Source organism: Oryzias latipes, chromosome 4 (genome assembly GCF_053564925.1).
Source record: "Oryzias latipes strain Hd-rR chromosome 4, Olatipes_Hd-rR_3.1".
Classification (NCBI taxonomy): Eukaryota; Metazoa; Chordata; class Actinopteri; order Beloniformes; family Adrianichthyidae; genus Oryzias; species Oryzias latipes.
Window position 1 is genome coordinate 20691463 of NC_136240.1, and position 279908 is coordinate 20971370.

General features: G+C 38.6%; 11 protein-coding genes and 1 long non-coding RNA gene across 24 annotated transcripts; 5 read left to right on the forward strand and 7 right to left on the reverse strand.

Annotated features, from left to right (window-relative positions):
* The first annotated feature begins 3931 nt into the window (after nucleotides 1–3931).
* On the forward strand, nucleotides 3932–141511 carry LOC105357257 (contactin-associated protein-like 4). 8 transcript variants are annotated; one of them, XM_078946056.1, is made up of 25 exons: nucleotides 3961–4262; nucleotides 14594–14707; nucleotides 30424–30617; nucleotides 60605–60752; nucleotides 60841–60924; nucleotides 61749–61952; nucleotides 66278–66453; nucleotides 67431–67577; nucleotides 77643–77910; nucleotides 78129–78278; nucleotides 80542–80710; nucleotides 94911–95017; nucleotides 101101–101220; nucleotides 101338–101538; nucleotides 101939–102107; nucleotides 103416–103543; nucleotides 104011–104181; nucleotides 108814–109032; nucleotides 124088–124327; nucleotides 128576–128803; nucleotides 132258–132391; nucleotides 133645–133732; nucleotides 138110–138316; nucleotides 138663–138734; nucleotides 140756–141511. In XM_078946056.1, exons 1-25 carry the CDS (start codon nucleotides 4178–4180, stop codon nucleotides 140947–140949), a joined length of 4017 nt encoding a protein of 1338 aa, XP_078802182.1. In that variant the 5' UTR covers nucleotides 3961–4177; the 3' UTR covers nucleotides 140950–141511. The 8 variants fall into 8 exon arrangements, with proteins under 8 accessions (XP_078802184.1, XP_078802182.1, XP_078802186.1 ...); XM_078946057.1 differs by having other exon boundaries at nucleotides 4046–4262; nucleotides 14597–14707; XM_078946058.1 differs by lacking the exon at nucleotides 60841–60924 and having other exon boundaries at nucleotides 3932–4262.
* Nucleotides 141512–157432: 15921 nt separating this feature from the next.
* LOC105353959 (ceruloplasmin-like) lies at nucleotides 157433–169134 on the reverse strand. The gene is made up of 22 exons (XM_023954350.2): nucleotides 168849–169134; nucleotides 167128–167372; nucleotides 166829–167041; nucleotides 166148–166321; nucleotides 165974–166065; nucleotides 165630–165792; nucleotides 165389–165527; nucleotides 165143–165282; nucleotides 164197–164337; nucleotides 163215–163429; nucleotides 162648–162798; nucleotides 162318–162530; nucleotides 160886–161090; nucleotides 160038–160177; nucleotides 159776–159904; nucleotides 159588–159694; nucleotides 159460–159512; nucleotides 159249–159320; nucleotides 158989–159080; nucleotides 158011–158147; nucleotides 157862–157918; nucleotides 157433–157714 (listed from the first exon to the last, which is right to left on the reverse strand). Exons 1-22 carry the CDS (start codon nucleotides 169007–169009, stop codon nucleotides 157586–157588), a joined length of 3168 nt encoding a protein of 1055 aa, XP_023810118.1. The 5' UTR covers nucleotides 169010–169134; the 3' UTR covers nucleotides 157433–157585.
* A 1721-nt stretch (nucleotides 169135–170855) lies between these two features.
* On the reverse strand, nucleotides 170856–181554 carry LOC101171566 (ceruloplasmin). The gene is made up of 24 exons (XM_011474179.3): nucleotides 181244–181554; nucleotides 179734–179978; nucleotides 179443–179655; nucleotides 178867–179040; nucleotides 178689–178780; nucleotides 178434–178596; nucleotides 178165–178303; nucleotides 177942–178081; nucleotides 177227–177367; nucleotides 177093–177137; nucleotides 176792–177006; nucleotides 176073–176223; nucleotides 175399–175611; nucleotides 174522–174729; nucleotides 173779–173918; nucleotides 173532–173660; nucleotides 172541–172647; nucleotides 172408–172463; nucleotides 172212–172283; nucleotides 171920–172011; nucleotides 171596–171732; nucleotides 171426–171482; nucleotides 171186–171291; nucleotides 170856–171110 (listed from the first exon to the last, which is right to left on the reverse strand). The coding sequence occupies exons 1-24, from the start codon at nucleotides 181402–181404 to the stop codon at nucleotides 171085–171087; spliced, it is 3222 nt and encodes a 1073-aa protein (XP_011472481.1). The 5' UTR covers nucleotides 181405–181554; the 3' UTR covers nucleotides 170856–171084.
* A 742-nt stretch (nucleotides 181555–182296) lies between these two features.
* On the reverse strand, nucleotides 182297–189719 carry tm4sf1 (transmembrane 4 L six family member 1). Its single transcript, XM_004068042.5, has 4 exons — nucleotides 189348–189719; nucleotides 186316–186384; nucleotides 185638–185780; nucleotides 182297–183277 (listed from the first exon to the last, which is right to left on the reverse strand). The coding sequence occupies exons 1-4, from the start codon at nucleotides 189525–189527 to the stop codon at nucleotides 183079–183081; spliced, it is 591 nt and encodes a 196-aa protein (XP_004068090.1). The 5' UTR covers nucleotides 189528–189719; the 3' UTR covers nucleotides 182297–183078.
* A 3923-nt stretch (nucleotides 189720–193642) lies between these two features.
* Nucleotides 193643–204360, reverse strand: LOC101171819 (glutathione hydrolase-like YwrD proenzyme). 3 transcript variants are annotated; one of them, XM_023954351.2, is made up of 12 exons: nucleotides 204143–204360; nucleotides 203640–203793; nucleotides 203411–203564; nucleotides 202501–202707; nucleotides 200418–200570; nucleotides 200252–200342; nucleotides 198192–198363; nucleotides 197267–197423; nucleotides 195943–196128; nucleotides 195762–195846; nucleotides 195335–195430; nucleotides 193643–194636 (listed from the first exon to the last, which is right to left on the reverse strand). In XM_023954351.2, the coding sequence occupies exons 1-12, from the start codon at nucleotides 204240–204242 to the stop codon at nucleotides 194491–194493; spliced, it is 1701 nt and encodes a 566-aa protein (XP_023810119.1). In that variant the 5' UTR covers nucleotides 204243–204360; the 3' UTR covers nucleotides 193643–194490. The 3 variants fall into 3 exon arrangements, with proteins under 3 accessions (XP_023810119.1, XP_023810121.1, XP_023810120.1); XM_023954353.2 differs by having other exon boundaries at nucleotides 193994–194636; nucleotides 203644–203793; nucleotides 204143–204340; XM_023954352.2 differs by lacking the exon at nucleotides 193643–194636 and having other exon boundaries at nucleotides 195335–195452.
* A 2368-nt stretch (nucleotides 204361–206728) lies between these two features.
* Nucleotides 206729–210844, forward strand: tm4sf4 (transmembrane 4 L six family member 4). The gene is made up of 5 exons (XM_004068043.5): nucleotides 206729–207116; nucleotides 208216–208305; nucleotides 209295–209443; nucleotides 209790–209976; nucleotides 210355–210844. The coding sequence occupies exons 1-5, from the start codon at nucleotides 206946–206948 to the stop codon at nucleotides 210370–210372; spliced, it is 615 nt and encodes a 204-aa protein (XP_004068091.1). The 5' UTR covers nucleotides 206729–206945; the 3' UTR covers nucleotides 210373–210844.
* A 2007-nt stretch (nucleotides 210845–212851) lies between these two features.
* Nucleotides 212852–214420, forward strand: LOC101160229 (transmembrane protein 69). Its single transcript, XM_004068044.5, has 3 exons — nucleotides 212852–212988; nucleotides 213315–213359; nucleotides 213453–214420. The coding sequence occupies exons 2-3, from the start codon at nucleotides 213315–213317 to the stop codon at nucleotides 214227–214229; spliced, it is 822 nt and encodes a 273-aa protein (XP_004068092.1). The 5' UTR covers nucleotides 212852–212988; the 3' UTR covers nucleotides 214230–214420.
* A 479-nt stretch (nucleotides 214421–214899) lies between these two features.
* Nucleotides 214900–224952, reverse strand: slc25a24 (solute carrier family 25 member 24). Of its 3 annotated transcripts, none has more exons than XM_078946066.1 (11): nucleotides 224934–224952; nucleotides 222968–223191; nucleotides 221278–221404; nucleotides 221120–221207; nucleotides 219708–219819; nucleotides 217868–218026; nucleotides 217628–217780; nucleotides 217389–217496; nucleotides 216850–217017; nucleotides 216469–216619; nucleotides 214900–215919 (listed from the first exon to the last, which is right to left on the reverse strand). In XM_078946066.1, the coding sequence occupies exons 2-11, from the start codon at nucleotides 223145–223147 to the stop codon at nucleotides 215738–215740; spliced, it is 1428 nt and encodes a 475-aa protein (XP_078802192.1). In that variant the 5' UTR covers nucleotides 223148–223191; nucleotides 224934–224952; the 3' UTR covers nucleotides 214900–215737. The 3 variants fall into 3 exon arrangements, with proteins under 3 accessions (XP_078802192.1, XP_004068093.2, XP_078802193.1); XM_004068045.5 differs by lacking the exon at nucleotides 224934–224952 and adding an exon at nucleotides 223475–223620; XM_078946067.1 differs by lacking the exons at nucleotides 222968–223191; nucleotides 224934–224952 and adding an exon at nucleotides 221485–221592.
* On the forward strand, nucleotides 224328–239421 carry fam102bb (family with sequence similarity 102 member Bb). Its single transcript, XM_011474181.4, has 11 exons — nucleotides 224328–224638; nucleotides 228410–228530; nucleotides 228800–228829; nucleotides 229207–229323; nucleotides 229629–229675; nucleotides 229864–229958; nucleotides 231333–231434; nucleotides 231820–232048; nucleotides 235358–235494; nucleotides 235911–235980; nucleotides 237247–239421. Exons 1-11 carry the CDS (start codon nucleotides 224493–224495, stop codon nucleotides 237287–237289), a joined length of 1137 nt encoding a protein of 378 aa, XP_011472483.1. The 5' UTR covers nucleotides 224328–224492; the 3' UTR covers nucleotides 237290–239421.
* A 57-nt stretch (nucleotides 239422–239478) lies between these two features.
* henmt1 (HEN methyltransferase 1) lies at nucleotides 239479–242888 on the reverse strand. Of its 2 annotated transcripts, none has more exons than XM_020702518.3 (9): nucleotides 242732–242888; nucleotides 242092–242204; nucleotides 241790–241924; nucleotides 241491–241673; nucleotides 241241–241421; nucleotides 240250–240451; nucleotides 240116–240176; nucleotides 239826–239983; nucleotides 239479–239694 (listed from the first exon to the last, which is right to left on the reverse strand). In XM_020702518.3, exons 1-9 carry the CDS (start codon nucleotides 242813–242815, stop codon nucleotides 239588–239590), a joined length of 1224 nt encoding a protein of 407 aa, XP_020558177.2. In that variant the 5' UTR covers nucleotides 242816–242888; the 3' UTR covers nucleotides 239479–239587. The 2 variants fall into 2 exon arrangements, with proteins under 2 accessions (XP_020558177.2, XP_004068095.2); XM_004068047.5 differs by having other exon boundaries at nucleotides 240116–240182.
* A 405-nt stretch (nucleotides 242889–243293) lies between these two features.
* LOC144991897 (uncharacterized) lies at nucleotides 243294–263608 on the forward strand. The gene is made up of 4 exons (XR_013655561.1): nucleotides 243294–243432; nucleotides 245649–245761; nucleotides 262551–262661; nucleotides 263475–263608. It is a non-coding gene; the product is annotated as an uncharacterized LOC144991897 (long non-coding RNA).
* fndc7b (fibronectin type III domain containing 7b) lies at nucleotides 245678–279653 on the reverse strand. Its single transcript, XM_078946065.1, has 59 exons — nucleotides 279498–279653; nucleotides 279391–279412; nucleotides 279040–279300; nucleotides 278601–278861; nucleotides 277878–278147; nucleotides 277269–277532; nucleotides 275143–275261; nucleotides 274680–274821; nucleotides 273670–273933; nucleotides 272846–273106; nucleotides 272423–272683; nucleotides 271005–271262; nucleotides 270579–270839; nucleotides 270248–270508; nucleotides 269446–269706; nucleotides 269114–269374; nucleotides 267963–268220; nucleotides 267130–267393; nucleotides 266779–267039; nucleotides 266409–266669; nucleotides 265920–266186; nucleotides 264962–265225; nucleotides 263817–264071; nucleotides 263467–263730; nucleotides 262465–262725; nucleotides 261033–261299; nucleotides 260402–260665; nucleotides 260052–260312; nucleotides 259114–259374; nucleotides 258768–259028; nucleotides 258125–258394; nucleotides 257753–258016; nucleotides 257381–257641; nucleotides 256818–257081; nucleotides 256416–256676; nucleotides 255466–255726; nucleotides 255004–255264; nucleotides 254399–254659; nucleotides 253777–254037; nucleotides 253262–253522; nucleotides 252934–253194; nucleotides 252762–252811; nucleotides 252465–252675; nucleotides 251882–252142; nucleotides 251427–251687; nucleotides 251058–251318; nucleotides 250467–250727; nucleotides 250083–250343; nucleotides 249731–249988; nucleotides 249334–249597; nucleotides 248964–249224; nucleotides 248352–248612; nucleotides 248011–248271; nucleotides 247661–247918; nucleotides 247280–247540; nucleotides 246887–247174; nucleotides 246468–246704; nucleotides 246040–246105; nucleotides 245678–245964 (listed from the first exon to the last, which is right to left on the reverse strand). Exons 1-59 carry the CDS (start codon nucleotides 279549–279551, stop codon nucleotides 245678–245680), a joined length of 14304 nt encoding a protein of 4767 aa, XP_078802191.1. The 5' UTR covers nucleotides 279552–279653.
* Between the last annotated feature and the right edge of the window lie 255 nt (nucleotides 279654–279908).

Genomic DNA, 279908 nt, shown 5'->3' on the forward strand with positions numbered 1-279908 from the left:
AGTATTCTGATCCTATCCCTAATAAATTCCTATTCCACATGAAACTTTTCCATATAGAAAGATTTTTGCTGGAAGGGGGTCATATTCCGGATAACCCTTACTTAGAATAAAATATTGAGGATACACATTTTACTCAGATTATTCCATGTAAACACTTCCTTCAGATGAGGACAGCTCCTGAAAAAAAAAAATTCAGTCTGTATTTTATTAGAACTTTTAGAAATTTTAGTCAACCTCTCTTGAGATGTCTGCTCCTTGTTGGCTCGTGGATGAGAACAACCAGGCTTCATGGTTCAACTACCAAAATAAAAAGGTGTTGTTACTTTTTTACTAAAATACTACGTAATGCCAAAAACAAACTAGACACAACATAAAAACGTTTTTTTTTCACAGTTTTTTTTAAACTATCTTGTACAAGCTGGAACCAGAATATCAGTTGTTGCCAGAACAGCATTTGCTGGGTTGTACATAATCTGCTCTTAAGGGAATTCCATCTAAAAAGTTGTTGATTTTGCTCATCTCCTGAAGAGATGGTCAGCTCTGGGAACTCATAAGGATGGATACATTTTCTGTTAATGTGATGAAAGAATACATTAATTGAAAGAGTGTGGCTTGGATTAAATGTAATCATCTTTTCCAGCAAATTCTCCATGTTCAGGCCTTTCTTGTGTCATGAGTAATGCAAATTGTCATACATTTGGGAGACAATTAGCCCTCAAATTCAGTTTTTAAGCCACATCACTCATCTTTAGATCTCTGTTAGGAGAAAATCTTCCCCCTTTTATTCTCTTCCTAGAAGGCCATCAATGAAGCAACAGCAGCGAACAACCTTGATAAGAAATGGCATGCAGTGAGCAAAAGGTTGAGTGGATGAACAAAGCTAAAATGCCTCCACGCCCACTCATGACCTTCACAAGAACCCACCTTTAAACTGAGGTTCTCCTGACCCTCGGGTGGTGCTGATCTTCATTTCTGAGCTCTTGTAGCTGAATTACTACTTTTTTCTGCTGGACATCTGGTTTGTGGGTTTGATAATTAGGGCATGTCTATTTTTGAAATCCGACCTTTGTCTCCTTAAATACATAATGAAGGATACATACAGTAAAAATGTTGAGGTTGTGCCAAACAATGTGACTGGCATTTCACATTCCTCATGCGGATCAAAATGACTGATGAGATGGATCAGTCTTGAATATTCATTAATCTGAGGTCTGACTAAATATTCAGAGTCTGACAGTGACTTAGAGGTGACAGTTTCTGCAGATCCCAAGAGGAGTCTTTATTTAGCTTGACAGATTTTAAATTGTGCAAACTCTTAATTGAATCTAGCCTTTTTTTCCTTCAATGTTTCATTATTTTTTATTTTTGGCAAAGAAAAATTTAGGAAATATTTGATATACATATAAATTTAACCTCACGGTTAAGATAAAAGTAACTAGAAGGAGCTGCATTTCCAGAAGAAAATGCAGGGTTGAATGCTGTACTGCTGAATGAAAGCTTAATTTGTAAAAGGAATGGCTGAACTGAGCTGAAAGAGCTTAACATTTTAAAAGTAAAATGGTTAAAATAGGTGAAAACCTGTAAAAGAGGTTAAGCACAAGAATTCCCTATGTAATTTAATGGAGCAAAAATCCTGGAAAATCCTGGAATATCTTGAAAAGTTCAAAGATTTGAAAGACCAAAAGTAATAACTGTAATAAGTTGAAAGAGCTCAACATTTTAAAAGTAAAATGGTAAAAAAAATTTTAAGGGTCCGAACCGGGTGTCGAACCCAGAACCTCATGTACCATAACTTCCCAATGCATTTTAATAGGGCAAAAATTCCCGGAAAAACTGGAATATCTTAAAAAGTACAAGGATTAGAAAAACCAAAAGTCATAGCTGGAATAAGTTAAAGGAGCTGAAGAGTTTAAAAGTTGAATGGTTAAAATAGGTTAAAAATTGTAGAAGTAGTTAAGTGTCAAAAAACGGCGGAAGATAGTATAAATAATAATAAAGAAATAAAGAGAAACAGGAAAACAAAGGGTTGAATGCTTTACAGCATTCAACCAAATATTGATTGTGATTGATTTCAATGATTGTTCTTGTTTACAGTACAGGTAATAGGTTAAGGATGATATATTTTCCAAAGTATGCCATGAAATACGTAGCTGTGGAGAATTCTAACACAGGAGAACAAAGACTGTAATGAAATAAACTTTTTTGAATATATGGAACATATTGAAACTTGGCAGAATAACTAAAAACTGAATCTTGAATGATGTGGTACCTGCTATCTGTTGCTGTTAGAACAGGCAGAGGACTACAGAACTTTATGTACTTTTAAAAAACTTACTGTTTTGATACTGTTTTGACGGAAGTGAAAGATATGTATTTGCTTTATCAGTAGGGACCATGTCAAAAAATAGTCTGAAGAAGTATCTGAATTTGCCAATGTGAGAAGAAACTTCTGAGCAGCTAATCTGCAGACATCTGGGTTTTAATATTTTCTTAAATTTCGATTCAAAATCAATTTCCATGCAAAAATCATTTTTTTATCAACATGTTAAGTTGACTACATTTCACCAGGTTTTAATGCTTATCTTTAGTCAGACAAAGTGGTTTGTTGTATGTTTTAAATGCCAGCAAAGACTATAAAAAAAGTTTTTTCTGCATATTGGCCATATGGGCTTGTACCAAGAAGACTGGGGGGAACACACTGGGATGAAATGAGAGACGAAGACCAAACTATCTACAGCATCTAGTCTAGAGTCTCTTTTCACGGTTGACCATTTAGTGCACATTGTTGGTGCCCCTGTGTGAAAGTATAACCACAATGTCTACAAAACAAACCTAAACTGGGGAAAACTAATCATATTTGTAATTTGATTGAAAATCTGCCAAATGACTTCTGAGAATGCTTTAAAAACTGACTCAGAAGAAAATCATGTTTTTAACATGTTATCTTTAACAATTCAAGCTAAAATATTGCATTTCTGAGTATTTCTTTATTCAAATTGTGGTGAATCAGGAGCAGATGAAAAAATGCGGTTGGAAAAAGCTTGTAGCAGTGACGTACGGAAAGCCACAAGCTCCCTGCTCTGCTCCATTCTGATGCAGACACACAGAGCAATGTACGACTGTGTTTTCCTCGTCTGAGCTGATGTCTCGCTCAAAACTGTACTTCTGGATAGCTCCAATATTGCTCACCATTTTTGATTTGAGGGGCTGTAAGCAAGTGATTATATGTCTTCTTTTGTCATGTCTCAGTTTCCTAAATTAAAGCAAAGAAATGAAATGAAATTAATTTCCATGACATTAAATTTACAAATGTAATACAAAAAATTGCAGTTAAAACAAGTAACTCTGTCCCAACAAAAAAACAATAAATAATTACATGATTAGTCATCGTGTCTCATTATAATTTGTAAATTTACTATTAAACAAACATGATTGATATGAGTTTGTAAGTACACATGAGAGGAAAAGTTTTTTAATCTATCTGAAATAATTCCTTCATTAGTATGAAGAATTATTGTTCTAATGACAGAATTTGGTAATTAAAACTAGCAAAAAAGTTGTTAGGAATTATGAGGAATTGTGAAATTACTTCTCAATGATTGATGGTGACCATGAACACATTTTTTTGTCCTTTGATTTAAGTGTTGAAACTGTGTCTCTGCTGTCTAGTTAAAGACGTATTTCTCATTTACATCATAAAAACATCTGGATTAGAATCTTATTATCAACATAATAGAACAAAGTTAAGAAGGGGACATGGTCCTTGACCTAAACATCAATAATATTCCCAAGAAGCTAAATAAAACAGCGCCATCCTGTCACTCTACTGTAAATAAAAAGTCTCTGAACTCCATTTAACACAGAACTACTTAAGGATCTCTGCAAGCAGATCAGTGCTGTTTATGAACCTCCCGGAGCCTCATGAAACCCATCCTCCCTTTTTTCTTCCCCCTCTCCATCACTTGACGGAGGACAGTCAGTGTGAATGCATCCTTCCTCCTGACTGCTTTCACTCGTTGCTGCAGGCTGTGCTGCAGCACAGCGCACCACAGCGGAGCTGGAGAGGAGCAGAGGAGAGAAGCCAACAGCAGCGGAGAAGAGGAGGAGGAAGAGGGAGGACGCAGCAGATACCCTCCGACAGGCGGGACTACACTCTGCAGCATCCCTTGGCTTCAAAATGTCTCTGGGGAGTGGGAGACTCATTAGGATTATTGCACTCATTGCCTCGCTTCTGTGTTGCTGCTGTGGGACAGAAGGAGAAGGTGAGCAGCTCGGGGATGCCTCCTGAGAAAGATGTACTGTTGTTTGTTGAAGGGAACTTTAAAAAGTCAGGGCTTTGCCAATTAAAAAGGAATTCATGAAGACAGAAAAACATACCTGGATGGTCAGGAACATGTAGCACTTTCAGAAGCTTTTGTCTTTTAGATTCTCATGTAACTCATCAGAGTTCCTTTATCTGGAGCTTAAATGAGCCCCCAGAAAAGTTTATTAACACTTAAGTCATAATCATTCCCTTGATTTAATCATTTTGTATTGATTATAGTGAAACATTCTTTTTGCATTGAAATACTACAAACAGAAACACTTTATTCTGTTTTCTACTTAAAAATTTCACAGCTCTTCTTCCTGATGTTGGACCTGAACAAATATAACAAAAACTAAGAGACTGTTTCAATCTTTTTTTTAATTTTATTTCTTTTGTAGAATCACTCGTTTTCATCAAAGAAAACATATGAAGCACAGAAGAACAGAGACGGGGCTGCGGCTGTGCATCTCCTTTTTTCCTGCTTTGAGACATTTTCTTTCTCTTAGACTTGGAAAAGAAATGAGCAATGTGTCCCAGAAATTTGTCAATTTCGGGGGGGATTTTTCTGTTCATTCTGGTCCGCAGCAGCGGCTTGAAAATGCAGCCTTAACCCTGCAGACCTCCAGCTGCTGATTTTTTAAAAGAAAGCAAATCCCACAAGTTGTCTTTTTTTTGTGTTTTATTTTTGTAATTGATGTTTATGAAAGTTAAAAGGATTCACGAGGTACATGCTGCTGCTATATTACTCAAATATCATTTGAATGTCCCTGAAGTGTAGGTTTTTTAGTATCATTGATTTTATAACTCACCAGTAGAGCCAACTTCATTTCATGCTCTCTGCAAAAACTGCAATAGATCTCTAGGTTTATTCTGTTCTCAAACCCTCGAGTGCATGTTAAGCTGCTTTCTCTTTGGAGGCTTTAATAAATAGCTTGAAGAGCTGCATAGCTGAACTGGTTCAGTGAAAACTCAGACTCAGTCATTTCATTATTGACTGTATTGGAGCCTTTTCATTTACTCGTGTTAATTAGATATTTAGAAATTGATTGAGGAAATGCATTAGTGATCAGGATATAGAGGAAAATAATTGGGGAAGACTGTGATTTCAGAGGTGTTGATTGTTTGGAAAATACTTTAGATCAAGAAAAACCGGGTACTTTTTGGCTCAGTTTGACGGAAATTTAAATTAATTAGGTTCATTGTATTTGTTTACACACAATTTCCATTGTTTTTCTGTAAGAAAATATACATTGTTTGAAACGTTAGAGGCACTTTTGGGTATGGGGGTGGCTTTAAGGCACCTGTTATGAGTAAAATAGGACTGATCACAAAAGGAATAATACTAAAATAGAAAGTCAGACCCTAAAAATATTGCAAACAGAAGCGGGGCACACTTATTTCACGTAGTGCTGGAAATTAAACTTCCACTGTTCTGTTTTATTATTAATTATTTGACTGACTATGTTTCCAAGCTTTAAAAGTCATTATTAGTTCGTTTAAATTTTTTTTTCAATACTGTGGACCCTTTATGGAGATCTCCCAGCAGATGGCACTCATCAACACAAATTGCTTCTGCACCTATTTACAGGTCTGGACTCCCTGACTGAAGCATTCTTGAACCTCACCACCATTTTTTGAAGTGCAAATCTAATAGTCAGGCTAACGGTATTTAAAACTCAAGCTTTTAGGGTTCATTCTTTTTATTGCAATAACCTCATTTCCCTTCTATTTTGTAACACATCTGGTAAAGGCTCACATGCAGCAGCTTGGGTGTTAAAGCCAAGGTAAAGTCACAGTGCATTCAAATGTAAAACATGTAATCAGGTAAGAACAAAAATAAATGAGTTCCAGACAAACAAAAACATGGGTTTTGTAATGTACACACAATCTATTTGACATTGATACCCTGGTACACCAGGGGCCTGTTTCAGAAAGGAGGTTAAGTGTAAACTCTGAGTGCGTTAACCCTGGAATCAGGGAAACCCTGGGTTTTCCGTTTCAGAATGGGAGGTTTGTTAAACCAGAGAAAGCAGAGTAAGTCAAACCCGTTCCTGAAAGAGAGGTAACTTATACTCGGAGTCAGTGTCCATGTTTACTTATGCTGTGAACCTAACCTGGTCGGGAGCAGGTTTTATTCTCCAAACTCAAGGTTTCTGCCAGTCCCCTCCCCTTTTTAAAGACGAAGCGGTATTTTTTGCTTTAACCTTCATTGCCCACATTTCCGTCACACAGAGACGGTCTAAGTGACAAGAATGGCTTGTTCTTTTTTGGAGGACCCAATAGACGAGGAGGCTGCATTAATTCGTAGAGAATTATATTTACCTCGTACGAGGATTTTGAGACCTAGACTCGATTTTTTGTCATTTCCCCATACGTTTTTGTTTGAGCGTTACCGTTTTTCGTTGCAGTCAATTACATATACAAAATGAAAACAACATTAGGTCTTGCTATGTAGATGTTTCATATGTCAAATATTGTCAACAAAGCCTACATCCATGACATGCTCAAATTTGACCTGATTGAATTATGTTTTTATACTTCATTTTTAGCTGCTGCCATGTTCTTTTAATTCCTGCAGGATTGCATCTACATGAAAATGAAATCAGGGACATTGAATTAGATTAATGTAACAATTAATTTTTGGAAACACAATTTGCTAGCACTGCTTACTTTCTTAATCCCATATAAACCTTTTCCACTCGATCAATACAAGGGTAGTGTTGCAGCGTGTGTGTGCTGAGCGGGGTGCGAGTGCAGGTGCAGATGGGGGGGGTGTGAGCACGGAGCGGAGGTGTGTGCGTGGAATATATTGTGTTCGGAGGACGGAGCACTTAGTTAAATAAAGAGAAGGTGTCATTCCCAGAATAACTGTTTTGGAGTCATTCTTAATCCGCTCTGGAGGTTGAGGGTTTCGAACGGGAAGTGAACCCCGAAGGAGAATTCCCTTCGGCCCTGAAGGAAATCTCCCCTGCGCTTCTGACCACGGTCGGTCGGAAAGACGAGAGAAAAGAAAGGAGAAGTCTTCGCGCAGCGAAAGGTTCAACAGTAGACAAAAGTTCGCTTTTAAAAACACAATTGCATGTATTAATATTAAACTGACCAACGTTTGCAAGAGGGGGAGGTTAACAAAAAAGTCCTCTAAACATTATCAACATTAAATGCATTTTCCCCCAGATTGGTTCTGTACACTATGCAGCATTTCATGCATTTACACCAGGAATAACACTTCAAAAGTACACCTAAATATCTCCATTTTTATTTCACTCCTTACGCTATTTAAAAAGTTATTACAGCCAATATTTTATAACAATGATTTAAATGCAAACTTAGGCATTAACTTGAGCAGCTATGTTTTCCACGCTAACTGTCTCTGTTTTGCAGATGCAGCGGTGTTGCTTTTCTTCTGGAATATGTGCTCATATTCACTGTAACTCTGCAGCAGCACGTCAAGTTCAGCTGGCAAAAAATACGCAGACCTCTTTTTTTCACGGTTGCCATGGTGACTCGTGATATCTGCGCTCCATTGATAATGGCTTCTTATAGTCGCTGTGCGCACGCTTAACTCCGAATCAGTCCACTCAGAGTTGATTGACCTAACTCCGATCAGCTTCTCTGAAACAGAAAACTCAGAGTTGTTAATCCCCCGATTGACCAACTCAGAGTTCAAGTTCAACCTCAGAGTTGGTTGAACCTCCTTTCTGAAACAGGCCCCTGGACAGTTCACAGGGTAACAGAGGCAAACAACCACACACCCACATTCACACCGGAGGAACAATTTTGAGCCACTAACCTAAGAAGCATGTTTTGAACTGTGATTTTAAGCTGATGTGCTTAAATAGAGTCTCCACATGCACAGGGAGAGCATGCAGGATCCACAAAGAGAGGAGGTAAGAAGGGTTTAAACCAGGGCATTATTGTTGTGAGGCTAAATTTGTAAAAGTTTATTGCCATTAAAAAAAGGTGGTGGTGGTGGTGGTGGGGGGGGTCACGTAATTATACTCCTCATTTACCCAAAGAGTACATAACATATTTGAAAAATACGAGTCGGTTCAATAGATAAGCAGGAATGTGACTGGCAGTTGACAGCACTGAGCATCATTGTACGGTTTTGGAGTACATGATGCTCTGGAACAGGCCATAAAGGAATATTTTGAGTGAAGTTTAGGAGGGAAGCAATCAACCCCCCATTGCATTGTCAGCACAGTTCAGCACAGATGGGTTGCAGCAAGTAATCCCTCAAAAAATGCTTTCACCAATCATCAAAAAGGGGGGACATTACTCATCAGACAAATGTCAAATTCGAGCTCATCCCAGATAAAGTTTAAAGCAGGCTCTATCAAGCTTATCTGTTGACCTGATATCAGAAAAACACTTAGAACCTTCCTCAACTTTAGGATCTCAATTTCCCAGCTAAGGAAATTTTCTGCTCTACCAACAATGTGAGGCTGTTTCTACCATCACCTGTTTGTTTAAATGTCCATCATTCCCGCTGCCCGAAGGCACACCACATCATTTAGTCAAACATGAGGCGAATGCTGACATGGGACTTACATAAAACCACACCTGACAATCAGATCTTCAGCTGCGTCAACTGAAACTTATCCTGCAGATGGTCTGGAATTAAAAAAGATGGTTCAAGTTTTTTCCTTTTTTTGAGTTCAACATGATGACATATTTAGTGTTTGAAAAGAGATTCATTCAAAAAATCTGTCAATATGTTAATCTAATCCAAGGATTGGGAAAAACAAACGTTTATTTTGCAATTATCAGAACCTATTTACCAGGTAATGTTTCTTTGGTGCAATCTTGAAAAAAACAAATTTGTCTTAATTATAATTACATCAGCAGGATAAGTCAAGTAAGCCTCTCTTCTCCTGTGGATGAGACTGTGGGCTTTGTGGGTGATTGATTTTTTTCATTTTTTTTTTATTTACTGAAGGCTGAGAGAAGAAGTTTTTTTTTTCTCAGAGAGCTCAGAATTCACCTCTGCCCATTCACATCCAGGCAGAGAAAGTTCAAAGAAATTTTGCAGGCAGTTATTTTAAATTTGGATCAGTCAGTGTGCTTCATAACAGTCAAGTCTCATATCCTTTTATGACTTTTATGAGAACTTAAGCTTCAAATGATATTGCATTAAGACGCATGTTGTCTGCAAACAACCAATCTCTTCATTCTTTATTGTCAAATGATGGCACTTTAGAAAAAATTGAGAACAATAAAGACGATAGACTGCTTTTTTTTATCATGTGTTTGGAAAAATCCTAACAGGGTTTCAATTAAGTCAAGGTTACATAAAAGGTGGCAGCAGCTTTGCAGTTCAGCCATGAATCTGGATATATTAGATTAGGGACAAATACTTTAGCAATAAATGTGACAGCAATAAATGTGTAGTTTATTCATCTGGCTTTGTGACCTGTGGGATTCGGTGTTTGCTCAAGGCCAGCTCCCATGTGGAAGTCTTCCTTCCTAAAAACATTTATCAAAGAGCCCTACAGTTATGTCAGATGATTTGTTGTCGAGCCAAGAGTCGCCCACATCCAAAAGGGGAGGGTCATCATTCCCTGTCAATCACAAGTGCCTCCGCAAAGTCGAGATTTATTAGCAATCGACAAAAACTCTTGATGTTAATGTGAGGTCATACAGATCACTGCCAGTAGGAAAATCTGTACACTGTTCAAGCTTAAAAAAATTCTGAACGGTAGATCAATAGTCAAGTAAGAAATGTCAAAATCAGCTGCTGTTGGTTATTTTTGATGAAGATTTAATGTTAAGTAAGAATCCTTACCCAAAAAAATGAGTTCTATTAGCAAATATGAGCTTGATTTGAATAAATGAATAAACGTGTGCATTAAAAAACTTAGTCTGCAATTCCTCTAAGGGGTTTTAAAAACAGGTAGTATACCGCTACATTGAGACTACTGAGGTTGAAATTGAATTTGTTTTTGGAAGACTGAATTCATTCGTGTAGTAAGGAGCCTTTAAAAAGATTGGGATTGCCTGATAAAAACCAGAGAAATATGCATTTGTTCTTTCTTCTAACTCAATCTCTTTATTTGGATAAAAAGGACAAATGCTCCACTTGTTCCTGCTTGTTAAAAAAAAGTCAGAGTGACTTTCTGAAAGATTTTGCAGAAGTCACTAAAAGCATTAGATTACTTGGCAGTGTGACAGTACAGACTCTCTTTTTTATAAAGTTACTCAAAATTGAGAGCAAAAATTACAAAATATTCAACGCCAGTGTTTGTGGGATTTGTTGCTTATCTATTTCAAAAAGCAGTCTGAATGGAAATCCTAAACTAAAATAAAACAAATTCATGCTTACTGTTCTCACAAAGCTGGATGGTTACTAGTCTGAGTTAGTTGCTGTGCTAATTTACGGAGTGTCTAAATCTATAATTAAAAAATTCAGTGAACAGGAAATTTCCCAGAAGTCTCTGTTAAAAATGAGTGTGCATCAATGCTCACTAGATTGGCGAATATTTGGGGACTGGAAAAAAAATTGTTAGTTTTCATCATCAGAACACAGTGGATTCATTAAAACTCTTTGTATTTATTTCTTATTTATTTCATATTTATTAAATTTTTACTCCTTACATATTTTAAACTTAATTTTTTATAGCACTTTTCCTGTAAACACAAAGTGCTTTGCACTAAAAACAAAACAAAGCAAATGATATAAAAAAAAAAACGAAACCCTTTCACACCTCCCACCCCCTTGCTGATGGGGATAGACAAGGAAATAGGCTAAGCACGATAACAAAATTTTGGTTGTTTAATAGTTTGGAATTTATATACAGTACAGACCAAAAGTTTGGACACACTTTCTCATTCAAATAAATGGGAAGGTGTGTCCAAACCTTCGGTCTGTACTGTATATGTAAAAAAGGTAGTGTGGATGTGTCCAAATTGCATTAAAATTCAGGACATTGCATGGACATGGGAGTGGGAGAATTTAGACATAGTGAGGCTGTGGACCTATCCGGATTAACAGGTTTATCTGAAAAACTGCTGAGCATGTTTCTAAGTTATTTCACCTGGTAGTCTACAGAATATGTCAGATTCACAATTTCTTTTCCACATTTATGGATTTCATCTGGTTGTGAATAGACATGTTTTTTCTATGCCAGTTCCATGTTAGTTTTGTCATTATCTGCCTGACTGCTGCACCAAATTAGTCTTCAGAAATCTAACCTTTTGACAGTGTTTGTTAACGTGTAAAAATAACTTGACAAATGTATGACTGAGGAAGCCTGTTTCCTCAAAGACTAACGAGAAATACTGCTTCCTCTCAAAACAAGCTAAAAGAGAAAATTCCAAATGTATTCAAAAACAGGGCTAAATTCAAGATTCTTTTTTACATGTTGAAAAGTTTTATTTTACAACTTCAGGGACAACTATAGTTTTGATTTAATGGTCTTTTTCTTATTGACTTTACATCAAGTTTTATTTTTCTTAATCAATGTGTGAACTGAGCTCCAGCTTCAATTGGCAGCTATTTAAATCCGAGTTGGAATTCAGCCAGCACTATTCTTAGGTATATGTGGGGGTGTTTATTGGTGAGCCTGAAACACTATTGGATGATGATCATGTTCTTTTTGGAGGAAGGTGCCTCAAAGTTATATATAGGGCAGCAAATGGTTCAGTAATACAGAGCTACTTTTCTCAGACCTGGAAAAGCTGTCTCAGGGATTAGTGGAGTCCGAAAGTGATCCGTCCTTTCAAAAATCTCTTTTTGGGCCACATCTGCTTTGAAATCAACCAACTGCATCTGGAAAGTCCACTTAAAGTGCAATGTGACTCTCTTTGAAAACAACCCAATCTGCGATGACAAACAAGCTCTGCTTGAAGGCAGTGAGCTGGTGTTGAAATGGTTGCTGACACTGAAAATCAGTTCATCAATAAAATCGACAAAAGACATCATGCTGTCCGTCAACTTGTTCCTGCACCAGTGGGAAGTGTGCAGATCTACCTTTGACACTTCAAGTTGTTGCTGAAAAGAGCAGACAGCTGTCACAGCAGTTCACAAACTGAATTATCCTTTCCCTGTGGCCTCACTTTCATAATTTTGAGTGATATCAACCAAAAACATGAAATAGTGTTTATTAGAAAAAAATGATTGGCCTTTTTAGAGAAAGATACTACCTTCTAATGGACCAAAACTAAGCTCTGCAAAGGCAGGCTGTTCAGCTTACATCTTAGAATTGTTTGATGCTGGTAAGAAGAAGATGCCATGCCGAAGCTAGTTTTCTGCAACAATCTAGTCTCCAAGTGAAAGATCAACCCATATCATTTGGCATGACTAGATGTGACACTAAAGGCTCTCTGAAATGCTGAGATATTGGCATAAAGGGCCTGCTGTCATTATAGTCAATCTACTTTCTCATGCCAGGCAAAAAACAAAATGTCTTTTGTCCTGCTTTAGCTTTTTTTATTCGTGCTCATGTAAAGTAAGTTGGAGTATCAAGCTCAGGCTAAGTTGAGTTTCCATGTTGAAATACAGGCAAACTTTATAGTAGCTTTAGTTTTGTATCTGATTTGCTTAATTCTCTCAGAAATTTGTAGAGGGAACAAATGAAGTGAATGGCTCGGTGGATCAATAAACAGACATGATAACTGTGCCAAAGAAAGACCCTGTAAATGCCATAAAGAACCAGAAAGCAACAAGAGAGGATCTGGCAAAAAGTCCCCCCACCAAAAAAAAAACCAAAAAAAACAATCCAGGATCGTAAATATTCAGACAGGCAATAACTGGAAACATAAACAGCTGTGGAAGATTAAACACTAAAACCTGGTGTGCAGTGAAAGAGGGAGAGGTTACAAAAGCAGAACAGAAATGTCACAGTTAAGGAGGACACATACAGCACTGTCTGCTTTATTTGAGCTGGAAACATCCCACAGGTTTGTTTGATTGTGTTGAAACACTAGAACATGCACCTTGTCATTGTATGTAGAAAGTAGGGAGACACTGAAAGGATCCTTTAAGATAGGAGACTGCGGCTTGTTGAGTTTCAGGGATTTGATGGGAGCTAATAAAGGAAACTACTGATTGGGTTTTTGGATGTAGTGGATTGCTGAAAAGGATATGTTTGCTTAATTATTTTACTTATTTTTTTATTTCAGTAGTCAGTACCTCACTCTGACTCGCTCTCCTGCACAGCAGTTGACAAACATGCACTTTAAATGTTGGTTAGAAACCTGCAAGTTGAACCCAAAAGAACAGAACAGAACTGAACACAAAGCTTTTCTTATAACCATAAAATAAATAACATTTTTTAAAACTGCTTTTTTTTTTTTTGTCCATTAACAGGTTAAGTTCAGTGTCATATTATTTTGTTTGTTTTATTTTGTTGTGGGATTTCTTTTTGTCAAATACTGTAAATTTGAAAGAACAATTTCAGTTTGAAAATGCAATTTAACTAGCTCAGTGTAAATTAAACGGGATTTAATGTTGACCCCAAAAGGCATTAAGCAGGCTTAGAAAATGGATGGATAAATGAATTGATGAAAGAATTAGTCTTTAAATATATTCAGATATTTTTTATTAACATATGTCAATGTAACTGTCTTGTTTTTTTTAAACTTTGTTTTAAACTTTGCCAGCTGTAATTGTAACAAACTTTGAGCAAATGTATTGACTCAACCTTTTACAGCCTGAAACCTCAATGTACTAAACAATATTTCAAACAATATAAACTGTGTATTCCATTGCTTTCTGCAACGTATGTATTTCCCAAAAGAATTCTGACATTCTCAGACATTATACTTGTATTATTTTATTAAGAAATCCAAGATTTTAACCCAGCTGTCACTAGGCAAGATGTACTCTGTACTCTTACAGTTTAATATGTTTACAGTAGAGTCCCATTGGACGCAGCCTGGCCACAGGACATATTTATATTGACAATGATATTTCACATCTTCAGAAAAGCCATTTCCCTTCCATTTCACACATTGCAGGGATGCATTAACAAAAACAGATTAATAGTCACTTTTTGATCTTAAAGTTCTACAAAACTTGATTATTTATCCTTGACATTAATAGGGGCTTGAACAGGTTTCATGTTGCTATGTTACAGAAACCTTTAATAATAGTGTCCTTTAATGATGAATAAACCAAAATTTAAGCTAGTTTTCGCTGTAAACTTAACCCTTAAAAATTAACTTTCCAATGAGGGTTGGAGTCAAACTTAATTCAGGTTAAGACAGTAGAAATGTGATTGCATAATGGCCTCAGTGAGCTTGTGGTTTGAAGTTTAAAAACTTCTTTTGTGTTTTGTGATCCGTCAGCAGAGGTTTGTGACAAGCCGCTGGTGTCCAGGCTGCCACCATCGTCTTTCAGAAGCTCTTCTCAGCTGTCCAGCAGCCATGGAGCAGCTTTTGCAAAAGTCAACAGAAGAGAAGGTGAGAAGTTCTTCATTTATTTACCAACTCTGCTGTATCTTGTTTATACTGGCTTAAGTCGTGATTAAGATGATCAGAATGATCAGTTGTTAACGCTTTTTTTTTGTTATTCCTTTTTTTGTTGGCTACTGAAATTTCCATTTCATTGTAGTTGGATGTAAAAACAGAATCAGGCGTGTGCTGAGTGAGATCAGCATGACGTTGCAGCTTGCAAAAAGAACAGGGCCACCAAATGCCAAAGTAATTTATAGTATTCAACAACTTTCTTCTACTTAAGTTTACGACACAACATTTAAAGTTCACTTGGCATAATGTTTTTCATCAAAGATGTTTTTATGTGGCAAAATTCATAGATTTCATTTGTAAAACTACGCTGTCTTTTTCTATTTCTCGAAAAAAAAAAAAAAAACAACTTTGAACTAAAGTAACTTTTATTTGGATTATCAGAAGAATGTTTTATCTTGCAGGGCTTGATTTTTGCAAGGCTGGTAATTGGTATGTACGGTAAAGCCTGCATTATCTACTATTCTTATACCTTAAATTTTACAATATCTATTTGTAGACTAAAAAATTAAAACATTTTTCATTTAGTAGAAAAATATATTATTTTTAGAAGCCATAGCCTATATCAAGGAAGAAATGTTTTTTTTTCTGGAAAAAAAACAAAGATCCAAAAATGGTAAAAAGTACAGCTTATGAATTTAGCATCCACTACACGACTGTGTGAATGACTGAAAGTGCCATTTTGGTCTCAAACAGGCATAAAAGACAAAAATCCTTTGTACTTTGACTTTCACAAAGACATTCAAAGTTGTTTCTCTCAATATTTATTTCTCTTTTCTCTGTCCTTTCCTGTCACCAATAAAATATACATTCATACTGTTAGATTTGTTATGTGTAGTTAACTTCACATTTTGCCAACACCATAAATCTCGGGTCACAGCTGGCCGTGTTCTCCGTGACATACGTTTCTTTGAAGCTGAATGACCTCATCTGAATTCTTAACTTTCAACTGATATCCGTACATTAAAGCGGTGTGGATCAACATGATGTACATTTGCACTGCAGGCAGGCTGACATAAGTAATCTTATTAAGTCTCCACTTTAGTATTTGGGTCAAGAAGGGAATAGAAGAGTACCCTTGGAAAAGATGTAATGTTAACTATTGTCGTCACTTTTGTATTTGTTCATAACCTGAAAAATGGGTTAATGCCATTGTAAATTGTTTTTGGTTTTTGTCTACTGGCATGAACAGTAAACAACCTCTGAACAACAACAACAAAAAGTTGCAATGTTCAGATCACTCACAAAACGAGCAGCCACCTTCATAATTACTGTTCCAGTCAGGGGGGCCCAAATCCAAGCCTCGAGGGCTGGCCTCCTGCTGGTTTTCCAAAAACCTGTCTCATCTGCTGCTAATTACCTGGATCAGGTGTGTTTAGCCAATAAGGACCTTCGATGGCTGGTTGGTTGGAAACCATGTCGGAAACCGGCCCTCAAGGCCTGGGTTTGGGCACTTCTGGTTTATACCCATCAACACTCCAATGTTCTTCTTTGAGGTTCATCATATGGTAAACAGCGATGCTTTCATATTTTCTTTAACATGTTCTGAAGTTCTGTTTTCTCAGACTGCAGTTATCATTCTTTTTTTTTCTCTTACAGCAATAACTTTTTACATTTTCCAGAATGTGTTTAAAGCTCTGAACAGTGGAGAGGGTCAGTATGTATACAATCAATTAAAAAAAGTTTTGTACTACTTAAAACTGTATGGACTTGGGTGGTTGTGGGTTAAACTTTCAAGAAGCACCTGCAGTGTTTAGAACAGGCTGAGGAGAATGCAATGTACCTTGACCACATCTCTGCCTTTTTTGTCTGAGATTTGCTCCAAGGCAGTGATGCATTTCCCTTGGTATTGGAGAGAATCTATGCCTCTGCAGGATTTTGAGTACAAAAATATCAGTGGAAAAAGTCCACAAAGTGTATTTTACAAAGACATGCAGCTATGTACCAACATCCACTCATAACATAATCCAAGACACAAAAAAAAAACACCCCCAAAAAAGATGTACTTTGTAAATTAAAAAGAGTCTCTTCCACTTTTCTAGACACCAAAAATGTCATTTACAAACTTAAACTTAAAAAACAAGTTCTGTCATATTGTCAGCAGCTATTAGGAGCAAAGCGAAGCAAACACATCCTCCCTTCATTCACAATTTATCCTACTAGATGACAATTGATATTCACGTTTCCAGCTTTTACTGGCTTACAGGGTTTTTAGCAAAAGTCACTGTTCCCTGGTTGTCTTCTGTTGTGTGTGTGTATTTACATTCATCTGTACCTTCCAATAATTGCTTTAAATGGGTCATGAAGGCTTAAGCCACATATTGTGATTTACAAGAGGACGGTGCTACTGTTAATTGTTTTCTTGGTTTTTGAATAAATAAATAAACTGATGAAAATGGTATTTTAACACATTTTTGTAGCATTGTTCTCATGATGGAAGACACATGTAAAGAAAATTAAGCTTAAAACTGGATTTCTCAGTATTTCTTTACTCGGACCGTTGTGAATCAGGAGTAGATGAAAAAAATGGTGTTTGAAAAAGCTTGTAGCTGGGATGTAGAAGCTACAATCGGTTGACCATAAACTCCCTGTTCCGCTCCATTCTGATACATTCACTTTTAGACAGCTAGATCCATGTACATCTTTGTTTTCCTCATTTGAGCTGGTATCCGGCTCAAAACTGTACGACTGGATAGCTCTACTGTTACTCGCCAGGTTTGTTGCATCGGTAAGGTTAGATTGGGGGTGTGAGGGGGCTGTAAGGTAGAGGAAGAGTGTAAACAGATGACGATGATGACGATGATGGGCTTACTCTGTGCCAACAGACCCGCCCACAACTCAGTGGCAACTTTTTAATGAACTACTGCAGCTCTGAGAAACTATTGAAGAACTCTAGAAGACAACACAGGTGTTTTTTTGATTTTGGCTAAAAATGGCCTAATCATGAAGAAAGCTGGGAACCCTTTTATAATAGATAAAAAGATTAGAGTGAGACTTTAAAAAACTTTTTTTTTATTGAGGCTTAGTCAATAGCTGGAGTGCTCAGTCTGCCAGTAGTGTCACCTGTGCATCACAATGGGCTACTAGCCTACTAGAGCTTCTCACTGTTTTTTCTCATTGCTTGTTTGCCGCTCCCTGTCTTAATTTGTGGTTAATTGCTACCTATTGTTCCTCTGTTAGCTTTCTTAAGTAAGGTGATAAGTTGCACACCACAACACCATAGATGACACCATCTGATGACCATAAGGACAAAGCAAGGTAGTTTGCAACTCTTGTGAAATAACTTTTTGATCTTTTTCTTTAAAAGCTTCTGTAGTCATCTCTTTTATGATTAAAACACATGAGAAGTGAAAATAGCCAAGCAAAATAGATTTCTGAAGAAATCTTTTCCAAGGGTTTGTGGTTTTGTGGTGGTTTGCACCAACCCCTGGAGCAAAAAGGTTCTCTGTTTGAATCCCTGCTCAGAATTTTCTGTGTGGAGTTTGCATGGTATTCTTGGGAACATGTTGCTTTTTCAGGGTGCTCCAGCTACCTCCAACAGTCAAAAACATGAAAAAAAAAATGTTCCATGTTGACTCTAAAATTGATCCTCAAGAATGAGTTAGCCTTGTGGGAGCTGGAATGGACTTTAGATGCCCTAAACCACACTTAGAATGAAGCAGGTTCAAATTTGTTGTATGTTTTATTTTTACACCACAAAAACAGGAATTGGTTGAGTAGCAACTTAAATATTTCTGTAAACTCTATTCACACAGATTTGTAATCTGTTATAGTCTAACACTAAAGATTTAAATTGATATTATTGTTGAAACAACTTTTTTGTGTTTTTGTTTATATGATTTTTAAAACATTTATTTAAAATCCTTTATACACAAAAGAATCAGCTTCTCCACAGTAAAGAGAAGGCAAGTTTGAATTACTTTTCATTAAAGAATCTTGTGAAATCCTCCAACTCCTTCCTGATACCTTTTTATTATTTTTTTGTCCATCCACTCAGGGACTGGCACTGGTTGGAATGTTCTCACATGGTGGCCCGTTAATCCCATTAAAGCATCACAGAACTGCCTCCATCCAGAGCTCCACATCTTACTGTACATGGCCTGTTTGGCAGTCTGCTGCACAGCGCAGCGCTGAAAAAAAGAGGCAGGCTGCCCCACACTTGAATAATTCATTAAGCTAGGAAGTGGTCTGGCACTGAGAAGTGTTGGTCCCTCACACTACGCCGAGGTCCAAAAAAGACTGGATCGAAGCCAGTCAGATGAGCATTGGCAAACACCAGCCGGAGCTCTGAAGCAGAAGGCTCTGACTTAAGTAATGATAGATAACTAGAACACAGACTCCTTTTATAAGAGTTAGTTTATACCAAATATTTAAACCGCATTCTAGATGAATCCTAACTTGGTTAGTTCCATGTGATTTTAGATGACTGAGCTCTCTGAATATATTAGGAAAGGCAAATTACAGTAACTACATGTTCTCAATACGTAAATAAAGCTGCTGTCTGGAAAAAAAGTGAAAGTTAAAATATTCAAGATTAAGAATCACTGTGGAAACTAAATCTGTGGTGTGAAATATACACTTTAGGACAGAGGATTTCCTGAAACTTTTAATCTAAATGTATATGTGAAGCAATCCTCTGGGCTGTGGCAGCCAGTGGAAAAAAAATGCAAATGGCATTCGTCTCCAAGGATGTCCAAGAAAAATTCAAATCTTAAAATAATTGTTAATTTCTTCACATGAGTAGGAGCACCCCATCTTTGTGTCACTGGAATTTTAAACATTTCCTCCATATTTAGGTGGTTCCACCCTCCCTGAATCTATTTTTAGTTCGGTTTTTGTGAATCAGAGTGAGCAAAAACTGTGTTTTCAGAGGTTGGGGATGTATGAATCTGTGCTGTGCATGGTTAGAAAGACATTAGAATAAGATTTTTTTTTCTTTTCTTTTTTCCCCTAAATTTCCTGCATCTCACCTCCACTTCTATAAAGTTATTTTATTTCAGTTATTTGGGGTCAACCTTCTAAAAATCCTTGTTTGAGTTGTCTTATTTTTCCATGTTGCATTTTTTATTTTTTTTTATCTGCCCTACAAGGGACTGGCATCTCATCCAGGGTATACCCTGCCTTTGCCCAACAGTTGCTGGGATAGGCACCAGCAACCCCATGTCCACTAAATGATTTGAGTAGGTTTAATGAATTAAAATGAATAAATTATATTTTTATCATGTGACCCGGACGAATGCTGTTAATTCTAATTCTTTTTTTTAATCTGTAGTTTTACAGTAAAGTACACAGTTATTTCAAAGTCCTTTATTGAATTTACAGAGCATTGGGGGTAACTTGCATTTAAAAATTTACAGTTTGAGTTTTGCTGTAATCACTATATTTCAATAAAGTGAATTCTGCATTTTATTACAAAATACACAAATGATTAAGTAATAAAGTAACAAAAAATAAAAAGGCAACTGTTTCATTAAAAGTCTTGCAGAGATTGGAAATGACCTCCAAACCTATTGGTCAACCTCAAAGAAAGACATCAGGCTGTGGTGTCCTCGCAATAAGCAGTACCCTTTTACATCCTAAAATTCATGCTCCACATTTTAAAAGAACCCAACTGTTGGGTGTGAGAAACAATTGGAGTTTTGTTGAGTTAGGTCTACGGCAGAGAAAAGGCTAAGCGTAGAGATGGCTGTCGCTGTAGCTTTAAGTTTCACTCTTTCAGTTGCCATTTCTACAAAGTTCTCCAATGGAACTGTGAGCTCCATGAAATATAAAATATGTTTTGACTCAGACCATAACATCAACTTTGGCTTGAAGTTTGTTCAGGCAAATTCCAGAGGAACTGTAGGCTGGCCTCTCAAGTCTCACTTGTCAACAGACCAGTAACGTCTCCACAGGCTGTCTGTGTGCTGCATTTCTGTCTATCGCAGACAAACGCCATTTCCTGCTTCCTTTTTCACTCTGCTACATTTGTCCCTATGCTTTTGCCTTCACTAACCATTGCTTAGCATTTCAGGAATTAATTATGCCTCCATGTAAATCTCACCTGTCATGAGCTTATTTTACATCCAGACAGTGCCAAACTGAAGCTTCCACAAATCATGATGGATCCTCACCTGTCCATTGATTCAATATTAGGAAGATTAACAATAAACACTAACAAAAATGGAATTCTGCCTGCCGGCAACGGCTTTTCAAAATTGTTTCTTTCTATCGTATCACAGCCACTTATCTTGTGTCACCTGAGAAACTGATTTTGCACAGCACTTTGCCGTCTTTTCTTGCTTTTTAATTGAATCTACAGCCAAATATCAGCTGCAGATATTCCTCACCAAGACTGCAAAGATGGGTTTAAACTAATCACATCTATATTCAGTAATTTTTATAATAAAAATTGATCTTGGCATTTTTTACATTATATTTTAATGTCAAATCATTCATAAATCAAATTGCAACTGTCTATGAGCTAACTATGCCAACCCGTATTTATAACTGAGTCACATTTGGACTGACAAAAAAACAGAGGTAACCTCGTTCTATGTTGTAACCAAATGTTAAGGGCACCATTTAACATTTATAGGCAAAAGTTAATGGGTGTGTTTAACATGTGAACCATTTCTGCATTTCAATAGGACATATTAATAATTGCACATTGAAACCCCTTAAATAACACTGGAATAAGCTTGGAGAGCTCATCAATCTCAGCCATCATGGCCTGGAAGTGAAGGCATGACATTAACAGCGAACTGTGGGTTTAATCTACCAATGTGGAAGATGCTGTAAAATCCTGTATTGATCTTTGTGGGATGTTTATGTGCCACCTCTGCCCCCCCAGAGTCCAATTTAATGCTACTCTTCATCTGCTGAAATTGCACAGCTCCTCCACTCAGATCCTTTTAATCTTAGGCGGGTGTCTTTTCATAAATCTAATTACACGAGTAAATATTACCTGATGTCTTGACGAAAAGCAGCTTAAAGCCTCTCATCCTTGCGTCACTTTATGCTGCTTATCGAGCCATCACCTAATGTACTGGAAATATTTGGAGTTCCTAATTTATGTCAGTTCATTGAAAAAGGTGACATCTTTATGCCATGGCTGTTCTCCAATTTACTACTGATACGAAGCAATCTTTTTTCCATGCTTTAACTGCTCAGTTAGTCTAAAGTAATATACGATAACAAGAGTATATTTTCAAGGGTGGATTTGTAAAATGATTTAGTTTGACAGCAAACATGCATAGATGAAGATCCCCAATTTCATTTAGAAAGAGATCAGCGGATCCCAATTTCATCTGAAGACTGAAACTGTGCCCGGTTCACGTTGCCACATGGGTGATACTCATGGGAGACACCGTTGGTGGCAAATCAAAGGAAAGTAACATCTCAAATTTCATGCAGTGCTCCACCAAAGCAACTTCAGAAAACTATTAACCCTTGTGCTATCTTGGATGACCCCACCCTTACTTTGACGTGTTATTCCTACCATGATAAAGGTGGAAAGATTTCATGTAATCCATGGACACCAGTGAAGATCACAAATCCTTGAAGAAAAAAGGTTCAGAGCACTGTCTAGTGGGTCTAGATGACGCGTTTAAAGCGTTTAAAAATACGGTTATAAAAACTTTCATAGCTACACGTGAACACAAACGTTTTGAACAGATAGGCTCGAAATGGTCATTTACACAGGTGTATATAGACTTCTTTGGATGGGGTCGCTTGAACGCGCATTTGCAGAGGGCGGTGTGAACGTAGCTTTAGAGAAATTTCCTGGAATCATTCTTTAACATCTTCAGTGGCCTCACATGCCCTCTGACAGGAGGCATTGCCACAGGAGGAAGAAAGACTTCTCATTGTAATATTAATGGTTCCTTACCAATAAATGGAAAAACTCTGAACTTTCAAGGTGGCAGAAACTGTGTCTTCCACTTCTCTATCAGGTAATTATAACAGGTTAAAGATTTGTAGTTGCCACCATGTTTTTATGATATGAATAAATATTATGAAATGCATTTGTATTTTCTTTTTATTTTTACAATATTGTATTGTGAAAGTTGCCATGAGGAATGTAAATAAGAGGATGGCCTTTAGATTCAATTAATTTAAAATTCTATTTCTGTCAGAAGTCAGAGCTAAGTCTCCCCCTCTGGTCACCAGCGGGAACCATCTCCAGAGGTCTAACCACACTACATCCAGGTGTGTGGTTAGAACCATCCACACCCAGCAACTCCAGCGCACATTTCCTGGATGCCGCACACCTAACTCTCATTTACTCAAACACCGCATACCTAAACACTGTACTGAACTGAGCTCAGTGCGAAGTATTGTTTGTACCACTCTGTCTTCATTATCAAGTGTTGTATTTGAACCTGATCTTCTGTCTCCTGACCCTGTTTCTGACTCTGTTTGCCTGCGACTTGCCATGACTCTCACCTGGATCCTGACTACCTCTGTCTCTTCTCTGATGCTTTCATGTCTGCCATTGACCCCTGCCTGACCCTGATTTAGCTTTGTGGACTTTTGGCTGAGCTAATAAACCTGCTGCATTTGACTGTTCTTGTGACAATTTCAATATTTAAAAAATATTACAATTTGCTCCCCCTAAATAAATTTTTTTTTTTTTTTTTTTTTTAAACATTTAAACATGAGGATAAGCCCCTTGAGATGCAACATTTCAAGAGGGGTCCTCTGTATCAGATGTTTACAAAAAAGACGAGGAACAAAAAAGTGGCTACTTTCTTCTGAATATGTCATTTTTAATAAAAAAAACTTCCTTTACATATATAATTTTGTTTTTAAAGTGCCACATAAAATGCCACAAATATTTAGTTGTGTCTGGTTATTCAACAATAATATTAAGGCTGTCCATTTTTTACAATACGAAAAAGTAAAAAAAAAAATATTACTCTAATCTGGTACAGCAATGGTGAACTTGGAAAAAAAGAAACTACATTCTGCCAGTTCAACCATTTTGTTTGAACTTACAATCAACAGAAACTTACAGAAAAAAATGCTGACATATGAAATGTTCTAAACCCACTGAAACAAACGAATTGCTGAACAAGAAGTCTATTTTGTCATCAGTTTCACAATGTACATGATGTGTTTTTTTTCCATCATCTTTAACTTCAATTGGTGTTACTTTATTTTTGTGTCCACTTGAAAGATTTTGAATATCTATTGAAATGACTGCTATGTCTTTCATCTTTTAAAGAATGCCAAATTTGACTAACTTTTCACAGCGTTTACCATTTAGAACTAATTTTAATGTTAGCTGAAAGGCAGATGCCGAGTTAAAATCTGCTCCAAATTTAGATGCTCCAAATTTAGATGACCCTGGTGACGTGTGGCTGCTTGCTGTGAAACCTTTCAAAAGTCTTATTGTGATTGCTGATTATGTTGGAGTTTTATCAGGGGCAATACATGAACTCTTTTCAAACCCTCAATGATTTACTTTAAAGTTTTTGTTCTATGCTCATTCCCTTTTTCATGAAAAGTCACATCACCTCAAGACACCAGACATTTTTGGCTTGTGCTCTGAGCCAGGAAGGAGCATCCAAAATAACTTCCTGATAGTTTTCTTGATGTTGGCCCACATAAATCAAGTTTGATTGGCAGCAATGACATATTTACTAGTGCTGAAATGCACTAGTTTTGAGAAAGTTGGAAAACGATAACTAAAAGTTTTGGATGAATGTGGTCTAATTTCTGCTGTTACTACCCAGGTCTTTTTATATTACGTATCCATTGAGTTTACTTTTTAAACTTAACAAGTTTCAAAATTTTGAGCGTGACTAAATTAAGCTACAACCTCCATAAATAAATTATCTTTCTATGTTTCTTGATATTAACACCCATTGGAGTAGTGCTCTATTTAAATTCTGTATCCTTTAAAAACTCAGTCCAGATGACAGCCCCTAAACCTACTACTATGATGTATCCTTACTAGTTTACATTAAACTTCTTAAATCGTGTCACATGCACAAATTTTCGTGTAGACTGTATTTTCTTTTATTTTATGTTTTGGCAATATTTTTTGCTACGGTAATATGTTTAAATATTGCGAAGATAAATAATGCCCATTTCAAGTTTTATGACATTTTTCAGATTCAAAGATTAAAAAAAAAACAAGTCTCCTATTATGCATCTAGTTTCTACATTTTCTCCTTCCAGTTCTGGGTTGTAGTGAGGCTAGAGTCTATCACAGCCGTTATTTATTAAGAACTATACCTTGCCAATATTGTGACTTTTTTTAAAGGGCCAGACCTGCAATATGGAGTACTGGAAAAGCAGATCTATTTGAAAACCCACACAATTCAATTTTTATAGGGGATCAAAACAATATCTGTGCAGTCTGTTACAAGCATGCTCCTATATGAAGGAGAGGGAGGCACATTTTACATATGATTCCACCCATCGGAATTGTTTGATATATTCATTTTGTCATCTTAAAAGAAAACTTTCAATCTGTCGAAGTCCTCATGTTGGCTTGGCTGCATTATCTTGAATAGATAGGCTTCTAAAGCAATGCTCAAACCAATATTCTGGTAGATGTGGGACACAAGGATGGCATTCTGAAGGCTACATGTTTTGAAATGTCATTTTCTCTCCATCGTGCACCATCCTGCCATCATGTCTTAGGCTTTTATATTAATGTATGAAATCTGCCACAAAGGCATAAAAATGATAAACATTCAGGAACAATCACTAAAATAGAATTGAGTGTGAGGATTGGCACAAATGTGAGCATTGTCTTGCATTTTGTTGTGTCTCCAAGTAATTGTGAACTTATGGCACTGAAATTACTCGTGTCCTCCCCATTGCCTAGCAGAAAAGTGGTGGGTTCTTAGAAATCCTCTCAAAATCAAGTCTCAAGAACTCATTTGGAATCGCTTGTGTTCATATTGTCATCGATTATATTTTCATGATTGATGGTTTAGCTGCTCATCTTTTATCACAAAAATGGAGAATTTCAAATCTTTTCCTGTAAACTATTATTAGCGTTTTTTTAGAAGATGCTGTGTTTCGTATATATCTGGCAGCAATAGTCATGCATTTTCTCTAGTGAGAAACCATGAACTAAATACAATTCAAATACAAGTACAACCTCTGCAAATACATTTCAAGCTAAAACTTTTTAAATGTTGGAAACATATATAGCTGGTAAAAGTCTTGTTCATGATTGCATGTGTCACTTACCCCAGCTACATTTAGGTGACGCTGAAATAAATCCGCAATGTTTGCACTTCCATATGAACGTAGTTTATACCAATTCAGGCTGGGTATAAGTTGCACCCTTGAAAATAGACAAGACTTTGTCTTTTTTTTGGCAACTTTATTAACCCTGGACAGCGTATATTTTTATCTTTTGTACTTTCTTCTGAGGCAGCTAGAGCAAGAAAAGAAACGTGATGGCATACACATCGAAAGCGCATCTATATCCTGCACATGCGCACACTGCAAACATGGTGACATTGTGCTGCGTCTAACAAGTATTTTCAAAATAATTAAGTAAATAAACGTTGAAATTTTTTGCTGCAATATATACATACATATAATGCATTATAGAACAAGCTGCATTTTCATCACAAACTCCACTGGAAGTGTGGAATAAATCAGGTTAGAGCTTTTTATACTGTCAGTCGTTTGTGTGATTAGCTTAAATGAGAATTGAACCTTCATTTAGATCAGTTGGCAGAACATCACTTGGAATATTAACATCAGCTCCAAGTGGCGTATTTTTGTCAGACTTTTGTTCCCTCCTTGATTGGGGTCTTCTTCAAGTGGACAGGGAACAAAATGTTTCATTAAAATGTGTCATTCAAACTTTTATGCTGGAAAGAATTATCTTTAAATCCACTTTTACAACTTTAGAGCACCCGTCTGTGAGAACATCCATGTAATTACTCCCAAAATTCCCATTATCCTTATGAAATAATTGGTTGTAGTAATGTATGGTAATTTAAATGCCAATCAGAGCAAAGCTACTTTACTCATGACTTAAACTGTTACATGATGGTTAAAGTATGTGTTGTCAGGATGATTTAAAAAAATAAAAATAAATAGTAATAATAATAGTAATGATAAAAAAATTATAACAACAAAAATTGATGAACAATTTGTCAAACATGACTCGAGTCCTTTTTTAGACGGTTTTCAACATATTCACTTTATAAGACAGACTGAGTATTATTGCTACAGACTGAGTATTATTGCTTTCCGCTCCAACTAAATGAAGTCAGTTCAGTTTGCGTTTTTCCCGAAATAGATGCCGACATGTTGGAACCAGACATCATTTGTTAGTGGTTATTGGTCTAAATCGGTATGAGTCAACATGTCTATGGATACCACTTGCGCCAATTAGGTGTGAGCTTTTTGAAAGTCCACACCCATTCCACTAAAAGTGGGCAACACAAAATTTGTTGAACATTTCCAATGTTTGATTGGAGAACAGCCACTTATATTGAGGCATTTGATTGTTTAGTTTGTAACTTGAAAAACTTGTGCTTAGGAGTGATAGATTTTTTACACTTCATGTAGACAAAATTAGGATTAGCAATGACATAAAAAAAAAGGTAGTAGAGCAAGAATTATTATTCTGACAAAAATAATTGGAACGGGGGGGATCAATCAGTCCAGCTCTCCTATAAAGTCAATAATTTAACCTGGGTGTTACTGGGGGTGCCACTTTTATTTTTCAGATGATCTACATGTGCACTGCCTTTTAAAAGATTTTCATCATCTCAACTCATTTAGTCTACAGTTTTTTCTTATCGTCTCATTTTATACGATGTCTTGTCATTTTATATTTTCTCTGTCAAATGTCACGTCATTTTGTGTCATGTCATCGCAAGACAGATGAATCCTAGCCCTGCCAACATTATCTTTATTCACGTCATGTAATGGGATACCATGTCCTCATCCATACATGTTACATGTTCTTTTATATCATCAACCTTGCAACCCTCTATTCTCAGCTTCTCTGCAGTCCTGTAGATGTCAATTGATCTGCTTAGCTCTGTTATGCTCTCTCTGCCATTCCTGTGTCAGTGTAATTCTCTTCTTGTCCCTTCAATCTTGCTATAATGAGTAAAGGTCACCATGACTGCTCTCTTCAGTTGTGCTGTCAGTGTTCATGTCTCTTACTGAGGTACTTATTAGTTCTGGCCTTTAGCTGCCGCTGTGGCAAGTATGAGGAGCAGCCAAAGGAGAGAGAATGACCCCAGCCAAAACTAACTTAGCCCCAAGTCATTTTGTCCAAATACAGTCATTTAAATGTACACTGCATTTCTTTACCTCAAAACAAATTATAAACCTGAAAATGATTTAAAAAAATTATCATGGTTGTTGCAAACATATGCATCGGGGAAAAGCTGTGCATTTTTACCTTGGTGGAGACCACTGATGTGTGTTAAGTCAGCTGCAAATATTTACAACTGTCTGCATCAACCTGCACAAGCGGTGTCTTATCAACCAGACAACAGCGCATTTGGGTTTCAGAACTGTTCATTTCACATTCACGCCATGTTTGAAGTGAAATAGAGCAAATTTAGTGTGATCCTGCTTTATACATAGAAATGTCATTGTAATACTTGGTCTGAAATGTCCTTGTTTTTTACAGATACAGCTTTACAGGTTTGTGCTTGTGTGCTTGATAGGGAGAAATGCCTCCATATGGTACCAGAGGTTGCATTTGTCCTGACTCAGCACCTTCTTTTCATTAAACACACACCTGCATTCATGAACACAGACTCACATACATATAGATATACCCTGCTCAGTATTCAGTATGGTATCTCGTAGAAGTGTATTCATCTTTTTTACGTTGCTTCATAATTGTGTTTTTCCACCCTCTTTCACACAGCTTTGTGTCAGGAATGTAAACAGCCTAGAAATGAATGAGTGAGTTTTTTTAAGTGTATGAGAAAAGGTTAACTACTGTAAGACAGCAGAAATCTGTGTGACTTTGGCTCTATCCTGTTTCTACGTCCATTCCCCAACTCAACAATCATCTGTAAAAGCTTGTTTTCACAGATAAAAACCACCGGGAACAAATTGTATAATGTGACCCATAACACAGCTGAGACTGTTCAGCCTGGGGCTTGTGGAGTGTCTTCTATTTCCAGCTGGTCTGCTTGTTGAGGTTAATTTAAAACGGAGACCTTCCATTGTTCAAAGCCGGCTGCTTTTTTGCCTGCATGGTTTTTTGCTGAAGCATCTGTTTTGAAACACACACACACACTTTTTCTTTTATTAAAAAGCCAAGAAAACGAATTTAATACTTAAATTAGGGACACTGTGAAAGTGTAAGTGCACACTTTAGAAAATCAATGTCGTCTTTGCTGTACAAAAAAAAAGGTGGAGCTAAACAGGCTTTTTAACTTTCCTTGAAGAAAAGTTTTTTTTTTTAATCATTTTTTTCATTTTGCTTTCTCCTTATTTTCCTTATGCAGGAGAATAGTTTATAGTCACACTACCTGGACATGTGAGCATTGTGTTTTCAGCAAACCTTAATGAACATTTGCCTCCATTAAGGGAAAAAGCGGGATAAAATGTCAGTGAAATAATTTAAATCCCCTTGATTTTCTTTTTTTTAATGAAATGAAATAAATGTCGAATAAAGTTATATCATATATATATGAGAATGGTGCTGGTTTGGTGTTTTCATTTTCTCTTCAAGAGTGCTTTTGAATAAAACTGGCAGAAAGCCTCTGCAAATACTTTAGTAAATATGTTTGTTTTTTGAAAAAATCACTGCCTTTGTAAGTAATATTCATAAAGAATGGAACAAAGGAAACTTAAAGAAATTACAATTTTTTTATGGTTTGGTAGGAATGTTTAAGTTCTCATTAAAAATATATCAAGTGTAAAGAGCATGGATTTCTATCATGAATTTCCTTTGCATAGTAATTAGGTTTTATTATGGTGTATAATTTCCCTTTACTTGGATTTAAAATGTCTTATCATTTTTATTGATTCTTTTCACAATCTGTTTGTTTATTTTATTTTTTTGTTTGGAGACTGCAATGTAAGAAGGTTCTGATTTTGTGACAACATGAACATACTGCAAACAAATCAAAAACTGCATGTCCCTGTCGTCCTCTCCAGCTGCTGCAGCAGCTGCTGTCATGACTAAAACAGAACCCGTTATTCCTAAGAGGCCTGGTCATGGTCTGCAAATCATTATGTGAAAGACAAATGTTCCAGCTCAGTGATCTCCATCACGTTTGTGTAGAAATATGAATAACACGATTTTAAATGATTTTGGTGCACATTTTCAAAATGCTGGTTGCTTTATGAAGCCGGGAATCATGTAGAGCTGCTCAAGCTGTGGCCTTCAAAATGTTCAACACAAACTGTTGGCTGCAAACCATAATTAGCAATTTAAACATTTTATTTTGAGTGAATAAAGAAGTAATTTATTCCATTTTATGCCAGTGGATTAGCTATATGCTTCCTCCTGAGTCCTCATTGAACACACGCTTGCGCAAATGTAGATTGGATCCATCCTGTCGGAAGAGATTACATTACTTCAATGCACTTTAATGTGTGGATTAACTTTACCCCCAACATGTGTGGTGCTCCAATTAGGTTCTTAGATTCTTGAATGTAAATCAAACTGTAAAACAAAATTGTTTTTGTCTCTGTCTTTCATTCAGGAGCGGGAGGATGGTCTCCACAGTTCTTAGACAGACACCAGTGGTTGGAGGTGGATCTGGGGAGGAGAACGCAAATCACTGCTGTTGCCACGCAAGGTCGCTATGGCAGCTCTGATTGGGTGACGGCTTACCTGTTGTTGTTCAGTGATACTGGACACAACTGGATCCAGCACAGACAGGAAGACAGCCTAGGGGTAAAGCTACTTTCTATCTTTTTACGATTGCTCAGTGTTAGTTAAGCAACCTTGGGCAAGTTGAAACAAATAAGTCTGAACTATCCTAATGCAATTTTGATTAGCAAGCTATAACACCCCCCCTTCAAACGATTAAACTGTACTGGAAGTGATTTTGCACAATCTGGCATATTCCACATCACTTTTAATTTGTTGTTAGGGAGAAATGTGTTGTTTTAAACTAGAACAGCCAGAAATTTGCCAACATGGGCTTTCCAACATCAAATGACATTGAGAGATGGGTTACTGGTCATATCAAGTACACTGGAGCGCATTTCTAAAAACAAATGAGATGAAAATACTGTGGAAACTACAAGTTCTGACAGACTTAAGATCCTGTAAGAGCAACAGTTGAGCTTCATGGCATGACAGTTTGGTATAAAGACATCTGGAGTGGCAGAGAACTGTGACAGGTCATGAGAGCTGTAAAACGGTGGGTAAATGTGTTTAAGTGTGTGAGAGAAGTTCAAGGCTGAAGTACATCAAGGATTAGCTCTAAAGAAAAAAAAAAAAAAAAAAAAAAAAAAAAAAAAAAAAAATTAGCTCTAAGACCCTTCAATTTTGCTTTGATGGACAGGATTTGGGGCAGATGACATTTTTATCTAGTGAGGGGTAAGGTGGACATTTTATTTGTAGAGGAAAATGTTCTCTGAAAAATAATAAAATAGAAAGAATGATAAATTAAAGTTTATAAAATGTCTGCTGCTGGGTTATGTGAATACAGTATTAAAATATTCTGTCATAAATCAATCAAAGTTTCAGTAAATAAATTCCCTCCAACCCAATCGACAAGGTTTTACTTTTGTTTTAATAAAACAATAGAGAGAAAAAAAAACAAGTAAGGAAACTATATTAAGATGATTTTGTTTAGCAGATTAGAATGATTTGTTTCACTGTATATGACTAGCCTGAAGCAGAAAGTCTGCACACTTGGTAGTTTGAACTTTTTTAAACGATTGATGGAGCAATGAAAGAAGCCTGAGCATAGCTCTGTGAATGGGGCAAAGCTCTGGTCAGACAGTTTAACCTCTCCTGACATGAGGTTGTAGGAAAGAGTGGCTGATGTGGAAATGTCACTGCTTTAATTCCCGTTGAAACACAGGTGTCCGGTGACATGCTCAAAGCCAGAGGGTGAATAAACACCGGCCAGTTCGGTCACTGTGAGCCAGTCTTGATATGTGCTTTAACTTGCTACCTAAATGTTCAAATAAAATTAAAGCTACAAGTAGCATTTAGCGGGCCCGAGCACGTGCCACCGCCTGGCACGAGCGACCGCCCCGTGAGCAACGCCCTGCTCGAGCCATTCTCGTTGTTTTTTCTTGTCCATTCTGGAGCTCCAAGATAATGTTAATATGACAGCAGCCTGTGAGGGGGGGGGAAGGGGGGACTGTAATCTGTTTCCTTAAAGGACAAAGACTTTTGCAAATAGCATGAAAAAAATTCTTAAATCTAAGCCTCGTTTAGACCTGCTCAATTTCTCATCAAGTAGAAGAAGGTTTTTTTCAGATTAAGAAACAAGCAATGATGATAATTGCTATCACTGTTCCTAAGAATGAGAACAATAGAACTCATTCAATTTCCACTACAATGTCTAGATGAGTGTCAGCTATGTCTGATAACTTGGCCAATTAGCTGGACCGGGATCTTGCAAAGTGCAGAGGGTTTACGTCCAGTGTGAGTCTGTGGACGGCAACAGTACAGCATAGCCTTTGGTTTCCACAAGAGAAGAACTCCTGACACATCTGCCCTAACAGACAACTACAAGAGGAGTTGAAATGTATAACACGGTGAAGGAGTTTTTGTGCAGAAAAAGGTACCATTAGAAAAGCCAGTAGCAGTGACTGCAGACAGGTTTCATCACTCACTGTAAGCTGTAAAGCTGACCCAGACTTTCCAAAATGTCTGCATTACTGCTGCGTCATTCACCAGTAGGCCTTATGTGCAGAAGTGATTGGCTCTGGACACATAATGACTCCTATTGTGAAAATCATGAAAAGAACCTCAGCTGCAAAGCAAAACAGAACAGGATTTTTAAGGTGCTATTGGTGGAGATATCTGCTGAATATGGTGAATATGAATATGGTGAATCTGAACTTGTATTCTTGACTGACATTACTGGAAAACTAAACCACTTGATCTGCGAGCTGCAAGACATTGGCAAAACTATATTTTTTTATTGACCAGCCTGCCTGAGCCAGTGTTTTTCTTGTGGGGATCTTTTCTGCCAGGGCTTGCCGGCTTGGTCAGTGGATGTTGCTGCAGTTGTCTCCCTTGCTGGGACAGCTGGAGTTAAACATAGCAGCCTCACGGCTGTGAAGTGGACCCCGTTGCTGTCCCAGTCTGGATGGGCACTGTGGTGATGTTCCAATGTTCAGGCTGGCTCCTGGTATGAAGAGATTCCCAATTACCATTTCCTAACCGCAGAGCCAAGGATGTGTTTACATGTTTAGGTCAAAAATGTGATGAACAGCTTGATGTTGTCTATTGATGTAAGTTTAAACCTAAACATGCCACCCTGTTACTAATCCAGTTGTTGTGGTTCTCCACCTGTGTCTAGGTGATAGAAAAGCATTTTTTTATATTTAGAGCTCTAAGCAAACAAACAGTTGTCTATATAAAAGAGCTTTTACAATTGTGCACTTTTAGCAGGTCTCTGAATACATGTGACCAATGTATGGTGGATTTTCACAGACTTTGTTTAAAACTGAAGGTTACAGAGACTTTGGAGAAGTGGCTACATTATTCTGGACTTCTTTGTTTCATCCACAGAATAGTAAAATATGTGATTGATTTTGAAAAGCTGCTGAAAAATGTATCTTTTTAAAATTGCAATTTCTAATTTGGGTTTTACATTTTGTGTTCCATTTTTTGTGATTTTATTAGAAAGATTTGTTATTTATTTGGTGTTTAAAGGTGGTACATATTGTATATACACAATCTTCTTAGAGACATTTGCTATATGTTGTGTTTGTTGTCATTGTAGTTTAATTTTATTGGATGTATTGAAAGGAAATGAAAAGAAGTTGCAGCATTGATTAAAAAAAGCATACGAGACATTTACTGTCTGATGTTACATCTGTAGGAGTGTACTGAGGCTGGGTTTTGTTTTGGAGCACATTCATATGTTTTGTTTGTAAAAAAATAAAAAAAAAGATAAAATATAAAGTTAATTGTATTTTGGATGAATAAAAAAGCAATGATTAGTGCTAAGGATGTATAAAAGACAAACAAAACAAAGGAAATTGCTGTATTTTAGTGTTGAACTAGGCTTTCTAACTGTTCTACTTTCTGTCTGCCACTCCTGGCTAATTTACATGTGAGCACACAGCCGGGGGTTGGGGGGGGGGGGGGGGGGGGGCTAACTCCACTCCTGCAGCAGGGGAGACTGATGAAAAGCTTGAGGATGTAAGATTGAATAAATAAAATCCTAGAGTTGACCAGTTCATTTTATAAATGTAAATATTTTTTATTTTGGTGCTGATAAACTAAACAGAAGTTATGATAAAAATATTTGCTTGAGTCAAAATGTCCAAAAATTTGCTTTTAGCACAATAGGGTGATTAAGGTGGTTAAATGTTTCTCCTACGTATAGTGCTGCTTTTCAAACGTGAAGCTTTGTAGGACGCATCTAATTCTGAAATCTCAGCTTCCTGAGACAAACGGCTGATTTCCTATAAAGCTTGATTATATGACTGCAACGGAATCGACCACTTCCTGTTTGGCAGTGCCTTACGCAGGCACCTTCAGATGTACAGCCATGAAACTTGAGATGATGAGAGAAGAGCCTTCTGAGTATCTCCAGTTTCTATTTCATGCACATCGGAAAAAGCACATAGAAAATACAGGGCAGAATGTGCCCCATGCAATAACTAGGTGGCGCTATAGAGCTCGTCCAAAGTTGTCATATCCATGGGTTCAGAATGGAAGCTTCATCATATCCATTGAAATTCAGTGAGATTGGACAAGGAATGTGCACATGAGAGCAACATTTGTGCATGGCGAGACGCCCAACTTTGCCGCTCTGTCAAGACCACACACCTGCGTTGAAAGATATGTTTTATATCAGAGTAAACTTCAATGGTTTTTCAACAGGTGGACGTAATTTTGAGGTGTGTCGGCTCATCCTACTTGGAGCAGTGATGCTCCAAGTAAAACATTTCATTTCCTGTTGCCAACAGGTGGCGCTACACCTGTTTCGGATTTTTCGACTGCAGATGTGTTCAAAGTCAGACTACAATCATGCACAACAAATTTGGATCAGATTAGATTATTTATGGCTGAGTAATGGCCATTTTTCTTTTCATGGCGTGATTTCGAAACGACCTCAAATTTTGACGCGCCGCCACGGTCACAAACAACCGTAAAAACTTAAAAGCTTCGCAATTTAATATTGGACATGTGTCTAGTTTACAAAACCAAAGTTTGGAGTCATTGTTCAAAAATCTCTAGGAGGAGTTCGTTCTAGAACGAGGCCTGCAAATGACCAAAATAGAGCAAAAATGACATATTGACATCAATATAGCAGACTTGCTGTGCAACTGACAGCTTGGTACCAAGAGACTTTTTTGTAGGTCTCCATCTGATGAACATGTCCTGTAAAAATCAAGCTTGTATGTTAAAGAACATGGCGGGGCTCTCAAAAACAAACATGGTAGGTGGCGCTATTGAGCCGTTTTTGTTCACCCATGCAAGTGCTGTATATCTAAGTTGGAGATATTTATGAGGCATCTCATTCTGAAATCTAAGCCTCGTGATACAAACGGCTGATTTTTTATGAATTTTTAATTATCTGACTGCAACGCAATCAACCACTTCCTGTTTGGTGGTGGCTTGCGCAGGCACCGTCAGGTGTACACCCATGAAACTTTACACAATGAGAGAAGACCCTTATGAGTATCTCCTGCTGTAATTTTTAGAATGTCGGACAAAGCACAGAGAAAAGATAGGTCAGAATGTGACATAAATGTATTTGTCAATATCTAGGTGGCGCTATGGAGTTCGTCCAAGATTGTCATATCCATTGGTTCAGAATGGAAGCCTCATCACCTCTATTGAATTTCAGTGAGATTGGACAAGGAATGTGCACGTGAGAGCAACTTTTCTGTGCATGGCGAGACGCCCAACTTCACCGCTCTGTCACGACCACACCCCCGCATTGAAAGTTATGGCTTTTTATCAGAGTAAACTTCAATGGCTTTTCAACAGGTGGACATCATTTTGAGGTGTGTCGGCTCATCCTACTCGGAGCAGTGATGCTCCAAGTAAAACATGTCATTTCCTTTTGCCAGCAGGTGGCGCTACACCTGTTCTGGATTTTTCCACCTCTGATGTGTTCAGAGTCAGACTACAATCATGCATATCAATTTTGGATCAGATTGGATTTTGCATGGCTGAGTAATGGCCATTTTTCTTTTCATGGCGTGTTTTCAAAATGACCTCCATTTTCGACGCGCCGCCACGGTCACAAACATCCGTAAAAACTTAAAAGCTTCGCAATTTAACATCGGACATGTGTCTAGTTTACAAAACCAAAGTTTGGAGTCATTACTCCAAAATCTCTAGGAGGAGTTCGTTCTAGAGCGAGGCCTGCAAATGTCCAAAATGAAGCAAAAATGACATATTGACCTCAATATATCAGACTTCCTGTGCGAGTGACAGGTGGGTCCTTTCAGACTTTTTTGTAGGTCTCCATCTGAAGAACATGCTGTTGCCTTAAGGGACAAAGACTTTTGCATATAGCATGAAAAAAATTCAAGCAATGATGATAATTGCTATCACTGTCCCTAAGGATGAGAACAATAGAACTCATTCAATTTCCACTACAATGTCTAGATGAGTGTCAGCTATGTCTGATAACTTGGCCAATTAGCTGGACCGGGATCTTGCAAAGTGCAGGTGGTTAACGTCCAGTGTGATGAGTCTGTGGACGGCAACAGTACAGCATAGCTTTTGGTTTCCACAAGAGAAGAACTCCTGACACATTTGCCCTAACAGACAACTACAAGAGGAGTTGAAATGTATAACACGGTGAAGGAGTTTTTGTGCAGAAAAAGATACCATTAGAAAAGCTGGTAGCAGTGACTGCAGATGGGACTCCTGCTATGATCAATAGACAAACAGGTTTCATCACTCACTGTAAAGCTGACCCAGACTTTCCAAAATGTCTGCATTACTGCTGCGTCATTCACCAGCAGGCCTTATGTGCAGAAGTGATTGGCTCTGGACATATAATGACTCTTATTCTGAAAATCGTAAACAACCTCAGCTGCAAAGCAAAACAGCACAGGATTTTTAAGGTGCTATTGGAGGAGATGTCTGTTGAATATGGTGAATATGAACATTGTGAATCTGAACTTGCATTCTTGACTGACATTACTGGAAAACTAAACCACTTGATCTGCGAGCTGAAAGACAATGGCAAAACTATTTTTTTTTGACCAGCCTGCCTGAGCCAGTGTTTTTCTTGTGGGGATCTTTTCTGCCAGGGCTTGTCAGCTTGGTCAGTGGATGTTGCTGCAGTTGTCTACCTTGCTGGGACAGCTGGAGTTAAACACAGCAGCTCACGGCTCTGAAGTGGACCCCATTGCTGTCCCAGTCTGGATGGGCACTGTGGCGATGTTCCAGTGGCCAGGCTGGCTCCTGGTATAAAGAGATTCCCAAATACCATTTCCTAACCGCAGAGCCAAGGATGTGTTTACATGTTTAGGTCAAAAATGTGATGGACAGCTTCATGTTGTCTAAACATGCCACCCTGTTATTAATCCAGTTGATAGTGTTCTCCATCTGTGTCTAGGTGATAGAAAAGCATTTTTTTTATATTTAGAGCTCTAAGCAAACAAACAGTTGTCTATATAAAAGAGCTTTTACAATTGTGCACTTTTAGCAGGTCTCTGAGTTCATGTGACCAATGTATGGTGGATTTTCACAGACCTTGTTTAAAACTGAAGGTGAGAGAGACTTAGAGAAATGGCTTCATTGTTCTGGAGTTCTTTGTTTCATCCACAGAAGAGTAGATTTGGTGATTGATTTTGAAAAGCTGCTGAAAAAAGTATCTTTTTCAAATTGCAATTTCTAACTTGGGTTTTACATTTTGTGTTCCATTTTTTGTGCTTTAATTGGGAAGCATTTGTTATTTGTTTGGTGTTTTTAAGGTTCTGCAAATATACACATCATTTTTTAGAGACATTTGTTATCAGTTGTGTTTGTTGATTTGTAGTTTAATTTCATTGGATGTATAGATGTCGTGTGGGGGGGAGGCTCGAGAGCAGGTAGGACCCAGGCGCAGAGACGGGAGGCAAACGGGTTCAGGGCAAGTGGGTTTATTTAACTAACAAAAAGCGCTGCAGAGCAGGATGACAAAACTAAAAACAAAAACTTACTGTGGCATGGCAAGGGACATGGACGCCAGACAAGAAGACGTGATCAACATGAGCAGAAGTTAATGGACCAGCACAGGAGGAAGGCAGAGACAAGACTTATATACAGACAGGGCAGACAAGACACAGGTGAACACGATTAGGGCAGATGGGGACCAAAGGAAGTAAAACTCAAGAAACATGACAAGACAGGAAACCTTTCAAAATAAAACAGGAAACAGAACCAAACAAGACAGAACAAGAACTAAAACGAAAAAAAAGACAACAAACTGAAACCATGACAATAGAAAGGAAAAGAAGTTCAAACATTGATTATAAAAAAGGATGTAAGAGATAAAAAAAAAGAAAAAGGAAAAGAAAAAAGATAAAATATTGATTTAATTGCATTTTGAATGAATAAAAAACAATGATTAATAGAATCAGAATCAGAATCAGGAATCAGAAAAAGTTTTATTGCCAGGTTCAGTAGAGCGCACTTTACAAAACGAGGAATTTGACTTGGTGTATAGTGCAATTAAGAATAAGTTAAAAATTAAGTTAACAACAACAACACACTATATACAGTAGAGTAAGGTGAATTAAAGTGGGAGCACAGATGGGCTGGGATGGTGGGGCCTGTAAGTGGCACCGACAGTCCTTTGGTGGGCGGGGGGGGGGGAGGGGGGTCACCTGGGGGAGTTGGGGTTCTGTTCAGCAGGCTGGCTGCAGTGGGGAAGAAGCTGTTCTTGTGGCGCGAGGTCCTGGTCCTGATGGACCGGAGCCTCTTGCCAGAAGGGAGGGGCCGAAAGAGATTATGTCCTGGATGAGAGGGGTTGGCTACAATCCTGGCTGCCCGCCTCCAGGTCCTGGAGATGTGCAGCTCCTGGAGAGACGGGAGGTGGCAGCCGATCACCTTCTCTGCTGAGTGGATGACGCGTTGCAGCTTGGCCTTGTCTCTGGCCGTGGCCGCAGCGAACCAGACTGTGATGGAGGACGTGAGGGTGGATTCGATGATGGCGGTGTAAAAGTCTACCAGCATCTTTTCAGGGAGGTGAAACTTCTTCAGCTGCCTCAGGAAGTACATCCTCTGCTGGACCTTCTTAGTGATGGAGCTGATGTTCTGCTCCCACTTGAGGTCCTGGCTGATGATGGTTCCCAGGAAGCAGAAGGACTCCACAGAGGTCACCGGGGAGTCACAGAGGATGACAGGGGGGAGGGGGGCTGGGGCCTTCCTGAAGTCCACTGTCATCTCCACTGTCTTCAGAGCATTAAGCTCCAGGTTGTTAGCGCTGCACTATGACACCAGCCTGGCTATTTCACTCCTGTAGGCCGACTCATCTCCGTCAGAGATGAGGCCGATGAGTGTGGTGTCGTCAGCAAACTTCAGGAGTTTGACAGACAGGTGACCAGCTGTGCAGCTGTTTGTGTACAGGGAAAGTAACAGGGGTGAAAGGACACAGCCCTGGGGGGATCCGGTGCTTGTGGTCCGAGTATCTGAGACGAGCTTCCCCAGCCTCACATACTGCTGTCTGTCCGTCAGGAAGTCTGTGATCCACCTGCAGGTGGAGTCAGGCACATTCATCTTGGAGAGTTTTTAATACTAAAGATGTATGAAAGACATACCGAAAAAATATGTCTTTCAGTGTTTAACTGGCTGTCTTTGGATTATGCATGCCTGAATAATGGTCATTCTTACTCCTCATCTCTCTGTTCACTGCTTGCTAATTTACATAGCAGGGGTCCCAGCAGGAGTGGGCGGGGTTGTAACACGACTCCTTCAGCAGAGCCAGGCTGAGAGAGGCTTTGACATGTAAGATGTTAGATGTTAGAATGCCAGATGTTAGAATGACCAGTTCATTTTATATCTATGAAAATATTCAGGTAGCTATGGGACATGTTTAGCTATAGGTCTGTGAAAATTGGTGTCGATTGTTGAAACATAAGTTACCATAAAAAAATGTTTGTTTGGAGTCTAGACAGATTTAACACAGGTTTTTGGATGAAAAAGGATTTTTTATAAATCATCTGTTACACTTTTAAGTCTGAAAAAAATATGGAAGGCAGCAAACACAGATCCCTACCGTTTTTAATTTTTTTGTGCTGATATTTGAAAGATAAGTTATGCAAAAAAATAGGTGTTTGCAGTTTTGCCTAAAAAGACGTTTTCGGACCTTTTTGGATGAAATGATGTCTAAAAGTTCACCTGTAACTTCAATAATTCTGAATTTTTTTAGGAAGCAGTAGCACATAAATGCCTATGAAAGTTGAATTCTTGGTGCTGATAACCTAAACAGAATTTATGCTAAAAATCTTTGTTCAGTCCAAAATTGCATAGGAAAAAAAGAGGTATGAAGTTTCTCATAGACCCTATTGTGTTACATATCAAAGCTGGAGGTTATTAAAGGCATCTAATTCTGAAATCTCAGCTTCCTGAGACAAACGGCTGATTTATAATAAATTTCTATTATTTGGGTGCACATAATCGACCACTTCCTGTTACGCAGGCACCGTCAGGTGTACACCCATGAAACTTTACATGATGAGAGAGGACCCTTCTGAGTATCTCCAGTTTTAATTTCATGCACATCGGACAAAGCAAAGAGAAAATACAGGGCAGAATGTGCCCAATGCAATAACTAGGTGGCGCTATAGAGCTCGTCCAAGATTGTCATATCCATGGGTTCAGAATAGAAGCTTCATCATATCCATTGAATTTCAGTGAGATTGGACAAGGAATGTGCACGTGAGAGCAACTTTTGTGTGCATAGCGAGATGCCCAACTTTGCCGCTCTGTCACGACCACACCCCCGCATTGAAAGTTATGGTTTTTTGTCAGAGTAAACTTCAATGGCTTTTCAACAGGTGGACGTCATTTTCAGGTGTGTCGGCTCATCCTACTCGGAGTAGTGATGCTCCAAGTAAAACATGTCATTTCCTCTTGCCAGCAGGTGGCGCTACACTTTTTCCAGATTTTTTCACTGCAGATGTGTTCAGAGTCAGACTACAATCATGCACATCAATTTTGGATCAGATTGGATTATGCATGGCTGAGTAATGGCCATTTTTCTTTTCATGGCGTGTTTTCGAAACGACCTCCAATTTTGACGCGCCGCCATGGTCACAAACATACATAAAAACTTAAAAGCTTTGCAATTTAACATCGGACATGTGTTTAGTTTACAAAACCAAAGTTTGGAGTCATTACTCTCAAATCTCTAGGAGGAGTTCGTTCTAGAGCGAGGCCTGCAAATGACCAAAATACAGCAAAAATGACATATTGTCATCAAAATGAGACTTCCTGTGCGTCTGACAGCTTGGTCCCAAGAGACTTTTTTGTAGGTTTCTATCCGATGAACATGCCCTGTTAAAATCAGGTTTGTACTATAAAGCATATGGAGGTGCTCGCGAAAACAAATTTTGCAGGTGGCGCTATCGAGCCATTTTTGTTTACCTATGCCGTTCTCCTATAAAATATGAAATTTTTCGCGACTCCTGATGTGTATACAAAATTTGGTGAGTTTTGGGGTATGTTAAAGGCCTCAAAAAGGCGACGGAAAAGTCGGAAGAATAATAATAATAATAATAATTAAAGCTACAAGTAGCATTTAGCGGGCCCGAGCACGTGCGACCGCCTGGCACGAGCGACCGCCCCGTGAGCAACGCCCTGCTCGAGCCATTCTCGTCGTTTTTCTTGTCCATTCTGGAGCTCCAAGCTAATGTTAATATGAAAGCAGCCTGTGGGGGGGGGGGGGGGGGGGGGACTTTAATCTGTTGCCTTAAGGGACCTGCTCATTTACTCATCCAGAGGGCTTTTTCAAATTAAAAAGTTGTCAATCAAGCAATGATGATGATCATTAACACTGTACCTAAAGATGTGAAAAATAGAAGTGATCTAATTTCCACTACAATGTCTAGACAAGTGTCAGCTATGTTTGATAACTTGGCCGATCAGGTGGACCGGGATCTTGCAAAGCGCATGTGGTTTTGCATCCAGTTTGAAGATTCTCTAGACAGCAGCAGTGCAGCGCAGCTGTGTGTTTGTTTGTTTTTTTGTTTGTCTTTACATCAAGAGAAGAACTCTTGACAGAACTGCCCTTACAAACAAATATAGGAGGAGTTGAAATGTATAACACGTAAAGGAGTTTTTGTGCAGAAAAAGGTACAATTAGAAAAGCTGGTAGCAGTGACTGCAGACGGGGCTCCTGCTATGATCGATAGACAAACAGGTTTCATCACTCACTGTAAAGCTGACCCAGACTTTCCAAAATGTCTGCATTACTGCTGCGTCATTCACCAGTAGGCCTTATGTGCAGAAGTGATTGGCTCTGGACACATAATGACTCCTTTTGTGAAAATCATAAAATACCTCAGCTGCAAAGCAAAACAGCACAGGATTTTCAAGGTGCTATTGGAGGAGATGTCTGTTGAATATGAATATGGTGATTATGACTTTGCATTTTTGACTGACATTACTGGAAAACTAAACCAATTGAACTGCGAGCTGCAAGACAATGGCAAAACTATGTTTTTTTTTGACCAGCCTGCCTGAGCCAGTGTTTCTCGTGGGGATCTTTTCTGCCAGGGCTTGCCGGCTTGGTCGGTGGATGTTGCTGCTGTTGTCTCCCTTACTGGGGCAGCTGGAGTTAAACAAAGCAGCCTCACGGCTGTAAAGTGGACCCCGTTGCAGTCTCAGTCTGGATGGGCACTGTGGCGATGTTCCTATGGCCAGGCTGGCTCCTGGTATGAAGAGATTCCCAAATACCGTTTCCTAACCTCAGAGCCAAGCATATGTTTACATGTTTAGGTCAATAATGTGATGAACAGCTTCATGTTGTCTAGTGATGTAAGTTTTTAACCTAATTAAACCTAAACATGCCACTCTGTTACTAATCCAGTTGATATGGTTCTCCATCTGTGTCTAAGTGATATAAAAGCATTGTTTTTATATTTAAAGCTCTAAGCAACCAAACAGTTGTCTATACAAAAGACCTTTTTACAATTGTGCACTTTTAGCAGGTCTCTGAATACATGTGACCAATGTATAATGGATTTTCACAGACTTTGTTTAAAACAGAAGGTGACAGAGAATTTGGAGAAGTGGCTACATTGTTCTGGACTTCTTTGTTTTAACCAAAGAAAAGTTAAATTGCTGTTTTTTTTTAAAAAAGCTGCTGAAAAAAATATCTTTTTAAAATTGCAATTTCTAATTTGGGTTTTACATTTTGTGTTCCATTTTTTGTGATTTTATTAGAAAGATTTGTTATTTCTTTGGTGTTTAAAGGTGGTACATATTGTATATACACAATCTGTTTAGAGACATTTGCTATATGTTGTGTTTGTTGTCATTGTAGTTTAATTTTATTGGATGTATAGAAAGGAAAAGAAGTTGCAGCATTGATTAAAAAAGCATAAAAGAGACATTTACTGTCTGATGTTACATTTGTAGGAGTGTACTGAGGCTGAGTTTTGTTTTGGAGCACATTCATAAGTAGTGTTTGTAAAAAAAAAAGAAAAGATAAAATATAAAGTTAATTGTATTTTGGATGAATAAAAATGCAATGATTAGTGCAATAGATGTATAAAAGATAAACAAAACAAAGGAAAAGGCTGTCTTTCACTGTTGAACTAGGCTTTCTAACTGTTCTCATTCTTGTCTGCCACTCCTGGCTAATTTACATGTGAGCACACAGCCGGAAAGGGGGGGGAACTCCACTCCTGCAGCAGTGGAGACTGAGGAAAGGCTGGAGGATGTAAAATTAAATAAACAAAATCCTAGAGTTGACCAGTTCATTTTATATATGTATATATTTTTTATTTTGGTGCTGATAAACTAAACAGAAGTTATGATAAAAATATTTGTTTGAGTCAAAATGTCCAAAAAGTTGGTCTCAGCACAATAGGGTGATTAAGGTGGTTAAATGTTTCTCTTATGTATAGTGCTGCTTTTCAAACGTGGATCTTTGTAAGACGCATCTAACTCTGAAATCTCAGCTTCCTGAGACAAACGGGTGATTTCCTATGAAGCTTGATTATATGATCATGCTTCATAATTATTTATGAACATATATAGCTCATCCAAAATTGTCATATCCATGGGTTCAGAATGGAAGTTTCATCAAATCTATTTAATTTCAGTGAGATCAGACAAGGAATGTGCACGTGAGAGCAACATGTGTGCATGGCGAGATACCCAACTTCGCCGCTCTGTCACGACCACACCCCCCCATTGAAAGTTATGGCTTTTTATCAGAGTAAACTTCAATTCCTTTTCAACAGGTGGACGTCATTTTGAGGTGTGTCTACTTAACCTACTTGGAGCAGTGTTGCTCCAAGTAAAACATGTCATTTCGTGTTGCCAGCAGGTGGCGCTACACCTGTTCCGGATTCTTCCACTGCAGATGTGTTCAAAGTCAGACTACAATCATGCACATCAATTTTGGATCAGATTAGATTTTGCATGGCTGAGTAATGGCCATTTTTCTTTTCATGGCGTGTTTTCGAAACGACCTCCAATTTTGACTTGCCGCCACGGTCATAAACAACCGTAAAAACTTAAAAGCTTCACAGTTTAACATCGGACATGTGTCTATTTTACAAAACCAAAGTTTGGAGTCATTATTCACAAATTTCTAGGAGGAGTTCGTTCTAGAACGAGGCCTGCAAATGACCAAAATACAGCAAAAATGACATATTGACACCAATATAGCAGACTTCCTGTGCAACTGACAGCTTGGCACCAAGAGACTTTTTTTTAGGTTTTCATCTGATGAACATGTCCTGTAAATATCAAGCTTGTATGTTAAAGAACATGGCGGGGCTCGCGAAAACAAACATTGTAGGTGGTGCTATTGAGCCGTTTTTGTGCACCCATGCGAGTGCTGTATATCTAAGTTGGAAATATGTTAGAGTCATCTCATTCTGAAATCTCAGCCTCATGAGACAAACGGCTGATTTTTTATGAATTTTTAATTATCTGACTGCAATGCAATCAACCACTTCCTGTTTGGCGGTGGCTTGCGCAGGCACCGTCAGGTGTACACCCATGAAACTTTAAACGATGAGAGAAGACCCTTGTGAGTATCTCCTGTTGTAATTTTATGAACGTCGGACAAAGCACAGAGAAAAGATAGGTCAGAATGTGACATAAAATGTATTTGTCAATATCTAGGTGGCGCTATGGAGCTCGTCCAAGATTGTCATATCCATTGGTTCAGAATGGAAGCTTCATCACCTCCATTGAATTTCAGTGAGATTGGACAAGGAATGTGCACGTGAGAGCAACTTTTGTGTGCATGGCGAGACGCCCAACTTCGCCGCTCTGTCACGACCACACCCCCACGTTGAAAGTTATGGCTTTTTATCAGAGTAAAGTTCAATGGCTTTTCAACAGGTGGACATCATTTTGAGGTGTGTCGGCTCATCCTACTTGGAGCAGTGATGCTCCAAGTAAAACATGTCATTTCCTTTTGCCAGCAGGTGGCGCTACACCTGTTCTGGAATTTTCCACTTCTGATGTGTTCAGAGTTGGACTACAATCATGCATATCAATTTTGGATCAGATTGGATTTTGCATGGCTGAGTAATGGCCATTTTTCTTTTCATGGCGTGTTTTCAAAATGACCTCCATTTTCCACGCGCCGCCACGGTCACAAACATCCGTAAAAACTTAAAAGCTTCACAATTTAACATCGGACATGTGTTTAGTTTACAAAACCAAAGTTTGGAGTCATTACTCCAAAATCTCTAGGAGGAGTTCGTTCTAGAGCGAGGCCTGCAAATGTCCAAAATGAAGCAAAAATGACATATTGACCTCAATATATCAGACTTCCTGTGCGAGTGACAGGTGGGTCCTCACAGACTTTTTTGTAGGTCTCCATCTGAAGAACATGCCCTGTAAAAATCAAGCTTTTACGTTAAAGCGTATGCGGGGCGTCGGGACAAAAGTCACTGTAGGTGGCGCTATCGAGCCGTTTTTGTGCGCCCATGCCAATCTCCTATAAAATACAAAATTTTTCGCGACTCCTGATGTGTGTGCCAAATTTAGTGACTTTTGGGGTATGTTAAAGGCCTCAAAAAGGCGACTCTTCCGGTAGAATAATAATAATAATAATAATTAAAGCTACAAGTAGCATTTAGCGGGCCCGAGCACGTGCGACCGCATGGCACGAGCGACCGCCCCGTGAGCAACGCCCTGCTCGAGCCATTCTCGTCGTTTTTACTTGTCCATTCTGGAGCTCCAAGCTATTGTTAATACGACAGCAGCCTGGGGGGGGGGGGGGGGGGGGGGGGGGCTGTAATCTGTTGCCTTAAGGGACAAAGACTTTTGCATATAGCATGAAAAAAATTCAAGCAATGATGATAATTGCTATCACTGTCCCTAAGGATGAGAACAATAGAACTCATTCAATTTCCACTACAATGTCTAGATGAGTGTCAGCTATGTCTGATAACTTGGCCAATTAGCTGGACCGGGATCTTGCAAAGTGCAGGTGGTTAACGTCCAGTGTGATGAGTCTGTGGACGGCAACAGTACAGCATAGCTTTTGGTTTCCACAAGAGAAGAACTCCTGACACATCTGCCCTAACAGACAACTACAAGAGGAGTTGAAATGTATAACACGGTGAAGGAGTTTTTGTGCAGAAAAAGGTACAATTAGAAAAGCTGGTAGCAGTGACTGCAGATGGGACTCCTGCTATGATCAATAGACAAACAGGTTTCATCACTCACTGTAAAGCTGACCCAGACTTTCCAAAATGTCTGCATTACTGCTGCGTCATTCACCAGCAGGCCTTATGTGCAGAAGTGATTGGCTCTGGACATATAATGACTCTTATTCTGAAAATCGTAAACAACCTCAGCTGCAAAGCAAAACAGCACAGGATTTTTAAGGTGCTATTGGAGGAGATGTCTGTTGAATATGGTGAATATGAACATTGTGAATCTGAACTTGCATTCTTGACTGACATTACTGGAAAACTAAACCACTTGATCTGCGAGCTGCAAGACAATGGCAAAACTACTTTTTTTTGACCAGCCTGCCTGAGCCAGTGTTTTTCTTGTGGGGATCTTTTCTGCCAGGGCTTGTCAGCTTGGTCAGTGGATGTTGCTGCAGTTGTCTCCCTTGCTGGGACAGCTGGAGTTAAACACAGCAGCTCACGGCTCTGAAGTGGACCCCGTTGCTGTCCCAGTCTGGATGGGCACTGTGGCGATGTTCCAATGGCCAGGCTGGCTCCTGGTATAAAGAGATTCCCAAATACCATTTCCTAACCGCAGAGCCAAGGATGTGTTTACATGTTTAGGTCAAAAATGTGATGAACAGCTTCATGTTGTCTAAACATGCCACCCTGTTATTAATCCAGTTGATATGGTTCTCCATCTGTGTCTAGGTGATAGAAAAGCATTTTTTTTTATATTTAGAGCTCTAAGCAAACAAACAGTTGTCTATATAAAAGAGCTTTTACAATTGTGCACTTTTAGCAGGTCTCTGAGTTCATGTGAACAATGTATGGTGGATTTTCACAGACCTTGTTTAAAACTGAAGGTGAGAGAGACTTAGAGAAATGGCTTCATTGTTCTGGAGTTCTTTGTTTCATCCACAGAAGAGTAGAATTGGTGATTGATTTTGAAAAGCTGCTGAAAAAAGTATCTTTTTCAAATTGCAATTTCTAACTTGGGTTTTACATTTTGTGTTCCATTTTTTGTGCTTTATTTGGGAAGCATTTGTTATTTGTTTGGTGTTTTTAAGGTTCTGCAAATATACACATCATTTTTTAGAGACATTTGTTATCAGTTGTGTTTGTTGATTTGTAGTTTAATTTCATTGGATGTATAGATGTCGTGTGGGGGGGAGGCTCGAGAGCAGGTAGGACCCAGGCGCAGAGACGGGAGGCAAACGGGTTCAGGGCAAGTGGGTTTATTTAACTAACAAAAAGCGCTGCAGAGCAGGATGACAAAACTAAAAACAAAAACTTACTGTGGCATGGCAAGGGACATGGACGCCAGACAAGAAGACGTGATCAACATGAGCAGAAGTTAATGGACCAGCACAGGAGGAAGGCAGAGACAAGACTTATATACAGACAGGGCAGACAAAACACAGGTGAACACGATTAGGGCAGATGGGGACCAAAGGAAGTAAAACTCAAGAAACATGACAAGACAGGAAACCTTTCAAAATAAAACAGGAAACAGAACCAAACAAGGCAGAACAAGAACTAAAGCGAAAAAAAAGACAACAAACTGAAACCATGACAATAGAAAGGAAAAGAAGTTCAAACATTGATTATAAAAAAGGATATAAGAAATAAAAAAAAAGAAAAAGGAAAAGAAAAAAGATAAAATATTGATTTAATTGCATTTTGAATGAATAAAAAACAATGATTAATAGAATCAGAATAAGAAACAGAAATCAGAAAAAGTTTTATTGCCAGGTTCAGTAGAGCGCACTTTACAAAACGAGGAATTTGACTTGGTGTATAGTGCAATTAAGAATAAGTTAAAAATTAAGTTAACAACAACAACACACTATATACAGTAGAGTAAGGTGAATTAAAGTGGGAGCACAGATGGGCTGGGATGGTGGGGCCTGTAAGTGGCACCGACAGTCCTTTGGTGGGCGGGGGGGGGGGGGGGGGGGAGGAGGGGGGGTCACCTGGGGGAGTTGGGGTTCTGTTCAGCAGGCTGGCTGCAGTGGGGAAGAAGCTGTTCTTGTGGCGCGAGGTCCTGGTCCTGATGGACCGGAGCCTCTTGCCAGAAGGGAGGGGCCGAAAGAGATTATGTCCTGGATGAGAGGGGTTGGCTACAATCCTGGCTGCCCGCCTCCAGGTCCTGGAGATGTGCAGCTCCTGGAGAGACGGGAGGTGGCAGCCGATCACCTTCTCTGCTGAGTGGATGACGCGTTGCAGCTTGGCCTTGTCTCTGGCCGTGGCCGCAGCGAACCAGACTGTGATGGAGGACGTGAGGGTGGATTCGATGATGGCGGTGTAAAAGTCTACCAGCATCTTTTCAGGGAGGTGAAACTTCTTCAGCTGCCTCAGGAAGTACATCCTCTGCTGGACCTTCTTAGTGATGGAGCTGATGTTCTGCTCCCACTTGAGGTCCTGGCTGATGATGGTTCCCAGGAAGCAGAAGGACTCCACAGAGGTCACCGGGGAGTCACAGAGGATGACAGGGGGGAGGGGGGCTGGGGCCTTCCTGAAGTCCACTGTGATCTCCACTGTCTTCAGAGCATTAAGCTCCAGGTTGTTAGCGCTGCACTATGACACCAGCCTGGCTATTTCACTCCTGTAGGCCGACTCATCTCCGTCAGAGATGAGGCCGATGAGTGTGGTGTCGTCAGCAAACTTCAGGAGTTTGACAGACAGGTGACCAGCTGTGCAGCTGTTTGTGTACAGGGAGAGTAACAGGGGTGAAAGGACACAGCCCTGGGGGGATCCGGTGCTTGTGGTCCGAGTATCTGAGACGAGCTTCCCCAGCCTCACATACTGCTGTCTGTCCGTCAGGAAGTCTGTGATCCACCTGCAGGTGGAGTCAGGCACATTCATCTTGGAGAGTTTTTAATACTAAAGATGTATGAAAGACATACCGAAAAAATATGTCTTTCAGTGTTTAACTGGCTGTCTTTGGATTATGCATGCCTGAGTAATGGCCATTCTTACTTCTCATCTCTCTGTTCACTGCTTGCTAATTTACATAGCAGGGGTCCCAGCAGGAGGGGGCGGGGTTGTAACACGACTCCTTCAGCAGAGCCAGGCTGAGAGAGGCTTTGACATGTAAGATGTTAGATGTTAGAATGCCAGATGTTAGAATGACCAGTTCATTTTATATCTATGAAAATATTCAGGTAGCTATGGGACATGTTTAGCTATAGGTCTGTGAAAATTGGTGTCGATTGTTGAAACATAAGTTACCATAAAAAAATGTTTGTTTGGAGTCTAGACAGATTTAACACAGGTTTTTGGATGAAAAAGGATTTTTTATAAATCATCTGTTACACTTTTAAGTCTGAAAAAAATATGGAAGGCAGCAAACACAGATCCTACCGTTTTTAATTTTTTTGTGCTGATATTTGAAAGATAAGTTATGCAAAAAAATAGGTGTTTGCAGTTTTGACTAAAAAGACGTTTTCGGACCTTTTTGGATCAAATGTTGTCTAAAAGTTCACCTGTAACTTCAATCATTCTGAATTTTTTTTAGGAAAACTAAACCACTTCAACTGTGATCTGCAAGGCAATGGTAAAACTATATTTTTTATGGAACAGCCTGCAGTGTTTCTTGTGGGGATCTTTTCTGCCAGGGCTTGCCGGCTTGGTCGGTGGTTGTTGCTGTTACCAATCCAGTTGATATGGTTCTCCATCTGTGTCTAAGTGATATAATCAGAATCAGAATCGTTTATTGTCATTGTACATGGGGATACAATGAAATTGCAGCAGCCTTGGAGTGAAGGAGTTACATAAAATAAAAATAAAAATAGAATAGAAAAAGAAATACTGTATTTACAACTCTTAACAAAAAATGAACAATATGGACAGAAAATGTTAAATATTAAATATTTGTGAATAAAATAGAAAGGAATTACATGAGTTGCTGTGAGCACAGCTTAATAAATATCAAGTTATTGCACAGTGACCCGGTTAGACAGTCAGGATATTGCACGCATTGTAGTAAAATTAGAGTGAGGTGTGGTTGGTGGACGTATGTGCATTCCGTATGATAATTGCCTATGGAAAAAAGCTGTTTCTTAGTCTGTTTGTCCTGGTTCTGATGGACCTGTACCTCTTTCCAGAGGGCAGCAGTTCAAACAGAGGGAAAGCAGAATGGGTGGAGTTAGTGGTGATGCTAGTCACTCTGCTGATGCAGCGAGACTGGTAAATGTCCTTCAGTGAGGGGAGGGGGCAGCCGATGATCCTCTGCGCTGTCTTTACCACTCTCTGGAGACTCTGCCGTTCTGCTTCAGTGCAGTGGGAAAACCACACAGGACCCTTCTGAGTATCTCCAGTTTTAATTTCATTCACATCGGACAAAGCAAAGAGAAAATACAGGGCAGAATGTGCCCAATGCAATAACTAGGTGGCGCTATAGAGCTCGTCCAAGATTGTCATATCCATGGGTTCAGAATAGAAGCTTCATCATATCCATTGAATTTCAGTGAGATTGGACAAGGAATGTGCACGTGAGAGCAACTTTTGTGTGCATAGCGAGATGCCCAACTTTGCCGCTCTGTCACGACCACACCCCCGCATTGAAAGTTATGGTTTTTTGTCAGAGTAAACTTCAATGGCTTTTCAACAGGTGGACGTCATTTTCAGGTGTGTCGGCTCATCCTACTCGGAGTAGTGATGCTCCAAGTAAAACATGTCATTTCCTCTTGCCAGCAGGTGGCGCTACACTTTTTCCAGATTTTTTCACTGCAGATGTGTTCAGTCAGACTACAATCATGCACATCAATTTTGGATCAGATTGGATTATGCATGGCTGAGTAATGGCCATTTTTCTTTTCATGGCGTGTTTTCGAAACGACCTCCAATTTTGACGCGCCGCCATGGTCACAAACATCCATAAAAACTTAAAAGCTTTGCAATTTAACATCGGACATGTGTCTAGTTTACAAAACCAAAGTTTGGAGTCATTACTCTCAAATCTCTAGGAGGAGTTCGTTCTAGAGCGAGTCCTGCAAATGACCAAAATACAGCAAAAATGACATATTGTCATCAAAATATCAGACTTCCTGTGCGACTGACAGCTTGGTCCCAAGAGACTTTTTTGTAGGTTTCTATCCGATGAACATGCCCTGTTAAAATCAGGTTTGTACTATAAAGCATATGGAGGTGCTCGCGAAAACAAATTTTGCAGGTGGCGCTATCGAGCCATTTTTGTTTACCTATGCCGTTCTCCTATAAAATATGAAATTTTTCGCGACTCCTGATGTGTATACAAAATTTGGTGAGTTTTGGGGTATGTTAAAGGCCTCAAAAAGGCGACGGAAAAGTCGGAAGAATAATAATAATAATTAAAGCTACAAGTAGCATTTAGCGGTTCCGAGCACGTGCGACCGCCTGGCACGAGCGACCGCCCCGTGAGCAACGCCCTGCTCGAGCCATTCTCGTCGTTCTTTCTTGTCCATTCTGGAGCTCCAAGCTAATGTCAATATGAAAGCAGCCTGTGGGGGGGTGGGGGGGACTGTAATCTGTTGCCTTAAGGGACAAAGACTTTTGCATATAGCATGAACGAGTGAGTGAATGAGCAACATCCTGCTCGAGCCGTTTTGTGTCGTTCTTCCTTCTGCATTCTGGAGCTGCAAGCTACATTTAACATGACAGCAGCATGTCGGCGGGGGGTGGGGGGGGCTGTTATCTGTTTCCTTTAAGGACTGAAATTTTTGCATATATTGTGAAAAAAAAATTCAAACGAAGCCTTGATTAGACCTGCTCATTTTCTCATCCAGAAGAAAAACAAAAAACAAACACACAGCTGTGCTGCACTGCTGCTGTCCAGAGAATCTTCAAACTGGATGCAAAACAACATGCGCTTTGCAAGATCCTGGTCCACCTGATCGGCCAAGTTATCAAACATAGCTGACACTTGTCTAGACATTGTAGTGGAAATTAATCACTTCTATTTTTCACATCTTTTGGTACAGTGTTAGTGATTATCATCATTGCTTGATTGACAACTTTTTAACATCATCAAGAAATCAACATCAAGAGAAGAACTATTGACAGAACTGCACTTACAAACAAATATAGGAGGAGTTGAAATGTATAACACGGTGAAGGACTTTTTGTGCAGAAAAAGGTACCATTAGAAAAGCTAGTAGCAGTGACTGCAGACGGGGCTCCTGCTATGATCAATAGACAAACAGGTTTCATCACTCACTGTAAAGCTGACCCAGACTTCCCAAAATGTCTGCATTACTGCTGCTTCATTCACCAGCAGGCCTTATGTGGAGAAGTGATTGGCTCTGGACACATAAAGACTCCTATTGTGAAAATCATAAAAAAAACCTCAGCTGCAAAGCAAAACAGCACAGGATTTTCAAGGTGCTATTGGAGGAAATGTCTGCTGAATATGGTGAATATGAATATGGTAAATATGAAATTGCATTTTTGACTAATTTTACTGGAAAACTAAACCACTTCAACTGTGATCTGCAAGGCAATGGTAAAACTATATTTTTTATGGAACAGCCTGCAGTGTTTCTTGTGGGGATCTTTTCTGCCAGGGCTTGCCGGCTTGGTCGGTGGATGTTGCTGCAGTTGTCTTCCTTACTGGGGCAGCTGGAGTCAAACACAGCAGCCTCACAGCTGTGAAGTGGACCCCGTTGATGTTCCAGTCTGGGTGGGTGTTGTGGCGATGTTCCTATGGCCAGGCTGGCTCCTGGTATGAAGAGATTCCCAAATACCGTTTCTTAACCGCAGAGCCAAGCATGTGTTTACATGTTTAGGTCAAAAATGTGATGAATAGCTTCATGTTGTCTAGTGATGTAAGTTTTTAACCTAGTTAAACCTACACATGCCACCCTGTTACTAATCCAGTTGATATGGTTCTCCATCTGTGTCTAAGTGATATAATCAGAATCAGAATCGTTTATTGTCATTGTACATGGGGATACAATGAAATTGCAGCAGCCTTGGAGTGAAGGAGTTACATAAAAATAAAAATAGAATAGAAAAAGAAATACTGTATTTACAACTCTTAACAAAAAATGAACAATATGGACAGAAACTGTTAAATATTAAATATTTGTGAATAAAATAGAATGGAATTACATGAGTTGCTGTGAGCACAGCTTAATAAATATCAAGTTATTGCACAGTGACCCGGTTAGACAGTCAGGATATTGCACGCATTGTAGTAAAATTAGAGTGAGGTGTGGTTGGTGGACGTATGTGCATTCCGTATGATAATTGCCTATGGAAAAAAGCTGTTTCTTAGTCTGTTTGTCCTGGTTCTGATGGACCTGTACCTCCTTCCAGAGGGCAGCAGTTCAAACAGAGGGAAAGCAGAATGGGTGGAGTTAGTGGTGATGCTAGTCACTCTGCTGAGGCAGCGAGACTGGTAAATGTCCTTCAGTGAGGGGAGGGGGCAGCCGATGATCCTCTGCGCTGTCTTTACCACTCTCTGGAGACTCTGCCGTTCTGCTTCAGTGCAGTGGGAAAACCACACTGTGATGCCATAGGACAGAATGCTCTCAATGGTTGAGCGGTAGAACGTTACCAGCAGCTCCTGGCTGACGTCGTTCCTCCTAAGTTTTCTCAGGAAGTGCAGGCGTTGCTGGGCCTTCCTGATGACAGTCATGGTGTTGTTAGACCATGTGAGGTCAGCAGAGATGGTGGTGCCCAGGAGGGTGAAGCTATGGACCCTCTCCACACAGTTTCCATCGATGTAGAGTGGGGGTGGATCTGTTCTGTTTTTTCTGAAGTCCAGGATGATCTCCTTGGTCTTGGTGGTGTTCAGGATGAGGTTATTAGCCTGACACCACCTTGAGAGTTTCAGGACTTCGTCTCTGTAGGCCGTCTCGTCGTCCCCAGAGATCAGCCCCACCACAGTAGTGTCGTCTGCAAACTTCACCACGGTGTTGCTGGTGTGGGCTGGTCTGCAGTCTGCTGTGTACAGTGTGTACAGCAGAGGACTCAGCACACATCCCTGTGTGGAGCCTGTGCTCAGCGTCCGGGTGGAGGAGAGGTGGGGGTCAAGTTTGACTGTCTGTGGTCTGTTTGTCAGGAAGTCCTTGATCCACGAGCAGGTGAGTGGGTGGAGTCCTAGTTCAGACAGTTTGTTGACCAGAATGTCAGGAATGATTGTGTTAAAGGCTGAGCTATAGTCCACAAAGAGCATCCTGGCGTAGGTGTCTCTGTGTTCCAGGTGGCTCAGCGCAGTGTGGAGGGTGATGGAAATGGCATCATCCGTTGATCTGTTTGCTTTGTAAGCAAACTGGTGGGGGACGAAGATTGGAGGGAAGGAGTCTTTGATGTGTCCCAGGAGCAGCCGCTCCAGACACTTTGTAAGGACAGGAGTGAGTGCAACTGGGCGGAAGTCCGTGAGGAAGGCTGTGGATGAGGACTTTTTGGGTATCGGGATGATAGTGGATGACTTCAGGCAAGCAGGGATGAAAGCCTGAGCTAGCGACAGGTTGAAGATTTTTGTGAAGACCTGGGAGAGTTGATCGGCGCAGGCCCGCAGAACCTTTCCGGGAACTCCATCAGGTCCCGCCGCTTTCCTGGGGTTTACCCTGCTGAACATCCGTGCCATCCGTGCCACGTCCATAAAGGCATTGTTTTTATATTTAGAGCTCTAAGCAACCAAACAGTTGTCTATATAAAAGAGCTTTTACAATTGTGCACTTTTAGCAGGCTGAAAAAATTATCTTTTTAAAATTGCCATTTCAAATTTGGGTTTTAAATTTTGTGTTCCATTTTTCTGTGCTTGTATTGGAAGGATTTGTTATTATTTTGTTTAAAAGTGCTACATATTGTATATACACATAATTTATTTAGAGAAATTTGCTATAGGTTGTGTTTTTTGGTTTTGTAGTTTAATTTCATTGGATTTATATTAAGGAAAAGAAGTTGCAGCATTGATTAAAAAAGGATAAAAGAGACATTTACTGTCTAAGTCTTATGTTACATCTGTAGAACTGTACTGAGAGTTGGGTTTTGTTTTGGAGCACATTCATATGTTTTGTTTGTAAAAAAAAAAAGATAAAATATTAAGTTAATTGCATTTTACATGACTAGAAAAGCAATGATTATTCATAAAAATCTATGAAAGACATACAAAACAAATGAAAAAGCAGTCTGCCCTCCCTCTTGTGTCTAAACTATTGTCACCTCACTTCTGGGTTAGTTAGCATATGAACAGGCAGCTGGTGTGTGTGTGTGTGGGGGGGGGGGGGGGGGGGGTGAAATTGGACTCCAGCAACAGGGCATATTGAGGTGCAGGCTGCAGCATGAGGAAAAGACTGAAGCATGTAAGAGGAAATGACATCCTACAGTTGACCAGTTCATTTTATATCTGTAAAGAATATTCAAGAAGCATTTAGACATGTTTAGCTATATGCGTGTGAAACTTGGTGTGGATATTTGAAGCATAAGTAATTTTAAAACACACTTGTTTGGAGTCCAGACGGAAAAAGCACAGGTTTTGGGATGAATCAGGATTTTTTTTAAATCATCTGTTTCACCTGGACTTCTGAAAAAAATATGGAAGGCAGCAAACACAGATCCCTACATTTAAAAAAATAAATGGTGTTGATATATGATGATTAAGTTATGAAAAAAAATAGGTGTTTGTAGTTTTCCTAAAAAGACGTTTTCGGACCTTTTTGGATGAAATGTTGTCTAAAAGTTCACCTGTAACTTCAATCATTCTGAATTTTTTTAGGAAGCAGTAGCACATAAATGCCTATGAAAGTTGAATTCTTGGTGCTGATAACCTAAACAGAATTTATGCTAAAAATCTTTGTTCAGTCCAAAATTTCATTAAAAAAATCAAGTGATGAAGTTTCTCGTAGACCCTATAGTGTTACATATCAAAGCTGGAGGTTATTAAAGGCATCTAATTCTGATATCTCAGCTTCCTGAGACAAACGGCTGATTTATAATAAATTTCTATTATTTGGGTGCACATAATCGACCACTTCCTGTTACGCAGGCACCGTCAGGTGTACACCCATGAAACTTTACATGATGAGAGAGGACCCTTCTGAGTATCACCAGTTTTAATTTCATGCACATCGGACAAAGCAAAGAGAAAATACAGGGCAGAATGTGCCCAATGCAATAACTAGGTGGCGCTATAGAGCTCGTCCAAGATTGTCATATCCATGGGTTCAGAATAGAAGCTTCATCATATCCATTGAATTTCAGTGAGATTGGACAAGGAATGTGCACGTGAGAGCAACTTTTGTGTGCATAGCGAGATGCCCAACTTTGCCGCTCTGTCACGACCACACCCCCGCATTGAAAGTTATGGTTTTTTGTCAGAGTAAACTTCAATGGCTTTTCAACAGGTGGACGTCATTTTCAGGTGTGTCGGCTCATCCTACTCGGAGTAGTGATGCTCCAAGTAAAACATGTCATTTCCTCTTGCCAACAGGTGGCGCTACACTTTTTCCAGATTTTTTCACTGCAGATGTGTTCAGAGTCAGACTACAATCATGCACATCAATTTTGGATCAGATTGGATTATGCATGGCTGAGTAATGGCCATTTTTCTTTTCATGGCGTGTTTTCGAAACGACCTCCAATTTTGACGCGCCGCCACGGTCACAAACTTCTGTAAAAACTTAAAAGCTTTGCAATTTAACATCGGACATGTGTGTAGTTTACAAAACCAAAGTTTGGAGTCATTACTCTCAAATCTCTAGGAGGAGTTCGTTCTAGAGCGAGGCCTGCAAATGACCAAAATACAGCAAAAATGACATATTGTCATCAAAATATCAGACTTCCTGTGCGACTGACAGCTTGGTCCCAAGAGACTTTTTTGTAGGTTTCTATCCGATGAACATGCCCTGTTAAAATCAGGTTTGTACTATAAAGCATATGGAGGTGCTCGCGAAAACAAATTTTGCAGGTGGCGCTATCGAGCCATTTTTGTTTACCTATGCCGTTCTCCTATAAAATATGAAATTTTTCGCGACTCCTGATGTGTATACAAAATTTGGTGAGTTTTGGGGTATGTTAAAGGCCTCAAAAAGGCGACGGAAAAGTCGGAAGAATAATAATAATAATAAACCTAACAGATACAATAGGGTCCTTGCACTCCGTGCTCGGGCCCTAATAACTCTTACAGATACAATAGGGTCCTTGCACTCCGTGCTCGGGCCCTAATAATAAACCTAACAGATACAATAGGGTCCTTGCACTCCGTGCTCGGGCCCTAATAAACATTCGAATTACAATAGGGTCCTTGCACTCCGTGCTCGGGCCCTAATAAACCTAACAGATACAATAGGGTCCTTGCACTCCGTGCTCGGGCCCTAATAATAAACCTAACAGATACAATAGGGTCCTTGCACTCCGTGCTCGGGCCCTAATAATAATAAACCTAACAGATACAATAGGGTCCTTGCACTCCGTGCTCGGGCCCTAATAATAATAATAAACATTCGAATTACAATAGGGTCCTTGCACTCCGTGCTCGGGCCCTAATAAACATTCGAATTACAATAGGGTCCTTGCACTCCGTGCTCGGGCCCTAATAAAAAAAATGTTTAGGATTTTAATAAATTGATGTATGATCACCCTGTTTTTTCCCTGTGTTATTATTGTAATAAACCATTCATTAACAAAATACATTTTATTTTTTCTGATAGGAACATTTACTAAAAGTAGTAAAACTTTGGATGAAAAAACTACTAAAGCTTCATAAATTGAATTGCCTTCTGCTACTTTTTAGAGGGTGAAAGATAAATTAAGAAACTTGAGCTATCCCATTTAAAAGGAACAAAATTAATTTTTGGAATCCTCAACCTTGTTGGTTTGAAAGTCAACTTGAAACTTGATGCCTGCATATCAGTTGTGGGTGTATCTAAAGCTCCAGGAATTGGTCAGGGCAGCTCAGTATCTTTGTGAAGATGGAGATTTTAGTGGAAAAATGCTGCTGCACCCTTCACGGATGTCTACAGTTTCTTCTTCTTTTGAGGTGTCCTAGCTTAAAGTTATACTAACAACCACATTTTCAGGATAAAATGTTTAATGGCAATAAAAGAATTAAATAGTTCAAACACATTAACTTTTAAAATGAAATAAAAGCAACTTGAGATATTAGGATGTATCATATCTAGAAATGCAATAAATTCTTAGTAATTGTTTATCTCTTTCAAATGAAAACACTTTCATGTTTGAATGATTCACAGACAAGTTGTAAGAGGCTTCAAAAATAAAAAAAGAATTTCAAAATTAATAACACATAGCCACCTCTTTGCAGACAAAAAGTCAGAAGGTGAACTAAAATGTGACAAACCAAGACCCTTAACACAATAAAAAAGGTGGACACGCAACCTCAAAGAAGGGTAAACAAGAGGATCTGGTTTAACTTAAAATAAATACTCTTTAGATATCTGAGGAAGGAGAAAAATAAAGTAAAATGAAGACTGTTTCCATTATTACAAACGCTTTTGTATGGGCATCAACAGTTTCCACTTCTGTCCTCAAATGTAAAGACTTTCTGCAGCAAACTGACAACAACCTAAACCAGAGATAGCACATAAAAAGTCTGGTGCAGCGCCAAAATGTATAAGATGGAAATATTTTTTTGTGAATCTTTTGCCAATTAGTGGTACATTTTAGAATTATATAGACTTTTTTTCTCAGTTACAATAGCAGCAGAGTACCCTTTTCTGTTCTTCCACATGTTCCTCAAGCAGGACTTGTAAGGAGTTGCTCATATATCCAAATGTGCTCAGGTGAGGAAATGAGATGCTGTTCTTCTTGGCCTCCTCGGTGACAAACAAGGCTGTTTTGTTGATCGGAACGCTATGCTGCCCAGCCTTTCAGAACTGGGCTCATAATTATGCAGTGCTAGGGAAATCCAATCGTCCTCGGTGGAGGAGCGAATAATCTAGATCAGGCTCTGTAGTTTATTTTCCCCGAAGAACAGAATCCTGTGAAAAGATGACCTGGAAGGCAGAGAATCCTCCCAGACCTGCTCACAAAAGTCTAATCCAAATTCGTCCCCTACCCCTACGGCTTCTCTCTATCCCTACATTTAGTCCTCCAAACGGAGAGTTATGGGAAAATGGTGTCTTTAAATTTGGATGTTACTCTCATTTGATAATAATAATAATGGATTGGATTTATCTGCGCTTTTCAAGACATTCAAAGCGCTTACATTGTGTCCACTGACAGAGGCGTGGCTGCCAGTTCGCGCCTACGGCCCCTCTGACCATCACCGGGATCATTCATGCACATTCACACACCAGTGGAGCCACACTGGAGGCAAGGAGGGTGAAGTGTCTTGGCTGGTGGGAGCGAGGATCGAACCGCCAACCCTTCGATCAGCCACTGTCGCCTCTATTGATGATGACATCAATAGTCGCGGGACAGCTACGTTAACTCGTAGCTCCTAGCATGAAAACATTGGTTTTATAACTTTAAAAAGGTCATGCTAAAACTGTGCGTCCGAGCACATCCACGTAACTAAAAGTGCTTCTTCCATGTGTTACAGCGCAACGCAGAACACCTCGCGGTAGAGGGCTCGGCCGCAAGGGTTAACCCTTAAAAAGACTATTTCAGACAACCCTAGTCCTCCTAATGCGCCTACAATTGGAGGGATTTGGCTAAAGACTCATCAGTTCACATTCAACTGATTTACTCACACACAAAAGCAACATCTTTAAAAGAAGGCTACCAGCAAAGGACATATGTCAACATGCGTGTAAATGTTTGTTTTCCATAGTGCTGCTGGTGCTTTGGACTCATTGCATTCAAATGTCTATTTGAATGCAATGAGTGAATTTGTATAACTTTTATTTCTGTTTAAACCAATCAGACTGCTGTGTTTTTATCTTCTTTCTGTCGGGATTGCACCTTTCTTATTTCTAAAGGACTGTGAAAGTAAACAGTTTTTTTCTTTGTTTTGTTTCCTTTCAGGCTTTCCAAGGTAACATTAACGCTGACTTTGTTGTCCAGTATAAGCTGGAGCAACCCGTCATTGCTCGTTATCTACGTTTGACACCACTGGATTGGAATCCAACCGGAAGAATTGGACTCAGAATAGAAATATATGGCTGTGAATACAGTGAGTCAACTGTTTATTATCCGTCCGTCCGTCCGTCCATCCATCCATTAATCCATCCATTATTTTTTTTCTGCTGATCCATGACTAGGTAGGAGAAGCAGCAGTCTAAGCGAAGACATTCAGATTTTCTTCTCCACTGCCATTTCCTCCAGCTCCTCTTGGGGAATCAGAGGTGTTTCCAGGCCCGTTTAGAGATGTCTTGCAGCGTGTCCCACTTACCACCTAGATGAAAACAATGCCCCCCCCTCAGTGAAGCTTTTGGCTTGATGTGAATGATGCATTAAATCTTCCCTTACAAGATCATATGAAAGCACCTGTCTGTTAGGGATGTACACCAATTGCTATTTTCATCCATACCACATTTCTGTGTTTATGTATAAAATACAGAGTGATTTATTTATATTTTCTCCTATTTTGCCTCTTTATGAAGAATAATTATTAAATAGCACACTTTCTTTCTAGACTTTGTTCACTCATGTAAGTATGCTTACGGTGCTTACAACAAATCCAGATAGTTATTTTCAGCAGACTCCTGGCAAGATAAAAAACATCCCTCCAGCAAGAAGCAGCTTTAAATAAATTTCACCTATACAAAGATGTCCTCTGTACAGTAAGACGCACATCTTGATAAATCTAAGAAGTAGTATTTTTACTCATTACAGCAGCACAGCGAGAAACTATTGAGAAACCACTAAGGGAATAAACCTACCTCTGGGAGGGAGGAGAGAATCTCTTTTAAGTTTTACCTTAAAGCCTTTTTTGTAAATGTATAATAGTCCAGTGACCTACTTTCCCAAATAAAAATGTGGCAATCACAATAGGCCTTCTTAGTAAAAACCAAACAATTAAATAATTACTAATAAGGAGGAAAAGATCCTTGATTTCATTTCAGTCGGTTTGTTTTACTTTTGCTGTGTTTTGGGTGTGAAGAGAAATAAGTGAAATGTCAACAGAATTTCATAGAAGCACTTCCTCTTCTTTGATTCTGTTTTGTAGCTTCTGAAGTGGTAAGCTTTGACGGGAGCAGCAGCCTCATCTATAGACTGAGTCTCAGACCAAGCTGGATGTCCACGGAGGTCATCTCCCTGAACTTCAAAACCCTGAAGAATTCGGGGACTTTGCTCCATGCAAAGGGACCTGGAGATCACAGCCTGAATCTGGTGCTGGAGAAAGGAAAGCTGCTTCTTTACCACCAACAAGGTATGTCTGACGTGTAAATTGTGTCATTTATTAATTAAATTATTTATTTATTTTAGTATGTAAAGAAGTTCATCCATGATTTTCCACTTGGATTTTTTTTATACCTTGAGACTGGTTGGAGTAAATGTGTAAAAGAAATTGTGTATAATTGTTGGAAGCCAGGTCAACTCAACAAGTAATTACTTGGTGGCTTGTTACCCAGACAAATCTGCCACCAAATGGGTTGTGTGGTGTTACACACCTACTGTGTTTTCCATATGTTGAATCCCTGATACGCCCCAGAAGCAATCGTCCTGTTCTGAATGTCTGTACAGAATGCTGTTTATTCATTTCTGCAGATTAAAAAAAAATAAACATAAAAATTAACTTCAACACTTTCTTTCGATACTTTAACAAAAAAACAGTGAGTCAAATCCACATATAAAAAGCTTGTGAAAAGCTGTCTGTCTGGTGGAATCATAGGCAATAACTTTGTTTAGAGGCACGATAGTATTTACGTTTTGATCCTGAAAAGAGGTGTTTGCCTGATCAGCTCAGCAGCCTCACAAAGTCATATTTGAAATGTCATATTCTAGACAAGACATCAGAAATCTGCTGATTTTATTCAGACTGTTCTTGCATTCAAATGACCTTCTTACAATATAAAGTCAAAGAAAACTGTAAAAAAAACGATCTGGGCAAAATGGACTCAATGATGGACTGCCACACGTTGTTAGCTCTGTTTGCAGAATAACTAAAAGTTATCCAGAAAAAAAAAAATCTTGAAAATTCTTAAAATGGAAGATGGCGAACAGTTAGCAGAGGAAAATATGACACTACATTTTGTTCAGCAACATTGGTCAGGTCGGTTTCTCTAATGTGACAAACCTGGACAGAAAAAGAACACTCATCGGGAAAAAAACATCTCAAAATATGAAATGAATTTGATTTGATGGATACGAGTTTTTTGCTGGTATTGGAAGCAATAAAGTGTGCACTTATGGCATACAATATGTTTGTTTTTTTTCTAGAATATCTACTTTCTTTAATTTAATATCACTTTAACACAAATGAAAGAGCTTTCAATTGACATGAAAATAGCATTTAAAACAATCAGGTATTTTTTAATTCGGACAAGGTTTTCGTCAGGAGATGCATAAAGCATTTCTCAGTTGGACCACGTTTGTGCACACATTGCATATCGGAAATGTCACGGTTCTTTATTAAAATGAAGGTCAAGTTTTGAATGGGCTGTATTTCATTTATTCCTCTGAAGACTTATTTCCCTTCACGAAAAAAGTGAGTATTTATCTCATGGCTTTGTCCTTTGAGTATGTTGTTTCACATGTTGAGCAATTTTCATCTGTAAACAACAGTCTAATACCTGTCACCTTTTACTTTGATATTCAGGAAAGACATTTTTTTTTTTTCCCCATAAAAATGTTGATTTACTCATTAAAAATGTAGCAAAACAAAACTGAAGGCAATATAATATTAATAGCAATAACAAATCACCTGTGGCCCAATAATTACAGTTATCGCTCATTACACCTCCCTTGTGTTTGCAGCGCCTTTTCATTTACAGAGACAATTTTTTTGTGTCTGAATGGGGCAGTCCTTTGTCTTTTCTTGCTGCTCATAACCCGTTCTGTGCTCCTCCTGACCCTTCCTTGAGTTCATGCTCTGCAGACAATGTAATTTAGATCAGTGGTTTGGATCATCCAGTCTGAGCCAGTCGGCCATCAGGAGAAAAAGATGGAAAAGGAGTGCAAAAGCTGAGAAGAGATCAAACCAACAGAGCAAAGAAAATAGCAGGGCGCTTTAAAGGTATTATCTTCATAAAAGAGTATGAGATATTATCTGAGGTGCCCCTTTTTTTTTATTTCTTCCATTGGAGGGTGATTTTGTCTGCAACTTTTTAATGTGAGGCATTATGAGGACTAAAAACTGGCTGTGGCAGAGAGAACCTAAAGATGGCACAGCATCAGGAACTCGGCCAGAGAAGTCATTGAAAAACACCCAGACAGACCAACACACACACACAGAGCGAGCAGTCAGACAGGCATGCAAACAAATAAATAGTAAGACAGTTAGACCCCCTCTGTCAGGCCATGGCTGTCAAAGCAGGAATAAATTGACTAGCTCGTTAAGATTTATGCCTGCTTTCCAAAACCAGCTCATTTCCTTTATGCTTTACATTTATCAAAATGTCAGCCCACTGTAATGTTGGCGGCTGGTTCATAATTTTGTCTGAATGTGACCTGTCACACGCTGTACGGCACAGCAGTGGAAGCACTGAAGATCGCTTTGTCCTGTTCCAGTGCCCGCATGCATGCATGCCAATAAAATGTGTTGAGTAAATTAAGATGACATCAGAAAAGCATGTTCAGAGAACTGCCCGTGAAGTGCCTACTTGCTATTTGATGATACCTTTATTTTGAAGACTATGAAAACAGCATTTCTTGAAAGTTACCACAGTCTGTTGTTTTTTGCTGTTATTTAGTCAGATAAAAAACACATCTGAGCAATAGCAGTTAAAATCTGTGGAACTTCAGATTTTTTTTTTTTGCCTCTTAAACATGAACTTACAATAAACTGTGGTCATTACTGTTACTCCTACTGTACATTTTGTCTTTCTTACTTTGTCTGTTGTGCTTTACGGGAAAAACGGTGCACTAATTAGTCCGACAGGAGCTCCAGACCAGCCTAAAGCTTCAAGAGCAGTACATTTTTCCACACACATTAGGTGCAGAACAGTGCTGACACCGTCTGTGCTGTAAATAGTAAATGGTGTATACTTGTACAGCCCTTTTCTACCTTCTTTGAAGGCCAAAGGTGCTTCACAGTCAGTCCCATTCACAGACACATTCACACACTGCCCAACAGTGCCAACCTTCCATCAGAGGCAAGGTGGGGTTCATTGTCTTGCCCAAGGACACTTGTATGAATGTAACAATGTGTCTAAATGGATAAGCTTGTAGATTTGATGTGAGAACTTGTAAAACAGAATGTGAAAACTTGTGCAACAAAAATCTGCATCTGTGTGTAAAAATTTTCTGTAAAGTTTGACAAACAAAACCAGAAAAGATTGTCAGAAAATTACTTTGGTAGCTTCAGCGTCTTTATGGAACATTTTTGAGCAAATTTGATTCATATTTAAATAAATAAAAATCTTAAATGTAAATAAAGGGAATTTATGACATAGTCTTTGTTGTAGTAGGACAATAGGGTCATGATTAGTCAGTACAGAAAGTTTGGTGACAATAGCTTTAGTATCTTTAGAACTATTGAGCACATTTATTATGAATCATCTCTTAAAATGTGAAAAACTATATAAAATATATTTAAGATGGTATTTGTGACTAATTCTTCTTCAACATTTGGGAAAAATACAATATTTACCTAGCTTAAAAAATGTAAACATTTTTTGTATTCTGAATAAAGAACAATATTTGGGCATTTTACTAAAAATAGATCTCCTTTTTTAAGGTAGTTTTACATTCTCAATATTGTATGTTTTTTTTTATTTTATTTCTGTTATTCCTGTGAGAGATTGTACTCTGATAGTTAACTTTGTAACGACTTCGATGCTTGTTTTATTTCTGTTGGCAATAAAACATATTTGCACATTTTGTTGCAAAATTATTATTTTTTTCTGCACTTCAACACTGTTTAATTTTCAAGATTACATTGTCTTTTATGAAACTCAGATGAACTTCCAAGATGGATCCGACCTGGAATGAACTGATCCCTGCAGAGCCAGACTCCAAACTTCACTAATTGGTGGAGGCTTCACTCGTCCCATCACTGCTCCTCTTGATGTGATTCATGCTAGTCTGTCTGAATAAAACAGCACTAATAAATGACTCTGTGAATCTCTGTTTGTTGTCCCTGGTTCTGTCAGCAGTTCGCCAGCATGCAAGGGGACACAGAAATGCACCCACATTTTTACTAGCTCGTGTTGAGTCTGCGTTAATTTTGTCACGCTGGCACTTTTTGCAGCTTCCTCAACTGTTACCATCTTGTCCCGTTCTTTTGGCACTCCGATATGTGTTCTCTAATAAGGCTGGATGGCATCAGTGATGCGGATGTCTAAAAACCAAACTGAGATTTTATTCAATTCTAATTTGTTGCATCAAACACACAAACCATTGTTAAAACTCACTGTCTAAAAAGAAAGATTTGTTTTGCTTTGGGATTCTTATTCTATCTTTGAAACAGGCAAAAGAACCAGCTGTTCATCCTAAAAAATAAAACATTTTTAGCATTAAAAAATCTTTTTTGTTTGTTTTTTTCACTATCAGGCCAACATGACATCCGTATCAAGTTTCCTGTTTGTGTTCCAGGTGTAAGCTCTTTCTCTGGTGGACAGCTTCTTGTTTCTCTGGGAAGTCTCCTCGATGACCAGCACTGGCACCATGTAGAGCTGGAGAAGCTCAATGCTCACCTCAACATCACAGTGGATAAAAACACACAGCAGGTTCACTTGCCAGCTGAGCTTAGCCACTGGTACATTCACACGGTAAGGAAGAAAAGTTCTTCTTCTAAAAACTTTCTTTGTTCAAACCTCAATGAAGTGATGCATGCATTTTTTGAGGGGAGGGTTTAAGCATAAATGGGTGCAGAGTTCTAAATGGAGTTAGTTTTTCACTCCTTGTAGCTGCTTTCCCCTCATTTTGTTCAGTTTGGGAATGAAACAATGTTCAAATGGCCAAATGTTGTGATTGAATTTTAAAAAGATAAGATAATGTATCAGTGTAGTGACATTGTTTTAATTTGACATGGAAAAATATGTGGAGTTGAACAAGAGAAAAAACAGAGCTCACAAGTTATCCTATAACTTAAAGCAGAAATTCAGCATCTGAGCATATTTTGTTGTTTAATGCATATTTTGTTAGTCTTAGTTTGTATGATGTGTACCTCCAAATAATATATGTAATGTTCATTGTGACTGATGCGGGTGCTGCTGGATTTCAGTCCCTAACAGGGGCGTGTTACCATTAGACCCTTCTTGCCTTTGGTTCCAGCTGAGATTAGAACAATGAGACATTCCTCCTGTGTAGTTCTGGGTTGATCCCTACTTGTATTTCTTTATTTCATGATGCAAGGACTTACTTGAACCTTCAGCTGGAGAAAGAATGTATTTTTTTCATCTACAAATATAATTGTCACCTTTTTACTGGTGATGGTCTTTTAGCCTTTTCTAGTCTCATACAAGCCCCTGTAGTGTCGTTTGGCAACGCGATGGTTCTGGCCATATTAAATGGTTTGAAATCGTATGCATTGATTCCATCTTTGGACAAGTGTCTACTAGAAGGACCTGAAATTAGGAACACTCCCTTTTTCAACTTCTTACTAATCTAAAACACACTTGAAAGCTAACAGTCTTTTGGACTTTGTTTAGACTTCCAGAGTATGAAACCTGTTTATCTAAATCTGCCTTTGCTGGTTTACTTCAAATGTAGATATTTTTATGAGAACGTGTGTGTGTTTATGCAGCTGAGTCTGGCAGGCGTCCTGAGCCATGGACTGCAGAAACCAATCCTTCCCATTAGGAGCTTCCACGGCTGCATGGAAAACCTGATGTACAGTGGTGTCAGCCTGGTAGAGCTGGCCAGACAGAGCAGCCCTCAAGTCACCGTAGTGGTAAGACCTTCTGTTATTTGAACACTGAAAAACAAACATAAACATGCGATTTTAGAGACGAGGAGCTCAGTTTAATTAAAACACTGCTGAAATGCAATTTAGTGTGTTGTGGCACTCTCTCTGCTTGTCTTTCTCTTTGTCCCACCGTTTGAAGCCTGTCCAGCAACTGTTATTTGAAACGCGAGTGAGACGTGTTCTTCATCGTTTTATTCCAAAAAACAAAAATTACACGAACACACGGTCAAAAAACTATATCGCTTCCAACTTTCTCAGGCTTCAATCAACAATGAGTCTCGCTAACATCATCTCTGTGACGTAGCGTTATTTAATTGGAAGTTCAAACAATGATTATTTAAATTAACTATTAAATGAAAAAAGTGCATTTGGCTTCAAATAATAACTATTAAATATAAACTGTGAATTTGGCTCCAACATAATCCGGCCCCTAATTGGTTAGCAGGATGAATAAGCAATTACAAACTCAAACATAGAGAGCCAAATACTTCAAATATCCATAATACACATCTTCTTTCCTTTGTCTTCATTCTTCAGATACTGCTTCTTCCAGCAGACAGTTTATTTACAGGCCTTTCTAGCAGACTGGTCTTGGTCTTTATCCGTACTCTTCTCACCATCCCACTGGAGTCTGGTATTGTTTCCACCACTTTTCCCATAAGCCAAGAGTTGCGTGGGGAAGAACTGTCCACAAGGAGGACAACATCTCCAGCCATGAAATTTCGTCTTGGTCTCAGCCATTTCTGACGTTCCTGTTGTTGTGAAAGATATTCACGGGTCCATCTGGTCCAGAATAAATCCACCAGATACTGGACTTGTCTCCATCTTCTTCTTGAGTAAAAGTCATTTCTGGAAAAGATTCCAGGGGGCATGCTGGGCTGGGATTTTAACAACAGCAAGTGGTTTGGTGTCAAAGGCTCGACATCATTCACATCAGCTGACACAGTGGTGAGAGGTCTACCGTTGATGATGCTTTCAGCTTCACACATAATTGTGTGTAGGCAGTCATCATTAACTGTCTGCTCCTTCAGTAGACAGTTAAGAATTCTGCGTACAGACCTAATTTGTCTTTCCCACACTCCACCTTGGTGGGAAGCAGCTGGGCTGTTGAATTTCCACTTTATTCCTTTTGGTTGCAACGCTCGTTCAATTTTGTCATTGTCCATCTGCTGGATAGCTTCTCTGAGCTCCTTTTCAGCAGACACTAGGTTTGTGCCATTATCTGACCTCATAATGGAAACTTGGCCTCTTCTGCACACAAAACGACGAATCGCATTAATGCAAGAGTCCGTGTCAAGGCTGTCTGCAACTTCAATGTGCACCGCTCTAAGAGTGAGACAAGTAAAGAGTACACCATATCTTTTGACTGCAGCCCGGCCCCTCTTAACATTAAACGGACCAAAGAAATCAACACCAGTGTTCGTAAAAGGAGGTTTGTCTGGCAGAATACGATCTTGTGGTAGGTCTGCCATCTTCTGCTCCCCCACCTTTCCACTGATTCTGCGGCATGTTGTACATTTGTTTATTATTTTGCGGATTGCAGAATTAGCCTGTGGAATCCAGTACTTGTGTCGCAGCTGTGCTGAGACATAATTGCGTCCGCAATGCCCTGTTCTTTCATGAATGTCTCTTAAAATCAGTGTAGAGACTCTGCTGTGTTTTGACAAGATTGCTGGATGTTTTTCCTCTTCTGGGATCGCTGATTTAGTGAGTCTTCCCCCAACTCTTAATATGCCATCTTGAAGAAATGGATCCAGCTTGAACAGTTGACTGCTGCAACTGAGTTGTTTGTCCTTCTGCAAATCTTTGATTACTTCTCCAAAATGCTGTCTCTGGCTGAACTGAACTATCTCTGACTCCGCAGCAGCCAAATCTTCCAAGCTAAGTGTCTTCCTTCCAGTTGTTTTTTGGTATTTTCCTATGTGTTGCTCCACTTTGTTTTTTTGCATCTCAGAGTCTTTTTCTGTTTGACTGTAACCTTCTTCTTTCCTCTTTCAGGTGTAAAAGTGTTTCTTTTATCTTTAGGATCCATGCCAATGACCTTTTCAGTTTATGCCAATCTGAATGGTAGTTTATCAGTTCATTCAATGGTTCCTCAGCTTGTTTGACTCTGATGGTGTTGACTGCTATTTTGTTTTTGACCTCTGGATCATTTAGGAGTTTTTCATCCTTTCTTTCTTTCTTTCTGTTCTGGCCAATCTCTTTCACTCTTGACCAAAAAAGTTGGCCCACTGATCCACGTCCCCCCTTGCACCAGACTGTTAGCTTTCAGGCCTCTCGGGGCGTGATCTGTAGGGTTTTCTGCTGTTCTAACATACTTCCACTGTGATGGTTTGGTTGCTTCTTGGATCATTCCAACTCGATTAGCGACAAAGGTCTTAAAACTTGCAGTTTTGCTGTCAATGTATCTAAGAACAGTAGTGCTGTCTGTCTGTTACGGGCACAGCCCTCTGCTTTGCTTTCATCCTGTTGTGTTTCACTTCAGTTAATTTCCTGATGATGTTCACCTGGGACTGCAGCTTCATCAGCTGTGACTGGCCGCCTGCTGGTCATGTGGTGCTCCTCTACCAGGAAGCCGGAGCCTATTAAAGCACACCTGGGAGCTGAGCCTGGCAGAGTCTGGTGAACTGTCTCTGGCTGACACTCACTGCGATCCTGACTCTCTTTTGGCTGCATGCTTCTGACTAAGCTGTTTTCCTCAGGTATGTGGTGGGAGGTTGTGATCAGGCAAGTTTGGGGCCCCATACATTTTCACACGCAGGTTGAACTGTGTTAGACACACCAGGTAAGGGGTTGGTGCCATTTCCTGTAATGTTTTGTATTTAGACTAGTTAGGTAGTCTTTTGTTGTTCTTTTGATTTATGGGTTTAGTTGCAGAGTTAGGCCTGGTTTTGTTATATTGAGTTTATTTATTTGGCACAACCCAAACGTCACTTCCTCCCCCACAGGTAATTGTTTGCAGCAGCCTGAGTCTTTGAATATTATAAACCATATTTATATACATCATCCTTGACTACTTGTCTTATTTCATGGTTGTACTGTTGCGCCCTCCCCAGGGACGTAACACTGTCCAAAAGATAGATTGCAGCAACGGGATTTTGACTTCTTGTTTTAGCATCTTGTCTATTTTAACTGCCAGAGCTGCTGCAGTTAGTTCAAGTCGAGGGATTGTGATTACTTTCAGTGGAGCTACTCTTGATTTTCCCATAAGGAACACACAGTGCTTTTTTCCTTCATTGCTTTCTAATAGCAAGTAGGACACAGTGCCATATGCATTCTCTGACGCATCTGAAAAGTGGTGCAACTGTGCTGCAGCAATGGATCCAAAATCCAAAGGCTTCAAACATCTTGTTACCCTGAAGTTGGAAAGGTGAGTAACCTCTTCCAACCATCTTTTCCAGTCTGCAGCACGTTTTTCACCAATGTTCATGTCCCACCCGTGATGTTCTTTACAGAGCTCTTTCAGAAGTAGCTTAGCTGGAAGAATGACAGGAGCTAAGAAGCCCAGGGGATCATAAATGGAGTTGACAACAGATAAAATCCCTCTCCTAGTCATTGGCTTGTCTTGCAGTTGTATTTGGTAGGTGAAATTGTCAGTTTCTGTGTCCCACTGAATGCCAAGAGTTCTTTCAACTGGCAGAGTGTCGTGTCTCAAATCCAAGTCTTTTACTTCACTTGCTCGATGAGGTTCGGGGATTGAGAGCGATACTTTCCTGCTGTTGCTCATCCACTTTGTTAACTTGAACCCCCCACTAGCACACAATGTCTGAAGATCCTGAGCCAAGGCCACTGCATCATCTTCAGTAGCTACGCTTTTCAGACAATCATCCACATAGAAATTGCACAGAACTGTCTGCACAGCTGCTTTAGGTGCAACATCTTTGTGGTCTTCAGCAGTTCTTCTTAGTGCATATGAGGCAACACTTGGTGAAGAGGTGGCACCAAAGAGGTGCACCATCATTCTGAACTCCTTCATGGGCTCGTTTATTTTGCCATCAGGCCACCGAAGGAAACGTAGGAAGTCAGCATCATGTTCTGACACTCTAACTTGGTAAAACATTGACTCGATGTCGGCCATTAATGCTACAGGCTCTTCACGAAATCTCAAAAGGACACCAACCAATGTGTTGGTCATGTCCGGTCCTTGTAGCAACTCTGCATTCAAAGATTTCCCCTGATAGGTAGCTGTACAGTCAAAAACCACCCGCAGCTTCTTTTTCTTTGGGTGATAAACACCGTGGTGTGGTATGTAAAACACCTTGCTGTCGTCACGGTTCAGTTGGTGATTTGGCACTTCAACAGCATAGTCCTTCTCAATGATGGTGTTCATAAAGTTCTTGTAGTGCTCAAAGAACTCAGGATTTCTCTAGAACTTTTTTCGTAAGCAGGTTATCTGCTGCTCTGCTACACATCGGTTGTTTGGCATTTTGACATTTTTGTTCTTGAATGGCAGTCCAATAGTGTAATGTCCACTTTCAAACACTGTTGTTTTTTCCATAGATTCCATAAACTGCTTGTCATTTTGAGACATCTTTTCTTTTTCATTATACCTCTGTTCAGGAAAATCTGAGTTGTACTGTTCAACCAGTAGCTTCTCAATTTCAATCATTGAGATCCTGTTTACTGCATGATGAGGTATTTCATTTTTGATGTCCTGTGGTTCTTGTCTTATGGGTCCATTTACCACCCAACCAATTGCCGTTTTTACAGCATAAGGTCCTTCTTTTTGGCTGTTAATTATGCGCCATGGCTCCAATGCCTTTGCACAGTTAGCTCCAATAAGTAAGCCAACATCTGCATTTATTTCTGGCAAGCTGACTTCTCTGAGATAAGACCACTTCTCAATGTCTGATTGCTTAGGTATGTTTTCAGCGTGGACAGGTATATTTCTGTGTGTAAACACCTTTGGCAAATCTATGAATTCTGTGTCTTCACACCCACACACTTCCAGGTCTGTAAGCACCAGACTGTTCATGAGCTTTGGTTCTTCCGGTTCATCCTGTCCCATGGTGCTGAGAAGTATTCTTGTTGGTTTTCCTCGTACACCAAGTTTTTGTTGCAGGTCTTCTGTGCAAAATGTTGCTGTGCTTCCCGGGTCTAAAAAGGCATAAGTTTCAACATATTTGTCACTCTTCTTTGATTTAACTTTCACCGGTACTACAGACAGCACATATTCTTCTTTTCCGGCCCCAGTGTGGCTCCTTGACTGCTGATGAATGGAAACTTGTGCACAAGATATCTCAGTTCCATGTCCATCTTCTTTCTTTTCAGGTGCAACTGAGCCTTCCTTTCTTTTTACATGCAAAATTTCGGGATGTTTCAGAGCACATTCTTTACATTCAACTCGCTTTTTGCAAAATTTGCTGAGATGACCTGAAACTAAACATCCAAAACATAAGCCTTTTGACTTGAGGAAATCAATTCGATCCTTGTACACTTGATCTTTGATTTTACTGCACACAGCAAGAGTATGTGACTGCTGGCAGTACAAACATGGCTTCTCGAAAGCACTGACACTTTTGCTTATTGATGTTGATTTAGCATGTGTCTCTGGAGCATTTTTACTTTCTGAAGAAACGTTAGTTGCAAAAATTTGTTTCTTGGCAAACTGCTTTTCTTTATGTTCACCCTTTCCGCTTGTGTTTGGACGGCTGTCTGGTATATGTCCAAAGAGAGGATCTGAAGCTATTTTGGCTTGACGGTCGATGTAGTTCACCAGATCAGCAAACCTTGCTCTTCTTCCATCTCGCTCTTTGATATTAAAAGCTTCAGCCTGCCAACGCTCTCTCATTTTGTATGGCAGTTTAGACAACACTGTCCGCAGGTTGGTAGGATTGTCCATCTCATCCAAATATTCAATGTCTTTCATGGTGTTAAGACATCCAATCAGAAAGACTGCATAAGCAGTTAAAGCCTTTGCATCATCAGATCTCACTTGAGGCCATTTTAGTGCTTTATCAATAAATGCACTGGCTATCTTTAGTTCATCCCCATATTGGTTTTGAAGCAGTTGTTTTGCCTTCTGATAGCCTCTGCTAGGTGTCATGTGAGCACAGCTGCGAACAAGCTCTTGGGGTTCCCCAGCCGTAAACTGTTCCAGAAAGTACAATTTATCTTGCTCATTGTCCATTCTCTGCTCAATTGCATGTTCAAAAGCTCTTATAAAACATTTGTACTGCAGAGCATCACCTCTGAACACTGGAATGTCTTTGGTTGGTAGCTGAGAGAGTTGCTGTTGTTTTACTAGCAGCTCGGTGATTACATTCTGTTTTTGCATGACTGCTAGTATGTCATCACCTTTTCTGTCATTCTGGGTGTTTGGCTGATAGCTCGGCATTGGATCAAACACCGGTATCGTTTGATGGTGCTGCACTGGTGACTGTACGTGCATGTTTGCAGTAACTTGCGGTGGCGTCTTGTTCATTTTCTCTTTCTTAACAGTTTCAGTTGGAAATTTTTGCCTTGATGTGTGGCTACTGCAACCATCTTCTGAGCTTTCATATTCCTTTAACACCTTTAACTTTGCTTGACTTTCAGCCAACGCCGTATCCAGCTCCAACTTTTCTTTTTCTGCTTGAATTCTCGCAGCTTCAAACTCAAACTCTTGCTTTCTCTTTAGTGCGGCCGCACGTTCTAGCAGCGCTGCATGTTCTGCTTCCTACTTCGCTCGTGTAGAAGAAACGCGCGATGAAGCTGTTATCCGACTTGCACGTGAACTGTGAGAACTAGTTTCTGCTTGTGAAATACTGTCACTTGGCTTAACAGTTTCTTGCAAGTTATCCATAACACCAGAATCCCCTTGCGCACCTTCTTCGTTTAGTGGTGGCAACCTGAGCTCCTGCTCAGCTGCTATCCATGCTTTTGTGGTTCGCATAAATGCTCTGATTTTTGCCATTTTGGTCTCAAACCAGGTCTCTTGGTCAAAAGTGATCTCATCTTCCTCCAAAAGATTTGTGACTTCAGTATTACAACTGCAAAAATCACTGACCAAAAATGGAAAATCTTTTTCCATTGCATCCTGTACATTTTTGACATTTTTTGTATCGTTCATTAAAATTTCAAGCTCTTTAATTTTGCTTGTCAGTGCACTCAATTTTCTTCTTCTTAATGCAATACATCTCTGTAACTTTTCCTCGAAAGCCTTTTCAGTTAGTTTCCGTGATCTTCCCTGCTCCGCTGCATCCTCCCCCCTCGTCTGCTCCTCCTCATCAGCCATCACTCACGTTGCAAAGTTTAAGCACAAACTGAATGCGTTATTATGAAGCTTCTCTTTGAATTGACTTCTTTCTATAAACACATGCAAACAGTTTCTCCAAAAGTGCTGAACTCCACGTTGACTGAATAAAGTTGCAGTCCGTTCACTTATGCGGGAAATTCACGGTGATATGTATAGCGCAGCTCGGTGACGTCATCACTTTCATCTCGTCACTTTTCTTTGAGCATCAGAAATCTTCGTGTCTTCTTATTACTCACAGAAAAAATAGTAGCATACCTTCTGTGGATAACGGAGAGCTTGACAGTCTTATGAGGTGCGTGTGTCCGTCTCACGTCCCGCAGCAGGCAAATTACTTCCACCAGACGTCCGAGCGATCCGAACTTCAAAGCAAGTTTTTTGACTAAATGTTGTGGCACTCTCTCTGCTTGTCTTTCTCTTTGTCCCACCGTTTGAAGCCTGTCCAGCAACTGTTATTTGAAACGCGAGTGAGACGTGTTCTTCATCAACGTTCTATTCCAAAAAATAAAAATTACACGAACACACGGTCAAAAAACTATATTGCTTCCAACTTTCTCAGGCTTCAATCAACAATGAGTCTCGCTAACATCATCTCTGTGACGTAGCGTTATTTAATTGGAGGTTCAAACAATGATTATTTAAATTAACTATTAAATGAAAAAAGTGCATTTGGCTTCAAATAATAACTATTAAATATAAACTGTGAATTTGGCTCCAACATAGTGGAAGGCTAATAACTACTTGGTTCAACTGCAGTGGCCCAGTGGCAGAGTGTCTGCCTTGACATTAAGACTGCCAGTTTAAATCCACAATTAAGCTATACCAATAAGTTCTGAAAAAGGACCTAATGCCTCTGTGCTTGACACTCAGCTTTAAGGCTTGAATGGTTCCAGACTTCAGCTGTAATTTCAGCTCAGCAATAGGTCAAACACAAAAAGCAAATTACATACACGAAAGGGCAACAACTAATGCGACTTCTATTTAAAATCGTTTTCTTTATTTTTTCAAGCTTAGTAAAAAAACAAAACAAATTAATTTATAGCAAATCAAAACAGGATAACCTTTGTGCCTCCATATTCTGAAGGTATTTAGAATATGTTCCAAGTCATTCAAAATCATAACTGTGTTTAGTATCTTATTTCTGGTTGCTAACATGTTTTCTTATTTCACATAAAAAAGACTGAATGAAATTCCTTTATCCTTAGCTCTTTTTCCTTTAAAGCTACATATCCTGAATGTCTCCTTCTCTGTTGGACACTTTCTCAGACAGCAGATGGACCTGGATGAGTTATAAAATCACCAAAAATATCACAAAAATTATCTTCACACTTTACCATGTTTCTCCAGGTCCCAGTAAACTTCGCAACAAGTAAATTTCATTTGATCTGAGAGGCTTTAGCCTGGTCAAACAAATTAGCATGTTTTGCATGATGCAATAAATAAGGTCAGGGCTGTTAATAATCTATGGCAAAGGATTTTTTTTTTCTGTTGCCGTGAAGTCTACTGTTTTAATAACACTTAAAGCTCTCCTGTTTTTTTTTTTTTTTTTTTTTTTTTTTTTTACATTTCTTGGGCTTCCACCATGCAGACCTGCACCTTTGTCCTGTGATCAGGCTTTCAATCCAAGATTAAACAAGCTGCAGCTGCACTGATGCATCACTGGAACTGTGGGTTGAGAGAGAGCTGGAGGTTATTAGCTTTTGCTCACTGGGCTTTACAATCTACAATTCCCCCCCCCACCCCTTCTTTCTATTGCTCTTCTGCCACAGTTGACTATCCCTGATGCCCTCTGCCTATAATGTGGTGAGATGCAGTGAAGACTTGTGCAACGTTGAAAGATGCTGTCACATTACCTTCACTCATGATTGATAACTTTATAACAAAGAAAGTGATAAATCAGTGTTGGATATAGATCTATTTATTTCTTGGCACATGTTTTTATTATAGTTTTTTTAGAACAGCATGTACTTGTACAGAAAAATATATATAAATATGCACAACAGTGTAGTATTTATTTCTAGATTTTGTGCCAAACATCTTCATTTTTTCACTGTTGCACCCATACAGTCATAATTATTCATCATTATTATTGCTTATAATGACAAATGTGCTAATTCCCTGGCAAACTAATCTTTTCTCTATATTATATGTTATGATTCATTTTTCTTATCCCTTCTTTAGTACTTATGGTCTCTGTCAACACTGCTGTCATCTGCATCCTTGCACACTTTATGTTGTCAGCCACTGGCATCATGAGCTTCATTAGCAGCTTCATGATCTCCTTCATTATCATCAGTAGCATCTTAGCATCATCGAGTTAAAAAGCTCAAAGCCAGAAAGCTGACAAGCTTTAAAGAATACAAGGGATTTTTCCGATCTGTAAAAGTGGCTTTGCGTGACATGATTTATTTTAAATGGTTACACGAGAAGCGAAAATGAGTACAGGCAATGACCTTACATTAAAAACATATAACATCCTTTTACTGAATCCATTTTCATCAGCAAGCAGGGTTGAAGTTTTTACGATCATGAATATGGAAATATATACTTCTTCAGAAGCATTATTTCTCTATCCCAAAGAAGTTCACGTGTCAGAATAAGGGAAGTGTTTTTTGAAGATGCTTAAGTCTAAGTATTGTTTTTTTATTTTATTTAAATTTTCATTAAAAAACTGTTCTTTTTTTGTTTGTGGTCCTGGATAAACCTCTTTAGACATCCAGTCAGATTGTGTCAGTTTCCTCAGTTGTTGAATAGTCATCCTTTACTGCTTCTTTTGTAACTATTTCTCCTTCTTCTTTCCATTTCCTCTACCTCAGGGGAATGTCACCTTCTCTTGTGCTGAGCCAGTTTCTGTTTCTGTGACATTCACTGACCTGCACAGCTTCCTCCAGCTGCCTGGACTACCATTCTGGCCTTCAGAGGTGCTTTCTATAATGCTGCAGTTCAGGACCTGGAACAAGGCTGGACTGCTGCTGAGCTTTGTTCTACCTCAGCAAGGAGGCATGGTCTTCCTTTACCTAAGTGATGCCAGACTTCGCCTTCAAATCTCTAAAGCCAACAAGACGCTGCTGGAGCTCAGTGCAGGTGGGGATCAGACGAGTTCTTGGCAACCTTTGTCTCTCTGCTAAAAATGAAATTGTTAGTCATTGTGCAATTTCACTTGCAACCTTTTAAGAATATGATTTCAATATTTTTGAATTATTTCCAGTTTTTGCTGTGCTGCAGGCTCTCCAGGCCAAGTGCCTGTGAGAGTCGAGCTGGCAGTGACAACGTGTTGCATGTGTGTGTGTACATGCTCCCAGGCTCAGGAATGAATGACGGTCAGTGGCACTCTGTGGAGCTGACCTCCAAACGAGACCATTTGAGCATCATGGTTGACAAAGATGAAGGAGCCACAGCTCAAACCACCATCACACTTCCTCTGACCTCCAACAGTCAGCTTTTCTTTGGAGGTAGGAAGACATTTAAATAGGCTGATCCAAAAACAAAGCACTACACAAAACTATTTGCAATGGGAGCTGAACATTTCTGTGGTTTACTGTAAAAGATGGAAAAAGAGCTGGTCAGAAGTAATTAAAAAAACACATATTTTTAGTATTTTTACTCTGTAATATTTTTTTCAACATCAACCGAGATGGAAAAAAAACTCAGCCTTGACTATGTGTTCACTTTTCTGACATTCTTTATAAAAATTGACTTTTTCCCTTACTTCCAATTATCTTTCATCAATTTCATTTTTGTCAAGGACTTTTCTTTTGTTTCTCAAAAAAAGTTGCATTTTTCAGTTTGTCTGCACACTTTCTTTTCCCCCCTGAATGAAATTGTGTTAAAAAATTGTACACTTAAAGACCCACTTTAAAGTAGTGTTTTTGGTGTTTTTAACATGTACTTGTAGAATTCTTCTCATGGTGGACATACAGTATATAACGAAAATTAACATTAAAACTACATTTCTTAATATTTCTTTATTCATATGGTTGTGAAGCAGAGGAAAAAATGCAGTCTGAAAAAGTTTGTAGCTGTAACGTTACTGTACTGTACTAAAAATTCCATCCTGGAAATATGAGACTGCAGTTAAATTTAGATGTAAAAAGAGGTGGAAAATGTAACTTGAGAGAAGGCCATAAATTAAAAGAATAGGGGTCAGATGAAAGTAAACCTAAGCAAAACTGAGATTTGGCAAATGTCAGAACTGTCTGTAAGACAAATTCTCGGAAAAGGTAAGACAAATGCACTTTTTAATACCTGTCTGTGTTGTACTCGACAGATTCTAATTATAAAATGAACACTTGACTTTCTAAAGTTTATCCAGAGTTCATTAACATGTTTTACAATTATCACCCCAAGGACAACTGCTGCATAATCTCTATTTGTGCTTTAAAAAACCAAAGTGACAACGAACAATGACTCATCTGTCCTTCTCTGTGCTGCTCGGAGGTGCTAAAATGTTTGCCTCATGGGCCGACTGTACGATGCCTTATTTGGTCTCAAATGTCAGCACCCAGGATTACCTTTAAGCATTCATTACTAACAGGAGAAGTTGTGGAGCTCATTTACAAGATTGGATTTGCCTGTTCTGACAACAGCAGTTAAGCTAAACCAACACATTTGGATTACTTGTCGCTTTGCAGGCGAAGACAACCTCAGCAAAATGAGGACTATGCTCGGAGTAAAAACTCGGCTTTAAAAACATGGAAGAAAATCCCTTCAGTGAAACAGCTTTACACAGTAGAGTTAGCAGGAATTTCATATACGATTTTGATTTTCACTTGATCTTTGATCTTGTCTGAGGAGCTGAGTGACTTTTGTTCCTTACAGCAAAGCAAGTCAAGATTATAAATGGATTCATGTTTATGGAAAAACTGGCAACAATCTTCAAGATTGATCTTAATGCTGCCAAAACAAAAATTTAAGATAAGCCTTGAGCTATGGGGTCACTTACACAGGACAGCTTGAGCTTAATGTTTTTCTTCTCAACACCAACCCTGATCGATACGCATCACAGTGAAGGCAAAAGTTCACATTTTGTGATTGCTTAAGGTGCAAAGACATCTATTAATTATTCATGGATATTGATAAATCCTGACATAGAGACAGACTGTAAATTTTCAATGTTTTACTGAAACATTGGCTAAATCTAAAGATGTAAAACACGGAATGAGAGCAGTCTGCACTGCACCATTTATTTCTGAAAGACCCTGCAATTACATGCATTGAACCCAGATCACATAGAGGTTCGAGACAAATTTGCAGCGCATCCCTCCCAATTATTTGCAGCAGAAAGGCTCAGACAAATTCTGCTAGGATGTGAGGGAAAAACATTATGAATGGAAGAAAACAATTGTTACTCTCAGGATGATAACCACATAACCTCACAGAAAGCTACAGAAATTCAGATTTTTGCAAACTGCTGAAAAGAAGGTTTCAATGGAAGAACCTAAACAGAAGAACAGAAGGATACAGAAATTTTAGAAATCTAATACCAATAAAAACCAAAAAACTCAATTTACAGTGCAAATGTTCCATCTACCATTGGGGTATGAATTTAAATTAATGTCTGATTAGGGTCTTTGAAAAGTTGAATGCCATCATAAGCACATTTCTGTCTACCAAAACAGTTTCTTTCAACTTGCACATTTGGCTATTAATGAAGCAGTCTTGTTACCAAAAGGAACATTAATGTTCAATGTTATGTCACTTTCTACCAACACACAGGGTGTGCACAAGAGAACCACTTGGTGTGCACAAACCCCTTCAGAGTTTTTCAGGGGTGCATGCGGCTCCTGACTCTGGACGGCAATCCTGTTGACCTAATTAAGGTGCAGCAAAGAGTTCTGGGAAACTACAGCCACCTGAAGACTGACACATGTGGAATCATTGACAGGTCAGTTTACAAAAGGTTAATCAAGTGTACAGGTCTTCTGAGGTATTCTGCTTTTTACTAAATGTTCTGTTATTTTTATATCTTAGCTTAAATTCCTGCCAGTGTAGTAATTTTAGTAGTTAGACCACTTTCATAGTCATTGTATAAATCCCTTACTGATACAACACTGTCAACTTAATGTTTTATTAGATGCAACAAAAAATGAGAATTCAGTCATACTGAATAGTGTGTATAGGAGTAAATATTAGTGAGGTAAAGAAAATGTTATTTTTTTTCTACAAAACCTCTCAATTAACAGATCAACCAAACTGAAGGAAAATGTGTGAGATGTTGTTTCATTTCAAGGTAATTGCTTTATGTCTTAGAAGGCACAGCCTTCTTCACAATTCCCAAAAATGTCTTAATTAAAATCTTTTTTTTTTTTTTTTTTTTTTTTTTACTTGTCCTGTCCAACAGCTAGGCAAACAGATGAGAGCTGAGGGCCTCTTGTGTTGGACATATTTTATTTTAACAAGAGGGGTTATTCATCTTCAGACAAACCAAAGGTATGTCTGAATAAACCCCTTTTGTAATTGAGGCCAAACTTTATTAATTTCAATCATGTTTGAAAATCTTTGGTGTTGGACCGGACGGAAAAGGAAAGAGGGGAAGAAGAGAGAGGGACGTTAGAGAGAGGGGGGGGTAGGAGGGTGATAATCGGAGGGGAAAGGGGGTAAGACCATGAAGCAGCATAGAGCAGACAGGCTTACTGGTTGTTTATCGTTACGGTACGGTTCAAATGTAGTACAAAAAGGGCGGGGCCTGTTCACACACACTCAAATATTATCAACACACCTGCTAGCCGCAAAAATGTCCACATGTCAACATGCACACAAAACAGATAGTGTTCACGAACGCATACCTATGCCTTTAAACCAACTAGTGTGAAATCTTTCATTCATTCAATCATGCAAACTATTAGTGCAAAGGTGAGCCAACACCTGTGCTCAGGTGAGTGTTTATGTTCTTCTAAAATGGATGGTGGAATGTGAAAAGAAGGAGGAGGAGCGCCCAGCCACCCCCACACCCATACCCCCGCCGCAGCAGCAGCGGCAGCCGGAATTCCCCCAACGCCACACGGGAACAGGCAGGGAACAACCGCCCCCCGGGCGACCAAGACCGCCACCCAGGCCAGGGCCAGCAGGACCGCCGCGAGGCCCCCAGAGCCAGAGAGCAGGGAGGCGCAGAGGGAAAGAGAGCGCCGCCCCAGCCCAGCCAGGAAAGCAGCCCCCCGCCGCGCCGGAAGAGCCCAACGCAGGGCCCCACCGGAGAGGGACGCCCACAGCCCCAGACGAGCACCCCACCACCACCCAGGAGTTCCGGGCATCCCCCCGCCCCGACCCCAGGTACGAGCCAGGACCCCCCAAGGGAGACCCGCTCCGCACTCCAGGCAGCCACCCACCCGGCCCACGGTTGGTCCAGGTAGGAGCAAGGCAGGGGCCCGCCGCCCCCGCCCAGGAGGGGGGAACCCCGGGGAAAAAAGGGCGGCCCACAAGGGGTGTTATAAATATGGCCCGACCAGGCTCGGCCATGTTGGAAGTTTGGCGGGGCCCAGCGCCCAGGGGCAAGGACCAGGACCCACCCCCCAGGGACACGAACACCCCCGGCTCTGGTGAAATATGAACCCCCCCACCGCGCGGAGAGAGCACCGCCGGGCCCAGGGAGCCGGCACCCAAGGGACACGGCCGCCATCGCCAAGAGGCCCACACCCCCCACCAGGGAAGGGGTAGGGGACAGATGGACCCAGGTCCCACCTTCCTTGTAAAATGTGTGTGCGTGTATGGGTGCTTGAGAGGGTGTTTGTGTGCATGTGTGTGTGTTTATGTTTGAATGTATATATTGAAGGGGGAGGGTGTGTGTACTAAGGGGGGTGCAGTTAAAATTGGCGAGTAGGGCACTAAGGGGACATCTCCTGATTACTCACAGTGATGTCCCCTCACCCTCCACACCAAGGGGCCCTAAATGTCTAAGGTGCGGTTAAAATTGGCGGGTAGGGTGCCAGGAGGACATCTGCTGCTTGCTTGCAGTGATGTCCAAGCACCCCCCCTACCAAGGACCCTACATGTCTAAGGTGCAAATAAAACCGAAAGAGGGGGGGCCCACTCCATACGGCAACCATAGGAGGGTGGCCACTCCCAAGTAGCCCCCCCCCCAAGTTGCATCGCAGGCTAGACCCCCCACCCCCTCACCCTAATATGAGGTTATATAAGGAAGGGGGTAAGTTGGGGACAGCTGGTAGACTGTCCCCCGGTGGTCAAACAGCCGTCCCCCAGCCCACCCCCAGCAAAGGGGCCAGGGCCACCCAGCCCAGGGGCCCACCCCCGGAGGCGCCGACACCCCAGGCCCGGCACCACCCGCCCCACACAGAGAGAGAGGAGCCAGAAAGCGTCGCCCCCCCCCCGGAGCAAGCCCAGGCCCCCACCCCCAGACGCCGGCCCTAGAAGAGCTCTGGTCAGGCCTCGACGGGACCGAGGAGGCCAACCGGCCGAGGCAACCACTGATTGCCTCAGCGGAGACCCCGACCCGTTAGCCCCCCCGACCCGTACTAATAATGGGCCCCCCCTCCCCCCCAGAACGCCCCCCCACAGGACAGGGCCGACAAGCCCCCCACCCCACCCCACCCCAGACCCCGCAGCCGAAGCGGGTGACACCCAGAGCGACCGGGGGCCCCGAGAGGGTTGTCCCGTCCCGTCCCAGAGCCAGGGAAGGGCCGATCCCAGCCCCAGGTGCAGATGGGCAGCCCATCCGGCGCCGCTGGCCCCCCCCCACCCGAGCAGGGCCCCCCGCCAACCCCCCCCAGCACAGGCAAAGGGACCACCCCCCCAAGCCAAGCCAGACCACCCCACCCCCCCACCACGCACCCCCACACCCAAGCCCAGAGGACCACGCAGCGCCCCAGCCCGCCCCACCCAGGCACCGGACCCGACCCCCCGACCAACGAAGCCCCCCACCGCCCCCGCCAGGCACCGGAAGCCCCGACCCCCACCCCAAACCACGGCAGAAGGGCAAGGAGCAGCGACGACCAAGCCCCCCACCCCCTAAGTCAAGGAGTCAACCACAGGAGACCAGAGAGACTGAATTCTTTCAAAGTTACTTGAGCTTTGGGCTGACATTTTTTCCAAGCTGATATGATCAAACAGCAGATTTCTGTGTTGACTTATGTTTATATTTTTCTTGTTTTTCCAATTTATTAAAATAGTTTTTTTGGCAATACAAAGAGTTATGAAAATGATAGATGCTAATCCTTCTTCTATATCGATGGCACTCATGTCACCAAGCACACAAAGTGACGGCGAGGCAGTGATTGAAACCTTAAGCCAGACTGATAGATCAGCACATACCTGCTGCCAGAGAGCCTGGACAGGAGCGCAGAACCACAGTGCGTGCATGTAACTGTCGGGTAGATTATTATCACAGTGCTCGCAAATGTCTGAGTTACTGAGACCCATCTTGAACATCCTCTGTCCAGTGTAGTAAATTCTGTGAAGAGTTTTGAGATGGATTAGCTGCAGATTTGGACTTTTTGTCAGTTTAAAGGTGTTTAGACAGAGTTCTGACCAGAAGCTTTCATCTGTGCTGATGCTCAAATCTGCATCCCATTTTTTTGTTGGAAGGGCAATATTGTTATCTAAATTACATAAAAGTTTGTATATTTTGGAGAGAGTTCTATTCATTGAAAAATTAATCAGAGTGGTAACTACATCTGGTAGCTTTAAATCGTCGTCTTTAATTTTATACTTTTTAGTAATACTTGATTTAAGTTGCTGATATTCCAAGAAGTTATTTATTCCATGTTTGTCTTGAAGTTCCTGGGGAGTTATGAATCTTCTATCAATAATTACGTGCTCTAGTTGTTTTATGCCCCCTGCTTGCCAAGCTGGGAAGTGAATCATTTTTTTGTTAATAAGGATGTCCGGGTTGTTCCAGATGGGTGTCATTTTGCACGGTTGAATTGATGATTTTGATATTTTGAGAAATTCCCACCAGGCTGTTAAGGTGGCATTTATATTAATGCCTTTGAAACAATCCTGTTTTTTAACTGTTTGGCTAATAAATGGTAGCTGTGAAAGGTTGATCTTTCCACATAACGCCTGTTCCAAGTCTAACCATGAGTTGGTTTCTGGATTATTTTTTAACCATTTTAAGATATATTGTAATCTATTTGCAAGAAAGTATTTGTGGAAATTAGGTAGTTCTAATCCTCCACAGCTTTTTGTAGATTTTAAAGTTTTTAGACTAATTCTTGCAGGTTTGTTGTTCCATAGAAAGCTTGATATGGATGAGTCTAATGTTTTGAACCATTTTAATGGCGGTTGTGTGGGAATCATTGAGAAGAGATAATTAACTTTGGGTAAGATTTTCATTTTAACCGTGGCTACCTTGCCCATAAGGGACAGAGGCAGGTTGGTCCAGCGTGTTAGATCGTCCTGTATGCTTTTCAGTAATGGGGTGTGGTTTAGCTGCACCAGTTCTGATAGTTTGGGGGAAAAGTAGATACCCAGATATTTGATATTTCCTGTTTTAACTGGAATTGTGAGTCTTTGTTCCATATTCCTGTTGAGTGGTAATAAAACAGACTTATTCCAGTTAATGGAATAGTCTGATATGGAGGAGAATTCATTTATGATCATTGCTGTTTCATTTACAGATTGTAAATTCCTTAAAAACAGTAATATGTCATCCGCATAAAGACTAATTTTATGATGGCTGTGTTTGGTTTTTATTCCTATAATGCTCTCATTCTGTCTTATTGCTGCAGCTAAAGGCTCAATGAATATAGCAAAAAGAGAAGGAGAGAGTGGGCAGCCCTGTCTGGTTCCTCTTCCAAGAAAAAACCTGTTTGAAGTCTGTTTATTAGTTCTAACTGATGCATTGGGGTTGTGATATAATATTTTGATCCAATTGATGAATGCTTCTCCAAAACCAAACTTATGGAGGGCAGCAATAAGGAACTTCCAATTTACTCTGTCAAAGGCTTTTTCAGCATCCAGCGATAGTACCGTCATTTCCTGGTTTTCAATGGTGGCAAAGTCTATTATATTAACTAGTCTACGGACATTATCATCCGAGTGTCTGCCTTTGATGAATCCAGTCTGGTCGAAGTGAATTATGTGAGGAGTGATTTTTTTCTATTCTCTGTGCTAGTGCTTTGCAGATAATTTTTACATCTGCATTAATTAAAGAAATAGGGCGATAGCTTGAAGGACTAGTGGGGTCTTTGTCTGGTTTTAGAAGAAGAATTATGTTGGCTGAGTTCATGTTAGGTGGCATTGATTGGCTCTCATTAATAGATGTGACAGTTTTATAAAATGTTGGTGCCAGTTGTTCCCAGAATTCTTTATAAAACTCAGCAGGAAAGCCGTCAGGCCCTGGTGCTTTACCATTAGGCATAAGTAACAGAGCTTCATGAAGTTCAGACAGCGAGAGCGGAGAATCTAAGTTTGTGATTTGATCCTCATTTAGCCTGGGTAGGTTTACATTATTAAGAAATGAGTCAATACTTTGCTCTGACGGATTGATCTGCGGTGTGTACAGGTTTTTATAAAAGTTTTCAAATGCGTTATTAATTTTGACCGGGTCATGAGTGACATTTCCTGTTTGGTCCGTAATAGAGGTGATTGATGATTTTTCTCTATTAATTTTAAGCTGATTAGCCAGAAATTTGCCAGATTTATTAGAGTTTTCAAATCTTTCAAGTCGTAGCCTTTGTATTTGAAATTGTGTTTGTTTATTGATGATGTCATTTAACTGCAGCTTTAAATTTTTCAGATCTCCCAGAATGCGTTCCTGTGCAGAAGCAGCATAAGCAGTCTCCAGGGTTTTGATTTTATTTTCTAATTCTAATAAATCTGCTTTCTCTTTGCGTTTTTTGTGCGTTGAATAAGAAATGATTTTCCCTCTCATGACTGCCTTTGCTGCTTCCCAAAGAACGCACGGTGGGATGTCTGGAGTATTGTTGAAGTCTAAGAAGGTTTCCCACTCTTTTTTAAAGAATTCAATAAATTCCTGGTCCTTTAACAGAGACGTATTAAACCTCCAGGTTGTACCAGAGGGTGTGGATATTTCCCTAGAAATGTTTACAGAAACTGGTGCATGATCACTGATAATAATTGGATGGATGTTGGAACTTTGAATGTTTTTTAAAAGAGAGTTACTGATTAATAAATAGTCTAAACGGGAGTGTGAATGGTGAACTGGAGAAAAAAAGGTGAACCCCTTAGCGTTTGGATGACATGAGCGCCACGCGTCGCAGAGACCCAGATCATTCATGTACTGCTTTAGAATACTTGCAGACCGCCATGTACGCTGATTTGCTGCTGTGCTGAGTCTGTCAAGTTCAGGGTCCAGAACAAGGTTGAAGTCTCCTCCTATAATGATTGTGGAGTCAGAGTGAACTGAGAGTGAGGTGAAGAATCTGTGAAAGAAGTAAGAGTCGTCAACATTAGGCCCATAAACGCTCGCTATACAAAAGTCCTTATTCTGAATGGATATATTAATGATTACAAATCTGCCTTCTGGGTCAGTAACTGTATCCTTATGAGTAAAATTAAGATTTTTATTAATTAAAACAGCAACTCCTCGTTGTTTGGAGTTGTAACTGGCAGAGTATATAACTGGAAATTGTAAGCAGCACATAAGGTGATTCAAAGAATTTGATAAATGGGTCTCCTGCAGTAGAGCTATATCTGCTTTTAGACCATCCAGGTGATTTAACACTTTCAATCTCTTTGGCTCAGAGCCAAGTCCACGCACATTCCAGCTAACGATGTTAAGACTGTTCATAACTGCTCTGACTGAAAAGGTGTAAAGCTAAGTAGTGCTTGTGTACCAGTCCGTGTGCGCGTGCCCGCATTGAGAAGCGCTGTGCGCGTGAACGTTTTCTGGCTATGTGAGCTGCGTGTCGCGTGCGTCCTATGAGAGCCTGTGTGAGGTGATTGCAGTATGTCGGCGTGTGTGTGCGGGATCGCATGTGCACGCCCCTGTGTGCGCTTGTGTGTGCGCGCGCCCGCTCCGTGCATAAATAAATACTTACCGAGGATGAGTTGCTTCCAGGTGATTTACATATAATGAGGGGGGAGAGGGGGGGGGGGGAGTAAAGGAAAGAAAAAAAGAGATAGAAGGGAAAACGAAAACAACAACAAAACAACAATAGAAACATGAGTGGGACTGAGGTGAAGAGAGAAAAAAAAGACTGTTTTCCTGAGATCGAGGTGTGGATTATTGATGATCCGGTTTTCCATTCATTGAAGTAAGTTTAGCGGGTTTCTTCTGGGCAGCGCAGATGTTCTCAGCGCGGGTCTGAAAGCCTTCAGCACAGCCAGGGGGTGATCTCCGGGTCCCGGAACAGCTGGCCGTCCACGTAAAGTTTATCAACGGCCACAACCGCTCTCGAACCAGCAGCAAGATGCTTCCTCCTCAGCGGGAACAGGATCTTCCTTCTACGGAGGATTTTCTGCCGGGAACTGATCATTAACGCTGTAATGCGTGCCTTCCAGTTCCCGTCCGCGGCCCTTCACCAACTCCTTCTGTTTGAAATGTTCGAATTTAGCCACAATAGGACGCGGGCGCTGGTGGTCGGACCTTCTTCCTCCGAGGCGGTGAACTCTGTGGAAAGAGATCTTCTGCACCTCCTCCTTGGGGAGCTTCAGGTGGACCTGTAAAAAGGATCTCACGGTGGCCTCGGGGTCTTCTCCTACCTCCTCTGGAACCCCCGCGATCACTAGATTGTCCCTCATGCTCCTCGACTGAAGATCCAGGAGGGTTTCCTTGATGGATCGGTTCTCCTCGGAGAGACGGGCGGTATCATTGCCCAGGGTCTTGACGGTCTCTCTGAGGGCCTGGTTCTCCGCTGCGAGCTCCCGCACCTGCTGCTGGCTGAATTCCAGAGACTCCCGCAGACCTTGAAATTCTCTATGGAGGATCTCCAGCAGATTGAGGCGGCCATCAAAGCTGGAGAGCTTTTTATCAATCGAATCCAGGATATCGCTCATTCCGCTGCCTGGAGAGGACACAGCCCCGGGAGAGTCCTCAGGCCTCTCACGCTTGGCGGAGGGGGTGGTGGTGGCGGTTCTGGGCTTCACCATGTTGCAGGTATTATAACACTCGTCAATGAATTTCTCCAGGTCCTCCAGGCTGACAGAAGCTTAATACTCTTAACAGGTTATGTTAGTTAGCAGGAAATATTTTAATATGGCGGAAAAATGAAACAAGATCGAAAATGTTTGTTCAAATGCTTACGCGCCGCCAAGTCGACTCACCACACTCGTCTCGCTGGGTCTCGCGATACTACAGCATCACCGCGATCGTCTTAATTAAAATCTTAATGGAAAAGCTGATTTTTTTTTTTCATTTATAAAGTGCAAACTTTGTATTATTGTGATGCAGTACAAAGTGTTTATTGCTTTAAAAAGAAAATCACAAAGACAATTCAAACGCACATTTTTATTTCAGAAAATATAAGTATCTTAAAGGACCATAAAAATATTCTAGATCAGAAATAGATTGTATACTGTATACTTAATTTTGGAGGCAATCAGAATGTGGCAACCTTGGGGTTTTATTCAGAAAAAAGCCTCCTTGTTTAGGTCAGTTTGCTGGTCAAAGAATAAAACTATGGTCCCTAAACCAGAAATTGGTACTTTTGAGAGTCTTTGTATATACCATGCTTAACTGGAATTTCTTTTAGCATTTCTATGAAGATGGTCAATGAGCTTGCATGAATTGCTCTTAATCTTCCTAGTGGTGGAGGAATACCAGCAGATAACACGGCTTCACAAACTACCACTGATTAAAATTCTGGAGCCCCATGCTAACTGGATTTGGTACCTTCCTCGTGTTCTTCTAGAGCAGGGGTCTACAAACTCTAACGCTATGAAGCCATTTGGTCCAGTTTCTACAGACCAAAACCTAACAAGGGCTGCAAAGTGACTGTTTAGAAAAATATGCTATATTGATCTTTTTGTGATCATTGAGCTATTAATTTATAAATGTACCATTGAAATATGTAGAATAATTTAAGTATTAGAAATTTCTTTGTATTACCATTTGAACTGTTGCTTTTAACAGCAACACATAGAAGTTCACTTAAAGAAAATACCCCCGTATCAAATACACTTGTCCTGTTGCAGCAAATGTATTTGAATTAAAAAGAGAGAGTCTAGTCAAACATGGCATTTTCCATCAATTTGACTTTGGTGCACCATCATTGTTTTTCTCTTTTCATGAATCGAATATGGGCAAGACAACATTGTAGAATCCAATGTTTAAATAAATGAATATGTGCTTTAAGCTTATTCTAATATTAAACCGCTCTGACCCTTTTAAAATACAAAAAGAAATGTCAAAACTTTTTTTTTCATTTTCTTTTCCATTTTATCCCTTTCGGGGCCACAGGGCTGCCGGAGCCTATCCCGGCCACTTATGGGCGAAGGCAGGGGGACACCCTGGTCAGGTCGCCAGTCTGTCGCAGGGTAGAATGTCCACAATCACACATCCATCCACTCTCACACCTAAGGACAATTTAGAGCGAGCAATTAAACTGCAAAGCATGTTTTTGGACGGAGGGAGGAAGCCGGAGATCCCGGAGAGAACCCACGCATACACAGGGAGAACATGCAAACTCCACACAGAAAGGTCCCCCATTGATGTTCTGTTTCAGGTCCCCCAGACGGGACTTGAACCGGGGGCCTTCTTGCTGAGGCAAGAGCGCTAACCACTGTTCCACCGTGCAGCCCGTGTCAAAACTTAATTAACTAAAAGAAATTAACTACAAACCCATTTTATATTGCAATCGCTAGCATGAAGGAGCTGCATGTGACTCCAGAGCCTCAGCTTAAAGACTTGACTCTGGGACCTTGACTTCCAAAATATGATAGAAATTTTTTTTTTCCAAAGGGAGGACTTTGATCCAGTGAAAACACCCAAGCGCTGTTTTGCCACAAGGAATGCAACAGATGAAGTCTATATCCAAAATATGTGGGCGTGTGGACACTCTTCAAGCCCACTTTCCAGCAGCAGTCCACTTTTTTTGAAATTCCCCCTCTATTCTTGGAGAGGCTCAGTTTTATAATCCTCTCAGGACTATAGTTGTCTCTAGTGTTTTGACACCTCTTTCCTTATATACAACCTTTAAGTAATGTGCTTAGATTGTGCGAACAGTCAGCTTCTTTAGCAATAACCTTTTTTGCCTTTTCTTTTTTGTGCAGTAGGATGTCATCCATCATCTGCAGTTTTCTTGTGCGACTGAAATGCCATTTAAAAAAAGAAAGCAAGTCCCAAACATGTAACTTTTTACATTATGAATATTGTGGAGATGCTGATCTCACGATTTCTGTAGCTATATTTGTCCGAATAAAGGTCTGTCTGTTACGTGTCACTTGTGAATGACATTTAATACATTGTTTTTTTGCAACTTTGGTTAGAAAAACCCTATTTGTTAACTCCTTTGGAGCTTTTCTATGTATTTTATAAATACTGTATGTGAATGGACAGTAACTTATAATCAAAGTTTGAAGACCAAGGACAAAGTCAGGTTCAGTGTCTTCTCCAAGGACACTTTGTAATATGCAGGGAGCTACACAGAGACTGAAGGATACAGCAACAGCAAAATGTGTCATTTTTCTGACAGCTCACTGGCTCCTCTTTTTCTAAAACGTTCTCAATGAGGTCAGTGAACGTTCCGCGTTCTGCGCACACTTCATTAGAAAACCCGCTTTGATGTGAAATTACAAATATAAAGAGATAAAATGAAATCTAGTTTCTATTGCCAACAGTTTGATGAGCCAGGAGGCTATCGAACTCAAAAATGTACACTAACGTATTGACAAATTTTGGTAGAAAGAGAATGTACAGGTGGGTGGTGCAATACAAATTAGGACTGTTATTACAAAATTCCCTGTGTGGTGACAAGGAGTTGTTTGAGTTAGAAAGGGCTTCATAGTAAAGTTTAGATTTTTTTAGACTGGCAGTGGTTCTGATTTTCAAACTAAGCTTTGTGCAGAATGGCAGTCACAAACCAACTTTGTATTCCTAATTGACTTTTTTGGCAAGATCTACCATGTAAGGTTTCTGTGCAGTGTAAGGTTGCACAAAGTCATGGCTGATAATCAATGTATTCAACTGAAGCTATGCTTCTTTGGACTCAAACCAATAGTAAAAGATGACTTTAAGAGTTAAAATGGGAAGCACAGTTTAACCAGCTGGTCTTAAATCAATTTTTACACTTATCGACTAAACTTCCCTTGTCTTCTGTCCTGAGTGTGTCCATAGCCTTTAGCCCCCCCCCCCCTAAAATGTTCTAGCTTTGTCACTGTTGTCCAGTAATGGTACACAGGTGAGGGGGAGCAGTAAAAACACCTAAGGTTTTTTTTATTTTTTATGGTAGGAATTCTCATGATTAAGGCTGCTTTACATAGTACAGTCACACTGCTTAAGAAACTGTCGCTGAGTTTGTCTCAGTCATGTGACCTTGCTTTGTACTGTGATTGTGCACCGAATTGATGATTTATAGAAAAACAGACTGATCCTTAAATCATTACCACATCTTAATGTCACACCTGTAGAAAATGATAATGACATCTTGCTTTAATCCCACAAAGGTGGCTCTCATGGGAAAGTATCACCAGCTGACATTGTAACTAATGCAACACTTGTTGGAGAAAATAATGAACTTACAGTGCAACTGTCTGAACAAAAGCCTTGATGGTTTGACGTGCCACGTAGCATTTATACTTGTATTTTTTTCATTTCAAGCAAATGTGAGTTAAACCCTATGTTTACTTCACTCGTAGATTTTCTGAGTTAAACGATCCTTAAATGGAAGTGTTGGAGTTCAAAAACAAGTCAGAAAGTCAGTACAAAAGTAAACTACTACATTCTTTGGTAATACACAAAAGAGTTGGATTTTGTTGTAAAGGTTTGGAAAATGTGTGCATTACCTGATAATATGGAAGGAGTATGTTTATAATTATCTGACAAGGAAAAAGAAAAAGAATGGAAGATTGTAGAAATCTGCCTTTCATTTATTGCATGATTTTCTTTAAAGAAAGATCTTAAACACTTTTTAAAAACCATTTAGCAAAAGACAAGCCAGACACGTGCCAGTAACACAGCTCTGGATGTTTCAGAGACGTGTCATGGTTAGAATTCACTGATAGCACAGCAAGATTGATGCATTGGGATTTACCCTCTATTATTTTAAAATCTCCCTTTTTGCATTCCTTTGGCTATTTTCATTTCTTTTATAAGATTAGACAGATGCAGTGTATACATATGATAAAGACGTGTTCTTTCCCCCAGGGTTACTTGGTCTGTCTCTTCATATTTATTTTAAAACAGAAAAGTATTCTGTCTTTTTAATATATTATTGTGGAAATTTGAAGTCCCTAGGGGGACATTTTATGGTATTATAGGGTTGTTGTGGGGAGTTGGGGTAAATAACATTTTTTCCTGGCTGTTTACTGAGGTCCCTGTGAGGATGTGAAACATATATAATGGTTAAGTTTAAAATGTGCCTGCAGGGATGCTGCTGACGATAAAGTAGCATTAATGAGAACGTCTCTGTGCACATGTCCCATAACCTCATTTCCATGTTTTCAGTGTCAAAATGCAGCTAATATGGAATTGCTGTTTGCACCACTGTGATCTCCATCTTCAGCCCTCCTCCTTTACTGTCTGTTTTACCTCCTCTATCTCACATTTTCTGCTTTCATCCTCCACTTTCTTTTTATTTCAAAATTATTTTGCTTGCTTTCCTTTAACCGTTTTTGGTAGCTCTGCATTTGGTAGCTTTTTTGCGAGTTGTGCTACAATGTTTTTGAAGAACAAAGATTTGAAACATTTGAAAACACAGTAGAGTTGGATTTTGACAGCTGGTTTTGAACATATTGTCTTTCAAGTTCTCTCTGAGGTTTGAGATTTAATGTCCCACTGTGGTTTTCCCTATCTTTTAACTTTTATACCAAATAATATTTCTTTGGCTGCACTTGCACATGTGATGACAATAAAGTGTAATCTAAATCAATATCTCTAACAGTACATCTGTTACGGACAGCTTGCAGTTATTTTTTTTTATTTAATGTGTTAACCCTGACGAGATGGAGAATAAATGATTTATTCAATTTTGTGTTGTTCAGTGCCATGTGGAATTTTTTTGGATGACTTAACAGCTATTTATAAATTCATTATTTTTTTTTAGCTCTCAGTTGAAGGCAAAAAAATACACCAACCAGTACCTTTGAAAAAAAAAAAAAGAACTGCAATTCAATTAAATCTCATCTAATATTGCAGAGAAATTGAGTGCATAGTTGTTGAAAATAAATTTTCATTACTGGCATTATGGGATGTAAACAGTGTAGGGACAGTAAGCTGTGAACAAATGTAGAGCAACGATGAGCCACAGCAACACCTTCAAGTTTGGTCGAATGAATGCAGGCTCATTAAAACGAGTTTTAATGTGATACACTTTGCTTCTTATGCTGTTTTCCTGACAATTTATAGGTTATAAACACTTACCAGCGTGCCTTGTTGGCCGTTGTCCCCTCAGTAACCATCTTGCAGCATGCCTCCGCTGTACCAAAGTAGAAAGTAAAAAGTGTTGTTCCTGACGTTGAGACAGATGTTCAGAATTGGTCAGCGAGATGTAAAGTATTAATAAGTAAATAATAAGTGAACCATCCCAACAATGACTGAATACAGACCAAGCATAAGGTTCAGGAAGCGATCCAGAACAAATTAAGTGGACTTGGTCCGGACCAACAGACATTTCCAGTCTGAATACACCCTAAGGTTACTGCCATCTTGGTTAGCATCCACCATACTCAACACAACATGCTGTGTGGGCAAAGAATTGAGGTGTAGAAATGAGATTGAGGATTGTTATTGTTCACACAGTTCATCAGTCACTGCACGCTACTACTTTTACAATGAATCATTTTATTAGCTAATTTATTCACCTCTTCACAATGTAAACTGTTAGACTGTACTTTTCAATAATTTTACTCTGTTAAATCTGGCAGACTGAAACTGCTGGAATAACAATAAAACGGAATCGTGTTTGAAACTTGACAATGAGGCTGAAGCAGGGATGGGTTTGTAAAAGCAGGAGGTTGACACATATACATCACATTTTGAGATATTCATATTTCATCTGCATGTTCTCCAGGTGCACCCCCAGCCACTGTGAACATGGAAGCAAATGCATTCAGACTTGGAGCACCTTCCACTGCAACTGCTCCAACAGCGGCTACAGAGGAGCCACCTGCCACAGCTGTAAGCATGGGTAGGATGGTTACAAGTCCCAAACAAATGGAACATTCTTCAAGGTTTTATTACTTAGAGTGGAAATGACTGAAGTGAAAAAAAACAAAACATTTCCTTAATCAATTGATGAATTGGCTGATTTTACACGAGGGCTATTCAAACTTGAATAGTCAATATAGTAAATAGTGGCTTAACTTTTCATCTTAACAACAATGTGATTCATTTCATAATTCATGGTTACTGATATAATTATAGTCAATATTTTGATCAATCCAATCTAGCCACAGGGGTTGCAAGCCAGTAACTTCTGTGCCGGTCCCAAGCCCGGATAAATAGAGAGGGTTGCGTCAGGAAGGGCATCCGGCGTAAAAAATTACCAAAATAACCATGCGAATCATCCACAACACTTTAGACATACCGGATCGGTCGAGGCCCGGGTTAACAACGACCGCCACCGATGCTGTTAACCTACAGGGTGTCGGTGGAAATTTGACTACTGTTGGTCGAAGAAAGAGGGGAGGCAGAAGGGTCCGTTGCCAGAGAGAGAAGGGAAAAGGCAGGAACATAGGTTTGAGAATAGGGACTCTTAACGTTGGCACAATGACAGGGAAAGGCAGAGAGCTGGCAGACATGATGGAGAGAAGGAAGGTAGATGTACTGTGTGTGCAGGAGACAAGGTGGAAGGGCAGCAAGGCACGTAGTATTGGAGGAGGATACAAACTGTTCTATCATGGTGTTGATAGGAAGAGAAACGGGGTAGGAGTGATTCTGAAGGGGGAGTTTGTAAACAGTGTTCTAGAGGTGAAAAGAGTCTCAGACAGGATGATGAGCCTAAAGTTAGAAATTGAAGGGGTGATGGTGAATGTAGTCAGTGGGTATGCGCCACAGGTTGGCTGTGAGTTAGAAGTGAAGGAGAGATTCTGGAGTGAGTTGGATGAGGTCATAGAGAGTTTTCCCAGAGGAGAGAGAGTTGTTATTGGAGCAGACTTTAATGGGCATGTTGGTGAGGGCAACAGAGGTGATGAGGAGGTGATGGGCAGGTTTGGTGTGAAGGAAAGGAATCTGGAGGGACAGATGGTGGTGGACTTTGCGAAGAGGATGGAAATGGCTGTAGTCAACACTTACTTCCAGAAGAGAGAGGAACATAGAGTGACATACAGAAGTGGAGGTAGGAGTACTCAGGTGGACTACATCCTATGTAGACGAGGTCATTTGAGAGAGGTTAATGACTGCAAAGTGGTGGTAGGAGAGAGTGTAGCCAGACAGCACCGCATGGTGGTGTGTAAGATGACTCTGGAGGTCAGGAAGAAGAAGAGAGGGAAAACAGAAAAGAAGACCAAGTGGTGGAAGCTACAGAATGAAGAAACTTGTGAGGAATTTAGGCAGAAGTTGAGGCAGGTCCTGGGTGGTCAGGATGAGCTTCCAGAGGACTGGGAAACTACAGCAGAGATTATCAGGGAAACAGGTAGGAAGGTGCTAGGTGTGTCATCTGGAAAGAGGAAAGACGGTAAAGAGACTTGGTGGTGGAATGAGGAAGTACAGGAATGCGTCCAGAGGAAGAGGTTGGCTAAAAGGAAGTGGGATGTAGAAAGGACTGAGGAAGGTAGACAGGAGTACAAGGAAGCGCAGCGTAAAGTGAAGAGAGAGGTGGCAAAGGCCAAACGGAAAGCTTACGATGAGCTATATGACAGGTTAGACACAAAGGAAGGAGAGAAGGACTTGTACAGGCTAGCCAGACAGAGAGACAGAGATGGGAAGGACGTGCAACAGATAAGGGTGATTAAGGACAGAGATGGAAAGGTGCTAACAACCCAAGAGAGTGTACAGAAAAGATGGAAGGAGTATTTTGAGGAGCTGATGAACGAGGAAAATGACAGGGAAAGAAGGGAGGAAGATGTGGTTGTTGTGGAGCAGGAAGTAGCAGAGATTGGAAAGGATGAGGTTAGGAAGGCTCTGAAAAGGATGAAGAGCGGAAAGGCCGTTGGTCCTGATGACGTACCTGTGGAGGTATGGAAGTGCCTAGGAGAGACAGCAGTGGAATTTCTAACAAGGTTGTTCAATAGGATTTTAGAGAGTGAGAAGATGCCTGAGGAATGGAAGAGAAGCGTTCTGGTCCCAATCTTTAAGAACAAGGGTGACACGCAGAACTGCAGCAACTATAGAGGAATAAAGTTGATGAGCCACACAATGAAGCTGTGGGAAAGAGTAGTGGAAGCCAGGCTTAGGAAGAAGGTGGAGATTTGTGAGCAGCAGTATGGTTTCATGCCCCGTAAGAGCACCACTGATGCCATTTTTGCTTTGAGAATGTTGATGGAAAAGTACAGAGAAGGTCAGAAGGAGCTGCATTGTGTGTTCGTAGATTTAGAGAAGGCGTATGACAGGGTGCCGAGGGAGGAGCTGTGGTACTGTATGAGGTCGTCTGGAGTGGCAGAAAAGTATGTCAGAGTAGTTCAGGACATGTATGAGAGAAGTATGACGGTGGTGAGATGTGCTGTAGGTCAGACAGAGGAGTTCAAGGTGGAGGTGGGACTACACCAAGGATCAGCTTTGAGTCCTTTTTTGTTTGCTATGCTGATGGACAGGCTGACAGACGAGGTAAGACAGGAATCTCCCTGGACAATGATGTTTGCGGATGACATTGTAATTTGCAGTGAGAGTAGAGAGCAGGTGGAGGAACAGCTAGAGAGGTGGAGGTTTGCTCTGGAAAGAAGAGGTATGAAGGTCAGTCGTAGTAAGACAGAATACATGTGTCTGAACGAGAGGGATCAAGGTAGAAGCGTTAGGTTACAGGGGACTGAGGTGAAGAAGGTGCAGGAGTTTAAGTACTTGGGGTCAACAGTTCAGTGTGATGGGGATTGTGGAAAAGAGGTGAAGAGGCGAGTGCAGGCAGGTTGGAGCGGTTGGAGGAAAGTGTCAGGAGTGTTGTGTGACAGAAGAGTGCCAGCAAGACTCAAAGGAAAGGTGTACAAGACAGTGGTGAGACCAGCTCTGCTCTATGGGTTAGAGACGGTAGCAGTGAGACAGAGACAAGAGGCTGAGATGGAGGTAGCGGAGATGAAGATGTTGAGGTTCTCCTTAGGAGTGACCAGGTTAGACAGGATAAGGAACGAGTACATCAGAGGGACGGCTCATGTTGCCTGTGTCAGCGACAAAGTCAGAGAAGCCAGACTGAGATGGTTTGGACATGTTCAGAGGAGGGATAGTGGATATATTGGTAGAAGGATGTTGGAGATGGAGCTGCCTGGCAGGAGGGCAAGAGGACGGCCAAAGAGGAGATACATGGATGTCTTAACAGAGGACATGAAGTTGGCTAATGTTAGGGTAGAAGATGTCCATGATAGAGTGAGGTGGAAAAGGATGATTCGCTGTGGCGACCCCTGATGGGAAAAGCCGAAAGAGAAAGAAGAAGATTTTGATCAATCCAATTTGATTCTATTCACTGACCTAAAATTGATCCAGGACATCTTCAGTAAAAAAGGTAATAAACAGTGTAGGTGAAGTTTTCCCAATTCCTTGTATTTCTTGCAAGATAATCAAGTGTAAATTAAATATGTGTAAAAACAAGTAAACAAGAATTAATGGTACATCCATTAACATTTTAGTTTCATGAAGTTCAGTCCACTGTTGTGTTACCACATCAAAATAATACAAACGTAGCATTAATAGAACCACACTGTTCACGTCTTTAAGAGTCAAAGTGTTTCCATACATGGACTGTAATGATGGCTTGATAAGTTTTCCCTGCCCTTATATTTGTGTTGTCTGCTTTGATGGACTTGGCCATTTTTAATATTGTAGTCATATATTACTTATACAATCGATTTATTTCAATTTTAAATAATTTTATTATGGTATAGGTTGATTCGATTAACAACATGCCTCAGACAGATTGATCTGGTTGGATCGTACGAATATAAACCGATTTATCAATTAAGTCAATTAATCGTTCAACCCCTAAAAGTGAAATTCTGATTAATCATTTTAGATAACTCAATTTTTACAGCATTTCAATTAATCTTGATACTAACATCTAACATTACATATACTTTTTGAAGTGCCTAAAATATAAATTAGGGTTCAAATGGGGGACAAAAAACATTAACATCTTTATGTCTTCAAATTTTCCGCTTGAAAGGCGTGTTTTTATTTCTCTTCTTTTTAAAAGACTTAAAGACTTCAGTGCTTCTTACATCAATGCTTAGCGAATTCATTTGGAACTGGGGTTGCATTTACTTTGAAAAAAAATAAATAAAAGTATGGAATGTCTGACTAGGTCTGCTTTCTATTGCATTTTACTGTCTAATGTGTGTCTCATACAATCAGTCTGTGTACATTAACGTTGTTCTACATCACAGCAGGAGCTGTTCTGTGACAGTGTGGTGAAGTCTCTGTTTTATTGTATTTTAAAATACAATAAAAGAGACTTCATGACAGGATTGCTTTTATTAAGGCCCCCGTGGATGAAATGAGGCTGTAAGCAATAGCTGAACATAAAGTGCTTCTTTACCCACTTTGAGAAAGCTAAAGAGAACAAAGGGGTGTTGTGACTAGAAGGCACAGTTTTCCTTTTTTCCTCTTCAAAGAGCATACATCAGGCACTTAAAGGTCAAAATTTTCCTTATAGCTTTGTATTTTAACCTTAGGCATTTTGTGGCTTCAGACACTCCTTTTTCTACCTTTGAGGAAAAACAATTATACAATAAAATATTTGCTGAACTCAGCTATTTAAAATAGGTCATACAGAAAGGGAAGCATTTTAAGATGTCCATCTCAGCAATTGTTTTAATGTTTAAGATTGTTAAAAAACGTATGTGTATCACATTCAGTATGATGTAAAGTTCAGTTTAACTTTAAGAAATCTATCAGTATTGTAAAAGTGACTTACCGGTAATTTATTTGGTTGATTTCAGAGAGAAGGACTGCTGGTCTGAGTTAGGAAAAGAGCAGGAATTGGGGTTTGGATGTCATGTATTTACTTTTAAAGGAAGATTGCTCAAAGTTCTTTCTTTTTTACAGTGCCTCTTTAACTATATTTGATATTTTTTTCTAGATGTTTAAGTTCTGCTCGTCTTTTCTGACTTTATCAGCTTTATGTTTCTGTCTTAGGTTATCAGCTATCAGAAGACGTTCCTGTTCTTCTCTGGATTTGGCTGAACTGGCCTGGTCTTTAAAGACAGTCACAACATTTTTGTGTATTTTGTGCTTCATCATCTTTTCTATATGTACATGCCTCACATCTATCCATCCATTTTCTTAACCTGCTATATCCCTTTAGGGGTCATGGGGTTGCCGGACCTGTCCCAGCTACTGTTGGCCTGAGGGAGCTTTCACAGAATCTGATGACAAGAGATATCTGAAATGTGATTTGACTAAAACTGTAATGTACACCACTATCAGCAGCTGCAGCAAGTGAATTCAATTAAAAGTTTACAATAAGAATTATGAACAATAAATACTTAATAGATGAAAAAAAAGTACTGTAGTCCTACATGGGGGTTGCAGTGGTCAGCAATCTAACTTCACAGTGAAAAATTCCAGCTGGGACCTTTCTGTGTGGAGTTTGCATGTTCTCCCCGAGCATTGGTAGGTTTTCTCTGAGCATTCCGGCTTTGTCCCACGGTCCAAAAATGTGCTTCATATGGCTAATTGCTTACTTTCATTCCTAGCTGTGAGAATGTGTGTGTGGTTGTGTGACCCTGCAACAGACCTGTCCAGGGTGTACCCAGAATTTGACCAACAGCTGGGATAGGCTCCAGCAACCCAGTGACACTTAAAGGGATGAGTTGGTTTATAAAGATTAAAAAAGTAATGTAACTTGATTACCTACTTCATTAAAAACCAACAACCAAACTACTTAGTCTGCCACAGGTGTGGGAATATTTTCATAGCTACCGCTTAACCCGATGTTTTTATTATAAATTGTGCAATGAAAGGTCCTGAAGTCGTCATTTACTGACTTGTGGTCTGCCCAGGTACTTCCTGACCGCTGTGATGATGTCAGGCTCCAGTTTGCATCAATAAAGATAAAGCTAAACCAAAAGCTGCTTTGATGGACTCCATTATACTGACACTCTGATGTTTCCCCTACTCAGCATCGTATGAACGATCTTGTGAAATGTACAAATATAAAGGGAACACGTCAGGACACTACTACATTGATGTGGACGGCAGTGGGCCAATCAAACCTCAGACGGTTTACTGTAATATGACAGGTATGACACGCATATCTCAACATATTTCACACTGTCATTCTGAATCAAGGTTTGGGACCCAGAACATCTCAAAAAGCTGTTCTTCATCTCAGTCTTCCCATTCTGTTTCTCCTACAGAAGAAAAGACGTGGGTGGAGATCCAGCATAATAACACAGAGATAACCAGACTTCTGTCCTCCTCTGAGAAAAACCAACACTTTGCTCACTTCAACTACTCCTCTGCAGATGACCAGCTGGCAGCCATCATCAGTCAGTCCGACCACTGTGAGCAGGAATTATCCTACCACTGCAGAAGGTCTCGTCTGCTCACCTCCATTGGTAAAGTCCAATTACTTAAGTTTATCCCATTTTTTTCTTAGTTGATAAGATAAAGATACATCAATTTGGAAACAAAAGTAGTGCAGGATATGTATTTAGTTCAGTGAAAATAAATTTAGTTCTATTGTCAAAACATAGAAGCCAGAGCCTAGCCATGCAGAGTTGTTTTAGTCAGTTGAGCTTCAAAAATTGCACATCTGTTGTGAATAATCTACATTTTCTTCAGCTTTATCTTTTTCTTTCTTGTTTCAAGATCCAATTTTTCTAAACTTTTCTTTTTTCTAATTCTAAATTCTACTCTAACTCAGAGTTGATCGATTGAAATGCACCTTTTTCAGAGAATCAGAATACCCGGATGTAAAAAGAGCCCAATGTTGTGTTTATCTGTGCATGTTTTAAGATGGTGCTCCTTTGAGCTGGTGGATGGGAGGTGCAGGTCCAGGTCCGGGTCGGGTCCAGACATACTGGGGTGGAGCTCTGCCTGACAGCCATCAGTGTGCATGTGCTCTGCTGGGCAAGTGTCTGGATTCAAGATTCGCCTGCAACTGTGATGCCGACCATGACCAATGGTACTGTGTTTTACAACACCTAAGTGCCCATAAGGTTATCACAAACTCTTTTGTTTCAAGGCACAAGGTATATGAAAATTAAAATGAACATGTGTTTTAGGCATTATGTAGCGTGTCGCAGAATTTCCATTTTTTACTACCAAAATGACTAAGAAAACTGTTCACCTTTACCGAGCTGCAAAAATAAATCTCAAAATATGGCTCTTTTAAGGAGACAGGAGCTCAATTCTCATTTATTACCACAAAGTTTCATATATTGTTATTATTGTGTTCAAGTAAAATATCCATCATTTTCTTGTTTTTTCAATTCTTGGTTCTGTGAAGTCAGAAAATATCAAATTATCATAGAAAGCAGAGAAAAGTCATTATTTACAACAAAATCTTGCAAATCATGTCACAAAATGTATTGTTACTTTGGTGTTAATTACAATTTAAAAGGATGCAGTGTCTGAGGATTATTATCTTCTTTTGCCCTGGATTATTTTGTTTTTGGCCAGAAGAATTCGACTTTTATTTCAATATTGTATAAAAGGCATTTATGACTCAACATTTACACCAAAACAAAATCAGATACTTTTGTTCCCTTGGGGCGAGGTTGCTTGTAGCCCTGCAAAAGATTGATTTGTTGAAGGTATTCCTGCTTCTTGCTGAAATACGTAAAAGTTTTCAGCCCAGTAAAGAGTGAAGTAAAAGTAAAAGGACAAAGGTGCAGTCAAAAATAAATAAATAAATGTTAAATAAATGAATCAAAATCAGCTAAATACACTGCAATAAACGTCCAAACACAATCCAGGAAGATGTTTAAATATCATGGAATTATGAAAAATGTTATTCTGAGCTGTGATTCTGAAACCGGCAAAACGTTTTTCCACTACCAGTTTATTATAAATGGGAGTGGAACAAAAAACATTTTAAATGGCTAAAAATTTGAATATAATGCATCAAAACATCAACATAAATAATTTCCATTTTAGTTTAAGGTTAAGACGTCTATAACAGCAAACGGGTTTATGTAACTACAAATGGAATTCTTTGTTAAGCATAAATCACTGAATAAAATATATCTGAGTTAAATGCATATGACAAGCCCAAGTGCAGTTACATATCCAATCCTCTATGATTTTATTCATCTGCGGTATTTAGGTCAGCATTCTTAATTTTGAAACCTCTTCTGCAATCAGCATTTGCACTAAAAAAAAAGAATCCTGATGCTGCTGCCTGAAAATCTAAGGCCCTCTTTGCAGTAAAACCTCAAGAAAAAAACTGCAAATGCTTTTTTTTTTCTTTTTTAATCACTTTGCACTCCAGGACTGATGACTCAGGCCTCATCACCCAGAAAGAGAACCTCCCAGTCAGATCACTGGTGCTAGGTGACATTCAGCGGTCGGGGTCAGAGGGTGCCTATAGGGTGGGAATCCTTCGTTGTCATGGAGACAGTAAGCCAACTTCACTAAGCTTTAGTCATGTCCGACAGTTCTCTACACCTTTTTTGTAAAAAACAAACAAACAAGAAAAAACCTTGACGTGTTTGGAAATATTTGCATTTAGGAATTTAGGAGGCTGTTTGCCACTTTAAAATAGTCAATTGCAGCAAATTAGCACACTACAGCTACAATACGACTTTCACGTGTTTTGAAAAATAAATCAATACTGTAAGTGAATTTGATACATTAATAATATAATTTCATTTTGTTCACTTGTTTGTAATTTAAGCTTTAGTTTTAATTAATATCCAACTGAATGGGACAAAACTAATGGACATAAATGAGTTAACAAGGATGCAGTTGTGCTTTTGTTCTCTACTAATTAGATGAACAATTGCTTCATTTGTTTACTACTGTGCTTTCATTACATGTCCTTCATAACAGGTATTACAAGCTCTTTTTTTTTCTTTCTCTTGCAGAGAACTTCTGGAATGCTGCATTTTTTGACAAGGAGACTTCATATCTTCATTTTCCAACTTTTCACGGAGAGCTAAATGTCGATATTTCCTTTCTGTTTAAAACCACATCCTCCTCTGGGGTCTTTCTTGAAAATTTGGGCATCAAGGACTTCATCCGAATTGAACTTGCTTGTAAGTTCCAATATAAATTTGTACTGGCATGTGTTTGGCAAAATGAAGTCTTGAACTTTTGATTTAAATCTTTACTTTAAATGAATGAAATAATTCTTTTTCATTTTGTTGCTTGATTTTTCTAAATGCAGTTTATCAAAAAAGCTGCCAAGTTGTGACTGTTGGAAGATTCATGTTTGTTTCCAAACAAATCCAAAAGTTGGTCTCCTACACTTACCATACTTTAAAGATTTTTGTTGGTATATTTAATATACTTAACTTTTTATTTTAATATTTTTATTTAAACTTGCTGGCTTTTGCAATCAGTAAAGATCAACACCTTAAACATCCAGCTGCATCAGGGATGCTTGAGTCATGAAATTTCCAATACAATGAAGTGGAACAAATTTAAAATAAAATAACAGCATGTCGACTTGAATGTTTTTATTAGTTTTATTTTTAGTATTGTGCATCAGCATAGGAACTGGGGACAAATCCAAACTGATTTAATGGGGGATTAACACCTGCTCAGAGAGAAGCTGTTTGTGAGAGTGTATGCAACGCTTTTTCTTTTCTTTTTTTTGTATTGAGGTGTGGGAGGGGTTCATGACAGCATCCATTATATCCCTGCAGCACCAGATAAGCTAGTTACTTGTGTTGCTTCTAAAAAAACTTTGTGTTATTCTATTAAATATTCACAAATTTGCTTAGCTAGCAGTCTGAAAAGCAGAATATGATGGGAGCCCAAAACATTCACCCCCCACCCACTCAAAAGAGCACAAAAAACTGCGTGTTGGAATATTGGGAAAAAATTGTTTGTCCAAAAAGTAATATTTTATGTTTTTGTATGCTTCTATAAAATCAGGTCGATATGGAAATATGCTTTGACATGCATTACGCTTATTTTTTTGCAAAAGTTGACTTCCTGTGTTTTCACCTAGGAAGTATAATTTTTATTTTATTCATTTATTTTTGTAGTTTTACCATGATTTTGATTGCCTTACTGTCTATTTGTTTAGAATATATACAGTACAGGCCTAAAGTTTGGACACACCTTGTCATTCAAATGAATAAGAAGGTGTGTCCAAACTTTTGGTCTGTACTGTATATTTCAATGGAATTACTAACCTATTTATTGCAACCCAAAATCCAATGGGCAACCGTGGAAGACCATTTGGGACACAAAAATGATGCTTCCTTTACCAGCTCTGGTTTAGTAAAGGAAAAAAAATTCTCAGAAAATGTGACATGTCAAGAGGCTCTTAAACGTATTTCAGTCGCATCACTAATTGAAGTAGCAGATGTTCACACCACCTTTTAGAGTGAAGCCTTGTGTGTGAGTAAGTGCTCTTTAGCAAGAGAAAGAAATAGAAATCCACTGTAAAAGGATTTGTTCCATGAGGGCATGATGTGTTGTTTCACAAGTTTGTGCTTGTAGTTCTGATTTAAATGCATTGATTCCTCTGTTAGTTTTCTTCTGTAAACATTTTGCCTTTTTTTTAATTTCCCTATGAACACATTCATAGTTTGCAAATATTGGAAGGTGGTCACTGATGTTAGTCATCAGTAATCCACTTTTTCTTCTGTTTTCTAGGCAGTTTGTGAATATATCATCTATTCAGGTCGCACTATTTGTTGTTATCCTGCCTGGTTTTTGATTAGTGGATATGATCCCATATAAATCCACAGACACACACAGATGTTATGGTTTTCAGGAACTATGTAACTTTAAGAGTAGTTAGTGTACTATCAAAAAGTAAATAACCAGCTGATAGAAATAGCATGTCAGCTAGAAGAGAATCGGATAAAAAAAACATTTTGTCATTATATTCCATAGCCAATTCTCTTCTAACATTGCTGGATTATTATCCTATGTTGGTTTGCTGAGTATAACGTCAATTTCAAAGCTCTTTCTTTTCAATTTTGCTCATGCAGAACACGTTTCTGTCGCAAAGGCTCTCTCATACAATCAATCAGACACTGCTTGGCAAGCCTTTTTAATGTCTATCATCACTGAACGCTGTTGTAGTTGTTATAACAACTGGAGTTCATATGTCTGCAGGGTGTTATTATTCTAAATATAGCCAAAGCAAGACGTTTCTAAATGAAACAATGCATATTTTCAATCAGTCCAAATTCAGGTAAGCTCTTCTTCTGACTAGACTTAAATACAAATCTGTGCAAATATATGCAAGTACAGTACTGCAGAAGAATATGGCCATTTACTGTTTGTAGGACTTTTACCTTAAAGATCTGTTTGATGTTTAGATCCGATTTAAAATAAAAATGTAATGCTGTTCATAAAATCTGGCCGAAATAGACATTTTCCACATTGATCAAAGTCACTAAATATTCAGACTGTACAAAAATGATGTGCACTTAAGACTGTTATGTCTTCTTTTTTTTAAATAAGTTATCATTCATATTTTGATCTATTGCAAAAAGTGTTCCAGGTGGTCTTTTAATAAGCCCACCTCACTAACCGTCTTTTTTAATGTCTATTACATTTTTTACCATAATGACACAAAACAGAACAAATGATGACAATCCCTCCTTTCCCTCTTGGTGTCAACAGTTAGACAAAATATAATTGCAGCATATTATTAAAATGGTTATAAATATATTGAAAAGATATTTAAGGATACATATTCAGTATAGTACTTCAATAACAAAAAAATTGAAAAAACCTGAAAAGCCTGAAAAAACAAGGAAAATAAACAAAGAACAGTCATTCTGTCATTTTTTACACTGTCTTCTGCTAGCTTACAGACTCTCACAACCTTAACCTAACTTTAGTGGTGCAAAAAAATAGTGAGAAATATTGGAGCTATCTAGCTGAGGCTGAGCCAAATGAAGACGTACTTGGATATATTTGCAAGTAGATGCATCAGAATGGAGCGGAGCAGGGAGCTTGTCACCTGCCGACTGTAGCAGCTCCAACCTCCCTGCTTAGTCACAGCTACAAACTTTTTCAAATGGGATTTTTTCATCTGATACCTGATTCACCAAAATTTAAATAAAGAAATACTCAGAAATGGAATTTTAAGCTTAATTCTCTTTATAAATGTCCTCTATTATGAGAAAAAAATGCAACAAGAACATGTTAAAATACCAAAAACACATCTTTCATTGCAGTGGATTTTTAAAACAGGAATTTCCTGGGAAAAAATGCTTAACTGTGACTTATGGCTGGATGTTAAATATTAGGTGTGATTTCAAATAGTCCAGCAGTTGTTTCCACATTGCTAAACTGTCAAGGAGATTATGTTTGAGTATAAACATCTTTATACCCTACATCACTGCTGGAACATTTACCCGCCTAAACCCACACACACACGCTACACTTAAAGAAATGAGTCAGAACCTGGGCTCCTTTCTAAATGATCACACTTCTGTGTCCAGCTGCCAGTCTGTGCCTCCAACAGATGGCATAGTGACAGGAAGTGAATTTTTCACCTCTGCCAACATACGATGATGGAGGAACCAAACTGACTCATGACTTTATTGAAGAATGGAACAATCTGTAATTGTTTAAACAAGATCCCCGAAAAGCAGGTGCTTATTATAAATGTTACAGAAATTTCGGATAAAATCTTTTAAAGCGCATTCATCATTTTTTATTAAAAAAACAAAAAAACACAAGTGTTGCATCCAAGTAGACCGACATAATAAACAAAGAGTAAACCAGTAATCTAACCATTATTCAATGAGATTGGAAGAAGTTGTATGTGTAAATAATTATTTTTCTCTTTAATTTTTTCACTATTGGCAGCTTTTTTTCCTCCTGTTACACTAATTCCCTTAACTTGATCTATCTTATATCATATTGTAACACAAATTTATGGTTGACCTCTGAGAAAACAGTAATGTGACGGATTCTATGAGTGGATTGTTTGGTGTTGTTTATCCAAACTTTATCTATGACTACAAAGGCAGCAGGTTTTATCAGCTTAATTTTGGGTTATTTTTCCTGTCCTGCAGAAGGGTCTCTGGGTCTGCACCATCTTTAAAAATGTAATCATTAACAGCCTGAATCGCACGTTTGTTCCTCACATAAACACCTCACCACCTGACCGCATATTCTCAGCTGCTGATCTGCAGCTATTAGAGCATGGCATCTCTCCCTGAAACCATTTGTGATTGCAATTTATCATTGTCTCATTTTTCATTTTCTAGTGCTATTGCAATGTCTTCCGCTGCCTTCCGGAGCTTCCAGTTTCCCTCTTTGCAAGTCACTTTAGATAAGTGTCTTCTAAATGACGGAATTAAAAAGGTCGTGCTCATACTGTCTTGAATAGCAACACTTTCTCTGGGGGCAGTTGAAGAAAGATGCTACATGATCTCACAGTCTATCTATAAAGAAAAGTTACTTGTGGGCTTTTGTAGTGGATCTAATACCACCCTTATGAACATGTGGTGCTTAAATGGTGAAAATATGGAGACGTTGAACATCTTAAAGCAAAATAATAAAAAAAAGACATTTTTAGTTATAATGTATTAGTTATAGTAAAAAGTAATTTGTTTATTTCAAATGTCTTTTTCTTTTAACTAGGCTTTAAACTATGACAGCTTGTTTAATCTTTAAGCAATGCTCTGATGGTGTTGATTCTTGTGATCAGTCATTCTTGTCTAAAATAAAATACTCCTTCTCAGCTTCTTCTGAGGTCGTCTTCTTTTTCGATGTGGGGAATGGACCTGTGGAGGTGCGAGTGAAGACGAGCCTCCGGCTGAACGATGACCGGTGGCACACCGTTCGGGCTGAGCGAAATGTGAAGGAGGCATCGCTGCGTGTCGACAATTTCCCCGCAGAGACACAGGACGCCCCTGCTGATGGACTCATTCATCTGCAGCTAAACAGCCCCCTGTTTGTAGGTGAGAGGAAGATCTAAGAATGGCTCCTTCATGTGTCTGAAGCTTAGACCTTATGAAAACTTAAAAACACCCAAAAACCGTATAATCAACATGTAACCAGAATAAATACAATTAAAAAAACCATATTCAAATTAAATGCGTTAGCAGTTGCAATAAGCTATTAAAGTTTTGCAGTTTAAAAAAAATGTCATTTGCGCTTCACTTTGCTTTATTCAACAGTGCACATGTTTAGATTCTGGGCTCCACAGATTAGATTTAATACGATGTCAAAGTTAAAAAATAATAAAACAGGATGTTAAAGTTATGCAAGTACAGGACCGACAGGCAGAATCTCAATGGCACTTGATGACTGTAGCTAAACATTGTGCTTCAGAGACAGTGGCAGATTTACAATTCACTTTTACCCAGAAATTATAAAGCACTTATTGCTGTTGGTTTGTTTTACCTGATGGCACAATGACCCCCACTCCTGGTAGAACTAGGCCCATCTTTCAAGTTTTTATCTTGAGCAAACTACAGAAAAAACAAACAAACAACAAAGCGTTCATCCATTCCTCACTGCATTTCTATGATGGTTTATTCTAATTTGATTTTACATTGTAAAACTCTTTAAGATGGATCATGGACCAATGGACCAATAATATGTCAAGTAAGTAGTATTGTGTTAAAGTTCTTTTTTTTAATTAGAAAAGGAAAAAAATATATATATATATATATATATATATATATATATATATATATATATATAATGGAAGTGACTCAAATTACCGCCTTCCTGTTTGAGTTAATGATGGAGCATCACCCTGTATAAAAGTCTGGGTCGCTGCTTTGTTTTGGATAATAGCATGGCTACATACAAATGTTCTCTAAATGCTGGTCAGTCTAAAAGTCTTGGCTTTTTCTGGCCTTATAAGTGTCTATTAGTGATGATTATAGACTTCAGCTGGTGGATTTTTTTTCTCCATCCTATTAAAGACAGTTGTTGGTTTACACTAAAGCAAGAGTTTGCATGGTCAGTCAAGCTGTAGATCTTTGTGTGATAACCTCTTGTTTAAAATAATATAGTTCATTTTTTTTAATAAGTCTTTCCTGTTTGTAGTTATCTGAAACCACAAGAACTAGGGTTATGTTATATTCAGGGATTTGTGATGCCATTAAAACAAATAGAAGTCAAAGAATGGACTGAAAACGGGATGACAGGGAATGTTATTTTAAATACCCAGACTGATGAAAATCATGTTGTTGTTTTTTTTTAAATATGTTCTCATGGAATTTTTCTCATGAGGGAGGACATAAAGAAAATTGAGATCAACACTGCATTTCTGAGTATTTCTTTATTCTAATAAGGAACAGATGAAAAAATGCTGTTGGAAAATGCAATAACACAGCTACCACAGTCAACCGGCCACATTTGGCCGCTCCATTCTGATGGATCCACTTCCAGACAAATGGATCCATGTACGTCTTTGAGCTCACATCTGGCTCAAAACTGTACTGCTGGATAGCACCAATATTGCTCGCCACTTTTGTTGTAGCGCTAATGTTGGTTTAGGGGTGTGAGGGGCATAAGATAGCTGGGCGGAGTGTAAACAAAGCAATGCCCACAATGCAGGGCGAAGTTCTAATGAGCTCCTGCCGCTCTGCAGAAACTTTGTCCAAGAAACAACACAGGTGTTTTAAATTGTCTCAAAAAAAGCATGGTCATGGTTAAAAGACCACTGGGAATGCTTTTAGAATAGATCAAAAGATGATTAGAATGGAACTTAAAGTATTTTGGTTATTTTAAAATGGGTAGTGGTTGGACTAAATATTTTAAGAAGACAAATCAATCTATTATTTTGAGGTTATTTTGAACACAGTGTTAAATGGACATTTGCAGGAAAAAAATAGGAAATGAATATGGATGGATGATGTTTGTTGTAGTTACAGTTCTCTATTAACAGAAATAGCTGAGTTGCTCTCATACTATCTGATGAGTATTTTCATGCGTCTCTGGGGGGGGGTGAATAAATAGAAGTAGCTGTAGTTATAAAAGAGACTGCTTAGTAGAAGAGTGTTTGTGTATTCAAGACACAATCATTTCCTATAGACCTATTGTTAATCCATACCTTGCATTGTGTGAAATCAAAACTTGCACAGGCACTTAAATTAGTGATTTACTTATGCTACACATCACACAAGAGAACACACACACAGATAGAACTTCAAGTGGAACTTCACATTGATCAACAACTTTAGAGGTTAAAATAACAGAAATCTGTTATCAGATTTGACAATTTACTTCTGTATGTGCCTCTGAGTGCAATACAATACTATGTAATTCTGTTTGTGTGAGGATTTTTTACTATAATTTGGTTTTTCAGTTGTCTTCTTGGTTTTGGACATGTTCTATTTTCTCTCCATCAGCCGCACCAGGTTTGGTTGCTAATCATTCACAGCTGTCTAATGACACTCTGGGTGTTTTAAGTCTCTGGTTTTCAGTTTTTCATTGGCAGGTCATCTGCTTGGCTTTGTCACCCTTTGTTGTTTCTGCATGTTTTTTTTTTTTTTTATTTGTCATGTTTCAGTTTATTTATTAAATGTTTCAGTTTTTGCCACAAAGCCTGGTCTCCTGCATTGTAGGTCCTACACCACCAGTTCCTGACAGTTTGTGTACAAGCCAATTAAAGTTTTTAAATAATATGCTAGTAGGGAAAAGAGGCAGGACTCTAAAATGGTATCAAATATCTATAAAATCATGTCTGAAAGACAGTGGTTGGATGAGGTAAGGTAATTTAGGTTTACCACAGAAATGGTAATGGATATAGATTTCTGTGTATGACATCTATACACACCATATGTACAATATAAATAATATCTTACAATCTAAGTAATTTAGAAAAATAACACAGGTACTCTGAAATTTTTGGAAATTTGTCTTCTACTGTTAAAATTAAGTGCTTTTCCAAATTGTGCCAACTTTTGTATTATCCATTTGTGAGATGAGCAGTGGAGGGTCTTTACTGTGCCAAATTGTTGTTGCTGCTTGTTTTGGTGTGGATTTTTGTTCATAGTTCTAAAACATCCTTAAAAAAGAATAGAAAACTAAAAGCCGCTGCATTTCCAGTAGAAAATGCAGGATTGAATGCTATATTGCTAAAAGAAAAATGAAACTTAAAGGGTAATAATTGGCAGGGGGGAAAATTACATAAAGAAATGATCAAAGTTGACCATAAATTTGATTTGATTTGATTTGATTTATTGATTTATTTCAAGCATTGTAGTCAAAGCAATAAAAAAAAAAATTACACATATTTATCAAACTCATTACAGAAATGATGAAATGCATAGATTAAAAAGACAGAAAACAAAACAAAAACGTCACTTAAGTCACATTTGCTTAATTAAATACAGTGATCATTAACTGAATTATAAGTAGAGTTTGATTTATTGCTTGAAAAGGAGTGGGAAGAAGCAAGCTTATATAATCCCACCCCTACTGAGTTCATTCATTTGATAGTTTTACAGTGTTTTAAATCCGGTTCTGATCAGATAGATTCTCTTCAAGTAACAAAATCCAGTGCCTAGAAATGATTGATGATCTTCAGAAAACATTCATTCATGATTTCAGTAAACAGTAACGATACCGATATGTAATAATAATTGATTATCATTAGAACACATGATAACATCACACCAGTAATTATTGCTACACATTGCAGATCAAGTAAATAAAATCAATAGCTTATTGATTGTAATTTAAACATTTCAGTAATCATTATTGCACATTACAATGTAACACTCATTAATCTAGCCACAGGGGTTGCAAGCCAGTAACTTCTGTGCCGGTCCCAAGCCCGGATAAATAGAGAGGGTTGCGTCAGGAAGGGCATCCGGCGTAAAAAATTGCCAAAATAACCATGCGAATCATCCACAACAATTTGGATGATTCGCTGTGGCGACCCCTGATGGGAAAAGCCGAAAGAGAAAGAAGAAGACAATGTAACACTCATTGGTTGTAATTAAAAGAGCTTTGATTATTTCACCACAATCAAGTTCACACATGTATTTGGAATTATTCAATCACCTGTTGATCCTTAAATCCTCTTATCTTCATATCCTGAAATAAGAGATTCTTTATACATTTTCTTGAATATTTGAATATTTGAACATTGTTTGAGCTCATTACTTAAACTGTTCCAAAGTTTAATGCCGCACACCGACACACAGAAACTTTTCTTTGTGGTTCTTATCAATTTGATCTTGAAGTTCCTACATCCCCTCAGTCTGTAGCCTCCTTCATTTTCTAAGAACTGTTTTTGGATGTTGGATGGTAACAATTTCCAGCTGGCTCTGTATAAAAGTTGCGCAGTGTAAAAATCAACAAGGTCGTGCAGTTTTAAAAGTCTTGATTGATAAAATAGATTGTTTGTATGATCAAGATATCCGGCTTTATGTACAACTCTGACGGCTCGTTTTTGAAGTAGAAAGAGAGGATATAGTGAGCTCTTGTAATTATTCCCCCAAATTTCTATACAGTAGGTGAAATATGGTAATATTAAAGAGCAGTACAATAAATATCTACTGTTGTATCCTAATATATGTTTAGATTTATTTACGATTGAAATACTTTTTGAGACTTTAGTTTGTATGTGTCTGATGTGTGGCTTCCAACTTAGTTTGTCATCGATAAAAACCCCTAAGAATTTGATTTCTGTAACACGTTCAATAAAGACATTATTTATTTCAATTGAGAGCTCTTTATTTGCATTGTAGTTTCCAAAAAACATCACTTTGGTTTTATTTAGGTTCAAAGACAATTTGTTGTAATCCATCCATAATTTTATTTTGTTTAACTCTGTGTTCACCAACTTGATAAGTTCCCTTTGATTGTCTGTAGAATAGAATATATTTGTGTCATCAGCAAATAATATGAGTTTCATAAGCTTTGAAACATTAAATATATCATTTATGTAAATATTGAATAGCAGCGGGCCTAGAATTGATCCTTGTGGGACACCACAACTTATCTCTTTGGTTTCTGATGTATATTCATCAATCTTGACAAATTGTTTTCTTCCCGTTAAATAGCTTTTGACCCAAGTTAGCGCTAGTCCTCGTATCCCATACACTTCCAGTTTGTCAAGTAGGATGTCATGATTGAGAGTGTCAAATAAAGTCAATGAAAATTCCAGCTGCATATTTCTTTTTGTCCAGAGCATTTGTGATTTCCTCCACTGCATCAATGATAGCCAATGACGTTGATCTATTAAAATAAAGTGAAAACAGTACAATAACAAAAGTAATATGTTTCTGAAAAATGCGAACGCCGTGTATCGAACCAGCGAGCTTCTGCGTCACAGAAAGAAGTAAATTATTTCAAAGATTTCCCATGTCTTTCAATGGAGGCAGAATTCCTGGAAATCCTGGAATATCTTGAAAAGTTCAGGGATTTGAAAGACCAAAAGTCATAACTGGAAAAAGCTAAAAGAGCTGAATATTTTAATAGTTGAATGGTTAAAATAGCTGAATAATTGTAGGAGTTGAGCGCCAAAAAATGGTGGAAGATACTATAATAAACAAAGAGAACCAGGAAAACAATGCTTAATAGCATTCAACCAAGTAAAAACAAGATAATTTGGGTGGTTTGTAAGAATTTGCGTGTGTGTTTGGGAAGGTGGGGGGTGGGGGTGGGGGTGGGGTTTGCAAAGCCATAAACAAAAGCCTGCTATATTTAGATTTTAACCTCGCACTGTTTATTATGAATATATAATCCCATTATCTCAAAACCTGGTGGGGTGTAAATCCCATTGTGGTTGATAATAAAAAGCTATGCTGTGTTGCATAGTACCACAGTCAGAGTGGGAGGGTAAATCCTGAGTAGAATTTAAATAGTTTTTTAGAAAAATAAAAGCTAAATGAAATGTAACAGTGACTGATTTCACACTATTCAAAGTTTATTTTGCCTGTGTAAAAAGGAACACCACAACCAGTTTTGTTTTTAGAATAAAATGTCTTTCTTTCCACTATTACACGTGTACCAGACAAAAAACAATAAACACATTTGTTTTCTCAGAGAACCTCCGTCACACAACTCGGCACAATTTGCACTGAAGAAACTTTTTTTAGAAGGCCTTTTTTTATTAACACTAAAATTGCAACAATAACAATCTTATCCTGTTTTATTTTACTTATCTGTGTTGTACTATAAAAATGAGAAAAATGCACTGGAACAAAATGTAATTGTGAATAAACCTATAAAAAGGCAGCCTGTGTGCTACTCTAAAGGGGCATAGCTACGGTGGCCCAGAAGGGTCACAACACAACACATTAACTTTATACACAACACACTAACTTCACACACAACACATTAACTTTACACACAACACATTAACTTTATACACAACACACTAACTTTACACACAACACACTAACTTTACACACAACACATTAACTTTACACACAACACATTAACTTAACACACAACACATTAACTTAACACACAACACATTAACTCACAACACAACACAATAGCTCACAACACAACACATTAACTCACAACACAACACAATAACTCACAGCACAACACATTAACTCACAACACAACACATTAACTCACAACACAACACAATAACTCACAACACAACACATTAACTCATGGCCCAGAAGGGTCACAACACAACACATTAACTTACCTCACAACACATTAACTCACAACGGAAGTAAAGCAGCAATTGAAGTGCTTTTATTCTGAAATTTCTACTGGGCTGAGCAGCTAACTACCTAACAGAAAGTAATGTCACAGTGAGCTGTGGAGGGAGCATGTTTTTGCTACAAGAGAAGCTAGCAGCAGTGTTGCCAGAAACTTTGTCTTTACTACGGTTCTCCTTCCTCTAAACACACACAATATGAACACACACTCCTCCCTCCGCTCTGACACCCCCCTCTGTCGCTGCACGCGCGCTCCTCTCCTCTCCTTTTTCCCGCTCCGTCCTGTGTGTGCGTGTGTGTTGGGGACTGCACGTGCCTGTGTGAGAGGACAGAGCGGAAAAAAGGAGAGGAGAGGAGCGCGTGTGCAGCTCCCTCCACAGCTCACTGTGACATTACTTTCTGTTAGGTAGTTAGCTGCTCAGCCCAGTAGAAATTTCAGAATAAAAGCACTTCAATTGCTGCTTTACTTCCGTTGTGAGTTAATGTGTTGTGAGGTAAGTTAATGTGTTGTGTTGTGACCCTTCTGGGCCATGAGTTAGGCTACGTTCACACTGCAGGCTGAAACGACCCAATTCCGAATTTTTTGCCCCTAAGTGGCCCAATTCCGATCTTTTCATGACAGTCTGAATGACACAGATCCGATCTTTTCAATTGCGACCCAGGCCCCGTGGGTTTGCCGTCCTGAATCCGAATTGTAGCCGTTCTTTTCAATTGCGACCGCCGTCTGACCGGCCAGGCGACTTGATTCCGAATAGTACGTCATCGACACGCAACAAACGTCATCATTTTGCGTTAAAGTAGGCGGGAACGAGAACGTAAACATCAACCATGGTGGACGATGCTGCTGAGATCAGTCAGTGGAAGGGAAGCGAGATCCCCGATTGGATTAATATTTGGGCTGATCGCTCTTTTCAGGCCAAACTCCAGGGCTCTTAGTGCAACTGGGCGGTTTTTGAAAAATTTTCCAGCTAAATGGCAGAGCGTGGTGTTGAACCTTTACAGCTATAACTTTTTTTTCTTTCTCTCCTTCCGACCGTCACCGTGCTCAGAAGCGCAGGGGACCCGAGGCGATCCTCCTCCTCCTCCCTGTTCTGATCCTTAGATTCTCCAGAACGGGTTGATAAAGAGTCCATAGCATTTATTTTGGGGGAAACCTTCTTTTATTACCGTCCTCCGTAACACACAACATGAATGCGCGCCCACACTGCCCCCCCCCCCCCCCTATTCTCTATCGCGGCACGCGCTTGCACACACACACGGGGCGCGCGGGCCCAACACATACACATTTCCATTCCACAACAGTGGGTACAGACGATCCCGACTCCATTGCCTTCTTAAAATGAGAAGATTGTAATTGTGCTGCTCCTTCGTGAAAATAAATTTAATATTACAAAAAGAGCTCCGCTTTTGACAACACTGTTGTTGACATCTGCTCCGCAAACAAGTGACGTCGTTCACCGTTGAGTATTCTTCTGGCTTCTGCGCATGCGGGTCTCGTTTGGGTCGTGTCACGGTCACACTGGAGATCACAAAAGTTCGGATTTACTTGGAAATGTGAACGGTCTAGCAAACAATTCGGATTTTTTCAAAAAATCCGAATTGAGCATTAAGCCCTGCAGTGTGAACGTAGCCTTAATGTGTTGTGTTGTGAGTTAATGTGTTGTGTTGTGAGTTATTGTGTTGTGTTGTGAGTTAATGTGTTGTGTTGTGAGTTATTGTGTTGTGTTGTGAGTTATTGTGTTGTGTTGTGAGTTAATGTGTTGTGTGTTAAGTTAATGTGTTGTGTGTAAAGTTAATGTGTTGTGTGTAAAGTTAGTGTGTTGTGTGTAAAGTTAGTGTGTTGTGTGTAAAGTTAGTGTGTTGTGTGTAAAGTTAGTGTGTTGTGTTGTGACCCTTCTGGGCCACCGTACATAGCCATTGAAATTTCTCAGTGACTTCAGTTAAGGAGGGCAATGTAAATTGAATCAAATCATAACCAGAAAAGGAACAAAACCTTCAGAAAAAATGTTACTGCGAAAATGGAGCAGCTTATCTGCACAGGAGGTCAACAGTGGGGGAAGTGTGGAAAGAAGTATGCTTCTACAAATATCTTGATGCAAGTAACATCACTTTAAGACAAAAATTATATGAATAACTCCAGAACTTTCCACCGCAGGCAAATGTGTTTATTAACTGATTCTTTTATAGTGAACTGGAGCTTTTTTGAATTTCTTGGTAATGCATTTCAGCTGAACATCAGTTTCTATAAAGTATCTTTTTTTTTGGGTGACATGAAAAATCACACAGTGGACAACATGCCTTATTAAGATTTATTTTCTTTTGGTAGAAGTAAAATCTAAAATTTCCTAATTAATCATGAAAGAGATGTACCTGGTGTAAATTATACACGTGTACAACAACCAGTTAAATACAAAAATGCCTAAGGACAGTGGTATTGATTGATTTTAATTTAAAAAAAAAATGTACCCAGAATTCCATCTATTCCTTTAATTTCTCCTCACTGCTTCTATTTCTAATGAAGAAAAGTTGTTAGCTGAGAGAAAAACTATATTTCTTCTCTCTACATTCCAGAAAGCTGTTTAAAATGCTGTTTCATAGAGGTTTGAAAACCACATCTGAACCAAATCTGAACAGAAAAAGGCCAATAATAGATGAGACATTACAGTTTTTCATTCTCTGCAACCTAAGACTAATCTAACCAAACACCAAACACATTTTCAAAATATAAGCTAAAAGTACCAAATACTTGACTCCTCAGTCAAAAGCTAACTTTGAGGTCACAATGAATAAGCTGTCGTCAAAACTAACAAACACACAGCATACTAAACACACTACAAAACAAAACACTTGAAACTGTTAACACAATGGTTAATAAAGAATTGTAACACACCTCACCTTATACCCCCAAAGAGTCTTCAGGATTTACTTTTTTCAATTTTTTTCTGTACGCCCAGGTTCATGTTTATTGCACTTTACCATCTTATCCTTGTGTGGCCCAGAACAGAGGACTACATCCACATCAAAGGCAATGTTCACCCTAGCCACACAATAGGAAAAAGATGATCTTGTGTGCCTGATCTAGCCTTGACAAGACACAATGGAAATGTCATCACGAGCCATGGCCTGCAAAAGGTTTTGTCGAGAATATGGTTATCTCTTGTAAACCATCCAATGCCAAGCAGAGAAAAATGGGTTAAGGAATGAATGAAAACTTTAGTAAAAACTGACATTGTGCCAGACAAAAAAACAAATTTTCTGTCATTTCTTCTTGAATCAGAATCTTTTTTTGTTAGTTTTTCCTCATCGAGAAAGAGGGTCTAAGGGCAGGGGTTCCCAGTTTAGTTTAGTCTGTTTAGTTTAATTTAGTTTAGCAATCAGCTATTGTATTTTAATCTAGCCACAGGGGTTGCAAGCCAGTAACTTCTGTGCCGGTCCCAAGCCCGGATAAATAGAGAGGGTTGCGTCAGGAAGGGCATCCGGCGTAAAAAAATTGCCAAAATAACCATGCGAATCATCCACAACACTTTAGACATACCGGATCGGTCGAGGCCCGGGTTAACAACGACCGCCACCGATGCTGTTAACCTACAGGGTGTCGGTGGAAATTTGACTACTGTTGGTGGAAGAAAGAGGGGAGGCAGAAGGGTCCGTGGCCAGAGAGAGAAGGGAAAAGGCAGGAACATAGGTTTGAGAATAGGGACTCTTAACGTTGGCACAATGACAGGGAAAGGCAGAGAGCTGGCAGACATGATGGAGAGAAGGAAGGTAGATGTACTGTGTGTGCAGGAGACAAGGTGGAAGGGCAGCAAGGCACGTAGTATTGGAGGAGGATACAAACTGTTCTATCATGGTGTTGATAGGAAGAGAAACGGGGTAGGAGTGATTCTGAAGGGGGAGTTTGTAAACAGTGTTCTAGAGGTGAAAAGAGTCTCAGACAGGATGATGAGCCTAAAGTTAGAAATTGAAGGGGTGATGGTGAATGTAGTCAGTGGGTATGCGCCACAGGTTGGCTGTGAGTTAGAAGTGAAGGAGAGATTCTGGAGTGAGTTGGATGAGGTCATAGAGAGTTTTCCCAGAGGAGAGAGAGTTGTTATTGGAGCAGACTTTAATGGGCATGTTGGTGAGGGCAACAGAGGTGATGAGGAGGTGATGGGCAGGTTTGGTGTGAAGGAAAGGAATCTGGAGGGACAGATGGTGGTGGACTTTGCGAAGAGGATGGAAATGGCTGTAGTCAACACTTACTTCCAGAAGAGAGAGGAACATAGAGTGACATACAGAAGTGGAGGTAGGAGTACTCAGGTGGACTACATCCTATGTAGACGAGGTCATTTGAGAGAGGTTAATGACTGCAAAGTGGTGGTAGGAGAGAGTGTAGCCAGACAGCACCGCATGGTGGTGTGTAAGATGACTCTGGAGGTCAGGAAGAAGAAGAGAGGGAAAACAGAAAAGAAGACCAAGTGGTGGAAGCTACAGAATGAAGAAACTTGTGAGGAATTTAGGCAGAAGTTGAGGCAGGTCCTGGGTGGTCAGGATGAGCTTCCAGAGGACTGGGAAACTACAGCAGAGATTATCAGGGAAACAGGTAGGAAGGTGCTAGGTGTGTCATCTGGAAAGAGGAAAGACGGTAAAGAGACTTGGTGGTGGAATGAGGAAGTACAGGAATGCGTCCAGAGGAAGAGGTTGGCTAAAAGGAAGTGGGATGTAGAAAGGACTGAGGAAGGTAGACAGGAGTACAAGGAAGCGCAGCGTAAAGTGAAGAGAGAGGTGGCAAAGGCCAAACAGAAAGCTTACGATGAGCTATATGACAGGTTAGACACAAAGGAAGGAGAGAAGGACTTGTACAGGCTAGCCAGACAGAGAGACAGAGATGGGAAGGACGTGCAACAGATAAGGGTGATTAAGGACAGAGATGGAAAGGTTCTAACAACCCAAGAGAGTGTACAGAAAAGATGGAAGGAGTATTTTGAGGAGCTGATGAACGAGGAAAATGACAGGGAAAGAAGGGAGGAAGATGTGGTTGTTGTGGAGCAGGAAGTAGCAGAGATTGGAAAGGATGAGGTTAGGAAGGCTCTGAAAAGGATGAAGAGCGGAAAGGCCGTTGGTCCTGATGACGTACCTGTGGAGGTATGGAAGTGCCTAGGAGAGACAGCAGTGGAATTTCTAACAAGGTTGTTCAATAGGATTTTAGAGAGTGAGAAGATGCCTGAGGAATGGAGGAGAAGCGTTCTGGTCCCAATCTTTAAGAACAAGGGTGACACGCAGAACTGCAGCAACTATAGAGGAATAAAGTTGATGAGCCACACAATGAAGCTGTGGGAAAGAGTAGTGGAAGCCAGGCTTAGGAAGAAGGTGGAGATTTGTGAGCAGCAGTATGGTTTCATGCCCCGTAAGAGCACCACTGATGCCATTTTTGCTTTGAGAATGTTGATGGAAAAGTACAGAGAAGGTCAGAAGGAGCTGCATTGTGTGTTCGTAGATTTAGAGAAGGCGTATGACAGGGTGCCGAGGGAGGAGCTGTGGTACTGTATGAGGTCGTCTGGAGTGGCAGAAAAGTATGTCAGAGTAGTTCAGGACATGTATGAGAGAAGTATGACGGTGGTGAGATGTGCTGTAGGTCAGACAGAGGAGTTCAAGGTGGAGGTGGGACTACACCAAGGATCAGCTTTGAGTCCTTTTTTGTTTGCTATGCTGATGGACAGGCTGACAGACGAGGTAAGACAGGAATCTCCCTGGACAATGATGTTTGCGGATGACATTGTAATTTGCAGTGAGAGTAGAGAGCAGGTGGAGGAACAGCTAGAGAGGTGGAGGTTTGCTCTGGAAAGAAGAGGTATGAAGGTCAGTCGTAGTAAGACAGAATACATGTGTCTGAACGAGAGGGATCAAGGTAGAAGCGTTAGGTTACAGGGGACTGAGGTGAAGAAGGTGCAGGAGTTTAAGTACTTGGGGTCAACAGTTCAGTGTGATGGGGATTGTGGAAAAGAGGTGAAGAGGCGAGTGCAGGCAGGTTGGAGCGGTTGGAGGAAAGTGTCAGGAGTGTTGTGTGACAGAAGAGTGCCAGCAAGACTCAAAGGAAAGGTGTACAAGACAGTGGTGAGACCAGCTCTGCTCTATGGGTTAGAGACGGTAGCAGTGAGACAGAGACAAGAGGCTGAGATGGAGGTAGCGGAGATGAAGATGTTGAGGTTCTCCTTAGGAGTGACCAGGTTAGACAGGGTAAGGAACGAGTACATCAGAGGGACGGCTCATGTTGCCTGTGTCAGCGACAAAGTCAGAGAAGCCAGACTGAGATGGTTTGGACATGTTCAGAGGAGGGATAGTGGATATATTGGTAGAAGGATGTTGGAGATGGAGCTGCCTGGCAGGAGGGCAAGAGGACGGCCAAAGAGGAGATACATGGATGTCTTAACAGAGGACATGAAGTTGGCTAATGTTAGGGTAGAAGATGTCCATGATAGAGTGAGGTGGAAAAGGATGATTCGCTGTGGCGACCCCTGATGGGAAAAGCCGAAAGAGAAAGAAGAATCAGCTATTGTATTTTATTATTGGTTTTGTGTTTTTGTACAATTATCGATGTGAAACTCATTAAGACAACTGGGTTGTGATATTGGGCTATATAATTAAAATTGAATTGAATGTCCATATGAATTATGGCAAAAAACTACTTGAACCTGCTGAGTTAAGGGTTGATCTTTTGATCTGCTTTCCTCATGGTCATTTTATAAACCAACATTTGGTCAATAACTACGACCTGGATCTCTTCAGAAGTTCTTGTCCTCTGTCTGGGTTCAGTTTTTGGTGCAGGTGCGGGTCTTGGTACAGGGTCTTTGCTCTGTTATCCATCTTTGAAAAGCTGCTCAGTTGATCTGGAATTGTTCTTATATTCACTGCAGTTGTTTTGCAACAAGTGTCTTCAGTTTTGATCAATTGTGTGTTAATGGTGACTGTTGTGTTGGAACCAAGTTTAAGTTTTGCCTCTGTGTGTCAACTTTATGCATCTGGAAAATTTGGGATTTTAGTTTGAAAAGCACAGTATTTTTAAGTAAAAATAGTTAAATACTGCACTAATTTTTATTGTTTTTGAAAATTACTTTTCAAACAAGGACTTGTGTGTCCAAATGTCCCTTTGTGCTGTTTCTTTAACTTGATCAGACATTTCATTCTTTAGAAGTGTTCTGCTGGTCTTTTAGCTTTGTGTAAAAGTCTAATATAGATGCAAAGTCAGTGACAAAATGTCAAATACATTTAACAACTTCATTCTTATATATTTTCCTTGTTTTTGAAGAGAACTGGAGTCAATGAGATGGTATTGTTTTTAACATGGAAAGCTGATTCGGTTAAACATTTTATGAAGCCAAACTGTGGAGGCAATAGCCTCCCGACTGTAATCTGTGATGAAAAGCACTTGGATTTATGAATATAAAATGAAACATACTCAGCTTGAAGGTTAGGAAGAAATATGGTTTGCCGGTTTTGTGCTGCATCCTAAAATGGTTAAAATTAGAATTTTATTTTTAAAGTCTAAAAACCATCTTTGTTTCACTACATAGTTAAAATATCCAGCAGCATATGGCTAATCAAACAGGCAGATACACCTGTTCAAAGCCTCGACAGCAGCATGTAGACATTCATGCAAACACTTACCGTATTTTCCGGACTATAAGTCGCACCGGAGTATAAGTCGCACCAGCCCAAAAATGCATTATAAAGTAGAAAAAAACACAGATAAGTCGCACTGGACTATAAGTCGCATTTTAACTTTCACAACCTTATATGACACAATCATAGCAGACTGTTTATCTAATAATTTCACAGTAATTTTTTCTCAAACTTATTTATTTATTCCTTTCATGAAGCATCATTGGCTAACTACTACTCTGTTTTCATCCTGTATTTGTAGAAACAGTTGTCACTTTTATTGCATTTCTGAATCTATGAAATCATTGGAAAATAGAATATTAAGTTGTTAGCCTTCAAGATCTTACTGTAAAAAAAGGTTTGCTGATTCTCTGAGTCACTTAACATCCTCTTAACACTTAACATACCTCATACATCAAATTGACCCAGAAACATCATCTCTGTTCCTCACAAATGAACATAACAGGAGGGTTAACAATGTATTTATTTCAATTTATTTCTAATATAAGTCGCTGCGGAGTATAAGTCGCACCCCTTGCCAAACTATGAAAAAAAGTGCGACTTATAGTCCGGAAAATACGGTAGTTGAATGTTGAGGCCAAACAAGAACTTTGCTACAGCATTTTGCCTCATTACCGCAATCTTTTTGACACCAACGTTAAGTCCAAGGATGAATATGAAATGTATTCAATTCAATTAATCGATAAACTTGTGTTTTTGCTGACAGGAGGCACTGCATCCAGACAAAGAGGCTTTCTGGGCTGCATTCGCTCTTTGCAGTTGAACGGAGTCACTCTGGACCTGGAGGAAAGGGCAAAGATCACCCCTGGAGTCCATTCCGGTTGCCCAGGTCACTGCAGCAGCTATGGCACGCTTTGCCAGAACCAGGGTCGGTGTGTGGAACATAACCAAGGGTTCTCCTGTGACTGCAGTCCGACAGCCTACACGGGAGCTTTCTGTCACAAAGGTACAGAATAGAGACTTTCTAGCCTTTTATGTAAAATGTTCTGAAACTTTTGGAAAATACTGATTTAAATTATTAGATTTCCATCCATTCACACATAACAAGACCCAACAGCCTGCAGACAGAATACTTTAAAACGGAAAGTTCAAAAAGTGTGGAAATAAAGTCTCTGCAAGACATCGAATATCATCTAAAAATGAAAAAGAAATCACTTTTGAAAGTTTAAATTGCCTTTTGTCTTTTTTTTTTATCCCCGCTGCTGCCTTAAAGTGTAATTCTAATGTGCAGAGAAGGTGATAGACTAATTTAGCATAAAGTTCAATTTATTCTTATGTCTAAGGAGGGCAAAGAAAATGGGGGAAATGTTATCGCCGCAGAATATGATGGGAGAAGTAAAGGACGAAAACTTTAAAACTTCATGAAAATGCTAAAAAAAAAAACTTGTTGCTGTACACCTTAAAAAATACATCTACTGTACTTATTAAAAGAAATTCCAAAAACACGTGGGAGGAATCTCAGCTCGTATTTTTCTTTGTATTTCCTCCTGAATCAGAAAAAGAAATGCTTTAGAAGCGCAAGCACTTGTGTTCTCTTTATCTTTTGTTATCATTTGTTTTACGCTTGACTCTATAGCCGTCATTTCAGTTCCACTCAAAACGCCAACAATTCTGCATTTTTTTTATATTCTACTGTGAAAAATCAGTCTGAACATGCTTTACATCCAGAGAATTCACCTAATAAAATAAAGCTTTAAATGTAATATTTTGTTTGATGAACTTTGTTTTAAAGTCATTTTTTTCCTTTAAATATCTTTTTGCCTTTTTATGTTTAAAACGAAGCAAAACTCTAGGAATCAAGATTCCCAGACAAGTTCAATGATGACACCTGAGGCAGTATCAAAACCACCATTTCATATAGATTTTCTTTCAAATTAACATTTTCATTTAACCTTTTATATCACTCCTGCATATGATGTAATGATCTGTGATCTCTGCCAACGGATCTTTTGTGCCGTTCTCCTAAATTTTCTCAGACTGGGTCGACATTTAATCAATCTGGGTGACTAACAAATGATTGATGCACTTTAATTTGGACCTAAAAGGTTAAGAAATGTAAAGCAGAGCACTCAACTTTGCTCAAACAAAACAACCATTGTCTTTTAGGTTTTCTGACATTTGTTTTAATGAAGAGACAGAAGAGGGTCAGCTGCAGATTGTAACATAACTCAGGATAATAAGAAAGCTGCTGTAAAATGAGTTCAAACAATATTAGTTTTAAAGACAAAACGCCAAAACAAGCTTGTCCATGCAGGGAACTTCACTTCTCTTTGTTTTTGCATTTTTTTTGGGAGTGGGGGAGAAGAAGTATAGAAATGCAAAAATTGCTCCTGACCTCCAAAGAAAACAGAGTCTGGTCAAAACCTAATTCAAGCTTTAACCTCCAAACTTGTGATTTTTAAAAAATATCAACCTTAGCTTTAGAGTCCACATCAACTGCACCACACTGTTCACATTTGCAAAAGGAGAACAAAAAGGAAAAAAGAATCCTCTCTTAATTCCTAAAACACCTCAACGTTTGAATCTTTCAGTCCCACTCCAATCCTCTTTTGATTTTTTTTTCTTTTTTTTTTTTTTTATAAAAGCGTTCCCAGTGGTCTTTAAATTATGATTATGCTGTTTCTAGGTCAAAAAAAAAAAAAAAAACCTGTTTCGTTTTCTAAGACATAGTGTCTGCAGATCGGTAGGAGTTAGTGCCACCAACAAAATTGCCTTATGTGGGTGGGACTGTTGGTGTGAGTCTGTTTCCACTTCCCATCATCCATCTGTTTGCACTCTCTCCTGTTAGTTTACAGCCCCTCACAATCCCAATCTAACTTTAGTGGTGCAACAGAAATTGCGAGCAACGGTGAAGCTATCCAGCCGTACAGTTTAGAGTCAAATGCCAGCTTGGGAGAGAAAAACAAAGCCGTACATGAATCTAATCGTCTACAAGTGGATGCATCAGAATGGAGCAGTGCAGGGAGCTTGTTGCCTGCTAATTTTTAGTTTGTACGAGCTTTTTAAATGACCTTTTTTTTGTCTGCTCCTGATTCACCATGATTTGTATAAAGAAATAGTCAGAAATGCAATCTTAATCTTCATTTTCTTTCCTCCATCATGAGAAAAATGCTGTTGGAAACACCAAAACAGTTTCCCTTTTTCTTATTGTTTTTGGCTCTAACATCCAAATCAAAAGGAAAGAAATGAAATTATCACTGTATTCTATCAAAATAAGTAATCTGACTAACATATTGGGTAGTAACCACATCCAATCACATGAATTCAGACAGAAGCAAATGAGAACAAAAACCCAAAGTAGACATGAATGGATAAAAAAACAACAGCAGCAAAATTCCCAGGAAACATACCAAAATATTACCTTTTTTTTATTTGACACATTTGCGGAAAACTCCAGAAGACTTGTAGTATAATTTAAACATAAATAGAAAACATTGAGTAATATTTCTTTTTGCGGACATTCTCTTAGTGACTTTCATTCAAAATTGGAAATTGAAATTCAATATATTTTTCCAACTTATTTCAGTTTTTATCCTTTGCACATGGTGGAGCACATTCTTTTATTGTGGTCATTAAACAAGTTTACTTTATGTAATGAACATTTTGTTGTAGGAACTGCCTTTTTAATGACTGAGAGACAGCCATCTTGTAACATGAGCATGACGGAGTTGCTTAATGTGTGGTTAAAAATAGCTTTCTTAAAAAAGGCAGAACAAGTCCACAGGAGGCGTTCAGCCTTATTAAATCCAAGCACACCAGGTTCCATTTTGAGAGGTTTTTTTGATACTTTGAATTAACAACATGATACTTTTGCAGGCAATCAGCAGAAAGCACAAATTGCTTCATTCATTAACATTTGCTAATTAGTTTTGCATATGTTCTTCACAGGTGTGCTGTAATTGGCATGAGCTTGTTGATAAATGATGTTTAAAAAAAAAAACGCAGCCAATTTACTTTGGCAAAAATGTGCCTTTTTTTAATCTTCAACCTTGGTAAAGTATTTTCAAAACCAGTTAAGGAAGGACCAGCTTGTCACCATGATTTATCCAGACTGAATTTTGTTTGGTTGGTAAAAGGTCTGCAGTGAGCTCCTCTCTGGTTTACAATCAACCCTGCACAAACTTTTCACACCCATTTGCAGAGCTTACTGTGATTTTAGACCCAGTATGTGGAAGATTTAGACACAATAAAATGCAGCGCAGAGGCAGCCAGGAAACAGTTTGAATGCCAAACAGTTAACCGTTTTCCGTGAAATGCAGTCTCATTTATGAAGCAGCTGGAAATGGCGTTTTCTATCCATGCATTTCTTTCATGCAGACAAGGTGTTTTAACACTATATAGAAAGGTGAAATTATGATACAAGTAATTATTACACTATAAAAATATCATATTTTTTCTTTTTCTTATTAAAAAATAATAAGAGAACTATTGTTTGTATTTTTACTGTTAAAAAGAATAAAAAGTTAAGAAAAACTTAAATTAGAGGAAATGGCTATAAATTCAATGAACAAAATATCAAAGCAGTTTTTAATAAACATTCAAAAACATAAAAAAGGAGTTTAACAAAACTAAATAGATAATTTTGCCAGTTAATTTTTTTCTAATTATTTTAACTGCTTTTATTATTTTTATATTTTTTTGAAGAATAAAGATGTGTACCAACTTTTGTCTGTTTTTTTTTAAATAAAGTTGTTGAAAATTCTTGCTAATTGAATATAAATCATACAGAGAAATCACGCTTTTTGTTGGTTTCATTTGAATGTCCTTTTTTTGGAATATTTTTGTATTTTAATTTCATAAAGGGGAATATTATAGTAGATTTTCGGTATCGCAGTCGTCTCCACATGTTCTTGTTCCTTAATTTTTGGAAAATAGAATTTTTTTTATCAGTTTCGTTTAATGATTTTGTTAAGAGACAATAATAAAAAAGAGACAATTATGTCGTTTTCTGTTTATTCATAATTGTTGTATTTACTCAAAAAGTTCTGATTTTTTTTCATGTATTTGTGTGACATATTTTCTGTGCTGCAGTCATCCATATATTATTGTCTCCATCTGCATTTTCTAAAAGAGTTTTGTCAATAGTGTAGCTCAGTCTTCAAGGGCTTTTTGAGGTGAAGGAATGCAAATGTATGGAAACCTATTTTGTCGTTTTATTTGTTTACAGCTCAAACTTTCTTTTTCTATCTGTCAGAGGTTTCAGCCAACTTTAAGTCAACAACATCCATCATTTACATCTTCAAGGAGCCCCGTGAACTACTGAAGAGAAAACCTGTGATCCCGCCCCGATCCCTGCAGTCGGACACCACACTGACCAGAGAAAATATCTCCATGAGCTTCAGGACCACTCACAGTCCAGCTCTGCTGCTCTACGTCAGCTCTTTTTACAGAGAGTATCTGATACTTCTCATCAATAAACATGGTGAGTGTGTTTGTTCGGTGAAGTTAATTCATCATTTCCTCTGTTTTCTGCATAATTCAGATGGTCCCCTTGTTTTCTTTCATTTCAATTTTTCAATTGTTTCGTGTTGCCTTGTTTTCCAACTAAATGAGGCAAAAGGTGTTATCTCTTGCACTTGTAGATTATTGCATTTTAAGCAGGAGCTTTTTTCTTCTGGTTGACATAGTTATCGCATTGAAATTTCCCATATTTCAGGTTGTTTTTATTTGTGTGTGTTGTATACCAGGGGTTGACTGCTATCGCACAGATATGTGTTATTGCTGAAGACAGAAGTAATAGTGAGAGAAGCATGGCAGGCTGCAGACTTTGAATCCAATTTGTGTTTATGCTCTCTTGACAATAAATTCAGTCTAACTTTATTGAGAAGTTTCTGTCTCACCAACAGAAGGTCTTTGTTATGCACTTTGAAATGTGGCTGCTGCACAGAGAAGCCGTTCATGGTGACTAACACCATTTGCATACAGGGCCCTTGCTCTGCATTCATTAATCAAAGAACATTTAGATTTTTTTTTAAATGACAAGTTTAGATTGCATTTTTTTCTGAATATTATTTTAGTTGATTTTTTTGTGGTCTGTTAAAATGCTATAAGTTGTTAAACAGCTGATTTGTTCTCCATTTCACCCCACACTAAGGTGTTGATGAGCTTTTCTTTCGGTGGTTTAATCCCCCAATCTAGCATTTACGTTAAAAATAAAAAATATTGCAAGCACAGCAGTGTGCAAAAAAGCTATATGAATTACAATAATAATAAAAAGCTACGTATAGCAATACCTTGTAGAGTTCATCATGACAACAAAAATTTGATCTCCAACCCTAAAAAACAAGAATTCCAGAAAGCATCTTCTGTTTTAGTGGTACTACCTCCGTATCTGAATGTTAGTAAGGGAAAGAAACCATCTCAGCTCAAATGTATTAGATAAATAAGTGACACCTGTAGTTTCAATTCAATTCAATCGTGTTTTTTAGGTGTCACAAAATGTTTTAACGAAAAATATTTGTACTATGCAACATTCATGACATCGGATTGTCTTATATCTCTTTAGTTTTTAGACAGAGAAGTTTAAAACGGAAAAAAAAAACTCTTTGTATTTACAGAAAGGTTTTTTTTCTTTCTGCCAGCAGTGAAAACATGTACATTTAAGGAGGCACAATAAATTACAATTTTATTCTGACAAAAAGCTAAATTTAATACGATAAAATGGTAAAAAGAGACCGATAAAGTGATTAAGAACGATAATTAATGTGATCCTACTTATTTTATTGAGAACCAATTGTCACTTTTAGCTAGGGCTGGGTTTTAGAAATATTAATATTATTACAGTAGTTTCTACACATAATAAAAAACAAAACATAAAATAATAAATCCACAAGATGTATAAACCTGTTTGACTTTGAAGTAATCATGTTTTTTTAGGTAAAAAATTGTTTTCAGAAAGATTTTACTGTAGGATTTTTATTTGATTTTAAATACTTGTATCTTTATTTTTTTCAGTTGAAATCACTTATCTGACAGCCATTTTTCAGTATTACAAATTATGCATTTTCAAATGAAAGAATTTCAGAAATGAACACGGTCTCAAATTGTTTCAAATAATTGATCAAACTATAACATTGCAAATTTAAGTCAAATCTGTTTGCTGTTATTAATAGCAAACTCTGTACTTATTAACCTTGATTAAAAAACGTTTTAAACGTGGACCAATGGTATATTTCCTAATGCATAAGCAAAGAATCATTTTTACCTTTGTCCTTCCCATTACTACATTTCCTCTGAGTCCCTTTCACTAGACCTAATGGGCTATTTGTGATCCATGATGTGTTCATCTCTAACACGCATGTGTGCACTTGTTAGAAAGATTTAATTCTGTGTCCTTTAACGTCCCATAACATACATTTTCTAGGTGTGGTAAAAGGATTTGCACTCATGAGTGAGCACTACTCTATATGTATAGAAAATCATTACTGCTTTCTCTTTCAAGTCAGTTTAATGGAACGGGGGAAATTTACCTTTCCACTCCTCAAACTGTCTTTTATTGATAAAGTAAATTATCGATATTTACAAATGTCAACCAATATTTTATTCGCAGAATAAGAGTGTGGCGCCATTTTAATTCTGGCACAAAAAAAAAAAAAAAACTTGCTTTTAGATGGTTAAAGCTGGAATTTGATTGTGGGGCATCACGTCTTTGAGAAACATGATTATTGCCTAAGAATTTTAGACAAATATTTGCATGGGCATTAGTATGGGAGGGTTTTTAAACAAAAATAACAAACAAAAAAATCCTTCACACATATTTACTAAATCTGTCGCAGGAGAAACAAACGCTGAAAATGTTACAAGAGCAAGAGGTGGTAGGAGCTTTATTAAATGTGAACAATAAACCTGTTCCTCCCAGAATAGCTTCGTCTCAGCAGTGCTTCTCTATGCAGCCTCTCTCTTAACACACTATTGAATCACTTCCAAAGTTATTTGTCCTTAAAGATGGAAAAATATACATTTGTATAGCTATGAAGCTATAAATATGTGTAGATTTAAATTTTTCAAATATGTAACAGGCCATTTGCATATAGAATGCATTTAATTAAGAAAAGTTCAACTGTTCTTGGTTAAATGTAATCTTTATGAAAATGGGTTGTATAAGTAGTGCAAAATCATTGGGTAGTACAAGGGCCAACTTTTGCAGGCACTGTTTCATTTTTTTCTTCAAATTATTTATAAATTAGTTAATGTGTTGTCCAATTGGAGTGAAGATGAAGTATGCACAGTGGCGATGAAGTATGCAGAGCATGTAGAGGCTACTTTGCCTTTTTAGGTCAAGAGATGCTTTCTATTTATGAATTTTAAGCTTGAAAATTAAAGTGCCAATCTTGAATGTCCAACTTTTAATTTTTAAGAATATAGCTGCACTTATAACTGGGTAGTACACATGCCTTTATGTCGTTGAATAATTGGTTATTAATTAATTGGTATTCCTAATTTAACCACCCAACAACCAATCTTCCAATGGGAGTCAGCTGGCTGTCATCTTACATTTATTTTTAATGTTCAGCCTCACAGAGAGAATAAAAGGAAAATGAATATCTTTTTTCCAGAGATTTTTTTATCTTATTTTTTTATAGTTTGATGCAATGTATCATGTTTTTAAAGATGGCTGTCATCTTACATTTATTTTTAATGTTCAGCCTCACAGAGAGAATAAAAGGAAAATGAATATCTTTTTTCCAGAGATTTTTTTATTTTATTTTTTTATAGTTTGATGCAATGTATCATGTTTTTAAAGATGGCTGTCATCTTACATTTATTTTTAATGTTCAGCCTCACAGAGAGAATAAAAGGAAAATGAATATCTTTTTTCCAGAGATTTTTTTATTTTATTTTTTTATAGTTTGATGCAATGTATCATGTTTTTAAAGATAATTTGGAGCTGTGGTACAAGCTGCACAGCCTCAGAGACGCAGAGGTGTTAAACAGCAGAGTCTCTAACTTGGCTGATGGGAGTTGGCACACAGTGACCGTCAGGCGGGATGCGACCAAGGTGTCTGTTCAGGTAAACACTTGCATTTTCTACCCTTTAACTGCCATAACTCACTGCCCAGACTTTCCCATTACTTAATTCTAAACCTATAATTTTGTCTTCACCAGTTTTTGTCACATTATTTAAATACTTAAACTCAGTGTAGACCGTGCATTACACATCTGGGCCTTCAGTCTGTCAGGAAGCAGCATAATCATCATAAACATAGTAAAAGAGAATGGACAGACCATTTGGAATGATTTAATGAGTATGCATGGACAAAATATAATTAACACATGATTCAGATATTTTTTAGGCCTTCAGAGAAGGCCTTGAAGGCCGTGACTGTCCGCCACTGGTTAAACTATCAGTTAATGTTTCCAAAAATTGAGCTGACTTGATAACTAAGGTGTTGCATTGTCCAAAATCATCTTAAGATAAATGTCCTGTTTTACATTTTACAATAAAACTGATTACAACGTGTAACTGGTGGTGACAGCCTCATGCTCCTATTCTAGTTAGTCTGCACCCAAACATTTGTTAAGCGGAGGAAAAAAAATGCCTCCATAATGTGACTCTATTTTTCCTTGGCTCACATTAGCTGCAGTCATTCGTTTTGGCTGCTGTTCAGCCAAAGAGTGTGACAAAGAGAGGAGCTTTATGGGATCACTTACCACTTACAAGTGACGAGAAGGAACCTTCAGCTACTGGATGTAATTCCGCATTCACACTTTAGTCTGTGTTGCATCACTGCGTTGAATGTTAGGGTGCTCATGTATTCATTGTGTATATAAACACCTGTTCAGCTCTGCCTGTGGTTGGTCGATCATAAAACAAGAATTAAGGACTAAAAACTGGTTATTTATTTCTTTTGTAAGTGACCATGGTATAAGCGGGTTAATGGCCTTCGAAGTGTGCATTATCACTTTTTACCGCACTTTGTTGAAGCAACCGTCCTCTGCTCAGGCTTCCTATTATACAAATAAATTATTTTAAACCATATTGTGATTTCCTAGGTTCTTCTTCTTACATTCTGTCTCTCACAGATAGTGTCTTTTTTACAACCTGTACTTGGTGTCAAGTACAGGTTGTCCATTTGTTTATTTGACCATTTATTTTTACTTAATTTTGAAGCTAAAAAGTGAAATTATTCAGCTTCTTGCTTTTTTTTTATTTTTTAGAATTGCTTGTTGAAGGTGTCCTTGACTCACACACTCAACAGTAAGGACTCTGTCCTTGCCTCTGTATCTGTTCTCAGGCTGTGTTTGAGATAATTGATCTTTCAGGTTGACCAAAACGCCAGAGAGGACTTCAACTTGACATCTGACATGGAATTCAACAGCATCAAATCACTCACTCTAGGCAGGGTGCAGGGTGAGTGAAGCTCTCTTTTTGTTGGAAAGCAGCACTCACAAAGACTCTTCAGTAGCTGCACTGAAAGGTGTGGTCTTAAATCATACAACACTGACCTGAGGGCTGCTACTTTTGGATTAAAAAAGAAATGGAAAATAGCAAATCTTCAAAAAGACACCAACATTTCAATATTTTACTTTTTAAATGTTATTAATTACTCAAAATCACTGTTGCTTTGCATTTGATGCATCATAGCGGTGTTAAATTCACGGTTTTGTTTATTATAATATATATATTATATATAATATATATAATATAATTATACAAATAACTGTATATAAAAATAAAATATTTAAGAGTTGAAATGTGTGATCCAACCTGTGATCCAGCAAAACAAGTGAGCCTGAACTCTACAGTGAAGGTCAAGGGTCTGCAACCTGAGGCTCCAGAGCCACATGTGGCTTTTTATCCCTTCACTGTGGCTCTTTGGTTTTGAAGAAAAAAGCTAACAATTTGAACAAATATTACATGTGTTAGCATTTATTTTTAGATTTTTAAACTGAGGTAATCTTACATGAGTAATTTTCTTTTAACCAATGCTTACTAAATAAAGAGGCACTAAGAACTTTACAATTCCTCCAATATGCACTCATCTCAGATAACTAAGCAAACAGATGGTAAAGGGTTAGATATAAGATTGGTTTATTGTTAAAATAACTTAAAAGTCATATTCTCACCTAATGTCTAGTTGCTGTTTAGAGACAAAGTTCTTAAAGTATAATTGTAAATTATCTGCGGTCAGATCTTATTTGACACAGGATGAATTTTATTTTGAAAGGAAATTGTATTTGCTGTTGTCAAAAGTTATACATTAGTAATATAACAGTTGTAATTCAATTATTGTACATTTTTTAAAAGCTACACTTTATAAGTGAAAGTCTCGATGGCCACAAATATATCAATAAATTGGATTTTCTAAACAAAAAGTGCGACTTCGCTCTCGTTGGGTTTTGTTCAGTAAGAAACTGAACCAAAATGGCTCTTTTAACGCTCAAGGTTACAGACCCCTGGTCTAGGTTAAAGTCAGACAGCCATGTTAATCTTCTTTCAGCGTAATAAACATGTTTTCTCTAGAGAATTTTTATTTTTTTTTACTTTCAATGCCAAAGAGCTGGCACTGTCACAGCACACGAAAGGGCAAGGCTTCCAAAAAAGAACTGAGAGAAAACTGACGTGATAAAAATAAAATAGTGTTTAAAAAAAGGCGTGAAAAGAGAAAAGTAATCGACTAAAAATGCTAAATAGGTTTTACTTGAAAGGTGGATTCATTTTATTGAATGTTATTTATAGTTTAAAATGTAAGTTTTATTGTTTGTTTTATCTTTAATTTTTTAATGCCATGTTTAGTTTCAACACCATGATAAACTGGAATCATTATTATGCGAAATTAAAGCGTTTAAAATAAAAATAAAAATTTATTTATAAGAAGAAAAACTTTTCTTTTTTTTTTTTTTTTGCAGAAGCGTTCAGTTATGGAGGCCTTGCTACAGTTTTCCTTTTTGTGACATAGGTCATCTCCTCACCTGGTCCACTTGCTGCCCCCCATTTAGACAGAGCTTTCAGCCCCTGAGAGGTAGCTGACATATGCTGTCACTCCTCACATGCTCTGTCGTCTATCATACCAATTAATGGAGCAGGAAAGAGAGAATGATATGCTCAGTGGAACAGAAAAGAAACACTGATCTAAGGTGAAAAATATGTTTCAGGTCATGAGACTAAAAGGATGGGCCTCCCATTGTCATAGTTTGTCTGCACCAAGAGAAAAAAAAAATCCTGGAATTAATGTGCTTAGTTGTTCTCTTTTTTTTGCTCTGCAGCACTCAACACTTGGTTAAGTATTTAAACTTGTAAAAACATATACAGCCTTTGTGTTATTTAGAAATCATAAAGACAATGTACTTTTATTCTGAATAAACCTTTTTACGTTTTTTTTTTCTGTAATGCCCTGGATCCAGTGTAGCTCTGAGAAGACAATTTTGAACGTTTTGATCTTTCCTCTGCTTTACAGGATCACAGAATATATGAAAGATAGTCAACCTTTTTCTCCCCACTTTACATTCAATTTCAAACTCAAAGTCTAATCAGGTTGCAGCTTTATCGCGTCCTAGCCGGGTTTTGCTGCAGTGTTGTATGCATGTGTTAAATTGTGTCTTTCTGCTTGGTAATAACCTCGATAGCGAGCAATGTTGTGCTGCGTAATCGAATTGTTCTGCACGAGTAAGGCCGCTCAAATTTAGCATACAGTTGATGCAGATATATATGTATGCAACCATTATATGCTGCAGATGCAGAAACCACAGTTTCTGTCAACAGTTATGAATCAAATATGTTGCTGGTTTACTGTTATTGTCTTTCACCAGCATACTTAACTTAAATTACATTTTGTGTTTTACATTTTCTGATTTTGTAAATACCAAAACCGCAACCTAATAAAAAATTGCTGTAAATGTCAACACTTGTGGTTTTATCACTTTGTGAGGTTTGTTTTTCGAACACTCAAACTACAAGATTAAGGTAGGGATTAGATCAATTTTATTAATCCTCGGAGAGAAATCCAGTTGTAGTAGCACCACCATTAAATAAATACGAAATATACAGGGGAAAAAAAACTCTTGCATACATGTACACACATAGCATAGTTGTAGAGTCTGATGGCTGATGGCAGGAATGAGTTCCTGTTTGTTCCTTAGCACAGTTTATTTTATTGTCTAAATTCAGTTAGGATTGAATGTATGTTTCAATTTTTAATCTAAATTCTTGCTTATGCGTTTTTTCATTTTTTCCTGAAAAATCGTGTTAAAATACCATGTTAAATGCAATTTGTTTTTTTGGAGTGAATGGTCCTTTACAAAAAAGTAAAGTATTAAAGTATTAGTAGTATTAATAGTAAAAGTATTAAAAAGTATTTTTCTTTCTTTGTTGTTAATATTTTTATTGATTGTGTACTAAAATGACAGATTTTAAAAGACAGGAGTCCTCTATGGTTGCCCTGAAGTGCAAATCACATCAACAATTCACTCAGATTCCAGTTGGCTCATCCGTGCTCCAGTTCCTGACCGTCTACCTCGCCTTTGCTCCTGCTCCTACACCTGGCTGTGGATCCTGTCTCAGGCTCATCTCTGGCTCGTCTCTGCTCTGTACCTGACCGAGTACCTCGTCTCTGCTCCTGCTCCTACACCTGGCTGTGGTTCCTGTCTCCGGCTCGACTCGCGCCTTTGACTGTCCCCACAACCACGGCTGGATGAAGCTCGTCTGCTGGACTTATATATATGTAGTGGTAGATTTAGATAAGTTAATTCTTCTCTAAGATTTCTGGTAAATCGCCTGTCCGTCCTGGGGGAGGATCCCTCCTTCATGTGGGCACCCCTGAGGTTTCTTTGTTTTTTCCGGAATCCGTTTTTTTTGGGAGTTTTTCCTTACCACGAAGGGGGGTCTAAGGGCAGGGATGCCAGTATAGCTTAGTCAGTTTGTTAGTTCATTTTAGTATTTTCCTATTGAACTCTTTGTATTCGTGATCCTTTTGAGTTCATGTTTTACTTCGAAGCCCATCGAGACGACTGTTGTTGTGATTTTGGGCTATACGAATAAAATTGAATTGAATTGAATTGAACTCAACACAAAAACAATTAAAAGATCACAATAATTAAAAAAAGCAAATGACGATATCCTCTTCATGTCAAAGAGCTTTCAGTTGAAATCATGGACATTTTTTTGTATTTTGTGTTTTGGTTTCTGGAATTTCAATTTGTTTTCTAAAATGTAATGCTGTTTTTTTAAATATTTATTTAGATTTTTTAATTGTCATAGGGTTCTTAAAAATGTTTTTGTGTTGAGTGATTTGTTGATGTGATTTGCACTTCAGGGCCACCGTAATCTTTTGTTTGCAGGACATCCTCAAAAACTACACATTTGTATTTTTTCAACCCTAAAACAATACCTATGTAAGAATTGTAAACCAAACCATACTTTAGCATTTAATTTATAGTTTAGTTTAATTATATTTATATTTGTTCTCTGATTATCATAAGTAAGGTTACTGTGGCGTCAGTCTTTTCCCCTTATTCTAATTGGAACAAATTTTCTGGAAAAACGTAATTTTCCTATCAAATAAAACATTGGCAGGAAAATTAAAACGAGTCAAGTTAAAGTAAATTTTAATCTTAAAATGCTCAGGTTCGTAACAGGCTAAAATGTTGTGGAAGAATTGAATTGAATTGAATACATTCCCATCAAAAACCCTTTTAAATGTGTATATTAGTCATGTTTGTATTTTGTTGTTGTAGCCTATGTGGTTTGCTTTGCAAACATATGAGTCTCCTTTGTTCTGCTTGCATTTAGAGTTTGATGGAGGTGATCCAGACTTGGCCTCTCTCAGCTTCACAGGCTGTCTGTCAAGTGTTCGATTTAACTCCATCAGTCCCCTCAAAGCGGCTCTGCTCCGTCCTGACAGCCGTGTTGTTGTCACCGAACCCCTGGAACGATCGAGCTGTGCCTCCTCCTCTCCGCTTGATTCCTATGCAGCGGAAACAACGCAGTCTTTATCAGGTACAAAAAGCCCACTCAGCCCCTTCATCCCATTCTGTCGTATAGATCATTGGACAAACATCCCATCTTTTCCCTGAGTTGAGGGAATTCAATCAATTCAACAATGCTTCTTTGTAAACTTACATTATTCCAATGGCTGTTCATCAGGAGTTCCTTTAGGATCAATACTGTGTTAGGAAGCAAAGTGACAGCAGAGACAAATGAGATTATTTAGCCAGCTTTCAGGAAGTTTTCAAAGCTGAAGCAGAGACCTTAACAAGCTGTGTGTGCCTCCAGATTGTTATCATGGGAAACATGTTTTTCTAAAGTCCTTTTTTAAGTCTGCCTATTTTTCTTTTGTCTCCAGACCTTCCTGGATCAGTGGATCCAGGTCAGCGTTTAGTCAACGCCATCAGGACTGATTCAGCTCTGATTGGAGGTAATACTGTCACATCAACAGGAATTATTAAATGTAGTCTGTTTATGTATTTATTTCAGACAAAAGGAAAGAAGAAAATTAAGTTTACTTTGTCATGTTTGACTGCTGACATGCAGTTTTCCTCAAAATATTTCAAGCCTATCATGGTGTGCCACTGCCAGCTATTTGTGATGGGTATGGCCGTCAGACGAACAACCCAGGTCTATACAAGTGGCCCAACCCCCTTCTTTTTTGTGGATTTTTAAGAACAGGGGAACAACTTTCCTGGCTCCTTATCTTGATTTATGGCATGTCTTCCAGATTCCTTTAATTCTTTTGCTACTTTGAGCCAATTTGTTTATTTCTGCTGCTGTTGCATTTATGTTTCATTAAGCGACTAATGATCTTGCAGTGATCGGATTTTTCTGACTTGAGGTTTTGTTACTCTGCTTCTTTTTGTTTGAATCTTTGTGTTTTCTTGTTTGCTTCTCAAATTCATTTTTTGGTGTTCTTTATTTCTGTGTTAAACCTGTTTCTTTACTATGCAAACAGTTGGGACAAGAACCTATCACAGTGATCCACTATCTGGAAAGGATGAAGAATATAAGAGCTTAATATGAGAATCTAAGATGCAAACAGGAAAAAAAAATCCCACCACCAGGCTTATGTATAAAAACACTACAAAAAATACTGTACGTATTATAAACAAAGCTTGAAAAAGAGAATTTAGGATCATAGTGAGCAAGGTTGAAAAGATCAATGCAAAGTAAGTAAAGTCAAAGTAAATTTTATTCATTCCATATCGATAATGTTTTCACATACCGGTACATTGAAATTTAAATTCAGTTTCTCTCAGCTCCAGTCTAAACAGGGAATCTAACTTCAAAATACAAAATAAAATACAATAAGACGAAAAAAATGAGTTGACTAAGAGAAGAGAAAAATAAAGTGACTGTATATTGTCCTTCATTGTATTACATTAAATTACAGCACCAGCTGCAAATCCGTGGTACGCTCAATGTTGAGCAGAAACTCACGGCTATGTCCGGATAGCTTTCGAACTGTGCGATGGAAACTTACAAAAACAAAAACATTCCGACTTACAAAAATAAAAAAATGCCGTTTAGACTGGAGAGAGAGAAGCCGCTGCGTCCGTACGCACCGCTATCTTAAGAAAAAAAAAAATAGTATAACCACATTAAAATTGCATGTCACACTTTTATTTGTCTAAGTTTGTCAACAAACATCTCAAAATGTCAAGAAGAATCTTAGATAACTGCAGAATATGCTATCAAACCAATAAATGAGGAAACACTGTTTTTCAGTGATATAACACTAAATCTAAGCCATGCATAAGCCAGTAAAGCAGCTGACAAAGATTACAACATTAAACCGTGCTGTATTTCCTTTTGATAATTTTAGCTGTAAATGTATATTCAAGCTAAAAGAATGGCTACAAAGTCAACAAGGGATTCCTCTGAGGATTTTGTCACCAAAGTGCAGCTAACATGGTTTCTGCTGACTTCATCAGTGATAAATGGGACAATCCTCCCATCTCTCTTGTTAGTTAGCCAGTTACAGCTTGATTCCATTTGTAAGAATTAAATTATTGTCAAGTCTCTTTTAATAACATAGAATAATTACATGTTTTTCTTTTTGTTGCTTATTTTCTTGCTTGCGCTGCAGGTTGAGCTGAATTAGCAACTTCCTCTGATTTATGTTCAGGTGCTTTTTTTTAGGATGTGCTTAATCTGTGCTCAGCAGAATAGCGTCCAATGTTTCCTTTCATCTTGTTAATTCAGATTTCCAGGTACAGAATTTGATGATGCGTACCGAACTGTGGTGGCTTTGATTATAGTAAGCAGCGACAGGAGGCTGCAGGTATACTGAGCTGTCACTGCACTGACCATGAGCCAGGAAAATAATGCTGCAGTCCTGCAGGATTCTGAACATCTGCACCAACAAACATGTGATGAACATATATCAATGTGTTTTGTGGATGTATTTTGTTCAGTAAATGTATCCATATCTGTGGTTTACAGGTGTGATTGCAGTGGGCATTTTTGCAACTGTGTCTGCTTTGGCGATCATGGTGAGATTTCTCTGCAGCAGAAGAGAAACGTACCAGAACCGAGAAGATAAAGCAGCACAGGGGGAAGACTGCCATGAGTTCCCATTCAGCAGTCAAACAGACTCTCCAAGCATTCCCAGCAAAAGCCAGGAGTTTTTTATTTAGTTGGAAGCTTGACTGACAGAATGATCAAATATTTCTTTACAAAACATAACTGCTGACTTCATCTCTTGTTTTATTATTACTTTGTTGTATATAATGTAGATTTGAAAGACAAACCTGTCAGATTTGTGTGACTCTATATGATCCAGATTGGACATTGGGGCTGGTTTTATCTTTCAAGATGTAAAAATGTACAGCGAGTTGTCCTTTGCAAGATTTTAAAGTCACTTTAGTAACTTGTCTACAGAAAATACGTTTAAAAAAATTGAAAATAATAACCAATAATATCTATTTGGATTGAATCTAAAAAAAAAAGTAATTTTTGGAGGAAAAATCTGTAAAATGTAAGATGCCAGAGCCATATGAGAACAGAATGGAAAAGACTTGAGTATCAGTATTAGCCTCACAGCCTCACAATCAGAAATTCCTTTTTTTCCTAAATGACAATTTCTCTGACTACATCTGCCCTTGTTACGCGGTTGGTCCGATAACTTGTAGTGCTACACCACGTTCTTTCCCTCTGTATTTTACATGTTGAAATGAAAATAAAATGCTTTACACTGAATCCATTCTTTTTTAACTCTGCAGATTTATTTTGCTCAGGTACTGATCTGTCTCTGCGTAGTTTGATAAAATCAAATCTCTGTCCCCGAAAACTTAAAATTATGTCAAATGTGCTGATAAAAACTGTAAGAGAAGCATTATAAAACATATGTGCATGTTTTTCATTTCTTGTAACTCATTTAATTGTTTTTATTATTAAACCCAAGATAATTTAGCTTCAAACCTGAAGTCAACATTTACTTATTTTGAGGTGACTGAAACCATATGAGAGGTATATAGACAATCTGTTTCTTCAGACGAATCCTGTCCACAAAGGTCCATAGCTAGAGTTTTGCACGTGACTCAGTAAAGATGTATCTTAACTGTCCTTGACTACAATCTGTGGATCAAGCTGGCTTCATCTTTTTGTGTGAGCAAAATTTTTGTGAATGATTGAAGATGCCGAGTGCTGCAAGCTCTCATAAAAAAGTGAGATGTTTACCAGTAAAACTGCATGAGATCTGGACACAGCCAAGACGTTGAACTAATTGCCTCAGCATCTGTGGTAGTTTACTTTACCAACTCACACTAAGCTTAACCCTTGTGCTATCCTAGGCACTTTAACATTGGGAGTTGGGTCATCTAGACCAGTGTTTTTCAACGTTTTTTGAGCCAAGGCACACTTTAACCTTGACAAAAATCCCGCGGCACACCAGCATTCAAAAATAAAAACAAAAAAAGAGGAGAAACTCATAGTCTTTACTGATCTACAGTCCCTCCACAATCTCACCTGCATTTTTGTGATAATTGTGGCAGAAAAAGCTGGATGCTGCAGCTGTTTTTTTCTAAAAGATGTAATAAAAGTTGAGTTAGAAGATGTAAAAACTGTTTGATTTGTGTTCGTTGTGGTTTCAAGACGTTAAGAGAGACTCGTTGTGCGCCGAGACGCTCACGCTGTCACTTTTAACCCAATGCATTATGGGAGATGTAGTTCAATAATCCGCCGACCGCAAAAAGACTAGCGTCTCTGAGCTTCATTGTTTTGTTCACTTGTTCCACGGTCTGACACAGGATTCTGTGGAAAGCTGCACTGCTAAAGACGAGCTTTAGCTGGTATTTTTGTTAGAACTGAGCGACTTTATTAGCAAAATTAAGAACAAAGAAGTGAGGACTTTAACCACTTCTGATTGGTCAGACTGATGACATGTGATTAAGAATCCAAGAATGATTGGTGGAGACATTTAAAGTTGCAGGGCTTTTCCTAAAACAGCTGAAGTTGCGGCTAAATCGCGGTACCGTCATTCTTATCAAATCATGTCTTTAATAGAATCAAATACACACAAAGAAAAAAAGTATTTTACGATCTTTCATATTCCTAATTTCTAAGTGTTTTATCAGGATTTGTAAGGATGAACAAAGAGCTGAAATCCTGGAGATGGAAAATGTTTTTAGATCAGTTAATGAGGGCAATTTCCCACGGCACACTTGACCATCTCCCACGGCACATTAGTGTGCCGCGGCACACTGGTTGAAAAACACTGATCTAGACCCACTAGACAGTGCGCTGAACTTTTTCTTCAATGATTTGTGATCTTCACTGGTGTCTATGAATTACATGAAATCCTCTCCACCTTTATCCACCTTTGTCGGGAGAACACGGCAATGTAAGGGTGGGGTCATAGGATAGCACAAGGGTTAAACAATTAGTTTTGCAGATTAAGTTTCCTTGGAAAACTCCTCTACTTAAAGGAACATGATTCCATCTTCTCAGATCACATGTCGGCATTTTCTTGAAAACGATCATAGGAGCAATGATCATTTATATATAAACACAAAGATATATCTTTGTGTTGAGCAGATAATTTTTCTTCAAAGGTCATCAAAACAATTTTTATTGAAATGCTTCTGTTTGTAACTTTACCCCGCTCCAACACAAAATGTTTTGTAAGGGTAGATATAATGTGATTTTAAAAATGTTTTACCTCATTGAATGGTAAAAAGCAAGAACTGTTAAACTTTTTTCAGTCCAAATTAATCCAAAAAGGTCAGATTTTAAAAGTCTATACTGGCAGGTTATTGGTGTAATCCTTGTGCATTGTAGTTGTTCCGATCAAAGGAAAAAAAATGGCTTAATCGTCTAAATCAAAAAACTAATTATAAATTTGCATTTCCAAGTCAATTCCATGATCTGAAAATGCTTTTTCCTCTGGTAACATGGCACATTAAAGAAATAAGGGTAGTTGGCAAACCTTTTTTTTTTCAAACCTTTACCAGGCTTGTTTTTACCAAAATAAGTAAGAAAGCTAAAAACTGAAAATCTATTCGTGTCCACAAATATGAACAAATAATTTCAGCCATTTTACACATCAAACAAGGTAGGACTATAAATGTGTTATTTAATTTCTTCTTTAACCCTTGTGCTATCTTAGATGACCCCACCCTTACATTGACGTGTTCTCCCTACCATGATAAAGGTGGAAAGATTTCATGTAATCCATGGACACCAGTGAAGATCACAAATCATTGAAGAAAAAAGGTTCAGCGCACTGTCTAGTGGGTCTAGATGACCCAAATCCCAATTTTAAAGGGCCTAAGATAGATATATAAACTGTTTAAAATTCTTAACATTTATATTTTTTGCTGATAATTAGCCATTGTATGCATATTTTTACCTCTAGTATTTTTTTGTTTTAGTCAGCTCAGGAACAAACTAGAAGCAATAGCTGTTCAATCTGTTTTGCTGTGACATGAGAAGACGAGGGTTAATGGAAGAATGTTTTTTGGGGAGGGGTTCAAAGAGGACAAAAAGGAGGAGCTGACTGGAGGTCAGATGTCCCGGTGACTTTCTGCAAAGTGGTCTAACTTTGGGGCCGGAGGTGAAGATGAAACGTGGGTCCAAAGTGAAAACAGCCAAGTGTGGCTGCAGTTTGAGTAAAGATGAGGTTGATTGAATTTAGAGCCAAAGGCAAAGCATGGAAACATTTCACAGTAGGTGTTTATGCCTGGAGAGAATAAGGTGCCGTATTTAGGTCAGGATCTGGAGCTGGGGTTGGTGTGATACCAAAGCAGGACTGAAAGTGAGCTGTCAAGACTGTCAGGATAACTTTTTTTTTTTTATTCAACACAGCTTTCATAGAGGTGCGGCACACTCAGGTAAGCTGCAAGATTTGCACAAAATACAGTTTTTTAAGGTTATATGTCTTTGTCACTATTTATAGAGTAAAGTAGCGTAATGCATTATTTGTTTGCATTCACACTTTAGTTTAAACAAGAAAAATAGTAGATATTAAAGTCAGTAAACAATGAAGTATTGTTGATTGTTCATAACAGATTAGGTCTAAACCTCTTCAAGAAGAAAGACAGAGAAGGTCGCTCCGGCACTGAGATCGTTTTAGTACAGATTACATCCTTGTGTTCCCGTGTGGAACAGAATGTTCATCTTAATGATTGAGTTTAAACAGATTAATGCAATTCCAGATAAGACTGTGCAGAGCAGCAGAGAAGATTTCAGATGAGCCACAGATAGCTGGGAGACACTGATGACTTATGGAGCAACGTGAGACAAGATGTTTCCGGTACAATCCAGGATTGCAACCTGAATCCACTTCAGCTACTGGATTCTCAAGCAAATTATCAGCTATTGCAGATTGATTTTATCACAGTTTTTTATTATTGGCTTATTGTATGGCTTTTGTTATTGTATTAAGCAACTCAGTGCTTCCCACCCTTGTTGCTATCTGTGGTTGGTGAAAAAGCAAACGTACTAAATAATTAATTCAGAATTGACAAAGCCTCTTGGATAAGAGGTGAAACGTCTTCTAACTTTAAAACCAAGTCCAGATGACATCCCCTAAACCTACTACAATGGAACCAACCTGGATGAATGAGAGTCTTCATAGAAACGTACTAAATAATATATCGGGTCTCAGATTTTGTATGTGGAAACATTTTAAGCCAAAATAAGGGATAAAGCTTGTGTAGTTCTAGAAAAGATAAATACATTTCAAGAAGGACAGATCTTGAAAGTGTAATCAAAAGATTTAACAGTGAAACAGTGAATGGAATAGTCCGAAGTATTTTGGCAATTAGGCACTGGGCCGGAGACATCTTGCATGCTTGGAATGACCTTGGAACGTGTAAAGAGACCCCAGAGCTTAGACGCTGCTGGTGGCTGAGGCCAGACTGCGCCGGAGCAAAAAGCCAGGAGGAGAACGGGGCAGATGTGAGCCAGCAAAAATGTCTGGAGTGCGGATAAACAAACTTCTATAAATTTAAAGCCAGGGATTTGACTGTGATTTGCTATGAGGAAAGTGAGCACTTTAGTATTAGCTCAGAGGGAGGAGGACTAATTGATGAGTGACGTGTGGAGTGAAGAACCAGCAACCCAGCATACCTGAAGATGAGGAAGATCTTACTGAAATTGAAATTGGGTCTCGGCTTCACCACCACAAATTTTGCTACTTCAGTTTCTTAGGTTCTTTGCTGAGTATTTTTCTAGTTGTCACTTGTTCCAAAGCAATAAACTAAAGCAACAAGCACATTTCAGAAGTCCATCGAAAGGATCACTCTGACTGGAAAAATATGTCTGGATCCTATGGATAATCCACTGGGATGTGGGAAAAGCTGCTTGGACCAGATATATTTAGTCAAAAACTAAGCCTTATTCATAAACATGACACCTGGAAAGGTGACAGACTGGGCTGACTGATGGCAAACAAAGAAACAAATGAACAGGTACGCTCACAGACAGCTGGAAAAATGTACATGCACATGGAGTCATAAATAAACATGGAAAGACGTACCATTCTATAAGATGTACGTCGCTGTCAGCACTGCAGACTTGGCCTTTAAACCCACTGCCTGCAAGAGTAATGACCAGGATTACTGGACTTCCCTTATGTGTAACTTATCCACATGCAGTTATGCACCATTCAGTCCTTTTTCTTCTGCCGTGGGATGTAATAAAGCCTGGATAAAAAAAGGAAAATATTTTATCTGCATAAATTAGTAAAAGTAAATACGAAATGTAGGTCTGTTAGTTTGTAAATTGTGACAACTATTTTTAAAACTGTGATATTTAAACTGAGTGACGTCTTTGTTTTTACTAAAACATTACGTTTCTAGTTTAATTCCAAAATCTTTTGGGATCTGCACTGGATTTAGTTATAGAACAAGAAATTAAAGTTATTCTATCAATTAAAGCCGCTCCAATCCTCGTTTGATCTATTTTGAAAGCATTCTCAGTGGTCTTTCAATTATGATTATGCCATTTTTAGCTGTCACAATGTGATGTGACAAGAGTGGCCTGGTGTACATAGGAGGCAGATGACTCTTAAGTTCAGGAACAGGTTTTATTCTCTGGTCTCACACTCTGGCTGCACAGCTCACACACTCACTCAGACAAACATTTCAAATAATAACAAAAGATAGAAATTTCCTGTAAATAATACAGTTAAAGTCCTGCAAATAAAGACATACATAAATAAACAAACAACTGAAATCATTACAACAAAATGTATATACAAAGAAATCCAAATTCTTTCCACTTCCTGTGCCCAACTATTAAACAGGAAGTAAAGGCCTTGGCCACCATTTTGTTCCTTGGGCAACAGGAAGAGAAGGTGAGAAACATTACAAAAATCAAAGAAGTCTTAAACATTTGGTGATTATGCACAATGTGTCTAAAGGTGATCAGTTATGACAGACCGGTGACAAGTAGAAAACTACTTTGTCACATTAGCCTCAATCAAAAAACCTGTGTTGTTTTCTAGTGAACTATAAATTTACCGCTGAGTTGGGGGCAGGACTGTCAGTGTGGAGTAAGCCTGCCTCCTTTCTCATCATCCACCTGTTAACACTCTCTCCCACTAGCTTACAGCCCCTTACAACCCCAGCCTAACATTATGGACGCAACAAAACTGGTGAGCAATGTCGGAGCTATCCAGCCGTACAGTTTGAGCCAGATACCAGCTCCAACGAGAAAAATTAAGAGGTACTGTACACGTTAGTCGTCTATAAGCAGATGCATGAGAATAGAGCGGAGCAGGGAGCTGCCTTGGAAACGTGTACATCACACTTACAAACTTTTTCCAATATATCCTCCTTCATAAGAAAAATTCCAATGTCAAAAACATGTAGAAAAAACACCAAAACATATTTTTCATCGGAGTGGGTCTTTAATGCTTGTTGGTCTTTAACTTCAGGTTGAGCACCATTCAGCTCAGGCTTTCATGGCTTGAGAAGTTTTTTGACAAATTGTGACTTTTGCTAAAATCAATACAGGAAAGCATGAAGAGCCTGTGCTGAACAAACTGCAGCTCTTGATTCTGTGACAAAAGGGAGACTGCAGAAACAGAGTTTCCACTTCCATTCCAGTTTTAATAACAGCGGGAAACTCAGTCTGGGGAACAAAAAGATATATATATATATAACACATGGCCCACAGCAGGTGGCTGCCATCTAATCTTCCAACAGTGTTCCCTGTGGAGATACAAGTCAAGTCTTCATTTGTGGTTTGTTCCACAGTGCAAAGGTGAGACTACCAAATCAAATTTTAGTGTGCAGCTCAGAACACCAGTCATCAAAATAGTTTTGCAGTGGAAAAGCAATCATTTGGAAGCAACAAACTAAGCTGTTATTCTTTTGATCAGTTATTGTTGATATGCATTTGTCATTGTTAATATTATTATTATTATTCCTATTACATATAGACATATTTTATACCAAAAATAAAATTCAGGTGCAGAAAATAAACACAACAGTTAAGTGGCAGCCAGGACAGGTAAAGTGCAGATGAAGATAAGTAATTAATTAACCGTGTAAAAAAGAAAAGTATATGCACTCACAGAGAGATTGCCAAGTAATTCCAAACCTAATAATTGTGCCAAATTACATAATTTCTGTAGTTGTTGGCAAATACAAGATTTCTAAGTCAGTTCTTTTTTTAATGGTTTAATCCAACCCTGGAAGCTACATATCAACTCATAAGAACGTGATGGGACTGGGGGGTCATTTGTGACCGGGACAACAGAAATAGTCTTGTCCTGCATACACAATTAGGGGATTGTGCTCACTAAATATTTAAACAAGATCTCCAAGGAATACGTTTTTACTTTCTTATAAATGGCTGTGAGACACTGATGCCAGTCCCTAATGCTTCATGAGCAGTTTCTGTACCCTATGATCGGTCCTGCAGCATCTACAGAACACTTCTGCATGGCATTAGGGCCAGAGGCAGCTAGCTGATTGGGAAGTCTGGAGGGCATCTGAACATCTAAACTAATTATGATTTATGCCTCAGAGTCAGGCAGATCACAAACTGCAGATGCGTGAAATTAACTTTAATTACTTAGTTTGTGCAGTTGAGCTGTTTTTTTGTTTTGTTTTGCTCTGATAGAAACTGACTGAGATACTGTGAGACCAACATAACACTATAGAGATGAAAATATATACTTTTATGGTTGATAACATCTGGACACAGAAATTATATGACTTTGTAACATCAAATATTTCATAAAAATGTCTGTCAAGAGCTGAAAAACAGTATGTGTCTCAATGTTTCATCCAAACCTATAAATTTCATTTTTTAAAGTGCAAAAAATAAAATAAAAACTCCCTCTGCTGGTTTATATCCATGGAAAAAAGTCCCTCTGTGTGGTTGTCTATCTTTTAACAGCTCCAGCTTTCAGTCACACTTGCTGGTATGAACATGATAAATACTCCTTTAAGCCGCATTAAGCTGCATTATTTCATGCTTCTTGAGTCAAAGTTGCATACATTACACTTAATGGAGTCATGGAATCCCATGTAATATTCATGAGCTCCTCTCGCTTTCAGTCAATGTTATCAAAACACACTGAGCAACTTCCCTCAACTTTTTACATGTCTGCCTTCTGTGCGTGAAAATTTGATGCTATCTGACCCTTCAAGCAATACGTTAACCTTAACAAAATGGCAATCAAACTATAAAGACTTTGTATCCTGTAGTCAACATGATTCGTGCTGCGGTATTGCTAAAAAAAACAGCATTTTGTTTGCAGATTTAAGTTGCTCCTGTAGCTGCTTAGGATGGAAGTATAAACTCTTTTAGAAAGGTAACTTGATACATCACAGTGGGGTCACTGTAATTTCTCTAACCTATTTCAATGTATTTATCACACATGCATATGAGAAGCTGAGAGTAGAGGTGAAGTTCTGCCGGAGATCAGCTGATGAGCGAGGCGCAAAATAAAAATACAGTTTGCACCTTGAAGTGTAAAGGAAATAACGTGGAAGAAGTCAACATTAGAAATCTTTGGCTGTATGTGATTTTTTTCAAACGCTTACAGCAGAAGTATTTTGTATCAGGTGGCTCTCTTGTTATATTGTGCATATTTTACCTTTTACAGATACATTTGCCTGTTGATGCTCATGCAATCGTTTTTGCTCTGCAAACAGCACTTCTTAAAGCATGTCAACTTCTTCTTTTTGTCCATCCAGACTCGTGACATCAAGAGTTTACCTGGACTGTGCACATGGACTCTGAAAATGAGGTGGATTTCCTTAATACCCTCTGTCCACCTCCCTCTTTTAGCATAACTTCCTATCTTCCTATTTTCCTATCCTACCTTTCTTTTCAGGAAAATAGAAGTATTTCAACCACTGAGTAGCTAAAAAGACCCAATACATAAAAGTAGTGCAACAGACTGTGGCTCCACATGTTTGTTGCCTCAGAAATGGGACAGTGTAAATATAAACTAATTGATTAAAATACATTTTTCTCCACATATTCCTATGCTCTGACTACCTTAGGGACAAAGTTCTCTTTAATTTTTGGTGCCTGACTTGTTAAATACTACAGCAAAATGCTGTTCAGAAACCACAAATGAATTGACTTTCAGATACAAAAAAATAATAGCATTAAAAGTTTATTAATGCTGTGATAGATGCTGCTAATAGTTTTTATTAAAATTGAATAAAAGTCCATGAAAAAGTCAAGAAAGTTTTAAAGGGGCTTCACGAAAACCATTTGCCACAAAGACAGCTTCTTCCCCCGAGCCGTCACTCTGATGAACTCCTGACTCCTGACCACTCAAGAACACGGAAGAACACGGAACATAACCATAGAAACTACCACATTGGAACTGCTGTTGCATTTTATTTTAGTCATCTTTATTTAGTTATGTTTCTTTTTTCCTATATCTACTTTATGTTATTTTTCTTTTTGTATTATTTATCCTTTTTGTGCTTCAAACATTTTTATACCTTGCTGGTTTGCACGGGAGCACAAGACACCGAAAACCAAATTCCTTGTACAAGCACTGTACTTGGCCAATAAAGCTGTTTCTGAACAGAGGGTTCAGAAACAGAAGCTACAGATAGTGAAAAAAAAGAAAGCAAATCACACGTATCATAATTTGATTGTCAGTCATTTATATTCTCAGCATGGATTTGTTTATTTTATCGATGTTTTACCAGCTTTTCAAAAATGATATTATTTGTTATGAGCAAGCCAAACTGAATTTAAAAAGAAAAGACTTGTGGCTAATTATCTTAGTCTGACATTTGCTGACATCAGGGGTTCAGCATGGGTTTTGGAAGAAACGTGCCAAATTAAAGTATCATTTCAGGGGGTGGGGAAAACAGAATTGGAATCACAGAACATTTGTATTTTAATCATTACACCCTGTTTGCCCCAAATATTTAACTTTACTTATTCTGGTTTTAAAAATCCCCGATGTTTTCTGCTTGAACCAAATGAAACAGAAAAGTTGCACACGGCCTTTGATTTAGTAAAGTATAATACTTAGAATGGTAAATGTATTGTACTGTTTTGTCAGATTCACAAGCTCCATTGCACAAATTAAAAGCCTCAGCTTGATTTCACTGTTCATCAATAAGACAATGAAAGAGAAGCAAGTGTAAGAAGAAGAAAAAACATTTTTTTAAAAATTCATAAAAGACATTGCTTGAGGACCAACATTTATTTGTCAAACGGAATTAATAACTAAACGAATCGCCTTTGGTGCTCACAAAACAATCAACAAAAGTGTTGCGCAAGTTACTCCCAAATGATTTGACAGATTACTTATTATTATTAACAAATGTAATCTTGTTACTTATCATAATGCGTTACATAGGTATATTACGTTTAATATAGAATTCTGTAATACTTAAGCCCCCCCACAACACCAAAACCCCCAGAAAAGGAGGAGCCAAAGCATATGCAGAGATTGAGCCAAGAGGCTAGCCAAAATATTCACATCCGGTTCTATTCACTCAGAAATCAGACAAGGGGGATTTGATACTTGCCCTCCCAGGACTTTTAGCTGCCAGGTAAAACTGTGCTTCATCTCCACTCTTCATCAAAGGCAGAAATTCAGCACCAAAGGAACACAGTGACTCCCTGTTAAATGAGGGTTTGAATCTAATGCAAGAACAGTGTTTGAATCAGCAACAAACACTGCAGCTTGGGAAATAATTTCCTCACGGTGCAAAACATCCCCATTTTTCATGCCATTAGGAAAGCAACAAACAGAATGGAAAAAAAATCCTAGATGGCTTAAAGGTCATTTTTAATGGACATTTATTATTGAACATTTTATAAATACTCAGTTTGTTATGAGATCTCTAGTTTATCACGGATCTTTTATCCAGTTTTTTGGGTCACTAGGGGCAATAAAGTCACTGAAATAAGGCTTAAAGATGCCTTTTCCTCACACCATCAGTATATCAAAAACCCTGGTGCATTAATAAACCTTTACACTAAGTTGTACAGTTCAGACAGGCTTTAAAAGAAGTGTTCTGTCTTCGTCCAACAAAAAACATGCACAGCAGGGCATGCGTGACTCCATTGCATAAAAGGAGTTGCCACACAACACTTTTAAGACATTTTCTTTCTGCAGAAATTCTAGGATATTATCATTGACTTGTTCTATTTGGGGTGATCTGTTATCTTCCTGAACTCCACCAGTGAAAGTTGCAATGAAACAGTACATCCAAACATGGCTTCCTACAGGGTAAGAGTCATGAACACATTATAAATGTGGCGTCACAGTGACTCCTGCCCTTTTGCATCAATTTACACTGTTCTAATGAGGAGAAAAGAGCAGCAGTAAAGCAGAAAGATGAGAGGCAACACCGAAAGGTTTTCATTAGTCAGTTTTGTTAAGAAACTATTTTTAATCCTCCTGAGACCATCCACCTGACCATTCATGAAATGAGGATGCATATGAACTAAATGTACAGTATATACATCAAGTTCCTCTCAAGCACAGAGAGCAGATGTGAATGTTCAATCACAAATTACACAAAAATGTATTTTTTTTTTCCAGATATTTTTAAATGTAGTTTATTTTAATAGATTGCGAAGGAACACATTCAGGTGACATCTTCAAAACATTGCTGGTTATTTCAGGTAAACAAAAAATGCACATGTTTAAGCATTTGTGTTTTCTATTTTATTTTTTACTTACAAGCTTACAGTGATTTCTTCTTATTTTCTTTTGGTCTACACTGGACTGTTTTACAAGTCTACATATGGATGTAACCCAGATTTCTACATGTTTAACCCTTGTGCTATCTTAGATGACCCCACCCTTGCATTGACGTGTTATTCCTACCATGACAAAGGTGGATAAAGGCGGAAAGATTTCATGTAATCCATGGACACCAGTGAAGATCACAAATCATTGAAGAAAAAAGGTTCAGAGCACTGTCTAGTGGGTCTAGATGACCCAACTCCCAATGTTAAAGTGCCTAGGATAGCACAAGGGTTAAAAACCCACTCCAATCATCATTTGATCTATTGTAAAAGTATTCCAAGTGGTTTTTTAACTACAATTATGCTGTTTATAGCCAAAATAAAGTGTGGGATGTTGTGTTTTAACATGATAAATCACAAAAAAGAAAGTTAAGTTGAAAGATTACTTAAGAAATTATTACTGAGTTTGAATCCAACACAAATAAAAGTAGTTTAAATTATCAGAAGGTCAGATGAGATAACATAGCTGTAAAACAGAGATAAAATATATTCAAGCTGAAAAAAAGTGCCAAAAGCAAAAGCAAAGATTAGCGGAGAGAAACTCTGGTTTCATGTGGAGTGCCTGCAGCTCCACAGATCAACTTGATCTTACTTCTTTGAAATCTAAGTTTGCTTACGTCAGATTTACCTTGTACCAGAAACCTTGTTTGTTGAACGATCTTTGTCTTGGTCGTGTTTGCCTCCTCCTCATCCTTTTTGTAAGACTTGATAGCATTTTAGTTTAGCACTATAAAGTTTAATTGAAATATAAAGTGCATTAAAAATAAAATGTATTATGGTTATCATTATGTGAGGTAGAAATGCTCCCCAAACTGAATGTGTACAGACACTGGAAATGTGAGAGGTTGACGGGACCAAAATGATCCTTGTCAACATACAACAGAGAGAGATGGCAGACTGATGAAACCATGAAGTCCATCTCTGTGTAGACATAAACAGAGGCTCACAACAGCGAGGGGAGAAGCTGTAGTTCCAGTAGAACTTAAAATGGGCTCATTCATCACAAAGACAGTTAAACTCTGGACAGCTTTTAAGATGATTGTGGACCAAGTTTTTTCTTTGTACTGTCTTGCCAAAGGTAACAGATTATGATAAATAGACTGTCTATGCAGTAAAAATTACCTTTTTTATTATTTAAACTTCATTGCTGTTTTTGTATTTTTGTTCTGTAGGTGCCTGAAAACATGTTCATGATGAAAGGACTACTATATGTTTATTTGACATGCTGACAGATGGACATTCCTTTTAACCCTTGTGCTATCTTAGATGACCCCATCCTTGCATTGACGTGTTATTCCTACAATGACAAAGGTGGATTAAGATGGAAAGATTTCATGTAATCCATGGACACCAGTGAAGATCACAAATCATTGAAGAAAAAAGGTTCAGCGCACTGTCTAGTGGGTCTAGATGACCCAACTCACAATGTTACACTTTAACAGGATAGCACAAGGGTTAACTGTTATGCTGTGAAATGTGTATCTTGTCGTTGTACCAAATTATTGTACCAAATTGGACTCTGTTCACATGGTGTGGGGATACATGTGTGCAAATGTCTAAAAATTGAGAAAAAAAACAGATTTTGAATGTCACACATGTATACACAGTTTTTGTTTCACCTCACAAAGTTTCCGAATAGAAAGAAAATGTAATTGAGGTGACAGACACACCTCATTTTGGGTTTTCCACACAATGGTCTCGTTGTGTACAGTGTGCCTCACATAGCCAAAAAGATTCTACAAGAAAAAATTTTTTAATGTGGCATCAGAATTCTGTATGTATCAAAAGCTGATATTTCCATTCATCATTCAAACAGCCATGAACACACAACATTGCTTAACCCTTGTGCTATCCTAGGCACTTTAGCATTGGGAGTTGGGTCATCTACACCCCACAAGACAGTGGGCTGAACCCTTTTTCTTCAATGATTTGTGATCTTCACTGGTGTCCATGGATTACATGAAATCCTCCACATCTTTATCCACCTCTGTTGTGTTAGGGATAACACATCAATGTAAGGGTGGGGTCATTGGATAGCACAACGGTTGAGGAGCTCCACATGGCCATAGTCCACCTTCGCTAGTAGGAAGTCAGGTTTTACAGGTGAATTTGGTGAGTCTCAAAGTGGCATCAGCAGACTTGCATCAAAACATAGAACTACTGGCAGAGTTTGTGACGGACTCAGGAGTGGAGGCCCACGGGTGACAGACCCCAGCCATGACCAGGCATGCTTTTGCCAACACCACACAGCTGAAGGCCCATTTGCCATATGAGAGGGGTACCGGGGTTTCCATTTGAAACTAACTACTCTGCTCTGACATGATGCAAGACGACCATTGCAAGTGACTCCACTGCTACCAAGACACAGATGTGAAAGTATGTAGAGGGCACAAGACCATGTAACCTGGACAATGCAGCAATGGTCTACAGTCATCTTCACTGATGAGTGTTGGGTAACCATGCAAAGAGACTATCATCATCAGCTTTGCTTGAGAAGGCAATTGGTGTGTTTTTTGACCTTTATTTTTGAAGCAACGTTGAGGCTCAATCATACTTTCAGAGGTCTGAGCCCCGAGTGCTCCAATTACCACAGGTACCACTGTCACCTTCACTTTAAATGCTTTCTCCAGTTCTTCTCTGAGTCCCTGGTATTTCTCCAGTTTCTCATGTTCTTTCTTCCTGATGTTCCCATCGCTTGGCACTGCCACATCCACCACAACGTCTTTCCTTTGTTCTGTATCCACTCATTCTAGACCACCTTCAGAGTTGTTTCCCATTTTGATTTTGGGCTTTCCAGTACACATTATGCACACGTGTTTCTGTATATTATTCCAGCCCATTGGTTTGTGGCGCTCCATGTATGCTTTCCCTGCCAGCACCTTAAACCCTGCAGTTATGTGCTGGATTGTTTCACAACTGGCCTTACCGGTGGATGTGGAATGTCTGCAGGTGAAAAATGGGCAAACCTGTGCAGGGCACACAGGTGGCCCACATGAAATATCAACTTTGTTGACCGCTCAGTGAGCCCATGGACCAAAAATGTATCTGCTCATTTTTTTAAAAGGATGCTGTAAAGAATGGATCATGTTGCGAACACTTATAAAGGGTAAAGTAAGAATGAATCCCCCCACATGCTGCAATGTGCACAAGAAGCCAATGTTGTTTACGGGATTTAGGCATGTTTCTTGCATGCTCCTTTTAGCCTTGCTCATTTTCAGTTGCAGACAGCCAATATTCAGTTGTATAGGCAATTTTGACTAATGTATTACTAATAACTACACTGTGATGTAAAGGCATTCTACAACAGCATTAACCGTCATGAGTGCAACTTACATTACACTAACAAATGCTTTATAGTGCTACACAATACACTTAAAGAGCCTCAAGGGAACTGTAAGACACACCTGTGCTCTCCTCAAGATGCACCTTAAACTGATCCTCCAAAGGCCTGGACAACCAAAAAACTCACAGCATTGGTGCTAGTCAATCCCCCGCTCAGGTGCATTTGGCCCATAATTTTTTTGTATAGAGTACATATGATTGTTAAGCACATTTACCAATGGTTTTCAAATGAAGCAAACCAAAAACATTTTTTAATGTTCTTCCACCATCCTGTTTGTTTTTCCCAACTTTCTTAGTAATAATGTAAGTTCCATCCACACCTTTGTAAGGGAGTCAATTTGGCCTTTATCCCCTAAGCATAAGGTTGATTTGATGCTTTTGTGTTTACCCAAATTTTTGTGTTAATTGACCCATCCCATATTTATGGGCATTAGCCTTATATAAATGAAATGTTGAAAGTTCTTCTTTTACCATTTTAAATTATTTTATCTATCTTAATTATCTTCAAAAAAGAAAACACGGGTTCAAAAGCATTTAGAGTAGTTTAATAGATAGATAGATAGATAGATAGATAGATAGATAGATAGATAGATAGATAGATAGATAGATAGATAGATAGATAGATAGATAGATAGATAGATAGATAGATAGATAGATAGATAGATAGATAGATAGATAGATAGATAACTTTATTTATCCATTTGGGAGGTTCCCGCATGGAAATTGACATCTCCATCGCATACAGCACTGGTTGACATACATATAGGAAAAAGGAAAAAGCAGCACAGTGACTAGAAAATTAGAAAGATTAGAACAGTAGGAAACAATTTAAATATCTGAAAAACAGCATATACAAAAACAAAAAAAATAATAAAAAAAGGTCATTCAGGCCCTTTCCCTTTCCTTTTCCGAATATATTGATTGAACATTATATTTACCGATATATATATATATATATATATATATATATATATATATATATATATATATATATATATATAGCTTCACTTATGAAATTAAACAAGAGTGAAAACTTTGTCACAATGTGTTTTGCAGTTAAAATAAAAAAACAAATCGAAGTAGGTACATGTACGTGTGTATTTAAGGACATGTTACGAAACACTTTGGGCCTTCAAAGCAGAAAGTAAAGCACTATATAAGTATAAGCAGTTTACTAGATGTAAAAGAGAAAAAAAAGATGGGTTTGGCTTCACATCATTTTTAGTTGTCATCTCAGTATTTTGGTGGACCCTTGCGTTTTTCAAGGACGGTATATATGGCTTCCATTCCAGCTTTAATGTGGTCGTGGACGTGACAGTGGAACAGCCAAGAACCGGGATACACAGGATGCATCTTCGTCGTCTGCACCAAAAGATTAGATCCATGAACACATTATATTAACTTTATTTTTGATCAATCTGTCATGCCCATTTTATTTTAATGTCTAATAAACACGTGAAATTGATTGAAAAATCAAAGTAGCCAACATTAAACTTTTTTCACTTTTACCTGAAACGTGGCTGGAACCAGCTCATAGACATCAGTGCGGTAGTGATTTCCTCCCAACTGCAGAATGTTAACATATTTTATTTAAACAAATTATTTTTTCTCTTTTCATAAAAAATATGTTTACATGGTGTAAAATTACTGTGATTTACCTTATATTCAACACTGTGGCCATGCCAGTGTACTGTGTGTATGTCCACTATGTTGCCCATTGCCATGATATGCCAGTAAACCTCATCACCAACTTCCATGCACAAGTGAAGGTTACCGTAAACATAACCATTGATGGCTACACAAAGACAAACATAAAAGGTACATTATTATTAAGGACAACTTCATTGTTCTGTATGAAACAGAAAGAGCAATCACTTCACTTACTTCACAATCAAGGACATCAAAATCATTTAAGTTTGTGAGTATGAAATCAAGATTAGTTGTGCTTTAAATCTACTAAATATGTAAATCTATGTCAAAGAATAAACTTTTAAAGAGAGAAATCAAGATCTAAATTTGATTTAAAAAAAACAAATATATATATATATATATATATATATATATATATATATATATATATATATATATATATATATATATACTATAACATAACAAAGTATACATATACAAACTATAACAAAAGAAAGACAGTTTTTGGATGGACAGTTGCTTTTTAAAAGACGTATATGGCAATTTTAAAAACACTGGGTTTTTTCTTCAATTATAGAATTTAGTCAGAATAAATGTTATAGGTGTGAGGATTAGGAACTTTTGTTTGCTTTGTTCAGTTGCTGCCATGCTTTCTTCATTTCTGTCATGTCTTTTGTTTTATCTGCACAGTGTCATCTGGTGTCATTTGTTAATTAATCACAGCTGTCTTAATTTAAGTAATTATCCCAGGTGTATATAAGGGTCTGATTTTCCTGTCATCTGTTTTACCACACTTTTTGTTTCTCTTGTATCTCAGTTGTATCTTCACCAAGGTGAAACAAGTGCCGGAGCATCCGTGTCAAACGGGCCATCCCTAAGTTTTGGTAAACATTTGAGTTTCCTGCATTTTGGGTCCTTTGCCACCAATTCCTGACGAAAACTTGGATGATTAATCTGGAAAGGTTTTGAAATTGAGTTAATCTCACCATGCATTTTGTTGCTTTCCAAAAAGTTTGCATCACTTTTTAAGTTTGGTTGAGGGTTTCTGATGTAGATTCTGATGTTATCATCCAGATACCTATAAGTGAAACAAGCAACACTTTTTTAGAAAAAAGCTTTAAATAGCCTCAAGGGTTTGATTAAAGCATTTTAGCACAACAACTTTATTTTTAAAGCCTGTGGAATTAAAAGAAACATTTTATATTTGATTTCAAACTTAAGATTCTTTTACCAGCATTCCACTTACCAGCTGTCGTTCTCATCAAAGATGAAGAACAGTGTTGCAAACTCTTTCACGTCTTTCTTTAGTCGAAAAATCCTGAAACAACATGATTTGTAAAATGATGCTTCTTTTAAAAAAAATCCTTACATTTTAACATGGCAAGCACATAATTCCATAATCTTTTAAGAAAAGCTGCTACATAATCCCTGACACATGTAGATGCTGAAACACTCACCTATTCCAGCCACGGCAGATAACCAGTGGACCAATCAGTCCACTGTTGAGGTCCTAAAAGGCAGAGAGGATAACTGATTAGAAAGTTTAGAAGTTTTTGAGTGTAACCTCCTAATAGAATCACTATACCTTTGTGACATCAACAGTGGAGTAGTACGCTGAAGCAATGCATGGCTCCTGTTTAGGGGTCGGTCCTGTATTTTTGGTAATGTACCAGGTGTATGAATGAATTTCACCTGCAATGGAGTTTTAGGAGAAGCTTTAAACTTTGACTTTCCTGTCATTCCTGTCAATTTATCCTCATTTTGTGCATGTACCTGGTTTTGTTTCATATACATGGGGGTAATCTGTCTTGACTCCATGTGCATGGATAGAATATGGTCTGGATGCCATATTCTTAAAAACAATTTCAACTTTTTCACCAACAAAAGCATTAATTATTGGACCTAAATGGAAGAGAAATGTTTTAATATTTAAACAACAACAATATGTCTTGAAAATGTACATGTGGTAGATTTTGGTGTCATGATCAAAAGAATGCTAAAGTCTCGAAATATTACTTCTATTCTCCCAGCTTACCCATGATGCCAAGATGCTTCATATCATCTCCTCGTTTCACTTCTTTAGTAAACGTGCAATCGGTAAACTGCCGGTAAACAACCTTTTTGTAACGGGATCCTATGAATCCAGTTTGTCGATCCACAAAGATTATGGCAGGACTATAAAAAAAAAAGATTTGTTAACATCAAGCTTTTTAAAATGGTATACTTCCATTAACAAATCATGGAGTTATACTACAGACAAATATTTTCCTGGTATAAACATTTGAAGTCAAGTGAAGGTAATAAATATTTTGGGTAAAATAATGCTGAGTCAAAAGCTAAATGCAAATAATATATATGTTAACTATAAGTGTAAATTTCAATTTAAAAATGCATCGAAATGTTAAATTTAGGTGTAAATACAGAAATATATTTGTAAACATACACTTAATGTCATAACTACATTTCTATTTAAACAATAAATATCAACAATAAATGTAATTACAAAAGTTTGTCTAGGTGTTATTATTGATGTAAATGCATAGCAATAAATTTAAATAGACGTTTCATGTAAAGCTAAATAACATTAATATTAAATGAAAGTTATAAAAGTAACATAATGAAAAATAAAATAGTAAAATAAAGTTAAAATGGCTCATTTGAATAATAAAATCTGAAATATTTCAAGCCAAATCTTTTTCTTTATTAGCAAATACATCCCCATTTATCAGTAGATTTTAATTTATATAACTTTCTTGTTCGCATTTGCTATTTCTGGCAACAAATATGGTTTAGGCTTCTGATTCAACACTTACAAATTTTACTGACTAACATTAGTTCAATAAAAACTCAAAGCTGTATTTTCACTAGTTTTAAAAGTCATACTTATTTGCACCCTTGTACATTTCTGCTTCAAAGGCACGGCTTGGAGAGAAGTCCCATTCTGTTTCTACAGCAGCAATGAAGTATTTTCTTGAGTGAATTATCCCATTGTTGTGGCGCCGATACGAATGACTCCCCTCCACAATGTAGTTGGCTCGCATCCCATAGCGATAGTGGTCCAATGTGGCAGACACCACTTCAAACTGGCCTGAGACACAGAAAAGCAAATGTCTGTAATTATCTGGGTGAGTTGCACTTTAACCACTCTGAGTTTATGAAATCTCATAATCAACATGTCTAAAGAATCCTAAACCTTTTTTTGAATGTTTGACCATTTGAAGACAAAGTTGGTTATTGGCTCTATAAGTCAACCTAGCTAGTTTAAATCTGAATAATTAATACAAGAAAGTCTTTTATTAGCTTGATTATAATGCAATTAAACATCAAGCAAACCTGGGAGAAAATAGTGTCTTTGTAAACTGAATTTATTTTCCAAGTTTAATCTCAGAAAACATGTTAAAACAAAACAAAAATGAAAGAGTTTTGTTAAATTTCACATTAAAAGATAAATCATGTAATAAAATGGTTATGGTAGAACTGGGATGGGATTATATAAGTTTGGTTCCTTCCACTCCCTTTCAAGCAATATTTATAAATATGTCTAATTATCCTAAGTTTGATTCACCATTGTATGAACGTATAACTGATGATTGTATTGTTTTTGTGTATTATTCTTATTTGATTGCTTGAAATAAACCATTTCAAACCAAAAAAACCCAAACCAAATTAATGAAATTTCATTAAATATAAGTCTCTATATGTCTATTTTGTCTTTTTCTTCATTTACTTATACTATTTTTGTTGAATATTATTTTTGTGTGTAGTCTATTTGTAAAAAAAAGAAATTTGATTTTTGTAAGTTTTTAGATCTATTTGGTGAATATCCCTTGCTTTTTTGTATGCTGTCTCTTATATTTAATTCCACTGACAAACCCTGCTAGGATCTTATTTTTTTAGTTTTTCTTTTACTTCCGCCAGATCCTTGTCTCATCTGTCATATTTTTTATTGGATTTAGTTTGTAATTCATCCTGATTTTTATTTTTTGTTGTTTTCTTTTTAATATTATTCTTGTTCTTTTTTTGTTTGTTTTGGTTTTAGTACCGGTAAGCAGTTTTTCCTTCCTCTACCCTTAAATTGGGTTTTTGGTTCTCCAGCTAATAAAACTGTTATTTCATTATATAAAACAGCTTTTTACACTTTTTTTTTCTTTCTTTCTAGCAGCCCTGAGGTGGTCTTGGTGAAATAATAGCCTAAAATTGTACAATAAATAAACTGACCTGATGTATTTTCTTGACAAAAGGTAGGAGTAGCATTACCAAATTCTGTTTCTGTTCTTTGTTATGATAACACTAAGATAAAGAGTCAGATCCATACCTATGCTGTCCGGCTCCATGGTGACGGTGTGTGAGATGTGAGGGAAAACGCTGATGGTGTCTTGTCTGTTCTGCCGGTAGATGAAACGGTTGCCCTGGAAATAAAGGCTGATGATGTCCGTCTCTGATCCCAGCGCCGACAGGTGCCAAGAGACTTTGTCCCCTTTACACATCCTTAGGCCAGGTAAGTTGTTAAACACAAACCCATTGATTGCTAAAAGAAAAGACAAAGATGTGAAAAGAAATTGGATTCATGTTTAATCTGATTGAAATATTGGGTCAAAAAGAATATTTGAAAAAGATTGTTTGATGAATGAGAGACTGCACACACCGTGCATCTTATTGCTCATCATGAAACTTTCATCTTCCTTGTTAACTGTCCGAGGAGATGTGGTGAAAGTCTGAATGTTGTCATCAAGATACCAGCTGAGGTTCTCATCAAACACTGTGGCCATGAGGTGAAACTCTTTGTTATATTTTTTCTGTAGGACAGAGGAGATGAAACAGGAGGTAATATGTTAATATATCTTTGTGCGACTCAGCTAATTTTTGACTGGCTATATCAGAGAGATCCAAAAAAGGATCTCACATGTATTTACATGTAATATAGCATTAACTTTTATAAAAAAAAATGTTTTGTTGCCATCTTGTGGACCTCTATATTCATTACATGTTACCACATTTGCTCCAATCTTCCAGCCACAATTTGCAAGAGAATTTCTCAGATCACAGATTTCATTAACATAAAACTTTAACAAATGTCTAATCATCATTTTATTCAAATAATATGCAATAAGGCAATAAAGAAACCCTATTAAATGTGGATAAAATTTGTAATGTTAAAAATAGCATAAAAAGACAAACTGTTTTTCACATCTTAGTGAATTACTTCTTTTACCTGCATCCCTCTTTCCAGAGATCCAGGCCGACAGATAAGAAGAGGTCCCACCAGACCGGAGCTGGTGTCCTTAACTGAGTCGACAGCAGAGTAGTACAGGTATGTCAGACAGTCAGATTCTCCCTTCACAGGTCCTGCACCGTGTGGCACCGTCCACTCGTAGGTGTGCACTGTCCTAGGTCTGACAAAAGAAGCTGGCATTGGAGTCCCGTTCCCTGAAATCAAAAGTTTAGACAAGTACAGTTTCAACACTGTACATTGTGATGGTTCCATTTAAATTTCTGCAGATAACGGTTGTCTAAAGCTTAGTCCCTGCATTGTGTGATGGTAAAAGTCTTTTGGAGAATGTTTTTCCTGCTTCTGAAAATGCGCTTGTTGCGGGTGGGATGGGTTTTTTCCGTGATTTTTCAGTCTTTGCTGTCTCCAGTCTGTCCAGTGGAAGTCCAATTAATTGTTCAGTCTCATGGATGATTTTGTTCATTTTGTTTGCATTCCTGGCATTATTGCTGCCTCCCTACACTGCACTGGAAATTGCACCCACCATCACAGACTGATAAAAAAGTTCTAGCATCTCTCTGCAGTAAAGGATCTGAGTTTCTTCAGAAAACAAAGCCTTCTCAGCCCTGTTTTTACACAGCATTGGTGTTAGATAGTCCATCCCACTGTTCAAGTGTTTCCTCGAGTATCTGTAGTGGTAAGCAACCTCTATGTGCACACCCATGATGGTAATGGGAAGCATTTGAGCCAGTTAGTTTTTGTAGTGTTTGAATTGAAATGCTTGTCTGTGCTTCTATTTACAAACCTGGAAAGTTGGCTAACTGACTCACACAAATTTCAACCTCATTCTCTTTTTCTTCCTTAACCTCTACAATTGGCTTGCTGTGTGTGAGCACAAAAAGAAAAAACAGAATAACTGAGGGAGGAAGTTGCTGAATTTAGAACAAAACCCTGTTCTCTCTGGTGTGCTTGAAGTATTACAAACCTTTATATCTGTTGTTGTAGAGTGTTCCGTCCTGATCTATTGTGTACTGCACCCCATGGGCCTGAATCGAGTACGGCCGGCTGGCTTTGTTTTTGAACACAACCCTGATGATGTCTCCCTCCTCAGCTCGCAGAACAGGACCTTAAGAGGTCCAAGAAAAAGAGGAAAAAATGAGACAGGATCATGAAAATCCTAAAAATGAAAGATATGAAACCCATGAGATGAAAAGAGAAAATGTCTAAATTGTTTGTGAAGAATTAGAGCAGGTTAAAATAGATTAGTCATTAGCTCATATTCCTGGATCAAGCTTAGATTAATGAAGTTGTGCAGTTTTGAATAAAGTAACATTAAATATCAAAATACTGTTTGTTGATCCTGCCACTAGATAATAATTTTTCTGATTAAAAATAATGTAAAACTTGGATGTTAGCATTTTTATTGTTTTATTTTTTCACATCTAAAAGCTACAGAAACAAATGAATTAAAAAAACTAAAATCAGTTTGGCCACTGTGCTGCAAATTTGCCTTATATAAGCTCTTCTTTTATCGTGGGGCTCTTGTATAGGTTGCAATGTTTTTTTAAACTAAAAGATTCTTCTATTCAGGGGTAGACCCTCTTGGTTGGTTGGTTTACCATTAGAAGTAGTGTAATTCTAACAATTCAAAACTTTCAAAAAATCATTGGGTCAAGAGAAAACAAAAACCCTGTTTTATAAGGAACAGTTTGAGCAGTTACTGAAGATCAACAAATGCAATTACACGTAGAAAGGAAGGGAATATCTGAGGGTGCAAGTAGGTAAACTAAGCTTGAGGTAGTGAAAGTAGATGGAAGGAACATGGAAAACAAAATTACAGAACAGTTCTGACAAACGCATGACATGAGTCATTGTGGAAGCAGGTGCGAAGAAGATGAATGTTTGTAGCACTTTAGCTAAATTAGAATTACCCAAAATTCCTAGGTGTTCCTGTTCCGAGCTCCATTGCATCTTCTTTCTAAAGCTGCTGTCGGTGTATTCCACATAGCGAACCTTCTTGTAGCTGCTTCCTATGCGGTCTGGACCGTTGCTCACAAATGTCTGTGCCTCACTGTCCGCACAAAAATCACACAGTCACCAAGGAGAAACATGAGCATTTTTCCTAACAGAAAAGTGTGATTTGTTTTTCCTTTTTTTCTTTTTTTTCTTGAACGAACCTTTCCTTTGGAAAATTAGGAGCATAGTTCCAGACTTGCTCCTGAGCAGCGATGAAGTATTCTCTCAGTTTGTAGGCTGGCTTTGTCTCATGAACATTAGGATAACAATTGAAGATCTTAAAGAAAGCCTGCATTCCAGCTATTGAAAAGTAAAAAAACAAAAAAACAAATAGGAGTTAACACATCATTTGATATTTTGGACTGAGCAGTCTCATCTTAAAACAGGAGTAAACACTCTCACCTACGAAATGATCATTGACGTTGCAGGCCAGCAGCCAGAGTCCAGGGCTTTGTGCAACCATTTTGGCTGTGACGCTATAGGCCGGGAACAGACTGATCGTGTCTGTGTGGTGGTTCAGAGCAGTCAGGATCTGACCGTGGAAATGAACTGAATGCATGTCCACCTGTAGACGAAAATATTACCAATTCAATCATCATGATAGACGATGTTAATACTTTTTTTGCTGCCATGTACATGTGAAATAAACATAGGTAAGCCCTTGGTAAAAATTTCGATTTTCTTTTATTTTTACAAAAAATAATTGAGTTGTTACTTTTTATCGTTTCATAAAAATAAGAAGTTACCTCATTGCCGAAGCCAATAGTGTACCAGTTTACCCTGTTGCCTTGGCACATGTTTAGTCCGGGTAGGTTACCATACATAAAACCATTGATAGCTGTAATTAATAAATAAAACACTATTAGTCAATCAAAGACTATAATACAACAATAAAAGTCATGTTTTCCTTCCAAACTCACCGTGCATTTTATTACTCTCGATAAAATTCGGATCGTCTTTCAAGCCCTCAGTAGGATCTGAGACAAATTTTTTTATGTTGTCGTCAATGTACCAGCTCATGTTTTCATCTGACACCAGGAACATCACAGTGAAGGCTTGGTTTGCATATTTGTCACCACATGCATCCAGAGTTCCTGCAAAGGGCAGAAAATGACATCTTTATCACAATTGTAAAACCATTGTAGTAAATAACAGTACTTTGAAATCTCTTTTGGCTTTGGCAACATTTGTTTTATATATTTTTTCCCTTGTGCTATCTTAGATGACCCCACCCTTACATTGACGTGTTCTCCCTACCATAATAAAGTGCCTAGGATAGCACAAGGGTTACGGCAATTTTCCTTATAGCAGAGCATTTCTTCTTCCAAAGGTACAGATTTTTTTAAGCTTGTTGTTTTTTTAAAACTCATGATAAACAAACAAAAAATGCTTTCTTCTGTTTTGTTGTGTTTTTATTTGAAACAGCACGGCATTAAACTTGTTTTATGATAAAAAAAAAACTGCAAAAAACATGATTTTTCATAGTCTGAATTCAGGAATAAACACTGTTAATCTACAATGTTAATCTTTAGAATAAGGTTTACAAAAAAAAAAAAAAAAATCTAAAAATGCATTGGTATATGATAGGGTTGAAAATGTACCTTTTTTACAGATAATGAGAGGTCCAACTAATCCTGAGTTGATGTCCTTTACTGTGTTCAAATGAGAGTGATAAAGCCTGGTCACACAGTTACTGTCATCACTTGTTGGACTGTGGGTTTTTGTAAGGATCCACTCGTAGCTAAAGACTTTTCCAGGAGGCACTGCATCATCCTCCTTCAGCATCGGGCCGGTTCCATCTGGATACAAGGCTCCTGCAGGGGTTCAAACAAAACAATAGCATGTTTCTATCCTCCTTTTAAACATGTCCTGACGTTGATATAATTTGTTCAAGTCTCACCCTCTTTGCCTTTGGTGTAAGCCAGTCCATGCGGGTGGACAGTGTAAGGTCTGGATGCTAAATTTTTCAGATGGATTACAACTGTGTCTCCCTCCTCAGCCATCAACAATGGGCCCATGTAACCAAGCCAATCAGGCTTTAACATCTCTTTACAGTAGGTGGCGTCAGTGTACTCCTTGTAGATAGCTTTCTTGTAGACCGCACCAATTCTTTGGGGACCTCTTTTCAGAAAAATTGAGGCCTCTCTGTAAGAAAACCCCAGCAGACACAAACAAGTAGTAAGTGTTTTGTTGTGTTTTCGTGGTCACCGCTATTCTGAATGAGAATACAAATTTGATTTAACATCCATCCATTTAACTTCTAAAGATAAAAGGATGAAAGTTGGCTGCTGCTGGAGCCAACCCAGCTACTGTTGGGTGAACGTGTGCTACACCCTGGAAAGGTCACCAGTCTTTTGCAGAGTAACATACTCACACACATGCACACCTAGGGGCAATTTGAAGACACCAATTAACCTATGAAGGAAGTTTTTGGAGTGTGGAAGGAAGCTGGAGTGCCCCGGAGAAAACCCCTGGTGAGCGGGTACGGCATGCAAACTCCACACATAAAAGGTTCCAGCTGAGATCTAAGCCAGGTCCTTGTTAGTGCTAACCACTACTCCAGCGTGCAACAATTAAAAATTATGAATAAAATAAAGTTTCATGAGCAAATCAGTCTGTTGAAAGAGTGAGATCTGATATCAAATATGTGGAGATTGCAAGATATCTAATAAAAACTAGCATGCGTAAAGCAACAGATATATGTATTAACAGAATGAAGGAGTTTATATTTTCCCTTAAACAGATTCGGTTGAAACACATCTTAAAATGCCAATACTAATTATCATATTTTCACAAGTAATGTTAAGTATGCAGGCCGGTAGACAACCAAATCATGTCACAATCGAGAGCGTAACATTAAATCAACTCATGCAACTAAATGTAGATGAAAAACTGAGCTGAAATCTACACATCAGGCACATACAAACTTTCAAAATACATCTCAATTACGATCTAAGTATATACTAAAATAAAATTGTAAATTACTTGTTAATTTTACCGGGCTTGACTTACTGCATTGACATTTGAGATACGAATGATAAGAGCTGACTACATTCTCTCTTCAATTTCAAAAATATGCCATCACAATCATACATGAAGTCGAACATCTTGATCATATAAACACTTCTTTTATATGGAAACAGACTTTCACCCTTAACCTTATTGATTTTACACTACACAACTAATATGTCCTATTACGGTAAATGCCTGCTCAACCAAAGGGTAGAGCACATATTTAAATTGTTTTTTCAAAAACATTGTGTATAACTCACCAAAGGAGAATTCATTCATTTGTTTTTCTTTCTTGATCGGATCGTTTAAGGAATATAGGACTAGTAGAAAATCATTACCATGCAATATTAAAAAACGGATTTTACAAAGTAAAGTAACTGAGTGGATGCGTGAACTTCAAAGCCAAATTGGTGAAGAGTTTGTGTCTGAAGTGGGTTAAGTACTGGGAAAGTATAGGAAAGGGTTTTTTAAATTAAAAGTTTGGTCAATATTAGAAATTGTTCTTTAAAATTGTAAAAACACAAAAGACTGCAAAGAATGCACACACACAAATTTAAAACCACCTTGCTTTTTTCAGATGATGTGTTAAATTTCAAAATCTGTACTTACTCATCCTCATCGATGGTTCGATTTTGAATAAGATTCATCCCACTGGGTGCGTAGTTCCAGTGCACCTCTTCTATCTGTATAAAATGCTCTCTTTTTATGGCAGGAACACAGATGGTTGAGGAAAGGAACAATAACACAGTTCTCACACAGAACCTGTGCATTTTGAAAAAATCTGGGCAGTTGCTTATTAAGTCTGAGAAAAGTGATGCAAAAGAGCATATGTTTTTCTTTTCTTCTTTTACTTCTCCTCAACTGATCATCAAGATTATGGTAGCAATGCAGCCTCAACCTCAGTCAATTTTTATATATACCCAGTTAACAGACCGCACGCAGGAATTAAATATGCCTCTGACTACAAAAGTATGTGCCAAATAGACAGTTTACTGATAAGTATGCTGAATTAGCACAATAACAGAACATCTTCAAGCATTTGTAAATTGTTGGCATTTTGAACTGAACAATCTAACAACTTTGTAAAGGGAATGATTACCTTCACTGAGCAACCTTCTTTAAAATAATTAAACAGCAAGAAAAAAAGTTAGAGGTAAATTCACTGGTCAAAGCTGAGAAACTTCCTAAATCCAATAAAAAACTCCCAGTTACAGGCATACAGTAAATTTTAATTGTTATTTAGAAGATTTGTAGATATTTTAATAAAATTATTGAAAACCTTTATCTTTATTATCTACTGTATGTATTATTCATTGATTTCAGTGATGTCTGACCTGTAAAAATTGCAACTTTACTTAGCTTTTGCAAAAAGCTTAAATATATATATGTGAATGATTCTCGAGGTGACCTGTCTATAGTGAACCCTGCCTTTGCCCTATACCACTCAGGATGAAGCAGGTATATAAGTTAAACTTTTATCTAAAAAAAATGACAGTCAAGAATCAAAGTAATGAAAAAACACTTTTCTAAAGAAGACCTGAACCTTAGACCTTGAAATGATATGTTCTTTGTGTTCAAAATATAAACACAAAACCTCCAAAATACAACAACACTGATTTTTGAAGGACAGAATTCCTTATAAGAATGAATGTTTTCCAGATTTTCTCTCTGAGTAGCAAAAGGTACCTACAAGTAATAGATAAATAATTAAAACAATAGTGTACGTTTGCCGCAATAACATTAGACAGCACTAAGAGCAGAGTGTTGCTTTTGGTAACTGCAGTGTTACTTAAAGACTCAAACAGCAGTATTTAAAAAGAAGGGATATAAAATTATTTGTTGTAAGGTTTTTTTTTTCCTCTTTAATTTTGTCAGAAGACTTTTGAGCTATTTTTATTTGTTAATTTGTTCCTCAAAGAACAAAACATTCAAACGTCAGCACAGCATAAAAGCAAGAGGAGAGAACAGAAACGTCTTGTTCTAGATACAAAAAAAGAACACAAGAGGCAGGGGGAAAAAAACTGCTGGACTCATCCTCGTCACACACTACAGAGCAGTCATCCTCAGCTGCATTACTGCCACTTGAGCTGCAGCCACAGATGTTAACTTATCTTCTGTGTGTGCACGTTCTATCAGCAAAGAATTGGACACCAAAACACACATTTATCTGCTAATAGCTGTTGGGGCTTGGTGCTAGGACCTAAAGAGGAAACAGTAGTTTCAGGAAAAAAATCTACAAAAAAAGAAACACTTTATTACACCGCAAAATCCATACATATTGATCAAATACTGTACCTTTAACTTGTTGCAATTTGAAAGCATTCATACCTATCCAAGCAAAGCAGACTATCAGAAAAAAAAACACAGTTATCTCAAAAATCTAATCTTACAAATTCCTGAAAGAATTTATTACTTCTTTTAGGTAAAAATATAATCACGTCTCTAAAAGACACGATTTCTTTTAACTTCTTCCTATTCCATTTCAAACTATATATTGGTGTAATTTATTTTCGTTTCTAATTTAAAATGTTCTGTTGTTTTCTTTTGTTGCTTTTATTGTTTTCTATGTACTGTCCAAAATACATTTACAAACAGACAAACAAAACAATCTACAAATTCAGAAGGAAACAAAATCTTTATTTGTAAATTCAACATACATGAACAAATTGCAAAGATTTTACAGGTTAACATTTCAATGTATTTTTTTTATGTGCTCTGAAAACATACTTGTAGATATTAAAAAATATCAATTACCTTTGAATTTTGATAATTTTGAGTCTAGTTTTCCACTTTCTTATGAGTAAAGACAAGGGCAATATTTTTGTCTTCTGCCTTGATCGTTGATTCAGCCAAACATTCCACTTCGTTGTGCTGTTAAAGAGAAATAGGAAGGCGGTTATTTCAGTTGTTTTTCTATTTCAGTGTAACTTCCTCCACAATTCTGACCTTTTTCAGTGACAGTGTACAGGGCTTCCATTCCAGCTTTAATGTGGTCGGTAACATGGCAGTGGACCAGCCAGGTACCAGGATACTGAGGTCGCATTTTTACCGTCTGCACCACAAAAAGATGACAAACATCACTTCTTACTTCTTGACTTTCATTTATTTTTGAGACACAACCTACTTTTAGCTGATTTTAAGTAAACATTTGAACCAAAATGTAAGTTATATACGTTTTGTTTTCACCTGAAATGTGGCTGGAAACAATTCGTATGAATCAATACGATGGCGGTTTCCTCCAAGCTGCGGAAATAGGCAAAATATTTGAGTAGTTTTTGCAAAATTGTGTTTTTTTTCTACTATGTTTAATGAGCTCAACCATCCATGAGCTGGAAATCAATTTTAAAATAGTTTACCTTATATTCCACACTGTGACCATGCCAATGAACAGTGTGCAAGTCCACCTCATTGCCCATTGCCATCAGGTACCAATACACTTTGTCACCAGCCTCCATGTACAAATGCAGGTTGCCATACACATAACCATTAATGGCTACACAAACACACAGAAACACAAAATGTGAATTTAGCAATTGGCAACTATTTTTGGCATTAAACTTCAGCCTTTGGACAGAAACATCAGTAAAGAATCCATTTTCAAAAACCCAAATATGATGTCTGGGTCACAGAGTTTCAAGGAAATATCCATGTGCTCAAAATGGTGTGTGAGCTCATCTCACCGTGCATCTTATTGCTCTCAATAAAGTCCTCATTGTCCTTTATATTTGGTCGAGGGTTTCTGATGAATCTTCTAATGTTTTCATCAAGATACCTAATAATAATACAACAGTTATTGAGTTGTTGTTTTCTAAATTGTTGAACAGAAACACATTTATGTGAAAATAGCAAGCAAATTCAGTGAATAAAGTTTTTGTGAATGACGATGCTTGACGTGAAAACAATATCATGATGAAGCCTGATAAAGTCTAGACAACAATCATTCTTTTAAATACGTTATTGTATTTTACCTACCAACTTTCATTTTCATCAAAAACTAAGAAAAGCAGTGCTAACTCCTCCACTTCCTTCTTTAGTCCGAAGGACCTAGAAAGATCATAGTTCTGTTAAAGGTATGGAGGCAAAAGATTTTTAAAACCTGTAAGTTGATCACCTTGGGACAAAAATCCAAGCACAACATGGAACTTTGAATATGCTTGTTACTACTCACCTGGCCCAGCTTCGACGGCAGATCACCAGTGGACCAATCAGCCCACTGTAAAGGTCCTATCAAACAGGGAGAGGATTGTTGGTCAGGAGGTAACTGCGTTTATTGGTTTATCCCTAAAAAATAATCATTGTACCTTTGTGACATCTACAGTGGAGTAGTACGCTGACACAGAACACTCTTCCTGCTCTGTGGTTGGTCCTGTGTTCTTGTTGATGTACCATGTATATGTGTTGGTTTCACCTGTGGCATAAAGAGTTTTATGATGACTCTAGTGGCAAAGAATACAGTACATCCACACAACAATGTGTTCTCAAAGCATTTCATGCTTTTAGTTGTTTGTAGCATCTCTTTAGTCTTTAAAGTCTCACTCTTTTGATCTATTTTCTAAGCATTTCCAGTGGTCTTTTATTCATAATTATGTCACTTTCAGCCAAAATCAAAAAACCTGGGTCGTTTTTCTAGAACAGAGTTTCTGCAGAGCAGCAGAGGTTCATTAGAAATTTGACTCTGATTTGCGGGCAGGACTGTTCACCTGAAGCAAGCCTGCACTCATTTCCCATCATCCTTGTTGTTTACCCACTCTGCCACTAGCTTACAGCCACTCACAACCGCTACGTAACATCAGCGGTGCAACAAAAGTTGGAGCACTTTGAGCCAAACAAACAAAAATTGGAGCACTTTGAGCCAGATGCCAGCTCAGACGAGGAAAACAAAGACAACGGTGGATCCAGTCGTCTACAAGTGGATGCATCAGAAGGGGGCAGAGAAGGGAGCTTGTGGCCTACTGCTTGTCCCTTGTATGTAACAACAACAAGCTTTTTTAAACTGTATATTTTTGTCTGCTACTGATTTACCATGATTTGAACAAAGCAACACTCAGAAATGCAGTTTTAATCCTAAATTCTTGTACTTCCTCCATCGGGAGAATAATGCTACAATATCATGTTAAAAACACCAAAAGCATCTTTCAGTGGAGTACATTTTTTATTTCATGAGGTTGTGACCTCTTGTAAAGCTCATATTAAGTCCAAAGGGACATGTTGCCTAGTGATGTTAATTTCAAAAAAACAAATTTTAATTTTAAAAGAAATTCTTGTCACTCTTGTTCTACCGTCTTCATGTACCTGCTTTTGTTTCTTGGACACTGGGCGACTCTGTCTTGATTCCATGGGCGTGGATGGAATAAGGTCTGGATGCCATATTCTTAAAAACTATTTTCACTTTGTCCCCAATATTAGCATGAATCATCGGACCTAAGTGAAGGAGTTGCAAGTATTTCAGTGAACAGTGACATCAGAATAGAACAACTAAAGCACAACAATGTTTTTCATGTTCATGTAAATTTCTGATTATATTTGAATTTCAGTTTACCCATGATGCCGAGGTGCTCCATATCAGGTGTTCTTTCCACTGGTTTTGTGAACTTCTCGTTGGTGTACTGTCGGTATACAACCTTTTTGTAACGGGAACCTATGAGTCCTCCTTGTGGATCAACGAAAGCGGGGGCGGGACTAAAATGAAGAAAACATTTGACTAAATGAAAGTTTACACATTTTCTACTGTGTACAGTAATACTGACATTCGATGCAATTATTACTCTGAGAAAGAAACTTTGAGGACAAACACATCTCCACACGGACTATTATTGTGAAGCTTGTGGATTGGATCGATTGGATTATCCCTTGTACTATCCTAGGCACTTTGACATTGGGAGTGAGGTCATCTAAACCCCACAAGACAGTGCGCTGAGCCTTTTATCTTCAATGATATGTGATCTTCACTGGTTTTCATGGATTACATGAAATCCTCTCCACCTTTATCCACCTTTGTCATGGTAGGGAGAACACGTCAAGGGTGGGGTCATAGGATAGCACAAGGGTTACAGATGACAACATTTCAGAGGATTAAATTGAAATCCATGTTGCACTTCTGGAAGCATGACTGTTTGGATTAACCTGAGTTTTGAAAAAATATCGTTTAAAATAATTCATATGCAATGTTCAAAGATGTGGGCAATTTTGACATCTGGCATTTTTACAATTTTTATTCATGAACAGGAAAAAATAAAGACATCAGAGCTGTATTTTCACAATATTTGTTTTGATGTTTCATACTTCATTCCTTGATCCCTGAACATCTCTGCCTCCCAGGTGCGGTTTGGAGAGTAGTCCCAGTCGATCTCCACAGCAGCGATGTAGTACGTTTTTGAATGGAGCATCACCTCACTCTGGCGCTGAAACAGACTACATTTCTCCACAGTGTAGTTGGCTCGCATACCATTCCGATAATGGTCCAGTGTGGCGGACACCACTTCAAACTGACCTGAAACACACAAAAAAATTGCCTTGAAGGGAGCTGCTGTGAATGAGCTGCTGCCCATGTGAACCTGTGTGGTAAACCCACAAACTCTGTCACAGGCTACTCCACCTGTTTTAACACCTATGTACATAAACTAATCAGTTTGAATGAACCAAGTCACTGATTAGAAAACGTTTAAACACTCACAAGTACTGTAAAGAGTGGAAGTAAATAAATGGTTCAAATTTGCTGGAAAAAAATATTTCTAATACAACTGTTAAATTAGAAAACTAAAATAATATCTAGTCATCCATGTTCTAAACCTGCTGAATTCCCATGTTGAGCTACAGGACAGTGTAGAATCACCCATCACTACAGTACCTACCTACAGTAAAACTGTTTCTTTTGATTGTGGTTATTATTTTCTATTGAAATCTCTGAGTTCAGGTGGAAAGTAGAGCCTTCCATATTTGACAATAGATAAAATATTTCTAATTATAATTTTTGAAATAGTAAAAGATGGCTGTTGTTCATGTTGTAAAGTGAATGAAATTTGTATTTATTATTCTAAATCAATGAAAAGCTTGTATTCTTATTTCGGATTTAGTTTGTCAATTTTTTTTCTTTATATATACACATACTTTACTGGTCCTGGGATTTTGACCTGGTAGAACGTTAGAGGCAAATCCATACCCATGCTGTCTGGCTCCATAGTGACGGTGTGTGAGATGTGAGGGAAAACGCTGATGGTGTCTCGTCTGTTCTGCCGGTAGATGAAACGGTTGCCCTGGAAATAAAGGCTGATGATGTCCGTCTCTGATCCCAGCGCCGACAGGTGCCAAGAGACTTTGTCCCCTTTACACATTGTCAGGCCAGGTAAGTTTTTAAACACAAACCCATTGATTGCTAAAAGAAAAGACAAAGGAGTATAAAACAAGTAAATTTGATATCAATTAAGGCTGAATAATTCAGAGGGGATGTTCAGTAGACATGTGCATAAAAGTGAATTTTGCTGTGACGTTAAAACACTGCAACTGTTTTCATTTCTGTAAAACTTTTCTTATGTTATCATTTTTAATTCAAAAGCTTTCATCTTCTCTAAACATAGAATTCATTGATTTAGACTTTTTTTCTTAATGAGTATGCTAACGTGACTTCTCCTGAAGCCGACTAAATCACAGCAGATCTATTGATCTTACTTATTATGTTCAGTCAAACACATAAATACACTTCAACTAAAAAGAAAAGCCTTAGGTTAAAACTGTGGCTCTTAGTGGATCAAGATAGAGAAGGCAAAACTGTTTACATAAGGTTTAAATGAACTGAATTAAAGCAGAGGTGTCTGAGGAACACAAGGCTGGACACACCGTGCATCTTATTGCTCTCCATGAAGCCATCATCCTCTTTTTTGACAGTCTTGGGAGCAGTGGTAAAAGTCTGAATGTTGTCATCAAGATACCAGCTGAGGTTCTCATCAAACACTGTGGCCATGAGGTGAAACTCTTTGTTGAAGTTTTTCTGTGTGACATTTAAAAGAGAAAACAAAACGTTTCCTTTTATTCTGAGAATTGCTTTGAGCTGTTTTCTTATCTTGGTTTTAAAGGCTGAAAAGAGGTTTCAAAAGTGTACTATGATTATCAGATAACAGAAAAAGAAACAGCTGCTAAAGTTTATGCAGTTTTTTTCATTGGGCTTTTCTAATTCAATTTGCACTTTCCCTTGGCCCTGAAGACTGTTCATGGTCCAATTTTCTACTATGCCTGAAAAACGTGTTCCTATCTTGTAAAATTGCATCTTAAAGGTCAGAGTGACCTTGTAATTGTAATATATTTTTGAAAAAACACAAGTAGAAGATAGGCAGATGTCAGCCAAAAACAGTATACTTTCTGAGTAAACATAATTTTGCTTGAACCCAGGTTGGGCCTAGTTTTTTAACTCCAGTTGAAATAAAAAAAAAACTCCTTGAAAAACAGTGAAGCAATTCTAAAACTCATTAAACCTCGATGGAGAAGGATTAAAAGGGAAACGCTTTCTCTTTTTCTCTAAAAAGCTATAGGAAAATTATATTGACTGCATCTTTTTTCACCTGTATTCCTTTCTTCAGAGATTTTGGTCGACAGATGAGAAGAGGTCCCACCAGACCGGAGCTGGTGTCTTTGACCGGGTCGACAGCAGAGTAGTACAGGTATGTCAGACAGTCAGATTCTCCCTCCACAGGTCCCGCACCCTCAGGCACCGTCCACTCGTAGGTATACACTGTCCCAGGTCTGACCAAAGCCGCTGGTGGAGGAGTCACCACCCCTGCAGATGCAATGGTATGACTAGTTGCATTAAAACTTTTTTAGATAGAATCTCAGTAACAGTATTATAGCCAGACTTAAACTCACTTGGTTGTTTTTTCAGCTCCCTCAGTTTCTTTTCTGTGTACGACTCTGATAAGAACAATTTAAAGTTAAAACAAGATGCTGAGAAAAGGACTAGAATGTTCTACTTTAATAACAGTTTTTTGAAATAAATGAACCTTCAAGCTCATTGAAGTAGCGAGTCCCGTCCTGTTCTATGCTGTACTGCACTCCGTGGGGCTGTATTGAATACGGCCGGCTGGCTTTGTTCTTAAAAACAACGCGGATGGTGTCTTTTTCTTCAGCGCGCAGAACTGGACCTGGTTGAGTTCAAGAGGAGAAGAAGTGACCCAAAAGCAAACAGATTTTTAAAGGTTTGGTTCATAGGCAAAAACGTGTTGCCAAAAAGAACAAGTCATGAAGATTTCAATTATAAATGTTATTAAATTACTCCAACACTTTACATAATAATTTTGCTCATCTTTTTCAAGAAAATGTCTATTTAACATCAGTGTTTATGAAAAAGTTTGTAGACAGCTTTAGTCCTTCTAAAATACAATCCAGTGCAGTGAAAAAAATCTTGTGGTCACCAAAATTTTCTTTTAGATAAATACTATTTCTATGATTCTTTTGAACAATATTTTGGTGTTTGTTCTAGTTCTTTTTGTATTGAGCCTGTATTTTTTAGCTTTGTCTTGGTTAGAAGTAGTAGATCAGAGTTAGATGCCGAAGCAAGCCAGATTAAAAAACTAAAAAACGTTAAAATAACTAAAAAAGTTATTCTTTGGAAGAAGCGGTGAGTCGGGAGCTTAAAATAGAAAGAGATGCAGTCAAGTTCGATGACTTTGATGTAATGAATGATAGTTTATATGCTTAATGTTCAGCTTGGATTACCCAAAATTCCCAGATGTTGCTCCTCTGGGCTGCGTAGCATCTTTGTCATGAAGCTGTTGTCAGTGTATTCCACATAGCGAACCTTCTTGTAGCGGCTTCCAATGCGGTTTTGACCTTTGGTCACAAATGTCTGTGCCTCACTGAGGGGAATAAAAGGGCAAATAAGTGTGTGGGTGTCAAGAGAAACATGACCTTTATTTTTTGTGTGTGTAAAGTAACCCACCCGTCACTTGGCACTGTAGGAGCGTAGTCCCAGACCTCCTCTTCAGCAGCAATAAAGAACTGTCTGAGCTCACCGTGAGGCCTTGGCTTATGGACATTGGGAAAGCACTTCTTGATCTCAAATAGAGCCTGCATTCCAGCTGTTGCACAAAATAAAACAATTAAAGAAAGACATCCCCAGTTATTTTAAAGTAGAGGCATGACATCTACATGCATAACTAACTTTTTTGTTTGTGTGTTTGTTGAGAAACAACATGTAATCCCTCTCACCCATTAGATGGTCATTGACGTTGCAAGCCAGCAGCCAGTGTCCTGGATTGTCTGCAACCATTTCCGCTGTAAAACTAGAGGCCGGGAACAGGCTGACCGAGTCTGTGTGGTGTTTCAGGACCGTCAGGATCTGACCATGGAAATGAACTGAATGCATGTCCACCTGTAACATTGGTAACATTACTTTTTATTACAGCTGTTACAACAGTTTGTGAACTATAAATTCAACCAATATTGTGTTATTAATCATGTTACCTCATTGCCTAAACCTATCATGTGCCATTGAATCTTGTTACCTTGGCACATGCTCAGTCCAGGCAGATTGCCATACAGAAAACCATTTATTCCTGCAATAAATAGAAATATATATACACAAAGTTATCAGTGCATCTGGGTGTTGATAAAAAATAAAAGATGTTCTTCCTCTACAAACCGTGCATCTTATTGCTCTCGATGAAATCTTCATCTTGCTTCAGGTTCCCAACAGGGTTGGTGATGTGTGTCCTGATGTTTTCATCGAGATACCAGCTGAAGTTTTCATCTGTCACCATGAACAGTAAAGCGTAGGTGTAGTCTGCAGATCTGTCTCCATGTACATCCAGAGTTCCTACACAGAACAAGAAAATACTCTTTTTATTTTGTTGTATTTATTTCTTAAAACAGATAAACTGGTTTGCATGACGTACAACTACCATAACCAGACTTTGTATTTTGGTCATTTGAATATTTTTTCCAAGATTTATTCTCTTTTAAGTAAAATGTGATATTTTTTAAAGAATGGTTGGATTATTTTTACTTTCATTCATTTAAAAAGTCAAGCATATGCTACATGTGCTGCCTCCAACAAAAAATGCATAGATTTCTGAGCTGTTTCTTTTTCACGTTGTGTATTAGTATTTTGTGCTATACTTATTGTGGTGGAGCCTCTTTTTCTCTGCTGTTGTTCACCAATTGAATGTAATATAAAGGATATCCAGTGTTTGCGCTTCTTTGTGGACAAAAGAAATACCTCTTTTACAGATGAGAAGGGGTCCTATGAGTCCCGAGCTGATGTCGTTTACTGCGTTCACATGTGAGTGGTAGAACCGGGTCATGCAGTTATTGTCATCAGCTGTTGGACTGTGAGATTCTGGGAGGGTCCACTCATAGATCACAGTTCTACCAGGGGGCACAGAGTCGTCTTGTTTCAGTAGATGACTTGTTCCATCTGGATATAGGGCTCCTGCAGATGTCCACACAAACAAAGGGATGTATACCAGTGTCTACACCCTGCCCAGACCCTGATGTGTTTGAGTCTCACCCTCGCTGCCTTTACTGTAGTTCAGTCCGTGTGGGTGAATACTGTAAGGTCTGGATGCTGAGTTTTTGAGATTGACAATCACTGTGTCCCCCTCCTCGGCCATCAGCACTGGGCCTAGGTAGCCCAACCAGTTTGGTTTTACCACCTCTGTTCTGTAGGTGGCGTCACTGTACTGTTTGTAAACTGCTTTCTTGTAGGTGGAGCCGATTCGCTGAGGGCCCTTTTTCAAAAAGACTGCCGCTTCTCTATAAAAAAAAGGAAAACAAGTTTGACATAAGAATTTTCAAATCTTGTTTCGTTTTTTTATTTTTATTTTTGAGGATTTTTTTTAATAGAGGGATTTATGCTAAACTTGACACAAAAATATTTAAACAATTTTGATTTTATTGTCAAAGTTAAAATATGGATCAGAAAAGAGGTCTGCTTTCAGACCAGGTGCTGCAGAAAATGCTTCTTTAAGGTTACTACTGATTGGACATCCAGCTTAAATTTCAGTTTCGGAATTATTTTCTTGTTACATACATTTAAGTATCTATACACCCTTTAAATATGTGGAAAACTTTATGTTAAAACGTTAACTTTATATTATTTTTAAGTTACATCTTTTGTAATCTAAAAACAGACCATAAAAAACAGTTATGCAGAGGTAGAGTGGTGGACCTCTGATCTGAAGGTTCAGTTCCCGCCTTGCCCCACCCATGTGTTGAGGAGTCTTTGGGCAAGACACTGAACCCCACATGGCTTGTGGTGGTTATAGGTTGGCACCAGTTTTTCGCAGCAGAGCTGCCATCATTGTGTGTATACGTATGTAAATAGGACTCTGACTGTAAAGCACTTTGGGCCTCCTAAGAAGGTATTAAAGCTCTATCTAAGCATATACCATTTACCATTTTGGCCTCCTGTTTATCCATACATCAGGCTGCTATGTTTTAAGAAAAAAGAAAATAACGATTTGCAGACTTTTTCACTTTAAAAATTATAACATGTCTATATTTTTGGCAAACATTAATATTCTAGAAGGCAATCTTTTTCCAAAAAAGTATTTTGTAGTAAAAGTCCTTTTTCATCATAACTCGGTATTTCTTTCTTGAAAAAGCTATAACTGACTTTCAGCATGTTTCTAGTATTGGGTGCATTGATGCGATGTATCTGACACGCTTTACAGTACGTAAGTATTTTACACTCTTTTCTTGACTCACTTTCACTAAATATAAATATTTTTTAAAACCAAGATGCTGAAAATCTTTTCCAGTTAAACTTAAATGTCAAGACTTCTAGAACTAGTGTTCTTTAGTTACAAAAGACTTTATGATACAGACTAGTGTATCTGCACTTCGTCAATAGAAGGACAGGAAACAGATGTTTTTGTTAGATCTAACAGAGAAAAAAATGAGTTTAAGAAGACACTACAATCTTTATCCTTAAGACAAATCTTAAACTCCTTGCATTTAACTTGTAGTGCTGTTCAACTTCATTCAAGTCCAGGTACCCAAGTGTGATGTGTACTCACTCATCCTCCTGGAGTGTTTGGTTCTGAATAAGGTTCATCCCGCTCGGTGCATAGTTCCAAGTTACCTCTTCTATCCTGAGAAAATACTCTCTTCTCATACCAGAAACACACATTGCAGTGCAGCAAAAGAGCAATGCAGTTCTTATGACAAATCGATGCATTTTGAGAATTCTTTTTCTTCAGTCAAAAGTAATGAAATGATTTTTTTTAAAAGACTTTCTAAGATAATAAAGAGGATGAGTCGGGTCAAACTTTTGACAGATGGCCATTCAGCCTCTCTAAACCTCAGACCTTCTCTGTACTTTGTCTTTATACTGACACAGTCAACGCTTAGGACTGATGAAATAAAAAGGTCACTGACCGTCAGACTGGGAGGCAAACATGTAGCTGCCTGATAAGCAGGCTGAACTTAAAATGAACAGAATGGTTTTTTTTGTGACAAACCAAACATTTGTCCTGAAACTCATCCTCCATCTGTAAATGTTTCCAATTTTTTTTAAAACTTTAGCTAGCTTTAATTCATAATTAGCCACAGCGTTTGCAGCCTAATTAATTGTTCATAATCATTAACACAGAACTCATTTCATTCAGCCTGTGCTGAAAATGGCTTCATTTCTGATCTAGTCATTGTTGTAAAACTCATTAACAATTAAGATGTGCCTTCCTAAGGACAGAGTGGTCCAAATCATAAAAAAATACGTTTCTAGTATTTTAGTAGGTGGCTTTGACTCTCTTGTCAGTTTAAAATGTGGTCAATCTCAGTATTTGGAAAGATGTTAAAAATAAGTATTTCTAATAGATTCATAGATATCTGGAAAAGTTTCTGGTGATTTTGCTCACAGGCATGAATTACTTAATGCAGTATAAATCAATGGACAATTCTGGAAATTCCAGTGCACAAAATTTTCCAACTTGCCCAACGAGCATTTGCAGCACACAGTTACCAAAGGGCATCTGTTTTTTGACCAACATACAGATTTTTATACAACAAATTAAAAAAGAAGTTGGTTTCAGATTTATGAAGTTCAACATAAAATAAAAAAGGGAATCAAATTATATACAATTCAATTTAATGTTGTAAAGAAAGAAAACACACACTAAACATAAGTCCTTTTATCTTAAAGTAATGCGTTCTCTAAAAACATGAACATGTACAAAGTAGGAACACTAAATGTATATATATATATATTTATATGATGTTGGTTTACAATGAACTATTATCGCAAATAAATCTAAAAAAACATCATTTTACATTTTCTTGTTACATCAACATCAAAAGCACACATTCAAACTTCAAAGATAGGAAACTTCAGTGTTCGCTCAGATATGCAAAAAAGCACACAAAAACTGTAAAATCAATTTTGACAATCCTGAATCTCAAATTCTAACAATCTCATGGAGAATGACCACAAATTCCTTCATTTGTTGCCAAAGTCTGTTTTTGCAACAGACACATGATTTCTTAGGTATACAAACAACGCATATATAAAAATAAGACCCATTTAATGTTTATTACAGTAATAGGAATTTTTTTGCCAAAACTTCAGACGGAATGTACCACCTATTCTATTAAAAAAAAAGTATTGCAAATGATCAAAAACCCCACGTTTCTGTTTTATCATTCCTGTAGAACTTCCCTAAACTGCAGTACAAACTTACATTTGTAGCCTTAGTTTCTTTTTACCCCTGACTGCATGACAGTTTTAATCCTTAAACATGAAAACAACACCATACATCTGATGTTTGTTTAAAAATGGTGCGTGTGAGTTTCAGTGAAAAACCAGTGCTGTTGTGTGTACTCTGGACGTACAAGTGCCGACACATGAGTGACAATTCTAAGCATTTAGGCTGTACTGCTGCTTGTAGCAGCAAGGTCGACAGATGGCGTTGACTAGACCGTTGCCCAACTGTAAGAGACAGATGACGAACTCCAGCACAGCCAGACCCAGTAACACACACAGCAAGGTTATGTTCCATTCCACAATATGAACGGGTTGGTGGCACTTGGACCACGACTCTGGCTCTAGCAGATAGCTGAAACACAAAGTTACAGACATGTTTATGACTTATGACAGAATTATTAGGAAAGAATTTGCCATTATAATTTTAAACAGCTGTATACATTCCTCTCATTTCAGAGAACATTCTTCGACCAGCTCAATCAACTTTCAGGACAGCCAGAGAAGGAAACTGACATTTTAGCAACTTTTAAATATGTTTTTAAGCAACTGAAGATTGCATGAAAGTTAAACTCGTAAATGACTGTGTTGTCTCATAATACTTTAAACACTATTTTCTCAAAGCCTAAATGTGCAAAATCATGGCTAGTTTAAGCAAAACTGTAGCTTTTTCAAGTCTAAACTTGTGTAAGTGTAGCACAGTGTTATCAGGGTTCACATTTTTTGCTTCAAAAATGTCAAAGGTCAAACATTTCAAAAGATAAATGGAAGTTTAGTTAAGCTTTAAGCTTTAGTTTCATGAAAATGTAATGTTGGGAAAACAGCAGACATTTTTGTATTTAGATGCAAACTTAACTGGTATACTTTTAACTAAATACATTTATAGCAGCTTTTAAATAATGTTATGACAAGCTTATCCATTGAAAAACAAAATACTAAAAGAAAGGTTACTCACACAAATTCTAACAGTTGATCTAACTGAATGTATTGTTTTTTGGAAGGAAATGCTAATCATTGAGCTGCACAGTGGTGTAGTGGCTGGCACTCTAGTCTCACAGCATGAAAATCTTGGCTCATTCATGCAAAGACTTTTTTCTGGGCACTCTAGCTTTCTCCTACAAACCAAAAGCATGCTTCATAGGTTGATTGATGACTCTGTTATCCCTAGGTGTGAGTGTGTTTAGTAGTGAGGCCCTGCAAAAGACTGGTAAACTGTTTAGGGGTTTAGGGTTTCTCCCGCCTATACCCAACAATGGCTGGAATAGACCCCAAAAAAGAGAGTTTAGAAAGAAAGAATAAAGTTGATATGATGTCTTTCCTCATGGCTGATCTCTATCTGTGATGCAGGATTTCAGCCATATACTTTCTTTTTTCAGTTATGTTTTAATTTGTCTTTTTTCTAGTTGAGACTTTCTTAACAGGCTTAGGTCTACAGCATCTAAAATGAGATTAAAATCCTGAAGCAATAGATAAGTGTTATATGAAAAATCCTTGTTGTCTGTACACTTTATGCTTTTCTCTGGCAAGATATACATTACCTCTGACAGGTAGAGGGTTTGGCAGTCACCGATTCTGCTATCTTCTTACCTCCACTCATTACGTGTATTTATGTCATTTGTTTGAACTGGTTATCTGTGCAAAGGACACGTGTCCACACCCTTAAGCAGTGAGACTGCAACCTCTCCACCGTGACTAAGACCAAAGAGCTGTCTAAGAACACCAGGGACAGGATTGTATACCCAAACAAGACTGAGATGAACCAAAGTACAATAAACAAGCAGCTTGTAAGACAATAGATTGAGTGTTATAGTACGAGTGAGTTCTGGTACATCGCCTGTCCGTCCTGGGGAGGATCTCTCCTTCACATGGACATCCCTGAGGTTTCTTCTTATTTTTTCCGGAATAGTTTCTTTTAGGAGTTGTTCCTTACTCATAAGGAGGGTCTAAGGGCAGGGATGCCTAGTTTAGCTTAGTCTGTTTAGTTTAGCCAATACCTATTCAATTTTATGACTTCATGTTCATTATGACTTCATGTTCTTATACAATAAGGAAGCCCAGTGAGAAAGCTATTGTTGTAAAATTGGGCTATATAAATAGAATTGAATTGGATTGAATTTATTAATACAAATGAAAGAAATATAAGGTGACTGGCAAGCCAAGTGAGCCATTTCTACCTCATGGGGTAAACACAATCTTGAGAACAGTGAGGAAATAGTCCAGAACTACACAGAGGAAATGATAACTGACCTGAAGAGAGCTGGGATCACAATAACAAAGGTTACTAACATAGGGATAACTTGCAGAATCTGTGACAGTCATATATGTTTTTACCCAAATATCTAAATATATTTAAATACTTTCTTTCTCAAAGCACAGAGTAAAGTCTCTTTAGAACATGATTTTTTTTAATTATCTTGTTAAAATTATAATTAAGACTCATGAAAATACAAAACTATTAAATAAAACAATTAAATAATTAATGAAATACTGGAAAAGAACATCTTAAGTCATTATCGCTATTTTGTGTTGCATTTTATCACTATAATTTCATAAAATATGTTTATGTGACTTTATTTTTGACTAAAGGATAACTCAGAGTACATTTTCGTGTTGTTGTTGTGAACATAAATGAAAATCATAACTTGATAAAGAAGTTTAACTGAAAAAGTTTCAAATTTTGTTAGATTGCTTTATAAACTTTTTAGTGTGCCTCACCTGCCACCTAGCTCTGAAAAGGGGTATCTCCACCCAAGTGAAGTGAAGCAGTAAGGACCCTGCAGCAAGGCAAGCCCCGATATGATGAAGCAATATCCAGAACCCACGAGGCCAATGACAGCTGCGAAAACCGACCCACACATCTGTGGAACAACACAACGGCACACAGCTATTTTTTAACAGAACAAGCACATGTTTGGCTGCTTGTGTAAGGGTATAGTATTGTGGCTCTGTGGCTGTATGAATCAATGCTGGCTGTTCCTCTTATCCTGTTCATGTTGGAGAGATAGAGGCAGCTGCTAGGCACGCACATATCACACACAAGTGCAGCTGTGTCAGTTGCCTGAATAAGTTTCAGTCGGGCTCACATTGTGATGTCTTACTCAACAATGGGACCCTTGTTGAATAATCCTAGCTGTATTAGTACTGTTGTCTAATAAGGAAGAAGAGCTGATTTGGTTCTCTAATTGGCTATTAGTGTTATTGTCCAAATAGTGAACATAAAGTGATGGAAAAAAACTGTGCAATCTGGATCAACATTTCAATAAGATACTCGTGCATCAAAACAGCAGCTAAAACAAGCAGAGAATGAGGGTTTGTGTGTGTAGCAACAGCAAAATGTTCTGGCTGTATACTGTCAAGAATGTGCTTCCGGTGCTTTTTGAACACAGTTCTTACCATTAGGCTCTCATTCCAGCAACAGCTGCATTTCCCCAGAGTGATAAAGACCACAGCTGGAATCAGCATCTGGAATGACAGAAACATTCATTAAGCCTTTGAATAAAAGTTCCATGTTTTTGACATTAGACATTTTTTTATCATTGGGATCTGAAAGAGTCATGTTTACGTATTGTAATTCTGCTTTATTTTTGTCGGTTTTTACTGAAAGATTACTGAAATAATCCAGTAACGTACATCATTGTTTGGATTGTAGAAATAATGTGCTAACAGTGACAATGTTTATTTCTACTGTGTGCACGTTGAATGTTGTACTTTGATGTAAAAAAAAAAACGAAAAACATTTATAAAATGGAAAATTATATCTGGATAAAACTTAAGTGAAGATTTGACTGTCTTTATAGATAAATAGATCTTTAACTTGTAAAGCCACGTTTACACCGCCCTTCGCAACGTGCGTTTACGCGACCACTTTTAATGAAAAGTCTATGGAAACAAGTGTATATGCACATTTCAGGCTTCCGCTTTCATAGCTCTCATGTTCACATGTGAAGTTATCAAATCCAATTTCAGCCCCTAAATACAAAACGCACAATAATTGAATAAGTGTTGAACGTTAAGCCAGTTGAACTTTGATCAATTAGGGACTTGGATTTGGTAGTTGGTAGCATCATTTTCACTTACGGAAATAAGTGATTTTGAACATAAGGAAAGTGTTCAACAAACTTTCTGATCCATAAGCCTAAATAAAATAGCCCATATATCATCTTCTTAATTAAATTTTTTTAAGTTAAGCTCAATGTAAAATCATTTTTGGTTGAAATAAATATTTACTCCAAAGTCATAAAGGCAAACGTTTGTAGATTAAAAGTTTTAAAGGTGACATACAATGACATTTTTTTTTAAAAGAGAATATAACAATACCTAAAACTACACAAGTTTGTCTAGAACAAAATGTGATTTACTAAGGGAATAAAAGAAGAACAATAATCACTATGGCCTCATCCTTTGTTCCCGGTTGTGCGGACAAATCTGTCTTTCCTGTGTTGCATATCTTCGTGTCTCAAAAACAATAAATTACATCCTCCTATAAGGAACAAGTTCCCAAGGTTTTACATGGCCTCACAGAAACATCTGCTCAGATGTTCACATCCGGGATGTCACCCCAAAGCTCAGGCTAAAGGAAAAACTGATGACACAGAAAGAAAAGAAGACAGTGGGAAAAAGGAAGGAAGGAAGCAGAAGAAAGAGGAAGGGTGGCAACTAAAGATAGATTTGTTTCTAAAGGGTCTCAGTTTGCTTTTTGTTTCTTTGGCATTTGGTCATTTCCACACAAAAACGGCCAACGACAAATTAACCTTATGCATTCTGCTCATTATAGAAAGAAACATGAAACGTTTCTGTTCTGAAATAGTACTTTAACCCTTGTGCTATCCTATGACCCCACCCTTACTTTGACGTGTTATTCCTACCATTGAAAAAGGTGGATAAAGGTGGAAAGATTTCATGTAATCCATGGACACAAGTGAAGATCACAAATCATTGAAGAAACAAGGTTCAGAGCACTGTCTAGTGGGTCTAGATGACCCAACTCCCAATGTTAAAGTGCCAAGGATAGCACAAGGGTTAAGCTGACACTCATAATGGAAGCAACAGAGTGTGAATAAAACACAAGTCTATGTTTTTTGCTTTTAAGTTTCGTGTGAATGTCAAAGGACACTTTAAATGATAAGTCCTGGACTTTTTGTAGTTCTTGTGATTTTTTTTCTTCCATAGAGTGATTCCTCTAGAATAGGAAGAGTGTCCTGCCTCTGATACCAAAGCTGTTGTTCAAAACTTCATCTTGACACAAACTTCTAAACCCACCCTGTTGAAATGGAAAAAGCCAATTTAGTGAGTCTTCATGTATTACTGTAATCTAGATCTAGATGACATACAGGCTATCCTGTGCTCCAGCATAGAAATACATAAAAAGAAAAGCTCCTTTCTGCTCAGGAACCACATAAACCCACCCAATCAGCGGCAGGCAGAGCCGACAGATTAACTGTTATTCACACAAAACACTATTGTTCAGAGTTTAAAATCCGTCAGTCTGGTGCTGAAAAGAAAACCACAACAAGCTATTTTTTTATTTTGAAGACATAAAATAACTGATGAGAAGAACAAGTTAAAAAATGACATAAACTAAAAATAATAAATCGATGAGTACAAAAATGTTCGCAAAAAAATGGGGCTGACTGTATTAAACAGCAACAAACTCTACTGAGCAAGCCAAGAAAATCATGTTTCAATCACTGCAAAAAATGTGCACAGCAAGTAAAAAAGTGGAGATTTCCAGAGTCACGTGGCTCAAATCCTTTTCAAAGAAGCTCTTTCTTTTCTTTTTTTCCCCCCCTCTTTTTTTCAGTTTAGTTTCTAGACCCAGGCTGAACATCTCTTAGGTCCCTTTCAGTGACTCTCTTTCTTCACTGTGTTGTGGCTTTTCCCAGACATCATCATCGTCTTTCTTAACCCTTGTGCTATCTTAGATGACCCCACCCTTACCATGACAAAGGTGGATTAAGATGGAAAGATTTCATATAGTCCATGGACACCAGTGAGGTTCACAAATCATTGAAGAAAAAAGGTTCAGCGCACTGTCTAGTGGGGTCTAGATGGCCCAACTCCCAAGGTTAAAGTGCCTAGGATAGCACAAGGGTTAAGGATTACTTTAAGTTATGAGGAGGTTTTCCTAGAAAGGGAAGTCGTGTAACTTGATTAAATGCAAATTCAAGTATTTCCTGGTTTTAAAACAATGTCTATTGAACGATTTCAAGCCAAAGCTTAAAAGTTGACTTTTGATAGGACTCAAATAAAACAATTATCAGGTTAGAAATTTAACCTACTCTTTAGGTTATAAACTATATTTCCCCAGCACATCCAGCTGGAAGTGTTTAGTAAAACCCTAAACATTACAAATCCTAATCTAATCTTTTCTTAAATTTTATTTTCCAGTTAAACCTAAATGTAGTCCCAATTGACATTTTACTTACCAGGAGTCCGCCACCTCCTAGTCCACCAAAGTACCAGATGTATCTTGATAGATGATCCTGCTCTATGTAGGTAGTTTCTCCCATTGGAAACAGCAGCAGCAGGTTGGCCACAATACAGCAGAGGGCAAGTGGCAACAGTGCCAGTCCCAAGGAACGGGCAAAGCCCACTGAACAACACATTTCTCCTTCAAAAACCAAACTACAAGGAGAAGTGGAGAAAGCTGCAGCTGGCTGAGGCGAGAGGGAAAAAGAACGCTCAGAGGGAAGGGTCTTAGCAGCTGGGGAGCCAGAAATTGTTAAAAAAAAAAAAAAAGGAGCGAAGTGGAAGAGGCTTGCTTAGGGTTAGTGTGTAGGAGTGGGACAGACTTCTTCTCTTTGGGGGGTGGGGGTTGGAGCTTTCATGACAGAATGAGCATAAGGAAACTCTCACAGGAAGGAGATTGCCGATTGGCTATGAGTGTTTTTTTTTGTTTTTGTTTCACACACAGCAGGACAAAACAACATTTTAAAGTTCAATTTCCTCTGAATGACTCACTCACAAAAGCTGGTTGACATGTAAAAATGCACAGTCAGTACCAGTGCCCTATGTCTACGTTATGAACACTAATGGTTGATAATCCCCTCTAAACCATCAATCTCAAATTTGATGTTAACCCTCTTTTCAGAAATGTGCTACGATAAAAAAGGATAATTAACAATAATAATTATAATAATATAGTTTAAAGTCCCACTCATCTTTTGATATATTAAAGGCGTTCCCAGTGGTCTTTTAATTATGATTATGTCGATTTTACTTAAGGTATTTAAAGAAAAAGAGAACGTTTCTGCAGAGCAGCAGGAGTTCAATAGAAATTCACCCCTGAGTTGTGGGCGGGACTGTTGTGGGATCTATTTGTCTGCAAATGGATCCATCAGGATGGAGCGGAGCAGGGAACTACAAGATTTTTTAAACTGCATTTTTGCATATGCTCCTGATGCACCACAACTTGAAACAAAAAATACTCAGAAATGCAATTTTAATCTTAATTTTCTTTTTGTATATTCTTCATCATGAGAAAAAATCTACAAGAACATGTTAAAAGCATCAAAAACACATTTTTTTAAATTGTAGTGGGTCTTTAAGAAAATAAATCTGACATATTGTTTAGCAGGCAAAAGAAAAACAGCATGTCGAAACACAAATAAGAAATAAAAGTTACAATAAAGTCTACACATTTTTCCAGACCTAACTAATTTTGAAAAGCACGCACATTTAAACTGGTTTCAGTTAATTTTGCTGAAAGGCATAGGCATCAGCTGCTTGACCACTGTGTTTGACTTGGGATTGACTCTTATGATCCCAGGATATGTTATTGTACCTCATTCTGTCTGCAATGCAGTTGCATAAAGGGCAAACTAAAGCTGCTGAGCAACTTCTACCTAACCTTTATAAAGTGTGCATAGCTTTCAATGCATATGGGCTGGTGGTTCTTTTACAACTTGATCGATCTCTTTTTTGCCATTTTTGCCTTTCCCATTTTTGCTTTCTAGCTTTGCAATTTCTCAGAAATGTTTCCCATTTTGCTTAAACACTATTGTTTTACAGTTTTTCAACCATTTTGTAGGGTGGCCCTGAAGTCGAAATCACATCAACAAATCACTCAAAGCAAAAATGTATTTAAAAAAAAAAAACAATTAAAAGAGCAAAAAAGTATTAAACAAATAAGGGTCCATTATCATAAAACTTCTATAAGTATGTGGACATTAGAAAGTCATTAAAAAAAACCTCAAACATCAAAAATCAAACGTCATCATCCAATCAGCGATGTCCCATGAGTCCAACCTTTTCCGGTTTATTATTGTGTTTCATTTTGAATTCTGGAAATTCTGAATCCCACATACTCCAGGAGGCTTAAAGCAGATCCAGTCCCAACCAGGACTGTAATGACATGGACTGACAAGGCTGTGGAAGAACTCAAAGGCTGCTTAGAGGCCACAGATATGAGCATTTTCAAAGCAGCTTCCCCTAACATTGATGAATACGGGGACACAGTAAGCAGCTACATAGACTGGTGCACCTCCATTTGCATTCCAACTCGGACCGTCCGCATCTTCCCTAACCAAAAACCCTGGTTCAACACAGACATACGCATAAAAATCAACAAACGGCGTGCAGCCTTCAAATCAGGAGACATGCTCACTATGACCTCCAGAAGTCCATCAAGGCTGCCAAAAGAAGCTACAGCCAGAAAATTGAGAGCTGCCACGGGGAAACCAACACAAGAGGCCTGTGGCAGGGGATCAAATCGATCACCAACTACAGGACAAACACCAGTAGATCAGAACATTCCGCCAGACACCCTTAGCTTCTATGCAAGATTCGACCAGAACAACAAAGAGGTCCCCCAAAAGACCTCCTGGGCCCCAGAAGAGGTTGCACTGCAGGTGTCTCACACAGGTCCTCAGGGCCCTGAAACAGGTGAACCCCGCACAAGGCAACGGGACCGGACCACGTTTCACCAAGGGTTCTGAAAGCCTGCGCAGAGCAGCTAGCAGAGGTATACACAGACATCTTCAACCTCTCGCTATCGCAGGAATCTTCAAGTCCTCAATGATCGTGCCGGTCCCGAAGAAAAGACACGACACAACAGTGAAAAAGCTGGTTCTGTCACACATCAACTCCTTGGACGACGAATCAGTAGACCCCCACCAGTTTGCCTACCGCCGCAACAGATCAGCAGAAGATGTGATGGCACTGGCACTTCACTCCACCCTGCAACATCTGGACACCAAGAACACGTACGCCCGGTTACTGTTCCTGGACTACAGCTCTGCCTTCAACACCATCAGGCCCTGAAGCTGACTGCAAAACTTGCAGAACTGGGAATACCAACAACCACCAGAAACAGGACTCCGGATTTTCTCACTGACCGACCACAGGTGGTGAGGATGGGAAAGAAGGTTTCTGCTGAGCTTACAGTCAGCACCAGAACACCACAGGGGTGCTGTCGCAGTCCAAAGCTTTTCTCACTCTACACCTACGACTGCACCTCCCCCGACCCCAACAACATCCAGACATCACAACCGTCCCTGGCCTCATCAGAGGAGGGGACGAGTCTGCATACAGACACCTGGTGCACCTTGGTTTCTGAAATTTCTAAAATGTAATGTTGTTTTTAGTTTTTGATTATTTGTTTTGCTTTTTTGATTGTCGTCATGACCTTATATATGTTTTTACGTTGAGGGATTTGTTGATGTGATTTGTACTCCAGGGCCACCGTACTTCTACTGTCTTCTTATGGTTAAAACTTTGCACGATTGAAGTTGGGTTAGGTGTGAGCCCCTCATATATAGCAATAGAGGAAACAACACAGGTACAATGTTTGTTTTTTAGAGGGCTAATACATTTTTAGACCTTTTATGATCCAGTTACCATGAAACCTATCCAAACAATCAGCAGTATCAAACCTGGTTAACCAATAACGGCCATGAATTAGAGCTGTATAAGCCAGTTGTGTTTGCATGCACACATAGCATTATGGGAGTGAACGTGTGGTACCAGCATGGGTTTGGAGCTGTAAGAAGATTAGCTTTATGACAAAGTCTAATATTGAGAGACTTGCATATAGGTGGAAAAGTGAATGGTAAACAAGTTGTTTAGAGTAAATAAGTCATGATTGCATTTTTTTTTTTACAAAAAAACACACGGTACTTTGACTTCCCTGTAATAATTTAATGGTATAGGGGTAGCTAGAATTTTTTGTTTCTTTTTTTTTACTAGCCAAGATCTGATAACAGATCCTACAACCATTATGGAGTATACCCTACAAGAAATATAAAATGATATCTCAATTTATCCTCTTTCACATTTTGTTTTGTGTTTATATATTTTGTCAGAGTTGAAGATATTTTGGTCTTTTTTCTGCTTTAATTCTTCTGTCTGTGTGACTTTGTGTTCTATTCTGCCCTGTTGACATGTTAACGCTCAAATATTTTTGTTGCCATTCTCATGACTTGTTAATGTATTTAAACATACTAGTTGTAACCATTGATTTATTCATTTTTCCCTTTATAATTTCTTCTCTATTTCTGGGTTGTTCTATTGGTCCTAGTTTGTGGAGTCTAGCTTGTGCTGTTTGATTGTCCATGTAGGGTTTATTGTTGTTCCGGCATATGCAGCACCTTTAATGGTTGCCTGTCTTTTAAACAGATTTTATTTATTTTCATCAACCCCATCGTGCGGTCCCTCTGACTACCCTTATTGATATTTGTTCCAAAAAAATTCAAATTTAAATTCAAATGAAGGAATGAAATCATTCAGAAATATTCCAGTTTATTTGGAATGTTTTAAATTAATACAAACTCATGGTACAGAATGATCCAAGTTTTACATCGAAAAAAAATTCTGTGTGAATGATTACAGCTTCATATCATGCTCCATTAACTGCAACAGAAAAGTTAATATTCTTGCAAATTTATTTCAAGCCAAGTTTCGAGTCAAAATCGTATTATTGCCTACAAGGTCAACTGATTCTCACATATTTTCAAATTTCTCTGTTTAAGACTGTATGGATTTTTTTAGACGCTGTGTCATCTTCTAAAATCTAATTCCTGAGGATTGAGTATATATATATATATATATATATATATATATATATATATATATATATATATATATATATATATATATATATATATATATATATATATATATATATATATATATATATATAAATTAGATACCAAAATCCTACATACAACAGCACAGGTCTTTCGGGGGGGTTGTTGTTGTTTTATAGATCATGGTAAATATTGTCAGAGTATCAGCTGACCCATCACAAGTTGTTGGAATTTTCCAAACCAATTTGAAGTCAACTTTAGGAGAACAATTCTCTTCTTCTCTTCTGCTTTTGCAGAACATCACAACCTAATAAGTTAAGGCACTTCAGCAAAGTCTTGGTGTGGAGAGACTGGACTTTGACTTTGTTATCTGAAATCCTATCAAATATTAACCAGAATCAAGACCATTTGGCTTAATCACACATTAAAGAGCAGAAAAACATTCTAATTATCAAACCCAAACAAATGTTCACTTTTGATTTGAAAGAAAGTCATCTGTAATTGATACTTGTGGATATACAGAGGATCAGCTACTTTTATGTCACTAGTATCCTAAAGCACATCCGTCAGCTCTGGGATCCGACCCAGCCCAGAGCACTCTGGGTAAACGGCTGGCTTGAGTGGCAGATGGATTCCACCAGTCCCCCACTGTGATGATCTGTCCCCGCCCAAACTGAGACCTCTGGTGGCCTGTGAGGGTAAATAAATGATGAGCCCAGTTCCAGTAAACTGTTCATCCGTAATGCCCTTTAACCCATTGACGTTTGACTTTATTTTCAGCTCTGGAAAAAAAAAATTCTGAGATGTTTTTGCTTATATATTTTGGAGCTGAAGTGGCTTGATTTATATATGCTTCAGTAGGGATCAAAACTAAATAACTGAGGCTGATAGCATGTTTGGAGATGAAAATATGAATGCGCCATCAGTCAAAAAACAAAAACTCGGGCTCAGCAGTCAACTGTAGAGATTAACCTTGTGACGGTTTGTTCCTTATGGTTCAAACTACTGAGATTTCAAGTCTTTGCTGATGACTAAAAAAGAGATTTTATTGCAAAGGACAGCAGAACTGAAGAGCTGCTGTGGTATCTGTGCTTTCACACATTTCAGAAAAGCAAAGACCAGTAATGGGAAGAGGAACAAATAAGCATCCTGTTTGCAACAGGAAGCCAAAAGTTTTATGGAAACGGCTGTATGATATGGGTACTTTAAAACAACAATTTGTTTAAGCAGTTGCACTGTTTGTTTTGAGGGATTGTTATGCTTTACAACAATACAGCAATTAAAGTTACACATTAATGTGTGACTGCTTCACGCTTTGGGAACTCCAAAATAGATAGATGAAAAATGTCACATTAGAATATGAATAAATGTGTGTTTGTTTTGTTTACCTGTGACAGGCCAGTTTACTTTGTGGCCTCGTCTCCGGAGCTCCTCAGCCACCTCCTGCTCAATCCCCTCCTCCAAATTCACAAACCACTGTCCGCCTGCAAAGGCGTTATACCAAAACTACTGTATATCAGTGTGTTCTTCTGAATGGGCTTCATAAAGAAAAATTGTAACTTTACTTAAATGCTTACCTGCAAAATTTAAGTTAACATTCAATATTATAAAAGTATCCTTTATCTATTTTGTTGTTTTGGATAAAAAAGAATATTCAAAAAGCTTTTTTTAAAAGTTTTAATAGATTTAATTTATGATTAGGGTTCAATAAAAAGCAAAAAATTGTATCTTTTTAATACATGACCCTCTGCTGAAGGATAAAAAGGATTCTACCTAGGATTGTTTTTACATGTATGTTTGGTGTGAAAGTCTTACTTTTCTGGTCATACTGCACAAAGACTCTGGGTGCATCCAGAGCTTGTTGAGGATTCATCCCAAACTCCATCATGTTCAGCAGCACCTGATTCAAGATTGGATTTTGTAATATACAATAAAACACAAATACCATCAAACCAAGCATTCCCGTTTTTTTCCCCATTTTGGTGTAACTGAATACCTGGACGTGTCCTTGTGGCTGCATAAAGCCTCCCATTACTCCGAGGGCTGCAAGGAGTTGTTGCGGCTTTTGTGATTTAGTCACAGAGTCAGTGAGGAGTGCAGGGATTATAGTGTGGTATGAACGCTTTCCTCCAGCAATGCAGTTTATGTGGCCACGGTGCAGAGAAAAGTTGGCGCCACGATTCTACAAGAGAACAAAAGAGTCTTCTTTGTCATGTTGTGCTAAAGTAGAACACGATAAAAGCAGAAAACAGTTAATCTTTGTAAATTTCTCTACTTTTTTATATCTCTGAATACAATAGTTATGCTCAGTTCGGTGACTGCAATACATCTTTAGCTCCAAAATGACCGCAAATCATGACACCTCCATCAACATCTATGACTTGTTTGAACATTGTTATATAGAAAATGTTCATCCAGCCAAGATCGTAAAGATCTGACAACAGACACAACTTAGTAGGAGTGTATCTCTTGAGAATGGCTACTGTAATGTTTTCCACTTATTATTTTACAGCTCTTCTCTTATCTTAATGAGCTCCAACAATAAGACATTTTTTAGCCCATAACTGGAGTCTTTATTGCTTTTGTATTATATGCTAAGGGCTGATGACCTGTCAAAGTACTGTAACTTTATTTCCCCACCACAGAATCTATATGAAATTAGAAAGAAGATACTTGAATTTTGATACATGGGGTCATCATTCAATCAAAGGTTATTTCATTTAAGTCCTGATATGTAAAGGTTTACAGTTGTTCTTGTTTTATGTCATAAAATTAATACATGAAAAAAAAGAAACTATTCAAAGCTGTACCTGTAAAGCGTTGCTAACAAGCAAAATGGGTCGTAAAATATGGAAATGTGACTTTTTTCATTTGTTCTACATTACTTCTTAGTCTTGGCTTTGAACAACAAGGTATTTCACCTTAGTTTATTATATTCATAATATATATATATATATATATATATATATATATTATTATTACACTTCAAAATCCAATAATATAAGTAATAATTTATGTCCAAAAACAGGCTACAGTGGGATCTGTAGCCTGTTTTCTGCACATGGTAATGAATTCTGTTTATCCAGTAAAAAGATCTGTAGTTTTAAAAGTTGACCATGCACTGAAGATTTGTTTGAGTAGCAAAGACACTGTTCTGTAGAGATCTAATGTTGTTACGTTTTCTATATAGGTCTAAATGTGTTTTATCACACTTTCTTACTATAAAAACCAATAAAGTTTACATTTTTTGATTGTTAGTTTTTTTTTTTTTTTTGTTATGTTTTTTTACTAACAGTGAAGATAAACTTTGAATTTCAGACCTGTAGTGAAAACCCACAGCCATCAGGGACGAGGCCGGTCCCAAAGCCCATATAGGTGCTGTTGACAAATGAGCATGCGTTTCCATGGCTGTCGATAATGCAGAAGTAGACTGTATCACTTGCTGTAATCGGACCGGGTTTGGTTTGCTCCATGGCTCTTCAGGTTCATCCAGACAAAGGAAATCAAATTAGTCTGTAACAAGTTTCCAGCAATGCGATGAAAAACAAAATAGGTATGCCGAAATAACCAAGTAAATGAAATCTATTATTTTTAGGCATCTTTTTAGGAAGCCGCTGTTCTGAGTGGCATAAGACGAGGAGGTTTTAAATCACATAAACATCTACCTAAGTAACTGTTCTAATGACTTTTATATAAGGTAATTATCACAGTGCAGCAAATAACCTATTATTTTTCTCTCACTTGTTTTATGAAGATTTAACCACAGAAATAAAAGGAGGCAGTGAGAAAAACCGTACAAAACCCAGTCTCAAGTTCAATAAAAATTCTATTTAAGGGCTTTTTTTTTTTAATCACATTTGATTTATCTTAACATCACATGGTCATTTTAAAAAAATATGAAACAACAGCAGTATCAGCAGAAAAAAGAAAACAATGCAGGAGGAGATTGTAGGAATGTCGGTGCATTAATCCACGCTGACAGAATATTATGCAGTTTTAGGTGTTTAGCATCTATTTGTCTTAAAACTGATAATGTCCTAAGGCTCAAAGTCCTCACCACAGTCATGTAAATGCACATTATCGTCAGAACCCACACTCACACACCCTTTGTAGATCGAGGGATGAGAACTGATGGGATGGGCGCTAAGGTCAGGGGAAGTAAAAGTCTACAATCCTATCTAAAGTCAACAGAGATCGACTGGCACACACTGGTACCAGCAGAAACATGCAAACACAAGTACACACCTGTCCATGATGATGAGCTGTGCTCTCTGACTGCTGTAGCTCTTGTCCAGTAGGGTTTCCAAAGGGATGCTTGTGTGGGCTGAGTCACCAAGGTAACACAGGCCATCTGTTTGTGCTAGACGCACAGCCTCCACAAAGACGTGGATGTAGTCAGAGCTGTTATGGCCAGTGGCTACAGAGCACACAAGAAAATGTTAATACTCGTCAAGACACCCAAGCCTTCCTCAGCTAAGTTATGTGTTTCAGAAACCAACTCAAGGAAGACAAAACGATCACGATTCTGGATGTCTAAATAGAGTGCATAAATTCCTGTTGTCTGTAGAGAATTTGGAGCGCTGATTGCTTATTAGGTCGCCCAACACAGTCATTGAGATTGAAGATTGACTGGGTCTAAATGTGGCAGTCTAGAGGAGGTGGAACAAATATTTTTGGTGATAGATTTTTTTTTGTTTCACTGGACACTGTAGTTTGAGACCTCTTGACACTTGACGTTTCTCTGAGCTTGGACTCCCCATGCTTTTTGATTTACGCATTTAATCAAAACAAATCTCAATTGCAGCTTCCTCAGCATGTGGTACATCACATTTTCTATTTCAGTAACAATAAAATTTAGACTAAGCTTACAAAAGCAAACAACTTCTAATAGGACCTTATGTGCATCTTTAGTTGTGTTACATTATTATACTGTTCCATAGAAGACACAGCTACTTTCAAAATCTCTGAGTCCATCCGAGGTCTGACGGAGTGATGTTTTTTTTTAAAAGTCAGAAAGACCAGGGTCAGACAGTATGGGGTGGGGAAAACGTATCTCATATCATCAGTCAGAATTTGAAGGCTGTTTTTCTTTATGTGAGCAAACTACTTTTAATAAAAACATTACATAATAGTCAAAATGAATCACTTCAATAATAAAATGTAATATTATGTCATAAGCAGACTCAGAATGACTTATACTTGCTCTCGTGGTGCAGCTGTTCAGACCATGTTCTGTCGCACAATCTTGAAAAAGTACATTAAATGAACTATATGCTATGCTTTCTATTCACCTCACCATGTCTTCTTTGAACTGTATTACTGTAGAGTCGCTGATATTGCAGTAATAAATCAACGAGCTAAATATAATTTCAAGAAATATGACGCCTGGATTCATCGCTTTCTCCAACAGTCTGAAGTGACCCTGATTTTCAGCAAAGTTTTGACCTGCAGACAACTTGACCTCAACTTTCAGCACCGCTGATATCAGCTGAAGAAGGATACGTACATTAATATAATGTCTGCAGACATAACATCGAAGAGAACTATAAACTCTGTTTAAACCCAGAAGAACGGCTGTTAATCAGCAGAAGAAGGAATACCAATCTTGGTCATTCAAAAGAAAATGGACCCTTTTTATTTTATTTTATTTCACAGCATTAACTTATAATAAAATAAAATAAAAAATCATAAAAAAATGCTTAATCAATTATTAAAAATGGTTAAATTGATTGATTTCTAATGATATTACTTCACTTGCTCAAAAAACTGTAAAATTGATTCATGATTTTTCATAATGTAATTTTGCACATATTTTAACTTTTGATACTTGAGCATTTATTGCTATGAAGATTTTTGTAACAGTGTTATGTCTATTTTACCGATATAGCATTAATTTTTAATCATATAAATGACTTTTATAAGTAAAATAATCTGCATATATTTTGAATAAATGATCTGCATTTGCCATGTTGATTTCTAAAATAGTTATTTTTACATAATAATTAAGTAGTTCATCTTTGTCATGTGCTTTATTGATACCAAATGATTCTTAATTTTGTATGATAAAAGTTATGAACCGGAGAATGATAAATCATGTAATAAAATGGTCACGGTATAACGGGGTGGGATTATATAAATTTGCTTCCTTCCACTCCCTTTCAAGCAATATTTATTAATATGTCTAATTATCCTAAGTTTGATAGGTCATTGTATGAATGTATAACTGATGATTGTAATGTTTTTGTGTATTATTCTTATTTGATTGCTTGAAATAAACCATTTCAAATCAAATCAAATCAAACTACCTCTAAGTTGAGGAAAGTTCTCCAGTATGTTGAGAAGCAGAAGGGCAACCAGCCCCTGACTGTTTGGAGGAAGTTCCCACAAACGTGCTCTCTAAACACAAAACATCATCATTAAACAGAATGATGCTGTCATCAAAACAGAAGTCCAACAAATCTCTTTGCTGACCTTGTACTCTGTGCTAATCGGGGTGGTAACCTCACTGTTGTGGCTACGGAGGTCATCCAAGGTCATGACTCCTCCATCTTTACTGATAACATCAACGATGGCTTTGGCCACTCTGCCCTGGTAAAACCCTGGTTTTCCATGTTCACCGAGCTCCTGTTGATGCAAGAGTTTATATTATAGCCAGATGTTATCAAGAACTATCATAATAAACTGCAAAAACAATCTTTAAACTACAGCAGTCATTTATGAGGGATTTCCCAGATTCAAGCAGCTGAACTGAGTTTCCTCTGCATAGTTATTGGGCTCCCCCTTAGAGCTAGTTGAGGAGTTCGGTCACCCTGAAGTCGGATGCCTTCCTGGAGAGGTATTACAGGCATGTCCTACTGGGAGGAGGGACCCTGGACACTGGGAGTACTATGTCTTCCTGCTGGCCTGGGTGCGCCTTCACAGAACTGAAGGAAGTTTCTGTGAAGAGGAAGTGTCAGGGCATATTTACTGAGACTGCTGCCCCCATGACTCGGCTCCAGATGAGCGCGAGAAGGATGGATGAATGGTTGGATTTGTGTTTTGCTTGTGCAATTTCATTGACATTTCTGAGAGGCTTGCGTGTGGGTTTACATTTACTAAACGTTATCAAGTGACTCATACATGGGTGTGAATGCATAGTTAAGGAAATGACTTTATGTAATCGCTGAAGAATGACCAAGTGTTATGAAGCTGAGGTCATTGCCATTGTTTCTGCAGTTTTATGAACATGACCGTGTGTGCACGTGTGTGTGACTGTGTATGGAGGGCCGTCTTGAGGGATTTCCTGCAGTTCTCCATTTCGAACAGCAGAGAAATTTCAGAAAAAGAAATAATCAATCAATTTTACAGTGGTGAGAGAAGCACACAAAAACCCACTTGGACACACACATTGACTCAGCCATGGTTTTACTGAACCATCACAGACAGGAAGAGTTGGAATAAAACTAGTTAAAGACCTAGCAATAGTGACATGTTTACTGGCCGTCGTGTTAGACTTTTTAAGAAAAAACGACATGCTTTATAAATAGTACAGTATTTTCCAGATTGGCTGCACGGTGGTTAGCACAGCAAGAAGGCCCCTGGTTCAAATCCTGGCTGGGGGACCTGAAACAGAACATCAATGGGGGACCTTTCTGTGTGGAGTTTGCATGTTCACCCTGTGCATGCGTGGGTTCTCTCCGGGGACTCCGGCTTCCTCCCACTGTCTAAATTGTCCATAGATGTGAATGTGAGAGTGCATGGGTTTAAGATTGTGGCCCTGCGACAGACTGGCGACCTGTCCAGGGTGTTCCCTGCCTTCGCCCGTGACCCCGAAAGGTAATAAATGGATTAGAACTAGAAAAAACGTTGCATGTTTTACCGTTGGGTTTAGCCTGACACACCTGACTCAGCTCATCAACTCTACAGAGACCTGAGAATGAGTCACATGTATTTCAGCCAGGTTTGTTAGATAAGGACTACAAATAAAACATCCGGGACAGGGTTACTTCAGGAGCAGGCTTGGGAAACACCGGTCTGTGCAACCACTGCAAATGTGAAAGATGATGACATAGCTGACAAGCAATTCATTTTAATGGTTGAGAATAACCTGCTTTTTAAATCACCATAAATGATTTTTTTTAAAACACAGCAGGTAATTAAAAGTATATTGGTTAAATACGTTATTAATTTATTTTTTGCAAATAAATAAAAAAAGGCTGAGATAAATGATGGAAGCCTCCGAGGATGCACTTGCCAAATTTACAAGCCAATACAGTGGTTTGGAGACTTATTATTTAAAAAGTAAATGTATAGTAAATTTAAGGAAAATATCTTGGTAATGTTATTCTTAGCTTGAGTGTTCGTCAACTTTAGTATGTAAAACAATTTGCCAAAAAAAAGCTGACTTTGCAAGTTAAATAATGATGTACTTTAATGGATAAATCCAGTCTCCAAACACTAAATCAAGGTTTTAAGTAGTATCTGAGAAAAAAAGTCATTAAAATTAATTCAATGCTCCTAATATCATGACATCTTATATTTACCTCATTCTTTTTTCTTATTTTTAAAGATTTACCTTGAGAGTTCTAGCCAGAGCTGGGTTTTTGAATACTTGTCCACTTTTAGGTGCATGACCGTCAATTAGTAAGTCATCTCCGAGTTTCTTCCCAGCATCCCTCAGAGCAGCCACATTGTCCGCCCAGTGGTGAGCTGTAACCTCAGCAACAGGAAACCCCAGCTCTGCCAGCTCCACTGCTCCACTTAGGATCTCTTGCAAGGACAGCTACAGAAGGAAACAGAGGAAACACATGTCAATTACAGGAAACGCCAATGAGCTGGATGGGAGAATCACTGTGTCACGGGAAATTAGGACATGTTTTAAAAGAGTTTAAAACTTTCTACAAGCACAAAAAAGTACTTTATTTATTTGTAAGAATTCCAAAACATTACAAAAAAAAGATTTAAAAATTCATGTACAATGGGGCAAATAAAGCTAATATGATTATTGTGCAGGTAGAGGATTAAAAACAGAAAAGTTCAGTGAAGTGGATTACCCAGAAAATAATTCACATGAAAGAAAATCTGCTAGACATAGTTTTACTGGCAAAAATAAAAACAAATAGTAAATCTATAGAATGGTAAGAATTAAATGAACTAATTTTTTTTAATTAACTGACAAAAACATTACATCGCTGTACAGTTAAAGAGAGTGTCCTCTCTGGAGAGACTACATCTCTCTGCTGGCCTGGGAACGCCTTTTGGGTCCCCGCAGAGGAACTGGAGGATGTGGCCGAGGAGAACAAAGTCTGGGCATCTATGCTTAGACTGCTGCCCCTGTGACCCGGTCCCGGATGGAAAATTTTCTTAACTCAACTGCACTTGTAAACATTTATACTGAATAAACCTTTGTTTTGCCAAAAACTAAAATAAATGATCCACTAAAAGAAAAATAGATGTGAACAAAGAAGAAACACAAACAGGCCAACCTTTTGGCTTCCAAATAACTCTTTGGTGTCACACCAGCATGCAGCGGCACCTGGTACCGTAACATTCAAAGCATCAAACACAGAGGGAGGAGATTCTGTAGAGAAGCCACGACTTTCCATGAAGTCCAGAGTCTGAGCGCGAGCTGTTCGGCCACTGCGTACACAGAGAAAGGCTTGGATAAGAGTTCTGCAAGAACAGGTGTAGCATGAGTGACAGGGGGGTGTCCACCTGCCATTGATCCCTTGAATTTCTCCAGTGTCTGCGCTGTAGAACAAGCAGAAAGCATCACCACCGAGGCCAGTGCTGCAGGGCTCAGTTACTGCAAGGGCTGCTGCTATGGCAACTGCAGCATCTGCAGCATTGCCACCACGCTTTAGGATATCTGCACACAAAAACACACAAATGACTGAAGTCAAATATCACACAGACAGCAATAATATAGTATAAACACCTCTTTCAGTTATTCTACTATATAGGAAATAATTTGAGCCAAATAGGTCCTTATTGAATTGAAATACGCGGAAAATTAAATAATATTTGTGTATTTTTTAGTTTCATCTAAATATCATATAAAAAAAACTTTTCTATAAATAATTAACCATCTAGTGTACTTCAAACAATAAGGTTTAAATGTAAAAGTAAAATGGTTTTAAAAGGGTAATTGTTGTTGGTGACGACTGGACATTTGTTGAACTTTGCCTTTGCAAGTTTCCATGGTTACTTTGACTCACCCAGTCCCACCGTCGAGGCTAAAGGTTGGCTGGTTGCTACACAGCCGTGTAAACAGACCACCGGGGAGCGACGAGAGTTGAAAGTAAACTCGGTGTCCATTCCGCTGTAACAAAAAGTAAAACGTGGAAGTAAAACAGCAAAATGACGGGGAAAACGACTCAGTTCGCTGTAGACTTTCAACTCTGATCGATTAATCTGGTATGGATTTTCTGGATTGGCCCAGATTCATATTTCTAGGCCAATCACTGACAGCCCTCAGGGAAAAAAAGTAGATCACAGAAAACATCGATCAGCCAATTTTCAGCCACAGATCCATGTGTAAGAAAAATCTATGAAAACAGCTTTATTAAATAATAAAGAATAAAAAGAAAGAAAGAAAGAAAGAAATAAACTCCATTCGATAAGGGATATTGTAATACCTACTTTCTTGGTTGCAGTTGATGAAAATGTTGAATAAAAATATTACATCTCCTATAAAAACAGCTCATGGCACCGTTTTAAAAAAAATCTTTCCATTGATTTTACCTCAGCTGAGCATTAATAAGTATTTTTTGTCAACCATAATTCAACATGAATTTAAGTAAATGGTAGGTGTAACGATTAACCGACTTAATCAATTTATATTCCTACATTCCAACCAGTTCAATCTGTCTGAGGCAAGCTGTTAATCGAATTGAGCTGTACTATTCTAAAATCATATTATATTGATCTTGGAAAATGCCATTTGGATTTTTGCATTTTGCAAAGACATGTCACCATACAGTGTGGTAAAATGATCTAATAATGTTCCATTTGTATAATTTTGATGTGGAAAAACAACATTGTGCAGAACTTTATGAAACTAAAATTTGAACGGATTTTCCATTAATTCTTGTATGTTTGTACACATATATAATTTACAGTTGATTGTGTCTTGCAAGAAATACAAGGAATCTGGAAAACTTCACCAGCACTGTTCAGTAAGTAATTATCTCTGAGTCACACTCCTAAATACACTGTCCTGGATCAATCTTAGCTCATTGAATCGGATCGAATTGGATTGTTAAAAATTAATTGTATCAATTGTATCATCAATTGTATCATCTACAAATGTATGATATAAATTGAATCAATGTTAAAAATAATTGTAGAGGGGTTCTGGCTGCCGCTGCTGCTGCGGCGGGGGTCTTGGTGTGGGGATGGCTGGGCACTCTCCCTCCTTCTTTTCACATTCCATCATCTACTTCAGAAGAACATAAACACTCACTCGACCACAGGTGTTAGCTCACCTTTGTACAAATACTTTGGGTGATTGAATGAAATATTTCAAACTAGCTGGTTTGAAGGCATAGGTATGCGTGTGTGAACATTATTTGTGTTGTGTACATGTTGACAAGTGGACGTTTTTGGAGCCAACAGGTGTGTTTATACCATTTGAGTGTGTGTGTGGACAGGCCCCGCCCTTATAGACTTGTATTACATCTGAACCTCACTGTAATGATTATAACCATCCAGCAACTTGTTGCTTTATGTTGCTTCATGCTTTTACCCCCCCTTCTATAATCACCCTCATATCCCCCCCTCTCTAACATCAATCTCTCTTCTTCCCTTCTTTCCCTTTACGTCCGGTCCAACACCAAAGGTTTTCAAATATGATCAAAATGAATTAAGTTTGGCCTTGATTACAAAAGGTTCAGACATACCTCTAGTTTGTCAGAAGATTCATAACCCCAGTTGTTAAAGTAAAATATGTCCAACACAAGAGGCCTTCAGCTTTCATCTGTACGCCCAGCTGTTGGAAAGGAAAAGTTAAAATAATAATAATAATAATAGTTACACCCCTACTAAATAGTTTGAAAGCTTTTTAAGATTTTGAGTTTAAAATTTTTAACTTTAAAATAACACAACGATAAACATATTCAGAAACGTGCAGTGAGTGTCACAAAGAAAAAACGTTTTTAGAATACTTTGTAAAACCAGATGTTTTTGATGGACTCTTTAATTATCAGTCAAATTTTGATAAGCTAACTATTTACTTGGCTGATTACTTTCAAATGGAGATTGTGATAATTGGTTTTTGACTGTACAATGTGCTCACTTTTGCCACATTTTTCAGCACATTTTTGTGTTTTGTACATACAGTACCTGTCCAATTGAGTTTTTTTATTTTTCATTTTTTAGAGCTTTTCATTTTATCGTGACCTGGCTGACTGAGAATCTACACTGACATACCTGTCCAATAGTCTTTCCTCTGACATACAACATCTTTGGTCGGGGTACCCCAGCTACAAAGACCCTGCTTATCGACCAGCTGCCTGTCTCTTCCTTGTCTGTTGCCATTTGCACTAAATCCATGGTAGAACATTAACCTTTGTGGCCACTGTCCCTTCACTGTTGTGTCTTTGTGAGCACACAGCAATATATTCCTTCATTAATGGCTCTTTGTGTGTTTTACATGTAGTCATAAGAGCATGTCTGTGTGTTTGCACTTTGTGTGGATGTGGGAGATCTTGCCATATACAGCTGGCTGATGTAACAGAGGAACTATTAGCTCACTTAGAGCAAGGCGGAGGAAGTATAAAAGCTTGAATTGGGCAGTGTCCATCCTCAGATACAGTACAGGTGAACCACACACCATCCTTCAGATATATGGAAGTCTTTTAAAGTGGCGGTCAGAGGTAAAATCATAGGACTCAACCAACTTCACCTGGAATAGAAAACCGTGGACGTGCTCATATCTGAAAGTCCAGACTGCAAAAAGACCAGTTTTTTTTGAAGATCAGCAGCTGTTACTTCAGAGGCAGTCAAAAAATTAAATTTAGGATGTGTTCTGGAGGATTTGCCAAATGTCTAGGCATCAGCCTGCTCCCTTTGGCAATTGTGTGCGTGTTGTGCAACATTCTGCTTTTCTTCCCGGATGGAAAGATCGTTGAGAGTGAGCACATCTCCAAACAGGTCTGGTACTTTGGAGGGATTCTGGGATCAGGAGTACTGGTAAGTGCTTTAATAGTATGCATTTATTTTGTAAATATTCTAAAAAACCTTTTTGAAATTCTCAGTATTTCTTTTAAAATCTCAAAATCCTGGAAGTTAAGTCAAAATATTAATTTATAATCTCAAATATCTAACACAGCTCCATGAAAGAGATTCAGCCATCCGAAGATGGATGGATGGAAATATCTGACATGTTTTTCCTCTTAATCTTTTATTTTACAATATGAATTTTATCCTAACTTCAATTTTTTATTTTCTTAAATTTTCCATTTTTTCCATTTAAATTTCTCATTTAATTTCCTAGTCACAATTTATTTATAAAAAAAGAACTATTCAGGAAAATAACCAAAAAGTTCAGATTTTTATTTCACACCTAATTGCATCTAAATGTTTTTTTTTTCATCGTCAAAGTCAAACTTTGACCTACCATCTCATTTTGTTTTACCAATAGCCCAAACAGTAATTCATGAACTTACAACTAAAATTGATAATAAATATTTAAAATAAATAAATTAAATAATAACAATATAAATAAAAGAAAGGATATAAAATAAAATAAATGCATGATTTAAGATCCCTGCAAACTATCATTACATCATAAAAGCATTTTCGCAGGTTTTGTATATTATTGATGTGAAAAAACCTTAAAATGTCAAATTACAAGGTTATTAGATTTTTTTTAAATGGTATTTAGAAAAGCATCCATTCATCCATTTTCTTTGCCCGCTGTACCCTTTTTGGGGTCACGGGGCTGGCGGACTCTTTCCTGGCTAATGTTGGGCGAAGGCAGGTCACACCCTGAACAGGTCATTTAGAAAAACACTTTTCTAAAAATAAAAAAACATGTAAAAAAAATCTATATCTCTAGAACTTTTTTTTTTTTTTTACATTTGCAGTTTAAATATAGACAGGTATAAGAATTTTTAAATTATTGTGCGCTTTGGTGGTTTTACAGTATCTTTATTACATGCTGGGGTATGTTTGCATCTTTTAGCTAAAATATTTCACCAGTTTAAAAGTGGTAATTCACTTTTCTTAGAGACACCAAAGAAAACATACACAGCCACCTACTGACTTTTTATGTATGTGTGAATGCCAGATGATATTCCCAGCTCTGGTTTTCCTGGGTCTGAAGAACAATGACTGCTGCGGTTGCTGTGGAAACGAAAGCTGTGGGAGAAGATTTGCTGTGAGTTAGTTTTATATATTTCTCATAACAAAATGACATTTACAGGAAAACGACATTTACAGCTGATTGAAAGTAGCTTAAACCAACATCAGTGCAACAATATCACCATCTTTCTGCCTTGTTGAAATCATACTTTTTTGCACTTCTAACAAAAAGCAGCTGTGAAAATGTGTATCTTGAGAAAAATACCTACTATTGTATCCTCTGAGTAGAGAAAGATCTGTCAATACGTCTTCCCCTACAATAGTTCAGCCAACAGAATTTAAATGTAATTAATGCTCTGCCTATGTGTAGTCCTAGCTCAGGAATCTGTGAAAAGGGGAACAAGGAACTAAATTTAGAGTCTAATCTCTGCAGAGACATTGTTAACCAGATAAGAAAACTACATCCAAAACATTTATCATGTTAAGTTTAGGAAGCAGAGAAAAAAGCCAGTGGGACGGCATTATTTTTTACTGACTCCAACGCGCCTGATGATTGTCAACCTTAGGGTTTTTGAAAACTCTTACATTTGACTCTTAAAATAATGAATAAACACAGTATAATCTGTGATGACCCTTCTCTCATTTATGGATCAACACTGATTATTGGTGTTTTACTGTGAGCCATCTGCTTTCAGAAAAGCAGAAACTCCCAGAGGATGTAATGGAAAACAAACACAGTGGCGCTGGACACACACCTTCCCTAATTTACACACCCATAAATTAGAAGAAAAACACAAGATAAGAATTTGATCGCTGTCATGAGACAGTATTGACTCCGACGGGAGTTTCCATACAGAGCTGCCATTGTGTTGAGAGAAAGATACAACAGATACACACAATGATCGATAAGGAATGTGGGAGTGGGAGTTTGGGAATGACTTAACAAGCAGAGGTCTGTTAGACTGCACTTTTGCACCACCTCCCACTTTGGTCAACTTTCAACCTTTAAGCCTTTGCATTGCATTTAATGTTAGTATAACTTTTTTCTCTATTTTCTCTGTGTAGATGCTGAGCTCCATCCTGTTTGCAGCTGTTGGTGTTTTAGGAGCCGGTTACTCAGTTATAGTCTCTGCTGTGGCCATCAATCAAGGACCTCTGTGTCTCTTTAATAGCACAAGTAATGGAACCATATGGGGATACCCATTTTCCGATGGGTGAGAATCACAGAATGAAATTATAAAACACATACACGTTAATCATCTGTGTGCTTGCACAACTTGTATAACAGGTTAACTGACTTAACTGACTAAACAAAATCTATCTGTTAGAAAGAATTCTATCAAAACAACAGACTAATGTCAAGATTTTATAGTGAATTACTTGCTGCACCAATAAAATTAAATCATATAAAGCTTAATATGTAATCTTTTGCAGGGAAATATCAAAAAGTACTTCAAATAAACAAGTCATTTCCCTAAAAAGAAGTACATTTCTTTTTATGTTTTTCACTTTTCTATCTGTTCAAATATTAACCTGCTTTTCTTTCTCACCCTTCACCAGAGACTACTTGTCGAACAAATCTCTCTGGAATAACTGCCAAGAGCCAAAGAACGTTGTGCACTGGAATCTAGCTCTGTTCGCCGTGCTTCTGGCGATGGGGTTGATCCAGATTGCGCTGTGTGCTGTGCAGGTGGTGAACGGCCTGCTGGGAGCTTTGTGTGGAGACTGCTGTGGCTGCTGTGGAGGGGTCAGTAAAGGGCACGATGTCTGTTCACCTTCAGTGCTTCTGTTTGGGAGTTAAATGTGATCAAATATGGAGGGAAAATGACATTAACTCCCATCACTTTTATTATTTTATTGTGGATATTAAAGTGTAATATTTATTTCTGTATATTAAAAAATTTAACAGAAAAAAGGATTGTTAGAACATCCATGTTACCCCCTTCCATTTGCCAAAAGGCTTTTATTTAAAAAATTTGATTTTATTCATCAAGAAAAGAAAGTCAGAAAACAAACTTAAGATAAAAAACACGTTAATAAACACAAAGCAAACAGTTTTCTTTTCACAGCTGCATTAAAATCATATTTATTGTTTTAATTTTAAATTGTTTGTTTTTGTTTTCAGGATGATGGAGCCATGTGAGCATTGGTTGTGGTTGAAGAAGGCTCTTCTTTCTTCACGTGTTCATTTTCAGAGATGACTCATTTGAATCGGTGTTCCAGCTGTATAGATACTTTTCTGTATAAGAGTTTATTGATTACACTGTACTGGTAATCCTGAAACACTGGCAAAATGAGATCTTGTAAATTCAAACTGATGTTCATCACATACTTTCCAGTCTGCCTGTCTTTGTATTTTTCTAAATCTTCATAATTGTCACCTGAAAAAAAAAACATCCAGAACTGAGAAGCCAATGATTTTCCACTGCCCTATGTATTTAAAAACTCTAGTCTTTTCTTTTTATTTTCAAGCCTGTATGTTTAGATGTGCACATTTCCTTAAGTGCAGCCAAGCCTCGTGACTGCCCCCTACTGGTTTAATACGACCATGTCATGGTTACACTATTAAATCAATCTCACTCCTAAACTCTTGAATAAAAGTAATATATGTTTTACATGTTATCATTGTGAATACTGTACCTTATGGACATTTTCCTGACAATCAGGTTCTGCCTTTTGGGGGGGATTACAAGTTTACCATTCATAATTCATTCATTTTGTCTGTCATTCCGTTTTTCATCATGTGAGGCCCAACATACTTTGTGAGGCAATAAATACTTTTAAATCTAATTTTCTATCAATTTAAAAAAGAAAGATTTAACAGTCTAACAGACTAACAATAAAATAACTAAACATAAAATAAAATAAAATCGATTAAAATAAGTAAACAACAAACAAGTCAGCAACTCATTCAAAACCATGCAGGTCATGTACACAGGACTCGATCTTCTCCATAAATAATAAATGATGTGATAAAGAATCTCACAGAAATTTTTTTGGTACTTAGTTCTTTATTTTCAATTTGTCACTGCTGGTGTTGTTCCCCAAAAGACTTTATGTCTTGAATTTAGAATGGACTTTTATCTTGAAACCTTTTATTTCAAGACTATAATAGTCAATATGTATGTATTATTGGATCAAAAACGATTTAATGCAGCTGCATGCAGCTATACTAACAGCAGGGTGTGTACACCTTGCTCTTAATGTTGTTTTTTGTTTGTTTTTCCCCCAGAATACATTTAATGCTCAGTTGATTGAACCCTTTTGTATTCTTATTTTTATGTCACAAATTCACAATGATATTTTTAAACATGGCAAGTTGACTGCTTGGTGGTGTACTGGTTGGCACTCTCCCCTCCCTCCAATGAGGTCCCTAGTTCAAATCCCAGCTAGGTTCTTTCTGTGTGGAGTTTGCCTGTTCACCTGGTGCATGCACTTGGATTGGTTTTCTACATGCCTTCTGGCATTCTCCCATAGAAAAAATTCATTCTTAGATATGAATGAGTGTGTGTAGTATCTGTCCCTGCAATCGACTAGCAAACTGTCCACAGTGTACCCTACCTCCACCACCCCCCAACTCCCCTAAGCAATTAGGCTCCAGGAACCCCACAACCTCAAAGAGGAATAACCCTTGTGCTATCTTAGATGACCTCACCCCAATGTAAGCATTGACGTGTTCTCCCTACCATGACAAAGGTGGATAAAGGTGGAAAGATTTCATGTAATCCATGGACACCAGTGAAGATAAAAAATTATTGAAGAAAAAAGGTTCAGAGCACTGTCAAGTGGGTCTAGATGACCCAACTCCCAATGTAAAAGTGCCCAGGATAGCACAAGGGTTAAACAGGTAAAGAATATAGATGAATATAACAGGGGGCAAGGGATTTAAGAAGGGATATGGGTACTGAGTGCTTTCAGGGGGTGTTGTTTCCTTCATCCAATTTTTCTTGGTTTTACAGAGCCATGTATTTTGTGGGTTCCTTCCTAAAAAAAAAGGTTTGTTTTTGTCCTGCAAGCAGTATTATAATTCTACCTCTTTTTCCGTCAGACAGAAACTTCCTCATCAACTGGCTGTCCCATCTTATGAAACTTTTTTTTTTGCATAACATAATTCTTAATCTATTACGTGTTTTTTGGTTTTTTTTCATTTTGGTATGAAATCCTTTCTCTTTTCTGGTTTTGAAGGGTTTCATTCTTAGGTGTTCTTCTCTGTGGAATGCAAGCATGCGTCTGATTAAGAAAATGGGGAACCTTTAGTCCTTCTGTCATCTGTGCATCAACTTTACTTTAACATTTTTATGACTTTATCTGGAGGTAATGTGGTGACACTGCAACCCCTGATTTATGTTAAAGAACAACTCCCTCTGGTGGTTCTGCCTTTCCAGTTAAACTCTGGAATATAGTCTGCCAATTAATGTCCCAAACTGGATGTTATGGAAAAGTTGACATTTGCATTTTCTTCTGGCAATGCAGCTCTTTTTAGTTACCAATCTGATTTAATTGTTCTTTTTTGATGGCTTATAAGCTTCTGCAGTGTTAAAGTTTAACTTGCTTCATTATCTTTATTTCTTTTATTTTTTTACCCTTTTGACATTGAACGTATGCATCGTATTTTGATTTACGTTACAAGAATTATGTAGCGGAACTATAGTTCTAGAAACGGGATAACACGGAGAGAAATAACAGCGGACCAACGTGTTTCCTGCTGCAACGGGCAGAGATTCCATCGTAAAGTCAGAATATTTCCAACTGTACAAAGGTAAAAATACATTTTGAATGTCAGAGACACGTGTTTATGTTGTCAGGATTCTTAAATCAGTTCATTGTAACCGTGGTGTTAAGCTTATATGCGTGCCGAACGTATTTGTCCTTATTGATAATGTACAGTAAACATAATTAATCAGCAGGACTTACTTATGTTGAGAAAAATGTTGAATACTAAAAAAAACGTCTTACAATAATTTTAAAAACTCTCATCTTTTATTTTTCTTGTTTTTTTCATTTATGATTTTTAAATATACCCATTTATTATAAATGGGTGAACATTTTTTTGTTTAGCATAATTTAACTTTGATTTTTCTGCAGATGCTCTCAGTCATATTTGGAAGAAACTCCTTCACAGCCCACCGGGTAACACAAACTTGATACTCGCAGCTCATTGGCTCATGTTTTGTGTATTTAATACGAAATACTGTTACCCTCATGTTGTAAATGTTCTTTCAGGTGCTGCAGTGTACAGCCTCCCTACAACGATGCTGGTTTCCAAGTCTGAATGTATCCTCTGACAGATCTGTTCCCTTCAGCTGCCATTCTTTAAGCACATGTCCGTTTACAGAAATTCAATCCGGACGTGTCCAGAAACGTCTTCCAGTCACTGGTTTAAGGATGTCTCAGCTCTTTCAGAAGAACAACACTTTTCATGATTTTTTGCTGGCGAGGATCCAGTGCTTCCATTCTTCCTCTCAGAGGCTGAAAAAGCGAGCAAAGCCTGAACCTCCACCTCGAGAATTGGACTTGCTGCGCTATGACATGAAGCAATTGTGGAATAGTCCCAAACCCGCCCTTTACCTGGGGTTCGCAGGGCTGATCCCATTTGTATCACCCACTCTGTTCATGGCTGTGACTGAGAGCTTTTGTCCCCAGCTGGCTTATGCACAGCTAGCCTATGCTGCATCCATAGTTTCCTTCTTGGGTGGTGCCCGTTGGGGATTTGCACTTCCTGAGAGCAGCCCAGCCAAACCTGACTGGATAAATCTATCCAACAGTGTGGTCCCTTCCCTGCTTGCCTGGGTGACTATGCTGATGAGTGACAACATTGTTTCTGCAGTTACCATGATCATCATGGGACTTGGAATCTCACTGCATTATGATCTCGCTCTACTTCCAACGTATCCCAGCTGGTTCAAAGCCCTGCGTGCCATCTTGACCATTGTGGCATTTTTTTCTCTTCTTGGCACTCTGATAATGAACAGTTTATACCCAGAGAAAAACCTTTTCTGACTTTTTTTTTCTCATAGTCTTGGATTCTCAGATTCTACATATATTATTTTTTTATTTCTGTGTGAAAAAAAGAACTGCAGTGAATAAAGGTATCGTATACATGAAGAATTATTTTAAATAAAGCCACTAGAGACACCGAAGCCAAATTCCTTGTACATGAACTGTACTTGGCCAATAAAGCTGATTCTGATGGAGGTTTCCAGTTTTCACAGCTCATTGCTTATTTCCTTAAACTTCCTCAATCTGACACCAAGCAAGATGTAAATAGTTCCATCACGATAACCTTTGAGAACTTGATATTTTTAAATAAATAAAAACGTGTCATGATAAATTTGGTTCAGAAAATAATTTAGCTGGCTGCTAAATGTTTTACCAAGACATTTTGTTTTTACTCAAAACTGTCTAAACCTTAACTGACTTTGTAATTGTTTTGGGGTTTTTTTGCGAGTAGCTCCAGACTTAATTTATCCTTTCAAACGACAGTAAACAGTTTGCTAAAATAGGAAACTGCTAGTCGTCCCTAATAAGATTATTACATAACATGTAAAGCAGCGTAATCTCTTCTTAGAGCAACCTTACGCCACCATGGAAGCCCTCCTAGAAATAAAAATAAAGTAAAACAGTACGTATGTAATGATTGATAACAAATAAATACAGCCTGACAAGTTAATCTCATTATAAGAGGCTTTATTTATGTAAACAATGGCTTCTATAATTCAAATATTGGAAAGAAAGGCAAGAGAAAAAGATGGATGGAGCAATTAAGATGTCAAAGAGGCACATAAGGCACGTTTGTTTTTTCCCTAAACAGCCTCAGTTTAGAGGTTTGCTAATAACTGATAGACAAGATCTTCATGAAAGACTCAGAGGTCTTTCTGCAACCAAAGTGTTTTTTTACACAATTTGAAAAATACAGTATTGCACTTCAACGATGTCTCAGGTTTCTCCGTTTTATGCTTCCCTGCGGGGGTATGACATGTTGCATAGACTTCAAGGTGCTACTATTACAAAAAAAGGAAAAATGAGACGCTAGAGTTTGTGATCTGCTGTGATAGTGATAGCTTCCAATTGGAAGGAAAACTGGTCCAACAAGGTGCTTTTTTTTTTTTTGCTTCAGATTAGAAGTAAATGTGACAGATGTCTGTCACTTGACTGGATTCTAATGAAAAGAAATAAAATATACAATTTCTGCCAAAAACAACTATTAAACCCCACAGAAACTTCCCACTTTAAAGGTTTCGGACACTGAAAAAGCAGTTAACACAAAGTGTGTCAGTGCACTTAAAGCTGTCATCATATTGTAAACACAAGCGGATTGAAAACATGCATTCTGAAGTGCTGTTGTGAAACGTTTGCAGATTTCTTTCCAATCTTCGCTGAAGAGACTTTAAAATCCCCCCAGTGGTTCCAACTGCACACTTGGATGAGCACCAGGTAAACTATTTCTAAACGCCAGGTGTAAGAGGGGAATTTGGCCATCAACGATTAGAAGAGGACAGATTTGCCGCCTACTTCTGGATTCCTAGGCCTGACCGCATGTACTCGTACACCACATAGCTGATGCTGACTGCAGGAATGACTTTCATGAAGTTGGGCAGGATGCCACGATAGAGTCCAAAGAAGCCGTCCTTGGCCAGGATCTGTTTCACCATGGAGCCCATGGACAGCTGCTCCGAGCCCTCCAAGGACGCTGAAGGGGAAAAAGGAAATAAAGTGTCACATTTATGAAAAGCTGTGAATGACATTTAGATTAATATGGGTGAAAAAAATAAAAGATCAATGAACAACGACTTCCAAAACAAGTGCAGGTTACATGAATCTGTGACAAATACTTTAATCCTTTATTTTTTATATTAAAAAAAAAACAATACCGTACAAATGTTGGGCAACACTATGTTTAATTGACATTTAACTTTTTCACTTGTTCTTTTTGCCTAAATTAACAAATGAGGGTAAGAGTAAATACCTCCAGTTCAGTGACAGAAAACAAAGAGCTTAACATCGGATTTTTTTTTTATAAGCCCACACCTTAGATTGCTCAGCAAACGTCTAAGGAAATGATGTTGCCATGCAAGTTGCAACATGCAGCTGCACATCTAAGCAATATGGAAACCAAGACAACAACAGTGCAAGTGCAAGACCTTCTGAAGTGACTTTTTTTCTGCCTCTATTTTATGGCAGGAAATGTGTGCAACTTTAAAGTAAAGTACTTTTTTGAAATGATTTCTCTGTGGCTTACCTGCTGCCTGCATGCGGGTTCGGATCAGAGCCAGGGGGTAGCTGGCCAGCTGGCCACAGGTGCTGGAGATGGTACCACAGCCCAACAGCACCAGAACACCTGGGTTTGCTGTGTCTTTGGCATGTTTGGACAACCAGAAATTCTTCAAGCTCTGATCAAAAAGAAGAGTTAGGATTCTTTTTTTTATTTTTTTAGCAGCATAACTGCACTTTTTGTTGACTTGTTAGGGTTGATTGAGAAGTGTGTTTTTATTTGAATTTATTCTATATATTTTATTGTTTGAAAAGCAATTTGAGCTAATTCTAGTGTTCTGTATATTTTTCTCCTTTTTTTTCATAGAATTCCTAGAAACGTAGAGCCCTGAAAAGCATCTGAACAAACCTCATACACCGCCAGATCTATCCCAGCGTAAGGGATGATGCCCAGAATATTGGGAATATAGCCTTTGTAGAACGCTTTCACTCCCTCCTTTTTCAGGATTTTCTTGGCACAGTCAAACATTCCTGAATATTGTCCAGTTTTCCTCAGCGTCAGCCGGGTTTTCATCACCTGTGAAGACAACGGTGGCCAGTGATGCTGTTCTATAAGAGGAAACTCTACAACATTTGGAAAGTAAATTTAAACTATACATGCACGCCTTTTTTTTTATATCCTTACCAAAAAAAGACCATGTGTTTATACATGATGAAGCAAACAGGAATCTTTTTCAGTTTTAATATCAGACTTTGTTCTAGCAGTATTGTATTTTTCCTCTGCAACTACAGTATGAGAGGTGACGTTTAAAAAAAAAAAAAAGTACAAAAAATATTTTTGAGCACAACAAAAATCAAATAATTACAAACCGGACTTGCATGTTGATTTTTTTGTGCCATAAAGGTAAATAAAATGAGTTTCCTTTGTTATTTGTCAGCATTGCTCACCTCCATAGGGTAGATGGCTGTTTGTGCCGTGGCTCCAGCCAGCGATCCTGCTATGAACCTCTCGTGTGTCTGGACCTTCCCGGAGTTGCTGGACAGCAGCTTCTTATACTGGTGAGATACAGCAGCAGCAGCAGCAGTGCATGGGCACTCATTGAGACGCATGTCACGAGGAAAACTGAACGTTTGAAACACTGTTGAGTTGCAGGTTGCAGTCCGTTCTGATGCCTGGAAGTCTTTACCTGCTCATAAGCCATGAATTTAATGGCCGTCTCTGGGGCGATCTTTAAGACGTTTACACCGTTTCCTCTCCACAAAGACGTCACGCCTCCTTCCTTTAACATTTGCTTAAAACCGTTCACCATGCTAATTTTATTACTCTTTGAAGCATGGACCTACAAATAAGAATTGGAAAAAAAAAATGTTAATCTTTGTTAGTATAACATTAAATCTGATGACAGAAACTAAGACAGTAGACCAACCTGCATGAAGACCTTCATTCTGTCCAGAGGGGCGGTCCCTGTGCGGGACACGGCGCCTGCTGCAGCACCCGCCATCAGCTGCTTCCACCACATGCCTGTGATTTTCTCCTCTTCTGTGAACTCATCTGGGATGGAGAGGCTGTCGCCGATATCCAGAACCTACATTTAAGATGGTGCAGTCACAACTTATTGATGCATCGAAATGAAATCTTCTCACAAGCCTGCAGACCATTTGCATTTAAAGAACCGCATCATCACAGCCTCATTCTGGAGTTAAAGCTGAGCAGGACCAAAACATCTCTTTATCCACAGTATTGCATAAGTGCAGCTTCATGCTGGGAGATAAGTTAAAGCACCGCACAGCAACTTTGTTTTGAACAGACTCGGGTTACTACTACAGTCAACAGACATGAAGATAAATCCTGTAAAATACGATTTACAACAACATAGTTCTGTGGACTGACAGCTGCAGCTAAATGCTCCAGACTTTCATAATAAAAGCACAAATAATTAACAACATCAGCAAGAATTTTGTTGGCAGCAATAGTGCGGGAAATCGAGCAAGAGGAGTAAAGAAGCAACTAGATGACTATTTTGTCATAAAGCATATTTCATGTTCATCTTTCAAACATCAGATTTTTAGAAAAACCCTTTACAGTTCTTTTATTATTGTTTTGTTGCTTAAACTGTTCAAAAATATGACATCAAACATTAAAAGTAAAAAAAAAACAGATTCCACTTACTATATTTTTAGAAAGTAATTTTTTTAACACCTGCATATGGTTAATCTACAATTTTCTATTTTATTTATGAACTTACTTTAGCTAAATTGAAGTAAAAATAGAAATATAATACCTAAATGCCATATTTTTATTTTGGGATCTGATGCAATCAGCAGCTCCAGCCTAAGAACCTACCATGTCCACCTCCACCTCATAGTATCCCCCATTGTCTTCAAAGTCAAGGATAAACCATTTTGCCTGTTGCAGAGTCTGCTGAGGCTGCAGCAGAGCCATGCTCACCCGAAGCTTTCAATTTAAAAAAAAACAAAAGGGTCCCAATGGAATGAACTCTAAGACCGAGAAAGATCCTTCACACAATTCGAAGGCAGATCCTCGTTACGTGCGGAGGGTCTGTGGAACCAAACGCTGTATCCAGAAGGGCCGGCGAAGCACGGACTGAGAACTGCAGACGAGGTGAAGCTCTAATTGCCATAGATCTTTCCAGCGATTGCCCCAGCTTCACCGATACCTCCTTTCTGCTCCCTAACTTCCTCTCGAGGGCATGAACCAAGTCTCCTAGACTCCTATTGAATCATCCTCTCCAAATCCTGCTGATGAGCAGCTAATCATAGCCCGGGTCTTCTGGAATGAGCTTATCTCTGCCGTGTTTAGACACCAGGAGTTATCACCCACAGAGGCAAACGTCAGAGATTAAACAAAGACTTTCTACTATTAAGAATTCATGAAAGAAGCAGATTTTGTCTAGAAATAGATTACGTCTGTTTTTCACATCTCATTAACACATGACTGAACATAATCCACTGACACCTGATATTTCCGCCACATCAGCAATCACCGACGCGAGTTTATTCATATTTTAAACTTAAATGTCCAATATTTTTTTTTAATTAACAGAGTTGGAGTTTACCTGTTTTCACTGTGGAGTGCATTAAATGGTAAAAACAGATAAATCAGTCACTCCGTTTTTTTACTTACCACTCTTCAGGGAGGGACCCACACCGTGGACAAATTAGCATCCGTGTTTTATCTCTTTGTTTGCTCACTTTGCAATGTAACTGACCTGAAGCGAGCAAAGCTGATCCGGAAGGACATCTTACCGTGGAGTGCTTCCAGTAGCGGATAATCTCCTGCAGGTTGTTGACCGGGTTGAACAGGAAGTGGTCCCTCCATTCATTCCAGTCCACAGACATGGTGCCGTCCGCATCGATGCTGCATCAACAAGAACTTTCATTAAAATAAAATAAAAAACGCACTCAGGACATTGAAGTGCTCAGAAGTGGGTTATGATTTGCAAAGTTAATTTCTTAACTTTTAACCAAAAGTACTCCAGGTTGGTAAAGCACTTGAAAGTCTAGAGATGCTTTTAAGCCATATTTAGCAATTGAGTGTAGACAAAAGTTAGAAAAAAGTGTTAATTTAGGAAAGAAAATGCAACTTTATCGACTAAAATCTCTGATAGATGAATTAAAGAAAAGTCTGAGAGTTTTTGGTAGTAACTCATCAGGTACCTTTATTCTTATGTCCTGCACTGTTGTACTTTCCTTTTTGTATATGGTAATATGGGTTTGTGATAAAGCCACATAAAAAGTCATCTGAAGCCTGATAAACAAATATTACCAGTCTGCAAAGACATACCAGCCAACAGTCATGTTAATAACTTTAGATAACCTGCAAGACATTAGCTTCTTTTCAACAAAACCAAAGAAAAGACTTTTATTTTCTGCTCTGTTTGCATAAACGAATAATCCTAAAATTACAAATATACACTGAAAAGATGCCAAATCACTTCAATTAAAACCCGATATGTTCATTTATGAAAGCTCAACAAATAATAAATACATTTTAAAAACACATGTTAAAAAGTCTAACCAAACTTTCCTCTAAATAAATTGAAACCTTTTTTTTTTTTTATAATTATGGACTTTTAAAGAAGACAGCTGAATTAAAAAGATATTTGCCACCTTAGATGTCCCAAAACAATACAGGAAACCTGTCATCATCATCATTTCCTCTTCCTTTATTTTAATGACTAGTATTTAGTTAATAGAAAACCAGACAACAAGAAAGTTGCTAAGCAAAAACACAACCCATGTCCAAAGCAGTGTGATCTTTTTCTTCACTACAAAGAAGTTCAGCTGATGAGTTCAACTCTTGTGAACTTTTCACTCTTTATTTTTGGCTTGAAATCCTATTTTCACAGGTGCCAGCTGTTTTGTTTTTTTTCCAATGTAAGGTTCTTACACTCTGTTCTAATTCATTTAGAAACAACTTTTTTGCTTTTGTTTCAGTCCGTATCTGACTTGTCAGCAGCTCTTTATCACGTGCCATCCCTCCCTCCACCCGGTTATCGGTCCGTCACACTTCTCCACGCCTTCAGCTTCTGCTCTTTCAGGCTCCTTCCTTCAGTCCCGGTCAGCACGGACAACATCAAACCTTATTATTCTATTGGCCCTGTGTGGAAGCAGCCTTTATCGTTCTGGCTTCAGAGTGGGGAAATACGGTGACGTACCTCTGAAGGATGGTCTTTGCTTCCTCCGTGCTGATGTTCAATCCAAGGTCTGCCAGTGATTGCTTAATCTCTGCTAAGTTTATTTCACCTGTTGGGGGAAACTCACATTAAAGTAATTCAGCCTGTTGACCATCACAGGCATTTATTCTGGACTGTACCATCTTTGTTTTTGTCCAAGCTTTTGAAGACCAGCTTTATCTTCTTCTCGTGGTCCTTGAGGTACCTTGAAAACTCGCTGAAGTCGAGGAAGTCGTCTTTGTTTTTGTCCCCCGCAGAGATGATTTTCTGGACAAAAGAGAAGAAGAGTGTTGCCCGGTATGTTAGCGGTGGATATTCCTTCACATCCTCTCACGTCTGTTGCTTACATCCTCAAAAGATGAAGTTAGAGCTTTGGGTTCAGCTCTGACTAGAGGCGAGTCTGCCATCTCCTCTCTGAAAAAGCTGCTCTGCTGCACCAGTTGGTGGCGGAAAAACACACAAGATGATGCTCCTTGATTGTCACTTCCTGTAAGCGGACATCATCACTCCCCTACAAACCTGACAAATGTCCCTATTGTTTTATTAATGAGGTAGAAATTTTAAATATTGACCCTTTTTTTTTAATCAATCATGCAAAATTGATTCTTACTATTTTTTAATGGTTGTTGGTTTGGAAATCTCAGATTTAGAACTAATCTAAAGTTTTAATACTTTTCATCAAACCACTGCAAGCATAGGAGAAGAATTTTGCTTGACAGCAACGTGGACAAACATATCCTCTCCTCTCCTCTCCTCTCCTCTCCTCTCCTCACATCACATCACTAAAGTTATTAGTAGCCTCCCTGAACCCTAGGATACTGCATCAGCAAAGGGAAAACTTCCTCTTCAGTGTCTCAACTTTTAAGCACATTTTATTTCCTTCAAATAAAAAAAAGTGTGAATTTAGGGACCAAAAGAAGAAGGAACTCTGATTAAAGTTGTGGAAAAAAGAACTTCTATTGTTGTCATTATCTGCTAAAAAGAAAGTCACTATACATTAAGATTTTTTTTTTTTATTCATCATATGTTCTAAGAGTCTGCCCCATTGCACTTGTTTAAAAGTGAGAAAAAAATAGAAAGTCAAAAAGCTTCATCCAGAAGGTTTAATGGTGTGGTCAAAAGTGGTGGATCAGTCTGACAGTTCCTGTTTTGTTAGGAAAAGGTAAGATCATCAGATTTAGGCGTTTTCTGAGACCCAAATATGGAAAACATCTGAAGCTCCGTGTCCACCGGATACTCTCCATCTGCTGATGACGCCGTACGACTGACCCGTATCTATCTGCACGCATGTGGGATGAGAACATTTGCCTAACTCTGCTCAAAATGAACAAAATAAAGAAAAACTATCATTACTAGATGACAGTTTAGTTCTGTGATTCATTTTCTTGTGGTTTGCTGCATTGATTTCATGATTTTTTTATTTTTTCAATAAGAAATCTGAAACTATGGCTGGAGATCTTAAGGGGAAAACATGGTTCTAATCCATCAATTTGCAGAATAATTTTTACAGATGTCAAATTAGTGACACAACAGTCTAACTTGGAATTTGACCCTCTGACCCAAATTATTTGCTCTGCCCAAATAGTTTCTGTCACTCCCCTCCTTTATGATTCTACTCTCATTCTTTACATTGGAATTCAAACTGGGAAATCTAGATGGCTGATCAGGAAAGTCCTGCCTGGTTTAAAATTCTTGAACAAAAAGTTCTGTCTTGTCATCCCTGCAATTTGTAATTCAGAAATCTTGGATGCACAAACGGTCAATTCTTAAGAAATGTGCAGCTTTTAGATGCGTTCTGGCTGTATGGGGGGGGGGGGGGTTCTGCTGTACCTGGGCTGCTTGGTTCTCCGTCTTGATGCCCATGGCAGCCAGGCCTGCCTTCAGCTCCGCCACATCCACCTTCCCGTCATTGTTGGTGTCCAGCCTGGCGAACAGCTCCTCGTACGTTTTCGTCGCATCTCCTGCGCAGCGACAGTCCGTGAACAGCAGCTTCTTCACGATTGTGTACATGGTTCCACCGGTAATAATAGACAACTCTCCAAGCCCCACGGAGTCTGCGCAGACGCGAAACAAAAAAATAGTAGTAGTTCAACTGCCGTGAAAACGGTGGTTTGTGCGTTCAATTGAGCCAATAGGTTGGTTGTAGAGGGTCTGTCTGTGTGCGTCGGTGGAAGGTTTCGGGGGGGAAAGTTTCAAGAGACTAAATTAATGTGGAAGGAGCAGGCAGCAGGAAATGCGGAGGAGAAGAAGGGTGGAGGCCGGGTTCAGTAGGAGAGGACCTCCTACTTTTTTACAATCATCACAGACACACCCTTCCACAAAACCAACAATCCATACCTGCTTGACTCATCAATGAAATATAGATTTTGCCCTAGTCGTTGACTCTCGAGTGCAGTGCTACAAAGAACTATGAGTCACACTGGAAGTAAGTAGCAGCTGCTGTTGGCAAAAGCCGGAGTGTAACTATAAATATCTATTAAAATAGTCCTGTTCAATGAGCTACGAACGCTATTCTGTGGAGAGATAAAAATATGAGGAAGTTATTAAAACAGATATTTAACGCCGTAATCACATTTATACCACCAGACGGCGACAAAACACTACTGCAGAAAGCACTGCTGTTTTCAGGATAACCACAAGGGGGCAATAGAGTAACAAGTCATTTTTATTTGTTGGCGGCTTCTTCACATAACCTCTCAACCAAAACGCTTCAAAATAAAAGATCTTGGTTTTTTGTTTGTTTGTTTTGGGCAGGACAAACAAAAACTACAAGTTACAAATCTTGTACTTTATAATGACACAAGTTTTATCATAATTTAACAGGCCCCAGATTTTTGTTTTTACTCTGGCCAAATTTGTTAGAAGAAATATTTCAGACAAACAACAATATTTTGGGAATTCTTAGTGCCATCGAAGTCCCCTCAATGTTGTTGAAGAAATAAAACCAATGTTAAGAGGAATAAACTACACATAAAATACTTAAAAAAATGTGAAACAGAAGTAAAATAATATTCATACAAATTAAATGAATTAAAGCATTAAAATTAGTTTAGTTACTTTTATATACAAGCTTTCTAATTTTGTATAGCAAAAAAAATCATACAGTTAAGCAATTAGTGAAACTGTATTTATACCTTTATTAATGAAAATAAATGTTGCTGAGCTCATGCTTTTATTTCGAAGGCCTGCCGCAGGAAGTATGTCAGTTTCCGTAAATGTAGTTTTTAGGCTCTGTTGTCATCCGTGGGGTAACCATCCTCTCACAACACTGTAACCGCTCCATCTGGAGTGCACACAATGGGGCTGTAATGTCGCTTGCCATCGGAGCATCTTCTGAAGAGCACCGAGGCTGTGTATGGATCTAATGATGATGAAAAAGAAGAAATTCAAGTTCCGGGTGGATTTCGAGCTTGATGAGCTTTCGTCGGTGCCTTTTGTCAACGGGGTTCTCTTCTGTAAAGTCAGGCTGCTAGACGGCGGCTTCTCCGAGGAGTCTTCCCGGTAACGAGTCGACGTTCTGCTCATATGATAACTGGTGTACTGTTAAGTCCTAAACATCTAATACTAGCTTTTAACTTTTTAGGGGATTCATTTAGCAACCCTACTGTAAAACAAACAAAAATATAGCTTATCAGTCATTGTAACATTTTTTGCAAGATGCTTGCTAACAACTGTTTTCACTTCACAATCCAGTCCAATTTTCTGTCATGTTTCCCCACTTGCTGGTGTTTTTGGTGGTTCTGGTTAAAAGTGATAGAATTAGACATAAACAGTGAAAGCGTTATTTATACTTTACCCGTATTTGCTCAGAAAACACGACCCGGGTGCATTTCGGATTTTGTTCCGTTTCACCTCACGTTACTACTAGAAGGCAGCTAGCTTGTTTGTCATTAACGATCACAATGCTAACATTAATTTGGTCGTTGGTGGAGTTTTTCTGTCGTAAACGGATTTTTGTCACTTTAGCATTAATTCTTTAGAAGACGGTTCATAACAAAAAGTTAAAAAGATATATTTCTGTAATTGATTCTAAAATGTGTTATAACATAGCTATATTCATACATTAAAAAATCATATTTTTTTATAAATTAATTGTGTCTAACAGTGGAGCTGCTTAGTTAAGTTAGTACTTTAAAAGGGGTCATTTGCAGTTATCCATAATTTATTGATTTCTGCTGAATAAAATAACACACATTTGTTTTGCTGAGGAGATTATATTATTTAAGCATTGCAAAGGAGTGAAAAGAGGCACGTCTATATCAAAAGGTTTATTTTATTTAATAAACGTGTGTATTAGGTTTTGAGCTTAACCCATTTTCCCTAAAACGGACATGATGTGGGCTCTACCGCAGAGCCAGAGGACCACAGGACACATTTCTCATGTTTTTCTGCTAGACTGATGTCAGCATGGGTTCTTAAGGGTTAAGACCTTCTTTATTTTCATGTCTAATTGTCCTAACAACAGTTTTTCTCTGTGATGTGGACAGCTTGTTCTTATCAAAATCACAAACAACTTCAGTGACAAGCAGAAAATTCTGCTGCAACAAACAATCTGTGTTGATGTGAGGTCACTCTGAACACTAAAAAACAAATTATGCAGATTTTACTGGAAAGAACTTCTAAAAGCTAAAAAAAACAACAACAACCTTTTAATGTGAAAAACGTTCTTGTCAGCCGAGGAGACGGCACGGATGTCAACCAGCTCACATACGTGGTTCCTTCTGCTGCCAACATCAGTTTTCAGGCTGTCACAGCAGCCAGAATGGCTTCAGCTGCTTTTTTAAGCCTTGCATGCACAGTTTCTTTGGTAGATGAGCAAAGTATAGTGATTTCATATTTAAAAAGTACACATTTTAATCGGTTTAGACTTTTCCAACACATTAAAGCGTCAACCCGTCATCTCAGCTCTAGTTCGTACTTCTCAAATCTAGGTTGACGCAAAAATATTTAACTACATGCATTGGAAGTTGGAGCAACATGAAAACTTTATTTATTCATGGACATGCTAGAACTGAATAGAAGAAACTTAGGAGGCTGAGTAAGCAGAGCAGATGAAATGCATGTTGGTGGGAACTTGGGAGAGGTCTGTTGTAGACATCATTGCTTTTGTCAGGCTGCTATTTACCGCCATTGCTTTGTGTTCTTGACGATAACAAAAAAAGCCTGAAATAATAGAAGCTTGGATTTATACAGTACCGATTCCATTACAAAATATAGCTCATGATAAAAAAAGAAAGAAAGAAAACATTTTCACTCACAGAAATCAGTTCAACTCTTTCTACAAATTAGCACCTTAAATGAGGTAAAATAAACAGAGCAAATTACTTTTATTGTTTAAATTGCAAGTTTAAAACAAAGGTAAAAACAATAGTCATTGCAATTTCTGCTATGTTAATGTCCTGTTTCCTTTAGTGTTGCACATTTCCTTTAATGTTTGCCATGACACTGTGACTTCTGCTCAAAGCAGGGCGGCAAATTGTTTGATGAAAAAGATGAAGAATGTTTATTATTACAGACTCAAGGTGCATTTTCTACAATGCACACAAAACAAGTAAAAGACAAGTTTTTCCCCATGAAAAGATACTTAAAACGTTTGTCCTCACCCTAAAAACTGAACAATCAATGCCACAAAAAAGCTTTCAGGACTTCATGTGAGGAATACTTTAGGTGAAATGCTTGCATTCCCAAAAAAAAAAAATAGTCCCCCAATTTGAAAAGGAAATCTGTGATACATGGAAGTGTGAGATGAAATTCCAGTTGTTCCACCAGAGGAAATGACCTCCACCTTTTCCTCAGAGTGACCCTGCAACATCTGAGTCACGTTTCTGCTGTTATCGCTGACAGCATGACGTAGAAGCCAAGGCTGTGGTCTCCTCTGGAGCCAGTTTTGGGCTTTCAGCCAGAAGTTAACTTGTTTGTAACGTTACATAAAAGCGGCAGCAGCATTATTGTGCAACAAGGCTGTTGGAATCAATTAGCTTCACGCAGAATAAAAAAACAAGCTTTTTCTCTCTACCTTTACTAATTTTTCAAAGTTTTTTAGTGACCCAGAAGTTAAGATCTGAGCTTTTAATCAGTAGAATCTGTTCAGATTAGATGGGGGTTTTAGTTATTCTTTTATAGTCATGATCCTTTAACCTAAATGCCTTACAACCCGGCTTGCCCTCGCTGGCCGAAGCGTTTTCTGCGCGCTGAGAGGGGCTGTGAGCCGAAGCGCAGACCGCAACTCCCCAAAGCACTCAGTGTCCAGCTGGCTAGGAGTTCCCTCACTATAACTCCGGGAATTCACTGTTGGAAACGTGAAAACCTCCAGCTGAAGTCACTGTTTGTGAGACATTAGTCATGCATCTGCTGTGGATGTTTTTTACGTTGTGATCCAGTTGAGTGATGGAGAAAAGGCTTTCATCAGGCTTAACATGAATCTGTGCACACTTTCATTTAATGTCATGTCTACAACAGTCCTGTTTTTGTCACACGTTTAGTTACATTATTTTTTATTTATATCCTAGGATTTTTTTCCCCTTTAAAAAAATGCCGAGCGCGGCGGCGTGTAGGCCGTGAGCACAAATTGGAGGTGGTTAGGTGAGTGGGAGAGTTGAGGATGCCAAGTGAAAGAGAGGCCATCTGTGCCATCATGAGTCTTCTCACGTACACACCTCCTTCACCTCGCTCCTCGCATCCTTTCTCTGAGAGGAAGACTACAAGTCACTTTCATCTTCATCCCAAGATGAACGAGGATGCTGCGTCCTCCAGCTTAGCGCGCTGTTTGTGAATCAATAGAAAGATTCATTATCTGGTTTATGGAAAAGCGGGAGCAAGTGGGGGATCATCAAGTAGGCTTTTTGTTTGGAGCTGAGGTTAAGCAGGGAAGAAATGCAGAAAATCGTGATCCAGTCATCTGCTTTTACTGTTACCTGATTATCTAGATGGACTACCGTAAATGTGGAGCTCCCCAACAACTAAAAGAAACTAAAGAAGGCTGAACAGCAGAAGGAAAAAAGAGTTTAGGTTCTTGGCTTACAGCAAACTTATTGTAAAATGTTGCCTATAACTTGATTTTCAGTGTTGTTGTTTTTTCTTTTCTCTCTGTATATAAAGACACTTATCGTTCCAGTTTCTGATTTTCTTTTTATATTTACTATAATTGACCAATATGTGCCATATAACACATTACAAATACAATAGTTACACTAGTTTTCTAAAGACTTCTGCATGTGCAAATCAAATGAAACCTCCAAAGATAGTTTCATTCTTGGAAATATCTCCTTACAGAGAGCCTGTGCAGGCCAACTGTGTTCGATGGAGGAAACAGTTTTCTTTCCCCTGCAAGATGAGCGCCAACGCGGGGACCGGAGTCCTGGACCCCTGTGTTTGCCGCGTGTCTGTCAGAAAGGTAGGAACAGAAAAAAAAGAGACAGTCTCATCCAAAATGAAAGAAGTCGTCTAGATTCATAACTAAATTGAAGATTGTGGCAAAGAATGCCTAACTCTTGATTATTTTATGTCATTATTTCTCAAATTAAGTCCTAAATAAAAATGCTTCATCAAATGTAAAAACAAACGCCTAATTTATTTCTGTCTATGACTGCATGCTTTTTTTTAACATCTCTGCCTTCAACGTTTTTTATTTCAATAATAATTGCAATACAATTTTCTCTTCAGGAGTTGAAAGGCGGAAAGACCTATGCAAAGGTATTTTCTAAAATCTTTGATCATATTCAGTATTTTATCCCATTCCAGTTCCCCTAAAACAGCCTGGAGTTCTGTCCTGACATACTGGCATAGGGAGGTTGCAGGCTTTGTGTGCATCCACACAGATGGCTTTCAGAGCCTGCAGGTTGTTGCATGAAGTAATTATTCTCCAAGCAGACCAAACCTCTTTTAGCATGTTCTAAACTAGTCATGTGTTATTCACATTTTAGACAACAAACCTATTGTGAAAGAAAAAGAATCTAGCACCTTTCAGACAAAGCACTCTAAGAGCTGAAATCAGTCTTTGAATTTCTTTGTGTCAAAGATCCTTAAATTGTCTATAGACATTCGTCGGTCGGTCTTTCTGCTTCTTTCAGCTCGGTTTTGCAGATTTGAATTTAGCAGAGTTTGCGGGCTCAGGGAATACAACCCGCAGATGTTTGCTGGAAGGCTATGACACCAAAAACACTCGCCAGGATAACTCCATTCTTAAGGTAGTGTTCAAATATCTAAACCAGCATGGTCACCTTTTTGCCCTTTTTGATATTTTCCCACCTTTAGAGAGTGGACATCAAAAGTGTTGATTGCATGTCAGGTCACTGTTGTTAACAGGAAGCGTTGCCACGGGTGTCTTTTGTTCAGTATGTTGGTTTCTAAAGTAATTATTGTCTTTAAATAGGATATGAAAGGCATTTGGGTCCTCTCAAAACCATCATCTGCCCACTAAATGGCAAAGTTCTTCATCATTTTGTCTTTAATGTTATTTTTGGTGTTAAAAACAATGGCTTTGATTTTACAGGTTATCATCGGTACACAGCTCATGTCAGGTGATCCCTGTTTTAAAACGTAAGTTTAAAGAAATATCTTTTATTTTGTAGTTAATTCCCTTAACCCAAGTATTTTAATCATACAAACTTTAAACATACACTGAGTGCTCATTGCTTTTTAAAGTTCTTACTTCTCTTTGTGAGTGATATTACAAACTGAGACTCAGCGGATGAAATGAAGCCAGGTTGTGTTTCTTTTGTGGTCAGGCCTCCCTCCACTGCCACGGTGATTGGGATTCAAAGTGATGGAGAGAGCCTGCTGGAGGAGAGGAGGGGAGGAGACTCGCAGAAAGGCTGCTCTGGTGAGAACGCTCACCTCCCACCAGCTCTGCTTACTCATCTTTCCCAGAAGTCATAGAGACACGGTTCCGGTTTTGAGGTTTTCATTCATTTCTATGGCCGTCGTTTGTGTAAACCTCATGCTCCCCTTTGCTGTTGCTGATCCACGCTGCAGAAGAAGCTGCTAAATCAGGTCAATCGTTTGGCCGCTGCCGTTTTTGAAGTGTTGATATCCAAACCATCATTAGCAGCAACGTGTTTTATTGCAAGAGCCAAATAGATCTGCAGGATATCCAGTTAGGAAAATTAAATATTCAGGCTACAGTTAAAAATAACTGTAAAAGTCCAACATCTGAGCTTGTTTTTATCATATCTTGGTTTGTTCATTTTAGGAACATGTGCCAGCTTTCTGGACCAAATAAAATATTTAAAAAAAAAACCTGCACTAGTTTCCATCCCTGCAGAATCTCCACCTCTGCTGTGATCGTTTCCCTTTTCTGTTTAGCGGACCAAGTTAGTCTAGAAGCAAAACTTCATCGTTGTCAAAGGAGTTACCATCTTCTTCCTAAATCCTCATTTTAAAAGTGAACCTACGTCATCTTTTTAAATTCTTGTGCACGTGGCCCTCTTGTGTTTATGATTTATTGAATCATAATGATGCAGTTTGCTGCAACATTATGCTCCACATCCCAGGTAATTGCGTTACATGCACCTGCCATCCCCATTTCCATGAACTCCTCTGTTCCAGCTGACCCTCCCCGTTTCGGCCTTTCCCTTCCCTTCTGGAGCTGAGCTCCTGTTTTTGTCATGTGTGAACTCATCGCCGCGTCGACGGCTTGTTCTTCCTTAAGGCTTTGGAGGCTAAAAAGCGCTTTCATGTATAATTTAAACTATCTTATTTATTTTTTTAGATTAACTCCAATCTGTTCTGACCCGTGGGCTTTCATGTGGTTAAAAATAGGACCGTGTGCAAGTTTATTGGGGGGTATCCAGCAGTGCTCTTTTTGTTCTGAGCATCACTCTTTTCCATCCATGCACTGCTGTATGTTATGTGTAGAAAATGATGTTATTTCCCTGCAAAAGGATTTTTTTCAAATATGTTCTTATACTTGTGAAACTGCAGTCCCCAATGACACTCATTGTTAACACAACGGTCAGGTTTTTTGGCTAAATAGTAAAAATAGATATTTACATTTACAAAGTAAATGCACAACTTGGCTCAGTTATTGGTAAAGCAGGTTTTTTCTGAGTCTTTTAGGCGACAGATCGGGCGAGGCCACAAAAAACAAAACAGCTGTTTGGGTCAGCTGGACGGATCTCCTCACACAATAACGAGCCTCGTCTGGACTTTAATGTTTAGGGTGTTAGCTGTCTGCCTTTGTTCTGCTTGTTTTCAGGGGAGAGTCGAGAAGGGAAATGTCCCGTTGTGTCAGAAGAGCTGGGGGGCTGCGGCCACTCCCGAACATCCAGCTACGCCAGCCAGCAGTCCAAACTCTCAGGTAGAATATGATAAGAGAAATGTACCGATCAAATGATGCTAATAGAGATCAGAGGAAGTGGAGGAGCCGCTCTGAGCTCAGCTCTAATGGCTCTTTCATGTAGAAAGTGTATTTCTTGCTACAGACAAGTCTTCATAAGATTCGGTTAAGCAGCGATTAGTTTGTAGGAAGCTTGCTTCCTTGTTGAAACCTTGTACTGTTTCCCTTTGACATGTTAAATCCATTTCCTGGAGGCACAATGGCTGCAAATATTTCATGTCTGCTGTAGTAGTCTGCTGGTAACTTCTGAGAGCTCATTTTTAAATATATATTTAGTGCACATGTTGCTTAAATGTGTCAAAAAACAACCTTGCTGTCTTCTTCTTACACCTTCCTTCTCTGTCAGGCTACAGCACAAGTCACTCCCGCTCCTCCAGCATGTCAGAGTTCACCCACAGGAGGAACCACTCAGTGGGCAGCGCCTCCACAGGTATCGGCAGCCTCCCAGAGCCCAGCGAGGACAGGGAGGCCAGACCGTGTCCAGCTCTGCCGGAACATCCAGACCCGACGGGAGTCGCTAGCGATCCTCCCGGCACGCCGGTGCGAAGCGCCTTATCCTCTGAACCTCTTAGCAGGTAAGTGTTTGGGTTGTTTGCACAAATCGATTAGGGGGGGGAAATAAGTTGGGCTTCTTAGAGAGAAAAGCAAAGATGCAACAAATGTTAGGAGAGAAAAACAATTCAAATAGCAGTATTGAAGAAAAAAAATCTCGTCTATCACTTGTCACAGCTCAGGAAATAGACATCAAACAGAGGAAGCATGGTTGTGGTTTTGTTGTGATGTGACACTTGTGATCCTTTTCAGTCGTATGCAAAGCTTAGAACCTTTGACTAGACATGATACCAACTCAAACATCTGTCACCACCTCCTCGGCTTGCTGAATCGCACCCGGCCAAATTTTACTCTGCTGTGTTGGTTTTTAGACTTTTTGATAGTGACATGTTTTAAGACACTAAATATGCAAATTTAAAAACAGCTCTTTGCAACCACATCAGCAACAGTTAGACTAAACAAGGAATTGCACTAAGACAGGAAGTTCTGCATCAGCAGAGACTTGTCACCCTCTTGCAGATCTGCAACACATCTTTTTTTCTTTTTTAGAATTGGTTCCTAAGCAGGTTAACAAGAAATATACTGTTTATTGTATTTATTAGAAATCTTTCAAGGCTCCAAAATAATTTATTGAAATGTGAATCTTTAAACACTTGCTTTGTGATTCTTTCTCTGTATTTTGATACACAAAAATCTGAAATAAAGCTTAGCAAGCTGGCAGAAGTGAAAGCAGCATTCTTCAGCTACTGCAAGAATGATTTTTACCATCCACTCAACCCCTAAAGCAGGAGTGTCAAACTCATTTTGGTTCGTGGGCCACATTCAACTCGTCTGTCCCAAGTGGGTCGGACCAGTAACAAAAAAACAAAAAACAGCTTTGTTTTTTGTTTTTTTTTACTCACTTGGAAAAAATGCCTCAACCAACATGATAGCCTAATCACTTCTTATTGCACATTCATTCACAGAGGCCAATGGATCTCAAATAAAATTCATTTCACTTTTTCAAAAATTGGTTTATTCAATTTTATTCAGACTGAACATTTTATATCCAACCCTGAAGAAATCCCAAGAGTAAACTCAAGAGGGGCTACGGAAAAAATGAAACACCTGCTTAAAATGTAAATGTGCAAATCAATGAAATATTTAACAAAATTATTTGCAAACATTTGTGGACATAAGAATTTGGAGTTAAACTCCCTTTCTCTCCTGAAACTTCACCGGCCATCAATATCATGATTCAGATCCTGTACAGAAACACATTTACTGTCCTTCAAGTGTACAAAACACAATGATGTCCAAGAGTCTTTTCCTGGTTTGCCGGCCAGATTTTGTGGCAGCACCTGCCTTCTGAACGCATGAAACGCAGCTGTGACGGTCTCTCTTCAACACCACAAGTCTCCTCAGAGATGTTGCATCTGCAGTTGTAATCCTTGACAGACTTATGTTGGCAAAGTTCGACTGTTATTTGGAAACAACAGTTCTGCAGCCTTCAGCATTTTTTCATGTTCATCATCTGAAAATGGTTTGGATGTTTGCACCAACTATTTTTCAATAAGGTATACTGTCACTGCTCCATCAGTGACGTCACAGCTGGAGTAAATGCAGACGGTAGTTTTTCCGTCCAGATAATAGTTGGTAAATCTTCTCTTTTTTTAACTCCCCCTGCGAATGGTAAAACCTTTCTTTATGGTGAGTCTCATAGTGGTACAGAATGTTATATTAATTGAGCACTGCGACCTGTTGATTACATACCAAGTATGCCGGTTTGCATTTAACTCCGTGAACAAATAAAACTCTTTCCATTTTTCCTGGAAAGCTCAGCACTCCACTTCAACCTTTTTTTCTTTTTGACAAAAAAGGGTGTCAATACTGATCATTCTCATAGCAACGTAACAGTGGTGACGTTTGCGCGGAACCAAACTGCGTCTTACTCAGACACAGAGTTGTTAGGTTTTGCTTTAGGCCCATGTAGAGATATGCTGTTTAACCTGTTTTGCTTTTCCTTTGCTTCCCCCTAGTGGCAGAATTGCGCATTTCAGTAATTTCTTTAAAAAATCATAACTTGCCACAGGAATGGACTAGAAACTGACTTTTTTAAAAAAAAAACATGCTTATAATTTTTACTCTTCATGCCTTGGCTGGATTGAACCACCTGGCGGGCCGGACACGGCCCGCGGGCTGTATTTTTGACACCTCTGCCCCAAAGGATTTTTTATAGAGACTGTTAGTTTTGGTTTGGTGTTTTTTTTAAAAAAAAGCATAAATAAAAAATCTGATTTATAATTTCTGACAGCTATGAACTGGGATCTGTTTCAGCCATCAGGGTTTACTACCCAGTGAGAGGCTCCTCCTTTAAAATCAGTCTCCTGTCTTCATTCCCTGATAATTTGGACGTCTTTTCTGTGTCCAGCTTTAATCTTCACCACACAGTTTGGTGACAGACAAATGATTCAGCTTGTTTCTCTATCGTACTCTAAAGCCGGTTAAAATAGTGCTGTGCAATACGAATCATAAAACCCTTTTTGTATTTTTTGCAGATATTTTGCAAAATATCTGAGTACCTCTAGACAATCCTAAAATCATTTCTTAAGTGCATTATGTAAGAGAGTTTGCTATTAAAATAAAAGCTGAATGCTTTGCAGAAAAACTAAGAGTTCCTCTGGACTAAATAGGTTAAGGTGGAGGCTGGAGAACAAGGTGATTTTATTCTGAACTGGGTCGTCACCATTAAATATCCTCCTCCTCCTCCTCCTCCTCAAAGGAGGTGCAACAGCAGCAGAGCAGCAGCTGCTGTGCTTGGTCCAAAAAGATTGGAGAACACGGAACTTCCATCTTTTTCCACTCAGCTATCTTTGCTCATATTTATTTAAAAAAAAAATCTCATTTGAATTGTTGGCCCAATTAGTTTTTAACTTAAGTTCTGTTTTGAATTTGCTGCTCATATTAGCACCACAGCCCAATGGAAAGAGCTTTTCTTTTACTGCTGGCTCCTAAATGTATTGAGTTAGAAAGTGACTCACATCTTCTTTTTTAATACCTTTGATCCTTGAGTTTGTGTTAAACTTCTAAATTGTGCAGCACTTTGGTCAGCATTTTCTTCAGTTTTATTAAAAAGAGTCAATGATGGTGATGCTACTCTGTGTTCAAATTTTTTTAATGCTCAAGAACCAAAGTACAGCTCCAGTTAAAAGTGATGACTTGAGAGACCTTATTTCATTTTTCCAGAGGGAAACAAGCTACTAAACAAACAAAATAGAGCAGATAAGTTGCTTTTTCTCAAAGACGAAAATAAAAGCTAGATTCTAATAGAATCCTTTAAATGTTTACCACAGACACCCTGTCAAGCAGGACTCCATGGAATCCCAGCTAAAGCGGATGGACGACACGCGGGTGGACGCTGACGACGTTGTGGAAAAGATCCTACAGAGTCAGGACTTTACGCCCAACCTGCTGGACTCCAGCACTGAAGGCAAGAACACCACTCCCTTCATGTTTGTAGAGCTCTCAGCAAGGACCTTTAAGTTGAAGAAGATTCTCTAATGAGGCTAAGGAGAAAAGTGACCTATTTTAAAATCTAGAAATACCAAAAAACACGATAAATATCAGCAGTGTTCTGGAGCAGTGCCATCTGGGAAGAGTGCATCAAGTTCGCAAAAGACGACAATTAAAGTCGACACTCTTCTGTTGTCCCGCGAGGCAGTGGGTGTTTTTTTTATTTTTTTTGAAGGGGACGTTGTTTCTGTTCCACCAGGCTCAAAGCTCAGAAGAAAGCTGCTGTCAATACATGATTATTTTTAGATTGCCTAGCAACTGGCTTCTCTTCATGACAAGAAAGCTGTGTGAGCTTCATGTTCTGACCGTGTGCCACAACTGTGTCTGCTGCAGAAGAAGGCCTGCGTCTGTTCGTCGGCCCCGGAGGAAGTACGGCTCTCGGAAGCCACCGTCTTCCGACGCGGTGAGTGTCCCGCTACAAAGGCACACGTGTCAACTACATTGACCATTTTACAGAAAAAAGAACTGCTCTGACCCGTGTCGTTCTTCAATGTTTAAGGAAGCTTTGATCATTGTCACGACTCAATCATTTTTAGTCAACTAAATCGCCGTGTTGTCTGGTATTTTGAGCGTTTCCACTATAAAATGGGCCCATTAAGCCGAACTGAATCATATCATTCTTGTCCATAGAAAACTGGTTAGGCTGGAGCTATTGTTGAAACCCGTTGATTAGCTGATGGTCATTACGACAAAAGAAAGCGGCTGTATTCGCTCACAATCTTCTCTCAAACAACAATAAATGCCTGTATGTGCAAAGCACCAAAACTCAAGCAGAAAAAAATGAGCTGCCATTGAAAACGCTCTCCTGAATCACCTGGACCATTCCAAAGTGGACCAGACTGTACCACTCACTAGAAACGAGGCTTAATTTACCTCTGCACAACAGGATCTCTCCAGAGTTACTGTAGGTGAATCTTAGAGTTTCATTTTTGTGCTTTTTTTTTTTTTTATACTTTAGTTTTATTGTGCATTTTTTAAAGTAAGTTTGCTCGTTCGGTATACAGCTAATGACAACCTGTGATCAATGGACTCACTTTATGCCTCATGGAGAGAAGAAGCTTTCGCTTCTGAGGAGACACAAAAATCATGACTCATCTGATTTGAAATCAGCCGTAAATTCAATCTCTAGTAAAGCTGCAAATTCAGATCAGCTTTGCAGTGCCAATATTTCCGCTGACGCTCAGCTGGGATGTGTTTTGTTGCATAAAGAGGTTATTTTAACTACATCGTAAATGATCATTTTTAATATGTAGAATATATTTTAATAGTTCAATAGCCTAGTTTTATGCTGGTTTTGTACTAAATTGCTTAAAGATTTTGGAGTGACTAGCTAAGCAGTTAGGATCTTTAAATCTGTGTTCCAAAACGTTTTTTAGGTTTGTTTTTTGTTTACTCCATTGAATAGCTGATTTATCTTACAATTGAATATGTTTATTATTATTTATGTGCATGAATAATCAAGCTTTCAAATAAATAAAAAATGTTTAGGAACAGAAATGGTGTTCTCTATACCAGGCATGCTGATTGTTTTTTGACAAGAATTCCTTTTATTTAGGTCACAAAATGTCACTGAACGTGTTTGGCAACATTTGGCGCAGTGCAAAAACCATCTCCTCTGCAACTTTTTTCTCCAACATTGTGTAAATAATCTCCTTTTGTGTGCTCTCAGGGTTGGTGCAGGAGCCTATGAGCAAGTGGTAATCAAGCGTTAGGCCTCACATGACTGACAGCAAATACAGTTTTTGGACAAGAATATTGGAAATGAGCCCGTTTCCACTTTTCTGTCTTCATTCCTGGCACAGTAGCAGCCATGATCGCTTCAAACTGGAAACGTTACAATAGCGCCCTCCTGTGTTCACACCTGGAGCATGTAGCTGATCAACTGAGATCTTGACACATCATGGGGGACTTGGATTATATTCTTTATGAACATCCAGAAAGGCTTTTATATCCTTTGGCCTTTTTGTAACTGTCTGCTGTGTTCAGTTGTAAAAAGCGTCTTCTTTCGAACAGAAGCTGAACGTTAGTGAAAAGCATTTCTTTGTGTAGCTGTGCGGTGAGAAGCTCTGTGTCTATCATCAGAATGAACTGGTCTGCTCAAAGCAGCAGCTTTTAAAACATTCCTTTGTCCCTGAATTTTGGACTTCCTTTGTAAAGATGTCTGCTTTAAAATTCAGCTAATAAGCTGTAGTGGTTTAAATTTTTGACAGCTGTTTTCAAGGCGACAATATTTTATTACAAAACTCAAAGACTTTGGTTATTTGATGTGGAAGGTTGACTTGTGTCCTTTTATTTGCTTTTGCCGATCATTTTCATCCTTGTATCTTCAGTTAAGCTCCTACATTGGTACTAGCAAAGAAAGAAGAAGACTAATCAAATATATTCCCTATAGATGTCCTATTCTTATACTTCTAAAGAATTTAGTGTACCCGGCATTTAGTGCACAAATGAATATTAGAATAATATTGCTAACACAATATTTATTGTCAAACAGTCACAAAAATGAGACCAAAAGCTAAAAAATAAAATAATCCAAGTCATGGAAACAATTTTTTTGGACCATTTCTGCCAACTAGAAATCTGCAGTCATGCATGACCCATTTTTTTATTCCTTTTTTTTAACAACACAGTTAATCACCTGATATATTAGGGCACATATCTATTTTATTTGGCATTCTGTGTCTGTGTTTTGCAGCTGTTAGATGTCCCAGTGATCAAGGAGAGTGAACAAACGAAAAGCCTTTAGGATCCATCCACAGTTGAACTTTTGTGAACTGCACAAAAAAACTTCAACTGTACTCTCACAAATACTTTATTACATATGTATCATTAATCTTCACATCAAGTGAACAAAAATTCACCTTTTGTCAAGCTATCGTGTAGTTTTACTGCTGCAAGATAAGCGATGTTCACTAGGCAGGTTGGAAACTGTAATGCACAGTTTGCATTTTCAGCTACTTGAGATACATTTAAATGATCCATCGCAAAACAGCAGTTTCATCTGGTTAATAGTTCAGGAAAATGCATAAAGAGAATTAGAGACGCATAACTAGTGACAAACTGAAGCGCCAATTGAAGTTTTCCGCCTCTCGTCTTTAGTTATTGTAGAGGAAGTTCACAGCCTCGGCTAAGGAAACATCTTAAAGTGTCTGTGACTGTCAGCGTGTGGCGGTTTTTGTTCACATCTTCTGCATGATCGTCTTCTCTGTTCAAGTTATGTTGTTTTTGTCCTTCATTTTAACAAAGCTGGACAGATTTGACTGCTTTTTTCCTAATTCAATGTTATGCCATCTCTAAACTCATACCTGTGATTGTTTTTTTTTGCTTATTTCATTGTGAAAAAGTTAAAAATTGTTCTCTTGAAAAGTCGATTTGAATCCACATTTTTAGAATTTGTGCTTTCGGGGTCATGTCAAAGGATTTTTACCGTCATTTTTTTTTTTTTTTTTATTACTGACGCTGTGCCATATTTTACTGAAAGATTCTTTTGTTTCTTTTCATTAAAATGTATAATTTTGTTTTTGCAAGTAAATGACCATTTGACTTATATTTTTTTTTAATTTTGAGTTTTTTGAAAAAGGAAAAAAACGATTGTTTTACCTGTGAGGCACAGGTATGTTCATCCTAGTACTTAACATGTTGTTCCAAACATGGTTGTGTTATCTCTTCTGTGAAGCTGTTGTCTGAATAAAACTGTATTTCTGTGTAAAGTGACGTTGTGTGCTGTTGTGACACTCCCGAATTGTCTCTGTTACATGCTGGTTGTTTTGACCAACATTTGCTTACAGTGTTACTGGATGCCTAAACTGTCTCTGGCACTTAAAATAAAAACAGTTTCAAATGACTTCTCTGGATTCTCTGAAAGCAGACCCATAATGTGCAACAATAACAACCGAAACCCTTTTTGTTCAAGTCAGATTTACTTTGATGACATTTAACTGAAACAAATTGAAAGAACAAACTGATACTGGTGTCAACTTCAACAGAAATCCTGTCAACAAAGCTCCAGATTAAACATTTGCCTCCCAATCCTCCTCTTGCTCAAAACTGTTAGAGCAACAACTGACTTCTGTGAACCCGTCGTCCTCCGAAGGAAAATCTAAATCTCCTTCCTGATCTGTAAAAATCAAAGACATGCAAAAAGAATCACTTACGTATTCAAATGATTCTTGCAGACAGGGAAAAAAGGCGACAGATTGACCACTTTGATAATCACGTTTGATGAAAACAGATTTGATGAGAGAGTACCTTCTTCCTGATACTTTACAAGCACGGTTCTGCCATCTTCACTCAGTCTGACTTCAGGCTCATCCATCAGAAGATGTCTCAGATTAACCAGACTTCCACTCAGTTTTTTGATTTTGGGACAGTTGAGCCACAGTGCAGACAAAGGTACAGTCACATATCTGCCAGGAGACACAAGAGCTGATAGAATCAGAAACTACAAGAAGGTAAAAACATGACAACTGATGGAATTCACAGTCCAACCTGACATCATGGTGTGTAGCAGCCTCCTCATCATCCTTGAGGAAACGTACCTGTTCAATGGATCCTGTTGGTTTGGCCTGCTTGTTTGTAGAACTTGGTCCTCCTCTGCCCCTGCTCCTAAAAACCACTCCACTTAAAAACTAATCATCAAACACAAGTTGGCCTGTGGTTGATTAAAGCAAACCTTCTTGCTTTTCTTCCACCTCTGTATGCGGTTCTATCTGCAATTCCTTCATTCTTCCACAGGTCAGACAAAGACATCTCCCCCCAGAGTTCTCCTCTATCCATCTAACCTTCAGCTGTTCTGCCTGGTACAGCACTTCACTCACAAGGACTCTCCGGAGGGTGTTGTTATCACGCAGGCTGGGGTAGTTAATGTGGTACAGCTGAAAGACGCAAAGCCAGGTGTCAAAATCTGGAACGGCAAAGTGACGAGAAAGATGCGATTCTCCCACTCCAACTTTATTTCTAAATCTAAAGTCAAATCGTTCCCAGTGGTCTTAACTAAGATTATGTCGTTTTTAGCCAAAATCAAAAAAACCTGTGTTGAATTAGAAATTCGCCTCTGGCACGTTAGCGACCCGCTGCTGATTTCCCATGATTACTTTGTTTACACTCACTCCCACTAGCTTACAGCCCCTCACATTCCCAAGCCAACATTACCGGTGCAACACAGACGGCGAGAAATATCAGAGCTATGCAGTTTTCAGCCTGATATCAGCTCGGATGGGGAAATTGAAGACCTACATGGATCTGAGTGGCTCTTTAAGGCTGTGTATTTTGGTGGGGGGTAGATTAAGCTTTACTCTGGTCCACCCGATTGATCATTTTTGAAAATTTTCCGTCCCACTTCAGAACCTCAAATCTCAGAGATCATGTCCAGTGCTTACATTTCTATGGACAGAATAGAACCAAAGATCTAACCTCCCACCACACCCCAAAAAAGAGAAACCAATAGGATGACACTTACAGTAAACTGTTCTCTTGTCACATCCTAAAAGACATGATTTTCAACAGATACTCTCTAAATGTAAGTGTTGAAAAATAGCCCACTAAGAATCTCTTGAACATTTTACATAAGATTACATCAAATAAAAGAGTGGAAAGAAATTGTGGCATTAAAGAGGCGAGGTCACTTTCTCACTCAAGAAGCAAAGATCTATAGGTACACTCACCAGTGTGTATGAAAAAACATCCTCGTCATCACCTAACGTGTTGGGGGGATAGCTAGCCGTGAGCCGGTAAAACACACCGATCTGAGAGCAGAAGCCAACGCTGTCATGGTGGCCGTGCAGAGCTTCACCAACACCAGTGAACTCCACTTCATATCCGTACTCTGAACACACCCTCAGAGCCCTGAGGAAGGATGCAGGATCACCAAGCAGTCCGCCGTTTTAGGATGTAAAGAACGTGACGATACTGTACCAGGATCTAAACTCTGCTCTGCTCCACTCAAACTTGTGATCTCTGTCCCTGAAGCCTGACAGTCCAGGCAGAAGGGGGTTGAAGTCTGAGTTTGGGGTGCTGATCACAACTGCCCCGGGCCTCATGTAACCAAAAACTACAGCAGAGAAGTGCTCCACATCCGCGGGAGTGAGGTGTTCAATGCTACATACAGTCAGGAAAAGGAATCACAATGACATATAATGGAATGGAATATTTATATGCTATATATTTATTTATATATATATGGATCAGTGCTCATGAGTTAAAAAGTCCCTTACATCTCTATAGCAGTTGCCAGATCAAACCCTTTGAAGCGGGCGTCTCTTTGAGTGACTGAACCCTTGTATACCTCTATGCTCAGCCAATCGAAGCTGGGCTGCAGGTAGTCAGTCGATATGGGAGCTAATCCATGCCTGAAGAAACGGAGAACGATATCCAACAGGTTATTGTAACAACAAAGCAGCATGGAAACCAAACAAAAAATGAAAAAGCAATATGTACTGTACTTCTTGACAATTTCACTTATAGATTGGACAAAAAGTGGACAATGATGGAACAATGCTTTTTTTTTTTTACATACATGTATCTCTTGATTTTGGCTTCGTTGATGTCCACTCCTACCAACATCTCGATTTCGTGGTGAAACCTGAGCTTCTTGAGCAGCTTGCATTCTCCACAACCCAGATCTACCACCTAAAGGACAATGGAAAAAGGTAATCAAATCAAATCAAATCCAGCTTTATTTGTGATAAAGCATTGTTCATGCCAAGCAGCTCAAAATGCTTTACAGTTAAAAAAAAAAGACCAACAAAGTAAAAAAAATAAAAACACTCATCCTTTTGCCCTCCCCTTCCACTCTATTTACACAAACACCTGATGACCCCACACACAATGTGAACAGGCATGAAAACGTGACTGTAACTATAAGAGACTTATGGCTTTACAGTGAGGAAATGAAGAAGCCAGCTCAATCACAGGAGCATTGCCCTGTTTAACTAGAAAGCTGTTCTCCTTTAAAAGTATTTATACTGTCTAATAATTTATATCTTTTTTTTTAAAGAAAAAAGGCAATGACTATTCTATGCTAACTTCTTGAACTTCACAGGTAGACTTTCGAGTAAAATTAGCTAAAGTGATTAGCCTCTGCGTTACTAAACAACATGAGCAGACATTGTCTTTGGAGTCTTATTGTTGAAAAAAAAAGTGCGTTAAATTCGTACCTTCTTGGGTTTTTTGCCCCTCACAAAATCAACAACAAATTGGTGTCTTTGAATGTGTAGCGCAGGGCTGAACAGCGGCTCCATCTTTCAGAGCTGTCCGTTGGCCCTCCGAACGCCAGAGGGCGCTACAGTTGTGGTGGTCACTTTAAATGCGTTGATTTAATGATTTAAAAACGGTGATGTCTGGTAAAATATTTTCTGAAATTTTCCCTTGTATTATATGATACGTATATCATGTTTCCAAAAATGTTTAGAGGTAGCTAGTTATTAATATTAGTCAATTTGATTAACCACTGCGTTGTGTTGGAAGCAGGACCATACCATTTTTCAGAGAAAAAGCATTTTGTAGACAATGAGCTATTTAAAGTATTTTGTCTGTTTTTGTGGGATACACAGCAAATGTGAAATGATTGGAATAGTATAAATCAGGCTTATTACATCACAGTGTATTCTTTATTTTTATTTTCTTTATATTTTCAGCATTTAAAACCAGGATGGGGTAACAACATCCAAGAAAATGTCTTCAGAAAGTCCTCATGAGGTTGCATCTGGTGGTTCAGGAACAGTGTCTTCTTTTTCCTGTGATGGAAGGATCTTGGAGAAGTCAGTCTGAGCACCATCATCTAGACTGGTTTTGGACTACAAAACTTTATTAGCAAAGTACACGTAGGCCTATGGAGGAAATGAACAGCTCTGACCAGGTAGGAACACAAGTCCCACCATAGCCTTTTAGTATCTGCTAAAACCTTGTTGTTGCAATGAACTCCTTCATCCACCAATCTTGTGGGGCCGGTCTGCTGAAAAAGTCAAAGATGTGTAAGTGTAGGCTGTGAATTTTTGACTTGTTGGGAGGAGCTAACTGCAGATTTTCTGACATCCTAGATCAGGGGTCGGCAACCTTTTTTACTCAAAGAGCCATTTGGGACCGCCCCTAATAAAAAAGAAAGCACCCGGAGCCACAACCCGTTTTGACATCATTATATATATTATGCATGTATATATTATATCAAAGGTGCTCATTACGTCGATCGACCGGTCGATCTTCAATGACATGAGTGTAGATCGCGGGCCAGAAAAGATTTAAAAAAATAAATAAAAGTACTTCTTTAAAATCCACCAGCCAATCAAAATCCTCACTGAGAAGTACGGGACTTGATTGACATGTAGATTGGCCAATCGGACATCGTCTGAAGCATACGTCGCTGCAAATGCACATTATGTTCTTTAAAGGATGATATCGCGGCCGCGTGTGGGAGGAGCTACTGGTCCTGGTCTGATCGCTGCATGGAGCGATGTGTTTATCAATGCATGGTAGACACTGAGAATGTGGAGAGATCAGGTTTATTATTTTGAAGAGTTCTACTTGGTAATCATGTTTCCATGTTTGAATTCATAAAATCATCCCAGAGAAAGTCTCTGCTTCAACTCCCGCAGGGAAAGCTGCATCTCAATCTGACGCCCGTGTTTCAATCTCTCTGACAGAGTTTGAAGCCAAAGCCCCTCCTCCGCCTCTTTACCTGCTTTTCCTCTCTACCTGTTCACCTGTTCACATCCTCTGCAGCTGAGAGTTGGTTTCCCGCGCGCTCCTCAGTGTGTCCTACACAGAGAGCGCAAAATACGATAGTTGGGGCCTCCAGCGAAGCACAAGGATAAAAGAGCCGGACGCAGGTTATAGCGGGGATAGAGCGGGTTAAGCAAATGAATGGAAGAAGGCGCTCCGCTGAAGAAATATTCAATAGTGTACACATTTTATTATTAGTCTGAACTATCTTTTATTTAGAAAAATCTTTTATTTTGTTAAATCAGTCCAGTGCGGAAAAAAAACATCAACAAAAGTTATGTTGGGCGGTTTTTGGCTGGGTCTTGCAGTTTTCAGATGACTTTTGGGCTGGAAAACTATGACTCTATCTGGCAACACTGGCGCAAACTCTCTGTCATCAGCGAGTTGCTCTCTGCCCCGCGGCACGTCAAATTCCCGGCAGATGATCACTCCGCCCCGCGTGTGTCGTCCTGCTATCAGCTCTGCAGTTCTTGTCCGATAAATACGAGCTCATTACGAAGCTGTTTTTTACGTGGCACGCGCTTCGTGCGGCGCCAGCAGTGACTTTGAAATGCCATGAAAAATGAAAAAACTAAAATAAAATTTAATTAATACAAAATACTCATTATTTTCCAAAGTCACAGGGAGCCACATCAGATGGATGAAAGAGCCACATGTGGCTCCGGAGCCATGGGTTGCCGACCCCTGTCCTAGATGGAGGATGGACTTAAGAAGGCCTCAGAAAATTATCAGCTCAAACGAACAAGATCTAGAAAACTTTAAGATTGGGAACTGCAATCTTTGCAATAGAAATCCCCTGAAATGTCAAGAATGAGATGTAGCCCTGTGTCTTTTACCCATTAGACATACATATATACACAGACACAAGTGAAGGATGGTCATCTCAGCACAAATTTAACTCAAAGCATTCGCGGCAACAGCATTTTTTTATTATTTTATTTTAATCTTTGAATGTTCACAAAAAGAGAAGTCATCATTGTAGGGAAAATATAATGCACATTGAAAACATTGCTTGATAAATTATAATTTCATTTGTTTATGCTACATTTCTTTTAACAATCATTCATTGAGTCTAAAATTCTCTTTCAGCACAAAGTTACTTTAGATAAATACCATTTTAGCAAGACTTTGTTGAACTGCTACAATTAGTTACACTATAAAAGCTTAAATTCATTAATATTCTAATCTAAATTTTAGGTTTGATTCTAGTTTCTTTGGGATATGCAGGAGTCATGCCAAAGAATTGCACGGCTGTGATTACCTTTTTTTTGTTTGTTTTACATTTAGCCTTACAAAGACCTTAGAGTGTTAAATGTATCAGAAATGACCCAAATTATGATGTTTTGCTTGTTCCAGTGTCGGTTTAAACCAATCCTGAGGATGATTTATAACGAGGATCCGGTGTTTCTGCACTTTGGGCTGGAGTAGCTGCTTTGGGTGACAGCGTTCCTGGCTGCCACCCTGACACAGTAGGTGGTTGATGCCTTGAGGCCAGTCTCTTCGTAATGGTCTCCTTCCACAGTTTCCACTCTTGGAGGCTGACCCCCCAGCTCCTCGCCTTGCTCTTCCTCAGTCACGACTGTGTACTCTGTTGCGTTCTTCACTTTCCTCCATTTCACGTGCAGGGAACCTTTGCTTCCTGTTACTGACAGTACTTCTGGCACCTCCAAGTCTTACACATTGGATAAAGATAGATTAGAAAAAATAAATGGAATTACACCTTATTTATACAATCAATAATACTTACTTTCCCCTAGATCTGAGGACACCTGATCGTCCTGCACGTCTCTTCTTTTTCGCCCTCCTACTAAACCTGAGAAAGATAATAAATTGTGACTTACCGGTAATTTCAGCTTTGACTGAAACAATTTGCCTTTACAGCTCCTTCCCACCAAATTAACAATTTAAATTTAGTTTTTGTTTACTTAGTATCTCTACGGTTAATAACAAAGACTAAGCAGGAGGAATGTTATGGGGAATACATGTGTTTAAATGGAGGTGTGTGCAGCATTTTCTCCTATTTTTTAGTTATCAAGTCACTGAAAAAAGAAGATGTGTCTGAATGTCTTCATGCACCGCTTTCCAAAATTCTTAGAATTGAATAGATGAGTAAAAAAATGACACAAGAAAGTCAAATTTTTATTTTTTGTCCAGATGATAGTTGCTGCATCTTACCTGTAATATTTTGGCTGGGAATGCTCTCCCCCACTTCATTGACGGCAGTCACTTCAGTGAAACTGGGATCAAAGTTGGTAATCTGGCAGGAGAGCTTGGTAGTGTTGCAGAGGACTGAACGGTTTCCACCAGATTTGTTGTAGACCATATAGTTTGTGGCAAACACTGATGCGTTCCAGGAAAGCACAACTGACTGCATGTTACCAGTATATTGCACCATCTGGGGAGCGCACGGAGCTGCACAAACAGAATTTTCTTTTAAAAAAAACTGTGGAGTTATGAGCATTTAAGTATGATAAATGTAACCGTTTCAATATATTACAACAAAAATCTAAGGCTCCAGGATTTGACTTTTGCTAGAAATATTTGCCAAGCATTACAATGACAACTAACAGAAAATAAAAATCTTCAATTTGTACCTGTTATTCCAGAATAAATACTGGACGGCCTTCCAACTCCAGCAGAGTTTTTGGACTGTACTGTTATACTTAAAGTTGTGCTGCAGGGCATTGGCAGCTCAAAGTACGGCCTTTCCCACCAGTAAGAAGCGACATTCATCAGAGTTTGTGGGCTGTTTCCAATTTTACTAGTTATTTTTGCCAAGTACTCCACATTTGAACAGTTGACTCTATCCCATGATATCATTGCCCAGTCCATTTTCTTTATCCTTTGCATACGGACTCTCAAATAAGGTGGCGGGCACGGAACTGAAAAAGAAAAACAATTCATTACACTCCTAATTGATCTTTTTAAACCTTACATTATCTTAAGTCGATAAGCATGTGTCATTTTTTTGACACTTTATTAATTACCTGCTCCTGCCTGCACGGTCGGGCTAGAGGAGCTGTTGCAGAAGCCATCAAAGGATTTGACGGTGAAGTTGTAAACATCACCACACTCCAGGTTTTTAAATGTGCAGGAAGTGGAACCGCTGCCACAGAACAGAGTTTTTCCATTCATGGAAGTGGCGTGGCTGATATACTCCACTGCTCGCTCTGTGCTGTTCCATGACAGTTTGCCAGAGTTTGTCTGGCAGTCAATGTCCACAGTGAGATTGACGGGAGGACAAGGCACTGGTTAGGAGAGAGAGTCAAAGATGCGTTGAAGAAAATGGGAACAATCTACCGGTCTTTCAAGGTGGAATACATCCACGTAAAGTGTAATAAACTCCAACCGGTTGTGGTTGCCTTTACCTGTTTTGAAGGAGGACAGGCTTGGGAGGCTTCTGCATGTGGCTCCCTTGGCAGTGATGCTCAAGCTGTACGTTTGACCACAGTGAAGACCATCCAGAGAGCAGTTGTTCACTGAGGTGTTGCATTTGGCAACATGTCCATCTAGTCCTGTGGCTATCAGCTGGTAGGATTCGGCCACCATGGATTTTTTCCATGACACAGCAGCTCCACTTGTCTCACACAATGGTACCACAGACACATTGCGAGGGGCACACGGTGCTAAAGAATAAGCACAAATCTTGAAAATCCTTAAAAATATTTGTGTTGTTGTTTACCCGAGAGTTCAATCGTTTTTTTTTTTTTTTTTTTACCTGTTTCAACCTTCTTTGGAGGACTCCTGAGGCTGCTGCACTTATCAGAGGAGGTTGATACAATAATTCTGTAATAAGTGCCACAGCGAACATCCTGAAGGACGCACGAAACTGATGAGGTGTTACAGGAAAGGAAGGTATTATCATCAGCTTCTGCTGTAACTACATAGACAGGAGTGCCTGGTGTTTTCTCCCATTCAACCAATATGGTGTCATTGTTGCATTCCGTTGTTGCTTTGACAGACTCCAGAGCACAAGGACCTGAAAATAGACATAAAAAGCTCCTTGAAATGATCTTACAGTAATTTTCTTCTCCATTTTATTTGCTTCAAACTGAATACCTGTCTCAATCTGGAAAGTAGTGCTGTGATTGCTCCTGCAGTGTTGGTTTAGAGCAATAACATTAAAGGTGTACTGGGTCCCACACTTCAGATCTTGGACACTGCAGGTTGAGGAGGTGGTTGTGCAGTTGGAGTTGTGCCCATCGGCCGCTTCTGCATGCACAAAGTAGCTGGCTGCACCTTGAGAAGGATTCCAGCTCACCCAGACAGAATTTGAAACACAGTCCAGCCGCCCTTCAGGTTTCATGGGCACACATGGAGCTTTTGAGGGAAAAAGACAAGAAAATGAGGTGGGAGTTTAAAGTCCCTTCAGTCTTTTAACTAAAAAGAAAAAAGGCGGGGAAATGCTTAAATGGAAGAAAACAAAACAATCTTTACTTGTTCAACAATTGAAATGTAAACTTGCAATTTTTAAACATTTTTTTCTAGATAATCTCAACTTTTAAACACCCAGGCTGCTAACTCGAGCTTAAAAATCAAACTGGCTCTACTTTATATTCAAGCTTGGGTTACTTCAATTTTACAAAAACAAGATCCATCATAAAGAAAAGATGAACCCATTCCATACTTCTCTAGTGAGTCATTTGAACATAGTGTTTTTCCATTGTTTACCTGAAGAAGTGTGCAACATGGGGCTTGATTTACTCTCACAGGTATCTCGAACTGACAGCATAGTGACGTTGTAGTGTTGTCCGCAAGGGAGATTGCTAAGGGTGCAGGTGGTGCCACTGGAGTTACAGTAAAGCCTTGCCCCTGTGTTGCTCACAGCAGCTACATGGAAGTATTGAGCGTCTGCATTGGGGGACCAGGACACAACCATTTCTCCTTTGGCACACTGTGCATCAACAACTACATTCTGGGGTGGACAGGGAGCTGAGGGGTAAAACAGAGATGAAGCTGTTCAGGGAATCCACTATTACAAATTAAAACCACACTAGACTTAATGGTGAGTTTGGTTTTGCCCCAGATATGTTTACAGTACCTGTTTGCACATAAGCCGTGTCACTGTCTGTGCTGGAGCAGGACTCATCCTGCCCAAACACGCTCACATTATAGGTTTGTCCACATTGCAAGTCTCTCAGATCGCAGTAAGTCTCAGTGTTGTTACACTCAGTCCAGTGACTTCCATCTGCTGTGACACCTATGGCTACATAGGCGAGAGCCCCGCTGGCTTTCTCCCATGTTACTGCAGCTGAATTTGAGTGGCAGTGTAGCAAAGCTTTGGTGTTGGTTGGTCTACAAGGCACTGTGAAGAAACATTGTAAATAAACAGTTGCATCATTTAATTTAATCATGCATGTTATGCTAGTTAAAGGTGAGCATATGATGATGGTCATAGTCTAAACCTGTAGTGGATTATGTGGATTGCTGACATTTACCTGACATGAGGTTCAGGAAAGCATTGCTGTTATCACAGCGTCCGTCCTGAGCTGTGACTGTCAGGTTGTAAAGCTGGCCACAGTGCATGTTCGGCAGCTCACAGCTGCTTTCACTGCTGTGGCACTCAGTTCTGTGCCCATCGGGTCCATAAGCCTGCACCTTGTAGGAGGTCACCCCTTCCCCTTCTTCCCACGACACCACGCCTGTGTCATTACTGCACACCATTTCTGCAGTTACATGCTGTGGGATACATGGTACTGCATGGAAAGATTTGTATAAAGATATTAGTAAATATGTTCTCAAGAGATGAATCATGTTTTCGCATCTTGCATAGAGGAGACTTAAATTTACCAGTGCCGATCTCCACCACCGAGCTTTCAGTGCTGTTACACACATCATCTGAAGCAATGACAGTTATTGTGTAGTTCAGGCCACACAACAAATCATCCAGTAGACAAGTTGTCTCAGTGTTGCTGCATGTGGAATTGTATCCAGCGCTTCCTTGGGCAACGGTTGTGTACGACAAAGCTCCTTTACTCGGCTCCCAAGAAACCATCACTCCACCAGACTTACAATCCACCCGAGCCTCCACCTGCTCTGGCATGCATGGCGCTACAAGAAAACACAGGAACAAACACACCAGGTCTAAGGTTAATATCAAGCAATCGTGTACACATTTTCAATAAAAGAAAATTGTTATTTGATGAGTTAGCTTAGAATGTTCCTGATTCTTACCTGCCTGCAGCTGTTCCACATCACTCTGGGACACATTGCACACACTGTTGATAGCAATCACGCTGATGTTGTAAGTGAACCCACACATGAGGTCTGCGAGAACGCAGAACTGTGAGCTGCTCTCACAGCCAGTTTGATGTTCTTCCACACCGAAGGCTTGAACAATGTAAGACTCAGCGCCAGTGCTGGCTCGCCACTCCACATAAGCCGTGTTGCTGGAACAGTCCAGCACTGGAACAACATCCTCAGGAGGACAGGGGACTAAAGAAAGACAACAACAGAAGGGGTCAGTGTAGAGCATTTGTCCGTTTCTCACCTGAACTAGATGAAGTAGGTACAGCTAAGGGAATTTCACTGAAATCAATCCAAAATTCAATGAAATCCTCGTGGATGTGGTAGAAACAAAGAATTTTGAAGAGATGCATTGTTGGTAAAATAGAGGAATAATAGAGCAGAACACTGAAGTTGAAACTTTTGCATTGTTTTCTGGCAATTAAATGTTTTTGCAGATTAAAAACATTATCCTCTACAGTGCAGTTTATAATTACTCCAAAGCTTCAACATTTCTGTTTTATTAATCTTTGTGTTTACCTGATTCAACCTGCAAAGACGTGCTGGGCGGACTGTTGCACTGATCATTGGAGGCTAGTGTGACCACGTTATATACTTGGCCACATTGCAGGTTCTGCAGCTCACAGTTGGTGAAGTTAGAGTAACAGGTGGAAACATGGTCGCTCGAAGACTGAGCCGTTGCGGTGTAGTACAAAGCACCTTCTGCATACACCCAGTCCAAGAGAGCAGAGTTGGTGTAGCAGTCCAGAATTACGGAGCCCATCTTGGGTGTACAAGGAACTTTGAGGTAAAAAAGAAAACATACATTGCTTACACTAAATCTGGCAACCGTTAAGAGCAGTAGTTCACCCAATTATTTCAAAACTGAAGTGTATCCTTTTGTTCTACCTGGACTAAACTCTACGTCTTGGCTGGGCAGACTTGAGCAGGTTTCACCCTCTGCCACAACCTGGACAGAGTATAGGTATCCGCAGGTGAGGTTGGTCAGAGTGCATGTTAGTTCTGCTGTCTCACAGAAGGTCCTATCGTTCTGGGTGTTTTCAGCGACCACTTTGTAGGACAAAGCGCCAGTGCTGGCACTCCAGGACACAACAGCCTGACTTGTGGAGCAGTTAACCTTTACTTCCACATCAGCAGGGACACAAGGAACTGGAAAAAACAAAGAAACAAGAAGTTTGAAAAGTGAATATTCACAAGTACATTCAGACATTTATTTTAATTAGTATAATATACTATTATTGAAAAATAATCTTTAAAGAAAAGGATATAGAATATGCAATCAAAATAGTCAAAAAACTTTTTCTCTGCATTTGTATAAGAGATAAATAAATCTTTATTATTACCCGACTGCAGTGTGTCAGCTACACTGGGATCAGAGTCACATATCTTGTTTGAGGCAATGACTGTCACGGTGTAGTTCTGCCCACAGGGCACGTGAGGCATACTGCACTTCTCGCTGTCAGACCAGCAGCTCTTTGACTCGCCGTCCTTTGTTTTTACAGTGGTGGTGTAGAACTCTGCACCGGCTGAGCCGCTCCATGACACCATAGCAATGTCAGAAATACAGTTCATGTGACTGGAGACACTGGTGGGCGGACAAGGCTCTGGGAGAAGGTAGAATACAAAAAGTAAGGGGGGGGGGACAATTGCATGGAGCAAGTATCCTTTTAGAAATGTTTACTTTGTCAAAAAAAAGAAAAAAATGTTTTTTATTTGTGCAATTCTCAGAGGTTTTAGACTTAGTATCCTTATGATTTAAAGTTGTTCAAATTGTGGACCAAATATCATTATATTTTGTAATATATATATATATCAAATCACCTTTTTTTTAAATTACAAAAACACCTGTTTCCACAAAATGCCTTTGTGCTATGAAGTATGGATATCTTGTAATCAAATATTTTGTGGTGTGAAATAAGCATCTACCTGACGTGAGCTTTGATGCTGGACTGGGACGACTTGTGCATTCTGAGTCTGCAGCCTGCACCGACAGGAAGTACTCATGACCACAGAGAAACTCTGAGATGAATGTCCAGGTTTCATTTGTGCTGAGCTGGATTTTGTGGTCACTGTTGGTCTCTGCTGTTGCGATGTAGAACTCAGCAGCTTTGCTTTCGTTCCATGTCAGCGAGCCAACCTTATAAAAACAATTACCTATCAGTCATTTGAGTTCTAAAATCAGTGAATACTCTTTAAAACCTTAAGAAATAAAAAAGTGGTCACCTTAGTGGTGCAGTTAAAAGAGTATTCCAAATTCTGGGGAATACATGGGGCTGGAAAGAGGTCAAAAGTTCATCATTACTATTAATCAATCTTTACTTTATTGTTTGTCATAAAAAGTGCTTGTACGTTTTTTTTTTTTTTTTTTTTTTTTTATATCAATAAACTTGCTCACCCATCTTAATTGTGGTGCTGTTGCTCGGCAAGCTGGTGCACTTGTAGTCAAGAGCTATGATGTTTACAATGTACACTTCACCACAGTGAAGGTCAGTCCATGTGCACGTAGTGGTGTTTGTGGTGCAATGATGAGTGTGGCCATCCTCCCCCATTGCAATGGCCAAGTAGGAGTCTGCTTGAGCACCCATGACCCAGCTGACTGAGCCCAGGCTGTCCTCACAGTGTGTGAAGCTATGCACATACTCAGGGATGCAAGGACCTGAGGAGAACAAGGGAATACTAAGGCTCAACTCATCACAGAGAGCAAGGTGTGAGGCAAAACATACCCGTCTTGAATTGTTCAGGTGCGCTTACAGTCCCATCACATCCTGAGTTATCCAGAGCCGTTATGGTGAAAGTAAAGATTTGTCCACAGGCCAGATCGACATCTATGGTTGTATCGTTGGTTTTTAAAGACTCGACATAGCCCAAATTTCCAATGGCGGTCACCACGTAAGCTATTGCCCCTTCAGCTTCAGACCAGTTCAAGACAACCGTTTCATTGTTGCACGATCCACTGACTGTCAGGCCAGTTGGCTGGCAGGGTTCTGGAAAGAGATAAAAAGTCCAAATTTATTTCCTAGTTTTAGAAAAAAAATTAAACATTTTAACAACTTATTAAAATTAATATTTGACAGTAAGTAGCAGAAATGTATGATGTTGCTTATGTCAGTAAAGCTGGATTGCTCTAGACAGCTCAGCTATACAACACACGCTCACCTGTGCGTGCTCACACCAAAAAACAAAACAAATATTCTGATGTATATTTATTGAGTAGATCAGTCATTGGCAGCATGCCTACCTGTCTGAGTTTCCACTGTGCTGCTGTTTCCACTGAAGCACATGTTGCTGTAGGCAGTCACAGAGAACTCATATATTTCACCACATTTCAAGCCAGAGAAGTGGCAGGTGGGTTTGGTGGATTTGCAGTGCACCGTCGTCCCCGTTCTGCTGGTAGCTGTGGCCAAGTAGAGCTCCACTCCGTCACTTTCCTCCCAGGTAAGGTTGGCTGTTTTCGTGCCACACTGCATATTTGCTTCGACCCGCAAGGGTACACAGGGACCTTTACAATGTGTTAAAAAAAAAAAAACGGTACTACTTGAAAAAATACCATCTTGAAATGATGCACTACTTTCTCTTATAATTGAAAGTTCAGAAGATGAACTATACGTTATCTAAGCATGGACTGTCTTCTATCACAAGACTAGACTATTAAAACTTTATCCTCCCAAATTCTTAAGTATTTCTAATACTCTTATCTTTGCTCCCTTCTCATCCATTCACTCATTAGTTAATCAGTGTACTATCCTTGGTTATCCCTCATTTCTGTCCGTCTCACTTTCCTCATCCACTATCCGTATCATGTTCACGTCTCAAAACATTTTAACTCTAGGTATGGTGAAATAAAATACTGTTTGACTCACGTGAGTCGAAGGAAACATTGGCATATGACTCAATCTGACATTGCTCGCTGACGGTTGTGAGAGTTACGTTGTACACCTGACCACACTGCAGCTCTGTCAGGTTACAGTGGAACTCATTGGTCACACAGGAAGCCACAAAGCCATCTGTTGCCACTGCAGTCACAATGTAAGAGCTGGCCCCGATGGCAGGGCTCCAGGAGACCTCAGCTGTGTTGTTGTAGCAGTCGAGGCTAGCTGCCACGTTTCCAGCTGTGCATGGACCTACAAGACAAAAAGAGATTACTACCACCAAATCTTTATCTCATTCAAAGTGTTTTACACCTACAACAGTGAAAAAGAAACCCATAACTTTGTGATGTGTATACAAAACAACTGAGCAGCCGTGTCACAAATGATTATGCAAGAATTTTGTGGTAGACAGATGACTGAAAAAGATTGCGGAATGGGCTGTTTTTAGGATGCATAACTTCTTGATTGTCAACTGATTTGTTAAAGGGCATTAAAAAATACCAGATGTGTCAAGTGAGACTTGAATTTTTTCAAGAAAGGGCAAGAAAAAATTAGATCTTTCTAAATAAAAATGAACACGTGTTAGGGAACAGCACCTGAAATCAGCAAGACAGTGGTAGACATGCTGCTGTTGAGTGTCTCCCCGATGGCAATGACAGTAGTGTAATAGATGACTCCACAGTGGAGGTTTTCTACACTGCAGAAAGTGTCGTTGGTAAGGCAGGTCAGTGAGTGTCCGTCACGTCCAGAGAGCTGAGCCTCGTAGCCTATGGCACCAAAGCTGGTCTCCCATGACACGGTTCCCTGGTTTGTTCGACAGTCCACGCTTGTCTGCACATTATTGGGTGGACACGGTTCTGAAAGAAGAAACTTAAATGCAGATGGAGCACGTACAGGAAAAAGCCCTAAATCTATTTTTGAGTGTAGGATTCCAAAACAAAAATCAAGAAAAAGCAATGACCAGTTAAAACTGACCAGTTATGTTAATGCTTTTCTTTATTTTTGCTTTAAATGAACCCTGTGAGTCAGGGTTCACCTTCTCACAGCTGTTTACCCACCTGTCATAATGGTAGCTGCTACAGTAGAGACAGACACATCGCTGCACGCTTCATTGTGCGCTCCAACTGTGATGTTGTAGATTTGTCCACAGCCCATGTTGTACAATGCACAATAGGTGTCGCTGGTAGTGCAAGAGACTACAAGTCCTTGGTCTGTTTCACCAATGACTGTGTAGTTTACAGCTCCACTGGCCAAATCCCACTGCACCTGACCAATCGTCAGGCTGTACTGAGCGGTGATGTGATCAGGGATGCAAGGCTCTGAGGGAGAGGACAGACAAGTGTGTGAATAACATACTTTCAGCAGCTTTAAAGCACTGTTGTATTGACAAGATTAAGAGTATTTTTTTCTATGGAGTCATTTCAAAACTGCAAATGGTTTTTTTATTTTGGAAAAAAATATGAATCTTGTATCACAAACAAATTGTTACGTTATTGTTTCAATGTGATCTTTAGTTATTTTGTTGACTGCACACATTGCTGTGTACTTTGCTGGATTTATACAGAAATGTTTAAATAAAGTTGGTACTTGTATTATTTTGTCTTATCTATTTCAAAGAGACTGTGGACATTACTTTATTGACATTGGTGTATCAACATCAATCAGCACCATCAATATCAAATTAAAATTCACTTAAAAAAATCAATATTAATTAATTGAACCCATTAACAAATTTTCCTTTGAAGTAATTCTTGGTTTGATTTGGCAAAAAAAATGCTTTTGTTAGGTTTAAATGTAAACTGTTTTATTTAATTATTAAAATTTCCATCATTTTTCAGTTTCTGTCACCAGTTTAGTGAAAAATTGTTTTCACAACAAAATAAAATTCAGTTTGAATTGAAATTTAAAAATAAATTGATATTGAATAAAATAGAAATATACATTTGGGAATCAGAACTGAATTAATTTAACTTTTGTGCAGAGATATTCAGGTCTTTACTGGACTCACCTGTGACCAGTAGTCCACTCGTGTCAGCGATGCTGTTGCAGGAGTCTCCAATAGCTTTGACAGACACAGAGTAGCTGTGACCACAAAGCAGCCCTTCTAGTGTGCAGGTGGTCATGTTGGTCTCACAAACTGCACTGCTTCCAGACGCAGACATGGCCAAGACCTCGTATGACAAAGCTCCAATACTTGGATACCAAGAAACCTCAGCCGTCCTTGTGTAACAGTCCATCATTGCTTTGATGTATCTTGGTTTACAGGGTGCTAAAAGGCAATTAATTAAAAAATATTACATGACAACCACTGCATAGTATGCAGCTTTGCATACTCATACCAAGGGCATGTTTGGTTTCAAAGAAAACGAAAATGTTTAAAAAAGAAATGGGTCTTGGTGCCAAGCCCTACCTGAGGGTGTCTCAACCACAACAGAGGGGGGACTGCTGCAGTATCCATCAGAGGAGACCACAGAGGCTTGATAAATTTGACTACAGCCAAGTCCTGTGACATTACAAGAGCCTGTTGTTGTGCCCTGACAGGAAGTGATCTGATTGTTGCTGTCCCGCAATGAGGCGATGTAGGAATCAGCTCCAGGGCTCTCAGACCAGGAAACAATCAATGCATTGGCTTCACAGTCCATCACAGAGGAGATGTTTGCAGGAGTACATGGCACTATGAATAAGAGACAGAGAGAAGAGTTAAAACGATGCCTACATGTATGCCGTCAATGAAGAGAGAGGGTCTAGTGTAGCAAAATCCCAATTAAAAACACAAGAACATTTTGGAATGTGCTATATGCACATTTTTTTCTGAAGCTGTCTGACTAAGTTACAGCAGAATAAATATTGTTTGTTGACCAACTGTCTTTTAAACAATTAAAGTAAAACTTTGGAGTCAATATTTCACAATCATTTTAAATCATGGATCTTTAGATCTGTTTTTTATTCTGCTTTATTTGTTAAGGATCTTACCAGTCTTGATGGTCACTCTCTCACTTGGTTTGCTCTTGCACTCTATGTCCTCAGCAGTCACAGTGGCTGTATAATGCTCTCCACAGTGGAGATTCAACAGATCACACTTGCTGTCAGGAGATCTGCATTGGTCAACGTGGCCATCTGTGCCCACTGCTGTCACTGTGTAAAGCTGTCCCCCATTGCTGAAGCCCCAAGACATGGAGGCCACATTGTTGCTGCACCTCAGATTAGCTTCCAGCCTTTCAGGAACACATGGCACTAAAAGGAAGGGAACATGTTGGCTTTTCTTTTCTTTTTCAACTTAAAGTAGCATTTTTCTCTTTGAATACTTTTGTTCTGGTAGAAATATGGATGAAGAGGCATGTGTACCTGTTCTGGTGATGAGTCCTTGACTCTCTGAGCTGTTGCACATTCTCCCTTCAGCTGTGACATGCAGGATGTACATTTCTCCACAAGGCAGACCGGAAATTTCACAGCCACTTTTCGATGTGGTGCAGCAGCTGGGTTTGCCTCCATTTATCTCTTCTATCATGGCCGTGTATGTAACTGCACCAGGAACAGCTGACCAGGTGATGGTCATGGTTCCATTCTCGCAGTTTACTAACTCCTTTATATTATCAGGGGGACAGGGAGCTGAGTGATGAGAAACAAAGTTTGGGATTTAGATTTAAAGACATCTTTTTTTTCCATTTTGAAATCAAAGTTTTTTTAATGACACTTTTGCTGTTAAGTTTAATTTACCAGTCTCAGTGACTACAATGTTACTGGGTGAACTTGTGCACTGCTGGTCTTGTGCCATCAGGGTAAAAGTGAGATTTTGGCTGCACGGCAGTGGTGGGAGAGAACACGTCCCATCTGTCCTGGAGTTACAGTCAAATGTCTGGACGGCGCCCAAACTGTCCGTAGCCATGACGATATAGTCTTCAGCTCCATCAGAGCTGTTAAACATCACCCAGGCTGAGTTTGCAAGGCAGTCGATCTCAACATCCGACAGATAAGGAACGCAGGGAACTATGGGCAAAAAATAAAGGGGAAAAAAAAGAATTTGACCATTCCATTAGATTTTCTGGTTTTGACATGTTTTATGCTCATTTTATAGTTTTTAGTACCTAATCCATTTTTGGGATTTCTAGCTTCATCAATCTGTAATCTTACCTAACTTGGTGCATGCAGGAAATGTAACATTTAGACAGTACTGGATTAATGATGCACAAATAGAAATACAAATATTTAAAACAGTAAATAAAAATTGTTGTTAAACAGTTTTAGCTTGAATTGTAATGTAATGAGAAAAAAATAATATCTAAAATATATAGTAGTCAGACAAACAGACAGTCAAAAATAAATTTACTCTTTAACAAAAGATAAATATTAGTGTCTTTACCAGTTTTAATCATCTCTGTAGGACTGCTTTTGCCCACACATTCATTCCTGGATGGTGTTATGGTAACGTTGTACTCTGTCCCACACTTCAGTGAGCTGAGATTGCATCCTGTGTCTGTGCCACTGCAGTTATGCTTTTGACCTGCAGCATCAACTGCAGTCACAGAGTGCACCAATCCTGTGATGCTGGTGTTCCAGGTGATAGATGCAACTCCCGTGGCACAATTTATTACAGGAAGGAAGGAGGAGAGTGGGCAGGGAGCTAGGAGAAAAGATAGAAAATAAAAATTGAAATGAAAAGTAAAACATATCTCTTTCCTATTTTTGGTAAAATAAATGTCATTCACCTGCAATGACTGTTTTTACTGGGCTCAGGGAACTGTTGCAGGCCTTATCTTGGGCTCTTACTGTCACCTCATAGGTCATGTCACAATTCATGTTGTGCACTACACAGTAAGGTTTAGCTGTTGTGCAGCCAGTGATGTGACCTGTCTTGCTCCTTAAAGAGGCATGGAACTGCAAAAAGTGACCTGTTGACTGCCAGGTTAGGTTGAGAACACCAGACGGACAATCGAGATGGTCCTGGATGTTCTCTGGCACACATGGTGCTGGTGAGAACAAAGAAAGTAATTAGAAGAAGATAAGATAAGGTACATTGAAGATAAGATCCTAAATTGATACTTGACAGCTTAGTTTCAGTGTTTTTCTAGTCAAACACGATCAATACTGCAGAAAAAAGGTAGGAATGAGCCTGTTGTAAAAAAGAAAAAAAAACAACATACTATAAATTGTATTTGTTAAAACCTAGAAAAATTGACAGCTGTTTGAATTGTGTATTGCAGGAATAAAATATTTCAATAAGTACTGACTTTAGCTAGATTGAACCAGGTAATTGCAAATTTGAACTTACAGAAAAATGCCCCAAATTGCATTTTAAATTGCATATTTTTTAAAGTGCAAAGGAATGGACATCACATAATAATTAGAAGTAGAAAAGTCAAAACCATGTGCAAAAAATCTGCACGTGTATAAAATAGATTCTTTAAATCAGTGTGAGCATCTAAACTTCAACTGTAACTGATTAAAGCTTTGATTCATATGCATTGGTTGTGCAGTTTGTTCTTGCCATTGAATTCTTAATTTAAGCACGTCCAGGAGAGTATAGTAGCTTCTAAGAGAAATACAGTGTGCTAGACCAGAATTTTTTTATGGTTATTTGTAATTGAGCTTCTACTCAAACTAAACTTAATATGTAAGCAAATATGGCTCAAATTAATAAATGTACCTGTGTGAATAGTTTTCATGCCACTCCTGGCTCCGAAGCAGTTCTCATCTATACCAGCAACAAAGACCTTGTACTCCTGGCCACACAGCAGATCAGGTATTTGGCAGGTGGTACTGCTGGTGTTACAGGACCACTGGTCGCCTTTTGTGTTTTCTGCCACTGCCATGTAGGAGACTGATCCTTGCGAAGCCTCCCATGAAACGGTGATGTTGTTGGATTCACAGGAAGAGTCTATCCTCATGTTGGTGGGAGGACACGGAGCTGGAGAAGAGCAGGAGAAACGTTAGGCAGATCACTTACTAACATCATCAAACAATGTAAAACCAGACCAAAAATAAAAAGGAACATACCTGTTATAATTCTGCGCCAAAAGTTTGAAGGGCTGGGACAATTTTCTCCCTGTCCGGTGACACTAACGCTGTATGTTTCTCCACATTGCAAAGAGCTAATGTTACACGAAGAACCATTGTTTGAGCACCCCTGTGTTTGAACACTGTTAAATGGTTTAGCTTTGGCATCATAATAAAGGATCCCTCTGCCAGGAGTCCAAGAAACCTCAACCGTGTTTGTGTTACAGTCTAGTGTGGCCTTCAAACCACTATAAGGACAAGGACCTGGATAGTAAAGAGAAAAATGAATTAATTTTAGGTATAGCTTTCTTTAAAGTTCTAATTAAATGCTGTTTATGTCATAACTAATGAACATTTCCATAAAAGTGAGCATAAAGCTCAATGTCTAACATCAACAAAGATGTACTTTTTCTGTGACGCAAAAAAATACTGACAGATAATTTAATTTCAAGCATGAATACAAACGTTTTCCCAAAGTTAATGTTTAACATTTGTGGATTTGCTTTTATTTTTACATCAAACTCTTCCAAATGTTGCCCAGCAAGCATATGACTCTTTTTTAGGCCATTGTTTTAACCCTATGGTGATGTCATTGGTGCAGTGTTTATTTTTGTGTGGTTCTGTTTTTTACCTGTGGTCACAGTGATGGTCTCACTAACCAAACTGGAACAGGTGTCATGAAAGGCCACCACGGTTATGTTGTAATCCTGCCCACACCCCAGGTCAAAGAAGTTGCACTCAGTGCTACTGCTGGTGCTGTTGCATTTAGAAGTGTGGCCAAGGCTACCCCGGGCATAGACGGTGTATGATGTGGCCCCAAGCGCTGAATCCCACGTAACCATGGTAATATTGACATCACAGTTTACGATTGCTACGACGTGGGTGGGAACGCACGGGGCTGGTGAGTGACAAAAAAAGAATAATGATGGTTACTTTGAAAGATCTCCTGCACACACACACACACGTACATATATATATATTTTTTTTCTAACTGTTAGAAACTTTATAAAACAGGTGTAAAAGGCACACGCGCTAATGTGGTGCTGCTCCTTAGCACTGCAAGACAAAGAGGAATAATGTTGAATTGATACTAAAATATAGCTTTTGGTATATATTAGACCATACCAGCAAATATTTTTTCACAAGAAAGAAAGAAGAGAGTCCAGACTGTAAGAAGGCAAAGACGATTGATATAGCAGAAAAATGCATTGGGGTTACTGGATCCTGATTAAACTTCCAGACACTCTGCACATCATGATCCTGAATCAGCATTGTCCTCAGACAGACTTGTTAAGATCAGATGCTCAACAAATATCTGCAGGTTTTGTCTGACAGTTGTAATAACTGTATTTTATACTTTTTACAACAAATTAATAAGAGAGCCGCTAACTAGATTTGCTTTTCTAATACCGGTAGTTTGTTTTAGTTCCAGTAGTTCGTAATACTTTATTTGAGTTTTGGATTTGAAGTGTATATCTCAAAAATATTCTGTAGCTGAAAGCAAATGAGTAGTGATACATTTGTTTGTAAATAATTCTCCAGCAGAAACACAGAAGCTAGTTTTTTTTTTACTATTTTCCATAAAGACCTAAGACTGGAATGACTAGAATCTCCGTAAACTGCCTGCTAAAAACTTTGATGATCAATGCAGTGTTTTTTTTAATTTTGAAATTGACATTTTTAAATAAATCAGCCGAATACTGCAGACGATTCACAGCAAAAGTATTTTTAAGTTATTTTAGTTTTGTTTTTAAGACAAGTTAAGCGGAAACTGTTAGGATAGGGATATTTGACCCATTGCTTACATTGTATAGAAAAATTAGGATAAAAGAAATACCTAATGACACTTTTTTGCCAAATACATGTTGGTTTGTGTACATTTCTAGATACTGTATACTTCTTGAAGGTCTGTTACAAGTTTTTGATACTAATCTGCATGCCAGCTATTTACATTACATGGTGATATTCAGGACATTTTTTAACATAAACTCACCAACTGTAATTGGAAAGGGTATTTGTACTTTTAGATGCAAAGAGAAATTCAGCCTGCTAGGTGTGAGTACCTGTTTGGAGCACCTGGGCGACAGCCGGCTCACTGCTGCATGAGTTGGTGCGGCCTACCACACTGATGGCATACGTCTTTCCACAGCTCAGCTGGTTGAAGGTGCAGTTGGAGCCGCTGGAGTAGCAGGTAGCTGTGAGTCCTCTACTGTCTGTCGCTGTGACCTCCTGAGTCTGGTCAGGGCCTGAGTGCTCCCAGGTGATCAATGCCACGTTAGTGCTGCACTGCAAACTCACAGACACTTGGTCTGGTTTACAAGGAGCTGGAAATGCAAAAAAAGGGGATAAAACATAGGAAAAAGGAATAAGTGAAGGCCATGAGACAGTTTTGGTGGTTCTACTGTTTTATATTTTTAATATTTTCCTAACACAAAACAATAATCAATCCATTTTACTTTAAAGCAAATTCTATATATTTTCTTACACAAAAAACTGCTTTTCCAGCATTTTTTTTTAATCAAAGAATTATTAATATAATTTTTTTAAGTGTACATGACAGCAGATTTTAAATAGTTATGTAAAAAGTAAATTGAAAAAAGTGTCTTTATAATATTACCACATTGCCTCAAACAAAGTGGTAAATATCTAACAAAGTGAAACTCAGACGAGACTTTTCCTCTTCACTTTCTTATAGTTGAAAAACCAATAGTTTTAGTGTTTACCCAACAACAATTTAAAAGTAACTCCAAAGAAAAAAAAATCCTTTAAAATAGTATGGTCGTTTTTTTAAGAAAGGGAAATAATAATGTCAGCAAATATTTGTTACACCTCAAATATCTAATAACTGTGCTCAAATTACGAGACAATATTAGAAAAATAGTATTAAACTCCTATTGGCTCAAATCCCGACGTATTTGTCTATTTGGAGCAAAAGAAAACTTTTATCAACAGTATTTAGTAATGAATTACATTATCTCAGCAATACTTGTACAAATCTTTTTTTTCCATAAACAATATTTTCTCTCTTTTAAATAATGCTAAATCTTCACACTATGTTCTTTTACCTGAATAGATCTGGTAGTCTGAGCCCTGGATGACGGCACAGTCAACAGATGAAATGGTGACAACGATGCTGTACAGGAGGCCACACTTCAGGTTGTGAATGGTGCATTCAGGACTGGTGGAATTACAGCTCACACGGGAGCCGTCACTGCCAATGGCGATGGCAGTGTACAAACCAACATTCCCGACGCTTCCTCTCCAGTGCACAAAAAAGCTGTTGGTGCTGCAGTTCAGCTCGGCTTGCAGGTGGTCAGGCAGACAGGGAGCTGTTTTGGAGGAAGAAAACGTTTCCATTCCACGATCTGGTCGGTGATTTTTCTGATCAAAGCAAATACAAAAGTTGAACTCTTACCTGAGTTAAAAGTTAAAGGTGAAGAACTGCTGCTGCATGATGCGGTGGAAGCAACCACAACTGCTGAGTACTGGTGTCCACAGTCGACTTTTACTGAGCAGGTTGTTGAATTAGTAGAACAGGAAACAGTGTGGTTATGGGTTCCAGTAAAGGTAGCTCTGTAGGAGATGGCGTATAAACTGGGAGTCCAGTTGAGAATCGCCAAGTTAGCACCACATTCAGTTTTGACTACCAGGTTAGTTGGAGCACATGGAGCTAAAAAAAAAAGGAACAAACATGTTAATTTGATTTTCCTGCAAATCCCTTTGAAAGAAAGTTAGAAGAAGCTTAGAGTATACAGGTATATAAAAGCAATGATATCCATACTATATAGAAAAATCATAAGGAATTTCAGTGATTTATTCATAAATATAAATCATATCCTTCCTCTTACTGCAAAAAACTATATTATTAGATTAAAATTGTATTTTAGCAAATACTTTGCAACAGGTTGTAAATGACATAAGTTAAAATAAGTTACTTTTGGTTTGTGTCAAAGATTAAATTGACTAATTCTATTAAAGATTCATTTAAAAAAATGTAAGTATCTAATTATTTGTAAAGTAACTTAAAAATACAGCTTATTCAATATATTGGACAGATACTTTTCTGATTAATAGGTCAGTCATTTAGCTGGCTATAGTCAGGGGCAGAGCTATGAGGGGGCAGCTGCCCCCACCAGTAAAAAGCTTTGCCTCCCCAATTTTTAAGTCAATATTTGCATCATTATTGACAAAGGTTAAGAAATCACAATACAAGTTTCTTTAGGCATTGCAAAAATAACAAAAGCAGTAATTTTCATAGCACCTCAGCTAAAAGAAGTGCTGTTTTTATTATTAACAATAATAAAGCTGTGTGAAATTGATATGTTTGATCTAGTCCCTTGTTTTGGCCTTCCACTTTGCTTTTTTTCCTTTGCCCCCCTTCTAAAATATTTTATCCCCTTCCCGCCTGTCTATAAAACTTTTAATAGAAAAATGTTCCTGTGTGCACTGAATATTAGGAATCAATTAATTTTCTTTAAGTATAACTTTTTTGCTCAGTCATGACAGTAGCTCTGGTGGACCTCGAAGGGATCAGAGCATTGCTGTAAGAAGATCTTCTACCTGTTGCACTATGTGTCTCTCTGCTAAAGACACTGCTGCACGCAGAGTTCTTGGCAGCAACTGCAAATGTGTGCAGATCCCCACAATGCAGCCCGGTGACAGTGTAAAACGTCTGAAAGGTGTTGTAGTTAGCAGGAGTGTTCTTGTCGTCCTGCGAGTGGATGATGTATTCCACTCCGCTCTCTGCACTCAAGTCCCAGCTCACTGTAATTTCATTGTTGTTGCAGCTTGTCACAGAGGTCACACCAGTAGGGGGACAGATAACTGAAAGTAGGAAAAGGGAAGCATGGTCATTTCAAAATCTATTGATGTCAGAAATCATAATCAATCAGCAACATTAATAACAAATGTTCAAATCAAATATCAATCATCCAGGTCTTTATGATGCTGTAAAGGAAGGAAACTGGACTTTATGTTTTGTCTCTGGAGGCGGTACTTTTAAAGGGATAATTCCTGAAACTCATTTAACATTTTGTTGATCTTAAAGAGGGGAATTTTTCCACATAAAAACAAAAACATCTGAGATCTTCTAATCACAAGTCAGTGGTTGAACAACCAACAGGTTTTTTTAAGCAGAGGTAAATATACAAAATTAGCAATGAATGACCAAAAAATAAAAAAGAATGTCTTGAATCAAATATTTAACATTTTGATTACTTTGAGACTCTTGTCACTGGACAGATTAAATGTTTTTCAAAATTTAAGCGTACAGTAATTTTATTTCTTTAATGGCAACAAAAAAAAAAAGTGCAAAAAATGAAGTGCAACCTTTCTTTATAATTTTTGGAAAAATAAAAAGTAGTGGACACCAAGCTTTTTTACAATTAGCTGTATTGTCAAATATTTTTCTTTTTTTGGGTGGGGGATCAGATTTGGAACAGTTAATTACAAAAATATGTCATTTAAATTCTTAATTGTGTAATTTTCACAATTGAATGTAAACAATCATTGCTCTGACCTGTTTTCAAAAATAATGGTGTGCTGGGTTTGCTCCAGCAGCCTCGCTCCTTGGTGGCGACAGTGATGGCGACTGTCTCACCGCAGTGCAGGTCTGTGAGGGAGCAGCTTGTTCCATTGGAGGAACAGTTATGGGCATGTTCATCCATGACGGATGGTAAAGTCTTCACTACGTACAGTTCTGCCCGCAGGGCAGCGTCCCAGGTGACATGGCCCACGTTACCATCACACTGTAGAGATGCTTGGATGTTGGTGGGGGGACAGGGCCCTGTAGAAAAGATGGCAGACAATGAAAGAGGAGAACAGTGGAAATGTTAGGAGACTAGACTGGGAGATTGCAAAGGTTGATTTTTAGCAACTATAAGTTTATTGACTTCATTTATTTTGAATGATCTAAAATGCAATTAAAGAAAATGCACAGGAAGTAACACAACATAATCTAGAAGGAACTGCATCAAAGGTTCCTGAGATGCTTTTCCTGCCTGGTTACCTGCAATATAGGGGTAGGGGTTGCTGTCGAGGCCAATGCACTGATTAGAGGAGGGAGTGACAGTGATGATGTAGAGCTGAGCACAGTGCATGTTTGGTAGCAGACAACTTGAGGCATTTGTGGTGCACTCTTTCATGTCGCCGTCTCTGCCAGCTGCAGCCACATGGTACGACGTGGCACCAAGGCTTGGTTGCCAGCTTACCTCAGCTGTGTTGTTCTCACACAGCAAGGAAGCACTGACATTTGTGGGGGCACAGGGGGCTGACAGGAAAGGGAAAAAAGGAGAAGGGTTTGTATGCTGGCAAACATCCTGAGCAATGTATGTACAGACACATATAAAACATCAGGCTATGGATCATTCAGGTCTTACCAGTCTGTATGCGCGTCACTCCAGAATAGCTGCTGTTGCAGTTCCCAGCCACAGAAATGACCTCAACATTATACGTGTGGCTGCACCGCAGGGAAAGCAGGTAGCAGTCAGTTCCTTGGCTGCTGCTGCAGGATGCTGTGTGGTCTCCTGAGTGAGCTTTTACATAGAAACTTTCCCTGCCCAATGTCTCATCCCAGCTCACAAAGGCAATGCCGGTTTCACAGGAATATTCGTATCCCACGTTTACAGGGGTGCAGGGTGCTAAATAAATAAGAGAGGGCAGTCAATCTTGAGTTACTAAAGACTAGAAAAATGTAAATAAAAAAAACTCAGTTAGTAGCACTGTCATACCAGTGACAATCTGAAAACTAGAGCTGGGCTTGCTTGAACACTGGACTCCCTGGGCAACAGCGTGGACAGTGTAGGTGTTTCCACACCGCAGCTGATCCAGCAAACAACTGCTGTTGGTGGATGAGTTGCAGGACAGGGAGTCTCCCATGTTGGACACTGCGCTCACCATAACACTGACCGCAAACTTGTCTTTAGCCCAGCTCACCAAGGTCCGGTTGGTAACACAAAAGTTAGAGTAGTTTTGAAGTATTGGTGGACACGGAGCTAAACATAAAACACAAAAGAGTTACTTTGAGTGAGTAAAATATTGCATTATCACAATAAAAAACCGAAGCTATTTTCCAAGGTGTGCATTTCTTGAAACTACTGTATTATTTCAAATAAGACATTAAATTAGTTTGGTCTTTGCCACCATGAAGCCCTGAGCTAACTAAAGCTGATGCTGGATGGTAAATGTATACTTTACGCACTTTTAAATCTACCACAAGGGATATCAAAGTGAAGGTCAAAAATTACTTCTATCCATTTGACTTTTGTTTAAAGTTTTTGGTTGTGTTTAAATATTTAAAAAATAAATACCGGTATTTAAAAATGTTAGAATTTCTTCTTCTAATTTAAAAAAAATAAAAAATTTAACAATTCAGAAGGAATGATCTGGGGAATATTTTATTTTTGGATTCTATCTCACATAAACAAACAATTACATAAATCCCTACCAATGATAAATCTGTATGAGCTGTCAGAGTTGTTTGATTAGAAAAAGTATATAAATATTTAACACTCACTTCTCATATTTTTTTAATTTTACAACCAAAGATAAAAGAAAAGTCCACCTGTTGTTATGTTGGTCCTTGCTAGAATGGAGCTGTTGCACTTGGTGTCTCCTGCCAGCACAGTGATAGTGTAGTCCTCTCCGCAGTGCAGGGCAGAGAACATACAGGATGTACCAGAGGATTGACAGGAGTCCACATGTCCACTGGCCTCAGCTACAACTGTGTAAGAATTTGCTCCAGCACTGGCATTCCAAGTCACCGTCACATGATCAGTGAGGCAGTTCAGGGAAGCTTTCACATTTGTGGGATCACATGGAGCTGAAAGTGCACAAAAGACAAACAAAGCAAGGATGAGTTATTAAAGCTTGAAATTCTTCGTCTGATATAAAAACCCACTTCAATGAAAATTGTGTTTTGGGTATTTTAACATGCTCTTGTTGCATTTGTTGATGGAAGGTAAACATCAAGAAACTTAAGGTTAAAACTGCATTTCTGAGTATTTTTTCAAATTGAATCAGCAGCAGATGAAAAAATGCTGCTGGAAAAAGCTTGTAGCTGTGACGTTTTTGCTACAATTGGTGGGCCACAAGCTCCCTATTCTGCTTCATCCTGATGTATTCACTTCCAGATGGCAAGATCCATGTACGTCTTTGTTTTCCTCGCCTGAGCTGGCATCTGACTCCAAACTGTGCGGCTAGACAGCTCCAAGATTGTTCACCATTTTTGTTGCACCAGTAATGTTAGGAGTAGGAGGGGCTGTGAGCTCAGAGGTGAATTTCTAATGAACTACTGCCGCTCTGCTGAAACTATGTGGAAAAAGATACAAGTTGTTTTTTAATTTTGTCTAAAAATGGCATAATCATAGTTAAAGGATCACTGGGAATGCTTAGACTTTAAAGCTCTTATTTTATTTCATCGTAAAAGCAGCCCTTTAAAACAAGGCTGTCTATGTAATCTCTCCTCACAGTATTGGAGATAAAGAAAGAGATCAAAGCTAAATTTACATTTCACAATTTATAGCAAAAATCACATTCACATGTTTTACATGTAAGTTCATCAGTGTTCATAACGAAATGAATAAATATGCAAAAAAAATAGTTTATTTATATTTTCTAGTCAACATTTAGATTTTAAAACAGTTTTTTATGGGTCCTTGTGGAAAAAAGGGGTTAAACATTGACTTACTTTTTATACACATGTACTTTAATTACCTGTTGTTGCTGACACTGTGGTGCTCCTTGAGCTGTTACACCAGTTGTTTAGAGCAACCACACTCAGGGAATAAGTCTGTGCGCACTTCAGGTCAGGGAAGAGGCAGCTTGCATTAGTGGAGGAGCAGGAAGAAGAGAAGCCTCCTGCTTTAGTCACTGTGGAGATGTATGATGCAGCACCGGCAGATGGACTCCAAGATGCTTGCAGGGTGTTAGTGGAGCACTCCACCACACCTTGGACGTTCTTAGGTACACAGGGAGCTAAAAACAAAGAGGTGTTAGGAAGTGAACAAGAAGGGAGAAGTTTCTTTTTGTAGTTCATAATCTTTCACCTGAATTAACGATTGTGGGAACACTGCTGGAGCTCTCACACGCGCTGCTCACGGCTTTGACTGTCACTGTGTATTGCTGTCCACATTGTAAAGTGCTAACTGAGCAACTGGAAGCCTCCGTCATGCAGTTGAGAGCAGTGCCATTTGGTGACAAAACTGTGGCGCTGTAGTTGACAGGCATGGATCCAGGCGACCAGCTCACGCTCAGCTTATTGGTGCTGCAGTTGAGTGTATTTGACACGCTCTGTACAGGACACAGGGCTGGGAGAGGAAACCATATCAACTTTAGTTTGACAATAACAAAAAGAAATCTAAAGTTGTTATAGAAACTTAATAAGTGGACATTTTCTCTCTGAAAATGGCTGTCTATGTATTCTCTCCTTACAGTATGAAGGATAATCATTTAATCATTAAAAACATACCTTTGAAACCCTTTTTTTTAAGAAACGCTTTAAAAAGTGCAAGAAATATTGCATTACTTCTTAATTCTCTTATTTTTACTCATGTTTGCATTCTGTGTTGATATATCAGAGCATTTTAGAGCAGCTGTTTACCAGATAATTGATCTGGTAAACAGATTGATGTAAAAGATTTTTTACATTAAAACCATAAGAACTGGGAAAAGCTTGTTTGACACAACAGATTCTTAGATCTGCACCAAAGCAAGAAAACTTAGTTTTGTTCTTCTCATAACTTGTTGACAAAACTGACAAAAAGCAGCAGTAATGGTAAACAAGGAGAAAAAAATTGTTACAGTTTGATCAAAACAATAAAGGAACATTGCTGTTTTTCTGCATCTCACCTGTTGTTTGGACGACAGATTTGCTGTCTAAGCTTTGACAGCCACCGTCTGTTGCTGACACAGTGAAGGTGTACTTAGTCCCACAGCGTAGACCTGCCATCTGACAGCCAAGCTCTCTTGTACTACAGCTAACGTTGTGACCATCAGCGCTCACTGCTTTGCCAGTGTAAGACACTGCATTCAAGCTGCTGCTCCATGATAACTTGGCAGAGTTGCTGGTGCAGTTGACTGAGGAAGTCAGCTCAGAGGGAGAGCACGGTTCTGCAGAGGAGAATGGGACTTAAACAAAACATGTCAAATGCACCAAACTGCACTTTTTGTTTGTCTTTACCTGACAAAAGTTGCACTGCAGAGCTCCGCTTGCTGGTGCACACGTCATCTACAGCAGCAACAGTGACGCTATAATTGCGTCCGCACACCACTCCATTCAGCCGGCATGAAGTACCATTGGAGACACATTCTAAGCGATGGCCATTTCCGTCAATGGCGGCTGCAGAGTAGTTTTTGGCTCCAGGACTTGCCTGCCAGCTCACTTCCACAATGTTTTGCCCACAATTCTTTGTTGCCGTCACGTTAATGGGCAGGCAAGGTGCTGGAGGAATAAAAAAAAAAAACCCTTATAGCATAAACAAAAAAAGCAACACTGCCACCACAAAAACATCAGTGTGTTTCTTTGCTTTGAAATGATCTGTATGGCTTCCCCATCTCTGTTACACAATAAATGTATAGGCTGAGAAACAAAGGCTAAAACTTCTACCTCCTTTGAAGTTTACTCGTGAAGGAAAGCTGATGCAGCTCTTATTGAAGGACCTCACTTCCACTGTGTACTCTTGACCACAGTTCCTTGAGGGTATGATCAGCTGGGGCTCTGTGGTGTTATAGTTAGTCATCTGCTGGTTGCTGTCTGAGATCATTGTGATGTATCCATCTGCATTTCTTTGAGCGTTCCAGCTCATGTTGACACCACCAGAAGCACAGTCCACAGAGGCGCTCACATTTGCTGGCCCACATGGAACTGGACAAAAAGAAGAAGGGTCGGTAAAGGCTTACTGTGTCTGCGTCTCTTCTTATTAATATGTTTGGAAAGTACATGAACAGTTTTCAGAAAGATGTAGCCTTTTCCTGTGGTTCATTTTTGTTAAAATAGAATCATGTCACAACTACAAAGGAAAAAACTACAAAGAAGCAGATTTTAGTAACAACTTTCTCATAGCAAAACTTTGATTAGGCTTTTACAAACATTTAAAATAATTATTTTACTAACAAAGCTGTATCCTATACCGCAATGTCTCTAAAATGAACATAGCGTATGGCTCAAGTAATATCATAAATTAAAAAATAAAAGTAGAATTTTTGTTTTATTGTTGTTAATGCCATTTTATGGGTGTGTGTTATTTTCATTTGTAGCATTTATTAACCTTTAACCCTTGTGCTATCCTAGGCACTTTAACATTGGGATTTGGGTCATCTAGACCCACTAGACAGTGTGCTGAACCTTTTTTCTTCAATGATTTGTGATCTTCACTGGTGTCCATGGATTACATGAAATCTTTCCACCTTTATCCACCTTTGTCATGGTAGGGAGAACACATCAATGTAAGGATGGGGTCATCTAAGATAGCACAAGGGTTAAAAGACCCGCTCAGATGAAAACGCATTTTTGTCATGAAAGAGGACAAATATAAAGAAACTTAAGCCTAAAAATGAATTTCTGAGTGTTTCGTTATGCAGATTGTTGTGAATCCGAATCAGATGAAAAAAATTTCGGTGGAAAAAGCTTGTAGTTGTGTTGTAGGTGCTACAATCGGTGGGCCACAAGCTCCCTGCTTGGCTCCATTCTGATGCATCCCCTTGCAGACAAACAGATCCAGGTTCGTCTTTGTTTTCCTCGTCTGAGCTGGCAACTAGTTTAAAACTATATGACCCGATGGCTCCAATATTGCTCGCAAATTTATTTTGTCACCAGTAATGTCATCATTTTGGGTTTTGAGGGGCTGCAAACTAGCTGTAGAATGCGTAAACAGATAGATGAGGGAAATGGGAGTGGGCTTACTCTGTGTCTAGGCTAGGCTTATAAAATAGATCAACAGATGATTGAAGTGGGGACTTTAAGGACCTACAGTATTTCTTGTAAGGATTTATTTAGACAACATTTGAAGCAACATGACTTCTTACCAGAGTGCATGTAGATGGGTTTGGACATCAAGCCTGGGCATGTGCCATCATGGTAACTGACAGTGATAGTGTAGAGTTGGCCACATTTCAGGCTGGGCACTCTGCAGCTCTGCTTAGTGGAGCTGCAACTGAGAAGGCCATTGCCTGTGTCCGTCATGGTGGCAGTGTAGGAGTTCAATGAAGGAGCTCCCTGCCATGAAATCTGAGCCTCGTTGGCAGCACAGTCCAGGGAGGCGGTCAGGTTTTCTGGTGGGCAGTAAGCTGAAATCACAAAATTCAACACATTTCTGAACTTGCTTTTTGAGCTTTTGTACAATATGGATGTTATGCTCTTTTGGGGGATGTTTGCACTTGGTATTTAAGGCTATCATTGCCTTTAAAGCATGAATAAGCAGCTTTAGAAAAAACCTAATGCCACTGTACCTGTTTCTATGGTGACCACTTCACTTTCAGAGCTGTTGCACATGAAGTTGGAGGAAATGACAGAGACCTTGTATTTGGTGCTGCACTTCAGGCCACTGATCATACAGGACATGTCTAAGGAGTTGCAGCTGTGCGTTTCACCATCATCATCCTTTGCCTTGGCGATGTAGAAAAGTGAACCACTGCTTAAACTCCAGCTCACCATGACCAAGTTATTTCCACACTGTTTCACAGCATTTACATTCTGAGGGGTGCATGGGGCTAGAGAAGAAGAAACAAATTCAGAAAAACTGCCTTCATGCATTAACCAAGTTTTAACATAACAGTAAAATGATTGTTCTGTAAATGTATTGTATTTTCCTTGTGGTAGGGTGAGAAAATTGCTAATTGCTGCCCTCTTATAGTTATTTGCACATTTTATACTACAACATGGATTCTATAGTAAGCTTTTCTGATCATGACAGTTAACTAGAAAATTACTGGAGGAAGAATCTGTGTTTGCAGCTTCTTCTTTTGTTTTTTTTAATGATACTTTATTCTAACTCAGCCCAAATGGAGTGACAATTTACACGTCCAAAGACAGCTATTTTAACAGTTACAGCAACATTTGTGCGTACCCATAGATCGAACATATGTATTTGTTCTGTAAAAATGCATAGTGCTTTTTTTTTGGGGGGGGGGGGGGGGGGGGGGGGGGGGGTTGCCAAAAACTATTCTTTTATAATATAAAAATATTCTTTGTGTAAATTATGTTTTGTGGATTTTTTTACTGTACATGGCATTTCTTTCTGTTACCGCACATCTATCACCCAGGTCTTTTTTACCTGTCTCAGCAGGAAGCCCAAGCGTGGGTGGACTGTCACATTCATCGTCAGAGGACTTGATTGAGATGGTTAGGCTTTCCCCGCACTGCAGGCCGGCCATAGCACAGCTGTTGGACTGTGAGCTGCAGGAGTAAATGCTGTTTTGGAAGTTGCCCTGTGCCGTCACGTTGTAGCGCAGGGCTCCTTCAGCATGGTCCCATGTGCTGAGCAGAGTACCTGTGCTGCAGTTGGCGTACGTTTGCAGATTTCTGGGCATACAGGGTGCTACATGCAAGTAGGAAAGATATGTACACTTACTATTTAAAACCTAAAAGGTGTTTAATCTGCTGAAACTAGAAAAGCATAGATGTTACATGAAAAATGAATTGCTGTCTGTTGTTTTAAAGCTGTATCTATTAGGCTACGTTCACACCTGCCTCTGCAACGCACGTTCAAGCAATCACTTTCAATTAAGCGTTTTTGAAAATGCGCATTTATGCGCGTTTTGGACTTCTGTGTTCAAAACACTCGTGTTCGTGTGTCGCTACGCAAGTTTTCAAGTCAATTTTCAGGCACTACGTACAAAACACATTGCCAATGAAAGTTAAACCAGTTGAACTTTGACCAATCAGGGACTCTGTAGTAATGTATGAATAGCATTCTTTTTAATTCACGGAAGTGCCAACTACTTAAAAATTGGTGGAGAAAGTTATCATAGCGCTTTGTACCCGGCAGGAATTGTATGACACCAAGTCTTTCATATTTTGGAATAGATCGTGATTTGCCCTGCCTTTTTATTTCGCACCAAGCCGCTTCCAGGTACATGCACTAGTATCTGGTAGCGACGGTCCAGTGTGATCACCATATGCCGAAAGCACATTCAAGAAAGTGTTCTTGAACATGTGTCAGATATCCATTGTGAACGTAGCATTACATATAGAGGAACTTAAACATGTTACATTCTGGTGCAGAAAAAGCCAATTTAGAGAAGTTACACACTGAGTTTTGATGCATGAAATACTTTGTCCTACCTGTACGGACACCAACAGCTGTGCTAAAGTCGCTTTGGCAAGACCCAGAGGTTGTAGAGACAGTGAAAACATAGCGCATTCCACATTGTGTATTTGTGAAATAGCAGGAGTTTTCCCTAGTCAGGCAGTTTTGGACATTTCCCTGAAGAAGAAATTTTAAAAGATAATAAAAGCCGAGTAAAGAATTTGCACTTTTGCATTCTTCCTAAACTAAAATTGAAATCCAACTTAGTAGCTGCCAGAAGCAATTTAGAGCTGAAACACTAATTTGTACATCACAGACAAAGTTGTCACACGAACAGAATTATAGCTTGAATAAAAGTGAAGAAGTGTTTTGGCAGATTCTTGTCATATTTGAGCTGGCATGTTATCTTATCATATAAATAGCATTTTTTAATACTTCACAGGTAAACTTTGCAGCAGAAGAAAATTTAGATTTTTTGGATAATCAGTTGCTGAGTACCTTTGAGTCAACTGCCTTGGCCAGGTTGTAGTCTGCACCGTTTGTAAGGTTCCAGGAGAAGATGATGGCATTGCTCCAACATTCCCGCAACAATGTCAAGTTGTTTGGAGGGCAGGGCACTTGAGGAGAAATTACGTGTAAAAATATATATGTGTTACATACAGGTCTCAAATGTATTTCAGTATTATTTTTCAAAGAACTTAAACTTCATACAAATGCAAGCCTTTGACAACATGAACACTATATGAGACTGTCTCTAAGGGAGGCCCAGTTTTCAAAGTAGGCAGGGCGATACGGTTCTGAGAAGTGAAAAATCCTAAAATGTAATACAAGAAAAACAAGTCTCCCCTGTGACTCAAAGCTAATGTGGTCTCAGCAGCACACAGGTAGACTTAAAAAGACAACTGATGTTCCCAAACGTTATCGGATTTATCCTTTTTTAAAGTTATTTGTTGGTTTACACGCAAATCACGAGTGGAGAGGACAGTAGTGCCAACACTGCAAGAAGTCACTAGACAATGGAGGTTGCTTTTAGTTCCAGCAGCAGAAAAAGTGCTTATTATCTACTTGTAACTAAATCTTATTGAGCACTGTTAAAGTCACAAAAAGATCAGAAAGCCCCATGCGACCTGTGTGGGTGGAACTCGAAAGCAATTTCTCACCAAGTCTCCAAAGGAGAATAAAGCAATACGTGACAAGAAAGAAAGAACAAAGCAGAATTGAGGGTGGACAGGTATTTAAAAGAACATTAGCCAGGCATCAGAACACATTGAATTACATATTTCTGCTAAAAAACTGGCATGTTTATTCAGGTTGTGAATGTGGTCCTACTGTTTTCTTTGTTAATGTATTATGTAGATAAAAGTTTTACATCTAATTAGTTTGGAGCACTGTTACAGAAAAATAAATAAAGATTTCTTTAATTCCTATGTTGATTACAATATTCAATGTATGTTTAATCCTAGATTTGGCATGCTTTGCTCCAACACGTATCTATTTAACCACAGAATATTTTTCTTAAAGAATAATAGTAAACACTTAAAACTGTAATTATTAGATTTATATGCTTCTGTTTTTAACTAAAGTAATAGAAAATCTTTGTTTTAGGTCTTGTCTGTATGTTTTTTTTCTGTGATTGGTTAACTCCTTGATGTCTATTGATGCAAATATGCAACAAACCATATCTGCTTCAAACTCATCTCGATTTACAATCTATTAGAAGGCAAAAGCACAAGTGATTTTTTTTTCTTAGCTGAAAATAGATACAGGCGTCAAGGGGTTAAACATTTAATTAGAGAAGAAATAGCTCATTTTTACTTTGAAATATGTCAAATGATTAGACTTTGCCACTATGCCAATCACAAAGAAGCTCAAGTGGCAACCAAAACACACTGAAAATAATAAGAAAAAAACAATTTAACAAATGCACGTTCTACAAATACAAACTTTTGCAGCTTTATGAAATAATGCCTGGTGTCTATGATGCTTAGCGAGCTATTCAACCTCATCTTTCTTGTAAGACGTTTTTTTTCTATTAATTCTATAGCTTTGAGTCACACTTTAAAGTCCTCTGGGGCTGTTGTCCTGCTTCTGTTCACTTTACCACTGTCCCTGCTGCGTTTTGGTCAGACACACCTGTTCCAGTTAAACAGCAGCAGGTGGGGCAGGGATCTCTGGAAAACAAGTGGGGCGCCAATCCCAGAGGACAGAGTTTGGACATCCATCCTTTCTTTTCAAGTTCATAAAAATGTTGCAGAATTAAAACCAGAAGGTTCACAGAAAAAGATCATTTAGATTTAGCGAAGATGTGACAGGAATGCTTGATGACTGTTTGAAATCTTCGTATGTTATCTTTGAACCAATAAAAGAAGAGAAATTTGTAACAAGGTTAAGCAAGTAGTTGTGAGAAAATTCCAACTTTGAGCTTCAGACGTGGTTTTAAAGGAAAGGATAGAGAAACGTCTTCTGTCTAGAGTCTCTGAAATATAAATCCTCTCATTTATAGACCTGCATTTCATACCAATGGGTCAATGTAGACCCAACTCTAAGCAACCACACATGAACTTTATTCCAGATGTTTGGTCATTAAGCATTTGAAAAAGAAAGGAATTGTTTTTCTTTCTTACCTGTCTGAAAGAAGACAGAGCTGGTGTTGACTAAGTTCTTGCAGTTCCCTGACAGGGGCGTGACGTGAACCTCATAGAGCTGACCACAATCTAGCGCGCTCAGCTGACAGCTGGTGCTCCGGCTAGTGCACTCAATCTTTGTACCGTTTTTAGGAGTAACTGTGGCCACGTATGAGTCGGCTCCAAGAACAGCCGTCCAAGACACTGTGGCAGACTTGGTGGAACAATCGTAGTCCACATTGACTGATGACACCGGTGTCAGTTCTGCAAGGAAAAAACCAGTGTTGGATTTTTGTCTTAAAAAATATTCATTTAAACAAAAGTTATTCACGATCAAGAGTGAATGCCTGAAATTTTAGGAGATTTTTTGGTTTCTAAAGAATAAAATATTAGTTTACTGATCTCCATGTCTGATAGCATAAACTCTTTATCATTATGTTTTGAGATTATGTGGGAATAATAACAATTCGACATGTGAGTCAGGACATCTGAGTCTTTTTAAACCTGAGGATTAATTTCTACATGCCTGAAAGGGACGCCTCAGAGAGAATAGCTGCCCTAGATCCTAATCACCAAGTTATAGATATTGGTTTGACTCTGCCAACTTACTGTTAGTGGTGTACGTGTAGTCTGTGGGCTCGCTTATGGCCAAAAATGTGTTATATGAGTACACTGATATCAAATAGTTGGTACAGGGGTGGATGTTTCCAATGTCCAGCTGGGTGTTTGTGACATTGTAGACTGAGGGCTGGCTGGTGGGTTCATCCAGGTTCTGGATGGCGACTTTGTACAAGAGGACGTTGTCCACGGGCTGCCACGTCACTCTTGCCGTTACTGGGTTTGTTTGTACTGCTTTAACGCCTACTGGAGGGGGCGTCACTAAAAACACAGTTAAAAATGAAAGACTTAAGAATGGGTTATTCAAGAGAAGAGGTTCTTCCTAGTGTGTTTGTCTCTCCATAAAACTTTAACCTTTGTCATTTGTGAGAAGAGTTTCTGCAACTTTTTTTTCCCAGAAAATTAAGTTTTAGTTTTATAAGTCAGCAGATATTTTTCAAACAAAGCTGCAGAATATAGATTAGACTACAAAACAAAGTGACAAACTCTTCTGGTTAAACCTAAAGCAGCATATTCAAAATATGAACAATAAAATGCCAAATTTATGAAAAATAAAACCCAAACAAATCTAAAACCATGTATGTAACACATATAAAGGTTATTAGATTAAAAAAACAGCAAAGTAAATATTTAAAGAGCAGATTTAAAGCAACTTTTAGATTCAATTCAGATTTCTGAACTATAGACATAAATAACTTAAAGGTTGTCACTTACAAGTGGTGATGGTCCTAACTCGGCTTCTGTTCCCAAAGCCGGCCTGGTTAACTGCATAGACATAGCAGTCGTAGTTGGTAGAAGGCTGAAGGTTTCTTACTACAGTTGAGGTGTTGTAGAGGGTGAAGTTGATCATTTTCCCTGTGGTCTGAGAATAAACCTGCAGTACATAATACTGCCCAGAAGTCACATTAGTCCATCTTACAGAGATGGAAGAGCTGGATAATGGCCTTCCCTCCGATATGTGAGGCGTGTCAGGGACTGGGGAGACACAGCAGAGAAAAAGGAAAAGGTGTAATTTGACTGAACAGGAAGTGGATTTGGGGCAACTTATACAATGTATGCATTCTCTGTCATATAACTACGGTACATGATTTATCTCATGAATTGTGTTATTTTCAGCAATAAACTTGTTACACAGAAAAACAAATGATTGTACCTGTACGTGCCAACGTTGTGGTCATACAGTCTATTAAGTAGAACCTAAAGACTTTTAGGGTCACATTGTACTCGGTTCCAGGTAACAGACCCTGCACAATCCTTTCTGTCCTTTGGTCAAGCCCTAATATAATAATCGGAATAAAATCTACGGAGCTTGTCCTTCGGATGTCTAACATGTAGCTGGTTCCTGTCGGATATTTTTCCCATGTCAACTGGAGAGAAGAGCTACTTGGAGAACTTGCTGACAGGAAGTTGCAGCCTGAAATAAATGAATAAACACAAAGCCTGGTTTGAAACGGTGTCCTCTGCAGATAAATGTTACCAACTCGAATTTTAATTATTTTCTTACCGTTTGTACTACACTGGTTTATCTGTAATTGAAAAACAAATTAATTATACATTCTCTCAAAATACTGAAATTCAAAGTACATTTGTTTTAGTATTTTGTTTTTTTACCTGTGTGAGAAAAACCAAAACTGAAGAAAAGATTGTGGCTCTCAGAAATCCCATGCTTGTCTTCTTGTCATGGAATCAAATTTGTTGTAGCATTCAAGAGAGTCTAATACAAAAGGTACACAGGATTCTTTTGAGCTAAATATGAATGCATTTCAACCAATCAATGATGCTCGTATGGGGAAGCACCGCCCCCACCTGGGGCTTCAGGTGGGCAGCAAGAGCTGCAGGTGGGAGAGCTGGAGGGCAGGGCAGATGAGTCAGATGAGTTTACCTAACAGGCCTCTTTACGTTTTACATAAGACATTTTCTTCTTTTAGTTGATTGGTCTTCTATTATAACATCTCGAGTTTGCATCTTTGTTGAATTTTGTTAAGACGATGAATGAATTTACACATTTTCTGACAAATAACA

What these genes read in the sequence shown, in the direction of transcription:
- LOC105357257 (XM_078946056.1), top strand. Translation starts at nt 4,178, where the DNA reads ATGTCTCTGGGGAGTGGGAGACTCATTAGGATTATTGCACTCATTGCC. An exon ending in AATATATGGCTGTGAATACA is followed by an intron (nt 60,753 to 60,840) that starts GTGAGTCAACTG and finishes ATCCATGACTAG; the next exon opens with GTAGGAGAAGCAGCAGTCTA. An exon ending in CAGTCAGCTTTTCTTTGGAG is followed by an intron (nt 78,279 to 80,541) that starts GTAGGAAGACAT and finishes ACCAACACACAG; the next exon opens with GGTGTGCACAAGAGAACCAC.
- LOC105353959 (XM_023954350.2), bottom strand. Translation starts at nt 169,009, where the DNA reads ATGCACAGGTTCTGTGTGAGAACTGTGTTATTGTTCCTTTCCTCAACC. An exon ending in TGTATATGAAACAAAACCAG is followed by an intron (nt 159,695 to 159,775) that starts GTACATGCACAA and finishes ACTCCATTGCAG; the next exon opens with GTGAAATTCATTCATACACC. An exon ending in ATCTGCCGTGGCTGGAATAG is followed by an intron (nt 159,321 to 159,459) that starts GTGAGTGTTTCA and finishes ATGTTGTTTCAG; the next exon opens with GATTTTTCGACTAAAGAAAG.
- LOC101171566 (XM_011474179.3), bottom strand. Translation starts at nt 181,404, where the DNA reads ATGCATCGATTTGTCATAAGAACTGCATTGCTCTTTTGCTGCACTGCA. An exon ending in CCTACAGTGCCAAGTGACGG is followed by an intron (nt 178,082 to 178,164) that starts GTGGGTTACTTT and finishes TATTCCCCTCAG; the next exon opens with TGAGGCACAGACATTTGTGA. An exon ending in GTCACAGTGTGGAATATAAG is followed by an intron (nt 171,483 to 171,595) that starts GTAAACTATTTT and finishes CTATTTCCGCAG; the next exon opens with CTTGGAGGAAACCGCCATCG.
- tm4sf1 (XM_004068042.5), bottom strand. Translation starts at nt 189,527, where the DNA reads ATGTGTTGTTCAGTGGGCTTTGCCCGTTCCTTGGGACTGGCACTGTTG. An exon ending in TAGGAGGTGGCGGACTCCTG is followed by an intron (nt 186,385 to 189,347) that starts GTAAGTAAAATG and finishes CTGTCATTCCAG; the next exon opens with ATGCTGATTCCAGCTGTGGT. An exon ending in GCTGGAATGAGAGCCTAATG is followed by an intron (nt 185,781 to 186,315) that starts GTAAGAACTGTG and finishes GTTGTTCCACAG; the next exon opens with ATGTGTGGGTCGGTTTTCGC.
- LOC101171819 (XM_023954351.2), bottom strand. Translation starts at nt 204,242, where the DNA reads ATGGACACCGAGTTTACTTTCAACTCTCGTCGCTCCCCGGTGGTCTGT. An exon ending in AGCCTCGACGGTGGGACTGG is followed by an intron (nt 203,794 to 204,142) that starts GTGAGTCAAAGT and finishes TTTTGTGTGCAG; the next exon opens with ATATCCTAAAGCGTGGTGGC. An exon ending in CAGCTCATCATCATGGACAG is followed by an intron (nt 197,424 to 198,191) that starts GTGTGTACTTGT and finishes ATGAACCTGAAG; the next exon opens with AGCCATGGAGCAAACCAAAC.
- tm4sf4 (XM_004068043.5), top strand. Translation starts at nt 206,946, where the DNA reads ATGTGTTCTGGAGGATTTGCCAAATGTCTAGGCATCAGCCTGCTCCCT. An exon ending in GCTGTGGGAGAAGATTTGCT is followed by an intron (nt 208,306 to 209,294) that starts GTGAGTTAGTTT and finishes TTCTCTGTGTAG; the next exon opens with ATGCTGAGCTCCATCCTGTT. An exon ending in GGATACCCATTTTCCGATGG is followed by an intron (nt 209,444 to 209,789) that starts GTGAGAATCACA and finishes ACCCTTCACCAG; the next exon opens with AGACTACTTGTCGAACAAAT.
- LOC101160229 (XM_004068044.5), top strand. Translation starts at nt 213,315, where the DNA reads ATGCTCTCAGTCATATTTGGAAGAAACTCCTTCACAGCCCACCGG. An exon ending in ACTCCTTCACAGCCCACCGG is followed by an intron (nt 213,360 to 213,452) that starts GTAACACAAACT and finishes ATGTTCTTTCAG; the next exon opens with GTGCTGCAGTGTACAGCCTC.
- slc25a24 (XM_004068045.5), bottom strand. An exon ending in CTTGGACAAAAACAAAGATG is followed by an intron (nt 221,208 to 221,277) that starts GTACAGTCCAGA and finishes TTCCCCCAACAG; the next exon opens with GTGAAATAAACTTAGCAGAG. An exon ending in AATTCATGGCTTATGAGCAG is followed by an intron (nt 217,497 to 217,627) that starts GTAAAGACTTCC and finishes GTATCTCACCAG; the next exon opens with TATAAGAAGCTGCTGTCCAG.
- fam102bb (XM_011474181.4), top strand. Translation starts at nt 224,493, where the DNA reads ATGGATCTAATGATGATGAAAAAGAAGAAATTCAAGTTCCGGGTGGAT. An exon ending in TCCTCTGAACCTCTTAGCAG is followed by an intron (nt 232,049 to 235,357) that starts GTAAGTGTTTGG and finishes TGTTTACCACAG; the next exon opens with ACACCCTGTCAAGCAGGACT. An exon ending in GCTGGACTCCAGCACTGAAG is followed by an intron (nt 235,495 to 235,910) that starts GCAAGAACACCA and finishes TGTCTGCTGCAG; the next exon opens with AAGAAGGCCTGCGTCTGTTC.
- henmt1 (XM_004068047.5), bottom strand. Translation starts at nt 242,815, where the DNA reads ATGGAGCCGCTGTTCAGCCCTGCGCTACACATTCAAAGACACCAATTT. An exon ending in GGGGCAAAAAACCCAAGAAG is followed by an intron (nt 242,205 to 242,731) that starts GTACGAATTTAA and finishes ATTGTCCTTTAG; the next exon opens with GTGGTAGATCTGGGTTGTGG. An exon ending in GCCAAAATCAAGAGATACAT is followed by an intron (nt 241,925 to 242,091) that starts GTATGTAAAAAA and finishes CCGTTTCTTCAG; the next exon opens with GCATGGATTAGCTCCCATAT.
- fndc7b (XM_078946065.1), bottom strand. Translation starts at nt 279,551, where the DNA reads ATGGGATTTCTGAGAGCCACAATCTTTTCTTCAGTTTTGGTTTTTCTC. An exon ending in CATTGTAGTCACTGAGACTG is followed by an intron (nt 258,017 to 258,124) that starts GTAAATTAAACT and finishes CTCATCACTCAG; the next exon opens with CTCCCTGTCCCCCTGATAAT. An exon ending in CACAGTGGAAACTCAGACAG is followed by an intron (nt 253,523 to 253,776) that starts GTAGGCATGCTG and finishes ATCTCTTTCCAG; the next exon opens with AACCCTGCCAGCCAACTGGC.